The sequence below is a fragment of the Stegodyphus dumicola genome, chromosome 4 (assembly GCF_044657685.1).
Source record: "Stegodyphus dumicola isolate Sdum_Otavi_A_Nest chromosome 4, ASM4465768v1".
Lineage (NCBI taxonomy): Eukaryota > Metazoa > Arthropoda > Arachnida > Araneae > Eresidae > Stegodyphus > Stegodyphus dumicola.
In genome coordinates, this window is record NC_140771.1 from 42863580 (window position 1) to 43151937 (window position 288358).

At 32.9% G+C, this 288358-nt stretch overlaps 2 protein-coding genes across 2 annotated transcripts; one reads left to right on the plus strand and one right to left on the minus strand.

Annotated features, from left to right (window-relative positions):
* Nucleotides 1-57624: 57624 nt before the first annotated feature.
* Nucleotides 57625-60983, minus strand: LOC118200958 (DDB1- and CUL4-associated factor 5). Its single transcript, XM_035372950.2, has one exon. It carries the CDS (start codon nucleotides 60829-60831, stop codon nucleotides 58639-58641), a length of 2193 nt encoding a protein of 730 aa, XP_035228841.1. The 5' UTR covers nucleotides 60832-60983; the 3' UTR covers nucleotides 57625-58638.
* Nucleotides 60984-61072: 89 nt separating this feature from the next.
* Nucleotides 61073-195419, plus strand: LOC118200957 (kinesin-like protein KIF11). Its single transcript, XM_085814769.1, has 26 exons — nucleotides 61073-61413; nucleotides 76294-76435; nucleotides 81468-81541; nucleotides 91676-91751; nucleotides 97520-97702; nucleotides 105905-106120; nucleotides 106495-106561; nucleotides 106638-106716; nucleotides 111529-111721; nucleotides 132824-132912; nucleotides 133000-133087; nucleotides 144790-144924; nucleotides 145004-145099; nucleotides 145189-145396; nucleotides 149544-149716; nucleotides 164498-164626; nucleotides 165972-166139; nucleotides 167429-167524; nucleotides 168087-168145; nucleotides 168421-168511; nucleotides 168701-168784; nucleotides 168875-168970; nucleotides 184249-184471; nucleotides 185028-185173; nucleotides 190111-190227; nucleotides 195026-195419. Exons 1-26 carry the CDS (start codon nucleotides 61355-61357, stop codon nucleotides 195200-195202), a joined length of 3264 nt encoding a protein of 1087 aa, XP_085670895.1. The 5' UTR covers nucleotides 61073-61354; the 3' UTR covers nucleotides 195203-195419.
* Nucleotides 195420-288358: the final 92939 nt, after the last annotated feature.

Below are 288358 nucleotides of genomic sequence, written 5' to 3' on the forward strand. Positions count from 1 at the left end.
TTCCGTGCTCTTCAAGTTTGCTCCTCCAAACTAGCCCTTGATGAAGAACTAAATTATTTAAAAGCAATAGCTATTGACAGGGGCTTTCCACCCAACATTATTAATCAAGCAGTTAAAAAATTCTCATCTCAACACACTAAAAGGCACACTCTTGTTTTAGGAGATTATAAAAATTCTGTTGTCATTCCCTTCTTTCCATCAATTAGCTATAGAGTTGCACATATTTTGCAGAAATTTAACTTTCGGGTTGTTTATTCTCCCATCAATAAAATTCCGAGTTCCATACTCAAGGACCCCATTCCGGATATGAATTCCTGGGGTATTTATAGGATTCCTTGCCAGTGTGGTTTAATTTACATTGGCCAAACTAAGAGAGCCTTAAAATTTCGCGTCAAGGAACATGAGGCATATGTTAGAAAAAAGGAAACACAGAAGTCTTCTGTTGCTCAACAATGTTGGTCCGAAAACCACACTTTCAGTTTTTCTGCTGCCAAAATTATTCAAAAAACATCTTCCATTGGAGAACTGGCTTTTCTAGAGGCATTTCACATTCATAAAAATCTTTCTGTTCTAGTTAACGATCCTGATTCCAATCCAAATTTGCCTTCGGCCTTTAAAGAAATTACGTTTTAGTTCTGGTTTCACCAACAGATGGCGCCACTTGCTTATTCTTGTCCAGGCTTTCTTATCTTATCTAATCATTATTTCCTACCTGGCTCATTTGCGGTTTTGCAGCTGAAGATGGTGGTTCGGTAAAACCATCGAAACTAGTCCTGTGAAAATTTGGTAAATATAACGCTGATTTTTGTTGTTTGACTTCTGAATTAGTATTTATACGGCGTGTTATTGTGTCTGAATTTTATGGTTTAAGAGCGAGGAACATGATTTTTAATAAATAAAGGTAAACACACAAAACGTTAAAAAAACACGCCTCTTTAGGCGTAATATAAAATCTGAAAGCTTTCAGACTTTTTTTCGGGGGGGTCTAAATTTTAGGTCCCCTCGATTTCTGTAGAGTGGACCTGTCCAACACGTCGATCGCAAGATACTGGTTGATATCCTTGTGCTTAACAATCGATAAGGAGTAACCCATCTGTTGCATTATTAAATTATTATTTTGCATTTTTCTCGCGCGTCAATAAATTACAAAGTAGTTCGTAAAAAAAAAAAAATCTAGCCGACGCTTATGATAAGGTTTATTAATCTGACCATCTTATTAGTTTGGCTAACTTATCTTATTTCTTCATTTAAACAACTTTATTTACTGCCATTTCATTCTATATACAAGTAAGTAAAGAAGGGTGCGTTTGTCTTTCATACTAATCTACAGTTTTATTCCGATCTCGATGAAACTGGACAAGGATCTTCAAAATAAGAGGAAGGTCACTGTCTACATAACATTTTTCTAAAACCACCCCACTGGTTCCGCACTTTTTATATGCATACATGTCACGTTAATTTAGTGAACTTTTGATTGAAAACTCAGTGATTTAAGAGCTTTGTGTTACCACTCTGTAAAACGTGAGTTATTTATGTTTGAAATTTAGTGAGATAACTCATCACTACAAACGAAGTGTATTGCCAGTCAGGAAAACTCAATATATTTATTTGTCTTTAGTATTTAATAAACAAACTCAGGAATTTAAGAGAAATTTGTTGCCACTGCCCAAATTAAAATATTTTTTAAGTGTGTTACCGTTCAGCAGAGCGTAAGATATTTAATATTTCTTTCAAATTTATTCTATTATGTATTAATAAAGTAAGCGATTTAAAAGCAATAAATTCAGATTCGTTTTAGGTATTATTAATTATGCTTTGAAACCGTGAAATTACACTGACTGGATTCATTAAATTATCTATCTACGTATATATATAAAAATTAGTGTTCCGTTAGTGTAAGTGCCATTCATACAACTCTACACTTTTATTCCGATCTTGAAAAATTTTTGCATATTTGACCTTCAAAGCAAAAGGGAGGTCACTGTCTGCTCAAGGTTTCGAAAAATGGTGCATTTACAACACCCATCTCGGTTACCCATCACCAATTTTAAGTTCACGTTCTCGTTATTGCCTTCCCTCTATAAATGGAAGTCATACATGCTAAGCAAAGAACTGATAATTTTTTTCCTTACAAAAAATAAATATTAGTATTTCTACACAATTTCAGTTTTCAAATCATGTAACCCGTCTTCGATTCATGTCGTAGTTGCTGCATGCCCGCTATCAGTACTGACTAGAACTGTTTAAGTGAGCGCTGTATGACTTTTTTGCGATTATTTCGGAAACCGTGAAGAAATTGGCCAAAGTGGATGTTTATTTTCTGAAAACTGATTTCCGAAAAAAGACATAAAGGCTAAAGAAGCAAACCTAACCTCTTTCAATAATCATTCTAGGTTAGATATTAATTCATTAATTACATAACAAGCTTATCCAGGAAAAGCTTCCCAGCAACTTAATCCATTTGTTGATTCAGGAATGTATACAGAGCAAGTTGTAAATTGCTCAACAGAATTTTTAGCTCTAGGAATACTGCCATACAAGCTCACGTTTAATAAAGGATCTCTTATTACATTATTCGACCCGACAAAGCTGTGATACGGGACATGGCTCAGTGTGAAGAATCTTCCAGAAAGTAATAGATGCCAACTTCATCACAGCGTATGCCACAGTTGAAAATGTATTCATTCCTCGGATTCAGTTTACACACAGAGATTCAAATACGTCCTTAGATTATTAAGTTCAGAAACTTTCTTGGCAATTAAACTGTAACTAAACTTTACATAGATTGGCAGCGAATTATCGCTAAGTCAAAAATAACAACTGAAACTTGAGAAGGATGTAAAAGACTCTTTTATTTAAAACTAAGATGAACAGAATGCTTATAGATCAACCAACCTGTCTAGCAATGTAACTTAGAGTAATAGTCAGTCAAATGTAAAATTTAGATTAAATAAAATAGCATCCGTACAATCCAATTTAATACGAAGTTGGCTCACCTTAAACGGCGTAGAGATCCAATATCAACGATTATGATGAAAGGCCGAAAATCTAGCATCCTAGTAATGTGGCCTCGAGAGGAAGAACATACTCTGTCTTAGAATCCAAAACCCTAATCTTAAGTGAACTCGAACTAATTTGTATTCTGGCGGGAAAACGGAAGAGAAACGTGACAATAAAGATCCAAATCATAAAACAACTGATTAATTAACATAGAAAGAATCTTACCAGATTTCAAGCGTTTGTAGTATCCCATTCGGCTTACATTTGCTATGGTTATCAACTAAGCATAGGAACAAAACCTTTGCACAGCAGATATTAACTTGGAAGCACCTTGTGACTTGTAAACGCCATATTTTTCACATGGCTTGCTCAACAGTCGGCACGCCGAATAATTTGTTTGTTTACATTCCGGACGTGCAAACGAAAAACTTCGTGCACTCTCAAGCTTTGAGTTAAAAGGTTTGAAGAAATAATGTTTGTTTTCTATCTAAATAAAATCTGCAATTTTATTCGAGCTTGGTAAAATTTTGCACAATTCACTCTGAAGTAAAATAAGAGGAAAATCACTGTCTACATGAGATTTCCGAAAAACTATCCCCATCACCTTAAATGAAGCCTTTTCTCTCTGCGTAAAGCCCGGGCAAAGTCGAGAAATTCAGCTACTGTAAAATATTACTAGAAATATGATCGGGTCATGAATTTCGATTCATATAAATGTTCATATTTAAAGAGATTTTCCATAATAATTTTATCTAATTTGAGTTGTCTGCACTTACGTCAACAATACTTTGAGTATACTTGCTTGCCATTGAATATCACTCTCATTTACGTTTCTAAGCGAACAACTAGTCGTAGAGACGACTAGATTTTTCTAAATAAGAAATGGGAAAAATCAGCTACGCTTTCGCCGAGATACAAACCGCGGGTCTTCCAGTAACTAGTAATAAGTGCTAAACATTAATACTATAAGTAAGTAAATGTGTATGTGTTCCGGAACTGTTTGAGGTTTCCTTTTGACTTAACTCCTTATAAGGCGACAGAAGAGATATTCAAACTGTTCCACGAACGGAATTTAAAACGCTGAGCAGAAATCTTGCCTACCTCTACCCAAAATGAGGAAAGACTGCTTTTTTCAACTTTCTAAGCGTAGGAGATAACCGAACCGATGTCTAAGAGGCTGGATCTTCATGCTACCAGTTCGAATTGATTACTGTCAGAGTGCAGATCTTAGCCAGTACAATAAAGGACCCATCTGGGGCACTTATACCAAAACAGCACGCACGAGATAATGCAATAATTACTTCCATCTTATGCTCGATAAGCTTTAAATAATGCACCAAAAAATGTTTAAAAAAAATTTCCAAGCAGCCAATTATTACTCAGCTTTTGTTTCCAAATGGTTTCTCGGACACTGATAGCCGTGAAAATTAGCAGTGTAAGATGAAATAATCGTCTTTTCAACATGATTCAACAACAACAATTCATCCATTCAACATGTTTATCGAAAACAAGATACGTTTTTACTTGTTGCAAGAAAAATTATCATTGAGGAGGAAATGGCAACGACATTCCTGCCTGTTTGGAAATAATGGATTTGAGTTTGATGAAATCTGATATCGGTGGTGTTTCACAAACTAACAAAGAATTTTTTTTTAAAAAAGTTGCATTTATCAAGCAACGATTTGCAATTACTGTAGGATGCCATATTTAAAAGCATTTAACTTTTTAAAGACAAATGTAAAGTTCTAAGGTTAAACTTAGTTCTTAAACTACGATCTGTTTAACTTTTCTGTGCTTAGAAGAATTCTCGGTTTGGTAATTACCAGAGTTCTAAACTCAAAAGAACATGGACAAAAAGTTAAACTTAAGATTTATTGAGGAAAAAAAAAGATGCATCTTATAATGCAACTTAAAATTTAACAAAATTTAGCCCTCATCACTTGTAGGGTCCCATAAATTCAAATATCGAAATACGCACAATACAGAACATAACTTCCAACACGTCCTTAGCCTATTACCCTGACTTCTAAACTTCTAAACCAGTTACTCTGGTAGTAACAAATAGAAACCCACTTACTAAAATTTCTATCAGCTTACAAATGGGCATCTTAGGAATAGAGCAGCTTCTTGGGTGGATTGCCACCAGCTCTCTTTAAAAATTCGCTCGCTATTTAAACTGAACTCAGTTCAATTTCCAGTCATAACCAATGGAAGGCGTAGAGGATTCAGAACATATTAACTCATTATTCAGAACATATATATAAGTTAATCTTACAGTGTTAGAGAAGTAATATAGAATTAATTTTCCATAATATGCCTTTTTATCCGTAAATATTGCAACCTATCAGCTGAAAGAACCCCTCCTCCAAAAGCAAATTAAATTACAAAAATACACATATTGAGATGAAAAAATATGCATAGTATGAAAGAAAACTCATGTAGCATTCCCAAGATGGCTAGAGGGTGTTTAAAAATCTGGTTTCTTCAGTTGCTGCCGTTCAAATTTCGATAATAAATTCAATCGATTTCTGTTTCTCATACACTTGATTTTAAATCCTAATCTTGAACTTTATTCTTTTAATCGCAAAATAAATAAATAAAATAAAATAAATACGAATTGAATAAATAAGGTGTGAATACTTTGGCATTAGTCGCCCAGACGGTATAGTGGTTAGGAGAACCTGATGTAGAAAAAAGAGATAGAGGGCGCTGCGCCGCCCGTATGTTTAGCTAATTAAGAGTTTCGGCAGAGAGGGTTGAGAGGTTGATGAGAGTGGTTGAGAATGACATAAACTAGATACTCTGTAATCTGTATATAATATTTGTACATAGTCTTCTCTTCATTAAATAGATTTAGTTAAAGGAAAGTGTCTTTGTTTGGCCAATAGAACACAACCACCGATAAAGAAGATGTAAGTAAGTTATTACATACAACAAGTTTTTGGTGCATCGGCCGGGAAGGTGAGTCATTTCATTTTATTTGCATGCAATTTATCTTTGATAATGAGTTCTGTAGAAACTGTCGAGAGAAATAGAAAAATTAGAGGTTCGGTTCGTACCAGTGTAACAAAATTAATAAGGATATTGGATGAGGAATTGCAAAGCGAGAATCCGAACCTAGAAGTGTTGCAGGAATCGCTTTCAGTGTTAATCGAGAGAGAAAGTAGCTTGTTAAAATATGATGAAGTTATTAATGCTCAAAGCACTGTTCAGGAATTAGAGACAGAAGTAGAACATTGTTTAGAATACAGCGAATCCATCATTAGATGTAAATCTAAAGTCAGTAGATATATTCAAAATGTGGGTAAAACCGGAACAATTTCACAAGTTTCGGAAATCAAAACTAATTATAATACTAAATTGCCTCGCATTACCTTAGAAACTTTCAGCGGCGATTTATGTAAATTTACTGAATTTTGGGCTCAGTATAAAGCTGCCATTCACGAAAACAATACGCTTCAAGATGTTGAGAAGTTTAACTATTTAAGATCTTTACTCACCGGTTCAGCTGCAAAAGCTATAAGCGGATTGCCATTAATAGGAGAAAACTATATAAAGGCCATCGAAATCTTAACTGACAGATTTGGGAAAAAAGAAATATTAGTTAGCGCGCATATGAACGTTCTACTAGCTTTAGAGCCAGTACGCCGATCAAGTGATGTATCCAGTTTAAGAAAACTATATGATGAAATAACAGTTCAAACAAGAAGTTTAGAGACATTAGATATTAATTTTAATTCTTACGGCAATCTATTACTTCCTATTTTATATAAGTGTATACCGCAAGATTTAGTGTTACAGTTTAGTAGGGAGCAAAAGGTCGACACAGAGTCAACAGTGTCAGATTTATTGTTGTTTCTAAAGAGAGAAGTAGAAGCGCGCGAAAAGTCACTAACTATGAGTCTTAAACAACAAACACTTTCGATAACCAGTGAAAGAAATACCGACAACTATCGTAAGAGTGTTGCTCCAATTAAAAAGAAAATGGTATCAGCGGCGACGCTTAATACATCAGTCGAAAATTATATGTGCGACTTTTGTCTTAAATCTCACCTTTCTAAAGACTGCGACTTAAGTATTTCAGAGAAACACAAAGCATTATACGATCAATTTAAGTGCAAGCGCTGTTTAAAAAAGGGTCACAAAAAACCATTTTGTAAGGCAAAATGGGTTAAATGTAATATTTGCAAATCTTTGTCGCATTTAGAGAGCCTGTGTGATGCAGAAGGGCAAGAAAATAAATCCATTAAAAATACTGCGAGCGCAGCAAAAGAGACAAACGTTAGTTCACTATTCCTCGAAACACTGAGCAAGCAAATTCCTAATGACGTGATTTATTATCAAACATTGAAAGGTCAACTGGTAGGAAATAATTCCACATTTAACGTTAGGTTGTTATGCGATTCAGCTTCCGAAAGATCTTATGTTTGTCAGTCTATTTCCAGAAAAGCAAGTTTACCAACTATTGGTAAAGAAAGATTAAGAATTCATACATTTGCATCTTCGAATCCTCCAGTGCGAGAATTTAAAAGAAAAAGACTTTCTCTAAAAAATAAGACAGGGTTCACTCTAATCATCGAAGCACTCGAAGTAAAAACCATATGTTCCAGTGCATTACCCAAGCCATCTGCAGAAATTATAAACAATCTTCGCCAACAAGGATTTCACTTATCTGACAGCTGCGATAGTGAAGTGGCAGAGGTACAGATTTTAATTGGGAATGATTACTTGAACTGCATCTTAACGGGGAAAACACATCGGTTAACAGACTATTTAGTACTGCATGAAAGCATATTCGGTTGGACATTGAGTGGTAGAGTGGGGGGAGAGAGTAAGAAGTTAAGTTCAGGGTCAGAAGCCACCGGCTTGTTTATACACATCGATTCGGAAGAGGAATTAAAAATATCGGATCAGATTCGTCAGCTTTGGGAGATTGAAAGTCTAGGAATCTCTGAGTGCGCGTCGGAAAGGGGTTCTGGCGATGAGCGAATAATTAAACAATTTGAAGAGGATTTGAAATATGTAGACGGGAGGTATGAGGCTCGCTTGTTGTGGAATAGGAGTCCAGAGCATTTGGAAAATAATTTTGGTTTAGCGAAAAGGCAGTTCGAAAGGGTGCAGCGAGAGTTAAAAAGTAACAGCTTTGTGAGGGAACAGTTTATGGAAATAATTAAATTTCAGACACAAAACAACATTATTCAAGAGTGTGAGGATACGAGAGAGGGATACTTTATGCCATTCCGAGCAGTGGTCCGTAAAGATAAAAAAAGCACTCAAGTTCGAATGGTATTTAATTGCAGCAGTTGCGAAAGAGGAAAGCTATAGTTAAACGATTGCTTAGAAAAGGGCCCAAACCTAAATCCGAATATTTTGGATATCATTCTTTCCTTTCGAAAATTTAAAATTGGATTCTGCGGTGACATAGAAAAGGCGTTTTTGATGATTGGGATAGCAAGGGAAGATAGGCAATATTTAAAATTTCTCTGGTATCCTGATAATGACAGTGAGGACTTTAAAATTATGCAAAGGAACAGAGTATTATTTGGATGTAATTGTTCACCGTTTTTATTGAGTGCAACGATCAAACATCATTTAAAGACATATGCGGAAACAAACAAAAACTGTGTCCAGATGCTAAATAGCTCACTGTATGCAGACGATTTGTGTTATGGAGGGAAAAGTGTAGAATCAGCTTTCAGTCTTTCATCAGAGGCGGTATCTATTTTGAGAGACGCGAGTTTTAATTTGAGAAAGCTAAACACTAATTCTAAAGAGCTGTATGACTTGTGGGTTCAGGAAGGGTTGTGTGAAGAAAGTAGGTCTGAGAGAGATAGTAAGTTGAAAGTGTTAGGCTTGGTGTGGAACTTAGAAGAGGATGGTTTGAAAGTAGACGTTACATCATTGTTGAGTAGTTTGGAATCGTTGAGAAATAGTAAATGATCGGTGTTAAGCACAGCAGTTAAGGTGTTTGACCCAGTCGGATTTATTTCTCCATTTGTGGTGCGAGTTAAGAGACTGATGCAGGAAATATGGGAGAGAGGTTTGGAGTGGGTGCAGAGTTGCCAAAGGAGTTACGGTGCAAATGGATAAAGTGGTGCGCTGAAATTGAGGAATTAAACGCGTTGAAAATAGAGAGGTACTACTTTACAGAAGTTCTAAGTAAAGGTCAGTCGTTTGAAATTCATATTTTCAGTGATGCGTCAGTAGTGGCATATGGAGCGGTGGCATATTTTAGATATAAGAATGAGAGAGGAGAGGTATGTACGTCGTTTATAATGTCGAAGAGTAGGATAGCTCTGTTAAAAAAGTGGTCTCTCCCTAGGTTGGAATTGATGGGGGCTGTAGTTGCAGCTAGGTTAGGGAAATATTTATTGAAAATGTTTCAGGATTTGGTAGGTAGGTTAGTTCTGTGGACGGACTCCGAAATTTGCTTGTGGTGGATAAAGGGGTCAGCGCGTGAGTGGAAACAGTTCGTGTCGAATAGAGTTGCAGAAATACAAGACTGTACCTCGCCTGATAAGTGGAAATATTGTCCAGGGTCGGAAAACCCAGCAGATAAATTAACTCGTGGTGAAACAGCAAATGCATTGGTAAAAGATAATAACTGGTGGCATGGTCCATCATGGTTGAAAGATTCTGAAGATCAATGGCCTGAGCAGAAGTTTAAAAGTAGAAACTGATTCTCAAAATTTGGAACGTTTAAGCACTTATGTTCAGGTGACTATTCCAGAAGAAGAAAATGCGTTAGACATTACCAAATTCAGCAGTCTCGAAAAATTGTTGAGAGTTACAGCTTGGGTAAAGCGGTTTGTCGCCAAGCTAAGAAAACGTGCCTGTGAAGAAGGTCCTCTTACTGTATTGGAGATCCAAGAAGCTGAGGAGTACTGGATAAAACAAGTACAGAGAGCGAATTACTTTTCGGATATTCAACAACTAGAGAGGAATAATCTAATAACACCAGATTCTAAGCTTTACAGTTTAGCACCATATCTGGACAGTAGAGGTATTTTGCGTGTCAGAGGTCGTTTGGAACAAGCAGAATTAATAGATGACGAAAAACATCCCATTATTCTGCCCAAAACGAAGTTCACCGAACTAGTGATATTTAGTGAACACATAAAAGTATTCCATTCAGGAGTCATGGCAACATTGTCCAAAGTCAGGAATAAATTTTGGATACCTAAAGGAAGACAAGTAGTAATGAAAGTTATTAACGCTTGCCTGGTGTGTAAAAAGTTTGCAGTGAAGCCCGCCAAACAGTTAACGGGTCAGTTACCCAGAGATCGTGTAGTCCAAAGTAATCCTTTCACAGTTGTAGGCATCGACTTAACGGGAGCAGTTACTATTAGAGGAAAAGCGGGTAACCAAAAAAGGGTGTACATAGCCTTATTTACATGCGCCGTCACTCGTGCTGTACACATTGAAGTGGTTTCAGATATGTCAGCAAAAAGTTTCATTTTTTCATTACGACGTTTTTTAGCAAGAAGAGGGAGCTGCAAAGTGATTTATTCAGATAATGCGAAGAATTTCCGCAGCACATGTGAAATAATTAAAGGATTTAAAAGAATCAAAGCAGATCCAAGTGTGAGTGATTTCTTGACATCCAAAGAGGTAACATGGAAATTCATACCTGAGCGTTCCCCATGGTGGGGAGGGTTCTGGGAGCGTTTGATGAGAAGCATCAAGGAACCTCTGAAGAAAATCTTAGAGAGAGCATTACTGACTTTCGAAGAGCTCTCTACAATATTAACTGAACTCGAGTGTGTGCTAAATAATAGACCTCTAACATACGAGAGCAACGAGCTGGGTGAACCTCGCCCGCTCACACCTTCACAGTTTTTATTGCCAGGACGTGGTACATTTAACTTTCCCGAGCATTTCTTGGAAATTTTTAACAAGGTATTCGACAAAGAGACTTTAACCAGAAGGAAGCTTTACCAATCTAAGCTCTTAAAATTAACATGGATCAAGTGGAAAGAGCAATATTTACTCCATCTTAGAAATGCGCATAACTTTGCTAATCCTAAAACTGAGCGGAACATTAAGACTGGAGACATTGTGTTGGTAGAAGGACCAAAACAATCCAAACTACTTTGGGACATGGGTGTAATTGAAAACGTGATTATAGGAAGAGATGGACATGTTCGAGCGTGCCTCGTTCGCACGCCCAAAGGACAATTCAGAAGATCGATCCAGATGTTATATCCTTTCGAGATTTAATTTAGAACTTTTGATATTATTGAGTTTTATTATATTATTAATTATTATGTTCATTTGTGGCTTTGATATATACTAGTATAGATTATTCTTTTATATTATTCATTTATATATGTCATACCATTTAGTATTAATCCATTATTAATTAATGTTGATATTGTTATGTAAGTAAGTTTGTGTACTCTTATTAAAGAGTACAGGTGGGGAGTGATGTAGAAAAAAGAGATAGAGGGCGCTGCGCCGCCCGTATGTTTCGCTAATTAAGAGTTTCGGCAGAGAGGGTTGAGAGGTTGATGACAGTGGTTGAGAGTGACATAAACTAGAATCTCTGTAATCTGTATATAATATTTGTACATAGTCTTCTCTTCATTAAATAGATTTAGTTAAAGGAAAGTGTCTTTGTTTGGCCAATAGAACACAAGAACCACCGATAAAGAAGATGTAAGTAAGTTATTACACCTGACTGCAATAGTCAAAGGCCCGAATTCGAATCCCGGAGAATGGCATGGATGTAAAAATTGTCTGTCCCTTCATATGAGGCGAAAGCGGCTCACCTATTGGGTGTCTCCACAATAAAGAGAACACCATATCTGCCCTCTAAGGAGTGACCGATGTCGGCATAGGAAGTGCCCGCCATTGAAAAAAAAAAAAAAAAAAGTTGGAATCTAACTTTTCAAGCCCCACGAGCATTAAAAGTATAAAATATTTCGTTCGGTTTGTTTTTCGAGTCACAGAGGAGAAGGTATATAAATTTTGCGAATTTGTATCTTACATGTGAGACATTCAGAAATTGGTCAGAGAAAGGTACCCATCCAGTAAAGGGTCCGATGTAACTGGAACGCAAGTTTATAAATTCTGGTATAGCTATATACTGTCCTAGTAATATGCTTTCAAATATCTATTGGATATCTTTGTGGAACTAAATGTAGAATTCATAGATATGTATTGCAAAACCATTCAATTCATTCTTAAAGCAAATTGCCCATATCTTATTTTACGTTTGCACTATGGTTAGCGGAGCAGCTGATTGATAATTTTCGTTGCGAAACATCGGCTTTATGTACGAGATCATCATAGTCTTCAGATAAACAAGAAAACTTAATGACAGTCTTCATTTTATGGCGTAAAAACTGCCGGTATCTTCCAGTATTAAATTTAAAGAAAGACAATGTAAAACTAACGCTTATTGTAATGCAAATCGTTTAAAACAACAGGCTTTTGAGAAAGTTCTAAAAGGGAACATATAATTAAAAATTATAAGCCATTATTCTCTCCCTCAAAATAACCCTAGTATTCTTGTTTAGGACCATACAAATAGCTGGAAAGATACAACAGCATTTGTTTCATTTTACATTAGCATATACACTACTGAGTGGAAAAATAATTCTTCTAGAATAGTCGTGTCTCAAAACAATATGATGCAAGGGGTTATAGTAGAGAATTATGTACTCAAAGAAAGTGAAACTTTTTAATTAGAATTCAGTTTATTTCTCAGCTTATTCATTTGCCAAATTACTTATTGCTGAAGTTAATGAAAAATACTTTGTAATGACTTATTTATTTTTATTAGCCCAAAGGGGTTTGTCCCTGAAGGACTATTGTTTTCGTTTGGCGATTTTCCGTTGGTTCACTATAAATGTCCGTTTCACTTTTCAAACTGTTGCCACCAAATGAGTCCTGCATTATGCTGAAGTTAATGAAAAATACTTTCTAATGACTTATTTATTTTTATTAGCCCAAAGGGGTTTGTCCCTGAAGGACTATTGTTTTCGTTTTGCGATTTTGCGTTGGTTCACTATAAATGTCCGTTTCACTTTTCAAACTGTTGCCACCAAATGAGTCCTGCATTATATTTGAAGAAATTAAATAATGAAAAATCTGCATAAACGTATGTATGTTTCTCTCATTGTGATAAAACAACGGTACATACAGCCATTGAATTTTGAATGACGTAATCCTACTGCGAATATGGGCATGTGGAAGCCCAAATTTAAAATTTGGAATTTGTTTTATTATCGATTTCATATTTTGTAAATCTTTAACGAATTTTTGATTAACAAACTCAAGTATTTCAAAGCGAGCCATGGCAACGTCGTACAGAAAAGACATTTTTATCTCCAGCGTGTGAGACTGCGTATCGGAAATTCAATTAAGGCTCAATTTAAAACTATTTTACGATAATGCTCTCGAAATGAATTTTATGGTTTAAGTGTGAAGAACATGATATTTCAAATAAGTATAACAGATAAAATGTTAAAAAAAAAAGCCCCTTTGGACGTAATTTAAAATCTGCAACCCTTCAGATTTTCTTTTCTTTCTTTTTTTTCCCCTCTGTTTAGATTTTTGTTTTATTCGCCCAAAAAGATCACGAATAAATGTCTAAATTTCAGTATGTGACCCATTGGTATCAGATATTACAGCGGTCTTCACTTTCGGTCCCTACTTTGGCAAGAAAGGTCTAGTGTCACTTGCTCATTTCATCTCTCTGTAAGGTGGTCATGATTATCAATTTTTTTCACTATAAGATTCATTTTTGGCAAAGTCATAGAGGAAGAAGCCAGCGAGATAATACATTGGACTTCTTACAAGCCATGAACATTTCTATGAATCTACAGTCTTCTTAAAAATCGATGATTTAACTCATTTCGCATATTGTTCTCAAAGTAGGGTGGAGTTCCATCTTGCTGAAAGTAGATCTATAGCTCAGCAGCTTTCACTTCTATTAATAACGTATAACACGTATAAGGATCGAACGGCGACAATTGTCGAAGTTAATTCCAGTTTCAACAAAGAAAAAGGGTCAGAAATAGTGTTACTCATTAGCCCACACTAAATATTGTACTTCGAAGAATCTCGAATGTGTTCATGTGTAACATATGGATTTTTACAGCCCCAAATTCGATATCTGTAATGATTTACACAATCGTAAACTCCATACAAAATGAGACTATATTTCGTAAGCACCTAATTGATAAACATATAATCTTTTACAGTGACTGAATGAAATAAAAGCACTTTCAACATGCTTCACAGAAATCTCATGAAATCTCACCATTCATTCTTGGATACTTATACAAGTAAATAAACATATTTTTTACTGTAAAATTTACATACTTCCAGCAAAACTTTGATAAATGGAAATGAATGACCAAATACAGAATTGAAAACTAATGCTAGCTTTCAGTTGAATTTTTTATTATTCAAATGCTTTTCCTTGATTTCTTTAATGTCAACTTACAGTAAATTCTACTACGCCTTACTCTTGGAAGAAAACAGATATTCTGCAGGTTGTAAAAATATGCGGCGTATAACAATCAGTTTCGTATTTTATCAAGATTAGGAGATGAAATCAAGTGAGCTTGGAAGAAACTATTGATTTTTTATTTAATAAATTTCATTGTTAAACTTAAAACGGGACTAAAAATTTTACGCCACAAGTTCATGACTGAAAAAAAGCATCCTGGTATCGCAAAGAGATTTTTTCTGTAGAAGAAGTTAAAGATCGAGTCCTGATGAAATAATTTCCAGTGTTTTCAAACTGTAAAGGACGAAATATGGAGAAGCTGATGGAAGACAAAATGACTAGAAGAGTAGGAAAAAGAATGTGAAAGGCCAAAAATAAATAGACTGCTGTAAGATACTGAAACTTGTAAACAGGATGATATGTTAATAAATGGTTAACAAATAAGTTCGGGTTTAAGGACGTTATAGCTTAGGTAAATATTCGCCATAGAGTCGCCAGAGAAATATCTATATGGACTTCCCTAACAATTAATAAATAAAAGTAAAAATAATAAATTAATTAAATTAGATAAAGAAGATTAAAATATACTTGTTATATGAAAACTCCGAAAGCAAAACTTTTGATGCTATTTTAATTAAGTTTGTAACAGACCTATTTAAGTGTAATTGAACTATTTTATTCACGAAATGAACTCATGAACTGTAACCGAACTATTTTATTTAAACGCCATCTCGTGGCGATATGAAAAAACGTCAGTCGACCTCCAGCCGCCATGATGATAGTTTACTATGTTATGTTATTCAAATGTTTGATGTTCCATTTGGTATATGTTTCATTTTTATGTATATTTCTTTTGCTTGTAACCGTTCCTGTGTGCTCTGTTAATAAATCCTTTTAAAGCTAGCCGGCATTAGTGTCTATTGAGGAACGGCTACATCACATTGGCGCCCAACTAAATTTGAATCCAAAATGGCGCAACAAAATGTTTAGAATTTCTGTTTGGCTTTAACAAGCTCTTACTCCCGAATTTAACTTTTAGTTGCTGGAGATCGGCTCAGTTTCTTTTCAGGTGTAGACTACTGGTCAAATATTCTGGAAACGAATTCTGTAATTAAAATTGTCATACCGTGCTGCTAGCACATCGAATCATCAACTGGACAATTTCAACGGAAAAGATAAGTTTCGTTTACATTATCGTTTAATCTGAGTTTAAAGTTCTTTTAAACTGATTATTTATTATAAGCTGCTTCTTAAAGCAAATGTAAATTCTTTACTGAAATCTCATTTATTGATACTACATAAGAGTATTAAACGAAAGCAAACGGCTTTCTGTTAACCAAACGTTATTTCTTGAACTGTAATTTGTTATTTTAAAATGTTAATGCGCGTTATTTTAAAATGTTAATGCGCATATTAAATTAATTTGTAGATAATATTGTTTCACTGAATACATGTTTTGATGGTAAAGTTTGAATATATTCATTGACGTTGTTCATTAGAATTTATTAGTTTCGCTTCTGACATACAGCAGCAGAAGTTTCCCCCCCCCGCGGAAATGTTTAGAATAGCGATGATTTATGATGTGTTTACGTCAAATCTTTTATTATTTTTATTTCCTTTGAGTGCTGTAGTTCCTTATTAAATGTTTTATTCTACATAAAATAAAATATTGTACTTGTTGATTTATCTTTCGACGAACATTTTGAGAAAATGATTATAATATACTACAGGTAAATATAATTGTTTTCTATTTAATGAATGCATGTCTTAAAAAATATTTCTTGAAGCGAAAGAAAATAATTATGAATAAAATCGAATGACTATTTAAATAAAGTAAAAGAGTTACTAAGTGTGTGTTGCTTAATCAGCTTAATATTTTGTTAAGATTAAGATTTCGAAGAATTCAGCTTAAATATAAAAGCTTATGGTAAGACATTTATGTATGTTTTGTATGTTTTGCTAAGTAGTAAACAATTTTTGAGCAATTTATTATATGTTATTTTCTTGATACAAGTTGAATTTATGAGGGCATTTTATGATATTTTTACGATTTCGAAATAATAAACTTTGTGAGTATTATTGTTTACATTTATAAATACTGTTTAATAGTGGTATATAAATGTACGAGTAACATTGTTTACATTCATACATGCTGTTTAATAGGTGTATATACATTTTACTTAAAGGTATAATTATTAATTCTAAAATACTGTATTGTGAATAAAATCGAAATAACAACAAATTCAACTTCATCTTTTCCCTCCTCCCTGACCTCTCATATAATTATGGCTTACCTTGCCAAAGCACGAAAAGAGGATTTAAAAACTCTCGCTACAGAACTGGGTTTCACTGTAAACGACACTATGCGAGTAATAGATCTTAAAGATCTTATTGTCAATTCTGACACTTATGATGAGGCTTTTACCAGGAATCTTCTGGAAACTTTAGTCGAAACTAGACAACAAATACAACGTGAAAGCAACGATCTGGAGACACGTCAAAGAAAAGAACAAGAACTTTTATTAGAATTGGAACGTTTAAAATTAAACCTGGCAGCTGCTAGCTCAAACCTTAACTATGTCGCCTTTGCTTCAAATGCAGCTATTGGAACAAATATTCAACACCTAATCCCTAAATTTACAGGAACTTCTGACATTGCAACCTACCTGCAAATTTTTGAAAGACAATGTGAGAAAGTTAATATAAAACAAATAGATTACATCACTCATCTCCTACCTCTTCTGCCTATAGACATTTCGCAAATTATTTTAAGAGAACCAAAAGACAAATTAGAAGATTATTCTTACATCAAGAAGATTCTGCTACAAAGATTCAAATTAAATGCTGAATCATTTCGAATTAAACTTACTACACACCAAAAACACCCTGGGTCTTTATGGAAAGATTTTACTTACGAATTAAACAATTATCTCGAAGAGTGGCTCCATAGTCTCGATGTTACAGACTTTGAATCACTCAAAGACTTGGTCCTGACAGATCAGCTTAAAAGAAGAGTCAGTAGTGACGTTAAGGAGCATTTTATTGATACTTGGGGAAAAATAAAGAGTTCATCTGAATTAGTACAGAAATTGGACGATTATGAAGCTGTACGTGTTAAAAATACGAACTATAAAACTCAACTTCCTGGCAGGCGGAACTATTCTTACAAACCGACTAATCCATCCAAACACAAAGTAGAAAATTGAACAAGTGACGTACAGGGAACTCATAAAACCTTTTTAAATCGTAGTCACCAAAAAACAGAGGAAAAGCGACCTCCTTTAACATGCTATGGGTGCGGAAAAACTGGTTTTATCAAGTCTAAATATCCAGACTGTAACCCCCCAAAGACTTCAAATTCATCAAATTTTGGCACTATCCAAATCCGATCCTGTTTATCTTCCACTCGGACTGCTGTATTTCCAATTAGTATTGGTGGTGTTTCCGGTACAGCTTTCGCCGACACTGGTGCTAGTCACTCAATTGCAAGTGAATCCCTCTATCATATTCTGCAAAAACAAGATGCAGTATTTGAAAAGACAACACTACAGGTGTCTTTCGCTGATGGTTTGGTATCTGAAAAAGAGGTACTTCGCACCGAACAAATCATTCTTCTCGAAGGCAGAGAGTTCAAAACTCCGCTCCTTGTGTTGCCTGATGTCAAAAATAACTCGACTCTGTTAGGAACTGACTTTCTTCAAAAAGCTAAAATTGTTTTAAATCTTGCTGAAAATAAGTGGAACTTTTCTGATGAACCTCGAAGAAAATATAGCTTCGTGAAACCTCATCAATCCCAAGTACTGGAAGAAACCCCAATTGTTGTAAACAACTGCCGACTAAGAGAAAATGAAGAACAGCAATTAACTACAGCCCAACGGCTTGCAACTGATGCATTGCTTAACAAATATCACACTGTCTTCAAAGTAAGGGGAGAAACCACTAATCAAAAGCCATCTGGCTTACTTCAAATTCCAGTCTATGCTCAACGTTTTGAAACCTTGTCAATTGATCTTTTCGGTCCCCTTCCCGAAACACCGTCTGGTGAAAAATGGATTTTTATTGTGCAGGACTGTGCTACGAAGTGGACAGAACTATTTGCTTTAAAGGAAGCCACTCCAGAGAATGGGCCACTATTCTTTTGGAGGAAGTTGCCCTTCGATTTGGGTTACCCAAGAAAATAATAAGTGATAATGGTACCCAGTTTACTAGTGCTGTTATGCAACAACTATGCTATATCTTGAACATTGATCAAAGTCTTACTCCTGTCTATCACCCACAATCTAACCCAGTTGAAAGAAAGAATAGAGATCTGAAACCACGTTTAGCAATACTTGTTGGTAACGACCGTCAGTCATGGAAGGATAAACTGCTATTAATAAGGTTTGCTTTGAATACAGCCAAATGTGATTCAACTGGACATTCTGCTGCTTTTCTTCAATTTGCACGAGAGTTACGAACCTTAGATGATGTAAAGCATGATATAAAAGCCGTAATTGAGAACGATAATTTTGTTCCCGAAATTACTCCATATTTGAAACGTTTTGCAAGAAATGTACAACAGGTACGAGAAAGAGTCGAAATGCATCAAGATAAGCAGAAACGATATGCTGACAAAAACCGAAGAGAAACACCGAAATTCGTTCCTGGAGATAAAGTTTGGGTCACCTTCCACCCAATCAGCAAAGGTCCACTGAAGAAAACTGCTAAATTCATGCCCAAGAGAGATGGTCCTTATGTGATAGTGACTACAAGATCTCCAACCACTTATGATATTGCCGATCCTCATGAACCAGACAAAATTCTCGGCAAGTATCATGTTTCAGCCTTGAAATCATATCAAGATGGAAATAAGCAAAACTCAGCTCGTGTAATTCCAGTGGTTCCCTTAAAGAAAAGACGACGCCCGAAACGTGTAATACCATCCGAATCTGCACCTGTTGCACAAGGTGCAGGTGACGCTAAATTTCCTGCTTGTCAAACTGGAGCACATTCATCTGATTCTCCGCCTGCTGCACAAAGTAGACAAAGGTCAGTTCCTGACTTCTTGCCGAGACGTCTACGAAGTCAGAGGGGGAGGATGTAACAGACCTATTTAAGTGTAATTGAACTATTTTATTCACGCCATGAACTCATGAACTGTAACCGAACTATTTTATTTAAACGCCATCTCGTGGCGATATGAAAAAACGTCAGTCGACCTCCAGCCGCCATGATGATAGTTTACTATGTTATGTTATTCAAATGTTTGATGTTCCATTTGGTATATGTTTCATTTTTATGTATATTTCTTTTGCTTGTAACCGTTCCTGTGTGCTCTGTTAATAAATCCTTTTAAAGCTAGCCGGCATTAGTGTCTATTGAGGAACGGCTACATCACAAGTTGTATTTAAATAGTGTGGCGTATGAGCCCTTTCTTTAAAACTTAAGAAGAGCTCACATTTTTTTTTTTTACGATATCCATCCAATAATTGCAATTTCACATAGCTATTTTTGATTATTCATGTTTTATAGTTATCTGAGCACATCCGTGTATTAATTATTAGAGATTACAGAGCGTTTGATGCACGCATACTGGTAGGAGATGCAAAAGATAGGAAACTTTTTCCATTAAATTTTAAAAAGTAAGGTCAGGGGCAGTAAAATAATAGTACCATTAAAAAGAAAATATGTTATCTAGATTATTTCACCAGAAATCAATGCAAGTACTCGTAAAGTGTAGAGATTCCATTTACGAAATTACTCTTAACGATATTAAAAAAATAAAATGATTTTAGGGACCTAGTCCTGACATCTACTAACGTTATTCTTCGTAAGTATTCATGCCAACTCATATGGTCTTAACAAACTGGTGCTGCCATCTTGTAACGTTATTCGTCCAAACTATTTTTTCGACAATGTTGGTATAAAGCAATGTTTCTCAACCGTCGGTTTGCAAGAAATATTTGCCGGTTATTTTTTGTCTTCATGATTTATTTATGTGAAACAATTGTGACAATGGGTCGAATTATTAAATTTATTTGTCCACAAGAACGTACCGAAACATTTTACCGCTCCTTGGAGTAAATCCAGTTGAGAAATACTGGTCTAAAGAATTTAGTGCTGCCATCTTGTAATATTATTCTAAACTATTACTTAAAAAACATTTATTTGTGGTAAAAGATATTTTCTATGCGCAACTGGTTAAATTTAAAATATTTTCAAAAAGTATTATACTTTTTCATAACACATAAAACAAAAATAAATAGTAAATTTTTCTTGCTAAAATATAACATTAGAGGTCTTTCAAAAACAATGAATCCATCATGCTACACAATGTTCCGTCTTATGTGGAGAGAAGACGACTATTGATAACTGCGAGTATTTGATTTGCATAATAAAACTCGCTTCTATTGGATCTGATAAATGAAATCTTTTTTTGAAAAAAAATCAAATGAAAACACTAGTGCGGCCTACTAATTTATTAAAATCGTTAGATTCGTGAAATTATAAATTAATCATAAAAAAAGCAATCAGACTAGGATATCATTTATGTCATATTTCATTTTCTCTCATATATAGTTAGTGAATACATTTTAAAATATGAAAAATAAATCTTCTGAATAAATGGGGAAAGAAAATGCAAAAGTTTTATTTCATATATATATATACATATTCAATCATTTCAAAAACACTCTCTGTTTATGCAGTGAAATCCGCTTACTTGATTGCTTCTTTTCTTTTCAAATTTTTTTAAACGTGCATTTTACTGTAATAGCACTTCTCTGACAACTTCTCTATCAGTAGCGTTTTCAATGTCGTTTAATGTTATTTCTAAATTTAACACTTTTAAATTTGGCTTTTGCAGGATTTTAACATAATAACTTAGGATTTATAATATTTTATTTTAAACATTCCTCACTGAGCAACGTCTTCGGAAAAAAAAAAGCGGAAGACAGAAATAATCTCAAAAGCAAAAATGAACTACAGAGGCGCCAGTTAACGTTAATTCGCTATATTTTGTCAACTATACAGCCAGGAAATGGAAAAACTAGTATAAACACTTTGCGAATGCAAAGAGTCATTTACAATGTATTACTTCATTCACTGGTCTGTAGGAAGAGTTATCTTTTGTTGAGTTATAGACAAATTTATTTTCTAGAAATGCATGAAAAACGCTGTTTTCACATAAAAATTACTTTTACCTTTTGAAGATGCATTTCTTCATCTGTATAACACTCGGAAATATTCCACACTGAAAACGAAGTTTTGACATTTTGATGGTCACGAATAAATACATTTGTAAAACTTCATCGGAGAGATCCTTAAAAGAAATATATTATGATTTTCAATACTGATCTGAGAAGTACTAGTTTATGGAATGTAATCGCCACGAGGGTTCGCTGTACTTACCTAGAAACTAGAATGATTTACGGTATAGGTTAAGTCCATTTAAGTCATAGGCTTTCTGGCTTACCGCTTCTTTTCGGGGGTAAAAAACGTTACTCACCACCCGTTATTTTAAAAAAAGTTCTGAACTGGTAAAAAAAATCAGTAATGTAACCAATAGTTTTTCAACTTTCATGGGTTATAGTGCACTTTTTCAAACACTGATTCGATGGCGCCTTTTTTATATGAAGTATACTATGTTATATAATGGAAAACAAGAACAGTTTTTAAAGTTACTTTGTTAAAAGATATTAACCTATTGGTGTATTGCTCATTGTTTGATTAACAAATATATGTATATTATTAAAAGAGTAATGTAATATTATTAATAAGAGAGCGCAGCCAGGTATAATGACACTAAATTTTCGATATTTGGTATAGTTGTCATCAGCAACCTTAAATCAGCACGTTCCTCTCTTGGCAGTTTCTTTTCTTTGTTATTAAATTGTTTACTACGCTAAATGACTTAAAATTATGATGGGAATGCAAGGAAAATCTTCTTTGATGCAGCTTATAAAGCCAGGTACAATACTGGAATTTCCTTTTGAAGACAAAATGATTGTAATCCAATTTTTTTATTATTATTATTTCGGTTTTAACTCTTCGTTTGTTGACAATTCTGGCACCTTCTTCTACATGTATAATTCTGCTGTTTGTAACTTTAAAAAAAAGTTCTAGGACCTAATCTAGAATGCTCATGTTGAGGATATCCTGAAATCTACTTCTAAAATCTTCTTTAAGTGCTTTAAATGGTGGGAAAATACTGGAATGCCGTCATCATCTGTTTCCATAGAGGAAAGATTTAGAAATTGATTGAACTGTGTTCGACACAAATTTTGTTTCTACAAGACAAGGTCTGATGAGAACTCTGGAAGTGCACCATTCTACTTACCTATTTGTTGAAACATGCGTTCGATGATTTTTACTTTTAATCAAAAGTTTCAGAACGTTCTTGCAAGTATTGCCCAGGGTGCTGCAGTTAGCCCTAAACGCCCCCTTTAATTTCCTTTGGAACAAAAACGCCCCCTTAGATCTCTTCACTGCCCACTGGTGGGCGGTACCGACCTCGTTGTGTATACCAGAACAAACATAAATTTTCCCGCAGTAATAATATACATATACAATAAAAGTTATAAAAATAAATATCTTTTGACAAATAATATATAAAGTTAAAAAGCCGGCTGTTTACTAAAAGTTCCTCCCGGGGGTCGACGTAGAGAACTCTGCGAAGCTACTGGCTAGGATATGTACCTAGGCAGTCTCGGCCACGGAGGTATAAAATTTATGAACTTGGTGGTTCTGAAGCCTCTGGGAAAGATCACTCATTGGCCGGCCCCGGGGTCTGGCACGTCCTAGCGCGGCGTGGAACTAGTAGCCCGGGGGTTCTCCCTCGGGTACGCTGGGTAATGACTCGCTGCGACGGGCAGCCCGAGCGACTGGTGGGTAGCAAATGACGACTAGTGCCGTCCGGGTGACTGCTCGGGTGGTGCGCCTCTCTCTCTAAGGGGCCAAAAAGGAGGTTGAACTTCCGACTCTGGTTCTAAGAAGTCGGGGGACCTGTAGTGCAACCGTAAATGAGTTGCGGAATGGGGAATGCCCAAATTGTTGTTGTTGTTTACTAAAAGTGTTTGCTGTCTATTTTCATAGATATTAGCTTAACGTCTAACGTCTTATTGTGAAACTCTTAAGCTGAAATGCATAATACCTGATTTTTGTAATGTACAAGGTGTGTTCGAAAAGTTCGGTGATTTTTACCATCAAAAAAAAAAAAAAAAAGGAAACAAGAGAAACAAGCAAAATAGCTTTACTGGCCTTCAAAGTATTCGCCATTAGCAACAATACACTTTTGACATCGAGTGTACAATTGTTAGAAACTGTCTGCAAATGCTTCTTTCGGTATGGCTCGAAGCACCGTTGTCACACATTGTTGAATCTCAGTAATGTCAGAAAAGTGTTGGCCTTTCAGATTTCAGAACTCCTTTGAGGCGAGGAAACAGGAAGATTTTTACCATCAAAAAAAAAAAAAAAAAAAAAAAAAGGAAACAAGAGAAACAAGCAAAATAGCTTTACTGGCCTTCAAAGTATTCGCCATTAGCAACAATACACTTTTGACATCGAGTGTACAATTGTTAGAAACTGTCTGCAAATGCTTCTTTCGGTATGGCTCGAAGCACCGTTGTCACACATTGTTGAATCTCAGTAATGTCAGAAAAGTGTTGGCCTTTCAGAACTCCTTTGAGGCGAGGAAACAGGAAGAAGTCTGCGGGAGCCAGATCTGGAGAATATGGAGGGTGATCCAAAACTGGAACCTAGTGCCTGTCGAGAAATTGGGTTACACGGATTGCAGTGTGCGGCCGGGCGTTTTCATGGAGCAGATTCCACTGTCCATTCCGGTACTGTGGCCGAATCCGGTGTATGCGTAGCAGCAGCCGTTTCAAAACCCCCTCGTAGTATTCCGCATTGACGGTTGTAGCCACGGGTACAAATTCACGATGGATCAAACCCTTACTGTCGAAAAAGACGATCAACAACGTCTTGATCTAGGATTGTGTCAAACGACTTTTTTTGGAAGGGGTGACGACGTTGAACACCATGCCATGGATTGCCGCTTGGTCTCCGGATCGTATTGATAGCAACACGACTCATCCCCTGTAATTATTTTTTCCAAGAATTGCGGATTCCGGTCACACATGTCGATAAAATCTCCAGAGGTTTCCATCCGGTATTGCTTTTGCTCGTCTGACAGCGAGTACGGTACAAACCGGGCGCATATCTTACGTTTATGCAAATGTTTGTGCACAATAGTGCTCACACTGTCTAGGCTTATCTGCAATTCGCCAGCTATCATTCTTAAAGATAGTCGTCGATCTGCCGCAAGCATCCGTCGAACTCGTTCCACATTGTCTGGTATGTATGTATGTATGTGTAATTATGGCAAAGCCTCGAGGGCTATCTGCCTAAGGTCCACATTGTCTGGAGTTGTGCTTGTTGTAGAGCGCCCCGACCACGGCTCATCTTTGACATCCTCCTTTCCGTCTGTAAAGCGTTTAAACCACTCATAAACACACTTTTTACTCACTGCTTCCTGACCGTAAACTTTTACTAACATGTCATGTGACTCCGTCGCCGTTTTGCCTATCTTGAAGCAAAACTTTATGCTTATGCGTTGCTCCATGTCACATTGACAATCTTTCTCACACTGACTGTGTTAAACTGCTCATAGCGTACGCTTCCTCTTATCTGTCGTAAAATGGCCGTTAGATGGCTCTAGATGACATTTCTCTCACTGCGTCTGCGTGAGTGCAAGATCCTAACCGGCGCGGTTTTTTAATTATGAGACCAATCACCGAACTTTTCGAACACACATTGTATTTTTATCCTCATACCAATGCTATATCGAGTTTCTTCGTGTATTTTTCTTCCTAGCTTTTTAGTTCTGACAATTTTTTTAAATACTTGCGTAATTTTCCTCTTCTTCAGAGATAGAGCTCCCATAAATTTTAAAATGGGTTTGTCCACGGAGTGATTAATTTCATTTTACTTACAAAAGCAAATCCTAGCAAACTACTTACAACGGTCACGCCGAACCTTTCCATCCTAACTGTTAAACTTTATGCTTTCCTAATACAAGAAACGACCAATTACAGCGAAGCAAACACAAAATGGCATTCGGTTTAGTTTTGCTAAGTCAGCTGCACATTCACCTTCTCTAATCATTTATGAATGATTTGAAATAGGCTACGAGTGGCATCTTTGAAACGTACCAGTTGCAGATACAACAATAAAAGAGAGATTATTATATGGAACTAGAAATGAAGATATCCTGTTAGGTACTGTAAATGTTGATATTACAGGTTCCTTTTAAAGAAATAATATTGTGATATTTACCTGTAGTTTATGCATGATTAGTTTTCATTTGTTTTGTTCCTACTGTAACCGCGTTTTTCGGAAATTAAATTATTCTCATAATTCCCCCCCCACACACAGTTTTCGGGTGATAAAGTTAGAAAAAAAAGTGGGGTCGGAAATACGATATATATATATATATATATATATATATATATATATAATAAATGATCTCTGATGAAATTCAGTTATGTTTACAAAGTATAATGAAACATTATTATTTCAGTCCTTTTTTAAAGAAACTTTCAATAATTAAAATTTTATTTATTACATTACTTTTTTCTAATATTCATAGATTATCGCTAATAATCTGAACGATTTCCTTTAATATATTTATAATGAAAATACAGTCTTATGATCAGCTTTACATTCATCATGATACGATAATTCTATAAGGTACTTCTCTCGCCTTCTTAGCATGTCTCCGTGGTGTAGTCGTCAGCACACTCGGCGCGTATTCGAGAAGTCCGTGTTTCGGGTCCCGGCGAGGGCGTTTCTCATTGTTCATGTGTCCTGCTTCGAAATAACCTAATGTCTCTACAGTGGCGCCCGAATTAAAAAAAGGTGGTGGATGATGATTCTCCACCACTAGGATTTGGCGATTGGGTCCCTAATCCCCAGTCGCCCATTAAGAGGGGAAGTATATAAGGTATTTCTCCCGCTTTCTTAGCTTGCCTTCATGGTGTAGTGGTCAACACGCTCGGCGCGTATTCGAGAGGTCCGAGGTTCGAGTCTCGGCGGAGGCATTACTCATTTTTTCAGTTTCCTGATACCGAAATAACTTAAAAGTCTCTACAGTTGAATCTATATGTTTAATTTATACGTGCTACTTGACTCTACATATATTTAGATCTCGGGAAGTGTTGAATTTTAAAACTGTTATTTGATCCAATTACTGCTTGCTCAGTTGAGAAAACTACACTCCATTTCTCTAGCAAGCACATTATAGTAACCGGCATTCAGTTTAAGGCAATATCAAAATAACGGCACTTTTGAAGGTCTAATTTTAAATCAAAAATTTAGGCCTATGAGATAAAATACATGTAATGAGCTAATACTCTAAAGACTTAAATGTGGAAAATATTTGTTTTATATTTCGGCTGCCCAACCTAAAAGTCTTATCTAACCAATTAATTATCTAAGAATATAAAAATGAACTATTGATTGATCCCTTTTTATGATGCTTGAGCTTTTAAGATAGTGTTCATGACTTTCAGAAACAATTCATACCGAAAGACGCCGTATTTACTTTGGCTGCCTTAAAGATATAAGGAATGTTATTTTACATCGCTGTTGGCAGTTGCGTAGCGAGCCTAACTGGCACCCGGGGCACAATCCCTTTTTGGTGCCCCCCCAAAACATCTAGTAATATAACATACTCGTAATAAGACTATAAACAAATAATAATAAAATGTAGTATCTAGTGCATTTTATCCTTAAAATACTGTATAATATATTACAAATAGTTACTACCTAACTACACTTCTACAAAATGGTATTAGGATTGGACTCGCAAATGCCAGTGGAAAGGTCAGACATCCGTTCGTCTAGAATTAGTTAAAAAGATATTATTCATTTTGCAAATTTAATATAACTGTTTTAAAAAACAGTTTTTAAACAATGTAAAATGTCAATATATATATTATATATAAGTAGATATATTAATTAATAATAATGTAATATTATAATACATTAATACAATTAATTACTATGCATACATTTTTCTTGTCTTTGATGGAAAAAATTTATCAATTCCTTTGTCAAAGTCGATTATTTCAAATTTTTCTCTTTCCACATTTAAAAATGCTAGGCCACTTAGGAGATTCTGTCCCATCATTGATCGTAAATATGCAAAAATTAATTTTAATTTTCTGAATGAATGTTTACAGCTAGCAATTCATGCTACTAAAATAGTAAGAAGTATTTAAAGTGCGACTGTCAATTTTGGAAAAACATTTCTCTATGAGATCATTAAAATAAGAAGCTGTAATGGAGTTTTAGGTTCGATTTCTTTTCTACTGCAAACATCTTGCGGTCACAAATTTAGACACAGAGTTCTGCTCTATTAAAATCTGTATTAGGAAATTCACCAGAATGTTTACAATTTTTTTTCAAGATCGTTATCAGCATTGTCCTTGTTTTATAAATTTTCAAAGTCCATCAAAAATTCAAATTTGTAATTAAGATACACTTAGTCGTGTAAATCGTGTACTTATTTCATACTAAAATGATCAAGAATGCTTTTCATAATGCGAGAAATTTAACTTTCTGCGAAAAGGCCAACATCTCTAGCCAATTCTCCGGGCATTTTTCAGCGTCTTCTAACACGGTTTGTTGTTAATTGTAGCCAACTTTCCCCAAAGAGACTTAGCCTTTTCTATTCCCTCTTCATAGACCTCGTCTCGAATTTCCGCAAGGTCAGTCGCTAATGATTCAAGATCATGCAACACTCCTAAAATTCATTTTAGGACCTTGTAATCTGAGTTGCACACGAGCTCCTCAAGAGTTAATGCCAGAAATGGAGTTAAAGATTAAAATTCAATGTATTTTGCAATAAAATTATAGCTTCACTTCTGGTACAATTGTCCTTTTCTAATTTTTCTAATTGTTCAACTAATTTTTCCAGCCCATCGACAGTAACACTAAATGCTTGTGCTCTGGCACGTCATCCTGTTTCAGATTCATGTTTAACAGTTTTCTTTAAAGCATGTTCTAATTCCATCGTAATGTTGATCCTGAGAGAAAAGAGGTATATGTTTCCAGTTATTCCAAAACATGTTACAACAACTGGATTTTGCTTAGCTGCAGTAATTCCTACTAAATTTAGCAAGTGGTTATCACAGTTTGCAAATAATGCTTCATTATTTTTTTCTATAGTTCTTTGCTGAACGCCAGATATGTGACTTGACATCACGGCAGCGCTATCATAACGCTGGTCTGGTCACATATGCGATCTACAGTTTGTTAATGAAATCTGATCGGAATTGATTTTCCTAAAACTGTATTTTCAACTAAGGATGCATCTTTAACATGTATTTCAATAAATCCCAAAAAGGATTCTTTGATAGAAACTTTTCTGCTAGTAAAATAAATACATACAAGCCTTAAGACTTGCGACATTTATTCTCGATGAGCGATATCAGGAAGTTGAATCAAATAAAAGTTCGTAATATTTATTTCTTTGATGTCACTTATTAGATGAATATTTGAGTTTGGCGGACGAATTAATAACAGTTCAAAGGCGAAGAGCTTATAATACAGTAAGACCCCGCTTAACGCTGTTTCGTTTAGCGCTGTTTCGGTTTAGCGCTCTTTTATTTCAACCCGGGGATTCCCCGAAATCGTTCGCAGCATACGGGGATTCCCCGAAATATTATGCAGCGATAAGTTTCAAATACATATCCGAAAGAGTGTACTTGTATTTCTTGTTTGGTGCGGTATTGTACAGACATATTTTGAAGGGGTAAATGTGGAAGATGTCGAAGAAATAATTCAAGAAGCAGAAATAATTCAAGAATTCAAGTCTTTCTTATGATGAGCTCAAGGAATTAACTGAACAAGAAGAAAACAAAAATGTTGACAGCAGTGATTCAAAAGAAGAGCAAAAAGAACTTTCGATGGCGTTTGTAAAAAGGAGTTTGTCTACCATAACTGAAATAATGGATCAATTCATTGAAAATGATCCGAATTTTGACAGGAGCTCAAAAGTAAGGCGTGGTGTTAGAGATGCTCTATCCGTTTATGAAGAACTTTTAAGAGAACAACGCAAAAGAAAAAGGCAAACAACATTAGATGCTTTTGTCACAAAAAGGCAGAACACTGAAAACGCGGAAGGCTAACTAAATATGACTGAGAATTTTATTTTATTTTATTTTATTTTTTTTTTTAAGAATATTCGTTTTGTTATTTATATTTTGTTTTTATTTTTGCAAGAAATAATAATGTGATATTAATTTGGGCTTTAAGAAATAAATGTTTGGTTTTATTTTTATTAAAAAAACATACTTTTTAAATTTAATACCTAACCAATTTTCTAGCCATCTTCCCCTAACCCCAATATTTACATGTAAAGATAGCCTCGTTTAGCGCTGTTTCGCATTACGCTCTACTTTGATGGAACGTATCCCCCGCGTTAAGCGGGGTCTTACTGTATAATAAAAGACTATAGTGCATTGTTTGTTATCGTTTTGAAATAACAAGCGTAAGCTGTACGTGCATTTCGGTCAAAAAATAAAAATATTTCACCATTTTAGAAAAATAAAGTGTTCGGAAAGAAAGAAGAAAGAACGTTTTGCATACGTAGGTATTTGATTGATTGACTGCAAACATTATTTATATTTTATCAGACAAATTAAGATAAAAAATAATTATATTACAATAATTATCAATTTAAAATTTATTTCCCAGAAATCGATCAAAACAAAACCTGAACTTTTTCGGAAAATCTTCCTTTTTGTCTTAGGGACCATTGAAGGATTGCTAAACAATTAATGTCTCAGTACATCCTGGGGCATAGTTTCATAGATATAATTTCATTACGTCACATTATTTTTCTCGAATAGATTTCCCTAAAAATTATTTATCTCTGCTTCTACTACTACTTTGTGAAGCTTGGCTTCCCTTCGGCGCCTTGTGCTCCTACGTATGATGATTTATTTATTTTGTTAATCTTACGTTCCTGCTTTTCCTATTGAGAGGGAAGGGAGGCAGGATGGTAGATTCTTTTGATGCTTTTCCCCAACCCTCTCATGTATTTAAACAGAGGATAGGTTTGGAATTCGGCGCATCGTATCAACGTTAACATTCAATTATCCGGGAAAATCTATTATCCGAAATCAGTGATGATGCCGGTTAAAAGCAAATGTACTGTAGTTAATTTTCGTGAGTACTGCCATCTCTTAGCAGAATTCTGAAATAATTCTCCGTATAAAAAATTACTTACGTAACTTGAGAGTGTTATAATGTAAAAAAATGTTCTTTTACTTCCATCATAATTTTATTAAAATCCGACAGAGATTAGAAGTAACAGATTACGATGTCACTCCTTGGTTACCATACAGGCGAAAAGATCAGATAGTCAGCTATATAGTCAGAATTTTTTAATTAAATTTTTATTTCCAGCAAAGATTTTAAAACCTGGCTGGCAAGTGTGCAAATCTCACATAACACAATATACACGCCCACTATAAAATAAAAATTTTTGTTTTTAATTTGCGTTTCATAATTTGGGTAAACTTTTCAAATCATTTTAAACCAAAACCCTTAAAGATCTTAAAAATAACTGTAGTAAAAATTACTCAGGTTTCATAATTAGAAAATTTTTATTAATCGGACTTAATGTCACGAAGATATTAAATTCGCTAAAAATTTTTGTTAAATTTTGCGCATAAATCAAACTTCTTTTATTGGAAATATGCTGACATTTTTCTATTTTCTGCACATTTCTTGCTCCCGAAGCCAGGTATTACTCTCAGTTATGGAAGTCAAACCCCAAACTTCTTTCTTAGAACTTTTAAATGTAAAGTAATTCGCATTTTCTTTTTTCTTTGTTAAATAGTCATACACACAAGAAAAAGTACTTTTGTGAGCATTTAAGAATGCATTTTCAAGAAAACTGTTGCTTATTTTAGAAGTAATTGTTTATTTTATAAATATCTATCTGGCATTCTTTACTTTTATTTGGAACGCGAAACTTTGTTTTACACTTTTATACTACATTTAAGCACTTGGCACATAATGTATTACTACTTAGCACGTAATGTATTACTACTTAGCACGTAATGTATTACTACTTAACACGTAATGTATTACTACTAATAAGCATATAATGTATTACTACTATGCACGTAATGTATTACTACTGTGCACGCAATGTATTACTACTTAGCACGTAATGTATTATCGTAGAATATCAAAAGATACTGTCTTTAAAATGCCGCTTTTGTTGTTATACTTTTTATGCATACATTTTCTAGTGATATTTATACCACAGAATGAAAACAGGAATAGTAATACAGAACCAGAACAAAGACGAGGGAAGGGAAGCCTTTGGCTTAGATGAGTGAATAGAAGAAGCGAAAAATCACATGTATTCCGTATTAACTCATACTGCATAATGAATTTAATACTAGTTCATAATGAATTTAATATTCGTATTCTAATTCTTAACGAATTCAATAAATTGTCACTTAAACAATTTCTTTTGAATGCGTTTCATTTCTTAAAAAGCTAGCGAAAAGTCCGTCTAAATTTTTGGGTACGATTTCTCAGTCTATACGTGCAGATGTAATGCAAAAAAAAATCGTCCAAATGGTTCCAAAATGATCAAAATGGATACTTGCATTGAAGTATGATACCTTAAACTTTTTCGCGAATACAATTCTTCCTTTACTTCGTACAAGGAAGTTAAAGAAACATTTTGTTAATATTCGTTACGGTTTTCAAGTAGGCGTATGCTCATTCTCCTTTAAAATCAGGTGATTTCTTGCCGCTACTACTAAATGTATTATTTTATGCGTAAATATGCGATTAAATATTTAAATTTCTTGATTTTTAAGTTTGTTTACACTTTTATTTTTCATTTTAAAGTTTGTCTTTTGTTATATATCATGATAGCATTCTTCATTAATATATGCATTAATTGTCACCTTTCTTCATTAATATATGACATATTTTTACGCAACTAGCTAAGTAGAATTCCAAATTTTTAAGCACAATTTTCCAAATGTCTGATAACCCATATTTCTGATTACTCGGAACATTTTAAGGTTGCGTTTGAAACCAGATACGTTTCCAAAGGAAAAAAAAAAAAAAAAATTGTTTACTACGTCTATTGAAAAAAAATCAAGTAACGATTTTACAACTACAAAAGACTGTATGGCACGTAATTATTATAAGTTGTTAGGAATTATTTCCATTGGAACCTTGCACTTTTATATTGTAAAAACATCAGTGTGAATCATAACGTGTTGTTATAAAACACTCACTGTATCTCCGATGTTTTAGTGACATAAGAAAAGAAACGTGCTTGGAATACAAGCTATCTTATACGTGAATACTCCATTGAAACATTCCACCTTTCCAAAGAAACCTCTGTAATAAATATAAATAACATGCAGTATGCCATCAAAATGGCCTATGCTTCTGAGATAGGTTCAGGATCATCAGATGTCTAGGATTACCCTGGGTAGTCTGGGATTTGTAATTACATCTGGGCTGAGCCTGAGATTTTTTAAATGACAGCGATCGTTTCATCTAGTTAACGAGTTTCGACGTTAAATATATCAGTAATATAAAGAATTTGATCTCCAGAAGGAAGTCAATTACATGTGTCGACCTTAAGGAATTTTTAAAGTGAATTCCTAACATTTTGTACAGATTTTCATAAACGCATAAAACCAACAAAAGTTTTCTAATAAATATATAATCTAATGAGAAACACGCAAAATTGAGGGGGAGGAAAGGAAAAAAAATGCTCTATCTTTCATAGGCTTACAAAAGGCATGCAGTCTTTTTTTTTTTTTTTTTTTTCAGTATTTTGAATTTTTGTTATTATTGCAGATGATTTCCTTCATATCGATTTGTTTTATTATATATGTCATATAAGTTTGTATAACTTACATATTTATGATTTATTGTTACAGAAACCGATTTTTCGTAAAGTGTTCTAGACCTGGGATCTGCAAAAAAACTTTCCAGGACGGGAGAGGGCAAAGACTAGAAACAAATAATTAAATTAATACGTTTTTAATTAATTATTAATTTGGGGTTTTTACTTATAGATTATAGAATACAGTATTACATGAATACAAAAACAAACACATATAGTATACACATACTATGCATGCATCAAAAACACATTTTTTCTTAATTCCGGAACCCAATTCATGGTCTTCGATTTTCTTTCCTGGTCACTTGAGACCCCAAAAAAGTGATCAGTATTGATAATTGTAATAGCATTCTCTAAAACGACCGCTCTCTAACCCGATCGAGGGTGACAAATATGAAGTATGACTACGTCTAAAATGTCCAATTTCCTTACTGAACAACTAAAGTACCAGACGTCCCGGATTGGCAAGGACAGCACTGCATTCGTAATTACGTCGTCTGGAACTGTGCCCTGGATTTTTTAATGAATAGTTATAAAAGTTGAAAGATAAAATTTTGTAGAAATCGGAATTCTACTAAACTCTAATAACGCTTCTTTACCAGAATGCCCATCATTTTTCAGTAAGATCAGGTAATTTTCGGGACTTAGTGGAAATAGCAAGTGATTTCTCTAATATACCTCTGCATAACCTACGTCTTCACAACATAGTTGCAAAATGTACGCAATAAAGTTTCAGATATTTTGTTGACGGAGATCTTTGCATTTTTCATTTCATTTCTTCATATCAACCTTTTCTGTCATTCAGGAAGCTATATACGTGTGACTGAGAAGTTGTAGGCGTTTAATACTAATTTTTTATAAAATAATTAGGGTTATCTTTCCGAAAATACAGTAACTCTATCTATGCGCTTGATAAATCAAAAAATTACATTTCCGGCTCTTATCTAGCTGCAAAATTATGTTTACTGAACAGAGATCGCTAATTTTTGCTAGTTTGTTTAATTGAATACGCAAAAGCCTAATGTAGTTTATCCCACAGGCTCTGTTTGGATAATGAAACAGCAATGTTTCTAAATGATTTATCACATTTTGGCATTGTTTATACTAAGTTTTTCATTTCTTCTCTGACTGGTTGGTGGTTTCGTATAATAAATCAATGCTGACGGCTATATTTGTATAATAAATCAGCGCTGAATGGTAAAAACCATTCATATCTCCTGTAATAAATTAATGTTAAATGGCGCTACAAGTTGTTCATCCATGTTTTTAATTATTATCGTCAATTCGTTGCGTTGATTTCCATGCGTTCCTTTGGTTAAAATGTTTCGAATTGAAAAATAAAAGTTTAGAAACCAGATTAACGTTGCGGATGATTTTAATAAGCAATTAGATTTAGAAATTGCGCGACAAAATTTACTAGCTTTTAGTTTACGAGTAAAAAAACTCTTTTTTGTGTATTTTAAAATATTATTTACTTACAAGCACTTTAGAAAATCGAGCCAAAAATATTCATATTTATCTTTAATTCGTAATTTTATTATTTTTACTACTAAAAAACCAACGTACCGCATTTCTACTTCAGTATTTTCTTAAACAAATTAAAAAAATTTAAATCATTTAAGCAAACCGTTAGTTATCTCATTGATTGTCGACTTCTCTAAGATGAACCCATTTCAATTTTGACGATTGACGACTAAGAACAACATAATTATCCAGAACTGTAGTTGGTCAATTTAGATTATTATTATTATCATTCTTTTTTTAATTTTAAGCTTGTAAGCTTTTGTTCTTTTTTTTAACTGCGCATAAAGTGTCACTCATTTCTTTTACATAAAACATCTACTACTGAAATAGTACAATTTTAGAGAGTTTAGACTTTTGTTCCGTATTAACGCAACTACCTTGGCGGAATTTGGCGAATTTTTATACATGAAAAAGTAGAGATTACTAATCGAAAGTTACTTATTGGTGGTTTCAGCACTTTTTTTAGGACGTGGTGTGGTGTATTTAATTACGGCAAAGCACACTAGGGCTATCTGCCTAAGGGAAGGGATGCCTTCGTGGAGAACTATCTAAGGGAAACTGGCTCATATACACGTTACACATGGGGAAAACCACGAAAACACTAATGCAGCCAGCTCATTCGCGGGATTCGAACCTCGGACCGAACTACCAGTGTTCAGCGACTTTACCGCTCGGTCGCTGGTGGGCTTTTTTTTTTTTTAGGACGATTCTCAAACTATGTATATTTATAGTAAGTTGGTAAACATTATCAACATATGAAAACAAAATATACTTTAGTAATTTAAAATATAAATTTTAATTATTAAATAAGTATTACCTGATACATTAGGGAAAAAAATAAAACACTTACATTCTTATTCACCTCGTATGTAACGTTTTGCATTATTCTTCTCTCGTTGCGCACAGCGATCTGTTTCCGTTTAACCCATATTTTACCAAAGAAATTAAAAATCCTTGTTTGAAATTTCTAATTTTGTCTTCTAAATAGGTAAGAAACGATAATAAATTGTAAAACTTACGAAAATTGTAATTATAGGAGGATGGTCAACTCTAGTACTACTATATGTTACAAGGCATTATTTTCTCTCAAAAACTTTCTTTTGAATGAAGTGGTAAAAAAAAAAAAAAAAAAAAAAAAAAAAAAAGCAGCTCGAACATAAGCATGCGTTGCATTTTTTTACAAATAGTTGTCGGTTTTCTAGAACAGTTTTTTTAACTCACAGCTACCCTGACTTCCATCAGTTTTTGCCAATCACGTGATCAGTTTGCATTTAAGAAGTCCAAAGTTCTCTGCTGCGCACCTAATTTTCTGCTTTCAATTTTCCTCGGTAATGATAACCCGTCGATATTCTAGAACAATGGTCGGCAACGCGATGCCCGCCGCTCTATCCCAATGCACCGGCACCAAATTATTCTGCTTTCTGCGTAATTTTGTAGTTTTGGTTTATGCTTACAAAATGCACTTTTTACATATATGCATCAAATAGCCACTTTATTACATAGCCACTGCTCGAAACGTTTCATTATCGAGCGGAGCCGACTAAAGCCAGACCGACCCGACAGTGTGGCGTGGTTGATGCATTTAACCGTAATCTCATAGACGCAAACACCAGTGCAGGCAGAAGGACTTAGCGGGTGCAAAACAACTGCTACTTTGTCTGTCTGTGACAATTTTGATTAATTCGTAAATATACTCCGAATTTCAGACTTTTAGACAAGCAGTGAAATCAGTAATTACAACGTAAGCATTGTTCGAGATTTGCAAGAACTAACCGTTCTCCTAATAAACTTAAAATAAAACTCAGGGAGGGAGGTTCACTTTCCTTCCCTGTGCTGCGCGCATGGAAGTAAGAAAGGCTTACTTCCTACCTCCATGGCTGCGCGCTACTTAGCGGCGCGGAAACACAAAAAAACTTTGAATTGAAACTTAAAACAGTTTTACATGTAATATTCCAAAGGGTCATGTTTATTTTCAAAATCCGTAGAACAACAAAAAACTACAACAAAGATCAGATAGTTGCCAGTCATAGACATTATCAAACTATAAATAAAAGATAACAACTGAGGCTTGGTTCTAACAATACTCCCACCTTTTGATTGATGACTTTGTAAGACTTTCACTGTGTACAAACAAAGCGGGCACTTGGGCTTGAACTTAAGAGACTAAGAATTAAACTAAAACTAAGATTAACTAAAGAAATATAGCCAAAGCTATCAAGATTCAAATCGAGTTGGCCCCTTAACTTATTTGACTACGAAGCTTAGGAAAGGCCTGAGTACAGCCGAGCGTAATAACAGCTTTGAGAGAGAGAATGGCCAAAAAGGCAGACGCGAGTAAATCAGAAACTCTGATTCTCTCTAACTCTGTAACTTCGTGGTTTAAATACCGCTCCTCCTCATTAAATATTCAGCAAGATTCCAAAACTACGTTCTGGCCGGAAGTGGTAAGTTGAAGTTAAGAATTTGACAGAAAAGGAACTCTAACTTAAAATTTAACTGTTAATAAAATTAACATAATCCTTTCAACTTAATCAATCAAAACAAAAATATAAAAAATATTGCCCATACAAATATCAGGGCTAAATAGTAAACAAAAAGAAAATTAAGTTCTTAAATTTCTACATTAAAATGACTCAAGTAGTGTCCAGGTAAGAAATCTAGATGGAATTTTAATTTGTCGTGCACCTCCAGTCACGAGTCTTAATGTCCTCTGATAAATCTGGAGCTAAATTTTCCTTCGGTAATTTTGAAATTAATTGTCTTCACCTTGCGCTTCAGTTTCATTTGCCTCATCTGATTCCAATGATGAAGGTATTTCGAGAGGGAATATTCTCTAGATTGGTCGAACTAATTCTCCAGACATGGTTTTGACATGAACTACTCGAATGTCGCCGTCTTTTCCTGGATATAGCTCAATCACATTTCCTAGAGGCCACAGCAGCTTGCATTTGTCATCACACTTGATAAGAACTATGTTCCCGATATTTATCTGTTGAGAAATCGACACTGTAGATGGATGTTGCACTAGGAGGCCGAGATATTCATTTCTAAATATCTTTCTCAAGAGCTCTCGTAAATTCTGTAGATGTCTCAGCTGCTTGTTGAAATCAATTTTATCAAGGTGATCCAAGTCAGGAACTCCAAAGACTGGAATTTCACCTAAAAATAAGGACGGTGTCAAAGGGATGAAACCATCAGAGTCGTCAGACACATAAGTGGCATTCACAGTTGCTTCGCAATCGCACAGCACACTCATCAGTTCTTCATAATTCAGACACGAGCCACCCCACCATGGTGCTGCAGATGGACTGAACTTCCAGTCGATCTTGTTTGTGACGGCTTATATCTCGATGGTATTCCAATTAATTGATCTCAAGAGATTATTGGATCTCCCTTGTCGCTATAAATAATAGATGGCCTCCCTCTACGAGCAATAAATCTTTTAAGGCCAAGTAAAAATCCTTGAGTTGAAAGAGACAAAATCAGTTCCAAATGAACCGCCTGAAAACAGAGGTGAAAAGTAAAATCCAAGCTTTTCTTTTATCTTTCAAAATTAATGGGCCAGTAAATCAACTCCTACAATCTCGAAAACACGAGCATTTCTAAATATGTTTTCTAGTAGAGTAGCAAGCACAGTCTGCAGTCGTTTACTTCCATGTCTTCTGCACCTGCTACATGCATATAAAGCTTTTCGAATCGCAACTCTGTTTTTCAGGATTCAAAACGTCTCTCTAAGTGTTGACATCAGTATGTGAATTCCTGCATGAGACATAGATAGATGTTTATCAATTAGCAATTTCTCCACAGTTTTATGATTCTTCGGAAGTAACATCGAATAAATAAAATGTTCACTTTCCTTCCTTTCAGTCATTCTATACTTGACACGTAAAATGCCTTCGTCATCTCTGAACACACTAATTTACTTCATCTTCTTAATATCATCAGATCAAAATAAATCATTTTGAATAATCTTCACAATAGATTTCTCAGCTCTTGCCAATTCATAAACTTTTAACTCTCCTGCTTATTTTTCTTCTTTTCTCTTTCGGGTATTTCCTATGAATCTGTGTATCACCCAATCATTCTCAGTATTTTCTTATACTTTAAAATATACCCAAAGAATCATTAAGGCATATCGCTAACATTGCTTAACGAAACTATAACTGCTTTGCGTTTTTCAGTATTAACCTCTTCTTTATTATCGATTGGGATAAAACGAGGACATTCTTCTTCCAGTAGTACCGACCAAGGTGGGCCTTCCCACCATCTTGATTCAATAAGTTTCTTCACAGAACATCCTCTTGATGGCATATATATGGACTGGGTTTTCTGCACCCGGTACATGGTGCCAATTTTCACGGTCGATTGGATTCTAATTTCTGCAACTCGGTTATTTACAAAAGTGCCCCAAACTTTCCAGAATTTAAAGAAACTTTCTTTATCCAGAATAGTGCTGTTGAAGAATCGGTCCAATAATATTCCTCTGAAATTTCGACCTTAAGGTTCTTCTTGACAAATGAGGCTAATCGTACTCCAGTAAGACAAGCAAGCAATTCAATTCGTGGTATACTTGTTTTTTTCAAGGGAGCTAGCCAAAGAATGTCTATGTATACATATTCTTTGAGCTAGCTACTCGTGCTTTGGCTTACAGTGGAATCACTTTGATTTCTCCTCAAATATACTGTACTTGCATAAGATCCCTGTGGAGCATCGGCAAACGTATGCAAAATAAATTATTGTCCTTCTGTCAGTGGAACTAGTCTGGGAATCTTCAGAGATGATAATAAGGACAATTCTTTGACCCACTTCAAGAACTTTCTTTCGATATCTTCAGGTAACTCTGCATCCCAGCTCTTTTGCAAGTAAAATTTTGGATGAAGTGTAAAAAGGCAGGTGAAATCTATTGGGTCAAAAACCGTCTTTACAATTAACAGTATGTACGTCGCACCCCCCCTTTTTTTGGTTGTGTCCTTTTACCTTTAGCATCATTTTCTTCGCATTTTCCGAGACCTTTAGGTTCGTTTGGGTTAAAAAGAGGAGTTAATTCTTAAAATCTGTCATATTAAAGCAAAACAAATTTTGAAATGAAAAAATGTACATTCTACCTGTTCAATAACAGTATATTGTTGCTAAGCCTAAAATGTGCTAAGGAATGAATTTAGATAAATTACGAATTTTAAACTGATTGATAGTAATAAATAGAAATATTAAATATAGCATAGTAAAAATGAATAATTTGTAAAGGGAATAAACATAGAACAAAAGGAATAAACTTTTTTTTTGACATGTTTTGCCCCTTTTCTTCCAGTTTGCCATTACTTCTGTTTTTTAGTTTTTGCATATGATTTATTCCGAATTGAATATGGAATGAATTTTAAACGTATTATTTATTTTATTTTGCATTATCCACTTGTTGCTGCTTTTAGTGCGCAGCTCGTTTACGTTTTGAACTGTTTTTTGTTCCCTGTCCATTTAAATGAAAATTATTGTTATAGATTTTTAAGCTCTTTTGCTTGTTTATAATTTTGATGCTATAATTAAAAAAAAGGCCTGTATGGTGTTAAAATTTGCATGTTTTAAATTCCTTATATGAATTTACACTTATTTTTTTTTCTGGAGGGGGGGGCTTGTTCTCAAAATAACACTTTTATGCTTTTTTAAATTTATGTTCTTGATGCTATAATTTTACAATTTTCTACACTAATTACTTTGCCTTGTGGCGTCCGCTTTCATACAGATACATACTACTTTGATTTTTTTTTTAAGATTATTTTAAGTTTTAAGCTTTAATTTGTGTCTTTGTTAGTTCAGAAACAGGTTAATTAATTTTAGTCCAAAGGGAAAATTTGCCCTGAAAGACTATTATTTTCGTTTTGACATTTTGTATTGGTTCACTATAAAAGTCCGCATCACTTTTCAAATTGTTGCCACCAAATATTATAGCCCTGTATTATATTTAAAAGAAATTAAATAATGAAGAATCAGCATAAATGCATGTATGTTTCCCGCATTGTGATAAAACAACGGTACTTAGAGACATCCAATTTTGAATAACGCACATTTCCACCCGAATATAGGCTTCTGGAAGCCCAAATTTGGAATTTGTTTTATTACCTATTTCAAATTTTGTAAAACTTTAGCGAATTTTTGATTAACAACATCAACGATTTAAAAGCGAGCAATGGCAACACTCTAGGGGGGGGGGTAACATTTCTATCTCCAACGCGGAACTGTGTATCGAAAATTCTAAAGATATGCTCATTTTAAAATTATTTTGCGATATTGCTGTTGAACTGAATTTTATGGTTTAAGGCCAAAGAACATGATATTTAATAAATAAAGGTAACACACAAAACGTTAAAAAAACGCCCTTTACTTTTAACTTTAGATGCTTTCAGCTTATATATATATATGTAAACTCTCGGTGGGAGACTCTTGGACCGTTCCCTACCCGGGGACGAGGATTTTCGTAGGGTTGGGCTGACTATAGATCAGACAAGTCAGCATTAGCAATAACAACATAAAATTTCAAGGAAAAAGGAAAAACTGATTTCAAGATTTGAACTAAAAGCACAAATAAAAAGGAACCGATGAATGATGGATTGTGCTGAAGTGGTGCTATTTCTGATCCTGATAAAAAAAATATTTTCACTGCAATGGTTTTGAGTATCTGCAAAAACTATACAAAAGAAATGTGATGCAATATAAAACTTACACTCATCCTTTAATTATGAGTTCTGAGAAGCCACTTTGTCTATTTTAGAGCTTCATACCTGGATTCAATGTTACCGAGATAACAGTACCTTCAAAAAGGGCCAGCAAGAAAATAGAATGAAAAACTACTGGTTCATACCTTATAATGGCATTTTTTACCTTAAATTTTAGTTCCAGTCAAAAGAGCATTCGGCTGTGGATCGCACTAATTACGCAACTGCCCATGATCTTAGAAAAGTACACGTCACCATCATGAATGATCACGTTTCGAAAAATGTTTTAATCCGCATTAATTCTTTAAAAACTATCCACTGATACCAGCACTTTTAGCAACTGCAACATTTCTATGACAAATGTATGCAATACAGTACTTTTTTTTATTCTTTCAAATCAGCTGAAGAGTTTATCTAACCTAAACAATCTTCAAGAAGTTATTAGAAAACTAAGCCGGAAAACTTCGCCCATTGTTTTGTACACATGAGGCTTTGCATCACATTTTATAGCTACATCAAGGGCAGCTCCTTTGCCCAAGGTCCTTAGAACAGAAAATGATGTTTTTAAACCTGGTCTTTACTTATTAAAGCCACATGAATAAGATGTTGGCAGAATTTTTCATTTCATGGCATGCTGAGTCACCAGAATTTCCACAGCAATCCAATATTATTTATAACAAATGCAATGACTTTAACAAGGAAGATTGCAATAATTATTTATTTTTTAATTAACGCAAAATATGAAAAATATGTCAGTATCATTTAACTGTTTTCAACTTTTCTGAGTTTAAAAATGAGATATTTCTTATAATTAAGCTCTTTTCTGCTCCTGACGGGGAGCGGTAGAGGACGATTTCTGCATTTCCTTTAAAAAAAATACTATCAGAAAATCATGCACTTAAAACATTTGAGTTTATTAATCAAAAATCGAGTTTTTAATTCCATGAATAGATTTAAGACATTTAAAAAATTTTAATCTAAATAAACAAATATATTCATTCAAGCGCTCTTATAGGAATAAATGCTCTTTTTCAGTCTCATACCTAATTTTGGTTTCACAGACATATGATATTCCATTAACTGTCCTATGCATATCAGAAATGGTACGTAAATAATTATACTGTAAAAAAAAACACAAAATGCATTAATAATCTTTGATGGTAACAATATACTTATTACCTTATTAAAAATTAAATGTAACATAGAGTTTTTAGACTTTACAATTTACCATAGACCGAATCCGGGCCTTTCGGTACCGCAGTAGGCTTCCCATACCACATTAACAGTGAAGATGTAAAAATGTATTTCCTACATTTGAAGAGAACTAACTCTACCTGAATAAAATATATAATCTGAAAAATATATGTATAAAAATGTAAATACTAATTTGCATTATTATGAGAAAGAACTATACTGAAACCTTCCTCTAAATCTACTTCATGCTTATATTACCAAGAATTTTCTAATTTACATTTTAATATATATTTAATAATTATTATATTTTTTTCTTATTCAGAGCTCATGTCGAACTTTTCAGTTATATAACTTTGACGAATACAGTAGAATTTAAAGAGCTAAAGTTATAGGGCAACTTTTTAAAATAAATAAGTATAATTGCAAAGAAGAAATACTTTTTTTGGAGGGGGAATATAACTGCCTTTAATGAGTACACATACATTAGGGTGCGTCATTTTTCTAAAGATGTGATTTTGTTTACGTCCAGTGTCTCAGTGATATAATATATATATATATATATATATATATATGCCAAATTTCAAGAAGCAATAATATATATATATATATATATATATATATATATATATGCCAAATTTCAAGAAGCAAATTTAGGGGTTGCACACATTATCACTTTTATCTCAAACCAGTGAAATTTCTAATATTGAAATGCTTTTTACTAAAGAGCTTCTGAGGAGTTTCTTTTTTTTTGGGGGCACGATGTTTAAAAAAATTTTTTATCTCCAGTTAACGTTTACTGAGCTCGGGCGATCAATAGAAGTAAAATGGCAAAGAAAATCGTGGTCACTCTTTGAAAATCTTTCTCATTTGGTCTTTAAATTGGGATACTAAACTATTGCCTTTAGTTTCTCAAGGGAATGTCAAAACTTTTGAAGATAGAGTTGCAGTTCTAGTGACTAGCAAAGATTTTGAGCATTTGCTTGGCCCACCTGTTGCCTTGAAATAACAGTGTTTGATATATAGTAGTATCAACAGCGTTTTGATACTACAGATACAGGACTGATCCAAGGGCCATGTACCAGAATTGAAAAGGAATTCGGACGAATACTGTTGTGGTTAGTTTGTCGTCATCACGCCCAGGAAATAATATATTGAAATGAGTGTTTGCCACCGGTGGTCCTGACATCCAGATTTTTCGAAGTTCAAAGTTTGTTGGCCTCACTTTATAAGAAGCCATATACAACAATGCTGGATGAAGAAAGTCTCATTCAAGGCTACCAGAAGAACAATGAGTGAAAATGATTTATCCAAAATATCCTAAAAGACAGAAGTCATTCAAGAAGAGATTACAAAGAGTTATTACAACTCTCACTCATCTACCTAGGAGTTTGGTTTCAAAACGACTTCAGTTTAAGGATCCAAAGACTCTGCAACAAGCAAAGTGGATGGCAAAAGGCAATATACGCACTTAAAATTATCCTCTTCACTAAACAGTTGAATATTTCTCAAAGAGAATTGAAAGGAATGAAACAGGTTGCACATTTTGTCAGCCTCGTATATATGGTCGCTTTCGCCACAAGGCAATTGTAATTCGATGGGGTTCAAAGAATGATTTGGATATGTTACAGTTTCTGAGCACTTACCCAGATGCAGACGTAAAAAAAAGTGCTCTCACAGTTGCTAAGAGACACATTTGTAATCAGTCAGAAACAAAGGTATGGAGCTGTCGTCAGACCACAACCCAGTTATTATACAGCTGGATGTCATTGGCTATAGTACATCAGACAAAGAGGCTTTCGTTACGAATTGGTCTGGCTACCAAAGCCTTAAACACGCCACTCTTCCTTCCAACACCATACACAGATGATGAGCTAGATGCCTTAGTGGAGAATTTCACTGCAGAAATGCAGGAAGCTCTGAGGAGCAACAGTAAGGAAGTCGCTAGCAGGAAAAAGCCCTGTAACAAACAACTAAGAGACCTCAAATGCAATGCCAAAGCAATGGCAAAGATCCAGATATCCCCCGGACAAAACTCTTCTCAACCAGCTCAACCATCAAGTCAGACCTCTGACACGCACACACACTGACTCTGACTGAGCCACTTACCTCTCCTCCTTGTCAGGGGAAGACAACTCAGTCTGGAGGGTAACCTCCAAACTGCGAAGATGCCACTCCAACATTCCGCCCCAAGGCCAAAACAGAATTGCTTACACTGAGTCTGAGAAAGTTGAGTCACTTGCCGATCACTTTGCTTCTCAGTTCTGCACAAGCAACATGCCACACCCTCCTACAGAAAGCATAGTTGCACAGACACTCACAAACTATACCTCACAGCCATATATAGACAACATTCCTCCTGTTATCCCATCGGAGGTCTTTATGTATATCTCCAAGCTTAAAATCAACAAAAGTCCAGGCATTGACTGCATTTCAAACAAGATAAAGCAAATGGGAATGCGCATGCTTCTCAAATTCATTCAGATCATCAACTTTATGCTTCGCCTTGGATATTTCCCAGCAAGCTGGAAAACAGCAATTATTGCACCAATTCTGAAACCAGGAAAACCTGCTACAGACCCAATCTCATATAGGTCAGTGAGCCTACTGTCAGCTCTGAGCAATATAGCGGAATCTGTCATTCTTCAAAAAGTGCTGGAATATGCTGACGATAACAATGTGATTATTGCAGAGCAATTTAGCTTTAAAAGAAAGCACTCAACGGCGCATCAGTTATACAGTGTGACTGAAATGATTGCCTCAGGATACCAAAACAAGGTATTACTGTTGCAATTTTCTTAGATGTTTCTAAGGCCTTCGACAGGGTTTGGCTGGAGGGCCTACTCTACAAGTTAATCACCCTGGGTTTGCCAGGATACATCACCAACATCATGACTTCCTATCTAACAGATAGACACTTTATCGTTCGTGTCAATCACACTACCTCATCCCCCAGGCCCATCAGAGCAGTCTTTTAGGCCCTATTTTATTCAATATTTACACGAACGATATCTCACAGATACCACACCACCTTGGAAATGTACGCAGACGACACTGCAATTCTTACCCAAAGTGCATCTCAAAGCCCAGTTATACAGGCATTACAAAATCCCATCTATGCACTGGAGTGCTGGCTAAACTCCTGGAAGATTCAAATTAATGTTTCCAAGTCTGATGCTATTTTATTCACAAAAAAAGAGGAAACTTGATCTGAACCTCCATGTTTTAATGTATGGCACCCCCATCCCCTGAGTAAAGCAAGCCCGCTACCTAGGTTTTACACTTCATTACTTCCTCACATGGTCCCCACACGTAACAAATATCTTAACCAAGTTCCGAGGACGTAAACTTACACTCTCCCCTTTAATTGCTGCCTTTTAATCGGAACAGCGATCTCTCGACTGACAAGTTACTCATTTACCAAACCATGATGCGACCAATCCTCACCTACGTCTGCCCCGGGGGGGGGGAACTATGTTTGTAATAATACCATGCAGAAACTGCAAACTGCACAGAACGTGATTTTAAGGAAGATGGTGAACTGCCGATGGTTCATAAGAAACACGGCAATCCACCGTGAGTTAAACATTCCTGAAATTCAAGTATATATTGCCAAATTGGAAGAAAAATTCTTCCGGAAAATCCCGGATGTCAACAATAGCATTATTCCTGTGCTCAGTTATGATGTAACTGCAAATGTAAACAACAACAACAACAACAAAAAAAAAAAAAAAAAAAAACCCAATGGCTGTTTTAAGACACATCACATATTTTTTTTTTTTTGTATTGTTGTATCTCTGTATTGTATAATGCTTGTATTGCAATATTCAGTTTTCCTATGTTTCTAATGTTATTCAGCCCCATTCATACCTTGTTATACCTCTCATGCTCCTTTTCATGTATGCTTTCTCTTCTTTACTGCTATTATTATGACAGACTAAAACTGGCATATCTTTGTAAACCTGCTTATCTGTTGATTCGCACATTACTAAACGCCTCACAGTGTCTTCTGCCTGATTTGGGCTTGCTGTAGCATTTGTTGATTTGAGCTGAGTATCTTTCGTGTTCGCATACATCACTTGATGAACGTTGGACTCTTTATTCTACCTCGACATGATTTTATTCCTTTCTTCCACATTTTCTATGGACTTCACCGAACCAGAAGAGAATTATGATCTCACATGTGTTCGAAAATCATGTCATGTTATACTGGGATAGCGAAAATCATCGCGGGTACCCAAGAGAGCGTCGGCATCGCATCGCGCCTGAACCGAAACAAACGTAAGATTGGCTTTTTCGGACGACCGTATTACTGAGGTTGATAAGGAAAATACGACTAAAAATTTAGAAATCAAACCTGCAAAGAAAAAGGAAATTAAACGATTGGAGAGTAAAAACCCAGTTTTTGCAGGAAATGACCTGAGCCATTTCGTTAGTAGTAAAACAAAGGCGTTCTTTGAATTGTTGGTATTCACGACGTGACAGAATATTGGCTCAGAATACCGCAAAAAGAGAAATTCCTCTGATAAAAACGTTTAACGAATCAGCCAGGGACGAACAACAAAAACAATTTTTGTTAAGGGTTGTCGGGCATCACAGAAAAGTTTTCACCCAGCGAAAAGAAAGGACTGCATCGTTCAAAGTTGACTAATATAATACACGTTTTGCCTGTCATACTACATATTAATATTAGTAGCTAGTTATATTAGTATTTTGATTTTGTAATGCCTAGTTTTTCGAATAAAAATAATTAACATTGGGAAATACCCAAAGTATGCATTTTTGTCCTCACAAAATGAAGCACCCTAACATATATACATACATATTTTTTAATCCACTTAATAAATAGATTTCATTGAGGGGTGGCCTAGGTACTTCCAATGCGTCCATTTTCTGTAGCCCACAGAAAAAATGTTTAGAAAACATTAGTATTGAATGGACTTCCCGATCAATGTCTATTCTCATGTTTTCTTCAAATGCTTATAATATCGGGATACAAAACGCATAAAGTAAATTTCTGACAGTCTTGCAGGTGAAATGTGAATTGGATGAGTTTATTGCTTTGCATGAAGGTTCACAAAGATAATTTGAAGTCAATATAACAATATTTCGACATAATCCATGTATTCAGCTCCATTACATGTGCATTTCTAAATATTGGTTAAACAAAACATATTATGTGGCATGCTACCTCAGTGCATGACCCTAAACTAGCCTTCATGCAAACAAATGTTAACCTGTATTGATTTATAGTGCATATGATGCTCATGTACATAAATTTAATTTATAATTTATCATTTGATTCTGTGTAATATTATTAGAATTCCAAAAGTTATTTTAAGGAATAAATTAAATAAACATATTACATTTAGTATTAAACGTCTCGAAAATTAGAACATACACTCATTTGATGATTTAAGACCATTTACAGAGCAGAAAGATTGATAGAAAGGGGACTATTAAAAAATTATAAAATTTGAATGTTCTCTTATAGGACAACACACATTAGATAAACTTCTGCAGAAAGATATATGCACCAGTATTGACTATAGACCACTGTAAAATTAAATTCATTATCTTTTATAACAGTACTTTTGTTTTTATAATATTCTCAACAAATTTTTTTTTTAAAATACATCATTTTATTTTATCCTTTGTTAACTGTAACAGCTAATCGAAGACATTTCTTTCTTATATTTGGAAAAATTTTACCACTGTCAAAAAGCCTAGCACCTAACCAGTGGGAAGACTATAAATAAATAAAATAAGCTAATGATAAAAGCATGCTTCCGCTTTTGCAATATCAAACTAGGGCACACGTTTTTCTATGGAACGTTATTTTGAACAACTGCCCAATAAAGAGATAAAATTTACTAAAGACATACCACAAATTATTTAAAATTTATATTAACCATCAATATTTTAAGTAACTGAAAATTTACCCAAATATATTTTTTAAATACATTTATCATTTCTGAAAATTTTAAAACAATCTGTCAATCATTTGCAGGGGGGGAGGATGAACAATACCACTCCCTACCCCAAAAAAACTTCATATATTTTGGAACTTTCTATTATTCAAAAACATAATCCAGATACAATGTTTTAGCTATTAGTTTTTAAAGCCAATATAACAATTTGAATTTGGGAAGAAAAAATAAGCTGAATATTTTAAAAGAATTTCTGATCTCACAAATGCATTTTTAAAAAAGCAATATCCTGTTCCTTGCACTAAATTCAATTTATTATACTAGATAAAAAAAATTCAGATCAGACTAAAAGTTAAAAAATAAATGTAAAAATATTAATTTACAATAATTATAAGCACTTACTAAACCCTTGTTCTTCTGCTGAACATTACACTATTAATATAGAGGAGTAGACAGAAATAAATTTTCTTCATGTAGCCATATCTGACTGCATTTTTTTCCCATTCTATTTATAAATTTGCAGGTAATTCTGATGTCACTATCAGCTGGAGTAGCAAACATGCTGATATGCAGTTTATGCTTTCAGACAGCTTGAAATAGATATTCTCAAATCTTTTGAATGAATGGCAATCAGCACCAAATATTTTTTACTATTCATGACTTTCTATGCACGAGTTACATAATGAAATGGACTGCCATTCTTAATGCAAGATTACTGCAATTTTAATTTCAAATGCTGTCATTCATAGAATCATAAATTAATTAATTGCTTTGGCAATAAAATGCATATTGAGTTCATTTAAATATTTAAATTAATAATTACATCCACTAAAAATTCACCAATCAACTCTCTTTTTATTTGTATGATGATGGTTACGTGAACAAGATCCAAGGGCCACATACAGCCTAGTTTAAACACAGATTGTTTCATATTGAATGGGACAAAAAGAACAGCATACTAGCAATTCTGTAATTGATTTATTAAGCAGAAACAAATAAATTTTGAAACTACAATTATAGAAGTTTTATCTTGGCAACAGAGAAAATTCCTCCTCCTACCAAATTACAATTAGAAGCACTGTTAATTAAAATGGTACCATCCATGAAGAGAAAAGTGTACTCTATTTAAGAATATGCCAAAACATTGCTTATCATTGTTCAAATACATATTTGTACAAAATTTGATAAAGAACCACCATATCATCACAACATCGGGACATGGGCGGAGCAGTTTCAAGACAAAGGCTGTTTGTAAAAGAAAACCAGCCCAGTTGAACAGCCAAAACCAAAGTGGTTGAAAAAAATTTGTGAAATATTTTTATGAAGTTCCACAAAATTAAAGTGTTGTGTAAGTTCTAAACTCAAAGTGCCTCGTATAATGGTGTGGCCTGTGTTACAGAAACATCTACAATTCTGGCTATATGTTATATGTGTAGCGTATTCGGAAACTAAGTACCGTTTCATTCTAGCGCCGTCGCAGCGCTGTTGTAGGCGTCCCGCACATGCACACTAGTCTTTCTTGTTCACTGACTTTCAATTGTCGCCATTTTGGTTGCTCTATGTTGTGTTTTCAGTTTGCTGCGCACATTCAAAATGTTTAAGACAACTAGTTCTCCCGCTGACTGTGAGATTCGTGCCGTGATTAAATTTTTGAACGCGAGAAATGTTAAACCGGCCGAAATTTATCGTCAAGTGACAGAAGTTTACGGTGAATACGCGATAAGTGATGGAATGGTGAGAAAGTGGGTAAGAATGTTTAATGCAGGTCGAACAAATGTCCACGCCGAGGCTCGGCCTTCTGTTGTCACCGATGATTTGGTAAGGAAAGTTGATGAAGCAATTCATGAGAACAGACACTTCACAATGACAACTCTTTCAGAGGCATTTCCACAAATTTCACGTACTGTTGTGTTCGAAATTGTGTCTGACAGCTTGAATTATCGCAAACTGTGTTCCCGATGGGTTCCAAAAATGCTCACTGATGTTCACAAAACAAAGTGACTTGGTAGTGCCCTGACATTTCTCACGTGGTACAGTGATGAGGGAGAAAACTTTTTAAACCAAATTGTGACAGGTGATGAAACTTGGGTGTGTCATTTCACACCAGAATCGAAAGAACAATCGATGGAGTGGAGACACACTCATTCTAAGAAAAAACAAAAGTTCAAAGTGACAATGTCATCACAAAAAACATGTGCACTGTCTTCTGGGATAGGAAAGGCGTTTTGCTTACTGAATTTCTTCCCAGAGGTGAAACCATTAATGCGGCACGATATTGTGAGACTTTAACAAAACTAAGGCATGTCATTCAAAACAAACGAAGAGGAATGCTCAGTAAAGGAATTGTGTTGCTCCAAGACAATGCTCGGCCCCATACTGCTGGTGTCACTCAATCGTTAATTTGACAGTTTCACTGGGAGCTATTCGATCACCCGCCGTACAGCCCGGACTTGGCGCCGTCCGATTATCACTTGTTCCTGCACATGAAGCGCGAGCTTGGTGGCAAGCGCTTTGGATCTGACGATGACATGAAAAATGCTGTGGAGTCGTGGTTATCGAAACTGGCGGGAAGTTTTTTTAACGATGGTATACAAAAACTGGTCACCCGCTATGACAAGTGTTTGATCATTGGCGGAAACTATGTTGAAAAATAGTTTAAGACATGCATTTTCATGTAAAAATAAAATTGGATTCGAAATAAATTGTTTTTTTTTTTTTTTTTTTTTTTTTTTTTCAAAACGGTATTTAGTTTCCGAATACGCCTCATATATGGTACTTAGTTTCCGAATACGCCTTTCAGATGGTGCCGGCATTAAAAAAAAAAAAAAAAACTTTCCAGCAAACCACATATAGCTTTCTCTAACAATTTGCATGATAAGCTGGAAGTAGATGGTTTCACGAACAGACTTGCAATTAGAAGTTTCAAGACAAAGGCTGTTTGTAAAAGAAAACCAGCCCAGTTGAACAGCCAAAACCAAAGTGGTTGAAAAAAATTTGTGAAATATTTTTATGAAGTTCCACAAAATTAAAGTGTTGTGTAAGTTCTAAACTCAAAGTGCCTCGTATAATGGTGTGGCCTGTGTTACAGAAACATCTACAATTCTGGCTATATGTTATATGTGTAGCGTATTCGGAAACTAAGTACCGTTTCATTCTAGCGCCGTCGCAGCGCTGTTGTAGGCGTCCCGCACATGCACACTAGTCTTTCTTGTTCACTGACTTTCAATTGTCGCCATTTTGGTTGCTCTATGTTGTGTTTTCAGTTTGCTGCGCACATTCAAAATGTTTAAGACAACTAGTTCTCCCGCTGACTGTGAGATTCGTGCCGTGATTAAATTTTTGAACGCGAGAAATGTTAAACCGGCCGAAATTTATCGTCAAGTGACAGAAGTTTACGGTGAATACGCGATAAGTGATGGAATGGTGAGAAAGTGGGTAAGAATGTTTAATGCAGGTCGAACAAATGTCCACGCCGAGGCTCGGCCTTCTGTTGTCACCGATGATTTGGTAAGGAAAGTTGATGAAGCAATTCATGAGAACAGACACTTCACAATGACAACTCTTTCAGAGGCATTTCCACAAATTTCACGTACTGTTGTGTTCGAAATTGTGTCTGACAGCTTGAATTATCGCAAACTGTGTTCCCGATGGGTTCCAAAAATGCTCACTGATGTTCACAAAACAAAGTGACTTGGTAGTGCCCTGACATTTCTCACGTGGTACAGTGATGAGGGAGAAAACTTTTTAAACCAAATTGTGACAGGTGATGAAACTTGGGTGTGTCATTTCACACCAGAATCGAAAGAACAATCGATGGAGTGGAGACACACTCATTCTAAGAAAAAACAAAAGTTCAAAGTGACAATGTCATCACAAAAAACATGTGCACTGTCTTCTGGGATAGGAAAGGCGTTTTGCTTACTGAATTTCTTCCCAGAGGTGAAACCATTAATGCGGCACGATATTGTGAGACTTTAACAAAACTAAGGCATGTCATTCAAAACAAACGAAGAGGAATGCTCAGTAAAGGAATTGTGTTGCTCCAAGACAATGCTCGGCCCCATACTGCTGGTGTCACTCAATCGTTAATTTGACAGTTTCACTGGGAGCTATTCGATCACCCGCCGTACAGCCCGGACTTGGCGCCGTCCGATTATCACTTGTTCCTGCACATGAAGCGCGAGCTTGGTGGCAAGCGCTTTGGATCTGACGATGACACGAAAAATGCTGTGGAGTCGTGGTTATCGAAACTGGCGGGAAGTTTTTTTAACGATGGTATACAAAAACTGGTCACCCGCTATATATTCTGGATGAAGCCACTTTTCACATTTCTTACAAAGTCAATCTCCATAATTTACTATTTTGGTATATGGAAAATTTGCTATTTCTAATGGGACATCAACATGATTCTACAAAGGTGAACATTTTCTGTGCCATTTCTAACAGTCATAATTTAGTGTTATTTTCTTCATGAAAAAAAAAAATTGATTTCCGAGAAGATTTATCAAAACAAGCTATCGGAGTGGTTGTTCCCTCAATTAAAAGGAAACAGTTCCCGACTTTATTCTGCAGATAAACAGTGCTCCACCACATTAGCAAAAAAATTTACACTAGCACCTGAATGATAATTTATTCCATCGCTGGATTGGCCATGCTGGGTGAAACGATATGCCATTGCTTTGTTGGCCATTGAGATCCCTAGATATAACTCCTTGTGATTTCTTCCTATAGGATTTTGTTAAAGACAAAATGTTCATGCCTCCATTTTCCCAAGACTGTTGGCTATTGAGATCCCTAGATATAACTCCTTGTGATTTCTTCCTATAGGATTTTGTTAAAGACAAAATGTTCATGCCTCCATTTTCCTAAGACTTACAGCAACTGAAGCTATGGATAACCAAAGTGCTAGAATCATTAACAAAGGATTTCTATCACAAGTGTGGCAGGAATTGGAATACCACATAAATATTTGCTATGTTACTAGAAAATCAATGTGTTGTGACGGGCTCACGAAGAACATCTATGCAAACTTGGATAACTGCAGTTTCACTGTAAACTTGATTTACCAAAATAAAGCAATTACAGCATTCAAAGGTATGCTTTGTTTTTGTCCCATTCAATATAAAACAAAAAGTACCTCTCCTTAAATGGAGAACACCATTTTGGCCCTCATATTCATGTTACATATGGAGAAAACAACCATGAAAAACCTATACAGCCAGCCTCTTTATCAGGATTCAAATTATGTCTAATATCCTTGCTCAGTGACTGAATAAGTTAAATATAACATGAGCATTCAAAGCATAAGATTTCCCCACTAGGTCTAAATGTCAAAATTGTATATATTACATATATTTCTTTAATTAAATTTTTCTTATTATAAAACTTAAAAGATAATAAAAAATATGGTACCATTCGGTTTTGAGGGCCGTAAAAAAATTTCAGCGAAAATGTATGCGCAAAAGTGCCAAATCTAGCAAACGTGCCCATTTAACATCGCGCCAAATCTAGCGTACGTATTGATTTCAGATTGCGTAAGTTTATATAGTTCTATATTTCTTAAGACACCATTGACATACTAGTTTAAATTTTAAATCCTTTTTTGATTTTAAATCCTTTTTTGATATCCTATGGATTTAACAATTTTGGAATTGCCCATGACGAAAAGCGGCAATAGAATTTTGGGTAAAGTGCAGAATCACACACTGCTTGATGAGGTTTTAAGAATTGCACATACTTGGTATCCATGTGCACATCGACCTATTTTCACTTTAAAAAAAAATTCTTAGAATTGCACAAAAATGGCACTGCGCACATCCTTGACTTCATCTATGTACACATCGACCTATTTTCACTTAAAAAGTGAAAGAAAATTGACAAAAATTCAATTGTTTTTACCCTTGTAAAAAGCAGCAAACAAATAAGTGAGTGATTCTGCACTTTACCGAGAATATTTTCAAAGAAAAGGCATCCTTCATTATAGAAAATTCTGTTTGAACAACCAACGAGATGAAATTATGCTTTAGCGATAAGTCGGTAGCGAAATAGCGATGCAGGCATCCATTCAGTTATGTTTAGCAATTTTTATATAAATTATAAGAATGATCTGAAATGGTTATTTGCTCTTATGCTTCCATTCAGTCATGTTTAGCCTTTTTCATATAAATTATAACAATAAAAAAGTATTATATGAAATTAACCTTTCATCTAAATTAAAACATCAATCTTAGATAGTTATTTACTATTATACTTCCTTTCTTGCAGCAATTATTAGGGTTGCTGCAATTATTTTTGACAGCATTGGCATCAACAATAGTTTGGTAATTTTTTACGGCCCTCGAAACCGAATAGTACCAAAAATATTAATAACAGTGACAGCTATCAATAAAAAAATTATTTAAATCAAGAAATTTTGTTCTTTTAATTGAGCTTTTCATGGGGTTAGATTTAAAGCAAGTGATTGATTATAATGACAAAGTATATAATCTAAATTTAATTTTTAATACAAGAAACATTATGGAAGATTTTTAATACAAGAACATTATGGAGGATTTTAAATGTACATCATCACTGCTAGTAATACTTACTAGAATACTGAGCCAAGCTATTTTTTGCTGCCTGGTACAAACTCTAATACTTCTAAACACTGTTCCTCCCTAAATTTTAAAAGCTCTGTCACCCCTGAATTCTGCTGCCAATAGTACTGGCTCTTACCACCAATCCAAATAACATATTAAAACAATTTGCTAAAATTTACATATGTATTAATCATATGATCGAATCATTAAAAAAGTCAAAGCAATTTCTGAATATACATATAAAAATGTTAATCTTCAGTAATAGCTTAAATTAAAATATTATGAAAAAATTGGAAAAAAAAAAAAAAAAAATTCAGAGTACCTCTTGCCAGAAAATATATTTCTAAAACTTTTTTTTTAAGATATTGATAAGGCAGGGCTCGTAGAAGATAGGGCAGAGCCAGTGAAATGTGTGCAGTTACACCAAGCAGCAAAATTTTTGGAATTCAAGAAAACACTGGGGAAAAGAATTTAGGACTCCCAAAGATAGCACTAGGCAGCAAAAAGCCTACCACCTAACCAGAGGGAAGACTATAAATATTCATAAACTGCAGAACTGAGTCCAGAATAAAGGATATTAAAGTTTTGTTTCAATTTTTTCAGATACTTATAAAAAGGGTATTTTATTTGCATTATTTTGATTACTCATTGATTATTTTGATTAAGCTATCATGCATACTTAAAACAGCCAAATGAAGTGGCATTACAAATTACATTAAGGACAAATATTTTGCCAGAAATAAATTTTCAGACATAAGAAATTATGCTTTATGCAAAATATTTATATTGAAGAAAATAAAATTCTGGATAGAAAATTTCTAAAAGTTTGAAAAATTGAAAATATTTAACATTAATGACACTTTTTTAAACTTTCAAAATAACTGCTACATAAAACTTGTAAAATTTATTATTTAAATTTTTTTCATATAATTTATCAGAACTACCTAAGTATTAAAAAAAAAAAAAAGCGCTAATAAAATGAAATTATATATTGTTTATGTAATTCATCATAGGTATAACTTTGAAATAATACAGTGACATTCTGCTAATAGAATTGAAATTTTAAACAGATCAAAATATTATTCTCATTTATCATGTCTAAATAGGAAAATATAAAATGATATATTGGGTTGAAACATAAGTAATGGCCGTTTATGTTGTGTTTAAAATTATGCGGTAAAAGTAAAATGTATTGGCATAATGTTTTGTGTTATTTGAAAGAGAATATCTCTCTCTGCAAGATGACGTATTTGATCTTTTTGTCTGAGCTAATTTTTGTTATTTTTCAGATCATTAAAATGGAGTGTCAAGTCGACAGAAATAAGCATTTTCGACACCTTCTTTCTGCGTTTCATCGAGCTGCCAGTGCTGCTTGAGAAATTTGTGAAGTGTATGGAGAAGGTGCAATGCCTAAACGAACTGCAAGAAATTGGTTTCTCAAATTCAAAAATGGAGATTTTGACCTCGAAGACTGCTTATTCTGGATGACCAAATGAGTTTGATGAAGAGCATTTGAATCAAATTCTACATGAAAACACGCATCAAACCACTCAAGAATTAGCTGAACGAATGAGCTGTAGCCAAATGACTATAGTTCGACATCTTGGGTCTATGGGAAAAATCCAAAAATTCAGATATTATTGACTAATTTATTGTCATTTGTTTTGTTAAAATAAAAATTTTTAAATTAAAAAAATGACCATTACTTATGTTTCAACCCAATAGATTATGTGCTTTAATAGCATAAATTAAAACTGTATATGTATATTTCAGTTCTTTCCTAAATTTTCTATTTTTATTATTAAAATAACTCAGTAATTTTTATTTATTTATTTATTTATTTGGTTTATTACACAAACGAAGAAAAAGCTTTTTTTAAACTAAAATATCCGTTTTAAATATAGATTCTCCCTGTATACTAAAATTATTTGTTTTGGTTATTGCACCAATTATGAAAATACAGGATTCCCAACATAAATTTTTAACTACTGTTATTGTTTAGAAAAATAAACAACTGAATTGAAACAAATTTTAAAATGTCAAATTTCTTAAAAAAAGGCAAAATATGTTCATAAATAACATATTAAAATAGCTTAATCTACGACTCCCTTAATTAAAAAATTCTATGAAACACAAAACAGAATTGGATGTTTAAGGGTATTTTGCAGATATGTGGCTTGCACAGAAATCTAACAACAGATTATTTTGAAAACTGTCTTCTAAAAAATGATATTTTTAGGTCTTAAACACATTAAAATAAAGCAAAATGAAGCAACAAATAATCACACATTAAAAAGGTCATCAATAATATATTTCTTGTAATTCAGAAATAACTAATCATTTCTCTGAAATTTTGAGTAAATTTCAACACAATTTATGTAATTAATATGTCTACAAGTTCATTTTTAAGATATTGACTTGCATTCCATATTTGTTTTATTTATTACTAGACAGTCAAAATCCTTTAGATTTCAGTCTCCTAAAAACTCTTCAGCTTTCCTTTTTGTTTTCCGTATTTTATGATACTTCAAAATTCAATAACATCTCCCTCCCCCAAAAAATACTTATCAATATAAAAAAATGAATAAATTTTATACATTTATTGTATGCCAATTCTGGATACAAATATACATTTATTTTTATACAGATGCTTTAAAACAGAGCCTTTTACCAATCCTGTAAAGAATAGTAATATCATCATATGAACATATTAAATTGCTTTGTAAAAGAATTTAATATAATTCTGTAACAGCACTCCTGAACTAATATAAGGAACTCTTGCTATTTCAGTAAAGATTCTTTCCTTCTTACTTTTAACAGCTACAAAATTAACATTTGCATATTTTGCACCGGGTGGATTTTTAATTTATTTAGCTTTACAAATTACATACAGTTGAAATGCACAAATTTTATGTTCCAAGACTTTATGGTTTAAAAATTAATATTTTTATACAAAGATACCATTATTATATATAGATATTCTAGATATTCCAGAATTTTAAAGATCATAATGTGGCAATATTTTTACAATTCACTCCTATTATTTCTTTTACAAATTTTCCTCTTTGGATTAATTAAATATTTTATTATTTTATAAAACTTTCAACAAAAAAACAAGGGGAATCAAACCAAACAGATTATTTTACATATTAAATCTAGAATTTAAACTTAGGCAGAATAAGTAAAATAAATATTCAGAATTTAAGCAACATATACAATACACGCTGAGCTATAAAAGACAAAATGAGCATATAAAAAATTAATTTTTAAGAGTTCAGCATGAATCAAATATTACAATTTCATGAAATTAATCATCATCAAGGTCTTCAGCACTTCTTTTTCGGTAATTCCTACTATTACGCTTAGTACTTTTAGCTGGAAAATAACCAAATGAATTTGAGTTTGTAGCCACAGTGGTAACATCAGTCCCATTTAAACCATTTTGTGTACCATTTGGCAGAACAGTATCAATTTCAGTTGTATCTTTCTTATGAATTGCACCATTACTCATTGATCCAGTTTCATTTTCCTCTGATTTTGATGTCACTACTGGATCAGTTTTGACTTCACTTTCTTCTTTATCACCTTTTACATTTGTATTTACTTCAGTTAACTCTTTGTTTTCATCTGAATCAGAGCTGTGTTCTCCCAAAGTAGCATCTTTATTTAGCTTAGCACGTTTTTTACGCAACATTTTTCTTTTATCCTTAGCTTTCAACAATAAATTAAAAGCCTTCCTACCAATTTCATGATCAATGGCTGAACCTTTCACATTAGTTTCTGAATTCTCATTTTCTCCAGTGATCAATTTACAAGAGTCAGAATGCGCTTCCTTTAATTTAATGCCTATTAATTTACAGTTTCTCCCACTCAACTTCATAGTAGCTCTTGCAGTTCTTAGCATTTGCTCATGGCGTTTCTTTGCTATGAGTTGTGATATTCGATCAAGAGAGGGATCCCCACTTTCCTCAACATCATTTGGCAGAGATGCACAGTGACTGTTAGCTAAAGCTCTTTTTATTATGTATGACAGACTCTGTGCAGCTTGTGTAGCACTAATACTTTGCGGAGCACTAGAATTTTTTTTTGCAGAAATCTTCACTTCATTTTGGTGACTCTCATCATCTGATGAAGATGAAAAACTAGCTGATGGTGAGCCAGATGACTGAACCTCACAGCATGTATTTAACAAATCAGTGGCATCACTAGAATCAGATGTCCAACCTTCTATATCCCGTTGAACCAAAGAGTCAAAGAATGCCATCATTCGAGGATCTTCCTGAACAGAATGATGACTGTAATCATGAGTCATGAACTGTCCACTTTCAAGTACTAAACTGATGTATTCCTCGTGTGAATACACTTTTCTCAGCCCATCTGTACTGGACACATAACCACTATTGTCTTCACTACAAGATATTGGAAATGTACTCCACAATTTTACAATTTTTTCCACCCCTGAAGAGGCTAAAATTCCATAAGTGTTATTGTACCTGACTTGGTTGACAATTGATCTATGACCTCTTAAAACTAAATGAGCTTTACTTACCCAGAACCCTTTTTTTGAATTTGCAGCATCTGGTATCTTCCAAATATACAGTTTAAAATCATCTGAACCAGAAAGCACATATTGGTCTTTATCTCCAGCAAAACAACAACTTTTCATTGTACATGAATTATAATATTCCTGGTGATCAAATTCAGCAGCTGGTAGAACAGAAGTCAGTTCATATAATACAGGTGGAAGCCTTCGTCTTAAAGCTAACAAATGAGTTCCTGTAGAATTAAACCGAACACTCATTGCACTCTGAGATAATAAGGAGCCACCATATTTCATTAAACATACTTTGGGCTTTCTAATATCCCATAAACAAACCCCATCTTTAGCATTAGCTGTAGCAATAAACCTTGGTTCCACAGGATTGTACATTACAGCATGATATGCTGAGGAACATCCTGCAAGTACAAATGGATCATTAGATGTCTGCCTAATATCCCAGATTAAAACACGACCATCGTCGCATGCACTGGCAAAAACATTTTCGTTTACAGGATCAACAGACAAACCATACACCGCTTCATCATGAATAAATACATCCAAAATGTCTGCTGTGTTTACATCATGAAGAATAACTTGCTCGTCATTTCCTGCTGAAAACAACTTTGTATGTGCTGTACTAAATCCTAAGCAAAATATATTACTATTATGCTCCCCTTTCATAGCTTTAGGCTGGTAGGAACCTGACAATGTTTTATCGACGTTCCAAATCAGAACTCTTTTGTCATCACCGCCCGAAACAAGCCATTCGCCATCATTTGAAAATTCAATTGCATTTACGCAACCATAATGGGCATATAAATCTTTACTGTACAGATTTTTACTGAACTTAAATCTAGAATTTATCATTCGCAGTGCCCCCCAACTTTCTCCATAATATTGTTGCCGATTGAGGTAATGTACACCAGACATAAATGTTTGTCTATCGTGTTTCGAGGCCATAATTGACTCAGAAACACTTCTAAGCGATAATTAAAAATATATTACTTTCCAAGAAGAAATGATTTACATTATTCACATACTTCTTCCAACCGTAAACTCTACATGTACTGCACACGTAATTCTCACAACACGCAGTTTCACACTATTCCATTTAACTGTATGAGAGACAGAAGCGCCCTCTATTTCACAATTTTCAGAATGAATGGTTATATCATGCATATATATGTATTAAGATAAATTTATAATCATAATAATAATTGTCGAAACAACTTTTAAATTTTAACAATGCAGCATTAAAATTATTGCTAAAATAATTTAACGAATCACCACGTGATATATGTTGAAAGTGCTGATTGGCTAATATGAGTGCAGTCCGTATAGTATGGGATTCAAACTGCTTTGTGTATGAATGCAGAAAAAGAAATTTTATGTTTGTTGTTCTTTCTGGCTTCTTTACATTTTTACGCAGTAGCGGAAAGTATATTTTATTTCTTTGGTGGTGTGAACATTAGTGACATCGAAAATGAGTAAAAAATCTGAAAATCATAAAAATCAACGAATTCAGGTCTTTGCCCGTTGCAGGTAACCTTTATAGTGTTAATGCTGTGTAATTCTCATCTTTTAAGTTTAAATTTACCATCATTTTAATTAAATCAATCATGATTATGGCTTATGTTTTATGGATTATGGCACTTTTCATGTGACGCAGTTTTTTTTCCCGACATTTAAATTAGTTTATTCATCAGAAGCAGAGTAACGATCTTTTGGTTTGAAACTTGTGTTGATGTCTGAATAAGTGTTTTTTTTTTTTTTTTTTTTTTTTTTTCAGAAATAAACCTGCCTGTCGAAATTTCTTGAGAAATGAATTATTTCCTCGTTTTTGTTTATTGTTCTCATGGTTTCTTAATTATTATTGTGGTTTCTTGAACATCTTAAATTAACTCTTTCAATTGCAGTTTTATTATTTTAAAGAAAAGCTGAGAATGATGATTTCTTGCATTATAAAATGTAAATAGTATGAATCATTCTTAAAAATCGAAAACATCCATATAAGTATTTGTTGCATTAAAAAATGAAGATAAATAAGAAATCTGGTATTTCAGAGCTACCAGAAAACAATATTCGTTGAGTAGTATTTTGATTCTGGTAGTAATGTATTGTTTGTCTGTATATAAAAATTGTGCTTACATTTAAATACTTTGATCTTTATAAAAACTATATTTTCAGCATAATACAAAATTATTAGTAAGGATTATGCTATCAAATGTTTACTTGTAATATTAGAGAACTTTTTTTGTTTTGAAGTCATTGATTCTCTTATTACCATAAATTCTTTGCACTCAGTGAAATATGATCTTTCATTTTATATGGTGATGTGCAAGTTTTATGCAAAGATGTGGCATTATGAAAAATACACATAAACCATCTAAATGTGTTAATTCTTATAAATATCACATTAATTGAATATCAATATTAAGGAATGCACGGTGTTACTTTATAACATTTTGGCATTAGTAATTTATAGTAGCAAAAAATGCAGCATGTAAAAAAAATGTACAAACTAATACAAGATCATTTCACGGAATTTGAACCTGCGATCTTGTAGCCGAGAGTCCAGTGCTGTAATCACAGGGATATGAAAAGGTACAAGCAGAAGTAAAGTCAAAAACAATCTTGAGTAAATACAAACAAATCTTGAATAAAATTTATTTACATTATATGCAGTTGTAATCTAGTGAAGTTACTACTTTGTATTGTGATGTATAGTTTCAGGATATTTATATGGGCTGGTCAGTGGTAAAGTTCTTGAGTGTTTTTTTTTTATATTTCTCTAGAGTATGTTTCACAGTTCTTGTAAAATTTAGATGTGTGAACTAGAATTTTATTATTTATAGGCTTGATCTTGAAACTGAAGTAGTTGACAGAATTTTTTACAAAGCAGGGAAAATTAAGCATGATTCAAAATGCTTTATTTTAGAATTTTTGTAGGGTGTCTATTACTTCTTGTGACAAGAAGTAATAGACATTGTCTATTACTTGTAGTGACACAATTATGCAGATTGCCCCTTTCTATTCTATTGGGAAAAAATCAAGGATAGTGATTGGCTTTTGAGGCAGTTTTTTAATCAAGATTAATGCATTATCTGCAATTAATGCATTATCTGTCAACTTTCACAAATTTTTACAAAAACATTCCCTAATTTTAAGATCTAATGGGTGAGATTATTTTTTGATAGGTTACTTGGGGAAAGTGCAGAATCATCCACTGCTTAGTGCATTTTTAAGAATTGCACAAACTCGGTATGCATACACATCGACCTATTTTCACTTAAAAAAAATCAGAGAATTGCACAAATTCAGATTGTGTACTCCCTTGACTTTGTCCATGTATACATTGATGTATTTTCATTTAAAAAGTCAAAGGAAGTTGACAAAAAATCCAACTCTTGTAAAAAGCACCAAATAAGTGGGCAATTCTGCACTTCACCCGATTACTTTTGGAATTTTTTACAAATCTTGTTAATTTGTTTTTAACAGAGGCATTAAATATTATGCCAGTTTAGTTATTAGTTATCAGATTTGTATTTAAAGCGATACTTTTGACAGACAAGTGGATCACTGTTTACGTTTTGTTGCACTTTTTTGTATTAAAAGCAATTATTTTTCAGTTTCTGAGATGTGAATTACTTTTGTGTTTGCTAAATTTGGCAACTTATCAACATTTTGGTGATTATAAAATCAGGTTGTCTATAGAAGTTTTGGTTTGGCGATTTGTGAATTTCATAATAAATTTTTTTTTAGCAAATATAATGATATTATTACAACAACATTAAAATAACAGAGAACTAAAATTACATTGTAAGAAAACTATCATTATAGTAAAATATTTGTATTTCTGTTTGTTGTTATGTTTTGAAATATCTTTACCTGGCCATTTTCAATATCTTGGTTATGATATATAAACAAGAGGATAAATAACAAGGTAACAGCTGAATTTCTGAATTTCCTTTCAGGAAAAACAAAAAAGCTACTATATTTATGTTATTCTCATTTATCTAATTTTGTATTATAAGTGTATTTCTCTGTAATTCTTTAAATACTTTCAGATTATGTATTAACTTTCTCTCTTAAAATTCATTTTACGATTTAACTGAAAGAGTAGAGTAGACTTTAAGGTACCCATTGTATTATGGCGAAGTTGTTGTTTGATTTATCGCCAAGTTGTTGTTTCATTTATGGTAGCCTAATTAGTTGAATGTTATGAAAACCCTATTGTGATGTAATCCAGTGCATGTTTCTGGGAAATTTTGAATCATGGAATGTTTTGTAAGCGTTTTTCTGGTGTATGTTAAAACCGTTTAGATGGATTTGAATGGGTTTGTAGGAAGAAAGGTTCAGATGGTCACTATGTGAAGCGTTCGATCAGAAAGAGTACCTGGTTTGAAAAAAGTCATTTGAGTATGATTGATATTTTGATGTTTGCATGGCTCTGGGTGTACATAGCGAACTCGAAAATCATGGTGAGTATAGTCAAAAGTCGTTAATCCGGACTCATCGGGACTTTGGCGATTCCGGATTATAGATCATCAGTTTAAATCTGGTAAGATGGCATGCAGAAATTATAAAATTAAAAATATGAAACCGTAATTTATGAAATAAAGAACAATTATGGTCTAAAGGGTATCAAAATTTACAAAAACAAAAAGCTTAATATTTGTTTGTTTACTTTATTAAACATTTCGGTTGATCTTTGGATTATGGTAACTTGGCGAAAATTTGGCGATCAACTCTGCTACAGCAACCCTCTATTTTTTTTTTCGCCGCCATCTCGTCTTCACGAAGTAAAGATATGTTTCTTTTCTTTTTATTTACTGAACACTTTTTCCAACAATCTACTAGCCAAATTACACTTATGCTAGAAATTTTATGTAACAAAACTGCTTAATCATGACAAATATTAACTGCAAAATTGGGAAAAAATGCACAATCACAAACTCCTTGCGCGTTTTTCGGAATAGCACATACACATAAAGCATTTACACGTCGACTTATTTTTACTTAAAAAAAATCCCAGAATTTCACAAAAATGGCATTGCACACACTTTTAACTTTATCCATCCACACTGCTTTTTTCTCATAAATTACAAAAATTTGCACAAAAATTCTGTGAATCTCGGTAAAAAGCACGTATATGAAATAACCTTATCGCGAAAAAGTATATACCCTTTCCAAGGATGAACATTTCCACGTATAAAATAAATAAAATATCCAACAACTGTTACCTCTAAATTATTTATTATATTATAAATGTCACCAACGAATTCATACCGCAAACATTACAAATGGTTACAAATACTTAGTGTCAAATATTTAAATTATTTCCATACACGTTTACCTCAACTGAAACGTATACCAAATTCCTACAAACATAAAATTCACAAAATAACTATCATTTAATTAAAATATCACTAAACCATGTACACGTCGACTTATTTTTACTTAAAAAAAACATCACAGAATTGCACAAAAATGGCGTTGCGCACACTCTTCACTATATCCATGTACACTGCTTTTTTCTCATAAATTAGAAAAGTTTAACGAAAATGCATGAAAATTTTGTGAATCTTTAAATCCGGTAAAAAGAACATATATGAAGTTACCTGATAGCAAAAAGTATATACCCTTTCGAAAGATGAACATTTCCACGTATAAAATAAATAAAATATCCAAAAACTTTTACCTCTAAATTATCTATTATATTATAAACGTCACCAACGAATTCATACTGCAAACATTACAAATGGTTACAAATACTTAGTGTCAAATATTTAAATTATTTCCATACACGTTTACCTCAACTGAAACGTATACCAAATTCCTACAAACATAAAATTCACAAAATAACTATCATTTAATTAAAATATCACTAAACCGTGTACACGTCGACTTATTTTTACTTAAAAAAAATCCCAGAATTGTACAAAAATGGCATTGCGCATACTCTGCATTATATCCATGTACACTGCTTTTTTCTCATAAATTAGAAAAATTTCATGAAAATGCATGAAAATACTCAACGTATTCTACTCAAACGTATTCCAAAATACTACAAACGTATAACTCACAAAATCACATCATTAAATTAAAATATAATTAAATTAAAAAACACTATTTAGAATATAAATAAGCACATACATTAAATTAATAAAAATTAGATTACAATCCTAATTACTTTAAACTAAATCATTGCTAATAACAATTTTCCAATAATATCATATTAATTTATTTACTCCTTACATTTAGAACAATGCATAAAAATAATATCCTCAAATGATTAAAAATACTAACTTACCTAATCTTCAGAATCTTCATTACGTGGCACGCACACTTCCACTATTTCACGCAAGACACAATGAAGCTTAATACAAAATAATATAGTACTACAGTTTTCCGAATTCCCCCCCCTTTTCCGATTAAAGAACTGTAATTCGTCCATTAATGTCACATGACATATCTCATGATCTCTCATTTCCCTCGCACAAAATAATGCGTAATCGGAACTGAGTACTTCTCACATTATTACGAAAGTCCTAGGTAACCTTTATCACCTCCAAAATGTCGCCAAACTACCAGTTACCATATTCCAAAGATCAGCCAACATTTTTTTTTTTACTCAACATTTGGTTGATCTTTAGATTATGGTAACTTGGTGATTTTTTGGCGAAAATTTGGCGACCAACTCTGATACAGCAACCCTCTATTTTTTTTTTTTTCCGCCGCCATTTTGTCTTCACGAAGTAAAGACATGTTTCGTTTCTTTTTATTTACTGAACACTTTTTCCAACAATCTACTAGCCGAATAACACTTATGCTAGAAATTTTATGTAACAAAACTGCTTAATCATGACAAATATTAACTGCAAAATTGGGAAAAAGTGCACAATCGCAAACTCCTTGCGCGTTTTTCAGAATAGTACATACACATAAACCATTTACACGTCGACTCATTTTTACATAACAAAAATCCCAGAATTGCACAAAAATGGCATTGCACACATTCTTAACTTTATCCATCTACACTGCTATTTTCTCATAAATTACAAAAATTTGCACGAAAATGTGAAAATATTCTGTGAATCTTTAAACTCGGTAAAAAGCACATATATGAAATTACCTGATCGCGAAAAAGTATATACCTTTTCCAAAGATGAACATTTCCACGTATAAAATAAATAAAATAACCAAAAACTTGTACCTCTAAATTATCTATTATATTATAAACGTCATCAACGAATTCATACCACAAACATTACAAATGGTTACAAATACCTAGTGTCAAATATTTAAATTATTTCCATGCACGTTTACTTCCACTTCCACTCAAACATATACCAAATTCCTACAAGCATATAATTCACAAAATAACTATCATTTAATTAAAATATAATTAAATTCAAAAACACTACTTAAAATATAAATAAGCACATACGTTAAATTAAAAATTAGCTTACAATCCTAATTACTTTAAACTAAATCATTGCTAATAACAATTTTCCAATAATATCATATTACTTTATTTACTCCTTACATTTAGAACAATGCATAAAAATAATATCCTCAAATAATTAAAAATACTAACTTACCTAATCTTCTTCAGAATCTTGATTACGTGGCCGATAAACTTTTCTTATTTCCTCCGCTAAATAAAAAGGAAGCATATGTGCACCTGTTTCAGGATCTTTAAAATCATACTTATAGTTCACAGCAAGGTACCAGGTAAAATAAATAACTTAATAAAACATCTTTACTTCTATCTCGCACAACCTTAAAAAAACACTTATTACTACCCCTTTCAATCCCACTAAATACCCATTTCGAATTCACTTTAGTTAGGGCCATGGGATCCAAAAATTAACCAACACTGTTTCACACAACACAGAATAAAGCTAAATACAAAATTTCCAGATTTTTTCCAGATTTCCTCCCTTTTATAATTAAAGAACTGTAATTCGTCCATTAATGTCACATGACATATCTCATGATCTCTCATTTCCCTCACACATAATAATGCGTAATCGAAACTGAGTACTTCTCACATTATTACCAAAGTCCTAGGTAGTAACCTTTATCGCCTCCAAAATGTCGCCAAACTACCAGTTACCATATTCCAGAGATCAGCCCAACATTTTTTTCCAACAATCTGTTAGCCGAATTACGCTTATGCTAGAACTTTTATGGAACAAAAGTATTTAATCATGATGAAGATTAAGTGCAAAATTGGGAGAAAGTGCAGAATCGCCCACTGCTTACCACGTTTTTAAGAATTGCACATTCAACACCATATCCATGTACACATTGACCTATTTTCACTTAAAAAGACATCCCAGAATTGCACAAAAATGGCATTGTTCACACTCTTGACTGTATCCATGTACACTGCTAAAGTCCTGGCTAGTAACCTTTATTGCCTTACCAAAATGTCGCCAAACTACCTGTTACCATATTCCAAAGATTAGCCCTTTCTCTTTAATTCTATATAAACAGACATAATTTCTTGTTCAGTTACAAAGTTCCGCTGTTCAAGTCCTGTAATTGCTGTGCCGAGAATACCGACTAACTTGTCAATCAAAATTTTTTCGTTTTCACTAACCTCTCTGTCACTTTCTTCATGCCTTTATCCATTTTTTTGCAGCAGTTCCACTTTTTGTTTGATGGACATCGAAACGTACTTTCACTTTGTAGATCCTTTGGGAGCTCCAGCATCGGAAATTCTATTTGACATAATCGAAAGTTTAAGCTTACTTTTATAAAACTGCTCTAACAGTCTGCAAAAAATAATAAGCCGGATCCAATTCGAAGATTAAGGAACAAAGCAATCTGCAACATTAACTGAAATAGATAATTTTAGCTTATACCGTCCATTATACATTAAATGTGCATGCGTAAACGTATTATACGCTTGCGCACACGCATATGAGTTGCCGTAAAGGTCTTACGCACATGTGTCAACGGGACGCATAGGCAGAAAGTGTGTAGCTTTGAGGTCCGGATTATAGATCATTCCGGATTATGGGTGTCCGAATTAACGACTTTTGACTATATTTGCTTTTGGTAATGCTTAAATGTATAACATGTTTTCCTTTTTTATGTTATTTTATTGTTTGGTTTAAAATGTATTTTATTGAGATTATGTATTTTTTGTTTGCCTATATTGTAGACTTTGGTGCTCCTTTGACTTTTTAAGTGAAAATATATCGATATGTACATGGACAAAGTAAAGGGAGTGCACAATGCAAGTTTGTGCAATTCTGGGATTTTTTTTAAGTGAAAATAGGTCAACGTGTACATGGATAAAGTTAAAAGAGTGTGCAATGCCATTTTTGTGCAATTCGGGAATTTTTTTTATGTGAAACTAGGTCGTTGTGTACATGGATAAAGTCAAAGGAGTGCGCAATGCCATTTTTGTGCAATTCAAGTTTTTTTTTTTTTTTTTTAAAGTAAAAATAAGTCGATGTGTAACATGAATACCGAGTTTGTGCAATTGTTTGTCTTGTTATTTTGGCTTTAGCGTATGTGTAGCGGCGATTTTTATGCAAGCCAAAATAATGAGTCAAAGAATTGCACAAAATCGGTATCCATGTACCGCCAAAAATCGCCAAGGGGTACCCTAAACTATACTTTTACCAACTAAAAAATTCAAAAATCTTCTAGGGTAAAAATCTAGGGGAAAAACTGTGACAAAATGAAATATGTATTAATGATATAGTACTGGACCTCCAGCAACCTTTCTTCTTTCTCTCTCTCTTTCCCCCCCCCTGGTTTGCTTTATGTGTGCAGGTTTGTTTATTTTTTTTAAATGTGTGTGATGTCCTGATTCTTAATTTCACTTCAGCACTAAATAATATGCCTCAGTATTAAAGAAACAATAATTTATGATAAATCAATATGTAATCATCAGTAATTTGTCTCCACTCCGCTTTGCTTGCTCTGCATCTCAAACTGAAACACTGTTGATTTTACGCCTATTGAGTGACTTACATTCCTGACGCCAATCTGACAAGTCATTATGCATTATTTTTTTGCTGTCACATACGCATGACTATCAAAACATGACAGCTTCAGAGATGACTCATGCAGTAATATCTAAGAAATTGTCTTTTAAATATGAGTAATTGGATACCAAACAGCATATTAGTCTTTTATGTTGACATTGCATTTGGTTATGATTAAACATTTCAGGTAAAAATGCTGCAAAGCGTCGAGTGTGTTGACAAGAAAAATTTAACATAAATTTCTTTAAAAAAAAAGTATGTAAATGATATTCGTAGGCTAAAAGATTACATTTTTCTCTGTTTTAATTAATAATAACCAATTTGTTATGTATGTATGTGAATTAATTCAGAACTCAAGTAAGCCTTAAGCATATGTGGGAAATAGATTTAAATATAAGGCTGTAGTGTAGAATTGAGCGTCCCTTTGATTAGCAACAAATTTTGTTACATTTTGGCGATGAACCTCATTTCTCGTTACCATGATAGTTTTAGCTTCCTGATTTTTTTTAAATGAAAATATATTAATGTGTACTTGGACAAAGTTAAGGCAGTGCACAATGCTTAGTTTGTGCAATTGTCTGGTGCTTTTTTTAATTGAAAATAAATTGCTGTGCACATGGACACAGAGTTTGTGCAGTTCTATGTCTTTTTATTTTGGTTTTGTGTAGTGGCCGTTTTGAAATTGTGCCTTCTTGGCGTCAATAAAGAACCTCCAAAAAACAAAGGTCACCCAATTGTAAACTTTTACCAAATATAATAAGTAAGGGAAATAATGTATGAGGTAGGTGCATGAGAAAATTTAACAGACTGCTTGTCTCTAATATCCAGTATTGCACAGTAAACTCTAGCTGTCTTTATGATGATAGCTATGAATTTAGAGATTTCAGATATTGCAAACAAAAAGCAAAATTTTCTAGTTAACTAGTTAATTTGTGAAGAATTGGTAATAAAAGTTACTCGGAAGTTTTTCAAAGTGATGACTATCATCAGTCTACTAACAAATGACAAAATCTGTAGTATGGTTCTAAATCCAGAAAATATCGCTACTGGTAGTGAAAAATATTTATTTTAGGGCCATATCAAAGTAGATTATATCTTGATGATTAATTAAATTAAAAACTTTAAAAAAATTTTACTTTGTTGCAGTTTTAGAGCATTTATTTTTTGGTACTTACGTATGTGGAGATTCGATTAAAGTTGTGTTACTAAGGGATTCTGAAGGAATGGATGTCTCTTTATTTAACAAACAACTAGTGTTCAACCCAATTTGTTTTTGCGTTTTGTAAAAAGGCTTTCCTTAATTTCTACTATTTTAAGCTTTCCAATTTTATCAAAAGCTTTATTTAATATGCTGTGAGTATAAATTTCATGCAGGTAATTGTTTCATTATTGTTGTAATAATGGTCAACTCTTTTTCAACCATATTTAGCTGACCATAAACTTCTTTCATAGTAAGATTCCATAACTTTGAAATTAATATTCTGCTTTTCTGAGTTCTGAATAAATAAATTCCCGCACATATTTAAGACAGCCAGAGCCAATGCTAGACACTACACCCCACCCTGAAATTCTTCCGCAAAAGCTCCGGCACTGGTCCTATCCGTAACTGAATATCGAATCATTATTGTTTTAATTCAAATAGCACTAAATGTTATCTTTTGATCTATGAGTATCATTGAGAAAAATCTATTTTTTGCATATGGAAAGAAATTTCTCCTTATCAGCATACTCAACAGTACAGTTAGCTAAAGTCTGTAATAATCCCCAAGCATAATGGCAATGTAAAAGATTACCAAGCTCTTTGATATCTGATAATTAATATTAAAACATAAAAGTGTTTGGCTGTGTGAATCATTTATCAAGCTGCAGTGCACTGATAATGCATATGTGATGAAAGCAAAAAAATAATAAAGAACGATTTGACAGGCTGGCATCGGTACCAAAGTGAAATTGAGAATCAAGACTCTTCACATGTTTATTGTAAAAAACTATTAAACGTGCAAGCATAAAGCATGCAAGAAAAAGGTTCTGTTGATTTAGAAGTTCAGATTTCGGATCATTCTGGATACTAGACATCTGGATTTTAGACATTGTACTGTATAAGTATACTCGCTGTTTATTTAAGACAGGAGAGAAATGTGCAGGGTACAAATGCATGATTACTACAGAATGCACTCAAAATTAGCCAGCATGCATTACATTGCAAAATGTCTACAATGCAATTCTACGCGCTCACCAGTGTCGTATACGTAATTTTTAAGTAATTATTTAATTTATTTTAAAAAGTTAAAACATCATGTATTACCTGGAATGCTACCTTGCAGCCCCAAGGGGAACAAGTACCCCTGGTTGAAAACCCCTACTGTAGTACATAAGGCTTAGATTAGGCTAGCTGTTATTTAGGAATGCAAATTTCAGCTTTTCTCCTTTCTACCATATTTACTAGACCTACACTTGAAATGATACTACTATGGAAATATTACTACAGTTTTTGAAACCAAAAGAAATAATTTCGTTTGGATTCAAGAACAGTTGTCAATTTAGAATGTCATTCTGTTGAGGACTGGTTTGAAGGCTGTGACAAGATGACTTCCCTAGTGGAATTTGACACTAACAGATAGCTGTATGAAATTGCGACAAATTACATGAAAAACTGAGAAAGTAATTTTAGAAATTTAATTTAAAAAGTGTGTATTTTTTAATGTTTCTTATTAAAAGCTTGCAGTGAGGAAAAATTCTCGATTCACCATTGTATCTTTAAACGTTTATTCATGTCCACGTTCTTCAATACATGGTACAGTGTGGTGCATGAAAAACTGCCTGTCTCTTTTGAGTGCAGGTATATACAGTGATACACTTTTAAATAAATAAATATACATTTGCAAAGATCTGAAGTGATCTTGTACAGCAATGCAGTGTGTGCAGTAGCATGTCATACGCATGATGCAATTTTGTGACATTGTCTCACGATTTCATTATGAACACTCACCTTGAAGTCTTCTAATGTTTTTTTGGTACTATTCCGTTTTGAGGACCGTAAAAAATCGCCAAACTATTGTTGATGCTAGTGCTGCCAAAAATAATTACGGCAACCCTACCGCAAGAAAGGAAGTATAATAGTAAATAACTATCTGAAATTATTGTTTTAATTTAGATGAAAGGTTAATTTCATATAATATTTTTTTGTTATTATAATTTATATAAAAAAGGCTAAACATAACTGAATGGAAGCATAAGAGTAAATAACTTTTTCAGATCATTATTATAATTTATATAAAAAAGGCTAAATATAACTGAATGGATTCCTGCATCGCTATTTCACTACCGAGTTATTGCTAAAGCATAATTTCATCTCGTTGGTTGTTCGAACATAATTTTCTAAAATGAATGATGCCTTTTCTTTGGAAATATTCTATTGCAGACTTTTCGCCATGTGCAATTTCCAAATTGATAAATCCGTAGGATATCAAAAAAGGATTTAATAATTAAACTAGTATTTCAATGGCGTCTTAAGATATATAGAACTGTCTAAACTTACGCAATTTGAAATCAGCACATACGCTAGATTTAGCTTGCTGTTAAATGGGCACATTTGCTAGATTTGGAGCTTTTGCGCATACATTTTCGCTGCAATTTTTTTAAGGTCCTCAAAACGGAATAGTACCGTTTTTTTATCCTCTGCTTTTCAAACTACCCCACAGATAAAAGTCACAGGTGGATTTGCCCAAAGATATTCATATGTGCATCAGTGCTCACCATTGTCTTAAAAAATATGGAACTCACAATCTTAGATGGAAGACTGCAGTATACCGTAACTTTTTTAGGTACTTTTCCGTTTTGCCGGCGCAGGCGTTAAAAGTCGCCAATAATGGTACAATCGATGCCAAACATAATATCTTCGCTGGTAACCTTTAATGCCCCATTTTCAAAACAATTGGCAGCCCTTTCTTGTCAGATTGATTGTTTCTTTCAATACTGGCATACAATTACATAGAAATTTTACCAGATAGTTCAATTTTATACCGTAAGGCCATTCGTGGTAATTAAGTCAATTAAGATGCAATCACCCCTCTCACCCAAAGGCGAAAATATAGAAAAGGCAAAGTCAAGGGTTAAATTCATCAATTCTAATGAGAATGCACTAGCAAAGTAAAGCACTACGCTTTTACATAATTTCTGAGCAAAGCTATTCATACGAACTGAAATAATTCTTGCATTTAAACTTATATTCCAAATTAAGATTTAACTTAAAATTAATGTAGATAATTACTGAAAGAAATAGATTTTTGTAGCATGGTTTACATGAGATCAGATCACTTGGGGTCAGGTGATATGAAAAGGCGAATTAGAATGTTGAACCCTGAAAGCATAGTAAGTTCTTAAATTAATGTCTTTTTACAAATTTATTGTCTTTATTTATTGGCTTTTTACAAAATTTTAAATGATATTAAAATGTTTATGCCTTCAAAATAAAAAATTCTTAGAACTAAAATTTGTTAACATTTTTTATGTGTACACTATGTGTTGTTACCAATAAAGTCTGCTTGGTGAGATTTGCGCCGGCGAAACGGTAAAGTACCCTTATTTATGAGGGAAAAGTTCCTGATAAAACATATAAAGATTGTTTGCTGGAGTCTAGGAGTGAAACCTGTCTTTAGTCTTTCATGAAACACAATAGTATGTGTAGCAATTCTCTCATAATTGAAGTACTTACGTGCAGTAGTGCACACATTTTCTCTTGTTTTCTTCTCTCAGTAGTTAGACACATATTATTCTGTAGGTCATCATCTGTAGGTTGTATAAAATTCATTGTCAACATCCTTGATTATGGCAATTATACAAATAGACAGGACTCTATTCTTTTTCACACTTCCAAGTGACCACCCGAGCACCATGTTTTTACTGAATCTCGAATACTTCTTTTTCTAGGAGGCCAACATTAGCAAACTTCTTTGTAAAAATATCGCACATTTCCTTAATGGAACCGATACTCATGTCCACCTCTACTGTTGGAATTCTTTGTTGAAGAGACTGTGTCTCGCTGAACTCTTTCACATGTCTTCATGGATTTCACACTGACAATGGGATAGTCTACAAGAATTGAGCAATGAAATTGGTGACAAAAGTTAGTCTCACTATGAACTTGTGCTTACCAATTTCGTGTGCGCATTGTAGCATCTGTCTGTATACTCATATAGGCTAATTTTTGTGTGCCACATTGTTTAAATTGATGCTAATAAATTTAAAAGCTCATTCAAACTGAATAGCAAAACTTCTCTCTCTCTGTAATTCTTCCCTTTAAACTTCCAGCACGCGCGTTGGCAGCTTGGCAGTTTTACATGAGCATGCGCGCATCGTATTTTTTATGACATCCATTATTTTACCGTTTTTGGCATGAAAAATGATAGAAATGAGTGAATATTGATAATATATTTGTTAAGAAATAAAATAGTAATTGCAAAATACAAATGATATTACATTCAAATATAAGTAAATTATTTTTATGTTGGGGAGGTGGAAATGCAATGATGTATTTCATTATAGAAAATTTTAAATTTAATATTTAATAATTATATTTTAAAATTGAAGCTAATTTTAATATTCATCAAAGACAAGTATAGACAATAAAAAAGGAAAACACCATGGTAGGAAAAAAAGTAAGTTTAACATTACTTACTTCTGCAAGGAAATTTACTTCTTATTGGTTACAAGAATGTACTTTGAACTATTTTTAATGTTTTTATTTATTTCAAAAAAGTAGAAATAAAAGAAAATAAGGAATGAAAATCGCTATTGTTCTTCCATCCAAAGGTTTCTTTGTCTTCCTTTTCTTCATCAGATAATTCTTGAAGAATCCGAGCAAAATCAGCTGGTTGCACATATTTTTTTTGCCATGAAAACTGATATAAAATTTACAGAGCCATATGTATTCAAATTAAAATAATACATGGCAATTAATAACACAAAACTACAAAATATTTGAGAAAAAAATTATTTTCCGAATTTTAAAACACGACCACATGTGTGTCGAAACTCTTATGAAAAAGCTGCCACGTAGCACAAAAGCCCAGTTAAAAAAAAAACTTTGAATGACTTCCTCTTGGCACATTCCATGATGTGGGGAAGGGTAGAAAGGAGAAATAGAAATGACCTTTAGAGGTCTCAGCTTCGGTATGTAAAAAATGTGCATTAAAAACTGAATTTGTCGTAAATTTTGCGCATACGCATGTGCTAGAAGGTTAATGACACATCGTAATTTTATAACATAGGACTGGCACCTTTTTATGTGTAGAGTATGTTAAACTTCCTGAATAAATATGTGTTCTTTTTGTGTGCGTATTTTAAAATGTCAGTATACAGTTGAGCTTTATTTGCCTAAAATTTTTGTTTATCTTTTTTCAAAATCTAGGCCTTTAAATAATATTGAACGTAAACAGTTCTGTACATCAGTGGTGGAAGTTATACCAGAAAAAAAAGAAATTGTAGTAAAGGACAGAAATTCAACTAGAGAATTCTTTTTTGACAAGGTATTTCCTCCTGATACAAAACAAGTAAGTTGATTCTTTGAAATTCTATTCTTTGTGTTTTAGCATTCTGGCAAGATGTAGCTATCCAAATTATTTGTAGAGTCTTTCATAGTCTTATATCTTTCTTGTAAGCTATATTGTAGTTTAATAATAGCACAGCTGAAACTTAATTGAAATTCAAACCAGTTTTATTCTATTTAATCTTGTAATCTCAAATTCAATTTGATTAAATGTTATTTTTTATAGTGCTTATTATGCAGTATAATTAAACACTGTACTTACAATTAATTTTAAATCATGTATATTTGCATCAAGGTGACTCAAAATTTGGTACCTTCTGATTATCTGCTTCTCTCCCTGAAAAATTGCCAACTCATTTTCGATTAGTTTTTCACCAAACTTTTAAGTGAAGAGCAATGGTCTTTTGAAAATGGCAGAACACAGGATTCTATAAAAGAACAACAAATCAATAAAATTTAAGAAGAATCTATAATAAAACGCTTCAAGAAATTCTTATATACCATAATTTCCGGAAGAAACATCACAGCATTTACATGTTTAAAACTTAAATTTTCAGTGGGTGCGGCGCTTACGTGCACTTAAAAAAATATTTTATAAGATGTCATTGTACATAGCTTGGATGACCTTGGTGATCTTCCCACACAAAAGAACACTCATTTGCTTTCTGAGAACTTTATTTTGTTTACAATTTTTCCCTTGAATGGACCTGCCTTATTTACTCTAAACAAGATCTTGGAACAATGACATTCTTTCAAATGAGGAGTCTCATCAGTTTGAATAATCTTCCAGAACCCATTATCTCACTGGCTCTCCCCTTTCCATCATAAATCAGTTGTATTTTCAAATGTGGATATGATTTTACATGTGTTGCAATAACGAACTCCAATATGTTCCCCATTCAGCACGAATCAATTCTTCTTAGCATTCTTCCAGATACAGATCCTGTCAACTTTGGTATGAATACTTGTTGCATAATTTCTAAGTAAGAAGGAAGCGGGGAAATTTTTGAAAATGGCACCTGAACGGTACTGAAGATGTACTACTAATTTTAGCAGTATATCTTCTGTATCTGTATTTTGGAAATAGAGCAGCAGCTCGAGAATTTGAATTGCACGAGAGATGCATTTGATGTTGGAGGACTGAAAAAGAACTTTAAAATTTGCCACAACAGAAACGAGCCAAAAGAAGTAATACTGTATGGTGGCCAAATCTAGAGAACGACCTTGCAAATGGGATAAAGGAGCAACGAGGAAAAAGAATGGCAATTTCGGCTATATTGCTAGCAAGCAAAATTTATAGTGAAGTAAACGTAAATGGCTTCAAAGGAGGGCTTTGCTTGTTTAGCAGATTCAGAAAAATAAATAATATTTCTGTGCGTACTAGAACAACGGTCGGGAAACAATTACCAACAGACTGGCAGCATAAAAAAGCATCTTTTCATAAAATATTTGCCAGATATTATTGACAAGAGAAAACTTCTTCCATCACAGATAATAAATATGGATAAAACGGCTTTAGCTTTTGACTCTCTTGCAAATACGTAGCAAAATACTTAGAGCATATTATGAAGAAATTGCAAAGAAAATATTGTGAATAACTGCAGGGTTCAAAGAAGCTGGAATTATATCCCTAGATAAAGAGACAGTAAACCAAGAGGATGAATGTAATGATATGAAAGACTTGGATCGTGGACATCTTCATGGTTTGCTAAATCGTTTTAATTCAGATAGTGAAGAATCAGATTTTAATGGTGTCATTTGATGTACAGGTTGCTGTAATTCTTTTTGTAAGGAAAAATAAAATTCAAAATTTTCTTCTGTCATTCAATTTAATGTCTCGTTATTGTGATATTTTTTATAACTTAGTATGAGTATTGCATGCATGGACTTCTTTAGAGGGTAAATATATTAGAATATAATTAAAGAAAATAATTCTTTAGTGGGTAAATATATTAGAATATAGTTAAAGAAAATAATTCTTTAGTGGGTAAATATAAATTCATACTAAGTACATTTGGGAACGTTCATTATGGATATTTGCTTTATGTAATTTTTACTAGTTCATTATGTATGTTTCTTGCATTTTTAGTTTCATTAATTGGTTGCTATTTTATGTAATTTTCAGCACACCGCTATTTTTTTTAAAAGGCTACTGAGTTTCTTGTGTTAACTTGGTGAAAAAGTAACCGCCAACAACTGGGAAATTTGTGGGATGGTTGGGAAAATAATACAATCGAACCAAACAAGTGCATATACGCATTGTATCATTTTTGAAGTCAACTTATGGAAAATTCAAAGGTCGGCAATGTTTATTTGTCTTATGTAAATTTCTACAGCTCTTTTACATTTTTCATCTAGTAGATCTGCTGAGAAATTAAGCAGAAGCAAATGCATTGTTTTCAAGCGTATGATTTTTCTTTCAAAATTATGACTGTTCCAGTTCTTTCATAATGAAATTGTACACAACAGAAGATATACAGTGGAACTGTTGTGCCAACAGAATTTTAGAATAAGAGCTGGAAACTGATTCAAGAGAAGTCACTTGCCTTTTTATTTTAGTAGAATTCACATGGAGGCTCATAATCAGATGTAATTCTGAATTCGACTGCCAAATAAGGCTTGCCAAGAATTAAAAATTGTGTTTTGTTGATCTGCTGATGTCAAAAAAAAAAAAAAAAAAAAAAAAAAAAAAAAAAAAAAAAAGGTGTGAATAGCTTGTTGACGATGGTTGGCAGGTGCTAATTAGTATACAATATCTGTTAACCATTGGGTCAAGGTAATCTCATAATACTAAAAAGCTGCAAGCATAAATGTCTTTCATTTGTACTTTTATTTATGAAGTAAGGATGAAATATAATAGAAAAGTTAAAAGAAAATAACTCACAGTATTCTGTGAGGTAGACTGCCAAATCTCAGGATAATCATTGGACCTATAATCATTATTCTTTCCTGTGAAAAATTAGTCTTAACAGAGTATGGAAGAGAAAGAAAATTCTGGACTAGTAGCTGCAAGCAGTATTTTAATTCTGGGCAAAGTAGTATTAGTAGTTAGGAATTCTAAGCTGCAAGGAAATTGCTGATGTTGATGAGTGAATGACGCAAGATAAACATGATCACTTTCTAGAAGACACTGAAACTGTTGCATTGACAGAAGAAACACGAAGAATCAGAAGCTGTTTAAGTGAAAGATGAGGAAGAAGTTTTAAGGGGGGCTCACACTGAAGGTCACTGAAAAATAATGCAGAAGCGTTATTTGTAAGAACTTTTATATTTGCCAATTTTTTACTGCATCATTTGATGTAGCAGCATGGAAAAGGAATAATTGTTATGAGAGCATGAAGAAAGAATAAGTATTGCCAGATTTTCTTTCGAGAAGGTCTTATTATTTTGTCTTTAGGTCTCTAGTGTTTTCTATGCTTTTTTCATAGCACAATATTTTTTGCTAGCTTATATATTTTTTTTCGCTCTTTATGCATTAAAGGTATTTAACAGATGAATATTTAGCAGTGTATTATGAGTTCTATGCAGTTTTAATAGATCAGTTTGTACCAGAATATTACAAAATGTCCAGCTTGGATTCCATAAAACTTAATTTTGGTTATTCTGTATAAAACCATAGTTAATGTTACACTTTTGACTAGTTTCAATAGTAGAAAATTAGCATTAATTTTAATAAAAATAGTTAAAAATTTTTGGTAACACAGGGAAGAATGACACCTCAAGTAACTCTGAGGGGAAAAAATATTATTTGGGATAATTTTTTTTATTTTTAGCAATTAAGTATTTCTATTTTCTTTAGCTGCAATAGAAGAAGCATTAGCTTCTTGTATATTTAAACTAGTCAGTCATAAGGCATTTTTAAAAGACAAGAAGTGTATAAAGATAAAATCAACATCGTAACTTATTCTTAAACCATACGTACATCTCGTAACAGATTATCATACTGCTAAGTACCTATCTTTATCTTTTAAAATGTGAATAGAACGACAACTAGAGCTAGCTGTTGCCATTTCTCAGTAGATTTTCTGTCTATTTACAATAAATAATTTACAGTCCTGCTTATTGAAGGTAATTACATTCAGTATCTGAAAGTACTTCTATTAAAATGAGCTTTGCACCCCCCAAATTTTTTTTTAGTTTCCACTCATTTGTCAACTCTATTGCCAGTGTTATAATAATGTTATCTTGCGCAATTTTACTGTCAAGTTGTGAAGTAATATTCAACCAGAACCCTGTAGTCTTCTCATAAAATATGTATATTGGTGGTTTTGACACCTGTACATTTACAAATCAGGATCAGTTGTAAGTTTTCTTAAACAAAACATTACATGTGACAAATCCACTTTATATGAACTGAAAAAAAATTCCAACATACAATGGAAAATATTCTGTTTTAATGCAAGTGCCAAAAATTGTGAAAGATTGTTAGTCAGAATTGTGTAGTTGTTGATAATATTCGCAACTATGACTTGCCTGGTAGGGAAAAATTTAACTATCCTCAAAATTTCACTAAGTGATAATAGATTCCTTCCTATTGTAGCATTATTGATCTTATTTTAATTAAGGCTTCTTTTAGTATCTCTATCATAAATTGCAAGGAAAGATCACTTATAAACTAAAATTTGTTTTGAAATTAAAGAAAAACTTTCTAAAAGTTTGGCATTTAAACTAAATCTTTAATCTGCTGATTACGTACTCCCACCCCCATTTTTTTTTTTTTTTTTTTTTTTTTTTTTTTTTCAAAAATTATTTTCAAGATCAGTTAGTTTTTTGGGGGTGGGGCTGAGAGTTAAGTTTTTTGCTTTAGCTTATGCCTTATATTTGTGTATGTAATGGGAGACACAAAACTTCTTTTTGCTTCTCCCCTTCTTTTTTTAAAGTTAATATGGGTTTACAACTGGTTCCTTATAACTTATATGACAGTTATTTTACTTTTCTTTCTCAGTATACATACATAAAAATTTTATTGAAATTGTTTAATCAAGATATATTTACATTAAAGCTTTATATCAGCAAACTATGCATTAATTTTATAGATATCTGTGTACAAAGCTGTTGTTGGACCACTGATTCAGGAAGTTCTGATGGGTTATAATTGTACTGTTTTTGCGTAAGTAATGTTTATTTGAATTTGCAATACTTTTCTGTTATGCACTTACCATGTACTTAGATGGGTTTTTAATTGTAAACACACACACGGTTTGGTCCTCAGATCGTGCTTCATAGAGTATCAGAGAGTATCATTCACAGGCACATATGTGTATATAAAGCCAAACTAAAACATGTGGCAGGGCATCAGAAATTATATGCAAAGGATTTCTAGACAAATTTTTGATTTTCCAATTTAGATATTACATTGGTGCTATTAGTAGATATTGTTAGATAAAGCTGATGCTAAAGCAAAGTTTAAAGTTTAAAGAAATTAAACATTTAGCAGTAGTAGCAATAAAAGCTCCCTGAGATATGTTGTGCAGACATTGAAGACAATAAAAGATTTTGAACTTAACCAATTTACTAACAATATAATAAAGAATAAAAACACAGAAAATAAATTTCAACAATATCAGAGTCTTAGGAAAAATATAATATAACCATCATTCATCAAATAATATTTTTACCTGGTCTCCAAAACACTGGCATTCAATACAAATAAAATGTCCTAAACAGTAATTAAGCGGCCTCAAAATAAAGTTGGCTACATATTCAATAAGTTCATGATCAATGGTCAAGAAAAACACCTGAAAATTTAAATGAAGTTCTTGAAAACACTTAAAACCGGCCTAACTCCGTTTGCACGAGGAATCGCCGCTCACGTGTTTTAAATTGCCGCCTTCATTGAAGAACATGGATGCCGCCCACGGCAGTCACTCACATGGTAGCCTCTGGAACCAAGGAACTTTATTCAGGAACAGCCATCCCGCAAATCGGAACCAAGGCACTTTATTCACCGGACTGCATGCATCCTTCTGTAGGGGCTGAAAACCGCCCACTCAAGTGCCAGGAAAGCAGGAACTAGAAGGGGGAGAACTAGAAGCGACGTGGGATACTTATAGCAGAAGTAGGAATGACGTCATCTTACGGCAACCAATCAGCTATCGGCACGAATCGGCTTTTCAGATGACGTAACATCACGTTTCGTTTTTGCATCTCGATTAGGTTGAAACAGTCCGTTCTCAATGCAAACAGTGGCAGCAAGAAAAAAAAGTAGAAGTAACTACTATATTACTTTAAAATAAGAACTAAACTAAATAAACATTTCAAGGAGGAGAGATGATGCAGTAAAAGGTTTACAATAAACTATATTTTCCAACAAAAGCCATAAGGCTTTGTGAAAGAACCAAAAGCAACAAATGTATACTTGCAATTTTTATGAGTACCGTAATTTCGCACGTATAGTCCGCATACACGATGTTATATAAAAAAATTTCAAAAATCGTCAGATAGTCCGCGGACTTTACGTCCGAAATTACGTTTTTTTAATACGGCAATATTCCTATGCTTTTTAAATACATCTTTTTGTTTGCACCAATTTCTCACCGCTTTCTCGTCCACTTCAAAATAACGGGGTAAAATCCTAGTATACGGTGCAGCCTTGGCGTGACTTTGAAAATTATCACCAACACCAAAAATGATCCAAAGATCGTCTATATATATACTATACACCCATAGTATATGTATATACGCACATAGTATATATACTATATACATAGTATATACTATGTTTAACTATATATTTTCTTTGAATGACCCGTTAACTACACATCGTATATGTCCCGTTTTCACTGCTCATCATAAATTCGCCAAAAGTAGCCAAATCCCGGGTGCACCGGATACTAGGATTAAATCAATAACAGCCTGCTTCTCTATTTCCATTTTTTTCAGCTTTCTCAACTACCTTGAGTTTAACTCAGCAGTAAAACTCCGGCGATGTTTCATCAACGTTATCGAAGATGAAAGACAAAATACTGTGCAACGTGCTATCCTCATAAGTGGGTAATGAAATGTGACCTTCGGCCCCACTCACTCGGTGTTGCCAAACCACGCTATAAGTAAATGAATCACGCTTTTTTTCCGTACTACAGGTACTTGCTACTATGGCTCCTGAAAATCGAGCTGACGCATCAACTACTTTCCCCCTTCCCAGCAGTTGCGTTAAGTGAGTGCTCATACAAGACTTTCTTTGGCTCATATCCCGGCATCGCTTGATGCGCCAGCCTGGATTTTAGGAGCTCTACTTGCTACTACTCATTCGTTCTGCACTATGCTCTATGGTGCACTATGCTCTATGCTCTATGGTTTACTATCGATACGATATATACGAATGTTTTCTTGGAATCTCTTGCATTTTTTATATTTGATCATCGGCAGTTCACGACAGCGCGTTTTTTAAATTTCAACGATTTTAACCGTGAACAACCAGCGTATTGGTGGATAGTCCGCAGCTTCAAAAATTCGCATTTTAAACACAGATAGTTGGTGGACTATACGTGCGAAATTACGGTACTTTGGAGTGGTCCTAAATTATCTTTGTGACGCGTATGAAATGGTACATCTTGTTTGGGTATAGCATACTTTCTTGTTTTCCTCATTTATATTTAATTAACGCGAGGGACAAGTTTAATTAATACAAGTTTGCAATATAGTTACAATTTTGTCTTTATGTTTAGGTATATAAAATTAGTGTTTGATGAGTACTTCAGTTCATTTAGAAGCGAAATGTTCACAAAGATCTGCATCCTTAATTATATTGGTTTGCACTGATTTTGGAACAACAAGTAATTCATTACCATCTTCAAATTTAACACAATTTTATTAGATCTAACACAATAATAATCATGAGTCATCATAACATTTAAGACTTCTTTGAATATTTGAATGGATCATCTTGCTCTTGAGCATTTTTGTATTTTCAAAATGAGGCTATCTTGAGTAATGACCATCACAGGGATCTGTTCAGTGTACCAATATGTGTGAATCATTTTCCCTTTCGGTATTTTATTTTGCAGTTGAAATCTTCTATCGTTGCCTAATGTGCTATTTGTCTTCATAGTCATTTTGAAACTATGAAGACAAATAGCACGTGCTTTCGTCTTCATAGTCATTTTGAAAGTGTTAGAGTCAGTAATAATTTTAAAGTGTTTGCATAAAAGATAAACTCTAAATTTTTCAAAACTTAAATTATAGCTAATGTTTCAAGTTCATATCTTGAATTACAGTTAATATCTCAAGCTTCAGCATCACATCTTTTGTTCATGTAATAAACAGAATGTAGGCAATTATCAGTTATAAATCTTTGCATAAGAATACAACCATAATTATAGGTACTGGCATCAGTGTGTACTTCAGTATCACTGTCCTGATTATAGATGCTAATTATGGGTTTTTAACACAAACATTTCAAAAGATTAGATTTTCATTCATTGTCACCAAAGTGAAAGTCATTACCTTTCTTAAGGAGATCAGGTAATAGTTGAGCAATCATGGAAAAATTTAGAGTAAATTTACGAAAATATCCGACGAGACCAAGGAAGCTTTATAAATCTTAGTAACTTTTTAGGTTCAGGATGATTTGATAACAGCAGCTGCTTCAAGGGAAGATGGGAACAGTTAACCATTTTCAATGGCATAACCTAGGAATTCAGTTCTGCGATATAAAGATTTAGATTGGCGACTATTGCATCAAATGGTATTATATTACTGTCTACAACATAAATATTAGTCATAAATAATTCTGTATCTATTAAAATGTCACTTGTAAAATAACCGATTGGTTTACTTTGTCATTACTGAAGCCAGTCAACATATTATGAAACACACTTAAAGAAGAATTTCCTATTTGTTTATAAATTTCATTAGAGATAAGCGTACCTTCACTTCCCACTTCAGTTATAGCTGTAAGAGATATATCATTAATTTTGATTACTTTATGTAGTAAGTTTGGTGTGTTAAATTTGATTAATGTGACAGTATTAGTTTTTGAGATGTTAGAATTCCCCCTCCCATAAGATAAACTTGTGGGTCTGAAATATTTGTGGGAGCAAAATTTATATAAATAACAAAATCCAATTATAACATTTGGATATCTGGTAGTTATTGGAATTTGCTGAGAAATTTTTCCTGTCACATAAAGCTAAAAATGTTGATTCTTGACACTCAATCTCACATTTTAAAAAAGAAATAAGATCAGAAATTCTAACAACATATTTTGAACGTATGTTTCGCTTAAAATCCTAAGCAAAGTTTACTGGCAATTAAATTTAGAACAATTGAAATCAAATGTGGACCATAGAATTTTGAATCCTCTTGCATTTCATCTAAATTTTGTATAGCAATAACGGGCTCATCAAGTAACTTATTCAAAGTTGTAATATTTGAAAAAGTTTTAACCTTTTGCAAGTTTAAAATTTTACTCATAAGAGAATTAATGATATCTTTATGACCAAAATAATTTTTGGTACTTTTCTGTTATCAGGACCAGATTCAGAAATCTGTGCATCTATATATGTAAGAATAAATGTATGTATATATATCACTCACTTCTGAATCTGGTCCCAATAACATAACAGTACCGAATTTTTAAGTAACTTTACACAGTCTTAATTTTTATCAGTTGATTGAAAACCAGGTACATTTAACACTCCTCCAGTTAAGTATGTTTTTACATAGGCAACTTTTTCAATTTTCCAAAGTGAATCATTTCGCTTGATAGTGCTTTCAAATGAATTTCAAAATTCATTCCGATATTTAGGGTCTCTTGAGTACAGTTCAGTTTTTCAATTAAAACCTCTAGATATTCCTCTAAGATATCACATGCAACATTTTCGTCTGTTAAAGCAACATTAATTCCTGAAATTAGTTAAATAGTAGTATTACTTCTTTCAACACTACATTTGTGTTTTAATTTTCCAAAATTTTCTTCAGAAGCCATGTTTTATATTTTAAAGAATTATACCTTCAAAGCGAAAGTTATAAATATAAAATGCTCACCTGCAGTCCTCTTGAAAATACAGTAGAAATCCACAAAGCTTGGAACCAGAGATTGCGGATTTCATGATAAAAAAGATAAATCATAATATTCAGGCTAAAAGTGCAAAATAAATAAAGCATATTAGATACATTTAATTAAATTATATATATATATATTATTACAATAATTTATTATATGCATTAAATTGTTATATATATGTATTATATTATTCATTTACATTAGTGAGTTCCAAGCCCTCATTAAAAGATATTTTCTCACTTCTATCAAATTCACTATTTATGTCGGAATCGTTTTCTTGCTGTGGTGAGTTTAAAACAGAGCCAATGATTTCATCATCCTCAGGCATCTGCTATGTAGTGTTGGCTCATTTGAACACATCATCCATTCAACAATATCTTCTTGCAAAGCCTTCTCATTTATTTTTTCTTTCGAATATAAAAGCAATTCTCTTGTTGCAAATATAAAAGCAAGTCTCAGTGTATCTTGCTACACTGAACCTAAAATCAGAAAATTCACTGTTATCACTCTCAGTTTCAATAAACAGAGAAGATGGCCATACATTACGCCGGGCATTTACTAATGTTGTTTAGTAAACATAATTCTATGATTCAGCTAACAAATAAATGCAGTCTTTGATTGTGGGGTTTTTTTTTTTTTTTTTTTTTTTTAAATCACAAAGTGAAATATAGAATGGTCACTTGAAAAAAAAAATTTTTTTTTTCAAAAACTGATTTATAGCAGCATGTAATACTGTGTATTATGCCCTGGTCCATTAGTTGGATCAATTATGTAACATTTGGGGGCAAAAAAAGGGCTATAACATTATCACGTGTTAAAATGCTTGCATCTGGATGTGTAGAGCAGTTGTGTAACAATAGTAACATCTTGCAATTTGATGTTAATCCCACGCTGTTACAATGCCTTCTAGCCTCTTTAATGAAATGCTGCATGAACCATTCAGTCATAAGTTGTTTTGTGAACCAGGAATTTTTATTATTCCTGTAAATCACAGGTAAGGATTTTGCTCCTTTCAGAGCTCTGGGGTTGGTGCTTTTACCCACTACCACTGATTTACATTTGTAAGTTCCAAATGATAACTCTTTCTTTAGCTTCTTTCACCCCTGATGATGAACTTTTCTTCGCTTATCACAAATGTCCTTCTTGGCAAACATCACCAATAAAGTCTGGTCTCATCCATATTAGAAATCTGTTCTGGGCTGAGGTTTTCTTCTGCTACTAACACAGAAAATTCATCAATAAACTCCTCTGCAGCATCTTTATCTGTTGAAAGTTTTTTCCCACATGCTTTTAGATAACTTATACCGTGTCTCTGTTTAAATCTGTTCAGCCAACTGCTGCTGAAATCAGGCATCAATGCAATGTCTTTATGTTTTTCAACATTGCAAGCAGTAAAATCATGAGTGCGTTTCTTACCTGTCGTTGTATTAACCCTTATTTGCTCAGTGTTCCACTACATGGAACACCCATCTTGAATCCCTTCTGAAACTGCTAAATTCAGCCGTAAATGGATAAAAACTTCTCTTTTTAAATAGTAGATGGACATATCACAAGGAGCACCCAAATTTCCATTTATGATGAGTTATTAAAATTCACTTATTTTCTAGCAATTTTCTAAATTTTTTTGGTAATACAAAAAAAAAAAAAAAAAAAAAAAAAAAAAAAAAAAAAAAATCTCTATAATTTTGATGGTTGTACTCTATATTTTTTGTACATTTTTCATACAAAAAGCATGTGCTGAATCATTAAGTAAAACGAGGTGTTCCATTAGCGGGAACACTGCGCCTTTAGCAATCTCATGTTATTGCGCATCAGAACATCTGTTGTATATGTTTTCTATTTCCGTTGCTTTGGGGGAATGAATTCAAACAAAGCAGTCTTGAGAGATGAGGTGTGGTTTGTGCTATGAAAGCCCTAATATAGGTATCTTGAAATTTTTGTGAGTAGTTTTCAGGTGGGAATTTTATCAGTAGCTCAAGTCAACTTTACTTACGGAGCTGCGCAAATTTTTTGCTGTCGCTTTTTAGTTTCATTTCCGTTTATTTTCAATAATTGTGTAGATATTTTTTGTGTATGTATATCTTTTAGCTTATTTTTCTTTATTGTTAATATTAATTGTAGTTAAATTTTTATTATTAATTTTCCATAAATGGGTGCAGAGAGGTCTAACTCTTTTCGAAGCTCTAAAAGTGCTTCATGAATTATCCTCTTCTGAATCAGAGCATGAAGACAGAAACGATACTGAGATATATGCTCCTGAACTATTTGTGTAATCCGATGATATGTCATGTGAAACTCATTTATTAGATGAGAAGGTTGATGATCCATCTCACCCAGGCCCCTCTACGCAACCTCAAGTTTTTAATTGGAATTCTAAACACATTGTTGCATGGAACAGAAGCCACACAAAACAAGTTTTGTGTTCAAAACCTGCAAAGTTGGTTTGTGCTTCTATCAAAAAGGTGTGACATGCTTTGAGCAATTTCACGAAGCTAAGAAATCGAAAAATTCGTAAATATTTTTGTACATAGGACTTGTGTATATACATATATTTATCTCATTTATCCGTATATGTTCAAAAATGTTGTGTATATCCAGAAAACCATGTATACAGCCATAATGCAGTGTTTTTTTTTTTCATTACTATACTAAAGCTTCTACTTATTTCCGTGCTTCGCTGCAATGCTCGCTAAGTGGCACTTTTAAGAGCTCTATCGCCGCAGTGTTCCACCTCATGGAACACCCACAGAATTAAAACAGTAAGTGCAATTTTTACAAAATTTTACCTGTATACTCGTTTAGGCGTAGCTGTACTGATACAACTTTTTTTTTATTGAAATTCGGACTTTAAAGTATATTGCACCAAAAGGGATTAAAAAGCACTGAAATTTAAAATATTCTTCATTTATCCACAAAACAGCAGCACTAAATAATCTCATGAAAAAACAAAACTCAGAAAATACAACACTATGAACTTGAAAGAAGAGTTGAGTGAATCGTCTGCTTTTTTGCCTTGATGCAGATTAGAGGGGGAAAAAACTTTTAACATGATGTTAATAATTTGGTATTTCCATTATGACGTCATTATTCAGTAAGTATTTTTCCTTCGGTATTTCATTCTTCATGTTGTGGTTTCTGAAACCTATAAATTGAGTGTTTATATTTTGAGAGGCAACGCAGATTTCAGGTGGGCGGATTTTCGGTATTTGACTGTACTTGAAAGTTGTTATTTCTTAACTGTTGAGAACAAGAATGCTACACTAAGCACAATCCATGAATTCGAAAGGAACTATGGGGCAGGGATTTTATCCCACTTCTGACATTAAAATTTAAGTAAGGAAAACATCAGTACTAAATATTACTACAATCACCACTAAACCTCATCGAGTTATTACTAAACTATGATTTATTTGCATAAATTAAAATGAAAAGTAAAAAGAATAATCATCACATTAATTTCACTAGTCTGCATTAGCCATCGTTAACATCTCATCTGCTTCTAGATGGCATTTTAGCATTATCTGAGTTACAATCACAGTTGTATGGCTATTTCCTTCGTTCGTGTATCATTTCACAATCATCGTTCTGAACTAATTCTTCAATTTCTCTTTCTTCCTAATCTGAAATTCCTTTACCGCTTTACTTTTGTAATTCATGCAATTTCCTTGGCTTTATTTTCCGTCCATGGAAATTTTCTAAAATTGTAAAAACTTCTAGTCAAAGCTGATGCCAGCAAGCATTCATTTATTCCCATGCAAGTTTAATCATTTCTATACAGTATTTTATGTTAAATTGTCTCCATTAGTATGGATTAGTTTAATGTACTTTATTTGCAGAGATGTAAACCTGCTTGACATAATACGCTTTGAATGTTTTTATGATTCCTTGATCCATTGGCCGGATTAAAAAAATTTTATTAGGTGGAAACAATAAAACCTTTACATTTGAATGCAATGTTCTGAGTACATTGTCCTGGAGCATTATCGAGAGTTAGAAAATAAATGGATTTTCAACCAGTCATTAAAGAAGCTGTGCAATGCAGCCGACTCTCTGCAGCGTACCTTTTATAATTGAAATTCTATATTGGAGAAATCAAATGGAAACAATTAAGATAATACTTATATGCAAACTAATGTTCAACAAGGGTTTGCTGTATATATATATATAAATTGTTTAAATATTTACAAAGCTTACCACTGTACAAAAGCAGTTCATAATCATCTGTGGTGTGATTTTTTTTTAACGCTTATGCTTGCCATTCAAATTGCATCAAAAAAATAAATTACTATTTGCACATTTGAACTGTTATTCGGTTGTTTCAAAACGGTTGACAACAAGCATGATGTTTGTGTTGAACGAAACCTTCGTCTTCCACTCATTTAGTGCAGGGTTTCTTAAACTTTTTTCAGTCACGACCCCTTTTTATCACTGAGATTTTTTCGTGACCTCCAGGAACCCATAACATTTACAAAAATTTTGTGTTACCCCATAAGTATTGTGCAATTCCGACACATGTACGAGTGAAACTGCCAGTTTTTTCACTTATACTGTAATATACTATTGCAGTTTTAGGTCATAAACTTCAATTTCTAATTTTAAGACATAGAACAGTGTGAAAATTTTAAATAAGTAATGGACGAAATGACAGTGTCACGTGCAAAGCAAGTAAAATGAACTGTTTCTATTATAAAAAGAATGTGTTGAAACATTTTCCTTTTCTTCTCTGTCTGTATGTGTCTTATCTTTCTCTATTTTCAGATATATTGTGTAAAAATATTTGGTAACTGTAAAATTAGTATGAGTTAAATAAATATGAAAATTGCCAAAATTTTTGGTGACCCCCTTACTGCAGGTCGTGTTCCGCAGTTTAAGAAACCCTGATTTAGTGTATCAGTAACAGACAGGTCAGGACAAAGAAAAAATGTGCCTGAAGATGAAATGAGCTATTGAGGTAAATTCTGATATTTTTTATTACATTTTTTCCCAGGTTTAAATTAGCTGGAGTTCAAAAATTTGTATTAGGTTTGATTAGGTAGTTTTTGCTTTAGAACTTGTATGGCAGACTTTTAGAGGTATGAAATGATTACTTATCTCATGAAGACACCTAGTTGCAGAATTTTCGTTAATTTTAATCTTCAAATATTGTGTACTGTAATATTTTTTCAAGTTTTAAGATCTAATATTTGATAGGAGCTATATGCTTATAGTGCATTACTTATTTATTTTTAATTTGCATAGGTATGGTCAAACAGGAACAGGAAAAACCTATACAATGGAAGGTGAAAGAAACAGTACAACATGTTCTTGGGAAGATGTAAGTTCCAATATTATAAATGTTGTAAACAAAAGTTTCTGTTCCAGGTTACACAATTATTTTCTATCAAATTGTTTTAAGAAGCATAAAAAGTGTAAAATGAATGAATAAATAAATAATAAAAATAAAATTCTGCATTGGAATTATTTATTACATTTTTTGAAACATTCATTTTACTGAAGCACTTTTTTTTTTCATTTCTATTCTTGAAACTAAGTTTAAATATTATTATATTATATGCTTTGTTTATATTGGTAAATATGTTATGCTTTAATTGATTAACTTTGGAAGTTTGTTAATATAGATGCATAATTATGCAAATGAATTATAAATATTAATTATCCAAATGTTTTTATCATTTAAATTAATTGTATTTGTTTTTACCTTAACTTAAACCTATTAGCATCAGTTTAGAATTTTGTATCAAAAGTTCAGTACTTCATAAATGGTTGCTAAATTGCAACTGTTAGTAATAAAGACTTACGATATTTCTCTCTTTGCTGTGCGACTGATTTACATTTTAACTAAAAAATTTTGCATGAAAGTTACTAATCTGAATAGAAATGTTGAAGTCCTTGTAATAATTACCAACAATCCTTTCCTTTTTTGATTATTTTAAAACACTGATTGTTGAAGGAATTGTTATTTTCCTATCTTAATCAATTACTGGGTTTCCAATCCCAGTGAATGCGCAAGCTGCATAGCCAAACTCCTGTATTTTATTGAATTTGATGTTAAGAAGTTTTAAATGATAAGACATTTTACTCAATTTTATTTACTTGCAACTTTTAAAGTTTGTATAAACTATTTATGCTTCATATTCTTACATCTAATATACCAATTACAGACATCTCTACAGGAGAGAATAAAGAGAAACATTAAGGACAGTTGGTTTGGTTTATTTAACTATGGCAAAGCACACTAGGGCTATCTGCCTAAGGGAAGGGATGCCTTCGTGGAGGACTTTCTAAGGAAAACTGGCTTGTATCTTATCTTGTATACACCCTTAACAACGGAATAAAGAACTCTTTTTCCCAAAATGAATTTTAAAATGGATTCAGAACTTTTTTTTTTTTTTTTTTTTTTTTTTGCATCTGTATGTACGTATCTCGCATAACTCAAAAACGAGTAGCCTCAGAATGTTAAACTTTTATATATATAGGTCTGCTATAACATGCAGATATACAACTCTTGTTTTGCTTGCAATCGGCTGCACCAAAAGTATGTAAATATATGTATAATAAATATTCTATTCGTATAAAGCTAATATAAAATTAAAATTTAATTAAGAAATTTAAATTGTAAAAATAAAAATAAAATTCAATATTGTTGCGAACTTATTTGTAGTATCATTTAAATTCTAAGAACATATGTAAATTAAGTGCACATATCAAAAACCATGAAAAAATATATTATTGCAAAAAATTAAATTGCATAAGTGAGTAATTGTTGAGCAGGTAGGAGACAGACTTATGAAGGGGAATTTGCCTCCAAACCTAACTCTTGAATTACTCAATTTGTGTTTTGTCATCCATATAGGCAAGGGTAAAAGTAAAATTCAAAACCAAATGTTGTGAATTACTAAAAAAGAATTTAAACTTGTGGAATTTTGAGAAATAGCAAGAAAATGACTAGAATTAAGATTAATTAAATGTCAATTAAGAGTAGAAAACTTCTACTCTAGTACAGCTAAAACAATTATACAATTAAAATTATAGTTTCTGTGCAAAAACAAGTATTCGTCCAGCAGGCAAGAAGACAGATTATTTGGTGCAGAAAACTGAAAGTTTACTCTTGGTCCTACTCAGTAAAAAGTTGCAAAAACTGACTTAATTCACTATTCTGCAAAGTTTCAAATGTAACCAAATATGGCTGCTGTGGTAAAAAAAAGTCTTAGTCACACTTAAACAATTTTTAAATTGTTGATAATTCTACAAATATTGCATGCAAGTTAACTAAAGGCATTAAAAACCTTAACCGGAAGATAAGAATAACATAATTCAATCATTTTTACGGCAAAAAATGCACATTTTACCAACATATAAAAATAAAAACACTGAGCCCACGAAGCCACGTAACGGAGTGGGTACATATATACATACTTTTGGTGTGGCTTATTTCAACCAAAAAGGGAGGTGCACAACTACATGTTATAGCAGTCCTATATACAACATTTCAACATTCTGAGGTATGCAGTATACATACAAATGTCACGAAGAGGTCTCTTCTGAATCCATTTTAATGCTTTTTGAAACCCATTTTGGGAACAAGAGTGCTTTATTCTGTCCTTGCGTACAGATGTCACCCAAAAACATCATTGAGTTGCATTCAATAGAGGTCAAAATGGATATTTTCATTGAAATATGACACCCAAAAATTTTCGTAATTGCAATACTTCCTGTACTTCATATGAGGAAGTAAGGAGTGAGCTAAAAATGGGTATGTTCTACTTTAACCCTCTGAGCGGTCTGGGTTTTTGTATCTTTCATGAAGACCTGTATTTAAGGACCCTTTATTAACTAAATATGTACATTTACCTATTTTAATCTCTATTTTCATAAACTTACATTCATCAAGATGTCATTTATATTATTAATGCAAGTAAGAAAGCAAAGTAATATAAGCTAGTATATAACAAGTGACAAAAAACCTCATTACCGGATAAAGCCGGTCATGGCGCCAGTGTTGCCAGAAAATTTTCAACTAAAGTAGCAAAAGAAGACTAAAAAAATCACAATTGACATCAGAGATCACAAGATTTTTTAGACATAATAGTTCCGCGTGCTCACATGACCTCTGACGTCATCACAAATTTACTGTTTATTGGTTCTATAAGTTGCAGGCTGTATTCAATTCAAAGTCTTTTTAATAACGTAGCCTTGCTTTAAAGAAAATTTTAAAACTATATTGCTTATTGTCAATTGTTTAAATATCCATTTCTTATTTCAGCATTCTGTTTACTTAAGAAAGCCTTGTTTGTTCACTGTTAAATTTATTTGTGTTGTTATTTAGAAAAATGCCTTTGCTTTGATTTTTAAGTTATTTCCATTGCTTAGTTCTTTAAAGTATTATAATCAGGAGAACGCAATCTACAAATTCTTTTGTTCAATTCGTTATCACCATAGAACTGGAAGCCAGGAATTGACTTAAAAACAAAACACATGGGTGACGAGGGGGGGAGATCAGAGGTCCCGAAGCAGTTTTTTTGTTTCTTTCCCATTTTCCCCTCTCAGGCATCAGGCTGTGCAAGCTTGTAAAGGAAAGCCCACATGTAAACAAGAATGCCAGATGCCAACTTCTGATTAAGCCTAAATAAACTACCTTTTTTAAATATAAATTACATTTAATTGATACATTGTTTTAACATAAAAGCATTTTTCAATATATTAAAAATACTTTGAAGTCACAAAATCGCAACTATTAAAATTTTAGTAGCACAAGTTTGTCAAAAGTCGCAAATTTGTGAAAAATCGCACAATCTGGCAACACTGCATGGCGTTCAGAGGGTTAAAATGGTTTTAAACAAAATTAATATTCTTTTGAGGGGGGGGGGAAAGATATATTTAAAACAATGATATTAAAAGATATTGTGAGACAATGTTTAATGTTTTATATATAAATGTAATTCTTTAGCAGTGTATGTGTATAGTCTTTAAATTATCTGTTGTTTTATAAATATGGCAGTATTTTTTAATACAGTGCAAATAAAAAAGTACAGCAAATGTAACAAGTAAGTATTCCAACTCCAAATTCCCCCCCTCCCTATTATTTTTTATATTACTATTATAATTGTTTATTTTTTTATTTAATGCTACGTTTATTGGGATCTAATGAAAAGTATATTTCAAAATAATCCTATTTAAAATTCCAAGCCAAATTTACTTGGCTAAAAATTGCATTATGTGATCTTCAAGATACTCTTGGGTTTTGAATTAGCAAGTTGATAGTTTACATGCCATCAGTTAAATTTAGCTCTAAAAGTCTCTCATACTTGAACTAGTTTTTATATGCTGATCTTTAATTTAATGTAAAAAAAAGCAAGTAAGCAGTACAGTAAAGGAGCTTTTCATATGAACAAAAAAATCTTTAAAATTAATTATTAAAGTTCACCATAAGCACAAGAATGTTAGTTTTTTTTTTTTTTTTTTTTTTTTGCCTTGAAGCTTATAGTGTATTGTAAAGCATAAAATTTTAATATTTATATTATGAACTTTTTCTGTTATAAAATTATTATGGTAGTAATATAAGGTAATATAATATTAAAATAAGCATGACTATATCATTTAATCAAAAATTAATATATTAAAGGGGGGAGAAGTTTTTGGAGAGATATATCATATAAATTGACCAGATGTTTTATATTCATGAGTTTTAAATTACGAGGTTTGGAACTTTAATAGTGGCAACACAGCTGAAAAAACGCTATGCAACAAAACCAAAGAATATCGCGTATACCACATGTGAACTACATACCTACCTAACCTCTCAGCAAAAAGACTCGTCCTGCCTACGTCACGCGAAGAACGAATCCTTGTATTAGCTCGCGCTCTAAAGTAAGTGTTGTCAGGATGTTTTCAAAACAAGAACAACGGTGTTGGATAAAAATTGAATGTGCCAGAGGTTGTACAGCACGACAGTGTCATCAAGGGCTTCAAGAGGCTTGCGGGGAATCTGCATTGCCTTGCAGAACCATAGCAAGATGGGTGAAAGCATTCAATGAAGGACGCCAAAACGTGGCAGACATGCTGCGGCCAGGTCATCCGAGTGTCAGCGATGCAGACGTGCAAGCTGTTGCTGCACTAATGGACAGTGATCGCCACCAAACGATTCGTCAGCTGGCTGGACAAACAGGATTAGCGCATACGACTGTGCTGCACATTCTGAAGGAACGCCTGTCCATGAGAAAATTTGCTTCACAATGGGTTCCACATCAATTGACGGAAATGCAGAAATGGCTACGATACAATGCTGCCCGAACCCACCTGGAGCGCTATGAGTGCGAAGGAGATGCTTTTTTACGCCATATCATTACGCTGGATGAGACTTGGGCCTGATCGTACCAGCCAGAACTGAAACGCCAATCAAACAAATGACAAATTCATTTTTGGAGCACAATCTCCGACCAGCTTTGAGAAAAAAACGGTGACACTTTCTGCAGAATGCTCCTCTCATTTTGCATGACAATGCTCGGCCGCATGCAGCACAAGCTGTGTTTGATTTGTTCAAGCGATGGGGCTGGGAAGTGCTTTACCATCCACCATACTCCCCCGATCTAAGCCCTTGTGACTATGACTTAATTCTTAAGAGGAAGGAACCACTTCGTGGCACTCGCTTCCAAACTGTTCCTGAGATTCTTGCGGCAGTAGACCGGTCCATTCAAACTATCAACAAAACAGGTGCTGCTACAGGTATTCTGCGACTTCCACATTTTTGGAAACGGGTTGTACACAATGCTGGCGACTATATTGAAGGACTGTAAAACATGGTGACATGAATCACTTTTGTATTCCTTGTAAATAAATAGTTGCCACTATTAAAGTTCCAACCCTCGTATTTAAGATAATATCAAAGTTCTAAAATAACATGTAACAGACAAATTAATTTACCATAAAATTGCACACAGTGTTGATGTATATCAGTGCTGTTATTTGTATGTGAAATAGAATTTAGATCTTTAATTCTATCTTAAAATATAAAACATTAATAACTGAAAAATATCTTTTATGATTATCAGTGATTTTAAAAAATGCATTTTTTATTCTTGAAAGGACCCAGGAGCAGGAATTATTCCACGTTCTTTGCATCAGTTGTTTGAAGAATTAAATAAAGAAGAAAATGTAGAATTTTCTGTTCGTGTGTCATTCCTTGAGCTATATAATGAAGAGTTATTTGATTTGCTCAGTTCAACCGAATTGTCCAGATTGCGCTTATTTGAGGATTCTAACCGTAAGGTAAGATTTCAGAAAATGCATTATTTTTATCAATTTTATTTATATATTATGGTATTTTCAGATGTACTAGTAAAACTGCTAGGATTTTTCAAATACTATTAAAACTAAAAAAATAATAAAAATATTTTTGTTTTTTAAAGTTATGATAGTAGTTGCATCAAACATGCAATGACTTACAAATTAAATTAATTTTTGTCTAAAGTTATGATAGTAGTTGCATCAAACATGCAATGACTTACAAATTAAATTAATTTTTGCCATGTCATTATTCAGAGATGCACTTATATCTTGACAATTTCATTCATTTTTTTTAATGCCAAGTTGGTAAATGAAACCAGTCTTGCTTTTTATCTCCTGTAATGTTGCCTTTGAAGATCTTGCTTTATATTTCGTGCAATCTAATGCCTTATCTGTAACTTGTCTCTAACTTTGTCTTACTTCTTTTTGATCTTTCTCCTTGAAATAATTTTTAGTGTGTTGTTTCTTTATGTCTTCAGTCCATGCTATTGGCATTCTTGTATCTTCCATGGTTGGCATTGCTTGAAGTCCTATCAAAAGTGGGCCTTCTGTGTTTTACTTTTTCTGCTGTTGCATTGGTCTTTGATTTTGAATATAATTTAGCACAGAAAATGCTATGGGGGGGGCTTGAAAGTTAACTAAAATAGTATGGGAAAAATCAATATATGTATCTTGACATCATTGGGTATTAGTGCATACACATATGGGCAAGTACTTAATTCATTCAGAGTAATTTAATCTCTTAGCATTCCTATTTTACAACTTAACTGTTTCAAAATCACATATTGCTTTTTTTTATACTTGTTTTTATATAGACATGCGTTTACTTATATTTACTTACTTTTATTTAGACATGTGTTTTTATATAGACTTGCGTTAACTTGCTTTTATATAGACATGTTGTGTCTATATAAACGCAATGATTTATAGATGTCTTTCTTTTGAAGTTATGTTTCTACAAATTTTTATTTAGAAACACAAAGATATAAATGCAAATGGTTGCAGTATTCAATCAATATGACTTCTAATAATTTTGTGCATCTCCAAATCAGATGATGGTGGTTCAGTGGGTTTACTAATTTTAACACTTTTACGTTTTAATAATATTTTAATTACTATATACAGAGCGTATTCTTAGGCCGCCGCCTTCAACATGAACAAACTTTATTCTCTTACTAAGCGAGCAACAGCACCCTCTAGCCTTTTTCTTCAAATTACACAACACTCCCCACCTGAACTCGGTGGAGAGTTCATCTTTCAATAATATATTCTAGAATATTCAATTAATATTTCGACAATAAATCCTGGAGAAATGGTTAAATATAACAAACATGCATACATAATTATAAGCACATAAAATTTTACAAAACATTAAACGATACCTATCAGCAAGGTCAGGAGAATCAAACCTAAAAGTACAAATACAAACATTAGTTAAGTTCCATATTATATAACAATTGTATAGGCCTTTTTAAGGTACCAGTAGGTGTTTTAATTATGCAAGATCTTATTTTACCATCTCTGCCTGGCATTAATTCCAAAATTTGCCCTATTGTCCAGAGATTTCTGGGATGTTATTTGATTAGCAGGGCAGAGATAGTAATCGTCTACCAATCAGAAATTGAGAGGGCGTTAGTGGAGAAGGTTCATTGGGATCGGTAAACACGTAGGTAATTGGTCTACAATTAATCATTGCCTGGATTTCAAGCTCTTTCACAGTAAGGGATGCTCGACCAATAATTTTGCATAAGCTAGATTTTATGGTTCGTACCATACGCTCCCAAAACCCTCCCCACCATGGACCCCTCTCAATAATAAATTTCCAATTTATGCCTCTAGCAGAAAATAATTCTTTCACAGATGAATCACTCAAAGTTTTAAAAATATGTTTTAGTTCTTTATCAGCTTTTTTAAAAGTCTTGGCATTATCGGAGTACACGGTGGTACACAGTCCTCGGCGAGCTAAAAATCTTCGGAAAGCTAGCAAAAAACTTTCAGTGCTGAGATCAGTTACTATCTCTATATGTAAGGCACGAGTGACCGCACACGTTAACAACAGCATGTAATCTTTACCATGCCTGTCTTTCATAAAAAATGGACCGGCGAAGTCCAACCCGGTCACAGCAAATGGAGGCGACTCTTGGATTCTGTCTGGAGGAAGTGGAGCGATATCCTGTACCCCAGGACGAGCACTATATCGTTTGCATATCACACATTTGCTGATGATAGTCTTAACACGCTGTCTTCCCTTAATGATCCAATATTTGTCTCTGATCTGAGTTAGTGTCGAATTAACTCCAGCATGGAATACCCTTTCCTGCGAGTCCATGATGATCAACTCGGTAAACTTGCATTTTGAGGGTAATAGAATAGGATGTTTTAAATTCTCGTGACAGTCTGCAAATTGAATGCGACCTTTCAACCGAAGAATTCCCTTCTCATCAAGCCTTGGATTAAGGGAGTAGATGGAAGAATCGAGAATTGATTTTTTATTTGATAACTTAATTATTTCCGCTTGATACGATTCTCGTTGCGTAATTTTTACCCAATAATGTTCAGCTGCTTTAATCTCAAAAACACTTAAAGGTCCATTCCTTGTAGACCTTTTCCGAAGCCTCCCAATAAATCTAAATACATAGGCAGTAATTCGAAGTAATTTTCCTAAAGAACTGAATTTTTCTATATGCAAAATTGGGGATTCATTGTTAATTACAGGTGCAGTCAAAATAATACTTTTTCTTAACTCCAACGATTCTGAATTTGGTTTTAATTTCTTTTGTTTTGGAAAGTTTTCAATAGGAAAACGTAACCAGTGTGGCCCATGCCACCACAAATCATTCTTAATTAGTGACCGAGCACTAATTCCTCGAGTTAGTAAATCGGAAGGATTTTGTTTCCCTTCGCAATGGTTCCACAATTTTTTGTTGCATATACTCTGTATTTCTGTAACACGATTGGCGATAAATGGTTTCCAATTATTTGGCGAACCTTTAATCCAAGTAATGGCGATTTCGGAATAACTCCAAAAATAAACATCTTCAATTAAATCACCAAACAATTTTTTCAAATATTTATACATTCGAGCAGCCATGAGTGCTCCCATTAACTCTAAACGAGGAAGCGTGATTGCTCTTAAAGGTGCAACTCTGCATTTCGACATGATAAAGAAAGTTTTAATTTTAGAATCACTCGTACAATATCTGAAATATGCGATGGCCCCATATGCTTTAGGACTAGCGTCCGAAAATAGGTGAAGGCTTATATTTATTGGATCGTCATCAATGAAATTTCTCTGTATCGATATTTCAGTTAAATCATTAAGTTCCTCCCGCCAAATGTTGAATTTGTCCTTAATCTCTGCAGGAAGAACCTCATCCCAGTCAGAACCGGAACACCAGATTTCTTGCATAATAATTTTTGCCCGAATAACAAAGGGTGCAATAAATCCAAATGGATCGTATATTTGGGCGATGCTTTGCAAAAGTTTCCTTTTTGTAGCAAAATCGTTTCCAGTAGAAAAGTCAATTAAATTTTTTAAATTTAACTTTATATCGTCTTCAATGGAATTCCAAATCATGCCTAAGAAATTCGATTCACTAGTTAATTTGTTGTCTGATTCCTTAATCCCATCTGAGACCCATAAATCGTTTAATGCTTTAGAATTAGTTCTTAATTTTCTGAAATTCATCCCAGCATCCTTAAATATATTAACCGCATCTACAGATAACCGATATGCATCTTCAACCGTTCCTGCTCCAAAATATAGGTCATCGACATAGACAGAAGAATTTAACATTTGGAAACTGTCCGGCATTTTATCTTTATATTTTCGAATGTGATATTTTATAGTGGCGGCCAAAATGAAAGGAGATATAGTCAAACCGAAAGCTATGCGACACATTTGCATAATCTTAAAGAAGTCATTATTTTCATTAAACCAAAGAAATTTTAGAAATTTTCTATCGCCTTCAGCAATTTCTATCATCAAAAAGGCTTTTTTAACGTCTCCACAAAACGCTATCTTAAACTTACAAAAATTTAACATAATGTCTAGTATATTTGGATTTAAATTAGGTCCCGATTCAAGGCAGTCATTTAACGAATTCGTGTCCTCTGTCCTTGAGCTAGCATCGTACACAATTCTTACCTTAGTAGTTTTACTAGGTCGTATCACTGCTCGGTGCGGCATAAAATATCCCAAATTTGTATCATTATTTGGACATTCCTCCACAATTCCTTCTAATATCTGGTTCTCAATTATATTTTTATATTCCCGAAAAATCTCCGGAGTTTTACTTAGTTTATTGTGAAGGTTTGCGAATCGTTTCTTAGCTACCTCAAAATTATTTCCTAAATTATTCGGACTGTATTTCCAGATTAAATTTGCCTCATATCTTCCGTTTTTAAACTGCAAATTTCTTTCAAACTGGTCTACTATTTCGCAGTCAATATCGGAATAGTCATCAGAATCATTAATTCCCATATGTTCTAATTCCCCAAAACCTTTTAAATCTTTCAACACAACAGTGTTTGTCATTACCGCTAAATTTTCAGAACAATTTTTGTTTGTTTTATTTTTCTCGATTCCTGCGGCAACCCAACCAAACACAGAACTGACTGCGTACAACCCTTCAGATATTTTAATTCTTTCAGAATAAACTACATTCCAGAATTCATCCCCTCCAATTAATATCTCAACATCTATGTTATTTTTTCTTGCGCAATCGGCGATCTGCAACCCCATATGCTCCATGAAGTCTGCAATTTGTTTACTAGGCACACTGATGGACGCCGAGGAAATAACATCCGAGATCAAACATTCAATTTTTATTTTATTATTTTGTTTCCAATTCTGAATTTCGATTTCAACGACCGGATAGGTATGATTCATTGCCTTCGTCGCACCAAATGAATAAACAGAAAGTTTTTCATAACGGATTGGAGTAAGTTTTAAATGGTCGGCCAATTTTTTCGTTATAAAGGATCTGTGACTGCCTTGATCAAGAATTAATCTAGTTAATTTTGATTTATACTTAGAACAAGCATAAACTGTACAAGTTTGTAATAATATTTCCCTGGCATTACAGTCATTATTATTATCACCTTGAGGAACAGAAGCAATCAATTTTAAGTTTTGAACTTTATTTCTTTCCTCAGAATTCAAAGTCAGAGATTCAGTTGCATTTTCGGAATAACCTTGTTCCAACTTTTTGTTTACAAGGGATTTATTAGTACAAATCGATTCATTGTGATACATACCGCCACATTTATTACATTTAGTTTTATTTCTGCACCTTTCTGATGTATGGAATTTTTTAAAACAAGAAAAGCAGCGGTTTTCGGATCTTAGTTTCTTTAATTTATCAGAAACATTCACTTCGCATTTAAATGACTCGTGCAAATTATCACAAAAGATGCATTTTCGGTTAACTGCAGTATGAAATGCAGCCGTGGGTGTATTTTTTACATATTTTCTAGTTTCATATTTTGATTGGTCGACTCGCGGAGGCACAGGATTTTTCCTTTCGCTTAATACTAGATTTGAAACTTCCCTGCATTCTATTTCCGTTTTAATAAATTGTGTTAATTCCGAAACTTCAACTTTATCTTTCGATCCTCTTTGCCGATTAAATTCCAAAACTAAATCGTCTGGAATTAATTTTAATAATATTGGAATTAATAAATGTCCATATGAGCCAGAAGTTAAAGTTTCCAAATTACGAATCGAAACTTCTAATTCGTCATATAATTTACGTAAAGCCTTTACGTTAGCAGAATTTTTAACAGCTTCTAAATTGAGAATTTTATTCATGAATGAATTAATGATCAGGTCTTTTCGACCATATCTACACAACTATCATAATTACTTTCTGTTAACTCAAAGCCTGACACAACCTTCGAAGCTTGTCCCGTTAAGAATGTTTTTAAGTATACAAATTTTTGTATTTTTGAAAGCGTTTCGTTTTTATGTATCGAATTTTCGAAACTATTCCAAAATTCATTCCATTGTTTGGGGTCTCCCCAAAATTTGTCAATCATTAATTTTGGTAATTTCAGCGTACTACTCCCACTAGAACTGGAACTTACATGCAAAATTCCATTACCACTAGACTGGTTTAAATCAGAACTTTGGGGATTCCTCGCTGGCGGTACTGCGGTAACCGCACCTAGAAACTGCTTAATTTGACTACAAGCAATTATACATTTGTCATTGTATTCTTCGCTTATACTACAATCTTCTTCAATTAAGTTAACATCAATTAACTCTTGTATTTCATCATCAAGCGTTCTTAAATTATTTTTCTTTTTGGTTAATAATTCAAACAATTCTCGTAATTCTTTAATCAAATTTTCCTCCCCTTCAATTTTTAATTTATCTTCAATCACTTTAATTAACCTAGTAACAGACGATCTCAATGTGGAACGTTTACGTTTCAATCTATCTAACTTCTCTTCCATTTTATTTAATTTAAATACACCCACGACAGCAATAATAAATACTTACTAATGTACTACAAATAATCACTAAATAATTAATTTAAGATTTCCCTACCTTTATTTGGAATTCCATTGTCACTTGAATATGAAATATCCATTGAAATCGAAACACTTGGATCGAACACCTAAAATCTTCACAAAGCCTTAATTCCTTACGCCGATGCACCATCTAATAATTTTGTGCATCTCCAAATCAGATGATGGTGGTTCAGTGGGTTTACTAATTTTAACACTTTTACGTTTTAATAATATTTTAATTACTACATACAGAGCGTATTCTTAGGCCGCCGCCTTCAACATGAACAAACTTTATTCTCTTACTAAGCGAGCAACAGCGCCCTCTAGCCTTTTTCTTCAAATTACACAACATGACTAAATACCACAATATTTGCATAGTCAATGATATTTGAGGCTTCCTGATTATGTAATTTTTTTTTCTTCTGCTTTTTATGTTGGACTATAATTTAATGTTAAATCGATCCATACGTAGCCATTTGCTTGTGTGCGTTGTACAAAATGAAACGTAATTTTTTTCTAAATAAATAGGGCCCACCAGTGAGCAAGTGGTTAAAACTACTAAATACTGGTAGTTCAACCTGGCTTGGGTTCAAACCCAGATGAACCGGCTGATTGCATGGTTGGTTTTCGTGGATTTCCTCTATGTAATAATATGAATGAGTTTCTCTCGAAAAGTCTTCAACAAAGGCATCCTTCCTGTTAGGCAGATAGCCAGGGCTTTGCTGTATCAAATAACCCAACCTTATTTACAGCTAAGTGAATTACTCTTAATATGTAGTAGAACAATTATTATTAGAAACAAAAAGTATAATTTTATTTGTATGCATAAAGATGTTTATTACTTTTCATCCGTATGAAGTGCTTAAATTAAATATGAAATACTGTTGCCAATCTGTAATGAATGAATTCTAATAAGAAAATAGGTATGGCTAGTAAATTGATCACATGTATGTCTTTGTCTGTGTCTATGTTTGTTCTCTTTTGAAGCATTTTTATGTTGCTATAGTAAAATGAACTTCTAAACTGTTACATTATTAGTCAACATTATTATTATAATAAAAAGTTAAATGGATAATCTTATCTGTATTAAGAAGCAGAAATGAAATAATTTTAAGATTTTTATTATTTTAAAAGAACTGGCTTATAGAAAGAACTTCTAGGTTCGGCTATATTTACAGGTGCTTGTACAGTTTATTTAAACTGGTTTATATGTATAACTAACTATCATACCCTCCTCCTTTTTTAAATCACCTTAATTTAAATTTTTACATTACTTTTGTACCCTGCATTTAGATTTTATTAATTTTTGTTGTTTAACAGAAAAAATGAATTTGTAAATGTAAAATTTCTTTTACTTGTATTACCACTAATATTTTTAAAGCCATTTTTGAATTCAGCTGTTTTAATTTAAAGGCATATGGCTCATATAGTTTTTGCTCAACTGGAGTTACATAAAAATACTAGAAACATGCTGATTGCTTTCTCAGTAACTAGCATCTTCAATATAAAATGTAACGTTTAATCAGCAAGCAGAGATTCAGATACATTCAGAGTTTTTTTTTTTTTTTTTTTTAATATCAAATATTATTGTTTTTGTAAATAAATATGTTTTTGTATCAAAATTTTACTTTTTTTATAATTAACTCATATTTTTTGTTTTATTTGCAGGGTTCTGTAATTATTCAAGGTTTAGAAGAAATCATGGTGAATAGCAGAGATGAAGTATATGCTATTTTAGAAAAAGGCACATCTCGCAGACAAACAGCTGCAACCATGTTAAATGCTACGTCTAGCCGTAGTCATACTGTTTTTTCAGTAACTGTGCATATAAAAGAAAATACTATTGAAGGAGAAGAACTTTTAAAAACTGGAAAGTTAAATTTGGTAATTATGAAATTTAGATAATAATCATTTAAATTTCTTTGAATTAATGATTGTAGCTAAAAATAAATTATTAATTGTGTTTTATAAAAATTTAATAATTTAGAAAATGTCTGCAAAATCAATTATAAAAATTAGTAGGAAATCTGCAGTAGTAATATTTTTAAATATATACTTTCAAAATTGGACTGCTTTATTTTTGTTCTTAAGATACGGATTAATACAATCAAATAGTAAATATGAAAAATATTATTTACTATTGTATGCAGCATATTTGTGGGAGGATGAACTATGTTCAAAATGTAAAATTTTGTCATTATTTGTTATATATTTTTTCTCACATTTCAGTTACCTTATATACTTAATTTAAATTAAAGGTTGATCTTGCCGGAAGTGAAAATGTTGGACGTTCTGGAGCTGTTGACAAGAGAGCCAGAGAGGCTGGTAATGCTATTCTTGCAACTGAAGTAAAATCTACTTCTTTTTAGGATGAATCTTATAACATTTTTTTATATTTCAGGTAACATAAACCAGAGCCTTTTGACCTTAGGTAGAGTGATAACTGCTTTGACTGAGAAACAGCCACATGTACCTTATAGGTAGTAATCAAATCCTTATTTGATTTCTCGAAATATGATTTGTTCTAAATTTGAATATGCACTTGTAAAATTCTGTCTGTATGAGGTCCAATGAAACTGTATTAGTAAGAGTATAAAGAACAGTAATCTTAACGAGAGAAGCAAAAATATTGGAGTTTTATCAATGCAGTGAAAGTTCTACAATTAAGCTTTTATTTTATTGATAAAGTAATTGAAAAACATGTAAAATGAATGTTTTTTAATTGAAGCTTGAAGATATATAATAACTACAGTTTATCATGTAAATTTCTTTAATTATAAAACAATGATTTGTTGCCTTAAGCCTATTGCTACAAATTGTTGTTTTACAATTAAAATGGTTAAGCATATAGAACTGTTAGCCTTTCTCTATCTTTTACTTCTTTTTCCTTCCCCCCTTTTTTTTTCTATTTTCAGTTTCTGATAATTAAATTTGTACTGTGATATCATGGTTTTCTACATTTCATGATATTAAATGAAATGTAGGAAAAGTTGTATATAATTTAATATTCTATACATGGGAGTCATATGGTATACATCAAATTTTTTAATTAAATTTTCATACTTTCTTTTTGCATAATCTAAAGTTCTGGCATTTTGATTTGATTTTAAATTTTGGCACGATTTAAAGTCTGTATTTTATATAATTTAGCTTTAAAAATTTTTGGTTAAAACTTATGAAAATTTGCATATTGTCTTTAAATGGATCATTTTTAAACAATTAAAAAATTCTTTATTCAAAAGTTTTAGAAATAGATATATGTATTTAAGCAATAAAAACATTTTTCAAAAATTAACAGTAAACTGACAGTATCTGCGTCATTAAATCTAATTTTTTTTTTAAGAATGCAATTTAAAGAAGGATGATAATTGATCATATTTAGAAATATATTTGATAATCTGCAGCTTACTTTCAGGTACTTCACTGTATGCAATTAAGCACACTAAAATTAATTATTTTCTCAAACATTCATCTCACTTTTAAAAATGACCATCTTAGAAAGATGGTAGATGAGAGATATGGATCATCTTACAGAGATGGAGATTTTTTCTTCGGAAGCAAAGGACCGAAAAGTTAGTAATGCAGAATATCTGTTCTCTGCCTTTTTACTGGAGCACAACCTGCCACTGAATGCATCGGATCACGCTGCAGCCTTATTTAAAAAAATGTTTCCCGATAGTGAAATCGCTAAGAAATACTCAAGTACAAGAACCCAAACAGATGCAATTGTTAAAGAAATGGGTTTGAAAAATAAATCTTCAGTTATTGATTGCATTAAAACAGTTCCGTTTGCCCTTTCTACGGATGGAAGCAATAATACCGATTCAAAACTGTATCCAATTGATGTTTCTTTTTTTAATTCAGAGTCTTTAGAAATTGAGTGCAGTTTACTTTCTGTCCCCACTTTAGAAGGACATTTGACAGGCTTTAATATAGCACAGCTAATTATTAAAACTTTAAAAGAAAATGCAGTCCCTCTGGATAATTGCTTAGCACTTGGTGCCGATAATGCACTAGCAATGGTAGGCTTGAAGACTGGTGTTGTAGTCATCTTAAGAAAGAAAAATTCAGATTTTCAAATTATGAGGTGCCCTTGTCACCTCTTAAATTTAGCAGCTGAAAAAGGGGCAGCTTCTTTACCAATAAATGTGGATGAACACATTGTTGATATTTATTATTATCTTGAAAGGAGTTCTAAAAGAAAGGGAAAATTGAAACAGTTCCAACAGCTGTATAACAGCAGTTTACAATTAGAAAACTTGGATGAAGTTATAAAATCAACTAGGATTGACATCCAGTGGAGTTTAATTGGAAAACTGAAAGGTGCTGATAGAATTTTAAAATATAGTAAACTGTCTAGGATTATGTTGGCCATCTTGACAGTTCCCCATAGTAACGCAGAGTGTGAGAGGATTTTCAGTGTTGTTGCAAAACCAAGGACTAAATTTAGATCTAATATTAGTGATGACACATTAGAAAAACTTTTATTAGCAAAAGCAGGCCTACGTGGCAATTGCTATGAACAAAATTATGAAGTGTCTTTTTAAAGAAAGCAAAATCTGCCACTTATAACATTTGTACGAATACTGATTAAAGTGTCTTTTGTTGTTGTTGTTGTTGTTTTCTTAAACGATGCAAGTAATAAAAATGCTTTTTATGTGTAAGGTATTTTTGTGTTGCTTGCATTTAAGAATTAGTTACTATTTAAAGTTAATTCATTATTAAAAACTATAGTTTTATAATTTAAAAAGTCTTTTTAACATTGTGAAAAATCTCCTGATTTTTTATTGTCATAGGTTGGCAAGTATGATATTATAATACCATGGGACATTTGTTATGGCCTTCATTTCCATTCGCCTTGATTAATTCAGGTGCTTATACAAAAATATTCTGTTAAACCATCTGTAACAATTTGATTCTGTACCAGTATTTGTTGACTCGGAGCAGGCTTGTAAGATGTATAGTTACAATTATTTCTTTTACCTACTCTTTGAAATTATTCTGTTTCATTGGAAAAGAGCATTCAGATCTGTATCAATGTAAAATATTGGCCTATCAAATATTAGTATATCAATTGAAATATTAACATTCATCAGTAAACACAATATATAGTTGTAGTTGTAGAGGATTTGAAGAATTGCAGTATAAATTATTTGCATATTTAAAATTATCTGAAATGTATCAAACTTTGCAAATTTTTTAATACTAATGATTATTTTTCATTAGCAACTGAAAAGTGTGGAAGCTCTATAAAAAATTTAATGTCGTATTGATCCAAGTATAAAGTGATGTTTCTCCTGTGAAAATGTGAATTTTCTTTCTTTGTAAAAACAAAGTCCATTTTATATGTGCATCTTAAATTTATATTTATAAAGTACAATAAAGTAAATATCACTTATCCTTTTACTTTTTACTATTAATGAGTAATTAAGTGACCAAAGCTGGAAAATAGTAATAGTTTGCCATAGGGCTTTCTTCCTGAAAACAGAGCAAACCGACTGCATGAAGTTCTGTGATTTTCCTTATTTTTAGTATTAAATGTTTAGTAGTGTGGGTTACCAGATGTCTTTTGGTTCTTGATTGTGACTTTAGTAGTGTGGGTTACCAAATACCACCAAAGAGAATTTGGTTGAGAAGAGAAGAATCTTGGTCGTGACTTTTAATTATTATTATTATTATTTTTTTAACTATACTATAGACATTGAATAAACTGATTTTGTCTACAGTATATTATAGAGGTGTACAATCTGCTTGCAAATAGCGATCCAATAAAACTGAGCTGTTATTGGAAGCATCCAGGAAAACTGGATTCCTGTTTAGAGAAGGAAGGAATGTTTCTCTTCTATAATGGGAATGAATTTAATTTGTATAATTTCTTTACTTTTGGAACATTTTTTAATTCTAGAATTCTAATGTTAGTTTTATGTAGAAAAGGGAATCTTAAAACTGTAGTTGAAAGAAATTAGAACAGGAAATTGGCGATTCATTTCTTCAGTCCCACTCCTTGTTCAGTTCTTTTTGCTCTTCACTCCATTCTCGCATGCCATTCTTGATTCATTCCTTGTTCCCAGTCTTAATCATCAAGGTTACTGATAGTAAATGGTGTTTTGAAGATTCAGTTTAGTGAGCAAACTGCTTTGATCTCTGATCATGTGGAAGAATTGTTTTTGCCCGCTCAAGTACATAATTTATTTAATATATACATGAAGAAGTAATTTAACATTAATCTGTATTTATGATTTTATTTAATACAATTTTTAAGCAATTTATTTAAGATTATTAACAAGTAGCATATCCGTGCTGCTACCTGTGAATATTCAAATTTTAACATAATCCCAATTTTACTTTTTGGTTGTCTTAGTTCAGCAGTTGCAGTTCTTTTCAGTATTTTTAACCTCAAAACTTTTATTTACTGTTGTGCCAAATACTGCCTATTATTCACTCTACCTGCATTATTCTTCTGCTCTGTGAAGAGGAGTTTATCAATCTCCATGATTTTGTCAGATATTGTGCTAAGAAACATATCTACTTAAAGTTATTCAAGGTATTTAAGATGAAGTACTAAGTTCATTTATTATATTTCTCAGTAGAATTATCTGCAACATATCAACTTCATATTTCTCAGGCTATCATATGTGCCTTTAATTTTCTTTGTAAAAAAAATTCAAAAATCAGGGTCATTTTATAGCCATGCCAATATGTCCTGCTGAGATAAAAAGATATCAGTTTATTTTTAACTGGTTAGTTAAAGAGACTAAGAATGTTTTTCTTTAAACATGCAATTATTTTCTCAGAAAGCTGGCTATTCTTATTGTTAAAGATTTCTGTTAAGAAACAGTGTTATAGCAAAATGCTTCTATTGTAACTATATAGCATAAAAATATAAAATATTTTCTTGAATAATGATATGTGTTTATATTAGAAGTAGAATATTTTTCTTACTTTGCTAAAAAGCATAAAAACATTTATAAAATGCATGCATATTTTTAGTGGTGCACACATGCATTTATTAAAATTTTATTAATGCTTATTTTTCATATTGAAAGCTATGTGCTATTTTTAATGTTATAAGTGCTCTTGCATTTAAAAAGTATATTTCTTATGTTATTTTGTGGTTCAGATTGTAAATGTACACAAATATTTTTCTAATTCAAAGACTGAGGAGATAATATAGTAAAGTGCAGATTTTGGAGGCTTTCATTCAATTAACCTTATAACTGTTACTTGGAAAGGAAGGCTGTATTTTGCATAATATTATAAATTATGTAATACTTCTGTTTTTATTTACTTAGGGAAAGTAAGCTAACTAGACTACTTCAAGACTCTCTTGGTGGGCATACAAAAACATCTATCATTGCTACTATATCTCCTGCATCATGTAATATTGATGAAACAATAAGCACTTTGGACTATGCTACAAAGGCAAAGAGTATAACAATAAAGCCTGAAGTGAACCAAAAAATGACAAAAAGAGCTCTTATTCGTGTAAGTATAATTAGTTTTGTATGCACATCTCTTTTGGCTATTGTTATAAATATGTAAATTAACTGTATAATTTAGTTTAATAAATAGATAGATTTTCACAAAAGTTGCAAAAAGGAGACTATTGTAAATGCAAAAAATATTCAGTCTGTTTGAAAATAAAATTGTGATGGTGATGAATAATAATAGAGAAGAGTTAAGTAAATTTAAAATGTTAGCTTAAAATATTTCTTCTCTCTGTGATTGAATTGATGCAGTTTTAATATGTCAGGTGACAACTTTATTTTAAGTTTTAAAGTCATTAATAATAATATATACACTGCAGCAGTGATTTTTAATGTCACAGGAACTTAAGGTGAATGTATATATACGTAATATATTCAGGAGTAGGAATTTGGATGGTGTAGTGTTGATCCATAATGACCAGGAAATTGGAGGCGAAGGCAGTTAAATCTTCAGTTTTATTTTCAACAACATGTTACGGCTACACACAAGTCAACACATTAAATGTGCCTGTTCCAAAAGGCTTACATTTTTGATAACTTTATAGCAAGAAAGCTGCAGCAGACAGACAGACAGACAGCAGTCTAGCTAGGCCCAAGCATCGAAAGCAAGTGTGTTATGTTCAGGATGAAATCTTAAGTCAAACTGAGTTAGTTTTGGTTCTCAAAGCATTTTGGTTGGATAGTTAATATTGCTGTGAAATTCTATTGGCTAGTTTAGTTTTAGTTCCATTTACATCATCATAATTATGTAAGAATCATATGGCATAGAATAGTCTCGAAATGACACAGTGCAGAGAGGGGTTACTATTTTTAGAATAGGGAAGGGAAATTTATGTTGCTAATTGAATCTTTTAACATATTCTTTTATTTTTCGTACATATGACTGTATTTTTCATATGGTCTGTCTGCCCTTTAAGAAGAAAAAGGCGTAGCGACAGAGAAGCCTTTTTAAAGAAAACGTGTTTAAAGCCCTAGCAATTGGGAAAAAAAAAAAAAATAATAAATAAATCATAACATTTTGATCCTGTAAAGTATAATTTATAAATATCATTTTTTTAAACAAATTTTGCTGTGATTTTTTATTTAAGCAAACTAATGGGAATTTTATTTTGAACATTATATTTTACACATTTCTGTGACTGAAAAATGCAAAACAGTAATATGATTGTTTCTCCTTATAGTGTTTACCATTGCAGGTTCCTTTTTTCTTTTAATTTAAAATAAAGCTCTTAGTACAAATTAAATATGCAAAACTTTTAAAGAACTTCCTTTATACTGAAAATTGGTGATTTTTTTAAAAAGTGCAATTTATCTAGGTTAATGGTTTTAAAGGACATCCTTTTAAGGAGAAGGTATAATAAATAGTAATTTAGAAAACATCAGTTCATTTTATTGCTTGTTCTTAATCTTTTTGTAATACCGTCATATGAAAATATCATATTCAATTTCATTTAAGGTACAGATAATGATAATTATTCTTCATTATTTGCCAATGAGGCATTTTCTTTAGCAAGTTTTCATAGTTATGATTGCTGCAGATCAAGAATTTGCTCAACCCTTGCAGAAAAGTGTACAATTTTCTTGTCCCTATATGTTAGAATGGGGGGGGGGGACTGATACATTGTTAAACATTTAAATTTAGGGTAACAAAGATTAATTACATGAATATAATTCATGCAAAAATTTTCTCATTTCAAGAAATTAATCCAAATCTGAGTGTGCCTCAATTTTATTGTGTATGCCAAAGCAAAGCAGAATCTGACAAATGAACCAGCATGTGAGTTCACAAGCTTAAAGAATAATACATCATGAAAATAATACTTAATAATAATTATATACTCATTAACACTTAAATTTTCTCAGGCTGAAATAAAAAAATCTGATGTGTACACACGACTTCCTTGTATGGAATATTAAATTATATACATCTTTTGCTGCATTTCATTTAAACGTAATTCCTCTAATTTCATTAGAGATATATTTCTCATTCAATTAATTCAGTTCTTACATTGCAACAAGGCAAAAAATGTAAAAAGAGAAAAGTCTGTAAGTTTACAGATTTTATATTATGCCCAAAGGGGCTTTTTTTTAATGCTTTGGGTGTTACCTTTATTTCTTAAATATCACGTTCTTTACATTTGAACAATAAAATTCAATTCAACAGCAGTATCAAAAAAAAAAAAAAAAAAAAAAAAATACACACTAAAGAATAATTGTGATTCTCGCATGAAGACCATGTTGTCCAAGTTTTTCTAATTTTTATTCACAGCACATCTCAAACATAAGCATATTAGACTGAAATATAATCCAAGTATAATTAATCAGATAATCTGAGAAAAGGAATAGACTAACCTAGTTGGCAAAAAATATCCGTTACATTCCGAATTCTCAGTATTTATTTAGATAAACATTTATCGCAAGGCCTGCCAGGAAAGAGCTATCAAATGATCGCCAGAGATCACTTTATCATTTTATTTTCAACAATTTCGGAAGTGAATCGACCCAAAATGCTGAAAGGAATTACTAGCCCTTTTGGCAAATTGCTCCTTTGGGCTAATGCAAAAATAAGCAATTTCAGCTAGCGGGCAAGAAGACAGATTTTTCAATGCACAAAACTAAAAGCTTACTGTTGCGTTTTTCTTTTCAGACACCAGTTGTTACGTTATTTTCTTCCTTCACGTTCTTACGGGGTTCGTAGATTTGGAGTGAATAGTGACGACACTCGATGAAGTAACGAAACACACTTTATTTAGCCAATATTGAATCAGGACAGCTCCAAATTCACATTTTACAGTCATCGAAGATCTGCTGTATACACTCGCTGGAACAATCAGCGACACAGCCTTCAGGTCATCAGGCTATAACGGTGGAGACAGCTTCACTGCAAAGCGCCAGAGTACAGCTCCCGACTTTGCTCGGTCGTTCTCGGAACTCCACGCTACAACTAGCTATGCACTCGGCGACACACAGAGCACAGCTCCCGACTCTTCGGTTCAGTCGTTCCCAGAGTTCAACACGCTCTCTGGGCGATGCACTAACCGCGATACTCGAAGATACTCTTTCGATGCACTCGACGACCAACTTGGCGCTAGACTTCGAGACACTCGCTCAATGACTGACTATCAGCTCGCTAGATGAGGGACACGCACTCGATACTAACTAACTCTCCGCGTACCAGACGAGGCACTCTGACTTGCCCTTTCGATGAAGCACACTCTGACGGCGGACCAGCAGGGCTTATATAGCTTTCGGATTGTATTTGAGAACATTCTGGGCCAAACCGGTAAGAATTCGGTACAGAAGGTTCTCCATCCGTGCATGGCATATTGCCAAATGCGACAACCTGGCCTTCCCTTGCCATTTTATGGCAACCCTAAAACTGCTTTGCGAGGAAGCTATCTCACCGCGCCTGTACATTTCGTAACATTACTTTTCATTCCACTTAATAAAAAGACACTATTTTGCTATGTTTCAAATGTAAACAAATATGGCTGCTATGGTTAAAAAAAAAAAAAAATAGGCTTAGCCGCACTTAAACAACTTTTAAATTGTTGATAATCCTACAACTATTGCATGCAGATTAACTAAAGGCATAAAAACCTTAACCAGAAGATAAGAACAACATAATTCAATCTTTTTTAAAGCAAAAAATGCAGAATTTATCAATATATAAGGGGGGAACTGAGTTCACGGAGTCGAGTAACAGAGTTGGTGTGTATATATATTTATATATTTTTCATGCTGCTTGCAACCAAAAAAGGGAGGTGCACAATTAGATGTTATAGGAGCTTTTCAACAAAATTTAAACGTTTTGTGACTACTTGTTTTGGAGTTATGGAAGATATATACATACAGTGCGCAAAAAAAAAGGGGGGACAGTTCTATATCTCCCATTCTACTGTGCTGATTGACGGAATTCAAATTGCGTTCTTCACGTTTCGAAAGCGCGGCTTAGGATATATATTAGATTTATATATAACTCTATTCTAACATAGTTATTTCGACAAAAAATCGGACTTTTTCTGAAATAACATACCAATTTTTTTCTATATTTTGATTCTATGCCTCAAATATGAAATTTGGTAAAATTTGGTCCAAAATTTACGGAGAAATTCACAAATTTATGTTGGTGTTTTTTTCAATTTGTACCAAGAATAGTTCACTTGGCGAACTTCTTAATATATGGCAACCTATATTCCTTTCCCACGAGTGGAAAAAAGTCACAATCGTTCCCTTTTCCAAATATTCTTTATATTATATTTTTAATTATAATTGTTATTATTTCAAGTAATTTTTTTCTTTTTCAAATTTCATTTTAATTGTTTAAGTTGCATGGTTTCTTTCGAATAACTGTTTTAAAAATTTCTATTTACCCATTCGAACTGCGTATATGAAGATGCATCCTTTATTTTTTTTCAAATAGTTTTCTTTATATATATATTTTTGTCATAGTTATTATTTTAGGTAATTTTTAAATTTTTAGACCTTTTATTTTAATTTTTTGTGTTGCATTGTCTCTTCAAGTAATTGTTTTAAAATTTTCTATTTATTCATTCAAACTGAACATTTTAAATATATTTATTAATATAAATTTTCCAGGATTTTATTTTATTTAATTGAATTGCGTTTCTTTTGGAAGAACACTTTATGTCCCAGACTACAATGCATCTGAAAACTGAATATATTAAAAGAGAAAATACAGTAAAGCACAGTTAACACGCTTTTCAATATTCTGTTTAAAAAGGATATATAAATGAGAAAGATGTATAACCGACATTTTAACTTGCATATATTGCTTTAAATAGCTGTAGAGACATTAGGTACTTTTTGGAAGCAGAGGAGATGAAAACTTAGCAACGGCTTCGCCGGGAATCGAACCGTGGACCTCTCAATTACGCCCTGAGTGTGCTGACCACTACACCACGAAGGGCCGCTAAGAAGGCGGGAGAAGTATATTATATAGCTTTAACATTGTGCTTATTGCTTTACACAATTTTATCATTCTACATTTAGTTTCTTAACATGTTATTCATATTTTAGTTAAATATTTTATTTTTGAAATCGCAAGAATCAAATATTATAAGATTAAAAAGTTTTACATTAAAAAAAATATATTAAATTATATGCAAAAATTTATTTTTTTCTTCTTAATGGCTCGCTTTTTTACTTCAGGCATTCTGCAAGTATATTAAAAAGCATCCAACTTTTCGAAACATCTTTGTATTTCTGACATTCATTTTAAATAAAGTTATCACCTTCCATTTCATAAAGCCTGATCCACAAACATCCGAGCGGAAAAGTTGCTGAACGGCGGTAGTTAGATCCGGGGTTCGAATCCCGGCGAACGGGCTGGTTGCATGGGCGTTTTCGTGGTTTTTCTCATTGTATGCCAGCTGGTTTCTTTTAGAAAGTTCTTGACGAAGGCATCCTTCCTTTTAGGCAGATAGCCCTGCTTTGCCGTAATTTAATAATCCATTTCATCAGTATTTGGTCAGAGCCTGTATTAGTCTTTAGTGGCTAAGCATTTTTAAGGCATGGGATGAAAGGAAAGACTAGTTTCATCAAAAGGGAAAACACCTTTAGATGATATCCATATACGTTTTAGAGACATTAGGATTTTTGGAAGCGGGAGACTTGAAAAATGAGCAATGCCCTCGCCCTGAATCGAACCACGAACCTCTCGGATACGGGCTGAGACCCCTACACCACGAAGGCTTGAGAAATACCTTATATACTCCCCCCTTAAAGGGGGATTAGGGTACCCAGTCACCAAATCATGATGGTGAAGAATCATCATTCACCACCTTTTAGTTCGGGTGCCACTGTAGAGACATTAAGTTTTTTTGGGGGGGAAGCAGAGGAAATGAAAAATGAGCAATGCCCTTGCTGGGAATCGAACCATGGACCTCATGAATACGCAACGAGCCTGCAGACCACTGCACCACGAATGCAAGCTAAGAAGGCAGGGGCGGGAGTAATACTTTATAACGTCACTGGATAAATTCCTGATTCTTCAAATAATTTGACTGAGAAATCATGGGATGTTCTGTTTATGATACGATATCATGTTCTATGATGTAATTTAAATTTATACAACCCTATAGTCGCAAACCAGTCGCTCTTCAATTTAATCTGCAATGATATGGTTTTTGTCTTTTCTGTTAGTACCAACTCAATTGCTGCTATTTGCTGGCATACACGTCCAAGTGTTTTCTCTTTGAACACTCAACTTCCTTGAAGTAGATTCCCCTTTAAATTTTCTCCCCCCCCCTCAGTTTCCTTCATTACTTCTACATTTGTTTTCAGTGCTCAAAGAAAATTAAGATTTTTCGATTTTTACACTTCCATAAATTTTGTATTCCTATCATTTTTTTAAAAAATATCAATTGCATCAAATGCAAGTTTAAAGCAAAGTCCAAACGATAATTATTTGAATCAAAAGATTTTTGTTAAATAACAAAGAAATAACCCACTCCAGCAGCACTCATCCTGTACCACGGAGTGGCCCGATTTTTAATATGGAGTGCAAACAATCTAAATCACATTATTTAGAGTTTTTAAGTCTAATAATTTCTATATTAAAGAACATGTTTTTTTATATAATCTACAACACGAGACAAAATTACTATTTAAAACATTCTTTCTACAGAGGCTGTTCACACATTTTTTAGACGATGTATATTGTATTCACAAAACTAAATTACATAAAATTCTTGTGTTTTAAAGGTTCTATTTGACATCCCTTATTCTGAACTATCTTTCGACACCGCAATTTCCATAATAATAATGCATTTTGAAGTGGCAGAAGAGGTATTCTATCCCATTCCTCCCGAACAGCTTTCCAGAGCCCTGTTAGGGTTTTGGGACAACGTTTGGATAGTGCAGTTTTTAAAAGTCCGAAAGCACAAAAATCCATAGGTGACACATCAGAAGATTTAGTAGGGATATCAGTGAAAGGTATGGCCTTGATATCAGATTTTTGTTCCATTTCTTTTAGGAAATTTACAGTGGATTTTGATGTGTGACTGCTAGCTTTGTCCTGATGGAGTCTCACAGATTGATGGTACTGTGGGAAAAGCGATGGTATTTCATTCAGAAAAATTGGCGATAAAATAGGTTCCTGATAGTATTTGGAGTTAATCTTGACATTTTTTTGCACTCTCTTTATTTTTAACTTGCCATTATAAGAAAAACCAGCAACAATCATGAATCCTTTAGAAAAACTTTTTTTCGATTCTTTGAACCATGTACTTAAATTTTTTTCTCCCCTTTTATGATAATAAATGGCTCTTTTTTTGTTACAGTCATTTAAATACACCCATGCTTCATCTATTGTGACAATTGTTTTCCATTTTTCTTTGGATAAGTGTTTCTCATATAGAATTCTGCAGCGTGCCCTGCGTTGAGCGATATGCTTTGGAAGAAGACGATGCACATTGCATTTTTTTTGCTTTCTTAAGATTTAAATCAATGTTTATCGTTTTGTTTACAGTGGACACCGAGCATTTTAATGATTTTGCAACTGTCCTTTGACCAGGGGGATTTTCTTTTAACATTAACCTTCTAAATCCGGGCCGAAATTCTCATAATATAGCCTTCAGACCGGCGCGATCCGAAAGAGTTTTGCCCCCTCTTTGACATTTTCCTAATGAGAAAAGTCGTTACTCCCCTCCATAGTTGCATTAAAATTTACATGTTTGTCGGACGCTGTCCCACAGTAGATGGGTTGCTAGATTTGTGATTTTTTCGATGATTATTTTGCTTTCATTTAAATGAAGTTCTAAATAAATAGTGCATCGGATATGCATATCCATTGCACTATTTATTTAGAACAAAATGCATGCAATGTTTATATTTCACTCACTATTTCTGATCAATCTCGGCAATAATTTGTGAATTTTATAACTTTGTTTTCACACTTCATTTATATTCGCATATTTTTGTATTAGAAATTAGAAAATGACAACAAAATTTTACAAAATATAATGAATACGAACTAGCTTTGTAAGTCTGCAGATTGCGATTTTTAATAACATATTTTCATTAACAAAATAATGGTAATGACTAATTTAATGAAATAATAATAGTTATTACCATTAGATGATTAGAATAAGATTTAATATAATTAGATTTTGAGATGAACTTACAGCAGTAATTAAGCTTTAAATATGATTTTATCGATAATTTTGTTATTATAATATAAAAAAGAAAATCGGAGATACATTGGTTGCATTTCATCATTTAACTTTAACAAATATTACATTGGACTATCAGGCAAAGGAGGTATATCTAAATAGGAGGTATATATAAAGGAGGTATAACGAGAATTTTTATAAAATTGGCTTTTGTTTATGTTAGCAGAGAGAAAAAATCTGTGATCTATACATGAAGTCATCAAAAGTATTTTTCAGAACAGTTTTAAATGTTCGTGAAGAATTAATTATATGTCAATTTATTTTCATAGGCAGAAATTTCGTCTAAAACCATCGTTATATCCAAAGGTTGAAGTCTATTTCATTTTCAACGAATATTCTATTTGCACATAATATATTTTCTAATTTATTTTAGAAAGAGTAATCTTTCACATTTTTAAAAGAATAAGGATATACTGGGTGTTGACACTTACGGTGTACTAAATCTGTTTTTCATATTTCTTCCAGAAATAAAAACAGTTACCCTGAAATATTTTCAAAGCAAAATTAAGAAAACTGTTTATGCCAAATTTTGCATAAAGTATCTTCTTGTGTATTTTTTATTTAAAGTGTGGAATTTTCTCTTGGAAAATATAAAAAATCATGAACGGAGCAAAATTAATTCATGAGAAATAACTTTGAAATGCAATAATTCCATCGTAATATGAAATAGTGGAGAAAAGTGCAATATAGTTTATTTATTCACAAATAATCCCCTCATATGCGTAATTTATGTATTGTCGATTGAGAAATATAGGTTAGTAATTTAAACCGGTTATTTCAATACTTTTTCTTTATCAATTTTCTTTATCAGTAGAGCGGTAAAGGTGGCTGAACACTTATAGCTCGCTCAGGTTTGAATCCCAGCTAAAGGGTGGGATTCATAGTTTTTGTGTAACGTAAGTGCAAGCCAGCTTCCCTTAGAAAGTCCTCCGTGAAGGCATCCCTCCCCTTATACAGGTAATTGTTGTGTGTTTTGATGTAATTCAGTAAACGAACAAAATTAATCCAATCAAACCCGAAGAACGGGTTGATTACATGTGGAGTTTTCCACCAGGAACATAAATGCGGTGGTGGTGTATTTAATTATGGCAGAGCATACATATCTGCCTAAGGGGAGGGATGCCTTCGTGGAGGACTCTCTAAGGGAAACTGGCTCGCATACATGTTACACATGGGGAAAACCACAAGAACACCAATGCAGCCACCCTGTTCTTGGAATTCGAACCTCAGACTGAACTATCAGTGTTCAGCGACTTTACCGCTCGGCCGCTGGTGGGCCGAACGTTAATGCGAGCAATTTTATCTTAAAAAGGTTTACACGAAAGCATCCATCCCCTTAAGCAGATAGCGTTCGCGTGCTTTTCCGTAATCCAATCCTAGTTCTCATACATTTAATAGTAAGTTGACATACACCTTATTACAGACAAAATAACAACCTTTTTTAAAGATTTTTTTTTATTAACTTGTCTGAATTTCCTTCATCTCTTGAGGAGTGTAAGAATTTCAGCAAATAAACCTGGCCGAAATTTTATACAATGTAACTGATGTTTTGATTCAATTTAGAAGTAACATGAGCTTTACTGATATTTAAATATTTTTTGGCAGATCTCATCCTAAAAGAGGGTCTAAAGATAAATTGATTTTATTTAATTTACAATCAATGAAAATCATTGAAAGCAATCATTGAATGAAATCACAGAATGAATGAAAATCGCAGAAACTATTATGCATACAATTGTTTCTTATTTATCTCCTGATAAATCAGACAAAATTGCCTACATAATAGAAGCACTTTGAAAGCGTTAACAGTTCTTAAGGGTTTTATGCACTCCAAAAAAATGCCAAAATAAAATCTTATTATTCATAAGTATAAAAAGGAAGTAAACGATAAAAGCAGTTTTAACTATTTTCTAGAAGGGCATTAAATCTAAAAAATCAATCTATTCTTATTTGCTATGATTAAAAAGCATTAAATCTGGTAAGCTTAAACATCGTGCAAAATCGCTGACGTTTTAATCATAGCAAAAGTCAGTACTAAAAAAATTAGAGATGGCCTCTATTTGATTTTCAAGTATATTGGCACGAGACGAAACCTGCGGCTTTTGCCAAAATGTAGCCAAACTGATAAGAAGAGGGAAATAATGCGTAGCCAGCGGCTGTTCTGAGCAGCGACAATGGACCACCCAGAGATTTACAGATAGGCGATTCTCCAAAGTAGGGAGGGAATGGGTGGTACTACAGTTGTACCATAGCCGGCGTAAGAGGAAGTCATTTTCCTGGTACAACTGCTGTACCAGCCGGCTTCAAAAAGTTAAACAACATACCTTTCCAATAGTCGAAAATGTCCGTTTTTTCCTTGGATACTTGTTTGGAATTTTTGTCTCACTTGAGGCTCCAATTTGACATTTTTTTCCTTTCTTGTTGATGATATTACCTATCGATGCTTTAGATATCACAAAACCATAACTCTTACATCGTTTTTAGATAATGGAGTATGCATTTTTCTCTTCGGAAAGAGCGTAAATGTAGCCTTCGAACCACTGCTTTGTTAAATTCGCCATTTTTAATAAAAACAAAACTTTCAAGCCACGGACGATAATTTTGACTTTTAAAAACATAGTATAATTGAAATTACTTCTTTTGCAGCAAACGATTTTATATTACCGCTTACCAAAATCGTCTAAAAAATGTGTGAACAGCCTCTGTAAAAGGATTAATGTAAAAATTTATATATATATATATATTAATATTAGAGCTGGGACATGACCCAAACTGTCAACCGTGCCCCAACTGGAGCGCCGTGGCACGCAATGAATTGGAAGTTAATCTGTCAGCACTATCCTTATCTTCAGGGCAGATGTTTTTATTTTATTTGATTTATAATTCCTTACTAAATGTAGTATTTCATCTCGAAGTACTCTGTCTTGATATGATTTAAATCAAATTCCTAGTCATTATAATTTGCTTCCTATAGTGAAAAAAGTGACACAGAGGTTATTGAAAACGAAAAAATTTCAACTGACAAATTAATCGGTATTCTCAACACAGCAATTATAGGACTTCAACAGGGGAGCTTTGTAACTGAAGAAGAAATTATGTCTGTTTATAGAATTAAAGAGAAAGTATTATCACATAAAACGAAGCAACTTAAACAACTTACATTGAAAGAAATGTTTAATAAAGTAAACAAATAAATAATAAGCTTTTTTTTTTTTTTTTTTTTTTTTTGTAAATTTTGATACCCTTTAGATCATAATTGTTCTTTATTTCATAAATTACAGTTTCATATTTTTAATTTTATAATTTCTGCATGCCATCTTACCAGATTTAAACTGATGATCTATAATCCGGAATCGCCGAAGTCCCGACGAGTCCAGATTAACGACTTTTGACTATATATGCCAAATTCAATTAACATTGAGAAGTTAAAATTTTGAGAGCTAATTTTTTAAAAACTACTCGTACGATTTTTACAAAACTCGGCAGTCTGGCATAATTTGAGTCGTAAAATCGAAATATATAAAAAAATTGGTATGTTATTTCAGAAAAAGTCCGATTTTTGTGTCAAAATAGCTATGTTAGAATAGTGCTATATATAAATTTAATATATATCCTAAGTCACGCTTTCGAGTCATGAAAAACGGAATTTGGATTTTGTCAATTGGCCCAGTATAACAGGAGATATAGAACTGTCCCCCCCCTTTTTTTTGCACGCTCTACATATGTATGTACAGACATCACATTTTGGGGAAAAGAGTCCTTTATTCTATCCTTATATACAGATGTCACACATAAACATTGTTCAGTTGCATTTGATATCAGTAAAAATGGATATTTTCATTGAAATATGAGACCCGAAAATTTTCGTGATTACAATACTTCGTACAAGAAGGTAAAAATGAAATACTTAAATAATATATGGATACTTCTACAGTAATATTTTATTACCTTTTTTTTAAAGCTAAACAAGGTCAAAATATACAACGTGTATATATGATGTAATAAAGATAATTCCGTAATAAGTGCAATAAACAATCATTCCACAGCAGATGAATAGACACTTTGTTACAATACCACATTCTTGTTAATAATAAAACATATATATGCAACAGTATATTCAAAAACGCAATATTATAATAATAACATTAAATGAAAAACACTAATTTTTTCAAAACAGACAGCAAATAGCTCTTGTACGATTCCAGAACAAAAGAAAAATAATTAATACAAAATTTTAAGTATATCGGTTCATTTTTAGTTCATGTACAGTTTAATCGCCGAGTAATTTTGAAACACTATCAGCATTTTTTTAATTGCGCACCAGGACAATGCAAAATCTGAACATTGTAACACATAGGGCCTTTACCCATCTCTATAATTTGGTAGAATGAGGTGCAGACTTTTGAACATATAATAATGGGTTATGGTCTGTGATCAACCAGATATTTGATTTAAACATCCAACACTCAAAATATTTTAATGACCATACAGCAGTATAAGCTTCATGTTCATTAGTGGACCAGTTCTGCTGAGTTTTTGAAAGCTTTTTATGAACAAAGTTGATAGGATGGAAGCTGCCTGTACTGTCTCTTTGTGATAAACATGCAGCAATGCCATAGGAGAGTTAGAGTCACACTGAATGGTGTACGGTTTCTTCGAATCAGGAGTGTAAATTTTCAATGCTACATACAGTCAACGTTTGAGATCTTGATATGCTGTTTCCTTAGTGTTCCATGCAATTTTCTCTGGAATCTTCCATTCGGTAATGAGTGTACTATTTCTGTATAATTTTTTATGCAATCTGATAACAATTTAACAGGCTTAATGCCCTCATTAGAGCAGTCTTAATTGTAGGACTTGCTGTAAATGCAGTGGCTCGTAATTTTTCAGGAAGTCTTCCATCTTCTGTATGTCCTAAATATTCGCATCATAAATTTGAGATCACTTAACGTAGTTAGAAAGGCATCTCAATGTTTGAGATTTGGATTCCAATCTGGTGAGAAGATAGCTATATCATCAATATACGTTTTGCAAAGATAAATATGACCTTTTAACGTATTATTCGTCTTTGGAAAGTAACAGTTGCATTTCATTTTTCAATCAAAAAGGCATCACTTTCCAATGATATGGGGAACGATGTGTCTTGCTTAATATTAAATCACATCATTCTTTTTCTGAGGAAATTACTGAAAGAGTAAAGATATCTTTCAGTAATCTTTTAAAACATCAAGACAAGTAACAATATTTGCTTGTTCCAATTTGATTAATTAGAAGATTACTCTCCACTAGAAAATCAACAGGCTTGGACACTGCATTCAATAATCTGAAGTCAATGCACAACTGCATAGTTCTATCTTTCTTGGCCACACATACTACTGGGTATGCTATGTTAACTTCACTTGTCTTAGTAAGGACGGAAGCTCTCTAATTCTTTAATCTGTTTATCTGCTTCAGGTTTCAAAGATTTAGGGATCTTATAAATATATGGCCTTTTCCTTTTAGCTTCTAGTAACAAATGAATTTTAGCAACGCTACCTATTTGGGTTGTACCAGAGATAAATGCAGTATGCTTGAGTAAGAACTTGTATAACTTCCTTTTCTTTACTGTTAAGTGACAAATATCCATGCCAATGTCACTTTAGTTGCTTCACAGTCGTCTTTATTTGGAGGCAGATAAGTATCTCCAAACTCAGAATCATCCTAAAAAATTACTCCTAGGGTCTGTATTCAAACATGAAATTTTCTTATTTTGTTTACATGAACATATCGCACACTACCATTTTATAATTTAACTTTATAAGAAAAAGGGTTTACTCTTTCAGTAATTTCCTTGGGTACTGTCCACCTATCACAGAGTTTGTAATTTGAATTCGGGACATGCAAGTCAACTTGTTCTCCGATTCTGAAAATGTTGGGTACTGATCTTTGAAAAATATTGTTGTTTCTCACTTGCAATTAAGTTGGCTTGTTCGGCTGCTTGCTCCAATCTTATTTTTAAATGCTGTAACTAATTCAATGCTGATTCGCTTAGATTATGTAGTAGAGGTATGTATTTCTCCTGTCTGTGAAGACTTCACTACTACTAAAAGGCCTCCTGGTTGTCTTCCGTACATTAGCTAAAATGGTGAAATTTCAGTGATGCAGTTTGGTACTTTCTGGTGAGCAAAGAGTAGGTACAGAATGTGCTTATCCCAGTTTCAAGGTTCAGTCATGATGACATAATGTAACATTTGCTTGAGGGACTTGTTCCATCTTTCCACCAATCCATTTGAAGCACTGTAAGCAGGTGAGGAGAATCTAGGGTGGTAACCTAGTCTTTTCCAAAATTCTTTATTTAATTTTGAAACAAAGTTGCTTCTATAGTCGTTTGTGCTCATGAATCTCTAAAAGTGCATTACAAGTGGCTTCTTAGGGGATTGCTTCTTGCCCTCGGGAATGTTGATCTACTAGTCATAGCAGGTATTTATACTTTCTAACAGAATGAAGTTCAAAATATCCATTTATGCTTAATCACTACTTGGAAAGGTAATTCTGCTCTTCTGACAGGTGTAATGGGAGTCTTTCCAGACCATGTTTCTGGATTTTTCAACTGACAATTTTTGCATGTTTTGCAAAAAGGCACTACTGATAGGAAGTACCAATTGGAAAACAGTCTGCCCTGATATTTTTTCTTGGTAATGTAAAAGATGATCAATACATAAATAGTTTCCCTTTTCTCCTTCAGCTAACTTTCATGCCTTTCTCAGCAACAGCAAAACTGCTGCTCTCTTAATATGTTTTCAGTTGCCAAAATGTCTGTGATTGCTTCTGTGCTTTCCTTCTCCATTTCCTTCTCTAAAAATGGTAGTGGGTAACCCTATGTTCTTCTTTGCTTGTGTTTCAGCGAACAGACTTTGTATATTTCCTTAAATGTCAATGTTTGATTCTTTTGAAGGATTAAAGTTCCTGTATTTTTAGAGTTATTAAACAAGACATATTTAGCTTATGAGTTACTGCAATTAATGTATCTGCAAAATTAAGTAATTTCCATAATTTTTGTAATGAATAGGTACAGGGTGAATTTTTGCTTCGATCAGCTGTCTGAAAGCATGGTTTAACATGATTTTACTTCCTTTTCTGTCTTTTAAATCTGGAATGAGTGATGAATGTATTTGTGTTTCAGAGACCGTGATAGCTTTGATTTTCTCAGAGTTAATGGAATGAGTCTACTTTAGCTACTATGGCTTCTTCTCTTGATGTTCTATTTGAATTTCTAGCTCTGTAATTATCTTTTTCATTTTTCTTTACTAGTTTCATGCTTTCTTCTTTCATATGGTAAATTTCTTGCGATGTATCAATAGCTTTCACAAATATAACGTTCTTTTCTTCTTGTTGAATATTCTTCTTGTCTTGAGTATTCTTTTCTCACGTGTGGGGAAATATATTCATCTTGTATACATGTTGTATCCATGAATCTTGGCTATTGTTTTGTTTTGGAATGAGTTAAAAGATTTTTGTTTTGCTGCGAAATAGGTATCACATTCCATAGCTATTTCTTGCCACTTCAATCATTTATTTCCATGCCATATTGCGACCTGTGCTGCTGTATCTCCATCTAAAGCTTGAAACAATTTATTAGAAATAAATAATTCCTAAAGTGTTTTGAAATCTTCTACTTCTTGATTTCACCCTTTGACTCGCGGTGGTCGTGATGTGAAACCACCAATTTTCGAATTTTTTTTCTCTTCTTTCCAAAATTTTTGAGTGAAAATCAGTTGATTACTGATCTTTTACCTCTAAATAACACAAAATGACTGCAGAATCATACATGTTTTAAATCTTAGTACGTCAAATCGGATGTCTTTTAAAATTTGTTTTCAAGCAGACAAAAAACTTCCTTTTATTAATATAAACAACTTTAAATTTCAAAAGTTGTTTATCGCACATCAGGATTTCTATCGTGAACAATAACAAATTGTGATAATTGAACTGCATATATTAAAAAAACCTATCTAAATTTATGGCATTTGCTTTGTGGTTTCAGGGTGCAACCACTGCGCCACTAGAGCATTGTGTCACAATGCTGACAATCCTCTAGAGTCTCGGTGGTCACACCTTGAAACGACTGCTCTTCACAATGGCAGTTGCTTGCTTTTCAAATAGGAATGTTTATTTTTACCCGGATATAGATAAGGTGCTTTGAAGCCACAGAGTTATTTTATTACTAAACAATGCATGCACCTGCTCAGTGTGCTTTTCCAGAGATTTTTCTCTGATCTCAACATACTAGCTTCCCAAGCTAGTATTGTGATCTTATAAATTATTTGGTGTGGTTTAAATTTAGTGTAAATATACTTTGCTATAATAAAAATAGAATTTGCGTAAAAGTTTTATTTAAGTTAAAAATATTTTGGGACGAAATACGAATAAAATAAGTAGGAATGGGAAACGAATAATCCGCACCAAAGCCAAAAAGACCAAGCCCCCACCATTAACATAAAAAACCACAAATTTCATGTGCCAGATGAAAAGAAACTAAATAGCGCTGGACATATACCAGTGAAGTACTAGTACATTTTGTAGCACTAGGAAGAAACCTCATAGAACAAGATACATATGCGAAATGTGCAATGTGGGTCTATGCATGTACCAAAAAGAGAAAACATGCTTTGAACAGCATCACAAAATAAATGTGTTGTTTGAAATTAAAAAAAAAAAAAAAAAAAAAAAATCTGAAATGTTTTAGATTTTAAATTACGTCTAAAGGGGCGTTTTTTAACATTTTGTGTGTTACCTTTCTTTATTAAATATCATGTTCTTCGCACTTAAACCATAAGATCCAGTGCAACAGCAATATCGCAAAATAGTTTTAAAACGAGCATATCTTTAGAATTTCCGATACAGAGACTCACGCGCTGGAGATAAAAATGTTTTTTCTGCACAACGTTGCCATTGCTCGCTTTGAAATCTTTGAGTTTGTTAATCAAAAATTTGTCAAAGTTTTAAAAAATAGGAAATCGATCATAAAACAAATTTCAAATTTCAAATTTGGTCTTCCACATGCTCATATTCGTTGGAGGATTATGTTATTCAAAATTCGATGACTCTATGTACCGTTGTTTTATCACAATACAAGAAATATACATACATTTATGCAGATTTTTCATTATTTAATTTCTTCAAATATAATGAAGGACTCTAACATTTTGTGGCAACAGTTTGAAAAGTGAACCGACATTTATGAGTCCGACGCAAAATGCCAAAACGAAACTAATAGTCCTTCGGGATTCAAATCCCTTTGGACTAAAAAAGTTTTTTTTTTTTTTTTAATCCTTACTTTACTGAGGTTTTTTAATCCATTTATTCTGACAATTTACTTTGTAAAATAATGTAAAAAAATTACATATAATACAATTCTTACGTACATATTTTTTAAATTCATAAACTTCGTCATTTATTGTAAACGTGCATGGAAAAAGGTAAGTTTTTTTTTTTTTTTTCTTACTACCTCTGTAAGTTTCAAAGTCCTAGACACGCCCTGGTTTCACAGTGCAACCATCACCCACAGAACAATAAGCAAGAATAGAGTTTTTTAAATTCATATATTACTTGTCTCTAGGATCATAATATTCAATTTCCAGAGTTTTTAGTTAAAAAAATTATAAAAATAATATAGCGCGCGTCAAAGGGTTAAATTAATCCCATGTGGCTGTTAGTTGGGAAGAAAACTGGATATGTGTTTCGCCAGGATAACATTTAGCTTTTCTAAAATTTTCTGAGCTGTCTTGAGGAATGGGTTGATGTTCCTTTAGAATAAAAGTTTTCACCTTTTCATAATTCTGCAGATCTTCTTCCTTTATGTAAACTTTCGAGACTATTTCAGCTTCTACTTTCTACATTTTAAGTTGCTGAAATCTTCGCTAATTCAATTTCATGTTCTCTTTCTATTCTCAATCTTTCTTATTCCATATCTGTATGCTTTCGATTTCTTCTCTTCTAATTTCATTTTCTATTTCTTCCTTTCTTATTCTATTTTCCACTGTAGTAATCAGAATTTCTTTTACAAAGTCAGCATCTTCGATGTATTCCTTGCTTTTCTGGAGTTTGTGTTTTAGTTCTGCCAGTTTCAAATCTGCAATTGCTTCTTCCCCAGTTTCTAATAAAACAGTTGCCAAATCTTCTTTCTTCACGTTTTTAAACGTTTTATTTCCTTTTTTTAAACTTTTCGAACTTCAGAATTAAATAATTCTTATGCTTCTTACAGGGTTCATATGGTCCCGTTTGGGTTTTTTAAAACGATTTTTGGTCCTAAATTTCAACCCAAATCGGCAAAATAACCTTAATTTTACCCAGCTGACATTTCTGTCTTTTTTTTTTTTTTTTTTTTCCCCCTGTACAACTGCCAGTTTGAATGTAAGTTAACATTTTAGGAATATTTTTTAGCAATACACTGACAAACATGTATTTGATGGCTTAACGTTTTAATTCTTTTGAAATCGTTCGGTGCTAAATTTGCTGAATTATCAACATTTTGGTGAGTTCAAGATCAGTTTGTATATGCAAATTTTTATTGGAAGATTTGGAAAATTTTGATGATTTTTCTTGCAAACATAATAACATTGATAAAATAATGACTATATATTAACATTATAACCTTAAAATAAAACATTTTTATTTTCTTCTGCCATATACACTTCTCTTTCCTCAATTTTTTTCTCCCAAAAAATCTTCTGGCTTTTTGCCCTTACAAATTTGGTAGGGGTAATTTGTCTTTTGAATTTTAGATCTTGGACCTCAGAAGGACAAAAAGCAAGCTTTATAGATTATTATTTTCAAAGCAAGCTACAATTTCCAGAAAAATGTAATGAAATAAGTATCTTCATTGTATTAACACATAATGGATATATTTTATAGGGAATTAATGTTTAATTTCTCATCTTTTAGATAATTTTTGGAAGAACAGTGAAAACAAAATTTCTTGAATTTTCTCCTTTTGATCCCAGAAGTCTTTCGTTCAACATGTTTATTTGCCCTTTATTTTCTTATCTTTCAATTAGACACAAGCACAAGCAAAGAAATTGAAAACTGATAATTTATTATAAGATTTATCTTATATGTCCCAGTGCACCATAGATACCTCAGTGCCTGAAATAAATTAAAGAAATAAAATTAGCAGTTTTTGCTATACATTTTGAATACAAGCAATTCTTTAGAATAACAGAAATAGAATTTCATTGAAAAAGAAATTGATTTCATAAAGAAAAAGGAAATTATTCTTCAAAGGTACATTGTTGAAAAGTTACCAAATTGGGTGATGAAGTAGAGGCTAGTGGGAGCACTGATTTGTTTATTGAAATAAATAAAATTAGAAAAAATGCTAAAGAGAAAGAAACTTATGTAAATTAGCCAAAAATATCTGGAAAAATTTTATTCTTGAATTTGCTTTATAATTAAGTTAAATATTAGATTTTGTGTAATAATAATGTATTCTATTTACAGATTTATTTTAGTCTTACAAATTACAAACATGTAAATAATTTCTTTAGTTTATTCAGTTCCCATTTGCTTGATAGCTCCTTAATTTTTTTCAGTAATGGTCTTTAAAAGTGTGTAATTTCCACATGCAAAGATGAGTACAAATTCTGTTCTCATTCTGATTCAGAAATGCAGCTTCTTTCAAATCTGAGGTGTATCCACTTTCATGTTCACCGCTCTGAGCTCTTGTTGTATGTTTGAGAGTATGTTGTCTTGCTTGTCAGATTGGCAATTGTTTATGTTTCACATAAATCTTAATTTTTACTTTTTTTTTTTTTTTTTTTCTTTGTTAATTTTCTATAAACATAACTTTATATACAGAAATAGTTACATAAGTTAAAGAATATAATTCATATCACAGGTTTAAAAGTCTTTAAACTTGGATGTTCTGTTCCAAATTATAACAGCCCCATCAGCTAAAAACCAACCTCAAACTCGAGTGCAACCACCCTATTGATGTTCCAGACAACTGCCACCTTTCAACTGCTGGTCTATCTTCCTTTCTGGCTGTTTGCTGCTGGAAGGAAGCAGCTGATTGGCTAACAATGGAGAGATAAATAACAATACTATTGTAATTTTACTAAACCTTGCCATAAAAAAGTTAATGTGGTATAAAATTTAGTCTTTATTAGTTAGGTTTACAGTTATTTTAGGTGGTTAAGATCGCTGTTACCAAAAATGAAGATTGTTTGAATAACTCTTGTAATCATAGAGTTCATAGTATATAAATCCAAGTTTTTATAATCATACTATATAAAATAAGTTTTTATAAGAAGCAAATGGCCTTGAGGAACAATTTAGGACCAGTTACTTGAAGCAGAGCTGTAATCTGTTGTAATATATATCATTAATTTTATATCACCACTAAAAAGAGCAAACCTGATGTAGGTTCTTCATGAACTAAATGACAGAATGTGAGCAAGTAGTATTCAGTGATGAGTTTCTTGTCTGTCTAATAAATAAATATTATATTGAGGCTGATGAAAGAGTTCACCCAGTTTCAGGGCAAGAAGTAATTGAATTGCATGCAATTAAAGACTTAGCTGAAGAATGTATGAATACTAACAAAGGGTATATACTTCATTTTCTCCTTTTTTGCAAAGAAATAGATAATTTTACAAAGAAATCCAGTTTGTGAACATTTAATTGTCTTCTTCCTTATCTCTTAAATTTAATTAAAATCTATGTACTTTGTCATAGTGAAACTTTCTCAGTATCTATATGTACTTTTAAATTAATAAAAATAATAAACTATGAAAAATTTTGATTGGTTTTTTGTAAATTAACTTTCTCAAAGATATGCATTCTAAATATATCTTGTATGTTAGTGCTGTATTTTCTTTAAATTAAATTGTATATGTATGTTTCAATGGCGAGTATTCTTTATTTAGGAATACACTGAAGAAATTGAACGACTGAGGAAAGACCTTGTTGCCTTAAGAAGCAAAGAAGGTTTTTACATTGACTTAGATAACTATACGTAAGCTGAAAATGTAACTTTAATTTGTATCTTTTGGAAAATCTTATTAATGACATTCTTTATAATACATTTATTTATTTGGAATAGAAATATGATTAATGAAATTGAAGTTAAGAAAGAACTTATCAGAGAACTTACTGAAAAGATTGAGGAGTTGACGGAAGAAAATACAAAGGTTTGGAATTTTTCTTCATTATAATTAAAATTTCAACTATTGTTATTTGTTATAGATTGTGTGTGTTTTGTTATAATTTATATATATATATATGTTTTTACATACACAGTTCTTGTCTACAGACAGAAATTTTGTCTTTTTAAGTCTTAATTTTGTTTTCTTAACATGCAGTAGGTAGTTTTATTTATTTAAATGTGCCTATGCAGTGTCACATAACAGCATGTTGGCAAATTTTATTAAAATTATAAATTTTCTGTAACTGTATGAAATTAACCTCTTAATTTAAAAAGTTTATATTTTCTTTATAATTCTTAATCTAGTTATATATATATCTCTCTCTCTATACATATATATATATATAGATATATAGAGGGAGAGAGTTCCAATTTCAAAATTGTAGCTTTAAAACTACCAGTTAGAGTAACCTGATATTTTGCCAGAACAGGCAATGGAGGCATGAGCCTGTGATTTTGTTCTGCAAGGGAAAAAAATACTAGTTCCTATATGTACTGATAGATGGCACTGTCAGGGGAAAGATCTAAATGGATCATCAAGCACAGAAATGTTGTTAGCCGAAAGAAAAGATAGACTTCAAGGGTGTACAGGAAATCTGATAGCAAAAAGATGAAACTACATGTTTACAGCGAAAACAGTGATAATGATAATAGAAAAAGAGGAACTTCATATAACAAATACCTCATGGATGATTCAAGATGATTTGTTCGATAAGCTTTAAAACTGTTTCAAAATTGTAGCTTTAAAACTACCAGTTAGAGTAACCTGATATTTTGCCAGAACAGGCAATGGAGGCATGAGCCTGTGATTTTGTTCTGCAAGGGAAAAAAATACTAGTTCCTATATGTACTGATAGATGGCACTGTCAGGGGAAAGATCTAAATGGATCATCAAGCACAGAAATGTTGTTAGCCGAAAGAAAAGATAGACTTCAAGGGTGTACAGGAAATCTGATAGCAAAAAGATGAAACTACATGTTTACAGCGAAAACAGTGATAATGATAATAGAAAAAGAGGAACTTCATATAACAAATACCTCATGGATGATTCAAGATGATTTGTTCGATAAGCCCTCCACCTTTCTCTGCTACTGGTTAGAAGTGCAAAATAGCATGTTCCACAACAGATCAGAGGGTATCTGTGCTAATGCTCTGAATGTAGTGTGTGATACTTGCCTTCAAGCGGGCTATGAATGTGGTGTGCGATGCTGGCCTTCAAATGGGCCAAATTCACGATCCGCACGCTGTAAACAGAATTCTTCAGGTATCTCTAAAGCCAAAAATCACGCAATTTTAAGTCGGAGGCCAAGCTGCTTATGATTCTATTATTTCCAAAATGAGGGATCAGCAGCTACTTCACACAAGAAGCAGTAGCGCCATCTTGCATAAATATTGCACGATTCACACACTGACACTGCTAAAGTAACTGAAGGACATGGTTATGCAAAAGTGCTTCAAACTGCTTGCTGGTAATGGGGCCCACAGTTCTTATCTGCTCAAAGAAGAGCAAACTGATAACAAACACTGCAGTTATTCCGCACCAAACAGTAACAGATTCTCAGTTACCCATATCCTGCAATTTTGTGTATTTACAGAGCCTTGCAAATGGAAATGAGCTTCATCAAACAACAGAATGTTCCATGGTCACCCAATGTCCACTTCCATATAAGCAAGAAATCATAGGCTAAATCAGAGGTTCTTAACCGGGGATGTGAGAATGTATTTTTGGGAGTGCGGGAGAAGCCCCTACCTAACCGTAAAAATTATTAAATATCATTTATTAAATTTCTTGTAATAAAATATTTGAAATCTGCAATAGTGTCCCCAATACTGAAGCTCATAAAAATTGGTAGCACCTAGCTCACTTATCGGCAAAAAACACAGGAAAGAGCCGGTGCTGATGGGCGTATACACTATGCTACGAAAAGGCATGAAACGCTATAAACAAACGCAAACAGGCAGCTAGGTGACGGAGAAAAGAAAAAACACTTTGTGGGAATACAAGCGTGACCTTCGAGAAACCTTGATAGCCACATTACAAGCAGAGAACGTTATCCCAGCTTGCGCATGCACTGAATTCAACATGTGCTACTCCAATGAAATCTACGGATTCACAGATTTGTATCTGCATCTACTGCGCCTGTGTTGAGTCAACTATTGTGTCTGCGGCATGTGTATTGTGTATTCTGACTTGTCCAGAAACCTCTTGAGACTAATACATTTTTAATTGCCCGTTCAAGCTGAATAGAATTCAGTGATATTACAAACGTAAGAACATTATATATATTATATTACATTATTTCTAAATAATTAAATCGATTATGGTGAACCCCACTATGTCAAAAAAAAAAAAAAAAAAAAAAAAAAAAAAAAGACAATGGAACGATAAGTATGCCGGTTATGGATTTACCTGCACAACCGAAAAAGATGGCATGCAACAACCGCAATGCATCTTGTGTTCCAAGATATTTTCAAACAGCAATCTCAAACTATCAAAGTTATTAGAGCATTTTAACAATGTGCATGGTGGCGAAAAAGCACATAGCATGAACAGATTGAAGTCAAAGAAGGCTCGATTTGATACCAGTGGAACTATCCTAAAATTGTGCGGACCAGCAGTTCAAAAACCTTTATTAGAAGCGTCATATCAAGTGGCATATTTATGTGCAGAAAAAAAAAGAAACCTCACATGATCGCTGAAGAGTTGATTAAACCTTCTGCTTTAATTATTGCTAATACAGTTTTAGATTCGGAAGCACATAAAAAAATCCAACAGATTCCATTATCGACTGATATTCAGAGTTGCCAACTCTTCCGATTTAGGCGGGAGACTCCTGATTTACAATATATTTCTCCCGACTTTTTCTTATTCTTAAAATTTCTCATGATTTTTATGGAACTTGTCTTAATACTACATTATATGAATTAAAAAAAAAAGTGATTTTGGAGTCTGAAAGCAATTGAATTTTCTCTAGATTATATCTAAAACAAAATCTTGCGAATCAGATGAGAATTTCTGCTTTGTGAGTGAGAGCATACGTATCAAGAAACGTCGTTCTCCAATGGGTATCAAGCTCCACTGCGTGTCATCTGGTATATATTAGCCAATGAGCACAAAGCAAGCTCAAGGCTGTTATTTGGATATTCTTAGTTTCGTTATTTTGTTCATCTTGTCCTGAGTTGTGCGAGTACACGTGCCTTCAGGAAATAGTTGGCAAGAGAGGCATGTGATCTAATGGGTGAACAGACTAGATTAACGAATGGAGATGAAGTACTTGAAGCTGGGAGCCACTTCTTTATTCGTCTACGTCTTTCAGCATTTTCTTTACGTTTAGAATATTCATGGTAAGTTTCTTTCACTATAGATGTCCTTTTTAATTCATTAACAGATTCTTTTTTTGTTTCCTTTACAGTGGTTGTACTCTTTTCTGTTATAAGAGATTTCTTATTTGGCTCCCTGATAAGTAAACCCTTCCTTTTCTTCTTTGCCTTCCTTTTAGGAGTAATGTGATTTTCTTTATCACATGAAACTACTCTTTTATCAGAGTTTGAGACAACAGTTAATTTTCTGTTTTCAGTAGATTTATTCTAAAATAGAGGGGGAAAAAAGTGAATAAATTTAGTCATTACGAAAACAAATTAACTAAATCTGCACCAATTCTTTCAGAATTTTCATGCAAAATAAAAATTTTTAAAGGAGAGATAAAATAAAACTTAGCTTTAAACAAACAAACAAAACAAAAATTAAAGCATAACACACTTTACATATGTGGATTTTTTCCCCCGGGGGTATTATTATTATTATTACAGACTTGCCAACTCTCCCGATTTAGGCGGGAGACTCCCGATTTTCGACCGCTGTCCCGCCAACCCGATTTACAATATATTTCTCCCGACTTTTTCTTATTCTTAAAATTTCTCACGATTTTTATGGAACTTGGCCTAATACTTTATTATGTGAACAAAAAAAGTGATTTTGGACGTCCGAAGCAAATGAATTTTCTCTAGATTATATCTAAAACAAAACCTTGCGAATTAGATAACTTCTGCTTTGTGAGTGAGAGCATATACGTATCCAGAACGTCCTTCTCCAGTTCTCCAATGGGCATCGTGCTCCACTGCGTGTCATCTGGCATATATTAGCCAATGAGGACAAAACAAGCTGTTATTTGGATGTTCTTTAGTTATTTCGGTCATTTTGTCCTGAGTTGTGTGAGTACACGTGCGTTTGGGAAACAGTTTTAGAAATTATCATCTTTTGTTATGTCTGCGAGAAAATTGAAATACTCGTTTACGTTTCAAAAATCGTACACAGTTGACTTTCCTTCCATTATTTCCTCAAGGAAATGTAATAAATTTGCGATGTGTACCGCCTGTCGTTGCGATTTTTCGATTTCGCATGGTGGAAGGGCGGATGGTCTCAAACATGTGCGTACACAAAAACACAAGGGCAACATGAGCTGTTTTGAAAAAAAAAAAAAAAAAAAAAAAAAAAAAAATTAAATTTTTCTTCGGAAACAAAAAATCTAAAAGTTATTAATGCAGAATGTCTGTTCTCTGCCTTTTTACTGGAGCACAACCTGCCACTGAATGCATCGCATCACGCTGCAGCTTTATTTAGAAAAATGTTTCCTGATAGTGAAATCGCTAAGAAATACTTAAGTGCAAGAACCAAAAGAGGTGCAATTGTTAAAGAAATGGATTTGAAAAATAAATCTTCAGTTATTGATCGCATTAAAACAGCTCCGTTCTGCCTCTCTACGGATGGAAGCAATAATACCGATTCAAAACTGTATCCAATTGTTGTTTCTTTTTTTAATCCAGAGTCTTCAGAAATTGAGTGCAGTTTACTTTCTGTCCCCACTTTGGAAGGACATTTGACAGGCTTTAATATAGCACAGCTAATTATTAAAACTTTAAAAGAAAATGCAGTCCCTCTGGATAATTGCTTAGCACTAGGTGCCGATAATGCACCAGTATTGGTAGGCTTGAAGACTGGTGTTGCAGGTATCTTCAGAAAGAAAAATTCAGATTTGCAGATTATGAGGTGCACCTGTCACCTCTTAAATTTAGCAGCTGAAAAAGGAGTAGCTTCTTTACCAATAAATGTGGATGAACACATTGTTGATATTTATTATAATCTTGAAAGGAGTTCTAAAAAGGAGGGAAAATTGAAACAGGTCCAACAGCTGCATAATAGCAGTTTACAATTAGAAAACTTGGATGAAGTTATAAAATCAGCTAGGATTGACACCCAGTGGAGTTTAATTGGAAAACTGAAAGATGCTGATGGAATTTTAAAATATAGAGAACTGTCTAGAATTATGTTGGCCATCTTGACAGTTTCCCATAGTAATGCAGAGTGTGAGAGGATTTTCAGTGTTGTTGCGAAAACGAGGACTAAATTTAGATATAATGTTAGTGATGACACATTAGAAAAACTTTTATTAGCGAAAGCAGGCCTATGTGGCAATTGCTATGAACAAAATTATGAAGTTTCTTTCTTAACGAAAGCAAAATCTGCCACTGTTCATAACATTTGTATGAAAACTGATTAAACTGTGTTTTTTTCCCCCTTAAACAATGCAAGTATTAAAAATGTTTTTTTATGTGTAAGGTACTTTTGTTGCTTGTATTTAAGAATTAGTAACTATTTAAAGTTAATTCATTATTATAAAAACTGTATTTTTATCATTTAAAAAGTCTTTTAACATTGTGAAAAATCTCCTGATTTTTGAGTGTCATAGGTTGGCAAGTATGGATATTATACGATCGCGAATATAAGATCTCAGTGAAGATATTTTAATGCAAGTAATTGAAGACATAAAAATAAGCATGCAACTGGATGAGTCAACTGATGTTGATAATTGTAGCCAACTTTTGGTATTTGTCAGGTATGTGAAGGAAAAAGAGGTGATAGAAGAATTTCTATTTTGTGAGCCACTGGAAGTGAATACGAGAGGAATTGATATTTTCAATTGCATCAAAGATTTTTTTACTAAATATCAATTACCTATGAATGTGATTGGTTCAATATGCACTGATGGAGCCCCAGCAATGTTAGGCAAAAATTCAGGATTTTTTTCACACATGAAAAGAGAATTACTGGAAGTTACAATAACGCTTTGCATGTTGCATCGTCATGCACTTGCGTCGAAAGCATTGCCAAAAAGTTTAAAACAACATCTAACTAGAGCATATTTTTTGTGCATTTTGCGAAAAAATCGGTGCTGATCATACCATGCTCCTATATCACACCGAAATACGATGGTTATCTAAGGGCTGCATGCTTAACAGAGTTTTTGAATTGCGTGAGGAAATTATTCAATTACTGACTAGTCAAAACTGTTATTTAGTAAAAGATTTTGAGAGTAATGATGCAATGTTGAGGCTGGCCTCCTTAGCAGACATATTTAGCCATTTAAATGAATTGAATCTATCAATGCAAGGATTTAGTATAAATATAATAATATCTAGTGAAAAATTATCTTCATTTATCGCAAAATTAGAAATTTGGATACGTCGAGTAGAAAAGGGGAATTTTGCAAACTTTCCCTTGCTTGATTCTGTTATTGCGAAAAATGAAAAGAATACAATTATACCCGACATTGTAATACATTTGAGACGATTGAGCGAATCATTCAAAGGATACTTTTCTACCAGAAATATTACCAAAACTCGGAGATGGATACTGGATCCATTTCTATTTGACTTAAATTTGATGGATGATAGTGATCTGAAAAAAAGATCAACTTATTGAAATGCACGCAAGTGGACATGTTCAAATGGAATTCGAACAATTAGAATTGCAAGAATTCTGGTGTTCACAGTTACAACGTTATCCAGAGTTGTCGAATGGAGCACTGCAGTTACTCTTACCCTTTGCTACCACCTACTTGTGCGAAATGGGATTTTCATCGCTTTTGCATATAAAATCTAAAGCGAGAAATCGCTTAAATGCAAGTAATGACTTACGCGTATGTCTTTCAAAAAAGGAACCTCGTTTCGCCAGTATAATAATGAACAAACCACAAGAGACTAGTCATTAATCAAAATAATATTGTTTTGTATTTATATAAAATGTACAATGTTTTTCAGCAAATAATAAGTTTTGCAAAAAATGTATTTTTCTAGATTAAAAAAATTAAAACACATTTTTCAATGGGGTGCGGGAGATATATTTTCAGATTCAATGGGGTGCGACTTGCTAGAAAGGTTTAAGAAACACTGGACTAAATGATTCACATATTTCCAAGTCAGCAGGTAGCAACTGCTCTACATGAATTATCTTGAACAGATCTGCACAGAATGTTCCATAGGACTTTACATAGTCTGCTGATAGACATATCTGATACTCAGACAATTCCTCTTGCACTGCTTATTCCTGCATCACTGTTTGTCAGTTGTGTAACTGACATTGACTCCGCATCATTGTTGTAATGCTGTGGCCATATCTTTCACTGCTGCCACCAAAACTGGTTTTCATTTTCTACGTTGTTTCATGTTAAATTCTACTGGTCTCTTCAAATTTATGTATCATTTTATGCAGAGCATATGTGGTCTCTGGGTTGGATTTTACGCCTTTTAATGTCTGGAACTTCCTGATAGCTGTTAACATGCAGTCACCATTCTGATAAAAATGCTTCATGAGCAGAGTGCAATCCTTCTTTGTCAGAGTCATGATTAAGCACTCAGGCAAAGCGTTGGGTGTCCTGTAGTGTTCTGCATTTTTATCAGAGGTATGTCTACGGTACACATTGTCATGTCTTAGTAATCTAGTAATCTGCATACCTCCACAACAGCAATGTAAATTCTGACAGCGTCATTCATTGACACATTTTGGAACTATTTTTTTCCCCTCAGCCAAACAAAATTTCATCAACTCTTGATTGTTCTGGTTAAATATCAAGTCATTATGACCAGTAGTTTTGAAATCACAACTTCATTATAATAACCAGACTGCTGGCCACCGTAAATGCAACACCCTGAAGAAAGCATGCAAATAACATGAATTTTACAACATGCATTAGCAGAGGTGAGATATGCAAATGATTAGAATTTTGGCGCAGATGCAAATCACGCGCGCCTGTGGTGCCACTTCAAAGCGCTATTTAAGGCTTGGAGTTTTCGACAATTTCAAGTTCAGCAATTTTGTTTTTCTTGTGGTTTTTCAAAAAAAAGGTGGGATCAATTATGCCTTGTAGTAAACAGCGATCACCGTTTGATCAAGTATCCGAGTTCGGCAGAGTAAGGACCGAGAGTGTGGATTATCTTTCAGGGAAATCGGTAGTCGTGTTGGATGAAACCAAACAACTGTAATGGGGATATGTGACCATTGGATGCAGGAGGGTACGACGGACTGACGTGTTCGATCGCATCCACCTCAGTGCACCACTTCACGTTATGACGGGAACATTGTACGCATGGCAGTGACGGATCGCTCAGTCACGTCACGAACCATAGCACATTCAGTCTGTAACGCATCATCCAGTGTCTGCTGGTACCATTTGACGCCATTTACAGCAGAGTGGTCTGTCCACAAGATGTGCACTGCTTCGTCTACCCGTGACGCAGAACCACAGACATCTCCCCCGCCAATGGTGCGATGAAAGAAGGATGTGGACGGCAGAATGGAATGAAATTGTCTTTACTGACGAGTCACGCTTTTGTCTGCAACATCACGATGGTCGGATTCGAGTGGAGAGAGCATGCTGAACAGCTGCGTCACGCTACGCCGCACTGGTCCTGCACTGGGTATTATGGTATGGGGCGGTATTGGATATCACTCTCGCACTCCTCTAGTATGCATTGCCGGTACTTTAAATAGCCAACGCTACATCTCTGAGGTGTTGGAGCCAGTTGTCCTTCCTTACCTTCAGGGCTTGCCCACAGCCATATTTGAACAGGATAATGCGCGACCACACGTGGCATGCATTCATTGTCCAAGGGTTCTTCATCAATCACCAGATTGAATTGCTTCCCTGGCCGACTCGCTCTCTGGATCTCTCGCCGATAGAAAACATGTGGTCCATGGTTGCTGAACGATTGGCCCAGATTACATCCCAAGCTGCCACACCAGATCAACTTTGGCAACATGTGGAGGCTGCTTGGTCTGCTGTACCCCAAGAACACATCTAAAGTCTCTTTGAATCAGTGCCGAGGCGTGTGGCAGTGGTGATCTCCAACAATGGCGGCTACTCTGGCTACTGATTCTCGAAGGAACCACACTTCACAGAAGTCTATAAATTTAATCATTTGATACTTGGTTAACATGTTATCTACTAAATAAATTTTGTTGTGATATCTCTTGTCTTTCTTGGTGTTGCAATTTGGATGACCAGCAGTGTATATATAATTAAAGAAAGGAGAACAAACTAGAAAAGACCTTTGTGCTCAAAAATTTTGCATATTGAGCTGTAAAAATTAGAAAACAAGGTAAAAAGAAAATTCTTAATGAAAATTATCAATTATGTCGCTTAAAAGTCATTGCGATACTGTGGTTCCGATGAAAAATTTTTTAACATAAGTTAAAATAAAGTGCAATGAAAAGTGTAAATACTAAATAAACGAAATTATCACTAGAATACTTACAAATAAAAAGCGTATTTAAAACTCAAATCGTATTGGAAGTAATATGTTGATTAAAGTTAAGACAAACTTTAAACATTTGAATAAAAATACAATTATGGTATAAAGCGTAAGCAAAAATACAAAAATAACAAAAAAGCAGTAAATGGTAAATTAGCCCAATTTGAATCTCATTAATGACTCTTCAGGGGAAATACATAATGGTTTTCGAATCCAGCTAATTCCATATTGCGTTTCGTCAAAATAGAAAATTGAAATTGTACACGAAACTTTTTGAATATTTAACTGAAAAAATAACCTAGATAAAAACTTTAGTCTCAATTTCTCTGTTTCATTTCCCGACGCGTCCGCTTTTAAAAGTAAATGAAAAACACATTAATGGTGTAAGAAAAAAGTATACAAACTGGCCTGGTTAGGCAAATGTACAAAATAAAATAAATAGCAAATTGCTATTATTTAAGATTTTTAGAGAGGACCTACTAGCTTAAAGAGTTTAAACTTTGTAAACGAAGGGAGAAAATTGAAATTTAAATAAAAAGCAAAAAAATTGGGTTTTGTTATGACCAAATGTTAAAACAAGGGAAAGAAAATTTTTTTATAAAAAAGCAGACCTTGATCGGTGACATCTACTGTGAAGAGCCAAGTTTATACAAATGGATGATTGCCTGCAGAAAAGATAAGAAAGTAGCTAACCAACGAGGCAGGATGATGTAAAAGGGGAAGAAACGTCATGAATAAAGAGCCAATGAAAAGTGACAGATGGTTGGCACAATCTGACTCCGTGTGAGAGGGGGTGGTAATCTATTGAAGAAGGAAGAAATTGTTCAAGATGGTGTCTTGCTCGACATAGCTTTAAGTAAGTTGGGATGAAGTGAAAAACAAAATGGCTAATTACTTTAAATAGTAAATACTATCTTTTAAAATAATGTGATAACCACCATCATTATATTCTGCTTTTTGATGTTCTGTTAAATTATGAACGACTCAATAAATAACTTATTCTTTCATATGGATTCTGCATGAATAATTTTATATATAGCTGTGGATCCAATGCTAAGTTCCTTCTGTATCATTTAGTAGGTACGGCAATTATCATTTGTAGCCCTTGAAATCATTCTTGATTTAGCCCCACTTGAAAGTCGTAGCATAATGATTCTCTCATAACAGCTCCAATTTGATTTCTTCTATCATAGAATTATAGTCTGTGATAAATGAATTGGAGTTGTTGCCACAAATTATCGTCTGCAGACGTAAGAGTTCAAGTTTACATATCCAATAAATAATTTTTTAGCATATATTATTTGCCTCTGTCTAAAAAATTTCAGGTTATCTATGCATATCCATGTATTCTAAATCATTGCTTAACATGATAATGTTCTTTGTGCATTGGAATTCAGAATTGAAAGCTCATCTGGTGCTGCAATTTAAGCTTGGGAAATATATCAGCTTTGATTACATTCATAAATGTTATTTCTTCTACAATAAATTTGAAATCAAATGATTAAAAATTTCAATAAATGACTTAATGAAATAAAAATCTAGTTTCTAAGGAAAAACTATTTATTTTCATTTTTAATATGTCCCTCCTTTTTTTTTTTAAAAGCTTTTCAAAGTTTTTATTTTTTTAATATATATATATACATTAATCTAATTACTGTAATTTATTCTTAATTTCAAAATTTTATTTATGTCACTTAGAAAGGAAAACATCTGTGATTTAAATTGAACCTTTACGTTCATGCATTTTAGGTAATATATATACAGTATTACCAAGATGTGTTATGACTGCTAATGATGATGAGATGCTTCAGGTTATGTTATTATTGTATCATTCAACAGATACATGATTGATATACTCGTTTGTATGTTGTTATTCAAATTTGATATTTGACTTCACTGCTGAGCTAGACAATATACCTGCTGTTACCTGTTGTCAGTTTCTTTTTTTTGTTCAGTACTTTTAACAGAAAAGTATAATCATTCTTTTTGGAAATTTTAATTTTAAGGGTTTTTTTGGGGGTATAACAGATATAATATTCTTAAAATTATTAATAAATTACTGTGCATCTTCTCTATAAAATACATATTCTTTCACCTTAGATTGAAGAATTATTTACTTCAACAAAAGATGAACTTTACAAGATGAGTGTAAAACTGGATAAAACTCATAAAATGTACGAAAAAACTGCTACCGAACTTTCTAGCAAGACTGATGCATTGAACTATACACGAAAGGTAGTGGGTGTTTTTATTATTATTTTAAAAAATTAACATGTTAAAAAAGAATATTTGGTTTTAACTCTTTCTTTTATAGGTTCTCAGTGAAACAACGCTGCAGAGAGATGAAAATCAGTATTTAATTGGCATTCAAAAAATTACTGAAAAGAAGCTATCACAACAAGCACAAGTGGTAAGAAAGATTAAAATTGAACATCATGATTAAATTTATTCAATTGCATTCGTTGGAGAAGGAATAACTGTATTATTATATTGTTTTAGTTATTACAAGTTGCAGATCAGACAACTAATGATGTGAGTGGACTTCATGCTAAACTTGAGCGAAAACAAATGGTGGAAAAAACTAATGAAGAACGATGTCAAGATTTTAGAATGATGTATCAAAAACAGTTTGCTAAATTGGAAGATATGGTTTCAAATGCTGAAAAGGAACAAATTGAAAATCTTCAAAGTATTAAAGAGGATTTAGGTAACTTTTATTTTTTAATAAATCATTACTTTCCTGTTGCTTCTTTTTATCATAAGATGGCTGCTCTTCGAAGTATTATCTTCTAATTTGCAACTGGTCAAAAATCTAGAAGCTGTAATGTTTTTGCATTGCTATGCAACCAAATAAATATCACATGCGAAAAGTCCTCGTGCTTGAAAGATGCATTCAAGATTCTCGTGATGGAAGTGTTTTAGTTTTCTTCAAGTTTGAAAAATAAAAAGTTTGGCCAAGATGGTGAAATTTCTTTAAAAACTACACTACGCACTAAAAGATATCTGGTGGCAGCCTTTAAAAACAAAAGGGATATAGGACACATGAGATGTAGCCTTTTTATGAATACAGCAAAATTTTCCATGAAAATGTTTCAACTTATTACTGAATTCAACTAATAGTATGATATTCTAAATTTAAGCTTTTGTATTCAAGTAGCATTTGGGGGGGGGGGCTCTTGTATTAAAGTCCAGGGTTCGTACGGTCCTGAAAAGTCCTTAATTTTTAATCATCTGAAATTTCTGTCTAGCTTTTACTACTGCTGCTTTTCATTATAGAGGAATATTTTTGACAATTCAGTGATAAATATGATTATCTTTTGAGTGAGTTCATGGGTTATAATTTGTTCCTATTTCTAAAGTAAGGGGTGGGATACTGGATTTTCTGAGCAAGGAGTCAAACAAAAGCATTTCAAAATTATTTCATTTTTTTCTAATTAAGAGCATTTAACCCGTTCACGACAGGCACCTATCTTGGGACAGCGTGTTAACCGGATGCGTCGTCTTGTGGGGACGGGCAAGTCGCGCTGCTAAGCCTAACTTTGGAAAAAAATTCGTATAAGTTAAATTTCTCATCCAATTGTTCCAATTTTTGGGACAATTTTTGAGAAGAACATTCAGGTAGTTGTCAGAATTAATTTTAAACCTTTATTGTTATATTTATAAAATAATCATTCTAGAATAATATAATTTTTCCTTTATCTCACAATTAAATATATATAGAAAAATATCCAAACAATCGCAGATTTTATTTAACACAACATATAATTAAAATTAAAAAATATTAAAACTCTTTCATAAAAATTCAATGTGAAAACAAAGAAAAAGAAGCAATATTTCAAAAAAGACAGTATATGATATTCTTTGAAACATGGATGTACACTAAGTGCAACGTTGCAAGTATCACAGGAATAGAATATCAGCAAATTTGACTCATTTAGCATTTGTGTATCTTCTACGGTCAGATAGCGCTGTTTTGCCATAAGAAAAAGAAGGGGGGGAAAATGTTTGGTAAGCCATACAAAATATCCGTCTCAATGCCAGAAAAATCTAACAGTAATAAAAAAGTCTCTAATGATAAAACATCTACTCTGCTATAGGGGGATAAAAAAAATAAATAAATTCAATTAAAAAGTGTTCCAGATCATCGAGAACATGTTCATTTGTTTATATGAAATGACACAGTAAGAACCATCACCTTACTCAACACCTACGAATTAGCATTTGTGTATATTCTTCTACGTTCAGATACCTATATCGCAAAAATAAAAATAAAAAGTACCTCAGAGCATCGAGAACACGTACATTTGTTTATATCAAATGACGCAGTTAAAGAGACATTACATTGCTCAACACCCACCCAGGAATCTCCCTCTCATTCCGAAACAAAATACCAAAAATAAAAAACATTGCATAGGAATGAAGGTACACATAACTTTTGATATATTTCCCCATAACAGATATACAGCTACATCTAGTGGCAACAAAAAATACTAATTAAACGTTCTATCTAAAAAGTCATATGTGGTACGCGTGGCCATACAGTGAATTAAATGGCGATTCAAATATGACACACCTGGCTGTGTGGTAATGTTCTCTGCTGATGCATATATGACACGCCTGTACCGACCGGGTTAAGCAACTATTCTGCTTTTGGGGATGTGAATTCTTTCATTAATCAGCTCTAAATTTGGTGACTTATCCAACATATTGGTGATTTTAAGATTAATTTCTATAAAAAAAATTTTAATTCGGAGATCTGGGAATTTTTTGACAATTTTTTTCAGTATAACAATTGATAAATTTAACTAAAATAATGGTAATATATTTAAATTACATTTAAGGGATAAAATTAAAATAAAACATTTTTATTTTCTTTTGCTGTCATATTATAAAGTGGCATTACTTTCCATTTTGGCGACTTGTAATATAGTATTTTAATCTGAAATATAAACAAGGTAATAAATGCTGTAAAGCACTGTTTACAAAACAATTCATTGCAAAAGCAAAAGAGCTATGTAATTAATTAAAAATTTCTTCCTTTTAATTTTTTCATGGTAAGAATTTTTCCCGTGTAATTGTCTCAGAATATGTGTCAGTTTTCTCTATAAAATTATTTTTCCACTGATCACCCCCCCAAAAAAAAAAAAAATATTTCTAGCCCTTTTTCTCTTGCAGAATTGGTATGGCTAATTTTTCTTTAGGATTTTAAACGTTGCAACTTGGAAAGTTTAGAAGGATTTGAAGGCAAGATTTACAGACCCAGAATTCTAGAAGGCTCCAGAAAAAATTGGCAAAATGAAAATGTCTTCATTGTATTAACACATAATGGATGTATTTTACAGAAAGTTTGTGTTGAATTTCTCACATTTTGGGGAATTTTTGGAAGGACAATGAAAACATAATGTTTGAATATTGAACTTCTGATACTAGAAGTCTTTTCCTTAACATGTTTATTTTCTCAACTTTTCACTAGACACAAGTATGGAAAATATCAAAAATGTTTTTAATCTTTTCGCATGGACAGGCATTTATAAAAAAAAATTTCTCTATTAATAAAGAAATTGAAAACCGACAATTTAAAAGATTCACCTTATATGTCCCAGTGGATGGATCATACACAGGGCTGACGCAAGGCATTTTACCACCTGATACAATCTCTGGAACTTAAATTCTGCTCCCACTGCCTGTCCTAAATTCTAAAAATTCTGCCCCATCGGCCCTGAAACCAGCCCCTTACTATACATCATTTCATATTTATCAGTTTTTTTTTTTTTTTTTTTTTTTTAAATTCTAAATGCATTTGGTTTTTTAGAATAACAGAAATCTTTAACCCTCTAAGTGGCAAGGCCGTATATATATATAAATATATGGCCTAGAATATTTTTTGTGATATCTGTAAGAACGTATATATACGTGCATATTAAAATATATCAAAGAAATTAAGGCAATATATCACACACAATCCAGGTATGAAATATTAGGAGAGTTTTTACTATGAAATCAAAAGCATAATTTGTTCTCATAGTAGTTTTGGGAAATTTGTGCTTTCTTAGCGAATACATCTGATTCCAACCAAATCATACAATCGTATAGATTACAATCATGTACAGGCTTAGACAAGAATATGGAAACACCAAAATAAGAAACACATTGCTATGAATAATACAATGTAGAAAAATGTTGGCATTTAAAACAACTTAGTTCTTTTTCTCCTTCCATGAAATAAATGAGGATGGGTTATCTTAAAATTGGTATCTCCTTCTCAACAACATTCTGCAGAAATTTTTACTTAAAAACCTTTGACTTGGTTATAGTTTTGGAAGGTTTGAAAAATCTTTGAAGTTTTTAAACTGTGGGATAAAATGTAGATATGAAGCATGGATAAACAAAATGAGTATAATTGTTATATTAAATTGTATTTTAATAATGATACTGTTCCTTCAACTTATGCATGTACTTTGTTACACTAACGCATGCCAGAGAACAGTGGTATTACTCTTTTCAGTTACAGTGCCATTTATAGTTATTGGGATTTTTTTTTCTGAAACTTTACTTATTAATTTCCATTTGCAATATCTGCATATTTTCAGGATAATAAGAATGCTTATAAATTTTATGAAAATGTCTTAAGTATAATATTTTAAAAGAAGTTTATATTTTCATTTTATCAAATCAGTATTTTGTGTAAAGTATTTTTCTTCATTTATTTTCTATTGATGAATTTTCGATTTAACTATTGATTTTTCCCCTATATATGAAATAACTTTTTTAAGATTTTATAATCGTGAAGTTTTCAATTTTTAACTTGATTTAATTTTTAATGTGACCACATTTTGAATTTTTTCCCCTTTCAGATATTGCTATACATGGTTTCCAAGAGTATCAGCAACAATCAGTTAAATGTTTAACTGATTTGCTTGATTATCATAAGATTAATATGAGTAATCTATCATCACACATGAAAGCTGAAGCAGCAAATGATATGCAGTGGGGTGATTGCTTGCTTGAAAAAATAAAATGTAAAAAGGTACATAATTTTCTCATTAACGCAATAATTATTTCTGATGCTTCCAAAAAAAATTAACTTATTTATATTATTTGACTATCTTCTTTTATGAAAATTTTAAAATAAATTTTTAAGAAATGTTGTTTTACTTAACATTTAACTCCCTCCCTACATCAATCATTATTTGATGCTCAGTCCTAAGTTATCATCATTTAATGCTCACACCTAAGCTATCAATTCACTACACTGATGGTAGGTAAAATGTCTTTGTGATTGATTGATTTGTGAAAGTTCTTGATAATATCTTTAGTATTCTGATTGGTGAGAATCATCTAACAAGGCAAGGGTTGTTAATCATCTGAAATAGGAAATAAAACTGTTTTCATCTGATTAATATGTGGATTTTTCACATGTCTTAGTCTCAAGTAATCAAACACCAATATTTCATACTTAACTAATATTATAATAAACAATATTTATTATTAGAACAGGATGACAAAAAGTTATTTATACTAAATTTTTTATTTGATAAAATGTTTTTTCTAATTTTATTGGATTGGGTTTAAATGATGGATTTCTGTTCTAAAAAGGGTCGTGCTTAATCCTAATTATGTTAGCATCATAATATGCAGATATCCAAAATTTAGTTTCTTATAGAAAGAACACTCTCAGCAAGCATTTCCTTTTGTAATATTTTGTAAATAAAGATTTATCATCATTATACATTAATATGTTGGTTTCTTTTTGTTGTAATATATTTCTGCAATTGTTATTGCCTTTTTTTTCATAAAGATTTTATTTATCAGCTCTTTGTACTTTCATGCATATGGGGAAAAGTGAAAATGAATTAATGAAATAAACAGTTTTCATTAAATATAATTTGATTGCATTATTTGTTAATAATAAGGATAAATATTCTTATTACATTTATATGAAAAGGGAAGTTATCAAAATTAGACAAACTGTCCATCCCCTTTCCTGTATTGTTTTTCTTTTAAACAAATTACAATTCCATGAATTTTTGTTAATTTATTTCTCTAGAACTAAGCATTCTTGTTTAAGTATTGATTTGAAATTTGTAAACATTTCACTGTATATAAAAGATCAGTGTTTAACTCTTTGCTTCTTATTGCCTCATTAAGGTAGTTTTCAATATTTAAACTAATTTATTGAATGTTTTATTTAAATTAAATAATCATAAATATGGGCTAAGAATGTATGCACATAAAAATTAAAAAGAGCTGAAACTATTTCAAGCATATTGTCTGGATGGCAGCATTGCTGGATTAAAAAATTTATCCTTCTCCCACATATTAATAAGAAAAATTGATAAATGGGATGAATGGTTAAAGTTATAAAGACAGGTGTCAGTAATGCAGTGCATGCCATTTAATTAATCATCTGAATTTTAGATATTTGGACCGCAAACACTCATAATTGTAATGAATAATTTTAATAAAAATTTCTATCTTATTTCCACCATTTTAAAAACTGTATGAGTCGTAAAATTAAAATTTGACAAAAACTTAATGACATCTAGATATCAGGCATATATAAATGATGTGTGACAATTTTCAAGAAGGCATTTTTAGCTATAATCATTATGATATCATTTTAATTAATATACATAGGAAAATGACTAATTACACAAATCTTAATGCTAAATCAGTGTAAAAACAACAAATTATGAATAACCATTGTTTGGTATAAAATGCAATGAGTTACGAGAGATAATGGCGCTGGTTCCAAAATAAAACTAACTAAGTTAGGCCACAAAAATATTTAATTATTTACATAATGTACAAAGTTACAAGTTAAGTGCTCCATTAGCACAGACAAAGTGGAACGAGCGAACGCACCATAGATCCACTGCGTACATTCAACAACCAACTCCACAAAATTTGGCTCCTCTCACAAGAGGGCGCTATATTAAAATGAACATTCCAGCCCCCATTGAAACAAGTTTCAATAATGCCATAAAATTTTTACAATCAAATTCAAATTTAGACATACATATGAAATGCAATTTAACACAAATTATTTCAATTACAATTAAATTCAGTATCATATAATAAGAAATAAAAATATCACACAAAAATATTACACTTACACTAAATGAATAATGTAATAATGTCCATTCATAATATGGAAATTTTTTATATCTGATAGTTGTCTGGTATGGGCAAAAAACTTACAGTGTGTGACAGGCCTTTTAAAGAGACCCTTTGCCGTGCTTACACTAACTACTCTAACTCTTTTATCCAATCCGGGTATGACTTCTTCAACTCGACCTAAAACCCAGTGACAAATAGGCAAATTTTCTTCCTTCACGAGCACCCTAGTTCCTGATTTAAAGTTATCTTTTTTAAATTGCCATTTCGTTCTCTCATAAAATTACGATAAATAATCAATATTTTAAGTCATTTTGGTGACTCCATCTAGACAATCTGTTGTCAGACTTATTTATAATTTCTGGTTCTACAGGGGCTGTTATAGAACGGCCAATTAAAATGTATCCAGGCGTTAACACATTAAAATCCCTTGCATCTGAAGAGAGAGGTGAAATTGATCTGGAGTATTCCCTCTAGTTGTGTTACTAAAGTTAAAAATTCTTTCATAGTTAATTTTGAATTCCCAACCGTTTTTTTTTAAATCTGTTTTGAACGATTTAACTCCCGCCTCCCAAAGCCCACCAAAATGTGGAGCTCTGGAGGGTATAAATTTCCACTCAATTTCCTCTGACAACAAATAGTCGAATGATCCTTGCTCTGGTACTGTGGCTAATTTAAACAGCTTGCTTAATTCATTTCGAGCTCCACGAGAGTTTGTAGCATTATCGCTAAACATGGTTGAGCTTTTCCCTCTACTAGCAAAAAATCTCTTTAGGTTAGCAATTAATGCTTCCGAAGATAAGTCTGAGACAATTTCTAAGTGAATTGCTTTTGTAGCAAGGCACACAAATACTGCAACATACATTTTTAGAAAAACTCCTTTTCTTTGATTTTTTGCCTTTATAAGAAACGGACCGCAAAAATCGAGTCCACATTTGTTAAAGGTTGATTCAACTGACACTCGTTCAGCAGGCAGATCACCCATTATCTGATATATTGGTACAGGTCTGTGTTTGAAACACTGTACGCATTCGTGTACTATTTTTCTAGCAAGATTCCTGCCGCTGATGGGCCAAAATTTTTGTCTCACAGTACTCAATAGAGCTTCCGGTCCAAGATGCAAGTATTTCATATGATAATAGTACATGATCAAATAAGTCAACCTATGCCTAGCTGGCAAAATGATTGGATATTTACAATCATAGCTTACCTGAGATTGTGCAAGTCTGCTACCAACGTGCAAGATTCCATCATTATCGACGAATGGATTTAACGATTTAAGCTTGATCCTACGAGGTACCTGGCTATCCCTCTTAAGTGAATATCAGTATAAAACCTTTTGCACTTCCCGAATCAATGTCAACTCGGCCTTTTTCCGTTCCTCTAAGAATATAGGCTGTGAAACCCTTTCCTTATTCTTAATGATTCTGAAGAACCTAAAAATAAAACTACAAATTTTGATTAGTTTCATATAATTATTTGTTCTATTTAAGTGAGAGGCTAAACTGTAATTATTTTCTAATATTGCAAAATTAGAGTCTGATAAACATTTCAGTTCCTTGGCATACTCATTATTGGTGGTAGGCCCAAGAGGTTGTTCTGAATAATGCATGTCCTCACGGAGAAGGTCTGGTCCATTCCACCAGATATCACACGTAAGAATGTCACTGGCATCCAGTTCACGCGATATGACATCAGCTGGGTTACATTCAGATGGCACATATTTCCATTGGTATGACCCCGTAAGGTCTTGTATTAAAGCGACTCTGTTACTCATGAAAGTTTTTAGTAAGTGTGATGATTTTCTAATCCAAGCAAGAAAAATTGTAGAATCAGACCAAAGAATTAATTTTTCTACTTTACATTCAACGAAGATATCACTTTATCCATCAATCTGGATAACAAAAGGCAACCTGACAGTTCCAATCTAGGAATTGATAAGGTTTTTATAGGTGCAACTCATGACTTGCTACACAAAAGTCGAGCGGTTGGTAATCCTGAAACTGGTAAAGCTTGAACATAGATTACAGAACATAGAACATACATTACATGACGCATCTACAAATCCATGGCGATGTGTCATTCCAATCGAGTTTAGCAAGCCAGAACTTTTGTATGAATATTTTGGCCTTTGTGACCACTGGCCCAATTAAACCAAGTGGATCGAACATTTTCGAAATTAGTGACAGAACATCTCATTTACTATAACTGTTAGAGTGAGGAATGGTCATTGTAAACAAAAAACAGTCAATCTGAGGATTCCATAGGACACCAAGAGTTTTTACGGGCGAAGATTCCTGTTGCTCTGCAAAAGTGTATTCTGAATGAGCGGTAACCTTATTTTCAGACACAAGCAGATCTGGATGATTTGCACGCTATTTATGCAATTCCATTTTTCCTAATTTCAACAAATCTATTAATTGGCCTTGTAGAATTCTAGCCTTTTCGAGTGATGATTCTCCAGAAAGTATATCGTCGACATAGAAATCAGTAAGAGCGACGGACGATGCTAGAGGTAAGTTTTGGCTTTCATGTGTAGCTAACTGTTTAAGAGCTCAAGTTGCTAGATAGGGAGCGTTTGACATCCCATACGTTACTGTGTTGAGCTTTTAAGTTTGCACTGGTGCATCAACACTGTCTTTCCATAGAATTCTGAGCAGGTCTCTTTGTGGAGGATGGACTAGAATCTGTTGATACATTTTTTGTACATCTGCTGTGAAGGCGTAGTGGTGTTTTCTAAATCTAACCATTATAGAAAATAATTCCTGCTGTTGAATTCTGCCCTTCGACAAAATATCGTTTAATGGCAATCCCGATGTAGTGGCAGTGGAGGCATTAAAAACCACTCTTGAACGTGTACTACTTTTGTCTGGTCTGTAAACCCCATGGTAAGGCAGGTAGGATGAATCATTTATGGATTCAGATCCCTCAACTGGTTCCATATGGTTTAAACCCTTGTATTCTTGCATGAATTCTGAGTACAATCGTTGCAAATTCGAGTCCCGACCCAATCGCTGCCAAACTTGATTAAGTCTTTTCTCTGCTAAATTTCTAGACTCGCCCAACAATTCAGTTGGGCATGTATACGAGTCCTTCATGGGCATGTATACGATGTTAATATTTTCCAAAGTTTGACTTTTTTTTCTAAGAACATCATCAAGTTATCGAAATTAGAAACATCTGAAGCATTTACAGATAATTCGAATCGCTTTTGAGTTTCCTTGCCTATTTTGTCTAAAATGACAGTAGTAATTAAAATATCAGAGAATTTGTTTTGTTCGAAACCCAAATTATTTAAAGCTGTAATGTTTTTATTCACAGCATCTACTAGACGCCTTAATTCTTTCGATGATTCATGAATAATTTTTTCGAATTCTAAGATAGTGTAAAGATCGTGATTTGTAAAGATCATGACTTGTAAAGATCGTGATTTGTAAAGATCATGACTTGTAAAGATCGTGACTTAAAGAGAACGTGAAATATAAATAATAGGACAAGAACTTGCATTTTACGGTGTGGCATCAAGAAGAGGATTCGAAAGATTTTTATATATATTTTTGTTTAGAGAGTTGAATTTTTTTAATTTTTGAATAGTTGTAAGAGTTTTAACTTCAGTAATTAAGAGTTTAAAATTTTGATAGTTTAGAGCTGCAGTATTTATTTTTTTTGGTTCTGTTTTAAAATTTAAATAAAGGTATTTTGTTTATTCTGAAAAATTAGCTTTATTCTTCCTACAAGATTCAATATTCATTATATTGAAATAAGGAAAGGATTTTTACTGGCGCAGTCGACAGGATCGGAGTTTCCCCGCATATAATTACGAACCAAAATAACTCAGGTGAGAGATCAATTTACCTTGGAAACGTAAAATAGTTAATTAAGATTATGAAAAGTTAATTATTGTTTCCGTCATAGAATCTTGATTTATTTACTTATCAAAGTAATGAATACGCCAGTGTTCAAATGTAATTTTCAAAGTAATGAATACGCCAGTGTTCAAATGTAATTTTCAAAGTAATGAATACGCCAGTGTTCAAATGTAATTTCGTTTGACTCGCCAGAGTAGGTGAACAACACATTAAGTATTGATTCTACTGATTGATTTTCGTGTCGAATAAAATTAAATTCATTGTGAATTATATTTAAATAGAAAAAGAAAAGAAAAAAAAATAGCTTTTCATAAAACTAAGAGTCTATTGGCTGAATAAAATCGAGACATGGCTTTTATGGGACGTGGGAAAAAAGAGGATTTGCTGGCTTTAGCTGCTGAATTAGAAATTCAAGTAGATCCAAGTATGAAAATCGTGGCGATAAAAAATGAAATAATTCAAAGTGATACATATGATGAAGCATTTGCTAAAGAAGTGTTTTTAACGATTATTGAAGAGAGGAAAAGAAAAGAAGAGATTGAGGAACACCGAAGAAAGGAAAAAGAAGAGATTGAGGAAAGAAGAATTAGAAGCACAGCAGAAAAGAGAGCAAATGGAATTTGAATTGAGGAAACTCGAAATTGAATCTCGTGTTCGACTAACACAAACTCCACCAACAAATGAAAATGGACATCATAATTTTGATTTAATTAAGCTTATTCCCAAATTCAATTTAAGACACAATGATATTGTGATTTATTTATCCTTATTTGAAAGACAAGCTAAAAGGACAAAGATTGATCCTAAAGATTGGGTTTCATGTTTATTGACTTTAATGCCATCTGAAATCATTCAATTAATTGGTAGGGAATCTGAAGAAAATTTTGAAGATTATGAGTACATTAAGGCCATTTTATTGAAGAGATTTAAATTAAATCCTGAAAGCTTTAGAAAAAAATTTGTGATGCACCAAAAGAGCGCTGAAAAATCATGGAGAGATTTTTGCTACGAAATTACAAGTTATTTTGAAGAATGGATCAATGGTCTTGAAATCACAAATTTTGCCGCGTTAAAAGACTTGATTATTACTGACCAAATTAAGAAAAGAGTACCCTATGAAGTAAGAGACCATCTTCTTGACGACTGGGCGAAATTCGTTTCTCCAACCAAATTAGCTGATAAACTTGACGAATATGACAGTGTTCGTAATATCTCAAAACAGAATGGTGGTAATCCATCAGCAGACAGAACTAATAAAAAATGGCAACCTCGTTCTCCACTTCCAGAAAGAGCTTTCAGAAATAAATCGCTGTACGCTGAAAACACGCCAAGAGTGTACCCATCCCGTAAGAGTGACGAACCACAAAAGACTAATTTCAAATTAACTTGCTATAATTGTGGAAAAGAAGGTCATACATCTAAGTTATGTACCAAAAATCGGATACCAAGAAGTGCTTCTGCAACAACACAAAACAACTTAATACAAACACAAGCACCCCTAGCAGAAAAAGAAAAACCAGAAGTGCTAACTGCCAAGATCTCTATTCCTGTCTCAAAATCAGTGGACGTATCTAGAAACATAGATGAATTAAAACTGGTCAAAGTTAAATGTGGAGATATTATTCTAAATGGAATCGTAGACACGGGAGCACAAATTTCAGTAGTCCGTGAGAAATTGGTTGACAACATACCTTGCGAAGGAGAAAGTAAAATAGAGATATCTTCTGCTTTTGGTGAAAACGAAATTACTCCACTAAAGATTTTCCAGATGAAAATTGACGATGATTTTCACGGTAGAGTGTCCATTACGTGTGCTGTTTCAAAAAAGCTAGTTACCGACTTGCTATTGAGTTCTTCAGCTTATGAAACACTCTGTGGAAATATCGAACTGTGGAACTGTGATCGTCATTGGGATGCATCCCCCTTAGAGTACAAAGAGACAGATGATAAACTCTCACCAGTTGAAGACATTACTACAAATTTGGCTGTTGTTAATCAGATTTCCCAAGAAAACATAGAGTCTCTGAAAACACCGAACAAGGTAAGACTAGAATTCAAGACACATCAAGAACAAGACGAAACTCTGAAAAAATGCTTTGAATGGACAAATAAAAATCAAAATTCATATACTTTCGATGATGGCATATTACTTCATTCCGAATATATCTGTGGTGAAAACATTAAGCAAGTTGTATTACCTTTAAAAAAAAGAAGGGAAGTCCTAAGAATGGCACATGAAATCCCTCTTGCCGGCCACCTCGGTGAGAAAAAGACAATTCAACGAATCAAGTACTCATTCTTTTGGCCTACTATTAAGCAAGATGTTAAAAAATTCTGTGAAAGTTGTAAAGAATGCCAATTGAGGAGAACAGTTACGTACAATGATCGAATCCCAATTCAACCTATTGTTAGGCCGGAAACACCCTTTGAAGTATGGAGCGTGGATTGTATCGGGCCATTAGAACCTCCATCCAGGAGAGGTCATCGGTTTGTGATATGTGCAGTTGACCTATGCACGGGATGGGCAGAAGCCACCCCCGTCAAAGACATAAGTGCGAAAACAACATGCAACGTTTTGATGAGGTTTTTTACTCAAACTGGATTTCCAAAAGTGATTTGTTCCGACCAGGGAACTAATTTCACAGCCAAACTCACTCGAGCCTTTGAGAACTTACTTGGTGTGTCTCCACGATTCTCCACTCCAGGGCACCCCGAGAGTATGGGTGCTGTCGAGCGTTGGAATAGAACCTTAAAAGAGATGATGAACAAAAATATCCAAGAACATGGCAGAAACTGGGATTTGAATCTTCCCTATCTCCTGTTTGCCTACAGAGAAGTGCCACATAGCACCACTGGTTTGTCTCCCTTCCAGATGGTATATGGAAGAATACCACCAGGACCATTATCTTTGCTGAAAGAAATATGGACAGGTGAACGTAGCATTCCAGTTACAGCTTCCCGTTCAATTGAAAATTATCTACAAGACCTTTTAGAAAAATTAAGAAAAGCTCATGACATTGCATCAGCAAATTCCAAAATATCTCAAGAAGAGTACACTTCAAGATACAATTTACGTTCTCAAGAAAAGACTTTCAATGTTGGGGACAAAGTCCTCGTGTTAATGCCATCATCATCACATAAATTGCTCAACACGTGGCAAGGACCAGCTACCGTGATCAAACTTACCAGGCCACACTCTGCCAAAATCGAAATGGAAAACGGAAGTATTAGGGAACTCCATATAAATAAGTTAAGGCCATATATTGCTCGTGTAGATCACGTTGGTATCATTTTTGACCAAGATGAAGAGTTTGGAGATATCCACTATGCACCAGCAGATCTTATGAATAAATCTGCTGATGATATCTGGACCCATTTACAAAATTTGAAAGGTGACTTAAAATATTACCAACGGGAAGGACTATTTAAAGTACTAAAATCTTATGTAGATGTTTTCAGTAGCAAACCTGGTCAAGCCAATGTTGATGGTCATGACATCAAGGTTACAGAAGGATGTAATCCGAAAAGATTGAGGCCCTACCGTGTTCCTGTTTCACTTCAAGAGGAAGTCGATCGTCAAGTTAAAGAACTGTTAGAATGGGATCTTATAGAACCCAGTGACAGTAACTGGGCACATCCTATAGTATGTGTTGCAAAAAAGAATGGCGGCGTTAGACTGTGCATAGACTTCAGGCTTTTAAATAGCTTCACAATTCCGGACGCCTATCCGATGAAGATTGCTAAAGATTTACTATTCGAAATAGGGAAAGCCAAATTCATAACAGTTCTCGATTTAACCAAGGGATATTGGCAAATTCCTATGAAAGAAGAAGCTAAACCCTACACAGCATTTATCACTCATTCCGGCCATTACCAATGGAAAGTTCTCCCTTTCGGTTTGAAAAATGCTGGAAGTACCTTCCAAAAATCGATGGATAAGGTGCTTGCAAACCATAAGAACTACTGCCGTTCATATATTGATGATGTGGCAATATTTTCTGAAACTTGGGATGGCCACCTCTATCACATCGACCAAGTGTTTCAGACACTGAGAAACGCAGGTCTAACCGCAAATCTAGAAAAGTGTGATTTCGGAAAGAGCCACGTGAAGTTTCTAGGACATGTAATAGGTTCTGGCACTCACTCTCCAGATCCTGAGAAAGTAGAAGTCATCAGAAATCTGTCTAAGCCTACCACTAAAAAAAGAAGTCAGGAGTCTTTTAGGGCTAGCAAGCTACTATAGGGATTATATCCCAAATTTTTTTGAGATTGTTTTACCTCTAACAAACCTTACAAAGAAGAGTGTTCCAAATAATATTCCATGGGACTCTGAAAAAGAAGCAGCTTTTAACAAACTTAAAGAAGAGTTGATTAAAATGCCATCTCTGCATACTCCGGACATCAGCAAGCCCTTTCAACTCTATACGGATGCATCTGCTTTCGCAATTGGAGCGTATTTAGCTCAAAACGACGAACATGGCAAAGAAATGCCCATAGCATTTTTCAGCAAGAAATTAACGCCCTGTCAACAACGATGGTCAACCATCGAACGAGAAGCATTTTGTGTCATCGAAGCCTTGAAAAAATTTGACACATGGATTTTCGGTGCCAAAGTGCAGATTGTGTCTGATCACAATCCCCTCACCTACTTGACCCAAAGCGCCCCTCATGGTGCTAAACTGTCTCGTTGGGCCTTAGCGTTACAACGGTATAACATGACTGTGACATACCGCAAAGGAAGTTCACATGGGAATGCTGATGCTTTGTCAAGGTTAGCTGTTAACTCTTTCTCTCTCAATGAACTCTGAGCAACATTGTCTCTACGGTGACGAATGTGCTTCTTGTGGGAGGACTTGTAAAGATCGTGATTTGTAAAGATCATGACTTGTAAAGATCGTGACTTAAAGAGAACGTGAAATATAAATAATAGGACAAGAACTTGCATTTTACGGTGTGGCAACAAGAAGAGGATTCGAAAGATTTTTATATATATATTTGTTTAGAGAGTTGAATTTTTTTAATTTTTGAATAGTTGTAAGAGTTTTAACTGCAGTAATTAAGAGTTTAAAATTTTGATAGTTTAGAGCTGCAGTATTTATTTTTTTTTGGTTCTGTTTTAAAATTTAAATAAAGGTATTTTGTTTATTCTGAAAAATTAGCTTTATTCTTCCTACAAGATTCAATATTCATTATATTGAAATAAGGAAAGGATTTTTACTGATAGCTTTAATGTGAATATTAACAAGAATTCTCTTGTTTTCGAAGCGATTTTCTAAAGCCTTAAATAATGATTCTAAAGTATCTTCCTGAGTTTGCAACAATTTTGCTTCTTCCTTAAGAGTGGCATGCAGATAATGTAGCTTTTGTGCATCTGTTAATTGAGTATTCAAGGTAACAATATTATTAAATTCAATTTTAAACATGCTCCATTCTTCATACTTTCCACTAAATTGCGGAAGTGGAATTTCAGGTAACTTTATTTTACAACTACTCTTTATGATATCAACTTTATTAATACTAGCAACATTATCAATTAACATTTGATTGAAACTTACCTCTAAATCGTCGTTTCTTGCTTCTATATCTAATAATTCCTCTTCTTATTCAGAAGTATCATCCTTTTCAGGCATAAATTTTGTTTGGTATAAAATGCAATGAGTTACGAGAGATAATGGCGCTGGTTCCAAAATAAAACTAACTAAGTTAGGCCACACAAATATTTAATTATTTACATAATGTACAAAGTTACAAGTTAAGTGCTCCATTAGCACAGACAAGGTGGAATGAGCGAACGCACCATAGGTCCGCTGCATACATTCTTCAACAACCAACTCCACTAAATTTGGCTCCTCTCACAAGAGGGTGCTATATTAAGCCGAACAACTATAAAGGTTTGGTGCTTAGAAGGTTAAGGGGAAAAAATTTTTTATATTTGCTGAAGCTGTGTATCCAACTATATTTTATGGTTTCATGTTATGTGCATTTTGAAATTAAATATTATTCTATTTCCTTTTTTACTTCCTTGTACAATGTATCTGAAAATAGATAAAGATAAGACAATACAGACAAAGAGAAAAACAAAAATGTTTCGATACCTTTTTACTTCCTTGTACGAAGTAAAAAGGAAGTACTGCAATCACTAAAAGTTTCAGCCATCATATTTCAACGAAAATATCAATTTTGACCGCTATCAAATGCAATTTAATGATGTTTTTGCGTGATATCTGTACGGAAGGACAGAATAAAAGACTCTTTTCGTCCAAAAAAAAAAGTTATAAAACTGATTTAAAATGAAGAGAATTTTCTTGGGGTCTGTTCTTATGTACATACATGTACGTACGTATGTCTTATAACTCAAAAACGAGTAGCCTCAGAACGGTAAAATTTTGTATACAGGACTGCTATAACATGTAGATGTGCTCCTCGTATTTTGGTTGTAATCGGTTGCACCAAATCTATATAAATATATGTATCTACTCTGTTACCCAGCTCGGTGATCTCAGTTTCTTTACTTTTATATGTTCGTAAGTTGTGCATTTGTTGCTTTAAAAATGATTGAATTATGTTGTTCTTATCTTCTGGTTAAGGTTTTTATGCCTTTAGTAAATCTGCATGCAATATTTGTTAGAGTTATCAACAATTTAAAAGTTGTTTAAGTGCGGCTAAGCCTATTATTTCTGTGATGGTGTCCATGTTTGTTTACATTTGAGACTTGGTAGAACAGCGGATTTGTTGCCAATCTAGAGAAACTAAGCTTTGCAACAACAAAGATAATGCCACCTTTTATTATTGCGAATTAATCCATTATGGAATTTATTCGAGAAAATAAGTGTTTATAAGATTTACTTTGTAATCTTTAATATAGATATTTTGAGTTTTTATGTATTTTTGCCTTGTCGAGAAGTGAGAACTGAATTAATTGAATGAGAAATACTGAATCGTCTGTGAAAAACTGTTTCTTTTTTGTTTTGTTTGCTGAATTTCTTTTATACATCATTTTGGATTTATTATAGTATTTGAGTAGAACATGTGGCAACGATTAGATAATTCTTCAAATGGTATGAGTTTTGTGCATTCTGAGTTATAATATGAACAAAATGTAACGCTGTTATGTGAACCTAGCGCCAGAGTGTCGCTATGGTAAACAAATATAGTGAATTTTAAAGAGTGCATTTATTTTATTGTGATTTATGCGCTATCGACGAAGTAGATTTAATTCAATCCAATAAGTTTTAATGAAATGCAAGAAAAAATGCATATAATTTAATATTCTGTACAAGGAAGTCGTGGTGCATACATCAGATTTTTAAAATGAATTCTTCATATTGCTGCAACTATTTGTCACTTATCAGAGAATGAATGCTGCTGAATGAAGACTGAGAGAGGGACATTAAAAAGGAATTATCTAAATGGCATGGATTTTGGTAGATTTGAAATAATTTATTTAGACATACAGCTGCATATAACAAATAAATCCATTAAGTATTTATTGGCTCATTTCTGTCACTTTATGCAAATTATTATCTGGCTTGGCAATGACTCATAGAGTTGGCAAATGACCTTCAGGATTTTTTGCCTGACTCTCTCCAATTATTGAGTTAGATGAGTGACATCCTTGGAAGATCGGAGGCATCTGCCAATCAGAAGCCAAACATGCTGCTTTGAGAAGAGATCTGGCAGTCTATCCTAGCTAAGAAAATATTCCATAAGTATGAAGATAATCATTAGAAATTATTCCCATATGTGGCAAGCCTTTATACCGTTGAAGTTTAAGTCCTGAAGGAAGGGCAACACAGTGGGGCATAGATTATCTGCAGTGTGTTGTTGTAAGAGTGTCACTGACAACAGCATAAGTTGACAGCCCTGTTATCAGAATTGTAATGGATAGCATTTAGTTCAATGTATAACTGCTGGCCTGGGTTTTTTCGGACATATTTTCACTTGTGATCATGGCTCATTTCGAAGCAGGAATCACTGAATATCATTCTGCTACAATCATGTGTAATTGAATACAACAATTCAGTGAAATTTCAGGTTGAATAATGCTGACATCATTGCAAACACACTTATTGGCATGCAGATGTGAGAAGGAGTGGGTATTGTGAGTTTAGATCCTATTCATGAGTTTTCTATTATTAGTTTTAGGTCACTGGTATCCCAATTACATGGCAGATCATTGATAACGATGAATCAGATGACACTAAATCTGGTCTAACAATCGCATTGTCGTCTTCCTAAATCAACTGCTGCTTTTTTCTAAACCCTGCCAGCCAAACCTTCCAACATCGAATGGCATCATTACTCCAAGCCAAACTTCGAGCACATCTAAGGCTGATTGAAAATTGGTGTGCAATATACAAATCAATTTATGAGGTACTTTTGCAGTTAAAGTGGGTCAGTGAATGTTATGAAATAGAATTGGATTTTCCTTCTTTTGTATACTATCCAGATGCTTTTTTGTAGTGCTCTGTAGCTTCATTTATTCATTCATTGGCTACCAAAATTATGCAATTTGCATATTGGGTTAAAATGCATTTGCAGGTGAAATTTTGTTAAACAACCCCCACCTTGGTCTCGTGTTTTTTTTTGGGGGGGGTACTGTATTACTCGCTTAAATCCTGTAATCGATTTACTTGTTAAATGTACGTTAGATAATTTAATAACTGTAAAAACTTTCTGTATTTAAAAAAGGCTTTTTATTTGTTTGTTTATTTATTTATATGGAATGGGCAAAATATTATTTCATATTGGATAAAGTATTGTTTCTTAAGAGAGTTTTTATATATTTTCCTCTTTAAATTTGTTGTGCTTTTTTCTTCCAGGATTCAAATATATCTCATAAACACATGTTTTTATCTGAGGAATTCCCAATATTGCTCAATCAATTAAATGCAGTTAACACTGAAATGAGAGACTGCTTTCAAAATGCCTACTCTAATATACATCAAAAGGTATATAATTTTAATGTTATTGCATTTTTGATAAATGTGCCTTTATTGTTAGTTCTATCTTTTCATATAATTTTTAAGTAGTACAAAAGTAATTTCATATCTCCTGTAATGTTTTTTGTGTCATGGATTTAAAGTGTATATGACATAATTGGAAGAAATCCTAAAGATCTTGTTAACTACAACATGAAGTTCTTCAAATATTTTCATGTAAACTGGGAAGAATTTAGAATTATGTAAATTTTATTTAATGATGATTTTCTGAGGAAAAAGTTTTATTATAATTCAAAACTTGAAGCACAATCTTTTTCACTTGTACAAATTAATATTCATTTATTATAATCAATGATTTCGATACCCTCAAGAGATTAAATGTTTTAAGACAGTTTTTTCAAATTTAATTTTTTGCCCTTCTGTTGTTTTTTATTTTGGATGTAGTGCATTTTTAAAAGTTGAAGACTTGTGTCCGTGATAACAGCAACCTAATGATTAGGTTAGGTTGTTTGAATATGGCAAAACACATGAGGATTTATCTGTCTAGGGAGAGGATTATCTTCCTGGAGAAAGGGACACTGGCTTGTATTCACATTACACATGAGTTAACCCATGAAAGCCAAACATGCAACCAGCTCACATGCTTAGGATCAGAACCAGGTCGAACTACTAGCATTCACTAATTCATTCCTTACCATTCAGCCACAGGTAGAACAGAATACTAATGTCCGTGATTAATGTTGAGATATTAATTTCAAGATTAATTTGAAACCACTTATACGTTTCCAAGTGTAAACATATTTTGTGGCCTTAATTCTCTTTTTCAATGAATTTTTTATGTTGAATTTGAACCATTAAATTTGTGAATGTGAGAAAATTCAGGTAAAATGTTGGGAAGTATGAAATATCATGAGATATACAAAATTTTTAGAAATATTTATCATATTTTAGTGCTTAATATTATTTTAAATATAAAAATTTGACTAAATTTTATTAATATTTGTCAAATTGTTTATATATATATCCATTGTAGCATCCATGAAAATTCTAATCACTTTATGATGTTTCATAACTACACGTCTTTCAAAGTATCCAGTTAAAATCAAATACAAAATATCAATTGTTTTGAAATTTAATAAAAGCTAAAATCCTATCTCATTGCCATACTATTTTAACATTTTCATGTGTGCTTGGATTTAATTTTGTAGTTATTTTCAAAATATGTATGATATATTAGAAATATTAAGCTAATTGCATGTTTCGATATTTATAGTAAAATTACTAATTAATCTATTTTTATTCATTAATTTTATGAAAGTACTGGAAAAATATATTAAGTGTGACTTGATTGCAGATAGAAAAACAGAAAGGTGCACTTATTTGTAAAGCTGCAGAAAAAAAAGATTTTTTGAATAATATAAAGAAAAATCTGAAGACATTTTATGAGCATCATGAGCAGTTGCTTAAAGAATTCCAGCAGCAGACACAATTTATTTCGACTACTCAAACTAATCTGCAAGAGGTATGCTATTTTTTCTGTTTACTTAAAAGATTTTAAGAAATTGTGTTTTTCTCTTTTCTTAATATGAATATTATTTGCCTTTATTAGTTGTATTTTTAATTTTAAAAAAATTTGACATTATGGAAGTGATAAGGGTATTTCATGTATGTGTTTTAAGTTCAGATTATAAAATATTGCTACTTAACATTCTGAGTGGCATAACATTTATTATTTTTATTATTTATTTATTTAATAAAATAAATATTGACATAAATATTTATTTTATTAATTGTTTTAATAACCGTTTGGTATGCAACATGTCACTTTTAATTAGTTATATATTTTTTAGATGGCAGCATTAAAATTTGTTGTTGTTTTAATAGTTTTTCCCTTTGCCATTTTATCAGGCATTCAGATTTTAAAATTGTGTTTATTGTCACCATTTAAAAGTGGTAGCTCACATAACACGACAGCTACATGATTATCATCAACCCTTCATTCATTAGGTTGATATTAAATTGTTAAAGAATATATGCAATAAATAATATTTATTGAAAAGTAACTTTTAGAAGTGCAAACTTTAAACCCTGTTATTAGTTGATTTTAAAACATATAGTTACTTGTCATTTTTTGAAACATTATGATTGCTCTGATAGACATTTTATAACTTCTAAATGTTTATAGCATGCAAATAATAAACTTTGTGCAATTTAAAAATCAGAAGCAATATATAAAAGCCATAGAAAAATGTGCATTTTCTGTCTACTTACATCATCACCAAAACGTATTTATATGGCAGGCACATGTGAATTCGCACTTTTCAAAATTCCAAGTCATTTTTTTTAATGGTTTTTTTTTTTTTTTTTTTTTTTTTTTTTTTTTTTGTACTGAGTACATTTGTTTTTGTCACAATTAATCGTAATGGGACTTTAAAATTTGCTGGTTGAGGAAAGAAAAAAAAAAGCATTACTTTTTTTCAGAAATGTGACATTTTGTCCAACAATAGAAAACGTAAGAATTCTCTATAAAGAAGGACCAAATTTTATGGAAATGCAATATAAAAGCTGCAAGTCAAGTATTTAAATGTGCATCAGACACTTCATTGAAAATATCCTTATCTCATTTGGAAATTTTAAGTACAACTTATTATAGTTTTAATGAAAAAGGCATCTTAATATTTAGTTGTTGTGTGTTTTATTGAAGGCCTTAAACAAAATTAATGAACACTGTTAAACTATTTTTTGCACCAAAAATATTGTATTATATTTATTAAATACACCACTGTAATTGTTTTATTTTAATAAAACTAGGATTTCTCAAAGAAATTGAATGAGCTGCAAGAAATCATGTCATCCCTTCAGACTTACAGCAAATGTCAAAAAGAAACGAATAAATGTATTTTTGAGGTAACTTTTTTCAATATATAAATTGTGGTGACTGGTGTTATTTAAAACAGTAATATGTATTTTAGCTCAGAATTGTGTAATATCCCAAATGTCAAGCTTTCTCAGAATTTTACTAAATTTTTAGGTGAAGACTTTAATAATTTTTTTAATTTTAATGTCTTACTTTTTTATGATCTTTAAAGAGTAATAAAAGTTATTTAAAATCCATCCATAGAAACTGATAATGGTTTTATAGAAGAACTCTAGATTTAAAAAAAAGATGGGTACAATGTCCCTGACAATGCAATAGCTTTGTTTTGAACTGAACAATGGGAAATATGTTATTATTATTATTTATTTTATTTTATTTATTTATTTATTTTCAAAAAGAAAATATAGTATATTTAAAAAGTTAAATTGCTTTGAAGAGAAAATATCCAATGTTTGATAAAAATATATTAATTTTAAAAACTCTCCTTTTAAAATTTTTTGTAGCTAGATTTTGAATATATTTTTATGAAAAGTGTATGAATTAATGAAATTTTCAGTCTCTTTATTTTTAAGTATATATTTCCCTTCCTAGCTCGAAGGAACTTGTTTTAAAATAAAGGATAATATAGAAGTCTTAAAAGACATTGAAAGGTAGGCAATCTTTTGTAATACTTATTTTTCTGTGTAACATGAGTATATTATGTGCAGTTTTATCTGAAATTTTAATAATTTGTTGACCATTTTTTATGAGAATGGAAAAAGAATTAACATTTGTGCAGTAAAATTCACATGCACTTTAGCAAAGTTATGCAATTTTCCTAATATTCTAACTTATGACAATTTAACAGATTCAAAGAAGTATTTCTGTTGATGTTAATTTCTTTTCATTCATTCTTTAGTTAGTTATATGTTTCCTTTAACCTTAGGCCTATGGAAATGTTAATACCCTCATCAGAAGAAACTGAAAAAGAGAAGGCTATTTTAGATGATATATTAAGTACAATAAATGTAAAAGAGGTAAGAATATAGTTTTTAAAAATCTCACGTAATGGACATCAATAACTACAGCATATTTTTACTGCAGTTAAAGTTGTGATTAAAATTGCTTTAAAAATGGTATTTAATCATTAAAATCTTTTTCAATAAATACTGTTAACAGTATCATTAAATTAGACATTAGTTCTTTATCATTGTTATTTAATCTAGTTTGTTACAAGAAATGAAAGCATATTTGAAAGTGGGCAGAATATAAAATCTTCAGTTTGCAATCTTATGGAGCAAAATACAAAGGTATGTGTAAATAAATTTGTTTTCTAAAAGTAATGTTTGATTTATTTCTTGTATGTAATATAATAATTCAAAAATGGCACTTTTTTACAGGCAGAAGAGGAAAATTTTACAGAAATTAAAACTGCATTTGGAAATCATTCATTTTTTGTTTCTCAAAATCAGCAAACAGCAGGAGACATTTTTAAAGTAAGTTTATGCTCAAATTCTTCCATAGCTCAAGATTTATTATCTGCATTTTTAATGTCATTTGTAATTTCATATTTGCAGACTCAAAAATAACTTAAAATTGTGTTTTATATCCACAGATTTCTAAAATTAGTATGCACATTGTATTTCTGAAGTATTTTGTGTAGTTTTGGTATGAAATATTAATATCCAGGCATTTTTCACATGGGAAATGTAAGACTGCATGCTTTAGGTCGGTGGTTCTCAACCTTCAAACCAACCAACCCTATACAGCCCCATTTAACATAGATCAGAGTTTATACGGTCCTTAATAGTCCTTAGGTTTTTTGGAATGAACTTTTGATCCTTAACAGTAATTTAGGCCCCCCCCCCAAAAAAAGCAGAAGGTTCTTAATTTTAATCATTTGAAATTTCTGTATGTTTTTGCATCTGCCATTTTGAGTGGGAATTATCATTTTAGAGTAATATTTTTGCCGATGCACTGGCAAGTATGGTTATCTTTTGAATGGGTTATAATATGTTCCTGTTTTTAATAAACGGTGTGATACTTAAGTTTCTGGGCAAGAAGTGAAACAGAAGCATTTCAAAATTACTCCAATCCCCCCCCCCATAATGAAGAGCTTTTAATCAACTTTTCATTTTGGGTGTGTGTGAATTCTTTTATTAAATGGTGCTAAATTTGGCGACTTATCAAATTTTTGGCAATTTAAAGATAAATTTCTGTAGAAAATATTTAATTCAGAGATTTAGTAAATTTTCGATGATTTTTTTTAAACATTATAACATTGATAAATTTCATTAAAATAATAGTAATCTATTGATATTATTTTTAAGAAATAATGTTAAAATAAAACAAAAGTAAAAGTTTTGTTACTCGGTTCATCACTAAATTCTAAAAATTCTGCCGTACTGGCTCTATAACCAGCCCTGAATATATATTATTTCATATTTATTACGAATGTTCATTGTACTAAAGCAATAAAATTAGCAGCTTCTTCTATACATTCTAAATGCATGTAGTTTTTTTAAAATGAAGAAGAAACATGTTGAAGAAAGGAACTGAATACGTAAAGAGAAAGAAAATTATTTTTTATGTAGATATTATTATGTATATTAACCAGTTGTTTATAATTTCAGCCTTTACTATAATTTCTCCTTTCTCTTTCCTCACCAGAAGGCAAATCAGTTAGATAATATTTAAACTGAGGTTTTTGGATTGTAAGACAGAGCGTGTTTCCAGCCTTCACTTACACATTACATTAGTTCTTGCCAGCTCTGATAATTTGTTATTATTCGTCTTTGCGTTATAGCTACCGACATTTGGATTCGTTATAAGGATAGAGTTACTGAGCTAGTTTAGATTAAAATTAAATTGTGCAGTCTTTCATTACTAGTCTACATTTTTAGTTTGAATTTGACTGTCTCAGTTTAGTTACATCACCACAAGCTGTAGTTGATTTTGTTAGCATAAGAACGTGCCTTTATGTTCCAAGTTCTTTTTAAATAAAGTTATTTATTTAAACCTTTATACAGTGAAAAGTCGTTGATCCGGACTCGTCGGGACTTCCAAATTATCGATTTTTCCGGATTAAAGATCATCAGTTTAAATCTGGTAAGATGACATGCAGAAATTATAAAATTAAAAATTTGAAACTGTAATTTATGAAATAAAGAACAATTATGATTAAAGGGTATCAAAATTTAAAAAAAAAATAAAAAATTAAAAAAAAAGAGCTTAATATTTATTTGTTTACTTTATTAAACATTTTTTTCAATGTAAGTTGTTCAAGTTGCTTCTTTTATGCGATAATACTTTCTCTTTAATTCTATAAACAGACATAATTTCTTCTTCAGTTACAAAGTTCCGCTGTTGAAGTCTTATAATTGCTATGTCGAGAATACTGACTAATTTGTCAATCGAAATTTTTTTGTTTTCAATAACCTCTGTGTCACTTTCTTCACTATCGGAAGCGAATTATAATGACGAGGAATCTGATTTAAATCATATCAAAGACGGAGTACATTGAGATGAAATACTACATTTAGTAAGGAATTATAAGGCAAATAAAATAAAAACATCTGCCCTGAAGATAAGGACAGTGCTGGCAGATCAACTTCGAGTTCATTGCGAATTTTGCAAATTAGTTATTTAAAAGCAGAATTATCAGAATTGAGGTAGCACAGTGTGTAAATATTTCTAGAAAAACTAGGATATACCTTTGGAAACAATTATATTAAATAAGGAGAGGAAAAAAATTAAGCAACTATCTTCTGATGGACTGAATTTGAATTCACTTCATTCATTTATATAGCAAACAGCAGAGTTAATTATCACATTTAATAGCTTCTCTTTAATTATTATTGGCACCAAAAGTCTATTGTTAATTCAGATTTTTTTTTTTTTTTTCGGTGTTGTCTTTTAGTGAAAATGGAATATATACTTTCTGTATGTAAAGAAAAATTCCAAATTGTCCAGAATGTATGTAATAAATTTTGAAATATTAAATTTGTTACTCAAGTCACTCTGTAAATGCCAATAGGTCTATGTATAGACCTACCTTCGAAAAAAAAAACTGCATGTTTTTTCCCGTCAGTTTTCTGTTAAAGGAGAAAAGATGCAGAAAAGTACTATCTTGAAATACAATAAGTTTAACAATGCAGAAATTTACTAAACAGGAATGAACTTTTTCTTTTCTTTTTCTTTTTTAAGAAAAATGAGCTCATTGAAGAATATCTTATAATTGTTCAATAAATCCAGATAGTTGGTGTTCCAGATATGTAAATAAAATTATAATATCATTTATTTATATTTTACATATTTAAAAAAATAGCATTAAATTTTCAACTTTGCTTTTGCTGTTTTGATTTGACTGTAAAAAGAGTGCAAGATGAATTTTACTGCTCCAAAACATTCTGTGGCAAAATTTTTGAATAGATAGAATTCGGTCATTTATATTATCTGACATCTGCAAATAACAGGGACATCATCATTTTATGTGTCTAAATATCTTCAACATGTGCCAAGACTTACACTGGGAACATAAATCTTCAGAATTTAATATGGTATTCATATTATAGGTATTTAGGAATTTTCATTCATAAATTTCCTGTAATTAGTTTTTGCCATTGCTAAATAAAATAATAATGAAATATACTTGAGGCTGTGCTTATGCAGTATACTTTTTTATATAAAAGTAAGAGAAAGTAATTTTTTAGCTTATTCCCCAGTATGTGTAACCAATAAAAATAAATACTATCCCTATATCAAATAGCATTATGAACAGTTTGATGATGCTTTTGAATCAAAACATTTCTATAAGCTGGGAAATGTTGTAAGATAGTTTATTATTTTCAAATCCTGCTTACATATTTGTGCTGAATGGCAATTGACTCATCCTGGTTGTTTGAGCTATATTTACATGGTGCTGTATGAGCATCTAGAAGCTTTAGGGGAGGAGGTAATTCTTATGTTTTCAAAAATGTGCTTTTCCCATATCAAATTAACCACTTGCACTACGACTAAACTTCACGGTTGTGGTGCCATGCGCTACAATATAACAAGCGGTAAAGTGTCTCATTTACGGTGCTCCATGTCTACAAGTGCAATCCAGAGCTGTAACTCGAGAAATAAACAATCTCGTTGTTAGGCAACGTATGCACCACGTTATTTTCATTTTTGCGCGTGGTTTGAGATATGAGCATCTCGATGTGTGTGGTATGTCTTTTCAGCGCAAGTGGTTAATGAGAATCGCCAAATATTGTTAACATAGGGACAGAAGACCATCAAGAGGTGTTTTTGTTCATATCTTGCATTCTGATTGTGCTTTTCTAGGCCCTGCTGGGTTCAAAGTTGAAAGGTCTACAATTCTATATTCAGAGGGGGGAAAAACACTATATATAAAATATGTGACCAAAAATTCAATTATGCTCAAAATAAACCTGAAAACTGTTCTCCTAAATGCAAGCAAAAATCAGGGTTCGTACGGTCCTTAAGTTTTTTGGGATTGATTTTTGGTCCTTAATTTCAGCCAAAATTGGCAGAAGATCCTTAATTTTAATCATCTGAAATTTCTGTCTGCTTTTATGACTGCCATTTTGAGTGTGAATTAACATTTTTGACGAATATTATTGGCGATCCACTGACAAATATGGTTATCTTTTGAATGGATTCATGGGTTATAATTTGTTCTTATTTCTAATATAAATGATGGGATACTCAAGATTTTGAACAAGAAGTGAAACATGAGCGTTTCAAAATTATTTCATTTTTTCTAATGAAGAGCTCTTAAACAACTTTTCGCTTTTGGGGATTGAATTCCTTTATTACACGGTTCTAAATTTGGCAACTTATCAACATTTTAGTGGTTTTAAGATCAGTTTCTATAGAAAATTTTTTATTCCGAGATCTGGGAAGGTTTCGATGATTTTTTTAGAACATTGTCACATTGATAAATTTCATTTAAATAATGGTAATATTTTTGGAATTGTATTTAAGAAATAACATTAAAATAAAGCATTTTTATTTTTCGCTGTCATAATATAAAGTTCCATTTTGGCCACTTATTATACAATATTTTGAATGTGAAAAATAAGTGAGGTATAATGCTATAAAGCACCATTTATGAAACAGTTCTTAGCAAAAACAAAATAGCTATGTAATTAATTAAAAAATTATTTTGAATTTTTTCATGGTAAGAGTTTTTCCCATCAGGGTTGCCACGCTACGTGGAAAACCGTAAAAAGTCAGGAAATTTGAAAATTGACCAAAAAATTCAGGGAATTTCATACAGATTATCCCCATAAAAAAGCGAGTTTTGCGCCGACATTGGAACCGATCACTTTCTAGGTGAATTATGTATTGCATGAGCATCATTCGGTCAGCTGGCATAGAGCCAATTTTTGCTGCTCCAATCAGATTGTCTTGAGAGAAAGTCAAAGGAAGTTTTCAGCAACTTTTGGTTTCCAGTAAGCTCGAGTATCAAGAGACTTCCATGCGCATATGCAGTGCATGTTGAACTAAGGAAAATACATATTCTCATATAAAATAAAACGGTTTAATCCTAGTATAGGGCAACATGGAGGTTAGAATAGCCTCCATGTACCGTATACACGGGATTTGGGGATATTATGATGAGCAGTAAACGGGTCATTTTGGTGTTGGCGACAATTTTCAAAATCGTGCCAAGGCCGTAGCGCATACAGTCAAAAGTCTTTAATCCGGACTCATCGGAACTTCGGCGATTCCGGATTGTAGATCATCAGTTTAAATCTGGTAAGATGGCTTGCAGAAATTATAAAATTAAAAATATGAAACCGTAATTTATGAAATAAAGAGCAATTATGATCTAAAGGGTATCAAAATTTACAAAAAAAAAAAATGCTTAATATTTATTTGTTTACTTTATTAAACATTTCTTTTAATGCACGCATGCGTAAAGCATACATTACGCATAGTCGAAATTAGAAAATTGCAACCAGAAAACTATTTGATGTGCATACATGATATTTATAATGAATTTGATTTAAATCATATCAAAGACAGAGTACATGGAGATGAAATACTACATTTAGTAATGAACTATAAGCCGAATAAAATAAAAACATCTGCCCTGAAGATAAGGATAGTGCTGACAGATAAACTTCCATTTCATTGTGCGCCGTGGCGTTCCCCTTCCCCGCAGAGCAGTGTGAAATTGATAAACAGATTTCGGAATGGTTAGAGAAACAAAGGATATGCCTTTATCCATTTTTTGCAGCAATTCCACTTTTTGTTTTATGGACATCGAAACATGCATTCGCTTTGTAGATCCTTTGGCAGTAACCAGCATCAGAAATTCTATTTGACATAATTGAAAGTTCAAGCTTACTTTTATAAAATTGCTCTAACAATCTGCAAAAAATAATAAGCCGGATCCAATTCGAAGATTAAGGAACAACTCAATCTGCAACATTAACTGAAAATTATCTAATTATCCGTCTGTTATACATTAAATGTGCATGCATAAATGCATATGCACATGTGTTCACTCATGCGCAGAAAGTTTGTAGCTTTGAGGTCCGGATTAAAGATCGTTCCGGATTATGGGCGTCCGGATTAACGACTTTTGATTGTACTAGGATTTTACCACAAAATCTTTTGAACCCTCCCTTTTTTTTAATAAATGCCTTATTTGTCATTTTGCAGTAAAATAAAAAAATAGTAAACAGTCACCTAGGCTAACCCTTTAATGTAAAAGCCAAAATATCGTTGATTATTCCAATTAATTTTTAAATAATTATCTTTATTTTAATGTTATTTATGTCATTTAATGTTGCTTCTTCTCTCTAAATTTATTTGTTATTAATTAGTAAATAAAACCTTCAAATTTCAGGAAAGTTTTTCAGCATAATCCTGACATTAATTCTAGTAGTATGATGACATACCATCATGAAATTTAATGCATATATGTTTTGCTTATGCATGCTACTAAATAAATATAAAATACCTGAATTTATTTTAAAATATCATTAAATAGATTCTTTCGTTTAGCTGAAAAATATCTTCAAAAAAAGACATTTTTTATCCAAATTGGGCAGATTCTAATCTGAATCTTCAGCGGAGAAAACAACTCCTATTATAGTTATAATAGTAATGTTTTGGGGATTATATATTATAAGTCATATGTAATTGGCAAATTTTTGTGTTTTCAAGTGGTACCATAATTAATTAGCACAGCCAATGTGCATTACGCAGATAGACTGGAATTTTCTTAAAACACACCTGGGAATTTTCAGGGAATTTCATTTTCCTATTTGAGTGGCAACCCTGCCCCATGTAATTACTTCAAAATTTTCAGAATATGCATCAGTTTTCTCCAGAGCTTAAATTGCGCCCCAGTCCACCGGAGCCCTGCTCCGTTATTTCTTAGTTTTGCGGATAAATTTAATTCTAACCGGAGCCCTAAATAAGAAAGCTGTGACACTTCTTTTATGTACCTGAACAAAATTTCAGTAGAAATTTGATTTCAAAAAAAATTTTTATTAATAAAATTACATTAAAAATCGCTTATTAAGTTTTAATTTCTCTCTTCATATTTTGTTAAATTTTAATTTAAACTATTTAATTACTTTAAGCATTAATTATAGAATTATTTTAATAATTAATTATTAATGCTTTTAATAATTGATTAGTTATTTTTGTTCCTCTTTTCCAACAGTAAGCCTTTTTCAACAAGGCTCCGGTACATCTAATTTTAGAAATTAAGCCCTGGTTTTCTCTATAAAATTAATTTTATACTTTTTTCCTCTCATTTGTTTTTCAAAATATTTCTGGCTTTATGCTGTTACAGAATTGGTAGGGATAATTTTTCTTTAGGATTTAAGACATTGCAGCTTGGAAAGTTTAGAAAGGTATGGAGGCAAGATTTATAGATCCACAATTCTAGAAGATTCGAGAAAATATCTCCATGCTATTAAACACATAATTTCTTACTTTTGCGGGAACATCTAGAAGAACAATGAAAACATTATAGTTTAATGTTTTACTTCTGATACTAGACTCTTTTTCTTAACATTTTTTGTTCCCTTTATTTTCTCTACTTTTCACTAGACACAAGCATGGAAAATATCAAAAATGCTTCTAATCTTATATGGATAGGCATTAAAGAAAGGAATTTTTTTTATTAAAAAAGAAATTGAAAACTGACAATTTAAAAGAGTCATCTAATATGTCTTAAAGCATCATACATAGGGCTGGCATTAGACATTTTCCTACCTGATGTAATCTCTGTGGATCTTAAATTCTGCTTCCAGTGCCTGTTCTAGATTCTAAAAGTTTTGCCATTTCTAGATTTTCTTGCTCGTTGTGTCACTAAATTCTAAAAATTATGCTATATCAGCTCTGTAACCAGACTTTATCATATATATTTTATATCTGTTCTCAATGTTCATTTTAGTAAAGAAATAAAATAGCCACTTTTTGTATACATTCTAAATGCATTTAGTTTATTTAGAATAACAGAAATCTTTAATTAAATCCAAAAATTCTAAAATGAAAAGTAAACATGGAAGAATGAAACTGAATACATAAAGAGAAAGAAAATTATTCTTCAGAGATATGTACAGTTATTATTATGTAAATTACATATTTGTTTACAATTTTAGCCTTTGCTATAATTTCCCATTCCTATTTTCTCACCAGAATGCAAATCACGTAGACAGTTTTTAAACTGAGATTTCTGAAGTGTAAGACATGAGTGTGTTTCTGACCTCCACTTGCTTGCTCCCTGCATTAGTTCTTGCCAGCTCTGATAATTTGTAATTATTTGTCTTTGCATTACCGCTGGCTTTTTATTTTGAATTTGACTTTTCTTGTTTAATTACATCACCACGAGCTGTAATTAATTTTGTTAGCATAAGAACATGCCTTTATGTTCTAAGTTCTTTTTAAATAAGAATCTTATTTAAAACTTTGTCTGACTTTGTAGTTACTTTCAGACATAGCGATAATCTGCTTTACATCTGCCTTTGAACTATTTAACTTTTACCGTATCAAATAAAACCCTCTTAGGTACATTGTAGAGAGGTTGACAGGTTAGGAGATAAAACACGCAGAAACTAGTGAGGACATTCTTTTGCGTATTGAGATAAATTTCTATTTGTTAGAAAAGATGCTTAAAGAGAAGAAAATCAATATAAATTAGCCTAAATGTCTGGGAAGGCTTCAAATTAAAAAGACATAAATATTTTCTTGAGTGTTGTTGCTACAAAACATTATGTTTTGTAGCTTTTAATGTGTTATTATCCTAATATTGTTTAAGAATAAATGTCATAAATTACATGTATTTTAAACTATGAAATTTTATTAGATTGTGATTTTAATAGGGCTTTATTACCAAATATTGTTAAAAAATAAATAAAACTTAATAAATGTAAATCCATAATGACTAAGGTTATCTAATACCTAATTTAATTACTTGTAACTAAAAAATTATCTCGGCATATTAAAGCGAGGTATTGCCTTTTATTAACACCCTTACCGTGGTCACAAAATCAAACACAAAAATGTAAAAATTATTCATCGCATATAGGGAGACTTAAAATAATGAGAAACTGCTTATCTCCTCTGATGCTTTAGTGGCTTATTAGAACCTTAAAGTATATTAACTGAGTCACAAATTCTGGAAGGCAAATGTGCCTACATCAGGCCTTTCAGGTTTGTTTTAATCAACAAGTCTCTCTCTAGGCAATGGTGACAACAGCTAGTCTTTTGCTATGAATCATGCTGATTATGATTTTAGTTCTCATTTTAACCTATGCCATTTGACATAAAATCTGCTTACTATTTACTAAACCTCTAGGCTGAGCAAGTAGGTAACAAAATGTGACTTAAAAAAAAAAAAAAAAATCATATAGCTAACTGTTAGTAAAATGCAAATAAAATTTCACTTGTCTTCTTTCAAATATGTCCAATTATCATAAATGTAAAATATTTAATGCTACTTGAAAATTTCATAAAGTTTTTTTTATTCTCAAGCTTATTAATAATAATGTTGATTAAGTTTGGTTTAATAATAATGTATCCTACTTACGGATCTATTTATTTTTAGGATGGTATTACAAAAGTGAAGTTCAGGCATAGATAATATTTTTAATTGAATTTATTCAGTTCCTATTTGCTCATAGGTTCTTAATTTTTTTTCATTAATGGTCCTTAAATGTCCTTAATTTGTGTGTGCAGAAATGTGTACGAACGCTGAAAAATTAAATAAATAAAACAACGCACAATATCACAACAGTACATGAAAACAGCAATATAATCAAACGAGTTTACATATTTACAGAAATTTACAGCAGTACAATCATATTTTTAAAATTAACTTCATTCAGGGTTGCCACGCTACCTGGAGAACCGGGAAAAGTCAGGGAATTCGAAAATTGACCAAAATATTCAGGGAAAAGTCAGGGAATTTAAGTATTTTTGTCAAAATCTGGAAAAGTCAGGGAAGTTCATACAACGATCCCGCCAAAAAAAGCGATTTTTGCGCCGACGTCGGAAGAGGTAACTTTTTTGGCGAATTATGTATCACGTGAGTGTCATTCGGGTAGCTGGCATAGAGCCAATTTTCGCAGCTCCAATTTGATTGTCTTTTAGAAAGGCAAAGCAACTTTCCCGCAACTTTTGGTTTCCAATATTCTCGAGAATCGCATGTGCAATGCATGAACTAAAGAATGAATAAAACAAAATGGGTTTAATCCTATTATACGGTACCATGGAGGTTAGAATCAAAGAATATGTATTGTAAAGAAGGAAAACCTCTCTGCAACAGACGTGGCTGTGGCTCCGTTCCATCATAGAGGGAAAACAGCTGTGCATGTCTGATATATCTGTTGCCAAAGCTCGAAACCGGTGTCGAAGTTCGAAGGTCACGTTATCAAGAGTTCATAAAATGAATATCGTTTAAAATTTCTTTAACCACTTGCGCTTAAAAAGACGTGCCACGCACGTCAAGATGCTTTTGTCTCAAACCGCGAGCGACGTGAACACCACGTTGATAAGCATTTATCGCAAAAATGAAAATAATGTGGTGCACGCGACGCCTAACAACGAGATTGTTAATTTCTCGAGTTACAGCTCTGGATTGCACTCGCAGATGTGGAGCGGCATAAATGAGACACTTTACGGCTTGTTATATTGTAGCGCACGGCACCGCAACCGTGAAGTTTAGTCTTAGCGCAAGTGGTTAAACTCTAAAGGAAAAGAAAATATTTTTTTGCGCAAGTAAATTAATTCATGGATTAGTTATTTTCAGGGGGGGAAAGAAACTACGAAAATCCGTTTTTAAAATTATTGCGAAAAATCCAAGAAGAAACGTCCTTTGATAAAACGTTTCTTCTTGGATTTTTTTGCAATAATTTAAAAACGGATTTTCGTAGTTTTCTTTTTGTCAAAAAGCGTTTCTTCTTAACACGTGTTTCTCAATTTCCTGTACACATCGCGGAGAGGGAAATTCTGGCCGCCAGGTTCCGTCGCCAAATCCCTTGGCAAATTTTCCCTCCGCATTCTAGCGTCGTAATAGCATTTTACTTGTATGGAACCTTTTCTTCTTTACATAGACGTTCTTTGGTTAGATAATAATGGGATTTGGCGACATCTTGATGCGCAGTAAACGGGTCATTTTGGTCTTGGCGACAATTTTCAAAATCGTGCCAAAGCCTTACCGTATACTAGAATTTTACCGCCAAAGCCTTACCGTATACTAGAATTTTACCGCAAAATCTTTTTAAACCTTTTTTTTTTTTTTTTTTCTTTTCTTTTTAATAAATACCTTGCCACTTTGCAGTAAAATAAAAAAATAGTAATCAGTCATCTAGGCTAGCCATGTAATATAACTATATTCCCTAAAATATCGTTGATTATTCTAATTCAATTTTTAAATAATTATTTTTATGTTATTCATATAATTTAATGTTGCTTCTTCCCTCTAAATTTATTTATCATTAGTAAATAATATTTCCAAATTGCAGGAAATTTTCTCTGGCATAATCCTGAAATTAATTATAGCAGTATGATGACATACCATCACGAAATTTAATGCACATAGTTTTTCCTTATGTATGCTGCAAAATAAATATAAAATACCTCAATTTATTAAAATAGATTTCTTTCTTTCGTTTAGCTGCAGAATGTCTGCAAAAAAAGCCTTATTTTATCCCAGATTGGGAAGATTCTAATCTCAATCTTCAGTGGAGAAAACAACAACTATTATAATTATATTTGTGTTTTCAAGTGTTAAGGTGCTTTTTAAGAACATACCTCACGCAAATTAAATTTACCTAAAATCTAACTTAACTATTTAGCATTGCGTTGTGATTTATAAGGACCGGATTAGCCTCGTGTTAAACTGGTGATGATCATGAGTAATAATTAAATAAAACATACATTTGTTATCCAATATATATATCTTAAATTTTATTAAGTTTCTTAAGTGGAAAACTAAACAAAATTATCAAACAAAGTATACCAAGAATAATTAAGAATAAATGTCCTCTGGGATTTATTGAATAATTAAGTGAATTTGCTACACAATACAAGTAATACCGTAATTAATTTACCTCTTAGCACAGCCAACGTACATTACGCGGATAGACTGGAATTTTCTTGAAACACACCTGGAAAACCTGGAAAAGTCAGGGAATTTCATTCTCCTGTTTGAGTGGCAACCCTGTTCATTTCTAAATTTTATAAAGTGTTAATCATTTTAACAATTTTATATAGATTTTTTAAAAGCACTAAAGCTAAAAACACAATTAGCCAATAAAAATATAAAACTGTATTAAAAAATAAATATTTGCTTTAAACTTTTTCTCATTAAAGTCTGCATGTTGCAATTTTGAATATCTTTTATGTTAGTGTAAGGAATATTACTTGCAAACAAACTATTTACATGCGCTTAAAATTATTATTGCATAAGGAAGAACAACATTGCCATCAGAATTGCTATGAAAACTGTCTGTCATCATCATGTCTGGCAAGAAAACTGAGAACTAAAAGAAACCACATTTTAAGTTATTGTGGTACATTGAAACTTTTTTCCCTTGTGTGGGGGGCCTTCTAAATAAGGGTGCGGTTTATATACCGTTAAATACAGTATCTGTAATGAAATTACATTTTCTTTGATACCCAATAAATGAGCCTCATTACTAACATAATGAAAAATTTAAACCATATTGTACTACAGCAACAGTAAGCATCCTTTTGCACCTATGATATGGAGCTGTATATCAGCAGTTTGATTTCACATTGTAAAAGTTTACATTTTGCAGGTTGCTAATTCACTATTCCGTCACGCTGATAGTAATAACTTTCTTTTAAATCAATTTAAAAATTGCAGTTGCCTGCCTAGTCATTAGATCTCAGGCCAACAGAAAATATTTGGACAATACTGAAATAGAAAATCAGCTTAAAGAGTTTGAGCTATAGAATAGTGTTAACTGAAGCTGTAATTTCATGCTGGTTTTATGTAATTCAAATGGATAACCTTAAACTTATAAGCAATATGCCCAAGTGGTATGTATTAGTAATTAAGAAAAACTTTTTTTCCAATTAAGTATTAATTACCTGCTTAACTTTAAACATGTTTGAAATTCATTGATTAATGTAAAATGTTTGAAATTTGGTTATTTTACTTTATTCTTTGAGTTTAAAAATTATTTATAGTTTACAAGAATTATACAAAAAAAATTGAATTAGTATTACAATTTCTTTCCATTTTTTCATGTGTAATATATCCATTAGCATATAAATAAATTTGTATAAAAGTATGGTTAAATTTTAAAAAATTCATGCCTTGATGATCTGTAACAAAATGCTTGCACCAAGTGCTGTATTTCTGCTCTTTATGGGCAATTAGCATAAAGGAAATCTTTATGAACAGTTAACACAAACACTTATTATGAATAATTAATTCACCAGTCATCTACAAAAAGTTATTCTCCAAATTGTTTTGCTGCACTCTCAAAATTTGTTTTGAGAGTGTAGCAAACCATAACACAAGGAGCATCACTATCATATAAATAATCTGTTTGAGATATGCCAGATAGAACTACTGCAAACCATCAGTTTTCTTTATGTATCTTAAGACTTGAAAGTTGATTTAGTGAAAGAATGAAACTAATGCTTATAAAAGAATTATTATTACTTGCTTCAAACATTTTCTCATTAAAGTCTGCATGTTGCAATTTTGAATATCTTTTATGTTAGTGTAAGGAATATTACTTGCAAACAAAATATTTACATTTGCTTAAAATTAATATTGCATAAGAAAGAATAACATTGCCATCAGAATTGCTATGAAAACTGTCATCATTTGGCAATTAATATATGTGTCAATAGCTTCAATTTTTCTGAAAATTTTGGGGATCAGCACAGAAAGAGAAAGCCAAGGGAAGTTACAATGCAAAATGATAAAAGTCTCTTTTAATATATCTGTTCTGACAAAAACTTTAGCCTATACTTAAATCATTTAATTTATTAAAACTTGTTTAAAATTCATTTTCAATAAATTTATCTTGAATTTTATTCAGAATTCATATGCATTTATAACTGCTTTCTAAATATGATATGCATTGGAAAGCTAGTTCAATTAGTCTAACATCATTCAGTTTTACTGAGTTGGGAGAATCTTTTCATGTGCATAAGGTAATTTTGCACATGTAGTAGTTTTTTTAACTGAAATCTTTGTTTGTATGTGTATAGGCCTGCCTTATAATATATATGTATACAGGATGGTCATAAAAACTTCCCCTATATATGAGCCCCTAGCCATCTATCCACTCAACCAATTGAAGTGAAATTTCAGATATTGTTATTTGAAGGTATATACTTGAGCTTGGGATGATTTAAAACAATAGAGCTTTCACAGTTACTGTGGAAAAATTTCGAAATTTTTGAATAACAACACCCTTTTTCCTTTGGCAAATTGATTGAATAACTATACATGGTGTTGAAACAACACATTATGATGAAAATTTTTTATGTAAAACATTTGCCAAGAAAAAGACATTATAAACATCCAGTGACAACTCAAGAGAGGAGAGGAAAACTTTTATTGGAATTGTATGTTTTCTAAATAAAGTCATCTCCTGCAGCTTTGCAGTTTCGTGGCCATCACGATCCCCCGGCTTCATTCTGATGTTATCCGAACTCTAAGATGTATACACTAAATCCATGAGATTTCTCTGAATTGAAAGATGCCATTAAGCGTGAAGTTGTACTGATTCTTTCTGCGATGTTCGTTCATCGTTGTTATCAACGGTCTCCCAAATGTAATGTGTTATTGTCTGTAAATACTGGCATTGAAAGCTTATAATTGCAGTAAAAGTTTTTTTCCGCTTCTTTTCTCTTGTATTGCTGTTCTTCTTTTACAGTACTGTTGTTTGCAAATGTTACACCACTAGCTTTCGTCATATGTGTATCGTTCCAACACAGTTTTTGTTTTTACAATGCTCTGATCGATTAACTCAGCAAGAAGGTGGGTTATGTCATTCGAAAATTTTAAAATCATTTAACCGTAACTGTGAGAACTCTATTGTTTTAAATCCTCAAAATCTTGAGTACATACATTTAAATAACATCTGAAATTTCATTTCATTTCATTTGGTTAAGCAGGTCGCTAGGGATTCACATATTGAGGAAGTGTTTTATATGTATATATATATATATATATATATTGCCCCCCCCTTGTTATACATGGATGTGGATGAGTCAGATTTTTATATTAATATTATTTATTTTCCAGGATATTGAAACATCTTTGCTAAATAAAGTCAGAAATGATAGCTCTCTACTTCAAAAACGCAGTGAAGTATTGCAGACCGTTACTCTGAAATCAACAAATACTGTTAATGAGTCTGAAAAGGCTATTAACGAAGCAGCAGCAAAACTTAAAAATGAAATATTTAAAAGAGATCTTGAATTTGAGAAATTCATTGCAGAAGACTTAGTTAAAGATGTTTCTACAGGTGTGTATGTAATTTTTTTAATTAAAAGGCTAAATATCATGCTTGTTAAAATTAATGATATAATTATATCATTTCACAACAATGAAACAAATTAGGGATAAATTATTTATTCACTTATAAAAGTTGGTTGATTAGCCGTGATGAATTACCATCCACCACATTTCAATGCAAATGCCACTGTAGTGACTGTCAGTAGGATATTTAGCGTGGGAAACCTTGAAAAAATAACCATGCCCTCATCAGGAATTGAATCTGTGACATTGTAATTGCTAGTTGGGTGTGCTGATAGTATCACCATAAGCATACACGAGAAGAATGCCTTTAATTCCTTACAATTCTATATAATTCCTCTTTACTTTATTTGTGCTTACAACTTATTTTTGGTAATACCTGCATTAAGACATACTTCTGGTAATGTGTTTACATATATATATATACGTATTTAGTTACTAAGATTACAAGCTTTAAATTATTTTGATCTCATTTAGTAATAAATATTAATGTTTGGTAAAGTAATTTTTAAACTATTGATATATTGTAATTATTATTTGTTCAGGAACAACACCTGTGCGAAAAACATATGTTTATCCAAAGATGCTTGTTGCAACATCTCCTCATGACCGCATACTACAGAGGTTTCACGCACAATTGGCGGCTGACACCGCAGTTGCAGTAAACTTGCCTTTAGATTCAAGTTTAAATGTAAGAATTTTTCTGATTTATATCTCTTTATTTTCATATGATAAATTTGATTTTTTATCAATAAGCACATTTATCTATGTAATTTTGTATAATCTAAATATTTCTAAACTTTATCTAACAAGATATATTTAAAAAAATTCCCCCATAAGGATAAATATTGATAGCACTGTCATTCTATAATTTACAGTGATATTGCAGCATATTTGTTTTTGTAGATTTATGTATGTATAATTTGGCTTGCGCATAATATTGTATAACTGTTTTATGAATGTTTTGGAACAGCAGAATACTGTGCCTCAGAAAAACTGGCTAACATGCTTTTTTCATTTATTCTCTTTCAACAAGAATTAAAATTTGTCCTGTGTTTTTAATTCATAATTGCAAATGCCATTTAGTAAGGTATCAAAAATCAAATATTTGTTATCCAAATGAATAAATTTTCCTTGAAGACAACAATTGATCCAAAAGACTGAAAAATATATAGTCAAGAACTTAACTGAATTATTTGCTATTCTTCATATAAAATTAAATTTATAGGTTTAATATTTCAATGTGTACCATGTAGAATGATTAGCAGCTTTTCATCATCCTATCATATTTTAAAACTTTTTGACTTTTCATCATCTTATAATTTTTTTTTTTAACTTTTTCATCATAATGTGTCGTTTCCACACCATGATTTTCTGGTATTATGTTCCGTTCTAGTAGCAGCAACTCTTTTCAGGCTTTTGTTGTTAGTCCAAAGGGGCAATCTGCCCTGAAGGACTATTAATTTTGTTTTGGCATTTTGCAAAGAAAACTTTAAAAGGCTGTATCACTTTTCAAATTGTTGCCACCATATATTATCGCCCTGTCTTATATTTAAAGAAATCAAATAATGAAGAATTTGCATAAATGTATATATGTTTTTCTATTTCTTGCATTGTGATTAAACAATGGTACCTAGAGCCATCAAAATTTGAATAACGTAATATTCCATAGAATATGGGTATGTGGAAGTCCTGATTTGAGTTTGAAATTTGTTTTATTATTGATTTCAGATTTTGTAACAACTCAGTGAATTTTTGATTAAAAAACTGAATGATTTCAAAGCGAGCAATGTCAACACTGTACGAAAAAACATAAATATCTCCAGCGTGCGAGACTCTGTATCGGAAATTCTAAAGATGTGCTCATTTTAAAATTAATTTGCAATATTGCTGTTGAACCGAATTTCATAGTTTGAGTACATAGAACATGATATTTAATAAATAAAGGTAACACACAAAACGTCGGGGGGGGGATGCATCTTTGAAAAAGAAAGAGAGAAAGATTTCTTTCTTTTCTCTGTCTCTCTCTCTCTCTTTTTATTTTATTTATTTATTTATTTATTTATTTATTTATTTTATTTATTTATTTATTTATTTTTTTTTTAGCAGCAGCAAACCCATTAATACAAAGAAAAAGTTTCACACACTTTTGTAAAGACATGACCCACCATATCACTGTGTAAATTAAACCTTTAGAAAATGCAATTAATTTCATTTTGGAGAAAATGTTTTTTTACACACATTCACAAGCTACAAATTGAAAATTTTGCCTCTAAAGTGTGAGAAGGGAGGTGGAGAATGATTTCTGCAATTTTTTAAAATATGGTGAAGATTGATGCTTTTGAACTAGTTTCTTTAAGACAAATGCATTTCTATTCAACTGAAATATTTTATTACATTAACAAAAGACCTGTCAAAAAAAATGCTTGTATTTGGTGATAGAGCAATATTTCACTTTGTTACAATATTATTCTATATTATTTTATTTTTTTGTATATCTGCTTGCAGTTTTAGAGTATATTAAATATTGAGATAATTTGAATACCTCTGTTTTAAAAAAAAATTGCCTCCATGTTTAATATATTCTTAACTGTATTTGCTTTTATAGTTTTCTTACATTTTTTTTAGTCAACTGGTATATAGTTATTGCAACAACACTCAGTCCAGTTTCATGACCTTCATATGCATTGACAAATTTAATTTAAAATAAAGGTTAGCTGATTCATTGTTAAGGTCAAACAATTTGTCTGTGATGAGTTATTCATATGGCTAGAAACAATTTTATAAATTGCATTGGTGGTAAATGTAAAAATTATCAGTTTATATTTATTATCAGATAGATATGTTGCAAAAAAATGTGAGGAAATATTAACATTATATTAAAGTCTATCAATTTATTGCCTGAGGTATGCCATATGAATTATAATTTAAAAGATAAAATAAAGATTTTCATCCAGGAATGACAATGGTAATTTGCCAGTCCGTGAGGTTGATTAAAACATTAGTAACGTAATACAGCATAGTAGAAAAGAGAAATTGGAAAGAATAGATTATAGGCATTTCTGACATCAAAATTTATATAATCTGATTGCCTCATTCATTTTATATAGAGAACACAACGGTCTGAGAAAATTCCCATTATTAATATCTTTCCACAATTATTAAGGGTAAACAATATAATAGTTGAAATATGAGAAAATGATTATCTGTACAGGATAGTAAAAGAGAAATAAATTCCATGAAAACCAAACATAATAATTACAATTAAATACGTGCTTGTTAATATGTTTTATAACAAATAGTATATGGTAACTTAAAAATGTGTACATAAAGAAAATGAAGGCATCAAAATGGTGGAAACCAACTTGGGATCTCTTGGCTGCATTCTTAGTATATCTTTTCTAGATAAAGTTACTGCATCTTCACTTTAGTTAAAAAATGAGTTAGTATCCCAGTGTAATTCTAATTTATTTTAAAAAGTGTGAATTGAATAATGTTGTTATGAATTTTATATAATGTAACATGAATGGCTCCAGGAAAAGTGAAGCTTTACCAGAAAAGTAAGGTTACAGGGGCAAGTCTACTTAACATTGTGGTTAATGGCTATCTTGCTAAATTGATGAGATTTCTCCAAGCTGATGATACATTTTTCGTTTCCAGATTTGCTGAGAAATCGCCAAACGTGGCAACATTTTGGTCCAGTCCCTGTTATTTATCCCTATATGTAAATGTAAGTGCATCCATCCCTTACATGTATTTAACTGTATATGCCTACCAGTAATTTTGAGAAATGGAAGGTACTGGAGATTTTTCAGCTGCTGGGAGGAAAACTATACAAGACTGGAGAGCGCATCAGTTCTCAGTTTTTAGTTTAGAGTTGACTTTGGAGAATTGAGAGATCTGTATGTGAGTTTTGCTCTTTAGATGCACTTTGCATTGTGTTGTGTTTAATGTTCTTAATAGTTTGAGGTGGTAATTACTGATTCTGCTCCATCCTACTAAGTTGTATGAGTACTTCTGTAGAAAGTTCCAGAATTCTAAAGTGTTTCTTTTGGGAAAATAAGTTTTATCAAGCGATCATCGATTTTATGTGCATTCAATCTATTACTAACCTGTACGCACTCAACAGTATTATGTAAAAGTTAAACTTTTGTTACAAGTCTTTATATTAATTGTTCATAATCTCAGAGCTGTATCAGTTTTTTTTTTTCTTATTTTAAAAACATACTTACACATGCTATTTTCCTGTGCGACCCATATTATGAGACAGATTTCTTATCACATGAAAATCGCTAGAGCCGTGCGCGGAAGGTTAAGACATTCAGTAATAATTACTGATGGAAGATTTATTCATTTCTAACAAAAGGTTCATATGTGTTAATTCAAAAAATGAAAGCTTTTATTAATACCAAAAATCCAATACAGGGATTTTAGTGCACTAAATGTAAACTAGAATCTTGCAATAATTTTGATTAAATGTTAAACATACATCTGTTTGGGGTAATTTGTATCATAAAATAGAATTTTTAAAATTCATATTCTAGATGGGCCTCCTGAACTCTGTATCTACTATGTCATTGTCTGTACTTTTTGTATGATTATTATCAGATATGCAGAGAGTGATAAAAAGTATGATGTATATGGTACCATGATAGGAGTAAGTTACATATTCACTTAATCATACATAGGTCACATTTATTTGTTAATTAAGCAGAATTCACTCGAAACTCATGTGTTGCTTGAGGGGGGGAGACTTGCGTGCTGCGTTAGCTTGATAAAACTATATGTGGATTTTGTAAATACAGTACAAAGTCTGTAATCCGGACATCCATAATCTGGAATGATCTATAATCCGGACTTCAAAGCTACAAACTTTATGCGCATGCGTTTACGTATGCACGTTTAATGTATAACGGATGTATAAGCTAGGCTAAAATTATCTCAGGCATTTCAGTTAATGTTACAGATTGTGCTGTTCCTTAATCTTCTAACTGGATCTGGCTTATTATTTTTTTGCAGACTGTTAGAATAATTTTTTAAAAATTAAGATTGAACTTTCGATTATGTCAAAAAGAGTTTCCAATTCTGGAGCTGCCAAAGGATCTACAAAATGAAAGCATGTTTCGATGTCCATTAAACAAAAAGTGGAATTACTGCAAAAAAAACGGATAAAGGCTTATCCGTCTCAAAATTATGCGAGAAGTATGGCATTGGAAAGTCCATTATATATATGACACAAGAAAAGGGAACATTTTGAATTTTTTGTAGAAGCATCTTAAACAACTTACATTGAAAGAAATGTTTAATAAAGTAAACAAATAAATATTAAGCTTTCTCTTTGTAAATTTTGATACCCTTTAGATCATAATTGTTCTTTATTTCATAAATTACGATTTCATATTTAATGTATCATTTCTGCATGCCATCTTACCAGATTTAAATTGATGATCTATAATCCGGAAAAAAACCTAATCCAGAATCACCGAAGTCCCTATGAGCCCGGATTACGGACTTTGTACTGTATCAATAATTTACCAGCTAAAAAGAGATGTTGAAGCTAAGTGGTCAAAGATTTTGAATTTAAGAAAATAACATTTTTAATTATTTGTTTTTCTAATATCATTACAGGAAAGTGAAGAGCTGAAAAACACAGATAATGATGTAAGTCCTGAAGTTACAAACCTGAATTCATCTGTAAGTGAAGATTCTAGCTGCGAAACTGACTCTTCAGTTGCCTCTTCTGTAGTAAGTATACTATACATTTTGAAAAAAAATGTACTTTATTTACTTGAAAATAAGACCCCCACCCATTTTTCTGTGTTTTTGCTCTAAAATCTGGTATGGGCTCTAAAACGGTATTTTAATAAATAAAATTTGGATTGAGAGTAATTAGTTTAATTATTTAATTTAAACCCTCTTTCCAGTTGCTCAGACACCGTGTTTCCTCCTTCTCATACATATGTAACTTGAAAATTTCTATTCTTAAATTTTCAATGCCCCAAATTTATCTAATCCATGTGCAATCAAGAATTCCCCTCATGAGATAGCATACAAAAATGCCAATAATGTTAAAGAAGGGAATTCTTAGCATGCATATGAATTTGCTAAATTTGGGTATTGAAAATTTAAGAATAGAAATTTTTAAGTTATATGTGCATGACAAGGATGATATAAGCTAATTCACCTGATGACTGAGCATTATTTTGCTAGCTTTCCAGCTGTCATTTTTCTTTAAATTTTCATTTAATTAGCATTTCAATTTTTGCTTTTCAACTGAATTTGCTTTTCTACAACTATTAGCTATTGCTTGAAAGATGGTATTTCTTTAATCCATCTTTTACTTTTCCTTTATTTAAAAATTCTTTGCAATAAATACTTTTCTAATTTTAATTTTTAGTTTCTTTATTTTCTTATGACTTAGTTGATTGGAATGATTGTAGACTTCAAATTGTATTTTCTAGCTTTGACTTAATTGGCATTTTTGATAGGAGTATTCCTATCAAAGTTGGATTTCATTCATTTGATTATGTAAAATAATATACATATATGCATAAGCAAACCCCTGGATGTGAAAAATGAACCTTTTCATCCAGTTTCTTATGCATTTAATGTTATTTTATACTATTGTAATAAACCTCCAAGATCATGAAAATCGAATATAACAAGCAGTATTGATATCTTCGATGAAACTTTTACATTTTTTGGAAATGCTTACAAATTTTTAAAAAAACTAATTTTTAAATTTGCACGTATTTAAGATGTTAAGATTCACATTCCAAATATGCATGTATGTGCTAGAGATGACGATCTGTTCCAAAAATAATTCAAAGAGCCACTGACTGACTGATCTCCGATCCAGCAAAAATGCAGTGGCAGTTCCAAGCTCATGGAGAGCTCTTGTTGGGAAGCGTGCCAAAAATTTGATTCCTCTTATATAAACAATAAGATTCTTTCCTTTATTGTTTACTGAAAATGTGTCTGAGTTTTTTTATGTGTGTGTGTGCATATATGTGTTATGTATGTGCTTTTAGTTTGCATGCGTTCCATCTAGTATTTAAAAAACTAAACACTAAATAAACCGACCACACCGTTTTGAAAATAGATGAAGATTTTTTTTTCCCATTTGTCAGTGTAAGGATCTGTTTAAAGTATGTTATAGGTGCTCAGTCTCCTCCTCAGATTCTCAGCTGTGATCACTCAATGCTTTTTCTCTAGTTGCAGATCTGAGACTTTTGAAATGTTAATTATTAGCTCTTTTCATAGCTCATAGCTATGGATCTGATTCCTATGGAATCTTATCATTATATGCTCTTTCCATTGCTCCGGCATTCCTTCTCTAGCCGCAAATCTGTCTCCTACGGAGTCTTGATTATTTGCTCTTTTCGCTTCCTCGGATCTCTTGCTTTGAGTTTCATCTCAATTCTTCGAATACTGTATTATAGTATAGCTATGTAAATTAGACATTCCTTTCTTATACAATATTGTTATAACATTTATATAAAGTAATAAGTTACATTTTTATTTATTTACTCATTTTATTAACATCTTGTAGTCAAGAGCTGTGAATTTCCTTCAATCCTCTTTAGAATTAATATATATTTATAAACATAAATTTTCCCATCTAGTGCATTTTTTTCAAGGTTGTAGAACAAAAAGGCGGCCCTACCGCATAAAGAAATCTCAAATGATATTTGGTATCATTTTATGAAATTAGATACAAAAAAAGAAAAAGAAAATGTTGGTATTGTCAGCCAACAATTTTCCTGTTCTTTGGGATCCGCCTCCAATTTAAAAATTTATTTTTAATAATTAGCAATAAAATATGTAATCTTTATTTAACCACAAAAATGAGTTTAATTTTCATTATTTTTAAGCATATTCTTATTCCAGAATTTTATTGTTGTTCTATGTAGAAGGGTGTTTTTAGGGAGTCTCAAAAGTACAATTGAAAGAAATCAGTCCAGGAAATGAGCAGTTTTATTGAGTTGATTACACCAATCCCACTCCTTGTTCAATTCTTTCTGCTTTTCTCCTATCTTTGCACACTGCTCTTGATCCACGCCTGTTTCAAGCGCATTCATCAAGGTCATTGTTAGTGAGTGGTGAATCGTTAAAAAGAACTGATTCAGATTCATTTCAGTGGGTGAACGGATCATAAACATTTCAAAATTGAAAGAAAAACAATTTAATAAAAGTGATATCGAATATAAAAAAATAACCGAAACTTCCTTGGTCTTTTCCAAGGAGCCAAAGAAGTTTTCAGTAGAGCTACGTCTCTGAGTTATATCGAGATGATTGTTAAAAATGGAAACATTAAAAAAAAAAAAAAAAGGTGCGAGAAAAAGTAAATTTCCTGAATATTTTTTAATTATTAAGATAAATAATAAGAATTTTAAGTAATAATTAAAGCAGAACAGTTTCCAAATTTGGGAATAAAAATATGTAAAAATGGAAGGCTTATAAAATCTGAACCCTTTCTGTTTTTATTTTTATTATATTTTCAAAATTCAGCAAGTTGAATTTTTATATGAAAGCAGCATTCAAAAATCATGCACAATTCCAAATGATAGGTTTTGATACAAGGTACGTAGGGGTGTCAACTGAAAACCATAAAAGTAGAAATAAAAATCCGCATATGGCGCCAGTGAGCTGTAAGTTGGCATGCCTGTTTGCGATAATATGCCGGATGTCTCCTAGGTGGCAGATGCACAAACACCGGCACAACAACAGTTCCAAAATGGCAGCCCCACTAGCCACATGCACCAGCGAGGAGCAGCATTCTGTGATTCGGTTTTTGCAAAGTGAAGGTGTGAAACCAGTTGACATTTTTAGGCAAATGAAGGTTCAGTATGGAGATGCGTGTTTGTCACAGCCACAAATTTATGAATGGTGCCGGAAATTTGCAAATGGTGTTACGTCCGTGGCCGATGCTCCACGCCCTGGCCAGGCTCGGCGCGTAGTGACTCAGAGATCATTTCAGCCGTTGAAGCCATTGTTTTAGAAAACCGCCGTGTGACAATAGACGAAATTGCAGCATGTGTACACATGAGTCATGGATCGGCAAATCATATTGTGCATGATGTTCTCCAGTTTCATAAGGTGTCTGCAAGATGGGTGCCCCGACAACTGACGCCTGAACTGAAACAGCGATGTGTTGATGCGTGCGAAGACCTTTTGTGGTGTGCTGAACGTGACGGTAATGCCTTCCTGTCACGAATCATCACTGGTGATGAAACATGGGTGCATTACCATCAGCCTAAAACAAAGTGAGCGAGCAAGGAGTGGCGTCACTCCTCATCACCAAAACCCAAAAAGTTTCGGACACAGCCGTCTGCAGGGAAGGTTATGCTGACCCTCTTTTGGGACGAAAAGGGCATCATCTTGGAACACTACATGCTACGAGGAACCTCTGTGACGAGTGCTACATACTCGGACCTCCTAAAAAACCATCTCCGGCCTGCCATCAAAACGAAACGACGTGGATTGCTGTCAGCCGGTATGCTGCTGCAACACGACAATGCACGGTCCCATACGGCGCGTGCAACGTTTGCGACCATCGCAGACCTGAAATTTAAATACCTCCCACATCCCCCTTACTCGCCAGACCTCGCACCGAGCGATTTCCATCTGTTTGGTCCTCTCAAAGAAGCAATGGGCTGCAGGAAGTTCCACTCCGATGAAGAGGTACGCAACACGGTGCACGAGTGGTTGCGCCGTCGCCCAAAAGACTTTTTGTCTGCAGGTATTCAGGCTCTTCCGAAGCACTGGCGGACTTGCATTGAATGAGGAGGGAACTATGTTGAAAAGTGATTTACTTCTGTACTCTGTGTGACCAATAAATAATATTTAAACAAATAATTATGGTTTTCATTTGACTCCCCCTCGTAGATCTAACAAGTGCAAATAAACAGGTTTTATAGTCATACATTAGTTTGTCTCCATCTGTATAACAATAAGAACTGTGTAGCTGTGCATTCAGCTAACCAACTACAGGGATTGACTCAAAGATATACCAGAAATACCAACTCGATAGGAAAAAATGGAAGTCTCATTATACTAAAGCATTGTCAGCTGGAAAATTAAATTTATTAATTTTACTGATGTAGGAAATTCTCCCACCTTGCCCCAGTAATGTGGTCTGCCATATAAGCATGTGGTTAAAAAGCTCCAATATGTTCATTCTATCTCTTTTCCCTTCAACAGCAATCACATGCATAAGCTCAATCTATATCTCTAAAGCCATAAGCACTTTATTCATAAAACATGACTGAAATGTATTCACAAGCCATGTAAAATTGCTTCAGAAACTAGATATGGCCTGCTAATTTGAGACTATAGACCTAAATCATCATAAAATATAATATTTTTAAATGCTTCTTCGACCTTAATTATAATATGGCTTTCTACTGTACTGTGACTTCTGCTTTGATAATCCCTCCTTGCATAGAGCAGTGCATTACTGACCAATGTGTTTTGAAACAAATTCTTTTAATAATTTGTGTCTGATTTGTAAAATATAAGTAATTGCTTCTGTCTTTTGCAGTCAGACGCCAGTGTAGATAGAAGTAAAAACAAAGAAAACTGTTATTTATCCAAGAAGAAATCTCGCCTTCCCAAGCGAATTCCAAAGAAAAAGGTTTTTGCAAAACCTGCACCAATCTCAGGACGAAAACCTTTAGTTTCATCAAACACCGAAAAAATTCCAATTGCTGAAGTATAAAAGATATATATTGACTAAATCGTGGACTGGTTTTTGTGAGGTTGCTATTATTTTTGTAACTGCTGCACAATTTCATTTTATCAAATTTTTAAAAGGCTGAAAAAATGTATATATTTTTTTCTATTTAATATTCATCAATGTGTCAAGTATTAAAACTTAAGATTTGTTAATACTTTTGTAAGGATGAGCATATAAATAAAATATTTTATTTAATTTATGTTTTTATCATAATATTGATTAATTATGCATACCCTTTTTAAACACTTGTATGATTATGATTCAAAATATGCAAAGGAAAAAAGATTTGAAAATACATTTAATAGATGAATAGTTAAAAAAGTGTTTAATTAGTAATAAGTGCCTTATTGTATGATTTTATAAGTTACATCTAAAATGGAAAAAAAGAATACATATATATATTGAATGCCCTCTTTTATATATATTATACAGCTTTCCTGGCATGCTAGTGATGATACAAAAGACAAGAAAGGAAGGACACAAACAGGGTGAGAAAACATGTTTATTATGCTTAGCTCAGCTAGATCAGTGGTCATCAAACCTTAATACTTCACGGACCATTACATATATAATTTTATATTTGGTGGACCATTATATGGAGGGGGAACATCTTAAATCGGACCTTAAAAACAACAAACTAATATGCAAAAACAATATTCAACTTTCCAATACATAAAATTCTAATTTTCATTTGGTAATATAATTTTCGAAACATTTGGTGTTCAGCAGCACGCCTTTATGGAAATTCAGGCTACGCCTCTGATTATGAGTAACAATTAAAACACTATTAACATCTCACTGATACACATATTTTGTTCACATTGAAAAATTATAAAAAGTACAAAAGTCTTACCTTCTTGTACATAAAGCTTTCAATATCATTGAAAAGGAACTTCATGAAAAGCAAGAAGAAACCCGCAAACGCAGAGCAATGTCAGTAAACTGAAAGTGTTATGCTGTCAATTTTTAATTATTATAAACATAATAATCATCACTTACTCGACAATGGCGCCATCGATCAACGGTTAGACAAAACAAAACAGAAGCTTCCAGTGATGCAATTATAAACAAGAATGCAGATGGTTTTCATAAAAGCCCATCAAGCTACCTACTGACATGGAGAAAAACTGTGTTATTAATGACTACATTAGCATATGTTTGTAATTCAAAAGGAAAAAGAATTCCAGTTCGCACTATTATCGATAACAGCAGCATATCTATGGATGCCAACTCTCACTTTCAAATGTTGCTAGATACACCTGCAAAAGGAGCTAAAAAGTCACTAAACTCAGAATAAATTTTGCTAAAAGTAGCAGCTAAATTTTAAAAAAGAGAAAAAAAGTATAATCCATATTCCATAATAGGTTTTTGTTACTTGTCATTTTTTAAACTGAATCTTCATAAAAATATAAATAATGTCTCAAATTTTCTGTGGACCGACGACTGCTGAGCTTGAATGTTGGGATGGCCTTGACTGGTGTACGAGGTAGATGACGCTACATACACCGAAACAGGAGATGACATAGCGTGTGTGCAGTATTTGCAGCCACACTTACTATAAAGCTTCATTTCACCTGAGAGTGGAAGTAGGATGGCAGGTAACACGAAGCACGGTGTTATAGTACAATCAAATACTGAAAATCTGCGTTGCCTCTCAAAATGTAAACATTCAATTTATAGGTTCCGAAAACCGCAACATGGAGTCCGAAATACCAAAGGGGAAATAGTTACCGAATAATGACATCATAATTTGCGAATAATAATAAGTCATAACGGAAATACCGAATTATTGACATCATAAGTTTTTCCCCCCTCCAATCTGCACTGAGGTAAAAAAGCAGACTATTCACTCAACTCTTCTTTCAAGTTCATGATTCATGTTGTTGTATTTTCTGAGCTTTGTTATTTCATGAGATCATATAGTGCTGCCATTTTTTTTAATCCAGATATTTTGTGGATAAATTGAGAATATTTTAAATTTCAGTGCTTTTTAATTACAATGACAGATAAGAAACACACTCATGATTTTACTGCTTGCAATGTTGAAAAATGTAAACATGTTGCATTGATGTTAATGCAAAAGTGGAAATTTTACAAAAGATGGAGGCAGGTGCTACTCCTCGGTTTATAGCAGAATTGTATGGAATTTACGATATGGATCGTGTATGATATAAAAATAAAGAAAAGCTGTAGAAATTTTACATAACAGTGATCGTAACACTGGAAATCTTTGCAGGAGGCGAAATCGGCAAGTCTCGGTGCTGTCTTGTACGAGTGGTTCCGGGAGAGGCGGAATGATGGAGTACCCATCTCAGGACTGCTTCTGAGACAAAACGGAAAGCAGATTCTTGTTAATTTAAAAATAGAGGAGCCGTGTGATTTCAGCAGCAGTTAGCTGAACAGATTTAAGCAGAGACACGGTATAAGTTATCTGAAAGTATGTGGGGGGAAACTTTCAACAGATAAAGATGCTGCAAAGGAGTTTATTAACGGATTTTCTGTGTGAGGGGCAGAACAGGATTTTAATATGGACGAGAGCGGACTTTTTTGGCGATGTTTGCCAAGAAAGACATTTGTGACAAGCGAAGAAAGTGCACCATCAGGGGTGAAAGAAGCTAAAGAAAGAGTTGCCATTTTAGTAAGCAGCAATGCAGCTGAACTTACAAATGTAAACCAGTGATGGGTAAGAGCACCAATCAACGACTTCATATAACAGTTAGACGGCTCACCCACAGAGAATTCGTCTGCTAGGGTGTCTCCAACATATACCACATGACTAATGCTCTTGGTGCTCTTGGGGAGTGATAGCTTAGGCTGTTCATTGCCAGTTTGGCCCGCTTTTGATATGGCAGGTAGTACTTTTTATTTCCGTCTGCTAGCAGTCAGCAGACAACGGCCTCAAATTAGGTTGTTCGATTTTTTACAATTATCTTTAGATATAACTTAACTCCTTTTTTCCTGAATATTTTATCTATATTTTTAATAATTGCTTTAAATTATTTGCACCATTGTTTAAGATGTTTAGGTTAAATAATTTTAGGAATAAAATCTAAAATAAATAATAAAAAATTGAGATGGAAACTTTAATTTTGAATAACATTAAAAAATTAATTGCACTACTGTTATAATATTTGAGAAGGTAAAAAAAATCTCGTTTAATTTTAATGCATTGCATCCTAAAGAGAAAAAGAAAATCACATTGTATTACATGTATTTATGCCATTGGTTGCCTCTCTTTTTTTGAGATTATATTACTGGAACAAAATAATGCACTCTCTTTTCTTGAGATTATATTACTGGAACAAAATAATGCAATCTTAATTACTGATTTTCCACACTCATGTGTATGTCATGGGGGGATCAATGCATCTTATTAACTATAAAAATTATTTTATATTGAATATGTATCAAACGGTAACAAACTTCAACTCATTATTTATTATTAGGATCTAAACGATATTACAGTTAAAAATTCTCTCACTCTCCTTTTCTTTTTTAAATACTATTTAAAATATGGTAAGTTTTTCACATCGCATTTTTTCAATTACAATAAATTTCTAACAGCATCGTAGATGAGACAGAATTATAATCCAGATTATTTTTATTTTAATTGATTTTATAGAAAATAATGATAAAGCATTGAGCTTTATAAAAGTAATCTGATTTTTAAAATAATGCTGTTTAACTGTTTATGTTCAATGTTGCATGAATCAAGATCTTTAGCTTTTTTTTTAACAAAGTAAACATATCGCACAATCTTTTCTCAATAATTTAATGCTAATAATGGCGTTTTTCTTTTTTTATCGCAGGCAGTAATTGTTTATGAAATCAAAACGCGTACGACTTGGCGAAAAAAGGTTAACGCCAATTGGCGCAGCTTTCTATTTCAACGGAATACACGGAAAAAACATATAAAATTCAATTATTTGTAAAGGGTGATTCCAGTAAATAGTGTCACAGTATTTAATACATTTGATGCTAATAATACATGCTGAAAATGTCATATACGGCGGCAATTTTCTTATACAATATGGCTGAAACTTTCCAACCAATACAACAGAGATAGTAAAATGACAAAAGTACTGAAAATAAAATAATAAATCATGCAGTTTTAACTTACCTATGAAAGGTTACAAGTCCTCCTTTCACGAAACTTTCTTTACATCCGTAGGCGCTGCAGCGAATAACCATTTTTGTTGGAAAATATAGCTTATTTTAAGCCTTTTACTGCATCATCCCTCCTCCTCGAAATGTTTATTTAGTTTAGTTCTTATTTTAATGTAATATAGTAGTTACTTCACTTCTTTTTCTTGCTGCCACTGTTTGCATTGAGAACGGACTGTTTCAACCTAATTAAGATGCAAAAACGAAAGTGATGTTACGTCATCTGAAAAGCCGATAGCTGATTGGTTGCCGTGAGATGACGTCATTCCTACTTCTGCTATAAGTATCTCGCGTCGCTCTGGCTCAACCGGTTCCTGCCGATAGACTGTATATTGCTAATTATCGCACCTACAGAGGTGATAGACTTTCACAAAGAAGAGGAGGAGCTGCAATTTTTGTTAAAAACTCTCTGCAATCCTGTCTTGTCTCGACAAACTGCTTCTGGATTCGAAAGTGTGACTGTTGCTGTTATACTCCCACAATTCGGTACCATCCATTTTACGGCTATTTATAATCCACCACGAAACCGACTTTCTGAAAATATGTTAAAAAATTTACTTCCTGAAGATCAGCAAGTTATTATTGCCGGAGACATGAATGCTAAGCACCTCGAATGGGGATGTCGTCGTTCTAACACCAATGGACGTATTATGCATAATTTTATCTGCAATCATCCTGTCGCATTACATGTACCTTCTGAAGCCACTTATCGTCCTGCCTCTCCAAATCTCTCGGACATCTTGGATATTATCCTTACAAATACTTCTATCCCTATTTCCTTGGAAGTCAAGCCAGAACTTGCATCTGATCATGTACCTGTCATTGCTTCTCTTGGTGTTTCTAAAGAAGACCCTCCTATTCCCAGAAATAATACTGACTGGATTACTTTTCACAATATCTTAATCAAACATCCTCCTATTTTCACTTCACTTTCTACCAAACAGGATATCGATCTTGCCATTCATATCTTCACTGACAGTATACTGAAAGCTTTCAGAGATGCTACAGTTACCATTCAATTAACTAACAATAATATTCGACTTCCTCGCAGTATCAGAGACATTATCAAAGAAAGAAACCGATTGCTGAAGCTTTGGCACCGTAACTGGGACCCTGCCCTTAAAAGAGAAATCAATATTTTTAATAGAAGAATCAAGAAACTTATCACTGATTTTAAAAAGGAAACAAGAGAAGATTTTATATCTAAACTTAATATTAATGATGGTTCTCTGTGGAAGTATCTTCAAAATCTTAAAAGAAGTAGTATTAATAATAGACCTATTCATACGGATACTAAAATTGCCTACTCACTTAAAGATAAAGTCGATATTTTCGCTGAATACCTGGAAAAGCAGTTTACTCCTAATATGGAGCCTATGAATCAGACCTTTAAAGATGTTCTCGAAAACTATGTGTATTCCTGGCTTCATTCTTCTTCGGCTCATAACATCCCAAGGCTTACTTCTCCTATGGAAGTTACTAATATTATTAAATATCTCAACATCAAAAAAGCTCCTGGAAGTGATCAAATTACAAATAAAATGCTTCGTAACTTACCTAGAAAACTTATCAGTAAATTCGCTAGTATTCTCAACGCTTGTCTTGCTCTCAACTATTTCCCTGATCCTTGGAAGCAAGCCAAGATCTTTCTTCTTCCCAAACCGGGTAAAGATGTGACCAAGCCTGATGGCTATCGTCCTATCAGTTTGTTATCCAGCCTTGGTAAAATTTATGAAAGACTTATTCTCACTAGATTGGAACCTTTTCTTCACCTGCTACCTAATGATCAGTACGGATTCAGAAAAAACCTCAGTACTACTCGACAACTAGTAAGAATTGTAGAATTTGTGGGATCTGCATTCCATAACAAGCAAAGTGTTGCGCTCCTTATGCTGGACGTGGCAAAAGCGTTTGACCGCGTCTGGCATGAGGGGCTCGTCTTCAAGCTTATCAACTTGGGACTTCCTAGAGAGCTCATTCTTCTGATCTTCTCCTTTTTGCAAAACCGCACTTTCTTCGTCGCTCAAGGAAATGAAAAATCCAATTCAAGACCTATAAGATCCAGCGTCCCACAAGGAAGTGTTCTCGGTCCTGTACTATATCTTTTCTACATATCAGATTTTCCTCATCCTGGTTTGGACAATTACTCTCTGTTAGCATGTTATGCCAACGATACGGCGATTGCAATTAAATCCATTCAAGCTAATCATGCAATAGACAAAATGCAAAATTACCTCTATGCCGTAGAAGACTGGTGCACAAATTGGCGAGTAAAAATCAATGCTAGCAAGTCACAACTTTTAATTCTTAGCAAAAATAAGAAAAACATTGCTTTTAAAGACCTCTACCTTTTTCAGGAAGCTGTTCCTCTGGTCACTAAGGCCAAATACTTAGGAATTATTTTGAACCAAAGGCTCACATGGTCTAATCACATTAATAGTGTCAAGAGCAAAGCCATGGGCATAATATGCAGATTTCTCCCGGTCATTGGAAAATATTCAAATCTTAGCTTGCGTACCAAAAAACATATATATACCACTTGCATTCGACCGATACTTTGCTATGCTGCTCCTGCTTGGAACACGGTCACTCAAACTCAACTGCATCAATTACAAGTAGTGCAAAACAAATTTCTGCGCATTATTACTGATTCTCACTATCTTATTCGCAATAAACTTTTACACAGAGACTTAAAACTTGAGACGATTCCAGATTACATCAGAAGATCTAATGAAAAATTCTTCAACAAAGCTGTGCAATGTGACTTTGTTAATTACTCCCAAATTTTTAATTATGAAATTCTCTTCGAAGATAGAAGCGTCAGACCACTTGCAGCTCACACCTTCATGGGAGGAGACGACAACTTTTTCACTTAGATCCTCAATTGTTAGCTATTTACACTTCCAATGCATCTGATTTTGATTGAAGTTCTTCTGTTGCTTCGTTGAATAATTGTGTTGTATAGTTGTTTTGTATTGTGTGGTATTTAGCACTACTGATTGATGTTGTTTAATTATATTTGAATTTGTCATTGGAACTATTGCTGTAGTGTATCTTCTCGTATTGTTGTCATTGATTTCCATTGTCTTGGGTCCTCCTTGAAAGCTATGATCGCTCGTCACCTTTTGCGAACTTGTCCGATTGGATTGTCTTGCTCCTTTTGGTACTTCTCTTCTTCCCCTTACCTCCGTTTTCTCATCTGAGATTTTCTCCACGTCCGGATTTATTTATGTCAAGTGCCCTTGCGCTTTAATTTTGGAACCGGCAACATTGCTCTTCGCAATAGCTCGGTCAATTATAGAGTCTAAGTCTAAGTCTAAGGCTCAACCGCCTTCTAGTTCCTGCTTTCCTGGCACCTTGAGTGAGCGGTTTCCAGCCCCTTCAGAAGGATGCATGCAGTCCGGTGAATGAAGTGCCTTGGTTCTGGTTTGCGGCATGGCTGTTCCTGAATAAAGTTCCTTGGTGCCTGTCCGCGGGATGGTTGTTCCGGAATGGGATTCCTTGGTTCATGTCCACAAGATTATTGTTCCGGAATAAAATCCTTGGTTCCAGAGGCTACCATGTGAGTGACTGCCGTGGACGGCATCCATGTTCTTCAATAAAGGTGGCAATTAAAATACATGAGCGGCGATTCCTTGTGCAAACGGAGTTAGGCCGGTTTTAAGTGCTTTCAAGAACTTCATTTAAATTTTTCAGGTGTTTTTCTCAACCATTGATTATGGACTTATTGAATGTGTAGCCAGCTTCATTTTTTAGGCCGCTTAATTACTGTTTAGGACATTTTTGTTTGTATTGAATGCCAGTGTTTTGGAGACCAGGTAAAAATATTATTTGATGAATGATGGTTATATTATATTTTTCCTAAGACTCTGATATTGTTGAAATTTATTTTGTGTGTTTTTATTCTTTATTATATTGTTAATAAATTGGTTAAGTTCAAAATCTTTTATTGTCTTCAATGTCTGCACAACATGATATCTCAGGGAGCTTTTATTGCTACTACTGCTAAATGTTTAATTTCTTTAAACTTTAAACTTTGCTTTAGCATCATTTTGGTTATGGGCCACCAGCCCCTGAGTTATTTTTAGAGTGCAGACTTTTGAAGTTTAAAGTTAGTTTAGGACTTAAGAGATTGGGGGCGGTTTTTGTTAAAATTCAAATATGGCTACTGTTAGTGTCATGCATAATATTGCTAAACTTGATGCATGTAATTATTTTATATGGTCCAAAGATATGAAATTTGTTTTAAATGAAAAAAATGCATGGCTTTTGGTTAAAGGTATTGAAAAATGTCCTGATTTAAATGATGTTAAGGGTATTACAAAAGAAATTATTGCCGACTATCAAAATAGAAGTCGATTGGCATTATCTTTAATTTATATGAATGTAAGCCCTGAATATAGAAATTTGATATGTGAAATTGATGACCCGGTAGTGGCATGGAATACGCTTGCCAAATATTTCCAACCAGATTATCGGTCAAGACATATGTCCCTGTTTTCAGAGTTCTTAAATTGTAAAATTAAGCCAAATGAAAGTATTAGTTTCTTTTCTTCTAGATTAAAACGTGTAACTGAACAATTAGCTGATATTAATCAGGCTGTAAGAGACTTATATATATGTTTCCAGTTTCTTAGGTTCCTTCCAGATAAATTTGATCAAGTAGTTCAGAATGTTTTGAGGTGGCCAGATGAAAAGTTCATTTTTAAAAATGTTGAACTTGAAATACTAGCAGAGGAAACGCGTCTTAACATAAGAGAGGTAGATAGGGAAAATTCCAATAGAACTATAGAAGTCCAAAGTACTAACTGTGAACACAAATTTAAGCAGATTAAAGGGCTCAAGTGTTATAAATGTGGCCGTCCAGGTCATATTCAAAAATACTGTAGAATGAGAGGTAATTTTTCCAGATCACCCTCACCTGCTTCTTCTGTTTCCTCAGCTGTACCTAGTAGTAATAAAACATCTTGTAAGTGTAAAATTAAACCCAAGTTGAGTAAAGGTAAAAATAATTCCCATGCTCAGTCCCATTTTATAGCTCAAGCTAATGTTAACAATTTGGAAGAAAATTATGATAGTTGGATTTTTGATACGGCTGCATCTCATCATTTTTGTAAAAATCGTGAATTGCTTGATACTTTTTCTCCTGTGAAAAATGAGAATATGCTAGTAGCTATTGATGGGGTAACTTTTCCAATTCATGGGAAGGGTACTGTTAAAATGAAATTTGGGGATACGGTTATTTTGCTTAAAGATGTCTTATACTCACCTGAACTGAGACGAAATTTAATATCTGGACCCACAGTAGATATCAATGGAGCAAGATTTTATGGTAAAAATGGGCAAATTAAAGTTACTGATGATGAAAATGAAACTTTGTACAAGGCTAAGTTGATAGGAAGTAACTATCATGTGTTCCCGAAAATAGTCAAAAAGGGGGACAAATCTGTAAAATTTGAGGCGTCCACAGTTCAGCATAATAATAGTGAATTATAGCATGGTCGGTTTGGTTATATAAATTATGATGCTATTGTCAGGACTAGTAAGAGACATTCAGTTCAAGGTCTTCCTGTGTTAAAGCACTCACCTAATTTGTTTTGTGAACATTGCCAAATCAATAAGCAAAGACGAATCTCCTATAGACCCTTAGAAGGTATTCAAGTAAAGAGACCGCTTGAAAGGGTTTTTTCTGATGTATGGGGACCTATTAACATTCCAGGTAGGAATGGTGAACGTTATTTCGTTTCCTTTATTGACGAATATTCTCGTTATGTGGTAGTGTACTCCATTGTGGAGAAAAGTCAGGTGTTTGAAGTATTTGAAAGGCATATAGCACGTGCGGAAAGCTCTTTGAACCTTAGATTGAAATACTTTAGGACTGACAATGGGCGAGAATATGATAATGATCAATTCAGGTCGTATTGTAATAAAAATGGTGTAAAGCACGAATTTACAGATGTATACACTCCAGAACAGAATGGAGCTTGTGAGAGATTTAATCAGACAGCTCTCAACAATGTACGTGCAATCTTACACGATAGTGGAATGAGTTCCGAATTTTGGTCAGATGCAGTAATGTATTTTGCATATTCATTTAATAGAATTTGTCATAAGGGCCAAGATAGAACGCCATTCGAATTATACACTAAGCGGAAACCATCAGTACGTCATCTTAAGGCATTTGGAACGATTGCCTATGTGAGAATTCCAAAGGCTAAAAGAAATTCTAAGCTTGATCCAAAGGCAACGAAGGGCCGATTGATTGGGTACAGTGTACGAACAAAAGGGTACAAGATTTGGTTGGAAAATGAGCAAAAGGTAGTAGAAACCCTAAGTGCTACTTTTAAAGAGTCGATTGGAATGCAGAAAAGTGGCAGTGGAGCTGCACTGGGCACCCTTCCTGATTTGAAATCTGAAGAAAGAGTAGAGTTCCAATCCACTGATACTCCAGTTGGCTATTTTCTTGAAATAGAAGAAAGAATCGATACCAATATACCTTCTTCTACAATTGGCACTGACACTCAATCTACATTGAGACAAGTAACTTGGCTTCGTAAACCTGTTCCAAGGCCAGACGGCACTCGTACAGATGTGTATTATTTTGAGAGGGGGTCTAATCAAAGACTACGATCACCAAATGATGTAGAAAGGTATTGCACTGAACATAATATTCAGTATGATCCTACCTTGTTTGATTTCAAGGGAAGCAATACTTATAGTGGTGAAATCGACCCAACTGGTACTCCTTCAACGTCATATACCCGAGATAGCTGACTAGATGTTTCAATTCCAAACACTTATAACCAGGCAATGAAATCCACAGAAAAGCTTAAATGGATAGAGGCAATGGAAGAGGAAATGGCCAACATGCGAAAGCATAAGGTATGGCATCTTGTTCCACTTCTTAAAGACAAGACTCCACTTGGTTGCAGGTGGATTTTCAACATTAAACGTGACGAATTTGGAAACATTGTTCGTTTTAAAGCTCGTTTAGTGGCTCAGGGTGTAAGGCTCTTAAGTTTTACTAACGTTTATTTTATTTTAAATCTTTATTATCACTTCTTATTTTCTACTTCCGGCCAGAATTAAAAGCTTTAACTTATTTATGCAAATTTGTCTTGCGAACGCCAAATACTTAAGTTGTGGCTTTTTGCCAAGCAAGAGAGAGGAAGGAGTGATTAGGAGCAAGCCGCTTGCCATAGCAGTTTTACTCGGTTGCTGGTTGCCTTCAAGGCCAGAGGTTTAATCCTCTTGATAATTTTAAACGTATTGTAGTCTTAGCAGTGCTCTGTACTACATACGGCCTTTTGTTAATATACGGTCAATCTTCAAGTAGGCACTTGTTTATTAATCCAAAGTTTAGTTAGAGTTTAGTTAATATTTTTATATTCTTACGTTCAGACCACAAGTGGTTGGTCTCTGTATTCCGAAGTCCGGAAATTATTGTAAAGAGTGAAAAATAAAGGGTTTCGTATACCCTTCCTGTTTATCTTGTCTACTTCCCACATTTATTGAACATAGCTTTAGTAAGCTCTCTGTTCCGAGTCAGGTCATTTAATGTTCCCAAAGCAAGTAAGGAGGAACAGCTGAACCTGATAGTGGCGCCCGACGAAGAAGAATAACCATGGCCGAGTTTCAAGAAGAACCTGTGCTGCCTGCAGAAGCGGCTCAGAATCCAGAAATGCCAGCTGTCGCCCTGGAAGGATTTGGTTACATCGTCCAGACCGTGCGCGCATCGATGAAACCAGAAGCAACATTTAATGGAAACTCACCGGTAACCAGTTTTTTCGAAAAATTGGATGACCACTTCATGCTGTATCCCGTGCATGAGGTCCAGAAAGTCACGTTACCTACCAGCGCTTTGAGGGGCCAAGCGCTTAATTAGTTCAAATGTATAGGCAGAAGCCTCTTGGGTCAAGCGGGAAGTCCCACCTATACTTACGAAAATTTCAAGACTGCGTTAGTAAAAGCCTTCCCTGTCGTAAGAGATCGTGCAAAATTAGAAACGGAACTTTTCAGCATATATCAGCAACGAATCGAAAATCTTTCCACCTTTATTTTAAGAAAAATTCAAGTCTTCAAACTCTTGTATAGAAACCGTCCGGATCCTGAGATAATTCAAGTGATTTTGCCGACGTTACTTCCCCAAGTACAAGACTTTATTGAATTAAGGAATCCGACTACACTGGGAAAGTTATTTGAGCTAGCAATCCAGTTTGAAAGTAGAAGAACGGCGGACTTTGAAAGAAGGCGCCAGTATGAGCAACGAAACCAATTTGGTGCGCCAAGACCACAGCAAAGTCAAGAACACGGCTACGGAAGCAAAGCGAATCAGTGGGCAAGGAAACCCGAGTATCCAAAAACAACCGGCGAACGTCGACAGTTCAATAGTAATCCAGGAAAAAAGTCTGAAGGCCAGTGGAAAAAGAAGGAAAGCATGAAAAAAACAAGATTTAAACTAAAAAAGTCTGAAGGCCAGTGGAAAAAGAAGGAAAGCAAGAAAAAAAACAAGATTTCAACTAAAACGGATTTCTGCTGACGGGAGGGTGCGGAAATCCGAAGGCCGAGAAAACCCCTATTTCTTCAAGTTAAATACAGTGATGGTGAAAAATTTGACTCTTCCAAAGATTGAAGTGTTGGTGAATAACATCCCAGCCACCGCACTCCTGGATACAGGCGCGCAGTTCCTGTGTGGCACATACATAGCATAATGCATCGCAGCTGGTACACTATGTCATTCTACTGATACAGTAAAAGTCCACGAATCCGCAAAGCTTGGGACCAGGGGTTGTGCAGATTTTAGGACAGAAAAGATAAATTATAATATTCAGACTAAAAGTGCAAAATAAATAAGTGTTCCTGTGTGGCAGAAGATTTTTTTAGGAAGTATTTTCGTAAATACCGCATATATAATTCGGATAATACGACAGTGTTAGCTGCGCAGGGAGAAAGATGCAAGTGCATAGGTAAATTACAGCTATACGTTCGTATCAAGGACGAACAAGTAAAGATTATGTTTTTTATAGTAAAGAATTTGCAAGCACATATCATCTTAGGGATAGATTTTCTCTCAGAGGCAGAAGCAACGCTGGATGTTAACGAAGCGTCCCTTAAGCTGACGACGAAACCAGTTCGAGAAGAAAAAACAGAACCACCAATGTTAAACCTTGACCACCTGCCAAAGGAAGAGCAACAAAAAATTCGACAAGTGGTAAGTGAATTTGCTTCGTTATTTAGTGATATTCCAGGATTTACTCAAGTTACTAACCATAGTATCGACACCGGAGATTCACTGCCAGTTCGCCACAAACCATACCGATATGGTAAGAATAAAGAAAAAATTATTAAATGTTATTATAAATCAGAGTTTCTGAAAAATATTCTTTCAAGCGGCTATTCTATATTTTACCTTGTGATTATTTAAAAAAATAAATTCACCATCAAAGATTGCATTTATTTGTTACCTCATTCATGGAATTATGTTTTTCAAACATCTTTAATAAATGCCTGCCATAACGTGTGGCCATCTTCTCTGTTTATTGAAAAAGAGTGATAATAGTGAATTTCCTGGTTTTAGGGTCAGTGCAGCAAGGGTTAAAGCAAGAGAATTGCTTTTATATTCAAAAGAAAGAATAAATGAGGAGGCTTTGCAAGAAGATATTGTTGAATGGATGATGTGTTCAGATGAGCCAACATTGGCATATCAGATGATCAATGATGAAATCTTTGGCTCTGTTTTGAATTCACCATTGCAAGAAGATGATGACGACAGAGTGATTTGATTCACAGATAGTGAATTTGATAGAAGTGATAAAATATCTTTTAATGAAGGTTTGGAACATGGTGAAAAATACTTATTTTTAGAACAATACAGCTGTGTCACACAGCAAGAGATTGTGACTCTATATATTTAAAATAATTAAAAATTAAATATATAATTATAACTTAATATAATTTAAAAAAACTTACCCTGGTGCACCCTAAAGTTTTAACACGTTTTCATCAGAAAAAATTTTTAAACATGTAAAAAAAAAATGAAATATTTTATACTTTATTAATATCCCTTATTTTTATACGTCTGTTGATTACATCCCTAATGCTTTTAAATATCCCTGTAATCACTAATGTGAATGTGAATAATCAATATATATAATAATAATAGTTTAATGCATATAATAAATTATTGTAATAATGTATATAATAATTGAATTAAATGTATCTAATATGCCTTATTTATTTTGCACTTTTAGTCTGAATATTATAATTTATCTTTTCTGTCCTAAAATCTGCACAACCTCTGGTCCCAAGATTTGCGAATTCGTGGACTTTTACTGTATCAGCAGAATGACATAGTGTACCAGCTGCGATGCATTATGCTATGTATAGTTTCTTCATGGTGCATCTTCACCTGAATGCAATATATTCTCAACATTGGATCAGCATGCCAGACCTCACTGGTACTGACTACTTCCTCTGAGGTTATGTGAAGACACTGGTGTATGAAACCTCTTTTAACAGCTCTGAGGAGCTTGTTGCATGCATCATGACAGCTGCTGAGGAAGTCCGAGACATTCCCAGTATTTTCCAGAAAATCGCATCTTCCATGTGTTATATATATATATAGCCAATGCATATGGAATATCTGCCAATTCTTTTGGTCGTTTCATCACATGTTCTAGCAGATAGTCAAATCTTCCAGTTTTCAGCCTTTCACTAAGGAAACTTTTTCATGACAGCAAATGGAATTTCTTGAATCGATGGAATTTAAATTGAACAAATTCTTTATCTGAACCTTGGTGACTTTCAACATGATTTTCTTTACTAAATTTTATTTAATATGAATTGTCTTAATTTATTGTAGACATTTGTAGAGGTTTTTTTTGGGGGGGGGAGATTTAAGTGATGCTTGGTTAGTTAATATTTGTATTTAATGTTGCTATTAGTATTTGATACATTATTAAGTTTATCCACATTAACAGTGTAGTGCCTGGTCCTCCGAAACTGTAACCCTGAAAATAGGTAGCGCCCTCTAGGCGGAAAAACGGTAAGTTGGAGACTGGCTTTCGGTGAGAGAGGCCGATTGTTCAGTATGCTCAGTGTGGTAACTTTATAAATTTAACAATCCTACTTTTTTATATATTTCTATTTGTACAAAGTGTATATAGTTTACGTTGATGGTGTGAATAAATTAAAAGATAAACCTGAGTCTATTAATTACGCCACCGGACACGACTGCATCTTACACTGTCGCAGTACGACACGATTAGAATCGAAACTAACGCTTCAACGGAGAAAAGGTAAGCGATTTATGCTTACCTAGTATTTTAAAGTGACTTTAAATTTTAGTTACGTAAACTGTATAATGAGAAAATTATAAGTTACTATAATAGTTTGAACTAATTAGCGCTGTATTACGACGTTATAAGAAAGTCGCAAAATGTTCTCGGTTAAAGGTCTCAAGAAACAAGATTTAGTTTTATTGGCAAAAGAACTAGGTCAGAATGCTGATGAAAGTCTTAAACTCACAGAACTGAAAGATAAAATTACTAACAGTAATGATTACAAAACTGATCCTGAATTCGTTAAATCTATGCTAATATCCATAATTGACGATAGAAAATCCACTGAAGAATTGAAGCTAGAAAAATTTAAATTAGAGAAAGAACATGAATTAGAAATCGCAAAACTTAGAGCTTCATCTAATTTTAATCTTTCGGATAACACATCGTTAGAGAATTTAATTAAAAGCATAAAAACTTTAACGATATCCGTTCAGACTTATCCGGAATCATGGACACTTTATTTCTCTTCGCTAGAAAGAGCATTTAAGATTAAAAATTACCAGAAGAATACAAAGCCGAAATTTCGATAAATCTTTTAGGTGAAAATGCAACAAACGCCTTGATTTATGTTAGTGAAGATGATGTCAAAAATTACGAAGCAGTTAAGAATAAAATCTTAAAAGAATATCAGCCAACTGCTCAAGCATGTTTGGATATGTTTCGAAAGGCTAAACGTCAGTTCAGGGGAAACACATGCACAATTTGCAGCCCGGTTAATGACACAGTGGAAATACTATTGCACCTTAAGGAATGCAAATGATTTAAATACAATCCATGAATTAATTGTAGCCGATAAATTAATGCAAACTCTTGATCACGAGACAGCCATGCATATAAATACAAAACAAGGCGATATTTGGTTAAAACCCGCGGAAATCGGAAAGGAATGTGACACGTTCTTCGCTTGTAAGAGAAAATCTTTAAATGATATCGGTAGTTATTCTCAGAAAACACCGAATATTAAAACTAAAAGTACCCGCTATGTACCCCCTCCTATGCAAAGACCGGATGGGTTGCCCAAAATTACTAAATTTAAAAAGGATTGTTATATTTGTGGATCTTTCCAAACATATAGCTAAAGACTGTCAGAAAAAATTTAAACGCGAAAATCAAAATAAAATCACTTCCGAAAGTAATAAATCACGGAAAAGTTATGCGGTTGTGGCCCAGATTAATACAGAGTACCTCGAGAAGAAACAAATCGAAGTTCAGCCTTTGCAATATGTGAAAATATTAATTGAAAATAAAGAAATTGATGCTATCATCGATTCAAGTACACAAATTCCGGTATTAAACAGTAATATTGTACCGTCAACCGATCAAGATAATGGAAAAATTAAGTTAATATCTGCATTTGGCGAAGAAATAGAAGCGAAATTAATAAAATTATTTATGTCACTGAAAGATGAGGATTCTGATTTATTAAGCTACCCGGTAGACATTTTGGCGGCGGTAACAGATCGCTTGAATGTAGATTGTTTATTACCCATACAGACATTTGAACTCTTGCGCGACGGATGCGGTTTGAAGGGGGAAATGAATTTGGAAAGCGAAACGAATAAATGTTTAGACTACGTGGAGTCAAATACGCCTGAAATAAATATTCCTCAGCGATATGAAGAAACTAAAATGGAAAATAGGGATAATTCATATGCCAACACGCATTCAGTAACGACTCCAATACAGATATTAGAAAATAATCAACGTAATGATGTATTAAAATTTCGAGAGGAGCAAATGTCTTGCCCGACTTTAGAAGTCAGAATTAATTTAAAGCAGGGGAAAGGAAATTTTATGGAACTTGATAATATAATCTTTCATAAGGGTAAAGTAATGGGAGATTCGGTTCAGCAGTTATTTCTTCCAAAGAGTCGAAGAAAAGATGTTTTAAAATTAGCACATGAATCTGTTTTCGGGGCTCACATGGGAATGAAGAAAACAAAAGAGAGAATCAGATATAATTTCTACTGGCCCAATATGAATAATGATATTACCGAATATTGTTTATCTTGCGAACCATGTCAGTTAAGAAGTACCGAAAAAATAACTGATAGAATCCCTATTACCCCAGTTCTAAGACCTTATTTACCATTAGAAGTTGTTAATATCGATATTATAGGTCCTATAGATCCTCCTTCGGATAGAAAACATAAATATGTTTTATGTTTAATGGATTAACATTCACGTTAACCAGAAGCCATTCCATTACGTTCTTTAACGGCAAAATCTACTTGTGATGTTCTGTTGGAAATATTTACAAGAACTGATATTCCGAAAATTATAGCAAGTGACCAAGGAACTAACTTTATTTCTCAACTGACACAAGAATTTATGAAGCGTCTTGGATGTCATCCTAGATTTTCAGTCCCAGGATACCCAGCTAGTAATGGACTTGTCAAGAGGTACAACCGAGTTTTGAAAAACGCTCTACATCACATCATCCGTATGGATCCATCTAATTGGGATAAGTATCTACCATATTTGCTCTTTGCTTATCGCGAGGTTCCCAATTATACTACAGGGGTTTCTCCGTTCAAGTTAATGTATGGTCGAGAGATACGTGGTCCACTGAGTGTTTTGAAATCTAGTTGGAGTGGTGAAATACCGATACCCTTAAATATGAAGCAATCAGTTGTTGATTATTTACAAGAAATGAAAATAAACTTAGAACGAGCAGCTGATCAAGCATCCTTGATAGCATCTGAGAAACAGGCAGCTTATTCGAATTACTTTAATCGTCGAGCTATACCTAAACAATTCAAAGTAGGAGACAAAGTTGATTTGCTTATTCCCAATTCGACCAGGTGGACTGGTCCAATGGACTGGTCCAGGGAAGATTATAAAATACTGTCCACCGCATTCATATAAAGTCAAACTTTCAGATGGGAAAGTAAAACATGTTCACTTGAATAAAATCAGAAAGTATATAGCTAGAGTAAATGCTGTGGGAGTTATTTTCGAAAACTAAGAAGAATTTGGAGAGATTCATCCAACTCCGCAAGCTTCTTCTCAAGATATGGAAGTTGTTCTCCAAAAATTGCAACTTGAACATTTAACGGGTGATCAACAGCAGCAAATTCAACAACTCATAAGAAAGCACGAATCATTATTTACAGGTAAAGTGAAAATTGCAAAAGTGGGTTTTCACAAAATAAAATTAAAACCCAATGAAGAAAGGGAAAAGCCACATATCTACCGGATTCCGGAAACTTTAAAAGCCAAAGTTGATGAATAAATTGAAGAGCTGTTAGAACTTGATTTAATAGAAGAAAGCAGTGCAGAAATTGCATATCCTATAATTTGTGTGAACAAGAAAGACGGGGGAATTCGACTGTGTGTTGATTATCCTGCATTGAATTCTGTGACAATTACTGATGATTTTCCTATGCAAAATGCTTCAGAACTTATACATTCAATAGGACAAGCTAATATAATATCAACACTGGATTTACTACGAGGTTATTGGGCTATTCCTATGGATCCTGAAATTCGTGATTACACTTCGTTTAAAACCCATCGACAACAGTACAGATTTAAAGTTATGAGTTTATTTTGGTCTGAAAAACGCTGCAGCAACCTTTCAAAGGGAAATCAATAAAGCACTCCATGAATACAAAGACTTTGCCAGAGCATATATTGATGACATCGCAATATTTTCAAAGGACTGGAAATCTCATATAGTTCATTTGGATATGATACTCACTAAGTTGGAAGAGCTTCGCTTTACAGTCAATATCAGCAAATGTGATTTTGCCAAACCGCAAATCAAATATTTGGGTCATGTAATCGGATCTGGAAAACATCAAGCCGATCCTGAGAAGATAGAAGCAATTTCCAGATTATCAAAACCGAAGACCAAGAAGCAACTCAGAAGTTTATTAGGTCTATGTAACTATTATAGGGACTATATTCCAAAATATTCTGAATTAGTATATCCACTTACTGAACTTACAAAGAAGAAGATACCTGAGGAAATACCATGGAAAGAAGAGCACGACATTGCTTTCGAGGAACTTAAGAATGCTCTGATTAAAGGTCCATCGTTGTATACACCAGTTTTGGGACAACCATTCATTATACATTGTGACGCCTCACAAATAGCAGTTGCAGCATGTTTGTCACAAAATTTCAATGAACGCAATTATCCCATAGCCTATGCAAGTCAGAAGTTAACTCGAGCTCAGCAATCGTGGTCTGCTATAGAAAGAGAAGCATATGCTATTGTGTGGAGTTTGAAAAAATTTGAAACCTGGATTTTTGGATCCAAAGTTGAACTTTACACCGACCATAATCCTTTACCTTACCTGACAAAATGTGCACCGCAATCATCTAGATTACGACGTTGGGCTTTTGCTTTACAAAAATACGAAATAGACATGAAGCATCTACCAGGAGTAAAAATGGGTAATGCAGATGCTTTATCCAGACTGATAGAAGGATGAATATCCTTTTTTTTTATTTATGTCTTTTTATGGACCAAAACATTTATGGACAATTCATAAAGACTTTAATTTGGTGTTTAAATCAATTGTTAATTTTCTTATTTTCTTTAAAGCTTACTGCAAGATAAATCTTTGCTAAGTAATATTTGTAAAGTTATTGAAATTAGTTACTTACAGCAATTAGATGATTTAAATGTAGCATTCTTAACCATTTAGAAGTTTTTCTTTAAAATGTATACTTGTAAGAGTTAACTCTTTTGTTATGCAAATGTTGTAATATTTTATATTTTCTTTTAGTTGATTAGTATTTAATAATGTTGAATTGTGAGCACCAGGCTTTATTATCAGAATGTGTTTGAACATCCTGCCCAACCACAATCTTAGGGGGAAGGTGTAGTGCCTGGTCCTCCGAAACTGTAACCCTGAAAATAGGTAGCGCCCTCTAGGCGGAAAAACGGTAAGTTGGAGACTGGCTTTCGGTGAGAGAGGCCGATTGTTCAGTATGCTCAGTGTGGTAACTTTATAAATTTAACAATCCTACTTTTTTATATATTTCTATTTGTACAAAGTGTATATAGTTTACGTTGATGGTGTGAATAAATTAAAAGATAAATCTGAGTCTATTAATTATGCCACCGGACACGACTGCATCTTACAAACAGCATGTACAACAATTATTATTTTTATTTTTGTTGTATTTAAAAATATTTTGATAAATAAGAGCTTTCTTTCCTTACTCCCTTCCTGAAAAAAATATAAGAAAATTACAAAATGAAATTACATTAAATATAAATATATTTTACATCAGAATCCTAGTATAAACTAAATCAGTAACCTAATCATGCAAGTAAATGAAGTCAATTCAGTGTTCTTTTGAAATAATGTTATGCAACACAAAAGTCTGTTTTCCATACTTCAAGGTTGTCAGCTGTGAATCAGTTATATAATTACTAACTTATTCAAACACACCCCCACACACACTAAAGGGCAGGGTAGAATGAGGTTGTTCGACTACAAAAGCAGTACCGATTTAAAATGTCTTTAAGCCACTGTATATGCTAAAAGTATTTGCCGGAGGAATTGTTTCTATACTCATTTGGAATGCAATAATCCTCAAATATATGTATTCTGAACTGCCATACATAATGAATAGAATATTCTGTAAATATGAATGAATCTCTTATTTATAATTAGCAATATACCCATTCTTCATATGCAAAGAAAAAATAATTTTCTGTACAGGTCAAAGTGTTAGAAAAGTTCATAGAGTTTCTACACGGAAAATCATTACTGGAAAAGTAAAAGCCATTCATATAGAAAAAAAGTGCATAATTTTATGACTTAACAGTTCCTTTTCAAAATGTGCTTCAGCTTTTTTTGTTATTTAAAATATTGAAAAATGAATTAACAGATAAACATTCTTAATGTCAATATAAAATAAAAGGAAAATTTTAATGCTGTTTGAAAACGTCATCATTGTTTCTGTAGTAATTTTTTTTCTTACTCAATTTTTTTTGCAACTTTGTGGTATGTGTATGTTATAATTGCAAAGAAAAATAAGCTAAATTTCATTGTTAATAATTCTAAATACAGATTTACATTGTTAAGATCTAGCCTATGAAAAACTAAAACATGAAATTTTTTTTTTTAAATGAAAAAAAAAAAAATTAGTAGCGTGAACTTTTGAAATAATGTAGGTATGCAGTCATTTTTCCCTAAAGCAGGGTTTCTTAAACTTTTTTCAGTCATGATCCCTTTTTATCACTGAGATTTTTTCGAGACCCCGGGACCTCATAATATTTACAAAAATTTTGTGGGACCCCATAAGCATTGCGCAAATCCAGCATACGTGGGAGTGAAAGTGTCAAATTTTTCACTTGTACTATAATATACCATGCTGAATTGAGCTATGTAATTTAAATGCCTAATTTGCCACAGTGAAGTAGAATTTGATTTTGATCTCAATGATGAGGCTTGACAGAAACACGTGAAATATTAAGGTTGTCTACAACGGGCTGTGCTTACTGACTGTTCGGAATTTGCATTCCTCCCTTTGCGGCTCCAAAAAAATCCCGCAGAGAATCCAAAAAAATATGAAGACGGTGATTCCTTCCGATGGTGGGGAAGACTCTGTATCTTCCCGATAGATGGAGACTGTGCGTCCTCCCAATGTCTCTTATCGACGTGGTCAACAGCCGTGAATCATTCCAGCATGGCATGGCGATTTCAAGGCATGGAAACCTGCAGTGGAGTATAGCTACGCAATACTAGATTGTAACAGGAATCTAGCACAGTATCTGAGATAATTTATTGCGTTGCCAAGTACTGCCTGACCGAATGAACTGTCAAGTAGACTCGTGTTGTACCAGTCAAGTACATTCATCTATTATTCATCATATGGTTTTACTAACATGTGACAATCTGACATGATATGGGGCCCACCAGTAGCCGAGCGGAGAACTCGCTGAACACTGGTAGTTCAGTCCGAGTTTCGAATCCCGCAAACGGGCTAGCTGCATGGGCATTTTCATGGTTTTCCCCATGTGTAACGTGAATACAAGCCAATTTCCCAAAGAAAGTCCTCCATGAAGACATCCCTCTCTTTAGAGTCCACGAGGCTTTGCCATAATCGCATAAACCAAACCAAACCTGACATGAGATATTCACCTATTTTGTTAAACACAAGGAAAGCACCCATCAAATCTTATGTTTTCAACTTACAGCAACTGTATTCCTTGAATAGGGAACCACATTTTATACTACTGCGTATCATTCTCAACAACCTTCAAACATTATGCGATATTAGTGCAAATGATATCGAATTTCGAGCGAAGATTTAAAGGCTACGAAAATTATATGAAGAATGTGCAAACATAACATACTACATGAGCGAAATAAGTTTTTAAGGTAAATTTGGATATATGAAGCATTAAAAAGAAAACAATTCTGCATGTTATGGGAGGCATTCTAAAGATAAGCTTTAGTGATAATGACTAATAATTTAGGTGGCTTACCTCAGAATTATGTGAGAAATATGAACTCAGTAGCGGATTCAACGTTAGGAAAAAACCACTTGTTGGAAAAAATTATCAAAAATATTTTAAATATATTATGTTTAATATTTTTACTTAATTTTCTTAAATATTTTTATAATTTAGTTTAATAATTCACTTTAGAGATAATGAACAACTTTTTCGTATCTCTTGTAGGCACGTTTCGATGAAGCACACTCTACAACAAGGATGTCAAACTCGCGGGGCGCATGCGGCCCACAACAAATATTTTTGCGGCCCGGCCAATATATCGGCAAATAATAATATATAATAATAAAATAACATATCGACGAATTAAAATATGAAATGTTTACTGCTAAGTAATTAACGATAATTTATTCAGTGTTGTTAGATTACTCACAGCGAGCTGACACACACACTACTTAAATTACAAATGCGTGTGAGTAGCTTGCGTTCAGCTACCTTCGGCTTTTGAGAAACACGTGCACTCAGAACTTGTACGCATCCCCCGATAGCCGAATGTGGCCGAACTCATGGTCTCAGTTTTCCAATCATAGTTTTGTACGATATATTGGTGCATGCATGTGCATGCACTTTGCTTTATTATTAATTATTACTTAATTCATATTGTTACGGATTTCATAGTTATTTATTTATTTAGTTTGTTTTTTATTTAGAATTGTAATTAGATTTGCTTCATGTTGCCTTAGCAACGCAGACGATTTTTGAAAAGACAGCTGCGTTGGAAGGTTAAAAATAGAACAGCGCGTGCATTTAATACCTAATAAATAAATATCTCGTAATTGCTGTTGCCATCCACAAAAATCCAGATATTTATAGATGTTTCCAGTATATTCGAGAAATTAATTATAAAGCTTATAAAAGCCGAGAACAAACAACTCATCTCAGTAGTAGCTGTAGTTCTAGCGAACTGTTTGTTTACTTAATGCTGTGATTTTATTTGTAGCGATTTCGCTGTGAGATAGAATTAGTTTCTCTGTTTTGAATTGATTTTTGCTAAACGTTTGACATTTTGTGATATTGTTAGGATATTTTTGAAGAAATATTTTAGCATTTTGATTTATCTCTTGTGGAAAGAATAAATTTTTGTTAACTTTTTAACGTTAACCGTGTTTATTCCAGCCCTTTGTATTCAGTATGTCTATATCAAAACCAAGTGGTAGTAAAATTAAACGAAAAATCGCTGACGAACATAGAATAATCCAAGTAAAATGGGAATTAGAATATTTTTGCTGTGAAGTAAAAGATAAAATAATCTGCTTGATATGTAATAATGCTATTAATGTATCAAAGTTATATAATATTAAACGTCATTACGAACAACACAAATCGAAATATAACAATTACGAAGGATTAATGAGAGAAGAAAAGTTGAAAGAGCTCAAGTTAGGAGTGAAAAAGCAACAGTCCATGTTTAGTAAAGTATTGCAAGAAAGTGAAGCGGCGGTACATGCAAGCTACGTCTTGTCCGAGTTGATAGCTAAACATTCGAAGCCTTTTACTGACGGTGATTTCATCAAGGAATGCCTAATGAAAGCTGGAGAAATTGTTTGTCCTGGAAATGTGAAGGCTTTTCAATCAATTTCATTGTCTCGAAATACAGTTGCGGAAAGAGTTACTGATTTAGCCGCGAATTTAAGTGATCAGATCAAAGCAAAATCATCTAGTTTCGAAAGTTTCTTCATTGCCTGTGACGAGAGCACGGACATTAGTGGCAAAGCTCAATTAGCAGTGTTTCTTCGTTCTTGTGACAAGAATTTTAACATTTTTGAGGAATTACTGGAACTAATACCGATGCCTGGTACTACCACAGGAGAAGATATATTTACTTGTGTTTTTGGACTTCTGCAGAAATACAATCTACCTTTGGCAAAATTAAATTCTGTAGCTACAGATGGCGCTCCATCAATGACCGGGGAAAACAGGGGCTTCGCAGCATTACTAAGAAAAAAACTTAGTGAAATTCAACGGTTCAAACATTCGTCATATGCATTGTATTAAACATTAAGAAGTTCTATGCACGAAAGTAATAAATATGGAGAATGTTTTGTCATTTATAAAAAAGTTATAAATTTTATAAGATCTCGAGGTTTAAATCAGCGTCAATTCACTGCTTTTTTAAGTGAATTAGATAGTGAATATTCGGGTTTGTCCTACTATACCGAGGTACGTTGGTTATCTTGCTCCAAGATTCTCAAACAATTCTGGGATTTGAAAGAAGAAATATGTCAGTTTTTAAGAACGAAAAATCAAGACGTAAGTTTGTTTTACGATCCAATATGGATACAAGATTTATCTTTCTTGGTTGATATAACCAAACACTTAACCGATTCAAATTTATCGCTACAAGGAAAAGATCATATCATTACGAACATGTTTGACATAATTAAAGCATTCAAATGTCAAGTAGTTCTTTGGGAAAAACAACTTAAAAATGAAGATTTGACGCACTTCCCGACGTGCAGCATGAACAAATCAAGTTTAGACGATACTTGTTCGTATCAAAAATACGCAGAAAAAATTGCAAATTTAACAACTGAATTTGAAACGAGGTTTAATGATTTTAGTTCCCTCGAAGAAATTTTTTTTTTTTTTCGATTTTTCTCAATAAGTATGTAAGGATCTTAAGTTTTACTAACGTTTATTTTATTTTAAATCTTTACTATCACTTCTTATTTTCTACTTCCGGCCAGAATTATAAGCGTGAAGGTTTTTATGCAAAGTTTGTCTGGCGAACGCCAAGTATTTAAGTGTGGCCTTTTTGCCAAGCGAAAGGGAGGAAGCAGTGAGTTCGAAGCAGGCCGCTTACCTTAGAAGTTACGCAGTTGCTATTTGCCTTCCAGGCCAGAGGTTTTAATCCTCTTGATAAATTAAACGTATTGTAGTGTTCACAGTCTCTGTGCTACATACGCTTCCTGTTATTATAAGGACTATCTTCCACGTGTATTATTCTAAAGTTAAATTAGAGTTTAGTTTTATTTTTATACTTTTTTACGTTAGACCCCGAGTGGAGGGTCAGTGTATTCCGAAGTACGGAAGTTATTGTATATAGAGAAAAATAAAGGGTTTTGTATACCCTTCGTCTGTATCCTGTCTACTTACCACAATTAGTGAACATAGCTTTAGTAAGCTCTCTGTTCCGAGTCAGGTCCTTGTATGTTCCCGAAGAAGGTTAGAAGGAACATTGAACCTGATAAGTATTGACTCAGTACCCAGCCATATGCAAATGGAGGTGATCGAGATTCAATGCAACTCAAATTTGAAAGCAAAATTCATTGAAGTGAGCGTGCCTGAATTTTACAAATATTTACCAGCCAGGTTTGAAAATACTCGAAAATTCGCATATGAAATTATTTCCATGTTTGGTAGCACTTATCGGTGCGAGCAGTTATTTTCAGTCATGAAAGGTAATAAGTCTCCTATTAGAAACCGTATTAATGATGCTCACCTTGGGTCAGCGTTGAAAGTTATCACTGCAAACAAAATTTCTCCCGAAATAGGAAAGATAATAGCAGAGAAGAGATGTCAAGTATCAGGACGTAAACATTAAATCTTTCTTGTTCTTTTCTTTATAAATATATATATATATGTTTATTATTGTATTATTCAAAATAAATCTACGTTTCTATGAATATTGATTTTTTTTTTTTTTTTTTTTTTTTTCGGCCCGCCTAAAGTTAAACCTCGTTTGTTTGCCCCAAGTGTACCTATGAGTTTGACATCCCTGCTCTACAACGTCGATGTCGCAAAAATAATGATAGATTCAAATACTAATTCTGTTTAAGAGATAGTTTTTGCAGTTTACAGTGCATTTTAGGCACGAAAATTGAATATGCAAGTAGATTTTCAGCTGGTACATAGTCAGTTACGTCTTATCTTAGTCAAGACTAGAGTACTAGAATCATCGTTCCATAAAGACACATGTCAAAGAAAAAATGAAGATGAATATGCCTGGTTTTACATCCATTATTTTCATCAGATTTTAAAATAAAATATATTAGCTTAACACATATGCATAAGTAACAAAGATAAACATCATATGAAAGTCATTAAACACAATCGAGGAAAGAGTCATACGGCAGTTCCACAATGGTAGCAAACTTGTCAGTTAGGAAGTCAGCCGATATCTTGTGGCATCAGCAAAGTCACATTGATGTTACACCGAGGGCTGCCAGAGAGAGACTGATTCGAAGAACTTCTAGAAGAATGAAAGCTTCTATAGGCACAATGTGAAACTGTTTGACTGCTGCCCTGCTATATTGGGAAGCCAGGCAATGCAGTGAAATAACATCATAGGATGGAATTTAAACATAGTAATTTGTTTACTTTGCGATAGTTAAAAATTTTGAATGTTCGTACATTTCCGGAGTTTCATGAGCAAAATGAAGTTACACGCTTTTTGGAGACATCATCTTGTTTCAAAAGGTGGCCTGAAAATTTTAATTAAAAATTATAGATTGAAAATTTGGAGGAATTATAGAAATTCTTTCCAATTTTTTACTTTTAATTTAAACAAGCGTATGTATGAGAAAAGTTTAATGAAATTAAATTTTTGAAACTTATCAGGAATCAACTTTAAAAAAAATTGTGTATATAACCTATTATGTGGTTTCTAATCTTTAAATTGCCTAGACGTTTCACATGAAACCTCTTAAAATTTAGGGTGAGAAAGAAAATATAAATCTTATTTGTTTTTTATTGTTATTCCAACCCCAACTCCTCTATCTGTTTTAACCTACTTAATTGTTTTCAATGTAATGTTATACTCAGATTTAAATTATAATTAACACAAGCATTACTGACAGACAAAATTAACTACTACTGTGATATTAATAAATGAGCATTTTTAATATTTAATTAATCAGGAATAAATTATATAAATACTTTTTTAAAAAAAATTTCATATGGAGCATGTTACTAAATATTCAAACTACATCAGAACAAAAAATTTTAAGTAAATAATTTATATTTATTCATAGCTTAGCAGTTTCTATAGGGAGTGGAATGAAGAGGAGAAAAACTTTGTTTATAATGAAATTTTGATTGTGATGAAAAGTCTACGGATAAGGTCTACTCCTAGATTGGATGGGATCGGGATCATATTGTTGAAGACATTGTTTGAGGATTGGCCTTCCTTTTTCATAGTGTTATATAATAGATGCTTAAGTTGGGGATATTTCCAGAGGTATGGAAAATTGGAAAATTAATCTTGATTCCAAAGGATAAAGGAAGATTTTGTCCAATTTGCCTACAGAAAACATTTGCAAAGATTTATGACAAATTTTTAGTTAATAGACTGCAATATATTTTAAATACGAATGATATTATTTCTGAAAGGCAATTCAGTTTTAGAAAGAGGTCAACCGAACTGGCTCTTTATAGAGTCATATCTGGCATTAGAGGGAAAAGAAAGACTAAGCATGTGGCTTTAGTTTAATTTGACGCCAGAGCTGCCTTTGACAATATAAAGTGGCTCCCCATGGTGCGACGCTTGAAAAATATTGGAATTACTAAGAATATGTATGAAGTTATAAAAAGTTAACTTAAAAGGCTTTAATGACGGTTTTTAATTGTCCATCTGATAATCAACTTGGTTTTTGACATTTACAAAGGATGCCCCCAAGGCTCTAGCAGCGCTCCTCTGTTCCGGGCCTCATTGTTAATGATTCACTGCAGAAAGTCAATATTTCGAATTGTGAGATTATCTATTATGCCGACGATATATTGGTTATGGTGAAAGGAGACTGTCTTGAAAAAAAAATGGAGAATGTATTTAAAAATGTAGAAAATGACTTAAAAGAATGGAGTGACAGAGAGAAAATATATTTTAATAATGAAAAATCTTGCGGACTTTTTTCCCTCGGAGTGGGAGAAAGACTAACCCCCCTCCCCACACACACACAACTGAAATTTAAGGTTAATCGTATCAAATTCAGTGAAAATATGAAATACCTAGGAATTAGTATTGATAGCAATTAAATTTTGCGGAACATTTTAAGCATGTACATAGAATCACAGATAACATTTTAAAATTTTATAAGTATAATTTTAGTGCTGATACCTTGAATAGAAAGAGTTCCACAATGACAGAGATATTTAGAAATGTGGTCATCTCTAAAATATTATACGGAGTCGGAGCTTGGGGCTGCCGGGCAGAGAAGATACTTAGGATTAGAATGGGGCAGTCGAAACGGTTCTGAAGGCTCCAGAACCATTTCGACTGAAGTTGCCTGTGCTCTTGTGTGTGTTCCGCCCCTCTCGATTTTATACAAATTATACTACAAAAATTTCTATTATCTAATCCAATTATTATACATACTGAAATTGGACAACACTCATGAGTAAGGCCTTTCAAAAAGAGAAGGAGATTATTATTCACCCAATGACACTATTTGGATTATTTATGATTTTGGTTTTCTTTCTGGTGACGAAATAGACATTTTTACAGATGGTTCCGGAATTGATGGGGGAGTGGGTAGCGCTGTGGTAATTTATTTTCATGGAGTGGAGATAAATAATATCGGAATAAAATATAAACCAATGAATTTGGTTTATCAAGCAGAACTATACGCATTAACAGAGGCTTTGAACTGGATTAATAAAAAATTAACAGTTCGATATTTTGTAAATATTTATACTGACGCCCTATCTGCGCTACAGGCACTCGCTCAAACAGATCATAAAAATCGACTGTTAATAAAATAAAAGACTTGTTTAAAAAGGCTGAAAGAAAATATTTATGAAATTACACTGGGTGACAAATAATTGCCTCTCAAAACTATTCCAAAGTCAATAAGAATTCATTAAAACTCCAAGTTGTTTAATAAAACACATTTATTAGACGTAAGCACATCGAAACTCAATATGTGCATATTTAAATATCACAAAAAGATGCCTTCTCTTTTTATAACTCAAGAACACAGCATAGATTCCTCTTAAAAATAAAAAGAAATAGAACAGACTTAGCAATATTTTACTGTTGCCAGAACCTAACTACTAAAAAATCGCGCAGTTACAAACACGTCAAAAATAAAATTCAGCACGCATTATCTCTTCTCTACATATAATAAAAGAAAGAGTCTGTCTCTGCGTGTGTGTGTGTGTGTCTTTCGTTCGCGGTGCGTGTAAGCTAATAGACCCACGGCTACGAAATTTGGTACATAGGTGCATGTAGACAAGAGCCAGTGCACCTCGAAGCGATTTTTTCGAAATTCGAATTCGAATTTTTTCTATTTTATGTTTTGTGACGAAATCGCGTCATTTTGAGACATAATGGGCTATAGGGAAGCAAGATTTTACTCTACACACTCCATTTTCACATCGTCATGAAACGTAGGCACTTAGCTATTTTACGAACTTAAAATAAATTTTGTGTTTCAATAAATCGATTACATACGAATTTATTTAACAAAGTGAGCTTATCACCTTTTCAACGGGATTTTTTCTCAAAAAGATTATTTTTAAAAATATACAGTTTATTTTTCTTTGATTTTTGGACACGTTAAACTTTCCTCCTTGCGACTGCTTTTACAAAAAGAATTTTTGAAAAATGATGATATTTTGTATTTTTTAATATTTTTTTAAATGAAGCTTCCGAATACACTTCTCATATCTTTAGAAATGTGATTTTGGCAACAATTTTCCTGTCTTATTGTTGTTGATAGATTTTTGACGAAGTCGCATCATTTTGAATAGTTTCATTCTTTTAGAAATATGGGTTTGGCAACAATTTTTCATCGTATTTCTTATGTCACTGTTTTTAAGAGATTGGCATATTTCATTATCATTCTTTTATATATATAATACATTTTTATTGATTTTTTTCGATAAAGTAGTTCTGCAGAGTAAAATTCTGCGGGGAATTTTTTGTTTTTTGAGTTGCTTTAATGTTATTTTTTGCTTATTTCACTGTTTGTAAGATATTTAAAAGTTGTGCTTGATTTTCTTTCTTCAACGGAAAGTTGGTTAATTTTTTTATTAGGATAATTAATATTTGTATTAAGGGATATAGCTTATTTCATTGTAATTCTTTTCTCTTGAAAATATAAGATAAAATATCATTAATTATACTTTGCTTTTCAGAGTTTTTTGTTTTTTGTATTCTTTTATGTTATTTATTGCTCATTTCACTGTCTTTAAGATATTGAAAAGTTTTGAGTGATTTTTTCAGGAAACAAAGTTCTTAACCTCCTTTATACCATTTGAGTTCTTAAGATTTTGCAAAAGGAAGTTGGTTAATTTATTTATTAGAATAATTAATATTTGTATTAAGGATATTGCTTATTTCAGTGTAATTTTGTTATACGTAATAACTTTTTTTATGAAGTTGTTCTGCAGATTAAAATTCTACGGAGTTTTTAAATTTAACGTTTGGCGTTCCCTTCAGCCATTTTCCCGGTACATTTAAAAGCCAGACGAAAGTTCAAAGATAAAAATAAAATATAAACAAAATAATAACTTACGTTTGTAACAATTTGAAAGATACAATTTTTCATATACTCCCACCTAAGTTAACTAAAATATAGAAAGTTAACTTGTAAATATAGTTGCTAATATTAAAAAGTTTAAAATATGTTTCATCATTCCTACAAGTCTCTCCCACCAACCTTCACACCAAGGAGCATTAGATGGTATAAACTTCCAAGTTATGTGTTCTCTTGCTTCAAGAAAAATTTCTCAAAATCGATTAACGCAAAGGCACTGGCAGCTCCTTTGAAATTAGTTCCATTATCACTGTATACGACTGAAGGTTTCCCTCTGTGAGCAATAAAACGATGAAAAGCTAGTAGAAATGTCTCCGTTGACATGGATGTTACTAATTCGAGGTGGACGGCACGATACACCGCACAGGTGAAAAGAGCAATCCAAGCTTTTGAGTTATCTCTTAGAATCACTGGGCCAGCAAAGTCCACTCCTGTTATCTGAAATGCAGCAGCGTCTTGAACTCTATCTCTGGTGGTGGCGCAGTGGGAGGATTATTACCTCTAGCTGAAAATCGCTTGCAAATAATGCAAAATCTCAATACATGTTTAACGACTCTCCTTCCGCAGAGAAGTCGGTATTTCTCTCTTAAAGAATTTAAAGTGTATGAGACAGCAGCATGCCCATTTCTCCGGTGATCTTCTAACACCAAACTTTTCACGAGTGGATGTTCTGGTAAAATTGCTGGCGTTTTAAATTCTTCATGATCATCTCTTCTGAGTACAGCTGATTTCAATCGTATAGTTCTTTTATCAAGGAATGTGTCCAACGATTGTAATCGTTTATCTCTTAAGCCACCGAAGGATTCTTGTTGTATTAAATACACTATTGTTTTCTATGCTTCATGGATATCAGATACACTGAGATTCCCTCTTTTCTTTTCTTGCTTATGTCGACAATTGTAGACAAATCTCTTTATCTATCCCAGGATATTTACTGCTTTTTTATAATCCGCAAGATGAGAATTTAGGAAAGGGCTCACTCCAGCAGTCAACATATAAGATACGATTTTCTTCATTCGTTCTCTGTTTACTTCCTCTTCACATGTAATATCTTCAGTGACAGGCCACATTTCATCTGGTAGATAGAGTCACGAAGGACCCTCATCATTTCAAAGACTCAAAATGTAGTGCAGAGCAACCTCTGCTAGGAAGATCTTCTGGATTCATTGTACCGGGAACATATCTCCAGGTTTCTTTAGATGTCAAATCTAATACCTCTTTTACTCTATTATGGACGAAAACGCTCCACGAATCTTCTCTTCTTATCCAAGCGAGCACATCGTTGAGTCAGTCCAACAGTAAATCTTTTTAACTGGAAGATCTTTTAGTATGCTTGGCAAAAGTCGTGCAGCGATAGTAGCACCAAGAAGATCCAATCGTGTAATGCTAGTTCTTCTTTTTCCACAGGCTAAAATTCTTGCTCTAGCTTATAGAAGTTGAGTATACACTGAGTTTTCTTTTTCAACACAAAGAAAGACTGCTGTCGCATATGCAAATTGACTTGCATCACAAAACACATGTAAAGAATGCTTATCATTTACTTTCCCAAATTTTATCGATCTTGGGACTTCAGCTTTAGACAAAAAAGGTACATCTTTCATCCATTTTAAAAATTCTTTCTTTGTATCTGCATCTACTTCCTGATCCCAGCTGATGTTTCCTTTCCATAAATGTTGTAAAAGAAGTGTGGGAATTAAGGTTATTGGACAAGCAAATCCCAAAGGATCGAAAATTCTGTGAGCAGCAGCTAGAATAGTTCTTTTCGTTATTTTCTCAGTACACAGATTCTCGAAATGAGATATATTCACTTTGAGGGTATCTCTCATTTTGTTCCATATTAATCCAAGAACATTTGTAGAGGTAAGAGAAAATCTTGAAGAATCTGTATTTTCCCATCTTCTCTAATCAAACCATCTTTCTTCCATTACTTCTGAATCCACTGTTATGAAAGTTTACAATTCAGATTCATCTTTCACACTCGTGACATGATTGTCAACTAAAACTACTAAAAAGTTTCTATATAATTTCTTTTCGATAAATGGACTGTCCGTCTACGCAATGGTTTAGAACTGTCTATAAATGATGCTGAATAACAGCTCTAAGGAGGAAGGCACTACTTGAAACTCCGAACACAACTCTACAGTGACGATAAATTTTCAATTCATTGTTGCTATTTACCCACAGGAATCTTAGGAAATTTCTATCATTTGGATAAAGGCTTATTTAGAGAAAAGCTTTTCGAATATCTGCAACGACACCTATCTTGTCTAAACGAAATCTAGTAAAAATGGAAGGAATCAGTCCTATGAGGTTTGGGCCCTTGTCTAAATATTCATTGTGACTTTTCCCTTGCTGAAGCATCAAATACTGTTCGGATTCGTGTTGTACTGTTTTCTTTAACGATATGTCTGTGAGGCAGATAATGACAAGGAACATCTTTTTCACTCAATGGTACTTTTTCAAATGATACCTTCTTTCAACCAATCCTGAAATATATTTCCGTAATCTTCATACAGGCCATCAGCTTTTAATTTCTTCAATGTAGAATTCAGTCTTTTGAGAGATAAGTTACAGTTGTTTGGAAGTAGACGGTGACCTTCAATCCATGGTAGACTTACCATAAAGCGTTCGTTCTCGATTTTTACGATATTTAAAAATGGGACTTAGCCGTTTCCTCAAGTTTGGATTTTGTTTTGCTTTCTGATGGGTCTCTGATACCTAAACTACATAATGTCCACAAATCTTTCATACAAGCATTTTTATTTAACATTGAAATTAAAGTTGTACTCTCACTGGACGACGCTGCTGGGATGCGACATATAATCGCACACCCTAGTTTTGTTTCAATAGCTGCAAGACCACTGGGTAGAAGTTTATAACCGCCAGTCATCAACTTGCCCGATATGTCAGCTCCAATTAAAATTTCAATAGGCCCACATTCCTCACATATTACAGGCTGGCTTAATGCTTCGAAATAACAATTATATGTACACTTCATATTTGATAAATATATCATTAACACATCATGTTTATATACTTTAGTATTACTTCCTCCGAACAGCGAATGTTGAAGGTATTCATTTCCTAAGGCTTTGTACCCCATCTCTTTAGCTGTTTTACTCAGAATGTAAGACCTCTGAGAAGCAGAATCAATAATGGGAGCTTTACGCTTTTTACCAGTGCATCTTAAAATCACAGTTAATGTTTGTAACATAACATTAGGTGCACTTGATACATTAGCAAGTGCCTGATGCGTATTTCCAAATTCTACCCCATTTTTCGAATTTTTGACGTCACGGAAATATCGACTAGGTTAACCTGGCAAGACGGCCTACCCCCTTTTGAATACTACGGCGCGCTTTCGAAAGAATTGTGCTGAATAGTGTGTTTAGGTGCTTAATTGTGAGATTTCCGCACTTTAAATTATTATGAGTGGAAATTTAAGCAAAATCTTTAGTGAACGGTTATTGCTTATCGCCGTAGTGTATTTGAGGAAAGAGGAGAATAATTCACTATGTACATTAACAGTATGAAAAGGCTGGCAAAATTCAGCGACGCCTGTAAAACAAACGAGATTGTTAGAGAAACTTATTCACATCTGAAGCCACTATACAAAAATTGTATGTTTGCCAATGCAGCAATTTTAATAAAAAATAAAAAATAAAAAACACTTGCAGAAAACTTCAGATCAAGGAATAAGAAAGAATTGCAGTGCCTCTACGTGAACTACAAAGCATTCTGCAGACTTTCGTGCCAAAATCAATGTTGACAAATAGATTAATACATTTTAATGTTTCTTTTAGTGTATATATTTCAAAATTATAAAAATAACTTGCACAGTTGTTTAATTACTTAGAACAGCAATAATGTTCATTTATAAAGATATACAAGGAACTTCATAATTATCGAAATACTTCATTACTTTCATGAAAAACTGAAATTTACTAAATTACCTAACTTTATAACATTAAATATCTTAGTAACTGTAGTATTATGCTCTGTTTTATGAAAGCTCAACTACTTTATTCATTTGTTATACATTAAAATATTTTCTGATTTATTTATTAAACGTGTAATCAATTATCAGGATTACTAAATGTGTTAAGAATTTCCATACATGCTTGTTCAGTGTGATTGCATGTTTGTGCAGTGAACTTTGATTTTCATGAACGAAAAAGAAATACAATCTCCGAATAAGTACTTTTTTGTTTTCCAGTTCCTGTATTTAGCTGTAAAAGTAAATTCACTTCAAGTAAGTGTCTGTGCACTTTTGACGATGTAAATACTAAAATGTGTGTACAGTAAAAACTCAACTAAAAAAATATCCGGAAAGCTCTTGAAATTTTGGGTAGTCGAGCATACAAAAAAATGAAATACTGTAGAAAAGTAAGTTAATAGAAGAATAGACTACTAGTCTAAAATCATAAAAACAGTTCATCTTATTTGTATCAACTTGACTATCAAAAGCCAATATTTAATATGCATGATTTTGAAAAAAAAATGTAGGTTGCTGATCTTTGGAATATGATAACAGGTGATTTTTGCAATGGTTGTTAAGTGGATTAAGATTGCAAGTTGAGACTTTAAATATGAACAATAGTAATCTGAAAATTTGAAGTAGTAATTTTATATCCAACAATCTCTGCCAAATAACGTCCATGTTTTAAGTAATTAAAATATATATTTTTAACCACTTGTTATATTTTATAAATTCTAAATTTTATTTACTTTCATCTATTTTAATGTTTGCCACTATAAATTTCATACTACTTTTTTAAGATTTCATAGTTGCTAATTAAACTTCCTTTACAATTTATTTAGTTATTTTATACATACATATATATTTTATGTAAGAAAGGGATTTATGTGCAATAGATATACAGTGAAAATCATTTAACAGAAAACTGAGGGAATTGAAATATTTTTTCGTGTTAAAGAATATTGAAAAAAAAAAAAAAAAAAAAAAAAAAAAAAAAAAAAAAACATATATTCAACAAAATTAAGTTTATTACAGTACATTTTATTTGCATATATATGTATGTATATATGCATGTATTTAATAAAAATCAATGAAACAAAAAACATCTACAAGAAATTAATGAAAGTTAAACAAAATTTCCAAGTTTTTTTTTTAAAACAAAATATTGAGTTTTGAGAAAATAATCTGATATTTTTCTTTCCATTGTCTTTTTTAGCATCAAATTGTTAACAAATTGTTCAATGTCGAACATTTTGTTATTCATTTCACCATTGGAATGTGCATCTAAATAATTTAATATAAATAATTATAAATTTATGATGTTCTTCATTTTGGATGACGGGGGAACAGTAACTGCATTATTAATTTTATTTTCGTCGTCGGAATCTGCATCAATGAAATTTTTTTAGCTTTGAACAAACTCCAAAATAACTTTGTCTGCCATAATTGGAGCTGTCCACACATTATCATAAACTACTGCAACAAATTCTTCCAATAGTACAGTAGGACAGTTCATTAATACAAAAACTTTCTCAAACATTTCATAAAGTGTCAGCTCAGTGTCAATATCCTACTTCTCCATTTTTTTTGGTGTCAAAGAATCTGATACTTTTGAGAATCGTGTGTAATGAAAACAATTTTCATTCACTGAATTCCATCCACAGTGCAACAGATGAACCAAACTCACTAATTTTTACTCACACTGCCATGTACTTGTCACCGAATTCCAAAGCCAACTGATGAGAGATGAGATGTTTGTGTAGCATTTGTAGAGGTGGAAGGCGAAAGTAACATAGATAAACAAAACTGGCTCATGTCACGGGCATTATTCCGAGGGTATTTCAAAGCAATTTAGCCTCCCTTCTACGAAAACATGTGAAACCACCTCTCTTTCATTTCACATCCCACTCAATTCTCGCCTGCGATGGCGGCGTTTTCTGTATTTTGTTATTTTCCAGAAAGGATATCTTTTCGTATTAAGCGATTTTTGTTTCGTGCTAAGAGAAAAAAAATGCATGAAAATACATAGTAGTTTGTGAGGACCTTTGCATTATTTCATGTTAACCGATATTTCGTTTTAAGCGTTTTCATGTTAAACGTATTCCACTGTACACAGATGTGTTTGGACTATGTATATACAAATAATTTTTTAAAAGGAAAATTTATAATCCTTCTAAAAATTGATCAGTAAATATATAAAGAAAGAAATTTAGAACCAATTTTTCACAAAGAATAAAAATTCAAATTCAAATTAACTTGATAAAATCCTGTAAATGTAGAATATCAAATATTCTTTTTAGACTAGTACAATCTTTTTAAATTGGAAGATATTTTTAATGATTTGACTTCCCGCCCCCCATTTTACTATTGCTGTTTGATAAGAGGTTCTAGTAAAGTTTTGTGTTAAGATTATTTTGAACTTTCAAAGATTTTCTACTGTAGGATTTTATTTTTTTTTTTACATTTTTAAGGGCATGTTTTAATTTTTTTAAGATTCTTTTTAGATTAGAAAAATATTTTTAAATTGGAAGATATTTTTAATGATTTTCCTTCACTTTGAGGAGGACCAGAATTTTCGGGTGAACTATTAAGATAAAAAATATACTGAAATGGTTCACCAGCTGATTCTGGATACAGAAAAGCAAGGATTTTGTTTTAGAAGAGAAAATGTAATTGAATTCGACATACCTCCTCTTGACGATATTATTATGTTGAAGTTGGTTGAATTCATCGTCTTTCTTGTTCTTTTATACTATTTTTTTTGGGGGGGGGTTATCATTCAGGTGTTCAGGTGAGAAACAAAACAGGCAAAAAAAATGGGTTGGCGTCAGGAAACTGATTGGTCTAAAGCAAAGCTTCTTAAACTTTTTTCCAGTCGTGACCCTTTTTTATCACAGATTTTATTCACAACACCAAAATATTTACGAAAATTTTGTGGGACCCCATAAGCATTGCGAAAATCCGACACGTGCGTGAGTGAAACTGTCAATTTTCTCACTTGTACTGTAAGATAGTATTACAGTTTTAGGTCATTAACTTTAATTTCTAATTTTAAGACAGAACAATGTGAAAATTTTATTAAGTAACAGATGAAATGACAGCGTCACATGCAAAGCAAGTAAAATGAACATTTATACTATAAAAAAATCTGATGTGTACACCACATGACTTCCTTGTACGGAATATTAAATTATACGCATTTTTTCTAGCATTTCATTTAAACTTATCGGATTGAATTAAATCTACTTCGCCGACAGCGCATAAACCACAATAGAATAAACGCATTCTTTAAAATTCACTCTGTTTACCATAGCGACACTCTGGCGCTAGGTTCACTTAACAGTATCTTATTTCGTTCGTATTATAACTCAGAATGCACAAAATTTATATCATTTAAAGAATATAATTATCTAATCGTTGCCACATGTTCTATTCAAATACTATAATAAAGCTAGAATGATGTATAAAAGAAATTAAGCAAACAAAACCAAAAAAAAAAAAAAAAAATCTGAAATGTTTCAGATTTTAAATTACGTCCAAAGGGGCGTTTTTTAACATTTTGTGTGTTACCTTTCTTTATTAAATATCATGTTCTTCGCACTTAAACCATAAGATCCAGTGCAACAGCAATATCGCAAAATAGTTTTAAAGCGAGCCTATCTTTAGAATTTCCGATACAGAGACTCACGCGCTGGAGATAAAAATGTTTTTTCTGCACAACGTTGTCATTGCTCGCTTTGAAATCCTTGAGTTTGTTAATCAAAAATTCGTCAAAGTTTTAAAAAATAGGAAATCGATCATAAAACAAATTTCAAATTTCAAATTTGGTCTTCCACATGCTCATATTCGTTGGAGGATTACGTTATTCAAAATTCGATGACTCTATGTACCGTTATTTTATGACAAGAGAAATATACATACATTTACGCAGATTTTCATTATTTAATTTCTTCAAATATAATGTAGGACTCTAACATTTTATGGCAACAGTTTGAAAAGTGAACCGACATTTATGAGTCCGACGCAAAATGCCAAAACGAAACTAATAGTCCTTCGGGATTCAAATCCCTTTGGACTAAAAACAAAAAAAAAACAAAACAGTTTTTCACAGACGATTGAGCATTTCTCATTCAATTAATTCAGTTCTCACTTCGCGAGAAGGCAAAAATACATAAAAACTCAAAATATCTATATTAAAAATTACGAAGTAAATCTTAAACACTTATTTCCTCAAAAAAAATTCCAGAAAGGATTAAGCATGATTTAATTGGCAATAATAAATGAAGGCGTTATCTTTGTTGTTGCAAAGGTAAGTTTCTCTAGATTGGCAACAAATCCACTATCCTGCTGTTTCAAATGTAAACAAACAATGGCCGCCATCAAGAGAAGTATTAGGCTTAGCGGCACTTAAACAACTTTAAAATTGTTGATAATTCTAAAATTATTGCATAGAGATTCACTAAAGGCATAAAAACCTTAACCGGAAAATAAGAACAACATAATCAATCATTTTTTAAAGCAAAAAATGTACAATTTATAAACATATAAGAGTAAAGAAACTGAGATCACTGAGCCGGGTAACAGAGTGGATATTTATATAAATATATTTATATACGTTTTGTGCTGCCGATTGCAACCAAAATACGAAGTACACGTCTACATGTTATAGCAGTCCTATATACAAAATTTCAACGTTCTGAGGCTACTCGTTTTTGAGTTCTGCGAGATACGTACGTACATACGTTCGTACAGACGCCACGAAAAATTCTCTTCAAAATTCATTTTAAAGCAGTTTAATAATTTTTTTGAAGAAAAAGAGTATTTTATTCTGTCCTTACGTACAGATATCACGCAAAAACATCGTTAATATTTGACTTTGTTAGAACATTTGATAAATGATGCCACAGCCAGTGTGGTTATGGTAGGTGTGGAAAATTTTGGAATTTACAGAAATGTCAAGTAGAAAAAATTTTTGAATTTAGGAGTGGAAAAGTTTTTAGAATTTAGGACCCACAGAGATTGCATAACACAGCAAAATGTACCTGCTGAAGCTAGGCCTCTAGTGCATGGTTATATTCTTATAAGGACTGTATGCCTGAATGCAAAGATGCATTTTGAGTCATCATCACTAGGTCACCAGCCTACACAACATTGTGTAATACGTTATTCATGTAAATAAGGAATAAAATTGATTGCACTTTAGTTAAAAAAACCTAACTTATTCCTTGTAAGTATTATGCTAGAGTATTGCCATTGTTGAATAAGAATACAACACTTGCTTGTTCATCTGAAATGGGATAGATCTGATAGCAGTTACTCCAGCAGAAGCTTGAAGGAACGGATCATTCTGTATTTAATTAGATAATCAAAATACACAAGCCATGGACATAACATATTAAACCGTGATTCACTTTTCACATTGGAGATCCAATGTTTATCCATTTTCACATAAGTCGTACTTTCCAGTAATTTTGAAAATACTCTCTATTGCATGTTGTTCTGTTGAAGACAAGTCTGAAATCTTTTTTTTTTTTTTTTTTTTTTCAAAATGCAATTGATAACTTGTATTCTTTTTTACAAAATTTAAACCTGGGAGTCATGATCAAATTTGTCGGGGGGTCACCAAATTAAAAAAAAAAATTATTTGACAATAAAAGATATAAGGAATTTGAAGAGAATTTTGGATGTTTTTTAACATTTGTTAACATTTGCCAGGAATTTTAAATTAAACATTTCCATATTTTAATATTGATTTTTATTGCTTTCCACTTGATTTGTGTATTATGTTTGATGATTTCCAAAAAGCTCGAATCGAATTTCAAAGCAATTGCATACGTGCAGCGGAGATGTAGTTTTTTTCGGCTGTCTTAGTAGTGTCTTGCATGCAATTTGTAATTGCAATACACATCATTTATAAACTATGTTTCTTATTTCTAATCAAATTTGTTTTCAAGTAAGCATATAACATTTCCTAAGTATTGAAAAACTCAGTATTATCTCGAAGGAGAATAAAAACATTTTTTTTTAGTTGCAATTTTGTTCAGGATGGTTAAATGGCCCAAAATAGATACCCAATGTTCACAAGAGAACCAGGATGGATGGACCAACATCAAATAAAGAGAAAAACTATTAATGAAAAGGCACACAAAAATGAATCCACTGGCTCTCTTTCTACTTCTAAAAAAAATTGAGTAAATATCAAGAAGAGATTATTTTATACTATATTATTTACATGTTGCATTATCAGTAGAAAATGAATATCCATTGTGTGTTAAATGCAGTGAAAACTTAGCACATGGAAAACATGAAACCTGTGAAATTAAAAATACATTTAGGAACGGTACTTTTCCATTTAGCCAGCACAAATGATAAAGTAGCCAACAATGGTACAACTGATGCCAAACGGAATATCTTCGCTGGGTTACCTTTTACGCCACATTTTCAAAACAAGTCGCAGCCATTTCTTATCAGATTGATTGCTTCTTTCAATACTGGCATACAATTATATAGAATTTTTACAAGATAGTTAAATTTTATGCCCTAAGACCATTCGCGGTAATTAAGTTAATTAGAATGCAATCACACCGCTCACCCAAAGGTGAAAATATAGAAAAGGCACAATCATCAATTCTAATGAGAATGCACTAGCGAAGTAAAGCACTGCGGTTTTACACAATTTCTGAGTAAGCTATTCGTACAAATTGAAATAATTCTTGCATTTAAACTTGTATTCCAAATTAAGATTTAAGTTGAAATTAATGTAGATAATTGCTGAGAGAATTAGATTTTTGTAGTGTAGTTTACGTGGGATGAGGTCACGTGATACGAACTGGCGAATCAGGATATTGAACCATGAAAGCAAATTCTTAATTTTTTTTTTTTTTTATGTTTTTTTTTACAATTTTTTTTTAACTTATTGTCTTTATTTATTGGCTTTTTACAAAATTTTAAACCACATTAAAATGTTTATGCCTTTATGCCTTCAAAATAAAAAATTCTTAGAACTAACATTTAACATTTTTTTATATGTATACTGTATGTTGTCACCAACAAAGTCTGCTTGGTGAGATTTGCGCCGGCAAAACAGAAAAGTAGCTCAGAAACTAAACATAAAGATTTTGTAAGTAAATCTGAAGAATTTTTTGTAAGGAATGAGCTGAGAGCATGAAAAATTTAAATGTATTTTTGAAAAAACATACAACAGTTCCTGTGAAGGCTTTACAGGCATCCTTAAAAGTTTCATATTTAATTGCAAAAAATTTAAAACCTTCTACAATTGGAGAATCGCTCCTTCTTCCTTCAGCAGTTAAAATGACATCATTTATGCATACAGAAAACTATAGTAATGATTTAAAAACAATAGCATTATCAAAAGATATCGTTTCTCACCAAAATTCTGTCATATCACACGCTATAGAATACAAAATGTCTTTACTATACAACTTTATGAAACTACCGACATTACTAAAATGTCTCAATTCATCGCTTATCTGAGATACATTTTCGAAGACGATACAGTAGAATATTTTTTATGTTATAATATTTGAGAAGGAAAAGCAACTGGAGAGAAAATATTTGAAATTATTAACAGATATTTTGAAACGTATAATCTTACCTAGACACATTGTGTCGCAGTTTGTACTGATGATGCTGCAGCATTAACAGGTAATTATAAAGGACTAAGAGGGTTAATAATGAAAATTGCTTTTCATATAATATTCCATCATTGTGAAGAATTGCACACGATATTTCAGGGTTATTACTGCTATTAATTACATTAAAAGCCAAGATCCTAAACAGTTGTCTCCTTTTAATACGATGTAATGAGATAAGCTCTGTGTATGAGACATTATTACCAAAGTCAATTAGTTGGCTTTCACACAGAAAAATACTGAATCATATTTTCGATTTGAGAAATATAGTTTACATATTTTTGGAAGAAAAGAAACATACATCAGCAAGTTCATTCATTAATAACGATTAGTTAGGAAAACTCAGTTTCATAGCAGACATTTTCTAAAAACCTAAACATTTTAATACTGAGCACCAATACTGAAGCTTTTAAAACTAAGCTAATACTTTGGCAAGGAGAATTGAACAGAAACATGTTTTCAGAATTTACTAAAGAAAATAATGCAGATTTCTTGTTTAAAACAACATATGCTAAAATTGACAGAAAACTTTTTGAAAAATTTCCAAATAAAGAATTAGGTGGATCTGTGACCTTTTTTTTTTTTTTTTTTTTTTTTGTATTTTCAATTCGAATGTATCTCTAAATGAAAAAGAACAATTAACTGATATTTTAAGTGACGGAATACTGTGTGTTCAAGTTAAGTCTCTAACTTGCAAAAAATTTTAGTTATCTATTGGAAACGAATATGCCGATTTAAAAGGAATGAAACTAAATTATTACGTTTCTCACATAAAATTGTATAATAAACCTTTAGCTAATATTTAAAACTTCCAAAAGGCTTATGTTACATTTTTCTGTTATATAAGCATTGAAAGCGGATTTGTCACTGAAATAGAAATAATTTTGCTATATATTAACATGGAGAACTTTTTTATTGAAATATTTTTTTCTCTGTGGTATTTAATTGCATCTACTACAAACTAAAGATTAAAGAACTGTTTTTAAAACATTTTGAATTCGTTGTCATATTGATCTACGAAGCACTAGATTAGTGAGTTTTTATTGCATTATTGACAAACATAGTTTTTAAACAAACAAAAAATTTTCAGCGGAGATAAATATTTGTCAAATATAAATGTGTTTCCAAAGCGTAAATAAATAATAAGTATCCTATAACCAGATAATAACATTAAAATAAATTTTATCTGATAAGCGAATGCACCTTCAAACTATATGCTTAATACTGTTTACAAACGTAAGCCAAAGTTCTGTTTACGTTACTTCTCGCCCTGCAGCGCATGTTCAACAATTACCATCCAGGCGAAACTAGTCGATTTTTCCATGACGTCAAAAATTCGAAAAGTGGGGTAGGGTTTGGAAATACGCGTGCCTGAAATCTCTCTAAATCAGTTTTAATAGATTCAGTTTCCTTTTTATTAGAATGTTGTGCACTTACTGTAGATATATTTCTACACAGAAGTACACGATGTCTTTTCCCACATAGTACGCAACTCTATTTCTCATTACATTTCATTACATTTTTCTGTTATATAAGCATTGAAAGCAGAGAAAGCAGCAAAGCGATTTCCCAACAATACCTTCTCTCTAATTTAGAGGTATATTTTTTGCATGCCTACAGTCCCAAGAATTATGAGGATTTGAACAAAATATGCACAATTTTTGCCCTTTGGCTGATGTAAACAGTTCGGAAGTACTAGGCACAGGCAATGGATTGCCAAATTTCAATTTAGTACTCCTGATTTTATTTTCAAAAGGTATTTTATTTCAAAAGGTATTCATATTTTCGTGGCTTCCCTTTCGATCAAATGTTTGGGAAGCTAGGGATATTCGCTCTTCCGATTCTACTTCCTCTTGAAGAAATTCAAGTAAATACTCTAGATCACTTTTCTAGATTATTTTTGACTGCTCAGAATTTTCCCAATTTTGTGGATTTAAATCTCTAGATTCTACAATTAACTGCTCGGTAACGTTCCCATGCTCTAAGTGTCTCATCAGGCAAAGAAGACTCAACAAGAGGAAAAAGCGTGGCTGCATATTTATCTCTAGTAACCCCTAGAGCTTCCAAAGCACGAAGCGGTTGAAATGCGGTTTAGCCCACTGTTTGGCGATTGTTTTTCAATGGGCAGTAAACGCTCCAACATGACTAACCCGATATTTTGAAGCTGTGTTGTTATTCTGTTGCTACTAAATGTTATCGCCCTGTGTTATATTTAAAGAAATTAAATATTGAAAAATCTGCATAAATGTTTCTCGCATTGTGATAAAACAACGGTACCTATATCAGGTTCAGCTGTTCCGCCTTACTTGCTTTGGGAACATGCAAAGACCTGACTCGAAACAGGGAGCTTACTAAAGCTATGTTCAATAAATGTGGGAAGTAGACAAGATACACAGGAAGGGTATACGAAACCCTTTATTTTTCACTCTTTACAATAATTTCCGGACTTCGAAATACAGAGACCAACCACTTGTGGTCTGAACGTAAGAATATAAAAATATTAACTAAACTCTAACTTAACTTGAAATAATAAACAAGGGCCTACGTGGAACATTGGCCGTATATTAACAGGAAGCCGTATGTAGTACAGAGAACTGTTAACACTACAATACGTTTAAAAATTATCAAGAGGATTAAACTTCTGGCCTGGAAGGCAACCAGCAACCGAGTAAACTGCTAAGGCACGCGGCCTGCTTCTACTAACTCCTTCCTCTCTCTCGCTTGGCAAAAAGCCACAACTTAAGTACTTGGCGTTCGCAAGACAAATTTGCATAAATAAGTTAAAGCTTTTATTTCTGGCCGGAAGTAGAAAATAAGAAGTGATAGTAAAGATTTAAAATAAAATAAACGTTAGTAAAACTTAAGAGCCTTACACCCTGAGCCACTAAACGAGCTTTAAAACGAACAATGTTTCCAAATTCGTCACGTTTAATGTTGAAAATCCACCTGCAACCAAGTGGAGTCTTGTCTTTAAGAAGTGGAACAAGATGCCATACCTTATGCTTTCGCATGTTGGCCATTTCCTCTTCCATTGCCTCTATCCATTTAAGCTTTTCTGTGGATTTCATTGCCTGGTTATAAGTGTTTGGAATTGAAACATCTAGTCAGCTATCTCGGGTATATGACGTTGAAGGAGTGCCAGTTGGATCGATTTCACCACTATAAGTATTGCTTCCCTTGAAATCACACAAGGTAGGATCATACTGAATATTATGTTCAGTGCAATACTTTTCTACATCATTTGGTGATCGTAGTCTTTGATTAGACCCCCTCTCAAAATAATATATCACATTCGTACGAGTGCCGTCTGGCCTAGGAACAGGCTTACGAAGCCAAGTTACTTGTCTCAATGTAGATTGAGTGTCAGTGCCAATTGTAGAAAAAGGTACATTGGTATCGGTTCTTTCCTCTATTTCAGCAAAATAATTCTGGCCGGAAGTAGAAAATAAGAAGTGATAGTAAAGATTTAAAATAAAATAAACGTTAGTAAAACTTAAGATCCTCACATACTTCCCGCCAGAGTTAATTAGTTTGAAACTGAGGTCTAAAACGACCTTGTTGAAAACTTTTACCTCTAGAATCTAACACGAGGCCAATCTTTTACAAACATTTCTCATTAGAAACTAGAAATTTGAGAAAAAAATTTGTTTTTACATTATCAGCTCCATGGACAATTACTTTTCATCTGTACTGCATCTAAACAGGAGCTTTTAGTTGAAATTTGGTTCCTTCCAGAGATCTGGAAGGAAAACTAGTTTAATGAAATGTTACACAATTAAATGGCAAGTAACATGAATATTTATATTTCTCTTAACATTCTTATTTCATTCATGACTTAAATTTAATTATCTCTCCCCGTGCTCTCTGACATGTGTTGTAAAAGAAAACACCAAACACGAAAGTGTTTATGTACCAGTGTTCAACACTACCTCCTACAATCAAAACACTAACGTGTTAAAATTCAACATAACAAGACCTCGTAACACACCTTAACTTTATATCTAAACCCTGAGGTACTATTCTGAAAGTGGCTAACTCTGAAGTGTAGCGTCAGAGAGCCTAACTACATTCATTCAACCTTTAACACATATTCACAATACTTTTCTCTTTTTTTTTTCAGTCACACGAATAAGTTTAAAATTTTTGGCATTACTTTCACTTTTACCATATCACAGTATTTCTTAACGCTTAAAATAACAGTTCACATTGTATATAAGAACATATTAACATGCCGTTAATTTTACGCATTTTAAAACATACATTAGTAGTACATTGTTAACTTCTATTCTTTTCCAAGCAAGTGCCAATTCTTCTACATTGAAATATTACATTTCAAAAGTCTTTCAGACTAAAACTTCTTTCTTGCCAGAATGTTTTAAATAAAATTTATACAATAACTTTTACAATATTCAAGTATTTACACATTGCTATTATACATCAACTTTAGTTTTACTCGCGAGTAATTGAAAAACATAATACCAAAATAGGTAACAACTCATTTCTCGCCTTTTTGGCGATAAAGGTAGACCTCACATGAAGTAAAACGTCTTGAACTCTGCCACTTCCAGTAAGAATGAAAGATTAACTTAAGTTTGCAAAGTAACATAAAATTTTACTTATCTTTGTGATATTCGGACATTCTTTTCTCTGCCCAGTCCTGGAAGGTAGCAACGATTCGTGTTTGATTTATCCTCCTTCTTGTGCGAGCTCGCCCTTCAGTTCCTTCCTCTAGGACCTTTCTTTTCCCTCCAGTTCGGTCACCCTTGAATACCTTCTTTTTCGCCTCTGCCTGTGGTCTTGGCCGTTTGATGGCAGCTGGTCTTGGCGGAACCGGGACACTTCTCTCTCGTTCCTGCTTGGATCTCGCTGCTGGCCGTTCAAATTTTCCTTGTATCTTTTCCTCCGCTGCTGGTGGTCTTTCCGCAATTCGGCGACATTTGCTGCGTAGAGTCCTGTCCGATGAGTAGATCTTCCGTTTGGGAGCCGGGTTATAGTTGCCGTTATTTCTCCAGGCTCTCTTTGCATTCGTCGTACTTCTCCCTTCTTCATTCTGGGGGTGGTCGTGCGCTCTCTTTTGTGGTCGGTGGAACGACTTCTTTTTCTTGTTACCTTCAATTTTCCAACGGGCAAACTTTCGTTTCAATTCCTCCTGCCTCCTAATGGCTTGTCCTTGTGCTTGTCGTTGTTCCACCTCTGGAGCTTGTGCCTGCCGTGCCTGCCGTGCCGGATCCTGCAAAAGATCTTTAAATATTTGCATTTTATTACGGTCATAGTATGGTTTTATTTGGTCAATGTTTGCGGAGCATGTTTCACCATTCCTGGCTTTTAACACCACTACAGCGTGAGTTATTTTTTCTATGACATATGGTCCTTCAAATCGTGGAAAAAATTTGGCGGTTTTATCTTCTGGTGCTGAAGAAAGTGAATGCTTAATTTTTAATACTTCATCTCCTACTTTATAAGTTACTCCCCGTCGTTTCATATCATAATAGAGCTTCTGTTTTCTTTGTGCTACTTCAGTGTTCTTTTTTGCTTCTTTAATTAATTTTTCTATATCACCCATTTTAAATTCTGGGGCTCTTTGTTGAACATAAAATAATTTATCTAACGGCGTTATAATCTTTCTGCCTAAAAATAACTCAGGAGGAGTTTTGCCCGTTGTATCATGTTTTGCGGTCCTAAGGGCGAAAGCAAATTCATTGACATAGTTATCCCAGCTTTTATGAAAATTTTTAACATAACTACGGATAATTTTTACTATATTTTTATTGACCCGTTCCGCTATATTTGATTGCGGCCGATACGGGACCATTTTTAAATGACGTATGCCCAGTTTTTGGCTCATGTCTTCAAATATATTACTTACAAATTGAGGACCATGTCTTACAAATTGAAATCCGTTTTAGTTTAAACCTTTTTTTCTTTCCATGCTTTCCTTCTTTTTCCACTGGCCTTTAGACTTTTTTTCCTGGATTGCTATTGAACTGTCGACGTTCGCCGGCTGTTTTTAGATGCTCGGATTTCCTTGCCCACTGATTCGCTTTGCTTCCGTAGCCGTGTGCTTGACTTTGCTGTGGTCTTGGCTCACCAAATTGGTTTCGTTGTTGATATTGGCGTCTTCTTTCAATGTCCGCCGTTCTTCGACTTTCAAACTGGATTGAAAGCTCAAATAACTTTTCAAGTGTAGTCGGATTCCTTAATTCAATAAAGTCTTGTACTTGGGGAAGTAATCACTTGAATTATCTCAGGATCCGGACGGTTTCCATACAAGAGTTTGAAGACGTGAATTTTTCTTAAAATAAAGGTGGAAAGATTTTCGAGTCTTTGCTGATATATGCTGAAAAGTTCCGTTTCTAATTTCGCACGATCCCTTACGACAGGGAAGGCTTTTACTAGGGCAGTCTTGAAATTTTCGTAAGTATAGGTGGGACTTCCTGCTTGACCCAAGAGATTTTTGCCTATACATTTGAACCAATTAAGCGCTTGGCCCCTCAATGCGCTGGTAGCTAAGGTAACTTTCTGGAACTCGTGCACGGGATACATCATGAAGTGGTCCTCTAGTTTTTCCAAAAAAACTGGTAACCGGTGAGTTTCCATTAAATGTTGCTTCTGGTTTCATCGAAGCGCGCATGGTCTGGACGCATGGTCTGGTAACCAAATCCTTCCAGGGCGGCAGCTGGCATTTCTTGATTCTGAGCCGCTTCTGCAGGCAGCACAGGTTCTTCTTGAAACTCGGCCATGGTTATTCTTCTTCGTCGGGCGCCACTATCAGGTTCAGCTGTTCCGCCTTACTTGCTTTGGGAACATGCAAAGACCTGACTCGGAACAGGGAGCTTACTAAAGCTATGTTCAATAAATGTGGGAAGTAGACAAGATACACAGGAAGGGTATACGAAACCCTTTATTTTTCACTCTTTACAATAATTTCCGGACTTCGGAATACAGAGACCAACCACTTGTGGTCTGAACGTAAGAATATAAAAATATTAACTAAACTCTAACTTAACTCTGAAATAATAAACAAGGGCCTACGTGGAAGATTGGCCGTATATTAACAGGAAGCCGTATGTAGTATAGAGAACTTTTAACACTACAATGCGTTTAAAAATTATCAAGAGGATTAAATCTCTGGCCTGGAAGGCAACCAGCAACCGAGTAAACTGCTAAGGCACGCGGCCTGCTTCTACTAACTCCTTCCTCTCTCTCGCTTGGCAAAAAGCCACAACTTAAGTACTTGGCGTTCGCCAGACAAATTTGCATAAATAAGTTAAAGGTTTTAATTCTGGCCGGAAGTAGAAAATAAGAAGTGATAGTAAAGATTTAAAATAAAATAAACGTTAGTAAAACTTAAGATCCTTACACCTAGAGCCATCAAATTTTGAATAATGCACGTTTCCAACCTAATATGAGCATCTGGAAGCCCAAACTTGGTATTTGGAATTTTTTTTATTTGTGGAACCTTTGTGTGTTTTGCCTCTGATGTATTAAAGCCAATAAGTCTCTTACATAAACTTGAATTAGCAGTTCATCCTTTCCAAAACGCGCATGTTATTGTTTTACAGCTTTCTCATAACCTTCGCCACTTGGCGGGAAACTTTTAATTAATTCTTCTGCAACAGAACCTTGTTGCATAGCCTGGAATAAATATGTAAATTTATCTTGATTATCAATATTAGAGTCCTTATCAGTTTTCTTAAATTGTCCCCAAAGATTAAGCCAATTTTTTAAATCACCATTAAATGTTGGTAATTTTATCTGCATTTATAATAATGCAACATTGTATTAGAAATTCGCGAAATTGACGCACATCGTATATGTAAACCAGTTTTCTGTTCTGACACTTGTAATAATTTATTCGTCTTATATTCTAACTTTCTCCATCCATCTAAATATGATTCTGACTTATCAACCTCTTTTTCGATAATTTTTTCATCAATAACTTGTTTAAATAATTCTTGCTTAAAATCTTTTTAAGCTAAAATCATTAATTTTGATTTCTTTTGAATAACCCTTAATTCTAAAATTTGTTCTTCGTCACTTAAATTATTTTCTCTTTGATCAAATTAATTACACGTTTTAGAAAATACTCTACGATGCTGCTTACGTGCTAGTTTAAAATTTCCATACTTAAACATAATGAAAACAAATTGCTTACTTTTAGTTGTAGTTCCAATCCTTTTTTGCGGACGCCATTGCCTCTCAAAAATACTCCAAAGTCAATAAGGATTCATTAAAACTCCAAGTTGTTTAATAAAACACATTTATTAGACGTAAGCACATCGAAACTCAGTATGTGAATCTTTAAATATCACAAAAAGATGCCTTCTCTTCTTATAACTCAAGAACACAGCATAAATTCCTCTTAAAAGTAAAAAAGAAATAGAACAGACTTAGCAATATTCTACTGTTGCCGGAACCTAACTACTAAAAATTCGCGCAGTTACAAACATGTCAAAAATGAAATTCAGCAAGCATTATTTAAAGATAAAAATAAAATATAAGCAAAATAATAACTTACGTTTGTAACTATTTGAAAGATACAATTTTTCACACTGGGTGAAAGCACACAGTGGAATTGTCGGAAATGAAAGGGCGGAAACCCTTGCTAAAATGACGGCACTTGGGGGATGGGACCGATAATTTTGATATCCAGGATTAAAAAAAAAAAAAGACCATTCCTGAAACGGAAAACTGGATTTATACAGAATGGAATTTTTGCTAGGAGCCATCTAATAAGAAAAATTCTGATGTGTACACCACATGACGTCCTCGTACGCAATTTTCCTGCATTTTATTTAAACGTATTGAATTAAAATTTAAAAAATTTTGAATTAAATCTATTTCTTCGATAGCGCATAAACCACAATAGAATAAATGCACTTAAAGTTCATTATATTTATTTACCGTAACGACACTCTGGTACTAGGTTCACTTAACTGCGCTACATCTCATTCATTTTGCAACGCAGAGTGCACAAAAATTATATCATCTGGAGAATTACCACAAGTTCTATTCAAATACTATAATAAATCTTAAACGATGCATAAAAGAAATTAAACAAAAAAAGAAAGAAAGAAACAGTTTCTCACAGACGATTCAGCGCCGCTTACCTAATGTGCATACGCTACTAATTAATCCAGTTCTCACTTATTGGCAAGGCAAAAATACTAAAAATTCAAAATATTTTTATTAAAAATTGAAAGATATAGGAAAACATAAAACACTAAGTACAGTTAAAACTATTAAAATTGCAGTTTCTACGCAAAAACAAGCTACAGTCAAAAGTCGTTAATCCGGACTCGTCGGGACTTCGGCGATTCCGGATTATCGATTTTTTCCGGATTATAGATCATCAGTTTAAATCTGGTAAAATGGCATGCAGAAATTATAAAATTAAAAATATGAAACCGTAATTTACGAAATAAAGAACAATTATGATCTAAAGGGTATCAAAATTTACAAAAAAAAAGCTTAATATTTATTTGTTTACTTTATTAAACATTTCTTTCAATGTAAGTTGTTTAAGTTGCTTCGTTTTTTATGTGATAATACATTCTCTTTAATTCTATAAACAGACATAATTTCTTGTTCAGTTACAAAGTTCCGCTGTTCAAGTCCTATAATTGCTGTGTCGAGAATACCGACTAATTTGACAATCGAAATTTTTTCGTTTTCAATAACCTCTGTCACTTTCTTCGCTATCGGAAGCGAATTATAATGACGAGGCATTTGATTTAAATCATATCAAAGAGGGAGTACATCGAGATGAAATACTACATTGAGTAAGCAATTATAAGCCAAATAAAATAAAAACATCTGCCCTTAAGATAAGGATAGTGCTGACAGATCAACTTCCAATTCATTGCACGCCGCCGGGGCGTTAAAGATAAACAAAGTTTAGATAAACAAACGTTAAAATTTAGGTAAACAAAGGATATGCCTTTATCCAATTTTTGCAGCAATTCCACTTTTTGTTTAATGGACTCCGAAAGATACTTTCGCTTTGTATATCCTTTACATATTAGTAAATATATATCGGAAATTCTATTTGACATAATCGAAAGTTCAAGCTTACTTTTATAAAATTGTTCTAACAGTCTGCAAAAAATAATAATCCGGATCCAATTCGCAGATTAAGGAACAACGCAATCTGCAACATTAACTGAAATAGATAATTAGATAATTTTAGCTTAGCTTATCCCGTCCGTTATACATTAAACGCGCATTCGTAAACGTATTTTGCGCACGCGCAGACGCAAATTCGCAGCGGTAAAGATCTTATGCGCATAAGTAAACGCGACGCATGCGCAGAAAGTTTGTAGCTTTGAGGTCCGGATTATAGATCATTCCGTATTATGGGTGACCGAATTAACGACTTTTGACTGTAATAATTTGAATGATAATTACACAGTGAATTACGCATAATTTACTTCGCAATAATGAAAGAAGTTACTTTGTTGTTGTGAAATTTTATCCAGTTCTCACTTATTGGCAAGGCAATAATACTAAAAAATCAAAATATTTTCATTAAAAATTGAAAGATATAGGAAAACATAAAACACTAAGTACAGTTAAAACAATTAAAAAACAGTTTTTACAATTAAAATTGCAGTTTCGACCCCAAAACAAGCTAATAACTTAAATGATAATTACACAGTGAATTACGCATAATTTACTTCGCAATAATAAAAGAAGTTACTTTGTTGTTGTGAAATTTTATCCAGTTCTCACTTATTGGCAAGGCAAAAATACTAAAAAATCCAAATATTTTCATTAAATTTGAAAGATATAAGAAAACATAAAACACTAAGTACAGTTAAAACAATTAAAAAACAATTTTTACAATTAAAATTGCAGTTTCTACGCAAAAACAAGCTAATAACTTAAATGACAATTGCACAGTGAATTACGCATAATTTAATTCGCAATAACGGAAGTTACTTTGTCGTTGCGAAGCTTGTTTCTCTAGATTGGCAGCAAATCCAATATTTGCTATGTTTCAAGTGTAAACAAATATGGCTGCTATGTAAACAAAAATTAGGCTTAGGCGCAGTTAAAAAACTTTCAAATTGTTCATAATTCTACACTTATTGCATGCAGGTTAACTAAAGGCATAAAAACCTTAACTGGTAGATAAGACCAACATAATTCAATCAATTTACAAACATATAAGAATAAAGAAACTGAGCTCACTGAGCCCGGTAACAGAGTGGATAATACATATGCATATATTTATATACTTTTTGGAGCTGCCGATTGCAACCAAAATGAAAGGTGCACATATACATGTTACAGCAGTATTATATACAAAATTTCAACGTTCTGAGGCGACTCTTTTTTTTTTTTTTTTTGTTTTTTGTTATGCGAGATACGTACGTGTATGTACGTACAGACGCCCCCCAAGAAATCTCTTCAGAATTCATTTTAAATCGGTTTTATATACATATATATATATATATATATATATATATATATATATTTGAGAAAAAGAGTCCTTTATTCTCTCCTTAGACACAGATGTCGCGCAAAAACATCGTTAAATAGCATTCGATAGAGGTCAAAATAGCTTTTTCGTTGAAGTATGATACCCGAAATTTTTCGCAGTTACAATACTTCATTTTACTTCGTACAAGGAAGTAAAAAGAATTAACGAAAAATATAAAGTTAAACAAGAAGATGAATAATTAAGACATAATAACACGCCGAATAAATACTAATTCAGAAGTCAAACAACAAAAATCAGCGTTAATTTACAAAATTTTCACAGGACTAGTTTCGATGGTTTTACCGAACCATCATCTTCAGCTGCAAAACCGCAAATGAACAAGATAGGAAATAATGTTTAGATAAGATAAGAAAGCCTGGACAAGAATAAGCAAGTGGCGCCATCTGTTGGCGAAACCAGAACTAAAACATAATTTCTCTAAAAGCCGAAAGCAAATTTGGATTGGAATTAGGATCGTTAACTAGAACAGAAAGATTTTTATGAATGTGAAATGCCTCTAGAAAATCCAGTTCTCCAATGGAAGATGTTTTTTGAATAATTTTGGCAGCAGAAAAATTGAAAGTGTGATTTTCGGACCAACAATGTTGAGCAACAGAAGACTTCTGTGTTTCCTTTTTTCTAACATATGCCTCATGTTCTTTGACGCGAAATTTTAAGGCTCTCTTAGTTTGGCCAATGTAAATTAAACCGCACTGGCAAGGAATCCTATAAATACCCCAAGAATTCATATCCGGAATGGGGTCCTTGAGTATAGAAGTTGGAATTTTATTGATGGGAGAGTAAACAACCCGAAAGTTAAATTTCTGCAAAATATGTGCAACTTTATAGCTAATTGATGGAAAGAAGGGAATGACAACAGAATTTTTATAATCTCCTAAAATAAGAGTGTGGCTTTTAGTGTGTTGAGATGAGAATTTTTTAACTGCTTGATTAATAATGTTGGGTGAAAAGCCCCTGTCAATAGCTATTGCTTTTAAATAATTTAGTTCTTCATCAAGGGCTAGTTTGGAGGAGCAAACTTGAAGAGCACGGAAAACATAGGAATAAAATGAAGCTAACTTTTGTTTAGTCGGATGACATGATTTAAAGTGTGGTGGAAGGCAAACCGATGAAGGTTTACGGTAAACTGTAGTACTGAAGTTGGATGTGTTACGTGTGACCAGAATGTCGAGAAACGGAAGAGAATTGCAAGTCTCAAGTTCAAAAGTGAACTGAATAGCAGGATCAATAGAATTCATTGTTGAAAGAACTCTATTTAAATCATCTTTATTACCTTCAAACAGGGTAAAAGTATCGTCTACGTAGCGGAACCATGCCGGGAAGTTTAAAGTTTCAAACAATTTTGATTCATAATAATGCATGTAGATATCAGCCAGGATGGGACTGAGGGGGCTTCCCATGGCTAGTCCCTCAGTTTGCTTGTAATATTTATTTTGGAAAACAAAATGTGTTTGTTTCAAACAGAGTTGAGTGAGAGAAATTAGCTCATCAATTTCGATGCAAGAGAAATGAAATTCGCGAAGTTTGGTTTCTAGACATCTTAATGCACCCTCCACTGGGACATTGGTGAATAATGATTTTACATCAAAAGAAACCATGAGTAAATTACGAGGAGAAATGTTTTTAACCTTTTTTACAAACTCTATTGAATTTTTTATGGTGTAAATGTTATTGTCTAATAGAGTGGAAAATCTAGAAACTAAATATTTAGCTAATGGATACGAGGCAGTACCTAAATTTGACACAATAGGGCGGAAAGGAATACCACTTTTATGAATTTTGGGAAGAGCATATAATCTGGCACAATTCGATGAGCTAATTTCTCTCACTCAACTCTGTTTGAAACAAACACATTTTGTTTTCCAAAATAAATATTACAAGCAAACTGAGGGATTAGCCATGGGAAGCCCCCTCAGTACCATCCTGGCTGATATCTACATGCATTATTATGAATCAAAATTGTTTGAAACTTTAAACTTCCCGGCATGGTTCCGCTACGTAGACGATACTTTTACCCTGTTTGAAGGTAATAAAGATGATTTAAATAGAGTTCTTTCAACAATGAATTCTATTGATCCTGCTATTCAGTTCACTTTTGAATTTGAGACTTGCAATTCTCTTCCGTTTCTCGACATTCTGGTCACACGTAACACATCCAACTTCAGTACTACGGTTTACCGTAAACCTTCATCGGTTTGCCTTCCACCACACTTTAAATCATGTCATCCGACTAAACAAAAGTTAGCTTCATTTTATTCCTATGTTTTCCGTGCTCTTCAAGTTTGCTCCTCCAAACTAGCCCTTGATGAAGAACTAAATTATTTAAAAGCAATAGCTATTGACAGGGGCTTTTCACCCAACATTATTAATCAAGCAGTTAAAAAATTCTCATCTCAACACACTAAAAGCCACACTCTTATTTTAGGAGATTATGAAAATTCTGTTGTCATTCCCTTCTTTCCATCAATTAGCTATAAAGTTCCACATATTTTGCAGAAATTTAACTTTCGGGTTGTTTACTCTCCCATCAATAAAATTCCAACTTCTATACTCAAGGACCCCATTCCGGATATGAATTCCTGGGGTATTTATGGGATTCCTTGCCAGTGCGGTTTAATTTACATTGGCCAAACTAAGAAAGCCTTAAAATTTCGCGTCAAAGAACATGAGGCATATGTTAGAAAAAAGGAAACACAGAAGTCTTCTGTTGCTCAACATTGTTGGTCCGAAAATCACATTTTCAATTTTTCTGCTGCCAAAATTATTCAAAAAACATCTTCCATTGGAGAACTGGATTTTCTAGAGGCATTTCACATTCATAAAAATCTTTCTGTTCTAGTTAACGATCCTAATTCCAATCCAAATTTGCTTTCGGCTTTTAGAGAAATTATGTTTTAGTTCTGGTTTCGCCAACAGATGGCGCCACTTGCTTATTCTTGTCCAGGCTTTCTTATCTTATCTAAACATTATTTCCTATCTTGTTCATTTGCGGTTTTGCAGCTGAAGATGATGGTTCGGTAAAACCATCGAAACTAGTCCTGTGAAAATTTTGTAAATTAACGCTGATTTTTGTTGTTTGACTTCTGAATTAGTAAGAAGATGAATATTATAAACAATGTTGATATAAATCAGGTCTTGGCGTTTCCCGGCTTATTTTAATCGGTTCCATCTATAGAATAATGACAAATGCTTAATATGCGATAAGGTTGGGGACGCCTTGCACTTCGTCCATGAATGTACGCTTACCCGGAGTGCAAGAGAGAAATATAGAAAGAATATTTAAGGAAGATTTTAGAAGGAACTATTCAAATTTGAAACATTTTCCTTAGACAATAATGAAGATTATAAATACAAACAAAAACAGAATGGAATTCGGTACTGAAACTCAGGTTTTGGACTTTATATGTTTTTTCTTATAGTTGCTTTTTTTTTCTGGTCAGTACTATTTTTTTATTATACTTGTCCCGGCTAGGAAGATAGAGGCCTTATAATTATCATGATAATGTACATACAGAGTGATTTTAAGTATCTTCAGAAATAGCAAGGTCTATTCTCCTAAGTCATAAATGTTTTTACACAACTATTTGAAATGACCGTTATTAAAAACAGGAACAAATTTTGTACCAAGAGCCAAAATACACTCCTGCTCCAAAAATAAGCGACAAAGGCAAAACAAGGAATAAAACAAAAGCTATTATTTAATGGATATGCGTGAAATCGATACAACAGGTTGGTGTGGCAAGCAAAGACATGCAAAAACACACGTATTACGACTATCACATCGCGAAAGACCAAATGGAGAAAATTTCTTTCATTTTCATTACACGGAAGAGCGTGCGATGGAAACATCACGCTAATAACGAGTATGATACCTTCTAGCTGAAACGTATGCTTAAAACAACCGTGAGGCAAGCTGGCAATAGTGTCGTTGATCGCTTCTTATAGCAGTAGTGTCCATTCCTGCAGCAATACATGTCGGAGTTCTTGGAGGGCACCTGGCGGTACATTGCGAGCTGTTATCCCATCGTCCTAATATGTCCTACACATGCTCTATGGGATTCAGTCCCGGTGATCTAGCAGGGTACGACGGATGTAGAATAGCTTCAGTCTCCAGATAACTTCGCACCACCCTCGAACTTGCGGGCAGGCGTTATCGTAAGAAAATATCACGTCAATACACATTGCAGGGAGTAAAGGGTACCCAAGGGAGTGTGGAATTTCGTCGCCATATTGGACGGCTATGACGGAACCGATAGGAATCACGTAGTGATCGGTACGGCCATTTATTGGCTATCGCAGCTCATACAAGTAACCCTCCTCCATAATGGTCTCTTTTGACAATGTTTGGTACCTGATAGCGTATCCCTGGATCTCGCTGTATCATTGCCCTTCAGGAATCGTTCTGAGAATCTTCCGGAAAGATTATGTGACTCCAATGTTCTAGCGCCCAACTACAACGTTCATGGGCCCAATTCAACCGTGATAAGACATGCGATAGGGGCAAAGAAATACAAATCACAGGTCATCGGGCGTATTTCTTTTTCTATACGGTCTGGGCCTTATTTTCCTCTCTTTTTTTAACTCACTTTTTCATCTGTCATTAAAAGTGTCTAATTAACTGCTACGAAATTATTTTTTCTCAAATAAATTCGCCTCTTTCTAATGAGATACATTCCGCTGACCTCATAGATCACGTGACTTATGTATACCCTTTTGTAAATAAACAATGCAGATAACCTCAGAGATCACTTTACTTATGTACAGCTAATGCAAAGCCATTCTTCCTCTTCTTCTCTTTCGGAATGTATCTCATTGCTTTCGAATCAGGGATAAATAGAAGGGCTAGGTCATTTCTTTGTTCGACTCCTCGCCGACGTGAGCCTCATGGAGGGGGTGAACTGGAAGTAATCTGACGTGTTTCTGTTGCACCTGCTCTGATTTCGCGCGTTTAAAACTGTAGTTTCATTCAGTTGCGAGACGATTTTCTGGAGGTCGCATATCCCAAATTAATTTTAATCATACATATTTGTTTTCTAATAATGCAAATATTTAAAATAATTTGTGTATATATATATAGTTTTAGTCAGTTTTCCTTTTAAATTCTATATTTAAAGTATCCTTTATGTAATATGGCTTCTTGTGCTGTAGCAACGTGCCGTAACACTTATAGAAATACGAAAGGAAGAGATATTGTATTTCATGCTTTCCCAAAGGGCAATTTGCTTTTGACGAAAGAATGGTTACATAAATGTCGAAGACAGGATTGTATTAATGTGAAAAACGCAAGAATTTGCAGCGAACATTTTCTGTCCAGTGATTATGAAGATGACATGAGAAATCGCTTGCTTGGATTGCCGCAAAAGAAACTATTGAAATGCAATACTGTGCCGAAAGTATATTTATCCTGTGCAGTAAACGAAATAATACCAAGAAATCGGAGACATTTGAAAAGAAAACTAATGCAAAGTGTTTTTGAAAGACTACACGACTTAAGCCCAAAGAAAATTTATTTTGAGGTCGAGAACGAAATTGAAGCCGACAATAATAAATCAAATGTGAATGATTTTGAAATAAAACTTACAAGTGACAATGCCCTGTGTGACAATATCCCTGAGCGCCCTAAGTGTAAATATAAACAAGAATGTATTGATAATTTGAAGAACAAAATAATATCCTTAGAAAATTGTAATAAAATATAGAAAAATAGAGAAATATAGAAAAATAGAGAAAAGAAAAATTTTAGAATGTTTGCTCATCGACAAAGTAGGTGGACGACATCTAGAAAGAAATTTGTATCGGAAATTCAGAAATTAAAATCCCAAACAGCGAAATTTAGAAAAAAAACAGCCCACACCGAAGAATTTGGAAAAACGTCTAAAGCATATATTTACAAAGACGCAGATTAACGCATTGCTAGAAAAGAAGGAAAAAATCAGGTGGACTAGTGAAGATATTTCACGTTGCATTGTCATAAGAGCTCTGTCATCTAAAAGCTACGATTTTTGGAAAGAAAAAATGGGAATTAATTTACCTAGCACTAGCACATTAAAGAGATGGTGCGCTAAATTTTCATGTAGTCCAGGAATTCAGAGTGATGTTCTTGCTGTAATGAAGGAAAGATGCGAATATTTGAATTCTGTAGAAAAAATATGCGTTCTCAGTTTCGACGAAATGCACATAGATTCTAAACTCTGCTGTGACTCTAAACTGGACCAAATTCTCGGTCCTTTTCAAAAAGTGCAGTTTGTTTTAATCAGAGGTCTCATTTCGCAGTGGAAACAACCAATATTTTTTTATTTTAACACTCCAATGAAGAAAGAACTTCTTTTTTCACTCATAAGACATATTCAATCATCTGGAGTAGAAGTGAAAGCAATAGTGTCTGATTTAGGAGGATCTAGTACTTTGTGGAAAGAGTTACAGATTTCGATTAATAGTTCTCAGTTTCCAAATCCAGTATTGCAAACGAAAAAAATATGGGTTTTTGCAGATTTAGCGCACTGCCTCAAATTACTGAGAAACCACTTTTTAGATAAAGGATTTGTTTTAAAAGATGGAACTGTTTTAAATGTTGATATTATTAAAGAGGTTTTAAATAAAGATTCAGGAGAAATTAAATTGTGTCACAAACTAAAACAAGGTCAAGGGAAACGAGAGACAAAAAGTCGCTCCAGCGAAAACATTATTTTCAAGAACTACCGCAAAAGGTATACTCCACCTCACAGAAAATAAAAAAGCATCCGACTTCTTTGAGTTAATCGACAATTTTTTCCATATTATGAATAGTGCCAAACCATACCCTCCTTCAGATAAAACTTAAAGCAGCATTTGGATTAAATGACATCATGAAAACAAATTCAAGTTTTGGAATTAATGAAGAAAGTCATTGGTGGATTAAGAGTTCAGGGAAGAGCCAACTTACTGCCTTTCCAAAAAGAATAATAATTTCAATAAATTCTCTTTTTGGCCTACACCAGGATTTGAAATTATCGTATGATGCTAAATATATTTTAACCTCTAGATTAACTCAGGATGCACTTGAAAGTCTCTTTAGTCAGATTCGAGGGCTTGGTAGGTTTAACGACCATCCATCACCTAGTGAAGTTATACGCCGCTTAAAGCAATTAATACTCGCTAATAAGCTGCCAAATTTATCTTCAAAAGTATGCATGACTAAAAGCAGAAATATTGATTCATATTTAGCATCAGAAATACTTGAAAGGGCTTTAAAAACTGAGGTGGAAGATGCTTTTCCATTAAATACTACAGTCAAAAGTCGTTAATTCGGACACCCATAATTCGGAATGATGTATACTCCGGACCTCAAAACTAAAAACTTTCTGCGCATGCGCCGCGTTGACACATGCGCATAGGCGTTTACGCGTGCACGTAAGACCTTTACGACTGCGCATATGAGTGTGCGCAAGTGCAGAATACGTTTTTGCGTGCGCGTTTTATGTATAATGGACGTATAAGCTAAAATTATCTAATTATCTATTTCAGTTAATGTTGATGATTGCGTTGTTCCTTAATTTTCGAATTGGATCCGGCTTATTATTTTTTGCAGACTGTAAAAGCAATTTTATAAAAGTAAGTTTAAACTTTCGATTATATCAAATAGAATTTCCGATATATATTTGTTAATATGTAAAGGATCTAAAGCGAAAGTATGCTTTGAAATCCGAAATCTGTTTATCAATTTCACGCTGCTCGGCGGGGGGAACGCCGCGGCGGGCGCGTAATGAATTGGAAGTTGATCTGTCAGCACTATCCTTATCTTCAGCGCAGATGTTTTTATTTTATTTGGCTTATAATTCCTTACCAAATGTAGTATTTCATCTCGATATGCTCCGTCTTTGATATGATTTAAAACAAGTTCCTCGTCATTATAATTTGCTTTCGATAGCGAAGAAAGTAACAGAGGTTATTGAAAACGAAAAAATTTCGATTGACAAATTAGTCGGTGTTCTCGACACAGCAATTATAGGACTTGAACAGCGGAACTTTGTAACTAAACAAGAAATTATGTCTGTTTAATAGAATAAAAGAGAAAGTATTATCACATGAAACGAAGCAACTTTGAAATAAATGTTTAATAAAGTAAACAAATAAATATTAAGCTTTTTCTTTTTGCAAATTTTGATACCGTTTAGATCATAATTGTTCTTTATTTCATAAATTACGGTTTCATATTTTTAATTTTAGAATTTCTGCATGCCATCTTACGAAATTTAAACTGATGATCTATAATCCGGAAAAATCGATAATCCGGAATCGCCGAAGTCCCGACGAGTCCGGATTAACGACTTTTGACTGTATTGATGATTTGGATTTGGATTTCATAGAGGAACCTTCTCCTATGGCTTGGGAATTAGAATTGAATTCCGACAGACAATTTTCGACCGTCGAAAAAGAAGCATTAACATATATTGCAGGTTATATTGCCTATCGTGTGCGAGACAAAGACCCATCATTGGGAACAATATCTAAAAATAGTGCTGATGAACCAATATTTAATTCAGAATGGATTAAATTATTGTCCTTAGGAGGTTTGAGTACACCTTCTCATTCATGGATGAATACAGTTTATAAGTTCGAAAACATATTTTGTGCACTTCATGGTACAACTTACTATAAAGGGAAGCATGTAATTGGCTCTTTAATTAATAAACTGGAGAAACATTATCCTGAAGTTAACAGAGAAGCAATTCGTTTATTTTGCAGAGTGCGAAATTTTATTAGAATACGTTTCTTAAATAGAAATGCATATGTTTTTTCCCCAAAGAAAAGCAACCCAAAAGTCAAAAAAATGGATTGCTCCGAATGTGGCAGCCAATAAATAATGTTTCAACAACTTGTAGTTGCATTGCGACTGTACAAGTAAGCATATATAATATGTTTTGATTTGAAATATTTCTAGGTGACATTTTAAAAGTTAATAGCGTAAAGCATATTTCAAATGAGAACTAATTCTGTTAAGTTATTGTTACAGTTATTTTTATTGTATCCTCTGTTATTATTGATTCGATTTTGTGCTAGCTTAGCATTCTAGATAAAATATACCGCGTGGCCATAATTAAACTGACAGTGCTCACAGTGTTCTGTAGCGCGATCTATTTTCGAGAATGACGCCACATTTTGTAGGAAGATTAAACAAGACGGGGGACGAAGGATTCCGCGAAAAATCAAATTAGTTCCAAAAGTCACCGCTACGGGATTATTTGGCGCTGTGTAATATAAAATAGAGTGTTAACAAATGCATATTAATACGGAATAAAATTACCTTTTATTAGGCACATTTTCTGATTTAGTTCAAGTGCAATATGGCAACACTTTTAAATAAGCGTAAAATCTACATAAACACCGATAAAGTCTCGTGATCTGCAATATCACGCACGCTGAGCAGAAGAAGAAGTTCTTTATTCAAATTTCACGTTACATCCATTCGCACAGTGCCAGCTGCTTGGGTTTTAAAAGGCAATGTGTTACGTTTCGAAACAATCGGATTGAAAGTTTATGTGCAAGTTCTCCTTTAGTCGAACGTACGTTACTGGTCAAATTCTTTTACCTCAACCAGTGCAACGCGTCAGCCGCTCTTCGTACTTTTAGAACGGCCCAAAAATGCGTAAAGGTAACGGTCCTGTGTCAGTTAATGGGCTAAATGCAATGGTTTCGACGTTTGAGAAAACAGGTTCTCTGAAGGTTCAGTCAGGCAGAGGACGAAAACCTGTACCACAGGATACAATCGAAGCAGTTGCCACAACGATTGTCGACAGAAAACCAGACAATATTGCTGCCACCTCTAGCGCTCGTGGAATAACTCGGAATATAAATATGCCTTACAGTACGGTATGGAAAATCTTACGAAAGATTACCAAATTCTATCCGTACAAGATCAGCCGTGCACAGGAGTTACTGTACCTCGACCATGATAAGAGATTGACTTTTGCTCTCACCTTTCTTGCCAGAATGGAGGTAGATGATGCTTGGTCGTGGAAATTCTTATGGGGAGACGAGGCCCACTTTTACCTGAATGGAACTGTGAATACCCAGAACTGCCGAATTTGGGATGACAAACCAATACATGCAGTCACAGCAATTCTTTTACATTCACCAAAGGTAACTGTTTGGTGTGGTTTCACAGCAGAATTTATCGTAGGTTCATTCTTATATGAGAACATTACCCCGACAGGACCGGAAATCTGTTCTGTTACCGGAGAGAAATATCGCCACATGTTGAACAGCTTTGTCATTCCGGCACTTCAGCAAAGACAATGCCTGGGAGAAATCATTTTCATGCAAGATGGAGCCCCTCCACACGTTGCTGCACGGGTGCAACAGGTGCTACGACAGAAATTCACAACAGAAAGAGTCATTAGCCGCTACTTTCCAACTGCATGGCCACCATCTTACCCCATGCGACTTCTGGCTATGGGGTTACCTTAGGTCCAAGGTCTATCAAGGAGTGGTCCAGGACCTGGCTACGTTGAAGGATAACATATCACGAACTGTACGGGAGATTCCTGCAGACATGTTACTTTCTGCTGTTGTGCATACTGTACACAGAATGCAATATGTTGTCCACAACAACGGCAGCCACATCGAACCTCATTTGAATTTAAAATAAAAGGTAATTTCCGTATTGATTTGCATTTGTTAAACTCTATTGTCTATTAGACAGCGCCAAATATTTCCCTAGCGGTGACTTTTGGAACTAATTTGTTTTTTCGCGGAATCCTTTGTCCCCTGTCTTGTTTAATCCTCCTACAAAATGTGGCGTCATTCTCGCAAATAGGTCGCGCTACAGAACACTGTGAGTACTGTCAGTTTAATTATGGCCACCCTTTATATAAAGTATAACATTAAAGTAATTGGCATAAGAAGACCTGCCCCCTTAACTCCCACTTTAAGAAATTAAATAATTTTTTAGGTACTGAGAGTAAAGTTGTTTTACCTAAATTAAGATAACAATCTTACATGTATTTATTTAAATGAAATATTGATGTAAGCCTAAGTTACAAAATTATTTAAAAATATATATGTTATTATATTGAATCGGGAGAAAAATATGCCAATGTAAAATTTACAATTAGGCTGAAACTCAAACTTAGATTAGCAAAAATTTTGCCGTATATAAACATACATGTTTAAAACTATGCCGATTTAAGGGTTTTATTTTATTACAAACAGGCATTTAAAGAAAAAAAAAACCCTGCAAATTTTTTTAAAAAAAGGAACTTTATGCTAAGAGTAGCGCATTTTATCTAATATTTTAAAATTGAGTAAGTACTATTAAATTTTTTAATGTTCAGTGTAAAATGCATACTGCAGTAACATTGTCTCTTCCAAATTATAACTATCTTTCACACACAGCTCATTTTAAACGCTGGTTCTTCAAATTTAAACGCTAATTTCTATGTTGTCAATTGCATCTCCGCGCTCAGGGTCATCATGTGTACGTCATCACTCCCCACTTCCTGTTTCAGGGGGAAAAGTTCTATGATCAGGGGGAAAAGTTCCCTTCTCTTTTAAGTCCTGCTTCGCACCTAAGTTAGAATTTTTGCCCTGCGGGCAGAAAGACTTAGCAGATGCATAATACTTTGTATATCTATTTGTATTGCGATTGAGACGTTAAAATAAACAGTTTTGTAATATAAATTCTTGTTAAATTTTCATTCCCTACCGCATAATATTTCACAAGTGTCTGCGGCGAAATGTAAACTCTGCTGAGCGTTTTATTGCATTGAGCCGTTCTCAAGTCAGAAAAATACAACTGATATTATATTTTTTGTCTAAATTATGAAAGCAGCCGAAAGCATCATACAAAGAAGGTGCAAGTGTTAACCTTTAGCACAGAAATTTTGCGTGAACTGTGCATATGGGAAATACTTCATAATACTCTAATTTAAATACTTATATTTCTAAGGGATGCTACATCAGGTGCACTAATTTTCTTACTCAAAATCGTATTTAAGTCAAGAACAATATGTACTGAATAAACAGATGAAATTGATATCAGAAATAGCATGTGGAAAGTGTTAAGCATTGCATAAACGCCCTGGAGCAGCTTGAACTTCGTCTGAGGTAACATAAATCACATAAAGGTTGAATATATTCTTTGGCCAAAACCATATTTGTATGAAATGCAGAATTTTTAATGACATATTACTGAAAATCGTGTCATATTTGCATCACACAACAGATGAATTTCATGTGTAATGTTATTTGTGGTTTTCAGAAATATAATTGCAGCATATTTGTACAGTATACAGAAAACTAGTGTGAAGCATCTAAAATTTCATTTGACTATTCATGCAGAGCATGAATACCATTCCAAGGCATGTAGGAGATCAGGATATCAAAGCTGTTTGAATTAAACTTATGAGAGAAATGACATTTGTGTAACAAGTTATTTAAATAAAAAAAAGTAATTTAAACAAGCATAATGTTTCTGTACACAGGAGACAAGCCTTATATGTGTGAGGTTTGTAACAAATCTTTTAAACGGAAGAGTGCATTAATCAAGCATACAATTATTCATACAGGAGAAAAACCTCATGTGTGTGAAGTGTGTAACAAGTCATTTGCACTAAAATGTTATTTGAAGGTACACATGCTTGTCCATACAGAAGAGAGACCATATGCATGTGTAATATGCAACAAGTCATACAGACGAAAGAGTAATTTAAAGGAGCACATGCTTATCCACACAGCAGAGAAATCTCATGTCTGTGAGGTGTGTTACAAATCATTTCGAGGAAAGAGCGATTTAAATAAGCATATTCTTATTCACACAGAAGAGAGACCATATGTATGTGTAGTTTGTAGCAAATCATATAGACACAAAAGTAATTTAAATCAGCACATGCGTATCCACACAGGAGAGAAACCTCATGTTTGTGAGATCTGCAACAAGTCATTTAGTGAAAAAGGTGAGATGAATAGACATATCCTTATTCACACAGGAGAAAAGTGCTTTGAATGTGAAATATGTACCAAGTCTTTTAAACAGAAAGGTGAATTGAAGAAGCATATGTTTGTTCATACAGAAGAAAAACCTCATGTGTGTGAGGTGTGCAATAAGTCATTTGGAGTAAAGGGTAATTTGAAGGTACACATGCTGGTTCATACAGAAGAGAGACCACATATATGTGTAGTATGTAACAAATCTTATAGACGAAAAGGTAATTTAGATGAGCACATGCTTATTCACACAGGAGAAAAACCTCATATGTGTAAAGTGTGTAACAAGTTATTTAGAAAAAAAGATGAAATGAACAGGCATATTCTTATTCACACAGGAGAGAAACCTTATGTGTGTGAAGTATGTAATAAGCCATTTAGACAGAAGAGAAGTTTGAAGGCACACGTGCTTGTTCACACACAAGAGACACCATATACCTGTACAGTATGTAATAAGTCATTTAGAGAAGAAGGTAATTTAAATGAGCACATGCGTCTTCACACAGGAGAAAAACTCCATATCTGTGATGTATGCAAGAAACCATTTATAAAAAAGAATAAGTTAAAGTCTCATATGCTTGTTCACACAGAAGAAAGACCTCATGTGTGTGGGATATGTAACAAATCATTTAAACATACAAATTATTTAAATCGGCATATGCTTATCCATAGCTGAGAAAAATCTGACATGTGTGCAGTGTATAATAAATCATTTTGATGAAAAAGTAGTTTGAAGACACAACATACTTGTCTATACTGAAAGCAAACTCGGAACTACTCTGATATGCGCCCTCAAGTCGCCAAATATTTTTGGCGAGAAACTTCACGCTGCCATATTACTATCTAAATTTTTTGTCTACATTTTGAACTTTTAGCCTAAAATGTCTCCAAAAACGCGGTTTTTGCTCATGCAAAAACTATGTTTTGAACACACAATTTAGCTAAAAATCCGAAACAAAAACAAAAAATTTAGATAGCAAAAACGTAAAGTTTCTAACCAAAAATATTTGACAAGAATCCATGTACACAGCGACATGTTTTAACTTAAAAAAACATCTACGAATTGCACAATGTAGGCATTGAACGAATCTACAAACTACGCACACCTCGCTTTAATAAATTAACATAACAACAATAAATTTCAAAGAATACCATCTACACAGCATCCTGTTTAAACTTAAAAAAAATTCTACGAATTGCACAATTACCATGTACACAGCATCCTGTTTAAACCAAATGAATAACCAAATAAAAGAATACCATGTACACAGCATCCTGTTTAAATTTAAAAAAACTTCTACGAATTGCACAATTTAGGCAAGGAAGGAATCTACGATCTACGCACTCCTCGCTTTAATAAAATAACAACAATAAATTTCAAATAATACCATGTACACAGCGTTCTGTTTCAACTTTAAAAAACATCTACGAATTGTACAGTCTAGACACTAAACAACAAAATAAACTAAAATAAATTTCAAACAATTTAAAAAAACAACAATAACGACAGAAATTCATACTAAAGAACCAATGAACATAACATTCTACAAAATAAGAACAAGGATAAAATAAAATGCACTTACCATGAATTAATGCATTTTCGAATAGCAGAAATATAAATTTCATACTGCCTTTAACATGCCGCCACGTAATCACTATCATATTTACATGACAGCCAGACACACTATCCAGAAAATTTATACTATAGTTCACAAATAAATAAAATCACAAATCCCTACTTCTATCATGCACTGCCATTAAAAATAATCTTCCAGACCCTCTTTCCACACTTCCAAATACCCACTACCCCTCAACAGGATAACCACAATCATATTTCCTTTTGCCGAACTTCAATTCAACAACTACCATTTTATCTTTCCCTCCCATCTTCTCAGACACAGAGGCGAACCAACGAGCTCCAGCGAAAGATTTTTCAACGTCAACAGGGTTACTATAGAACATGCAATCGTGCCAAAAACCAGCGCAGAATATATATCGCCACATTTGGTGAAATTAGGGCGTATATTAGAGTTGTACCACAAACTCTATATATCACTTCTTTTGGAGTAAATTTAGTAATAATAATAACATTTGTTTATTCATCTAAGTAATAGTTCCTCCATATAGCAAAGGAACTTCATCAAGTAAAGATGTGTAATATGCCATTCTAGTAAATACTTAGGGTTTATTTATTCACAGAAAATAAGTAGTATGCAAGATGAGTCGGTAATGATTTCAAAGAAAGCTGTTTTAACGCAGTATTAGCTTATCCATTGTTTATAACAAGTCTTTCTGATAAAGGAAGAAATTAAGACTGATTTGCTCATCAGAGGAGATGATAATACAAGACATGTCTCTTTATTTATTTTTTCCCCAAAAGTAGAGTTTTTTGCATTGGATTTCACTTTTCACATTTTATAAATAATTCAAAAGCATGAAATATTCGGTTTTGTGATATCCTCTTTAGAACTGGAGCAAAGCATATCTGTTTAACGTAGACCATTATCAAAGGAAATATCACAAAAGACTTAATTTATCCTGATCAAAATATTCAGGTATCTTGTGTTCTTTTAATACATTTCCAAGAAATATACTTTAATCTTTCATATAGCGATTCTTCCTTTACTGTCCCTTCCACCCCCCCAAGAAAAAAAGCTTTAACACTTTCATCATTACAGACAAGATATCTCATGTTCTAAGAGTATTCACTGAGTGGTAGCAATAAAATAATTTGTTCTCTGTTAAGGTTTTTTTCATATCTGTTCAAGGTTTTTTCATATTATTGTTGTGTGTCCAGCGATCTTTTCATTAACTTTTCAGTGCATCCCACTCTATACTATTTTGTTTTCACAAAATGTACAAAGAGTAAGAGTAAGACATAAGCATGCCACTGCTGCAATGAAATATGTTATAAGTGTTCATCCATTTCAAAGAAGGTACAGTAAAAGCCCAACTATCCAGCAGTCAGCTAACCAGGATAATTTAGAATTTAAAAACTCCTCCTATTCTTTGATAAAGCAAGCAAATAAGGAAGATTTGTAAAACACGTACTGGAGACTGTTGCTAAACAGTATAATTTATCTTGAATAATAGATAAGCATAATTAACCTTTTAACTGTCATGCCCGAGATAATCTTGGGCATTGCACTGATGTTCGAAAATGTCACGCCCGAGTATAACTTGGGGTAATTTTTTTTTTTGAGTGCCTCGTATTGTTATACCCGAATATATATCGGGAGACGTTTATTTCGGCTTCATCTCTCTGTCAAACCTGACTACATCTCGGGAAAAGTTAATGTGTGCTCAATTCAATAGATGACAGCACTTTACTGAAGATTTATTTTATTTTATACTAAACATTTGATTTTTGCAATAAAAAAATGTGACAATTTGTGTACCCAAATCATCAAAATAATTTGACAGTTAAAGGGTTAAGGCACAATAACACACCGAACAAATACTAATTCAGAAGTCAAACAACAAAAATCAGCATTACATTTTCAAATTTTCACAGGACTACTTTCGATGGTTTTACCGAACCAGCATCCTCAAGTGCAAAAGCGCAAATGAATGAGATAGGATATGATTATTAGATAAGATAAGAAAGCCTGGACGGAAAATAAGCTAGTGGCACCATCTGTTGATGAAACCAGAACTAAAACATAATTTCTTTAAAGGCCGAAGGCAAAGATGGATTGGAATTAGAAATTTTAGAAAAATTATTCAAAAAACATCTTCCATTGGAGAACTGGATTTTCTAGAGGCATTTCACATTCAAAAAAATCTTTCTGTTCTAGTTAACAATCCTAATTCCAATTCATCTTTGCCTTCGGCTTTTAAAGAAATTATGTTTTAGTTTTGGTTTCATCAACAAATGGCACCACTATCTTATTTTCTGTCCAGGCTTTCTTATCTAATCATTATATCCTATCTCGTTCATTTGCACTTTTGCAGCTGAGGATAGTGGTTTGGTAAAACCATCGAAACTAGTCCTGTGAAAATTTGAAAATATTACGTTGATTTTTGTTGTTTGACTTCTGAATTAGATAAGCATAGTTTCACGCCAAAGTCATAAGATCTTTTTCATATTGGTTTTTATTGGTTATTTAAACAGTACAGAACTTGGAAATAACAGAACCATTTTTTAAAAAAAATTGACTTGCCTTATCGTTTTTCAGTATTGAAAGAGGACAGGCTCTGTAAAAGTGATCTGGCACATTCTGTCATTTTTAGCCTAAAGCTAAACATCTCTTTCATGGAAGTCTTAATCAGGCATACCTTTCTTACCGTTTTGCTGATCATGCCATCTGCTTAAGATTACCTAAAAAGTTAACAGTAAGAGAACTAAACTGTTATATTAAAACTTTTTTATTAATACTCTGAGCAGCACAGGTTTATGAATCCATTATGAAGACCTGTATATAAAAAGCCTTTATTAGCTAAATTTGTATATTTACTTATTTTAGTCTCTATTTTCATAAACTTACATTTATTAAGATGACATTTAAGGTTTAATCCTAGTATCCGGTGCACATGGGATTTGGCTACTTTTGGCGACTTCTATGATGAGCAGTAAAAACGATACATATACGATGAGTAGTAAACAGGTCATTCAAAGAATATATATAGTTATACATAGTATATACTATGTATATAGTGATAGTGTATAGTATACTCATAGACGTTCTTTGGGTCATTTGTGGTGTTGGCGATAATTTTCAAAATCGTGCCAAGGCTGCACTGTATACTAGGATTTTACCGACATTTATATTATTAAAAAAAGTAAAAGCAAAATATCTTAAATTATAAGCTAATGTATACCAAGTGACGAAAAAAATTCTCATGACCAGGTAAAGCCGGTCATGGTAAATAGGGAGTCAAGAAAGTAGTTTGAATCTTTTATAAAAACTAAATCTGCGTTCTGAAAGAGGGTAAGGCATTAAATTCTAGCTACGTCTTCAATTATATCTAAGCTACACTTACTAACTGACATGCATTGAGTTGTACAGAGCATTTGTAACAGACAAATCTAAAATTGTTTTTTAAAGCTTTAAGTTTGATGTTATGGCAATTTCTGTAACTACTTTGATAAGTTTGTAACAAAGAGTAAATATGATATCGATTTACTAAATTTTGAATAGTTTGTATTCTGTTTAATTATTAATATCTCTTCTGTTTGTTAAATAAAAATATTGCTCTTTTTTTAGAGTGTATTACAAATGTACTGAAAAGGATTTAGATATAAAAGCAGTGTGATCTACACATAATTAATTTAATATTTATAAATGTTGCTCATTGTACAAAAAAATTATACAGTATTTCGCCTAATCTTTGGAATATGGTAACAGGTATTTTGGCGACATTTTGGTAAGGCGATAAAGGTTACTAGCTAGGACTTTAGAAGTATACATGGATAAAGTCAAGAGTGTGCGCAATGCCATTTTTGTGCAATTCTGGGATGTTTTTTTAGGTAAAAGTAGGTCGACATGTACATGGATACCGTGTATGTGCAATTCTTAAAAACGCGGCAAGCAGTGGGCGATTCTGCACTTTCTCCCAATTTTGCACCTAATCTTCGTCATGATTAAGCACTTTTGTTCCATAAAAGTTCTAGCATAAGCGTAATTTGGCTAGCAGATTGTTGGAAAAAACGTTGAGTAAAAAAAAAAAAAAAAAAGCCTTTGTTTTGTGAAAACAAAATGGCATCCAAAAAAAAAAAAAAAAGAAACTAGCAGGTTGCTGTAGCAGGGTTGGTTGCCAAAAAATTGCCAAGTTACCATAATCCGAAGATTAACCATATTTCCTATTTACGGTTCACTATAGATATGGTATACGTTATATATATCAGATTAGGCTTTTGGTATCAAATGGGATAACTTAAAATTTTAGACCAGAAGTTTCTTTTCCCCTTCATTTGGCTTTTCTGTCATGAGTTTGCACTTTTTATACACTCAACTATCTGGAATTTTCAATTTACCTGGCATTTGGCGTTTCCTAAGCTTTTACTGTAGTTTGAAATGAACACTAGTGATACTGCTTCTGTAATTTTTTACAGACTATTTTTAAAGCTTAAAGAGTATATCATAAATGTGTTGTAACACATGTCCAGAAGGCACCACAAATTAATTACAAATAGTTAATATAAACTGTAAAAATAAAATGATTAATGTAATTTGTATCCCAATAAGAGTGTTTTAATGTTCAGTGAAATGTTATATTCTGTTGATTATTAATTATTACATATTTTTTAACTTGGGCCAAATTATTGGTGAATTCATCTTTCCACACTACATTGCAGTTGCTACAACAAATTTAAGAAAACTTTGGGTGGAAAAAAGCAAGATAATTTTCACTTATGTAGTAGCAGTTAAATTAAGTTTTAAACAAAGGTAAGATATGCATTACTAAGATCAGAAATTTCATTACCTTCAGACAGAGCCTGACTAAGGCAGGGACATACACGGCAGTTGTCCTAGGCCCTCGCATCCCAGAAGGGCCCCCAAATCGAATAAAGTTTAGTATTATAAAAATTTAAATATCTTCAAAAAGTTTGCGTGTTCATTATGAAAGTAGTGAAATATAGGGGTTCCCAAAAAAGTTTTTGCCCCAGGCCCTAGTTAGGCTAAGTCGGGCTCTGCCTTCGAGGGGGGGAATGCACTTAGATGAAAGCAACTGCAATAAAATCACAACGAGTAGAATGTGAGCATGCATTTTTGTTGTGTATTAATTCTTTTGTTACTAGTGAATCTGTAGAGTCATTAGGTTATTTCAAAAGCAGGAGTCATGAAAAATTAACAATGCCCTTGCTGCAACTCGAATGACGGACCTCTCGAATTTACATTCAGCGTGACCACTACACCACAAAGGCCTGTTAAGAAGGCAGGAGAAATACATTTATTTTAAAGGGCGACTGGAGATTAGGGGATCCAATCCCCAAATCCTGAGTGGTGGAGAATCATCATCCACCACCCTTTTAGTTCTGGTGCTACTGTAGAGTAATTAGGTTATTTCAAAACAGGAGAGATGAAAAATGAGCAATGCCCTTTCCGGGACTCAAACCACGGACCTCACGAATATGTGTCAAGTGTGCTGACCACAACACCTGGAAGGCATGCTAAGAAGACGGGAGAAATACCTTATAAATTAAGTTGTCCTGTTCCATGAACCTTCTGCAGATGCAATGCTCTGGTGATACACTCCTTAGAAACACATTATTCTTATGGTCTTTTCTCTTTAATCTCACATGATAAATTTTGTGTCTGTTCTAGAACTGCTATACAGAGGCTGCAGATAAAATATCTAAAATGATATTGCTTGTTTATGAGGGAGAACTGCAGAAATTGAAAACTTTGTATTGTCACTAATTTAGTGTATGCAAAGATTTTGAAATATCAGAGCAGCAATTTCAGTTATGTCTTATTGCTGCCATAGATGAGGAAGAAGTGCAACTTTATAAAAATGTTGACACTTACTTAGCTGGACTAATATTAATAGATAAAGTATACCTATCTCTCAAGCATATGTTTTCGATTCTAAAAAAAGTTAATTACAACAGTTTTGTGAGTATAATGTTATTTTGGTATATGCTACAGTATTATTATTATTATTATTATTGCCCTTAAAGTAGAGAAATACAATGTCCATCTTTTAAAAATTTTAGTAGTTCCAGTATTGTCGAAATCTTTGCTTATATTTATAACAGTTGAATTATCAGAGGTAAACAAAATATCTTTTCATAAGTAAATTAAATTTTGGTTTGTAATATTTGGATAATTTAAAATTGTTAGTCATATTTAAATTATTTTTCTTGCTTTGAATTGAGCAATAAATATTTTAAATCTTTTGCAAATCTTAATAAGTGGCTGATCAATTTATAACAAACTTTATACCTGTGAATACTATCATGAATTTATTTCACAAATGCAAATATGTGATGGAAAGTTGACTCTGTAAGTTTCTTTGCTAGCCCTGAATTCTGAAATATTCACTAACGATCACTTCTGGATTAAGACCTTCAAAGGCCCTAAGCACTTAAAAGATTTTGTTGACTGCACATAAGTTTTATGCCAGTTTTTTCTACATTCTTTCTCTCTGTGTGTCAGTTTTGATGTAGCTGCACCGTAATGTACACTGCTCAAAAAAAAAAAAAAAAAAAAAAAAAAAAAAAATGGGACAGTGCTATATCTCCCGTTCTACTCGGGCGATTCACGAAATTCAAATTGCGTTCTTCATGTCTCGAAAGCACGACTTAGGATATATATTAGATTTATATATAGCACTATTCTATTATAGGTATTTTGACACAAAATCGGACTTTTTCTGAAATAACATACCAATTTTTTTACATATTTCGATTCTACGACTCAAATTATGCCAGAATACCAAGTTTTGTAAAAATCGTACGAGTAGTTTTTGAAATATTAGCTCTCAAATATTTAGCTCATCAATGTTAATTGAATTTGGCAAATATTTATTTATATCTCTTTTTTTTTATTAAACTTTTTTTATTTTTTCTCTCACATTTCGAAATTTAGGTTCATTCCAAATAAAATTTACCCATTTTTTGTGTTTTATTTTTTAAATTTCTATTTTTAAATAATTTATATAAATTTTTCGAAAAAGATTTTGAATTATAACCTATAAAATTTTTACCATCATCTTAAAGTAGGTATATTTTTAAGCATATCTGCAAAAAATTAGACTTTTTTATTCAAAATTTTCTAAGATATACACGAATTTACATGTTTTCGCGTTTTGAAATTTGGCATCTTTTTTTTTTTTTTTTTTTTTTTTTTTTTTTTGAGCGATAATAACGCCAAATGTGGTCTATGGATTTTTGTTACACTGAATTGCCACAGCTATTTTTAACCTTAAATTTTAAGTAAAATTTTACGGAGAATTAATTATATGACATTTTTTCCCTCAGTGATGCGTAATAAGTATTTATTAATACTATATGAAAAGCTATTTTTCTAAATAAATTTTTTAATATTTTTTTAAAATTTCTCTCTATCCTTTTTTTTTTTTTTTTTTTTTTTTGATAACAGTAAATTTTTACCTTCGGCATTTTATCGTCTGCTACTTTACTTCGTTTAAATCGAATTGTCTAAAACTGAGAATTTTCGTTTGATGTTTATTTGAATTTTATGACATTAACTGCACAATTTATTTCTAAACAAAATGATGCTTTTAAAGCGGCTGAAAGAGCGGCTGGTACTATCATCCATATTTTTAAAGCACAGTATATTTTTATAGAAACATAAGATTTAGAATAATCATTTTTATAAAAGTCAAATTATGATATAAATATACAACCCTCTAGAGACTGAATTAATGGAAGTTCAGTGGTTATGTAGATATGATCTGCAGCTACTTAATCGCTGGATAAGTCAGCAGATTCCGTGGACAAGTAAGAATAATTATATAAACGACACCCAACATTCTGAATTCAATTAACAACGACGATACGGTGTTTATTAAATGAATTCAGGAAGTTTTAAAACATAAAAATCAACTCATTTTTTATCCTAAAATGTATTTTTGTGCGTAGCGTATTTTCATTATTCTAATTTAAAATTCTAATTTAGAATGTAATTGTCAAGAACTGATTCCTAATCATCAGTAATATAATAAGTAATTATTACGGTTATTAATAAATCCTTCTTATAAAGTAATTGCAAATATTTCAAAAAACTTTCTGTCTGAATGCAAATATTTTTAATTTTATATTAATCAAGATTGCACACGATATTATTTATTTGCACTTCAATTCTTAACGTCAGTTCTAGTAGAAGTTACAAATCAATTATATTTAATTAAGGATTGGATTAGATTGGATTGGATTCTTTAATTATGGCAAAGCACACGAGGGCTATCGGCCTAAAGGGAGGGATGCCTTCGTGGAGGACTTTCTAAGGGAAACTGGCACGTATACACGTTACACATCGGGAAAACCACGAAAACACCCATGCAGCCAGCCTGTTCGCGGGATTCGAACCTCGGACCGAACTACCTGTGATCAGCGTCTTTACCGCTCGGCCGTTTGTGGGCCTTTATGAAATGGAAGGCGATAACTTTATTTAAAATGATTGTCAGAAATACCAAAATGTTTCGAAAAGTTGGATACTTTTTAATATACTTTCAGAATGCTTGAAGAAAAAGAGAAGAAAAATAAATTTTTTCGTAAAATTTAGTATTTGTATTTTTTTAATTTAAAACTTTTCATTGTTATGATATTTGATTCTTGCGATTTCAAAAATAAAATATTTGACTAAAATATGAATAACATTTTAAGAAACCAAATGTAGGATAAAATTGTGTAAAGCAATGGGCACAATGATAAAACTGTTTAAAGCAGTGTATGCAAGTCATCCTAAGTTAAAATGTCGGTTATACATCTCTCTTATTTATATATATATCTTTTCTGAACGGAACATTGAAAGGCGTGTAAAACTGTGTTTTACTGTATTTTCTCTTTTAATATAGTATGCAGTTTTCAAACTCATCGTAGTCAGGGTTACAAAGTATTCTTCCGAAAGAAACGCAGTTCAAATAAAATCAAATTCTGGAAAATTGATATTAATAAATATATTTAAAATGCTCAGTTCGAAGGAATAAATAGAAAATTTTAAAACAATTATCTGAAGAGACAATGCAACAACACAAACAATTAAAATAAAAGTATAAAAATTTAAAAATTACCTAAAATAATAACTATGACGAAAAATATATATAAAGAAAACTATTTGAAAAAAAATAAACGCTACACCTTTATTTACGCAGTTCGAATAGGTAAATAGAAATTTTTAAAACAGTTATTCGAAGAAAAAAGAACGTGCAACTTAAACAATTCAAATGAAATTCGAAAAAGAAAAAATTACTTAAAATTATAATTTATAATTAAAAATATAATATAAAGAATATTATTTGGAAAAAAGGAACGATGGTGACTTTTTTTCCTCTCACGGGAAAGGAAACTAGGTTGCCATATATTAAGAAGTTCGCCAAGTGAAGTATTCTTGGCGCAAACTGACAAAAAAGTGCCAATATAAATTTGTGAATTTCTCCGTAAATTTCGCTCCAAATTTTACAAAATTACATATTTAGGCGTAATTTGAGTCGTAGAATCGAAATATGTAAAAAAATTGGTATGTTATTTCAGAAAAAGTCCGATTTTGTGTCAAAATACCTATGTTAGAATAGTGCTATATATAAACCTAATATATATCCCAAGACGCGCTTTCGAGACATGAAGAACGCAATTTGAATTTTGTCAATCGGCTACACTGCTCAAAAAAAAAAAAAAAAAAAAAAAAAATGGGACAGTGCTATATCTCCCGATCTACTGGGCCGATTGACAAAATTCAAATTGCGTTCTTCATGTCTCGAAAGCGCGACTTAGGATATATATTAGATTTATATATAGTACTATTCTAACATAGGTATTTTGACACAAAATCGGACTTTTTCTGAAATAACATACCAATTTTTTTACATATTTCGATTCTACGACTCAAATTATGCCAGAATACCAAGTTTTGTAAAAATTGTACGATTAGTTTTTAAAATATTAGCTCTCAAAATTTTAGCTCCTCAATGTTAATTGAATTTGGCAAATATTTATTAATATCTCTCTTTTTATTAAACTTTTTCGATTTTTTCTCTCACATTTCGAAATTTTGGTTCATTCCAAATAAATTTTACCCACTTTTTGCGTTTTATTTTTTAAATTTTTATTTTTAAATAATTTCTATAGATTTTTCCAAAAAGATTTTGAATTATAACCTATAAAATTTTTACCATCATCTTAAAGTAGGTGTATTTTTAAGCATATCTACAAAAAATTAAACTTTTTTACTCAAAATTTTCTAAGATATACACGAATTTACATAATTTCGCGTTTTGAAATTTGGCATCTTTTTTTTGAGCGATAATAACGCCAAATGTGGTCTATGGATTTCTGTTACAGTGAATTGCCACAGCTATTTTTAACCTTAAATTTCAAGTAAGATTTTACGGAGAATTAATTATATGACATTTTTTCCCTCAATGATGCGTAATAAATATTTATTAATACTATATGAAAGGCTATTTTTTTAAATTATAGATGATATTATTCAAATTTTTAACTATTTTTTTTAAATTTCTCTGGTATCTTTTCTTTTTTAAAAAAATTAAAGAGTAAGTTTTTGTAAGAGTAAATTTTTACCTTCGGCGTTTTTATCGTCTGCTACTTTACTTCGTTTAAATCGAATTGTCTAAAACTGAGAATTTTCGTTTGATATTTATTTGAATTTTATGACATTAATTAATTTTATGAATTTTATGGCATAATTTATTTCTAAACAAACTGTTGCTTTTGAAGTGGCTGAAAGAGCGTCTGATACTATTATCCATATTTTTAAAGCACAATATATTTTTATAGAAACATAATATTTAGAATAATCATTTTTTATAAAAGTCAAATTATGATATAAACATACAACCCTCTAGAGACTGAATTAATGGAAGTTCAATGGTTATGTAGAAATGATCTGCAGCTACTTAATGGCTGGATAAGTCAGCAGATTCTGTGGGCCAGTAAGAATAATTATATAAACGACACCAACATTCTGGATTCAATAAACAACGAAGATACGATGTTTACTAAATGAATTAAGAAGTTTTAAAACATAAAAAATCAACTCATTTTTTTCCTAAAATGTATCTTTGTGCGTAGCGTATTTTCATTATATCCTTAAAATTCTAATTTAGAATGTAATTGTCAAGAACTGAATCCTAATCATCAGTAATATAATAAGTAATTATTGCTGTTATTAATAAATCCTTCTTATAAAGTAATTGCAAATATTTCAAAAAACTTTCTGTCTGAATGCAAACATTTTTCTATGCAAATATTTTAAATTTTATATTAATCAAGATTGCACACCATATTACTTATTTCCACTTCAATTCTTACCGTCAGTTCTAGTAGAATTTACAAATCAATTATATTTAATTAAGGATTGAATTGGATTATTTAATTAGGGCAAAGCACACGAGGGCTATCGGCCTAAAGGGAGGGATGCCTTCGTGGAGGACTTTCTAAGGGAAACTGGCTCGTATACACGTTACACATGGGGAAAACCACGAAACCGCCCATGCGGCCAGCCCGTTCGCGGGATTCGAAACTCGAACCGAACTACCAGTGTTCAGCGTCTTTACCGCTCGGCTGTTGGTGGGCTATTTCATTAAGGAATGACCATCTAAGTTAAGAAACAGCGTACCGTAACAACATTTCAATTATTGGTTCCGTATCTTTCATGTTACTCCCGATTGGCTAGCTACAGGATTTTTAATGAGTATTCGGATTTTACTAGTAACTTCACTTGGAAATCGCGCTTAAACTAGCTTAGTTGGTTATTTGAACATAGAAAGAACGTGAGAGCTATTTGATTAAGATGCTTTCATAGAGAATCTTTGTAAAGAGAACCTAAAAATCTACGAAAACCAACCATGCAGCCTGGGTTAGACTGAGCAGCAAACAATTAGTATTTAACAATATTTTCTTTTTCAAATGCTAGGCAACTGATGAGGCTCCAATTAAATCTCCAATTTAATATTTTATTTGTAAATATTTAAAATATTGTTGTATTCTTTGACACAAAAAGCAGAATTTAAGTTTTGTTAACTCGTTAGTAAACTACCAAGCCGTAGTGCAAATGAATATTCAATTTCTTTGGCAATAATTGTATTCACTTAATATTCTTGGAATATGAGCTAAAGAAGGAACGTTCTCGGAAGATTAAAGAAGTGTTTAAATCCAGTGATATTAGGCTTGTCTTACAAGCTCAGGATCAAAACGATTCTGCTATTGCCCGAGTAGTTGACTTGTAAATGGATGTGAATTAAGCAGATGACTTTTAATCTTACGTTATTCAGCCAGAAAACGTATTCCAAATGTTTTGTATTGCATGACAATGCATCTTTTCATTATTCAATAACCAGTCGGAGAACCGCTTGTGTTCGGAAAATAATTATGTATATTCAATCGTCCTGCATGTTCTTCAAATTTGTCTTCTTGTGATTTTTTTTTCTTTCTCAAAAACTAAAGTTGCCTCTCAAAGGAAAGTTTTTTGACATTGAAGAGACAAAATTAATAAGACATCTACTTTTAGAGGCATGTGAAAAACAGATCTCTACAAACCTTCTCTTCCATTACATGTTGTGCAGTCAGACAAAAAGTTACATCAGCGTAAATTCTATAATCTATTTTTATTACACTCTGATTACTTTATTAACATACAGTGAATATATACTAAATCTTTAACTTTAGCTTAAGTAATTCGGAATTTTTGACGGAATTGTTGTCGGAACTAGGACTTAGAAGATAAGTCAAATTAAATATTTCGATAACCCAGTAAATTCAAGTTCGAAATTTCAATATTTTATTTTCGGAGGGAGGGGAAATGTTTTCAGTTTTGGTCCATTATACTAAGTATATTTGCTTCGATTTTTTATTTTTCCATAAAAGCGAAAATTTTACGCATGGTATACATATAACGCATAGCTTCAAATTAAAATTTAATAATATACAGAGTGGTTATAATTAAAGTTCCACATTGAAACGGTCATAAAAGGAAAACTACTGGATCAAATGTTATCAAACTTGGAAATCGTGTAAAGGAGGTCATGGGAATTTATTTTCCGCGAAAAAAAGGAAGTTCGAAACCTCACCACCAGGGAGGGAAATGGCGCTGTATGCAATATTGTTAAACGAAATATGGGTCGGAATCTAACTTAACCTTTTGTTAAACGGGTTTAATATGTTGTATACCCTTAAGAAACTTTGAAGTAGGCAAATTATTATTTAAAGACGTTAAATTCGATAAATGTCGAGTGCGCCATCCCTGTAAGTGAGAATTTCGTCCGTGAAAACCACGAATTAGCGATTAGAAAATGTGAGATCGCAAATCACTCTCACAAGTGCGTACAATCTGGAAATCGTTTTCTTACAGATCGCTAATTTGTAATTTTTTAAGCCTGAATTCGGCACTAAAACATGAAGATACTGATTCAAAACGCTTTTAATCGATTTGGGCCAAAGAAATCTCTCATGTTATCTATCTAGTTCCATTGCATTCTCCTACTGCATTCGATTGCATAACAGTCATTTCACACCGTTTACTCTTGAATGACAGCTAGTTTTATAACTGAACCATTTTTTTCTGAAGAGAAGTCGACCACAGCGATTGCAGTTCCTTAGAGCCAATATTAAAATGTTTCGTGATACATGAACTGCAGTAACGTGGCATTTTAGATACTACGATTTTTATGCAGGGCTGGGCACCACCTCAAGAGTGTCGCATAGTTACTTAGGCAACATTTCACAAATGAACGTCTTATAGGCCAACACTTCCCCTCTTCCCACCAGACCTCAACCTCTGTGACTTTTGTCTATGAGGTTATCTCAAAAGCACTGTTTATGGTGATAATCTAAACAATTTGGCAGAAATGAAAAATGTGATACACTGATAACATTCCTCCTGATATGCTATGTGTAACGTGTATACGAGCCAGTTTCCCTTAAAAAGTCCTCCACGAAGGCATCCCTCCCTTAAGGCAGATAGCCCTCGAGTGCTTTGCCGTAATCTAATAAACCAAACCAAAACCAAACCTGATATGCTAAGAGCTGCTGTTGAGAATGCAGTAACATGATTTAACTTGCTTTCGGAAAATGCTGGACGCTACATTGAACATGCTTTGTAACACGTTTCGGAAAATATTAAACACATTTTAAACAGATGTTTTCGTGTCTTATTTAATTTAACAATATTGTATACAGCGCCATTTTCCCCCTGATGGTGAGTTTTTTTAACTCTTTTTTTTTCCGCCGAAAATAAAAATTCTCATAACCTCCTTTACACTATTCCCAAGTTTGATAACATTTGGAGTTTTCTTTTTATGACCATTTCAAAGTGGAACTTTAATAATAACCACCATGTAAAATAAGCTTTAAAAGTCTGACAGTTTGGTTCAAGTCCCAACTTTAAAAAATATTTATATAAATATAAATTTTTATATTAATTCTCTTAGAAAGCATGTTTTAAGAAGCTAATTTTTTCTCTCGCGTTATATAGATTGTATAAAAAAACATGATCTTTAATATGATTTAGATTGTTTCAGCCGATATAAGAATCGGGTTACTCTGTGGTACAGAATAAACCCTGCTGGACTGTTTTATTTCTTTGTCATTTAGCAAAAATCTTTTAATTAAATTATTTATCCTTTGGACTTCGCTTTAAACTTTATTTATAGCTAAAATGACTAAAAAATGAAAAGCTGTCTTTAGCTGAAACGCAATTCATGTAATTGATATTTTAAAAAATTGACAAGAATGCAAAATGTATGGAAGTCTAGCAGTCGAAAAATCTTAATTTTCTTGTGTGAGCACTGAAAATAACTGTAGAAGGAAAGAAGAAAATTAGGGAGAAAAGTAAGCAAAAATTTGCAGGGAAATTTGGCTGTCAGACGTACCAAGATGTTCAAAAAGTTGGACGCTTTCGAATATACTTTCAGGATACTTCAAAGAATTTAGGTATTCAAAGAGAAAACACTTGGACGAGCACACCAGCAAATACCATCAATTGAGCTTGTGTTAACAGAAAAGACAAAACGATATCATTGCAGATTAAAGTGAAGAGCGACTGGTTTTAAACTATATGGTTGTGTAAATTACGTTATAGAACATCATATCGTATCATAAATGGTGAATCCCATGATTTCCTCAGTCGAATTATTTGAAGATTCAGGAGTTTATCCAGTGATGTATGTGGATGTCACTTAAAGATGTTTTTTTCCCTTCCTGATGAACTAGCGGCCGAGCGGTAAAGTCGCTGAACACTGGTAGTTCGGTCCGAGGTTCGAATCCCGCGAACGGGCTGGCTGCATGGGCGTTTTCGTGGTTTTCCCCAAGTGTAACGTGTATGCGAGCCAGTTTCCCTTAGAAAGTCCTCCAGGAAGGCATCCCTCCCCTTAGGCAGATAGCCGTAGTGTGCTTTGTCATAATAAAATAAACCAAAACCTTTTGATGAAACCAGTCTTTCCTTTCATCTCATAGCTTCAAAATGTTTAGCCTCTAAAGACTGATAAAGGCTCTGACGAAATACTTCGTGAAGAACTTTCTAAGGGAAACCAGCTGTCATACGCGGTACACATGAGAAAATCCACGAAGACGCCCATGCAACCAGCCCGTTTACCGGGGTTCAAACCCCGGAGTGAACTACCAGTGTTCAGCAACTTTACCGCTCGGCCGTTTGTGGGCCTTTATGAAATGGAAGGCGATAACTTTATTTAAAATGATTGTCAGAAATACCAAAATGTTTCGAAAAGTTGGATACTTTTCAATATACTTTCAGAATGCTTAAAGAAACAGAGAAGAAAAATAAATTTTTTCGTAAAATTTAGTATTCGTATTTTTTTAAATTTAAAACTTTTCAATCTTATGATATTTGATTCTTGCGATTTCAAAAATAAAATATTTGACTAAAATATGAATAACATTTTAAGAAACCAAATGTAGGATAAAATTGTGTAAAGCAATGGGCACAATGATAAAACTGTTTAAAGCAGTGTATGCAAGTCATCCTAAGTTAAAATGTCGGTTATACATCTCTCTTATTTATATATATATCTTTTCTGAACGGAACATTGAAAGGCGTGTAAAACTGTGTTTTACTGTATTTTCTCTTTTAATATAGTATGCAGTTTTCAAACTCATCGTAGTCAGGGTTACAAAGTATTCTTCCGAAAGAAACGCAGTTCAAATAAAATCAAATTCTGGAAAATTGATATTAATAAATATATTTAAAATGCTCAGTTCGAAGGAATAAATAGAAAATTTTAAAACAATTATCTGAAGAGACAATGCAACAACACAAACAATTAAAATAAAAGTATAAAAATTTAAAAATTACCTAAAATAATAACTATGACGAAAAATATATATAAAGAAAACTATTTGAAAAAAAATAAACGCTACACCTTTATTTACGCAGTTCGAATAGGTAAATAGAAATTTTTAAAACAGTTATTCGAAGAAAAAAGAACGTGCAACTTAAACAATTCAAATGAAATTCGAAAAAGAAAAAATTACTTAAAATTATAATTTATAATTAAAAATATAATATAAAGAATATTATTTGGAAAAAAGGAACGATGGTGACTTTTTTTCCTCTCACGGGAAAGGAAACTAGGTTGCCATATATTAAGAAGTTCGCCAAGTGAAGTATTCTTGGCGCAAACTGACAAAAAAGTGCCAATATAAATTTGTGAATTTCTCCGTAAATTTCGCTCCAAATTTTACAAAATTACATATTTAGGCGTAATTTGAGTCGTAGAATCGAAATATGTAAAAAAATTGGTATGTTATTTCAGAAAAAGTCCGATTTTGTGTCAAAATACCTATGTTAGAATAGTGCTATATATAAACCTAATATATATCCCAAGACGCGCTTTCGAGACATGAAGAACGCAATTTGAATTTTGTCAATCGGCTACACTGCTCAAAAAAAAAAAAAAAAAAAAAAAAATGGGACAGTGCTATATCTCCCGATCTACTGGGCCGATTGACAAAATTCAAATTGCGTTCTTCATGTCTCGAAAGCGCGACTTAGGATATATATTAGATTTATATATAGTACTATTCTAACATAGGTATTTTGACACAAAATCGGACTTTTTCTGAAATAACATACCAATTTTTTTACATATTTCGATTCTACGACTCAAATTATGCCAGAATACCAAGTTTTGTAAAAATTGTACGATTAGTTTTTAAAATATTAGCTCTCAAAATTTTAGCTCCTCAATGTTAATTGAATTTGGCAAATATTTATTAATATCTCTCTTTTTATTAAACTTTTTCGATTTTTTCTCTCACATTTCGAAATTTTGGTTCATTCCAAATAAATTTTACCCACTTTTTGCGTTTTATTTTTTAAATTTTTATTTTTAAATAATTTCTATAGATTTTTCCAAAAAGATTTTGAATTATAACCTATAAAATTTTTACCATCATCTTAAAGTAGGTGTATTTTTAAGCATATCTACAAAAAATTAAACTTTTTTACTCAAAATTTTCTAAGATATACACGAATTTACATAATTTCGCGTTTTGAAATTTGGCATCTTTTTTTTGAGCGATAATAACGCCAAATGTGGTCTATGGATTTCTGTTACAGTGAATTGCCACAGCTATTTTTAACCTTAAATTTCAAGTAAGATTTTACGGAGAATTAATTATATGACATTTTTTCCCTCAATGATGCGTAATAAATATTTATTAATACTATATGAAAGGCTATTTTTTTAAATTATAGATGATATTATTCAAATTTTTAACTATTTTTTTTAAATTTCTCTGGTATCTTTTCTTTTTTAAAAAAATTAAAGAGTAAGTTTTTGTAAGAGTAAATTTTTACCTTCGGCGTTTTTATCGTCTGCTACTTTACTTCGTTTAAATCGAATTGTCTAAAACTGAGAATTTTCGTTTGATATTTATTTGAATTTTATGACATTAATTAATTTTATGAATTTTATGGCATAATTTATTTCTAAACAAACTGTTGCTTTTGAAGTGGCTGAAAGAGCGTCTGATACTATTATCCATATTTTTAAAGCACAATATATTTTTATAGAAACATAATATTTAGAATAATCATTTTTTATAAAAGTCAAATTATGATATAAACATACAACCCTCTAGAGACTGAATTAATGGAAGTTCAATGGTTATGTAGAAATGATCTGCAGCTACTTAATGGCTGGATAAGTCAGCAGATTCTGTGGGCCAGTAAGAATAATTATATAAACGACACCAACATTCTGGATTCAATAAACAACGAAGATACGATGTTTACTAAATGAATTAAGAAGTTTTAAAACATAAAAAATCAACTCATTTTTTTCCTAAAATGTATCTTTGTGCGTAGCGTATTTTCATTATATCCTTAAAATTCTAATTTAGAATGTAATTGTCAAGAACTGAATCCTAATCATCAGTAATATAATAAGTAATTATTGCTGTTATTAATAAATCCTTCTTATAAAGTAATTGCAAATATTTCAAAAAACTTTCTGTCTGAATGCAAACATTTTTCTATGCAAATATTTTAAATTTTATATTAATCAAGATTGCACACCATATTACTTATTTCCACTTCAATTCTTACCGTCAGTTCTAGTAGAATTTACAAATCAATTATATTTAATTAAGGATTGAATTGGATTATTTAATTAGGGCAAAGCACACGAGGGCTATCGGCCTAAAGGGAGGGATGCCTTCGTGGAGGACTTTCTAAGGGAAACTGGCTCGTATACACGTTACACATGGGGAAAACCACGAAACCGCCCATGCGGCCAGCCCGTTCGCGGGATTCGAAACTCGAACCGAACTACCAGTGTTCAGCGTCTTTACCGCTCGGCTGTTGGTGGGCTATTTCATTAAGGAATGACCATCTAAGTTAAGAAACAGCGTACCGTAACAACATTTCAATTATTGGTTCCGTATCTTTCATGTTACTCCCGATTGGCTAGCTACAGGATTTTTAATGAGTATTCGGATTTTACTAGTAACTTCACTTGGAAATCGCGCTTAAACTAGCTTAGTTGGTTATTTGAACATAGAAAGAACGTGAGAGCTATTTGATTAAGATGCTTTCATAGAGAATCTTTGTAAAGAGAACCTAAAAATCTACGAAAACCAACCATGCAGCCTGGGTTAGACTGAGCAGCAAACAATTAGTATTTAACAATATTTTCTTTTTCAAATGCTAGGCAACTGATGAGGCTCCAATTAAATCTCCAATTTAATATTTTATTTGTAAATATTTAAAATATTGTTGTATTCTTTGACACAAAAAGCAGAATTTAAGTTTTGTTAACTCGTTAGTAAACTACCAAGCCGTAGTGCAAATGAATATTCAATTTCTTTGGCAATAATTGTATTCACTTAATATTCTTGGAATATGAGCTAAAGAAGGAACGTTCTCGGAAGATTAAAGAAGTGTTTAAATCCAGTGATATTAGGCTTGTCTTACAAGCTCAGGATCAAAACGATTCTGCTATTGCCCGAGTAGTTGACTTGTAAATGGATGTGAATTAAGCAGATGACTTTTAATCTTACGTTATTCAGCCAGAAAACGTATTCCAAATGTTTTGTATTGCATGACAATGCATCTTTTCATTATTCAATAACCAGTCGGAGAACCGCTTGTGTTCGGAAAATAATTATGTATATTCAATCGTCCTGCATGTTCTTCAAATTTGTCTTCTTGTGATTTTTTTTTCTTTCTCAAAAACTAAAGTTGCCTCTCAAAGGAAAGTTTTTTGACATTGAAGAGACAAAATTAATAAGACATCTACTTTTAGAGGCATGTGAAAAACAGATCTCTACAAACCTTCTCTTCCATTACATGTTGTGCAGTCAGACAAAAAGTTACATCAGCGTAAATTCTATAATCTATTTTTATTACACTCTGATTACTTTATTAACATACAGTGAATATATACTAAATCTTTAACTTTAGCTTAAGTAATTCGGAATTTTTGACGGAATTGTTGTCGGAACTAGGACTTAGAAGATAAGTCAAATTAAATATTTCGATAACCCAGTAAATTCAAGTTCGAAATTTCAATATTTTATTTTCGGAGGGAGGGGAAATGTTTTCAGTTTTGGTCCATTATACTAAGTATATTTGCTTCGATTTTTTATTTTTCCATAAAAGCGAAAATTTTACGCATGGTATACATATAACGCATAGCTTCAAATTAAAATTTAATAATATACAGAGTGGTTATAATTAAAGTTCCACATTGAAACGGTCATAAAAGGAAAACTACTGGATCAAATGTTATCAAACTTGGAAATCGTGTAAAGGAGGTCATGGGAATTTATTTTCCGCGAAAAAAAGGAAGTTCGAAACCTCACCACCAGGGAGGGAAATGGCGCTGTATGCAATATTGTTAAACGAAATATGGGTCGGAATCTAACTTAACCTTTTGTTAAACGGGTTTAATATGTTGTATACCCTTAAGAAACTTTGAAGTAGGCAAATTATTATTTAAAGACGTTAAATTCGATAAATGTCGAGTGCGCCATCCCTGTAAGTGAGAATTTCGTCCGTGAAAACCACGAATTAGCGATTAGAAAATGTGAGATCGCAAATCACTCTCACAAGTGCGTACAATCTGGAAATCGTTTTCTTACAGATCGCTAATTTGTAATTTTTTAAGCCTGAATTCGGCACTAAAACATGAAGATACTGATTCAAAACGCTTTTAATCGATTTGGGCCAAAGAAATCTCTCATGTTATCTATCTAGTTCCATTGCATTCTCCTACTGCATTCGATTGCATAACAGTCATTTCACACCGTTTACTCTTGAATGACAGCTAGTTTTATAACTGAACCATTTTTTTCTGAAGAGAAGTCGACCACAGCGATTGCAGTTCCTTAGAGCCAATATTAAAATGTTTCGTGATACATGAACTGCAGTAACGTGGCATTTTAGATACTACGATTTTTATGCAGGGCTGGGCACCACCTCAAGAGTGTCGCATAGTTACTTAGGCAACATTTCACAAATGAACGTCTTATAGGCCAACACTTCCCCTCTTCCCACCAGACCTCAACCTCTGTGACTTTTGTCTATGAGGTTATCTCAAAAGCACTGTTTATGGTGATAATCTAAACAATTTGGCAGAAATGAAAAATGTGATACACTGATAACATTCCTCCTGATATGCTATGTGTAACGTGTATACGAGCCAGTTTCCCTTAAAAAGTCCTCCACGAAGGCATCCCTCCCTTAAGGCAGATAGCCCTCGAGTGCTTTGCCGTAATCTAATAAACCAAACCAAAACCAAACCTGATATGCTAAGAGCTGCTGTTGAGAATGCAGTAACATGATTTAACTTGCTTTCGGAAAATGCTGGACGCTACATTGAACATGCTTTGTAACACGTTTCGGAAAATATTAAACACATTTTAAACAGATGTTTTCGTGTCTTATTTAATTTAACAATATTGTATACAGCGCCATTTTCCCCCTGATGGTGAGTTTTTTTAACTCTTTTTTTTTCCGCCGAAAATAAAAATTCTCATAACCTCCTTTACACTATTCCCAAGTTTGATAACATTTGGAGTTTTCTTTTTATGACCATTTCAAAGTGGAACTTTAATAATAACCACCATGTAAAATAAGCTTTAAAAGTCTGACAGTTTGGTTCAAGTCCCAACTTTAAAAAATATTTATATAAATATAAATTTTTATATTAATTCTCTTAGAAAGCATGTTTTAAGAAGCTAATTTTTTCTCTCGCGTTATATAGATTGTATAAAAAAACATGATCTTTAATATGATTTAGATTGTTTCAGCCGATATAAGAATCGGGTTACTCTGTGGTACAGAATAAACCCTGCTGGACTGTTTTATTTCTTTGTCATTTAGCAAAAATCTTTTAATTAAATTATTTATCCTTTGGACTTCGCTTTAAACTTTATTTATAGCTAAAATGACTAAAAAATGAAAAGCTGTCTTTAGCTGAAACGCAATTCATGTAATTGATATTTTAAAAAATTGACAAGAATGCAAAATGTATGGAAGTCTAGCAGTCGAAAAATCTTAATTTTCTTGTGTGAGCACTGAAAATAACTGTAGAAGGAAAGAAGAAAATTAGGGAGAAAAGTAAGCAAAAATTTGCAGGGAAATTTGGCTGTCAGACGTACCAAGATGTTCAAAAAGTTGGACGCTTTCGAATATACTTTCAGGATACTTCAAAGAATTTAGGTATTCAAAGAGAAAACACTTGGACGAGCACACCAGCAAATACCATCAATTGAGCTTGTGTTAACAGAAAAGACAAAACGATATCATTGCAGATTAAAGTGAAGAGCGACTGGTTTTAAACTATATGGTTGTGTAAATTACGTTATAGAACATCATATCGTATCATAAATGGTGAATCCCATGATTTCCTCAGTCGAATTATTTGAAGATTCAGGAGTTTATCCAGTGATGTATGTGGATGTCACTTAAAGATGTTTTTTTCCCTTCCTGATGAACTAGCGGCCGAGCGGTAAAGTCGCTGAACACTGGTAGTTCGGTCCGAGGTTCGAATCCCGCGAACGGGCTGGCTGCATGGGCGTTTTCGTGGTTTTCCCCAAGTGTAACGTGTATGCGAGCCAGTTTCCCTTAGAAAGTCCTCCAGGAAGGCATCCCTCCCCTTAGGCAGATAGCCGTAGTGTGCTTTGTCATAATAAAATAAACCAAAACCTTTTGATGAAACCAGTCTTTCCTTTCATCTCATAGCTTCAAAATGTTTAGCCTCTAAAGACTGATAAAGGCTCTGACGAAATACTTCGTGAAGAACTTTCTAAGGGAAACCAGCTGTCATACGCGGTACACATGAGAAAATCCACGAAGACGCCCATGCAACCAGCCCGTTTACCGGGGTTCAAACCCCGGAGTGAACTACCAGTGTTCAGCAACTTTACCGCTCGGCCGTTTGTGGGCCTTTATGAAATGGAAGGCGATAACTTTATTTAAAATGATTGTCAGAAATACCAAAATGTTTCGAAAAGTTGGATACTTTTCAATATACTTTCAGAATGCTTAAAGAAACAGAGAAGAAAAATAAATTTTTTCGTAAAATTTAGTATTCGTATTTTTTTAAATTTAAAACTTTTCAATCTTATGATATTTGATTCTTGCGATTTCAAAAATAAAATATTTGACTAAAATATGAATAACATTTTAAGAAACCAAATGTAGGATAAAATTGTGTAAAGCAATGGGCACAATGATAAAACTGTTTAAAGCAGTGTATGCAAGTCATCCTAAGTTAAAATGTCGGTTATACATCTCTCTTATTTATATATATATCTTTTCTGAACGGAACATTGAAAGGCGTGTAAAACTGTGTTTTACTGTATTTTCTCTTTTAATATAGTATGCAGTTTTCAAACTCATCGTAGTCAGGGTTACAAAGTATTCTTCCGAAAGAAACGCAGTTCAAATAAAATCAAATTCTGGAAAATTGATATTAATAAATATATTTAAAATGCTCAGTTCGAAGGAATAAATAGAAAATTTTAAAACAATTATCTGAAGAGACAATGCAACAACACAAACAATTAAAATAAAAGTATAAAAATTTAAAAATTACCTAAAATAATAACTATGACGAAAAATATATATAAAGAAAACTATTTGAAAAAAAATAAACGCTACACCTTTATTTACGCAGTTCGAATAGGTAAATAGAAATTTTTAAAACAGTTATTCGAAGAAAAAAGAACGTGCAACTTAAACAATTCAAATGAAATTCGAAAAAGAAAAAATTACTTAAAATAATAATTTATAATTAAAAATATAATATAAAGAATATTATTTGGAAAAAAGGAACGATGGTGACTTTTTTTCCTCTCACGGGAAAGGAAACTATGTTGCCATATATTAAGAAGTTCGCCAAGTGAAGTATTCTTGGCGCAAACTGACAAAAAAGTGCCAACATAAATTTATGAATTTCTCC

Excerpts from the sequence above, each read along its gene's own strand:
- LOC118200957 (XM_085814769.1), top strand. The coding sequence starts at position 61,355 with ATGAGTAAAAAATCTGAAAATCATAAAAATCAACGAATTCAGGTCTTT. Across the intron at positions 61,414-76,293 it reads CAGGTCTTTGCCCGTTGCAG|GCCTTTAAATAATATTGAAC; the intron begins GTAACCTTTATA and ends TTCAAAATCTAG. Across the intron at positions 167,525-168,086 it reads CGAATAAATGTATTTTTGAG|CTCGAAGGAACTTGTTTTAA; the intron begins GTAACTTTTTTC and ends TTCCCTTCCTAG.
- LOC118200958 (XM_035372950.2), bottom strand. The coding sequence starts at position 60,831 with ATGGCCTCGAAACACGATAGACAAACATTTATGTCTGGTGTACATTAC.